The following is a 288,358-nucleotide window of genomic DNA, read 5'->3' as shown; positions in this document are numbered from 1 at the left end:
ATTCCCAGGAGAATTAAGTGTGTGTATACCTGGATTAGCACCTAGAAAGTACATAGAAAAGAACAAAGGAACAAGGGGACCGTCTTCTACAGAAATCGCTTGGGCCTGGGTTTTTAAGTGCAGATTCTCACTGGCATTTGATAGTAACTCACTAGACTCCATGTGAGCTCAGTGATCAGTGACTTATTAGTTAACTGCTTCACAACTTCAGTGCTTTATGACAACAGGTGTGTTAACCTGATGGATCTTACATGTAAATTTAAGTATAGGATAAAGTTTTATACTCACCCTAGATTTATTCCAAAATACTGCACCAGAAGTTTGTGGTACGCTATTAGGAAGATATTGGGAAAGCAAAGAAACCTTAACTACTTGCGTGATGTGACCTTTTTTCAGAATGGTGCCCTAGAAATTACTCACAAAGTCACAGGTGCACTGGTAATGTGTAGAAATCAGTGACTGGACGGAGGATCATACATGGCATATTTAAGTTATGAAGGGTTCCTTTAGGATTAGAAAAGGTTCCACACTGCCAGTGGCTGTAAAATCTCAATGAATATCGGTTAACTGTACTGTGCATTTAATGCAATATTCTTTGGTTACATTATATTAACCACCAGGAGGATAATTTCCTCACTTAAGAAACAGATCAGTGGTTCTTAACTGGGGATGATTTTGCCACCCTCCCACTCCCAGAAACATTTGGCAATGTCTGGAGATATTTTTTCACAACTGTGGGGGGTGCCACTAGTGTCTAGGGGGTAAAGAAGCCAAGAATACTGCTAAGTATCCTACAATGCACAGGGAAGCCCCCATAACAAAAAATCCTCAGCCCCTGAATGTCAGTAGTATTGAGGTTGAGAAACCCTGAAATAGGTTTATATGACATGTGTCTGGGTTGCCCATCAAGTCAAAAATATGCTACAGAGGCAGAAAGGCACCTGTGCATGTGAGGGGTCTGAGGGACAACCCCCCCACCCAAAAAAAATGGCTCTCATCAGTGGAGTCCTATTCATTCCTTTCTTCTGATCCAGACCCAGGACCAGCTCCTTTACAAAGAACTCTATATAGATTTCCTGAATGAGTGGAGGAAAAAGGTGCAAGAAGCATGGTTCAAAGTCTTCAAATGACTATCCTGAATAGTAACTTTATGTGACCTAAAAATTATTCTGAACCTCAATGGTGTCACAGTCTCTGACTGTACAGAACCTAAATCAAGACTAACGTATTGTTAAAGATGGAGGCAACATTTGAAGGGAAGTATGTCTAAACACTTCTAGATTCATTTAAGTGGGGCAAACCAAATAAAATGGAGTTAAAGGCAAACATCCAATATACTTCATTTTAAACTAAACAAATTAACACATGAAATGCCATGCACAGCAGACACCATTCCTTTTTTTGTTTTACATATTTACAATTTTACATATTTACTTATCAATATATCTTCTATCTTTTACAATTATAAAATTATTTCAAAGTGTAGAATAGTGGTACCATTGAATTCCCTTAAACATATATTTTGTAGCATTCATTTGTTTTATCCTTTAAAGGCAATTATTTACCCAAATCAAAACCACAGTGAATGCCACAGAGGAAGCACATAGGAAAATCATGGAGAAAAAAATAGATTTAGACAAAACTTTCAATAAACCTGAAATGAATCTATTTCAGTTAACTCAAATAAATAGTATTTTATTATTTACTATGCTTCCCCTAACAGGAAAAACAAAACAAACAAAACAATCCCCACAAACTGTACCTTTAAAAATGCTCTGACATTTATAAGCAATTAAGTTATAGTCTAGATCCCAATCATGGACTATAATAAGGGCTAGCTACAATTTAGGCTCAAATAAATACTATCCACGTAAATTTTTATCATCCTGCATAAACTTGAGGTTGCAATGGTGGAGGAAGTTTATCATTTTCAACATTTTCAGAGTCAATAGCTGCTAAAGATTGATTTGGGGGCTTAATTTCAAGCGGGTATTTCTCAACAATGTCTTGTACCTCTTTTGCAATTCCATCCGTCCACTCTATTAGGTCTTTTTCAAGTTTTTTTGCTTCACTCATGATCCTTTCTTGCCGTTCATTCAACTGAGACAGAAGATCCAAGTTCTTATACATTTGCTTAACCCCTAAGCAAGCATCAGGAGACCAATTCTCAGATTCTTGCTTCCTGGGAGAAGTCTGGCCAGACATGTATCGATCAAAATCTTCTTGACTTAAATTCAAAGACTGAGCATCTAATTTCTCAATGAAAGCCACAGCACAGCACTACAAAAAAACCAGAATGTTATTTACTATAGTTATATGAGGAAAGCTACAAATATTCAAATATATATATTTAAATCCTTTTATTATGGTGAATTTAAAATGGAATCAAAAGTAGACGAAACAGTCTAATGACCCACACTGGACTTCAGCTTCAAAAATTATCAACTCATAGCCAATCATGTTTCCTTTATAATCTTATCTGAAACAATACATTTCTTCCTTAAAAAAAAAAAGAAAAGCCAAATTGCCAATTGCCATTGAGTCTGTCTAAAATTCAGTCCTCTCCTTGGGCTATTCAAAGGTCCAGGGGTCTTGTACAAAGTGAAATACTAGAGAAGGCACCTTAGGTGTTTGTTATACATGGGCTACTACAGAGCTTCATGTGGACAAAAAATGAATGATTCCTCAACCTTGGAGGCTCTTTGTGTCCCTGACACGTTGCAAGGAAGAGGAATCACTGCTGTGGCCAGGAACTCTGGGGAACATGCACCATACAGCCATTCTTTCTCAAGGTCTAGCCCACCCCACAGTGCTCACTCAAGGCATGGCAGCTACTGGGCGCATTTTCCGGGACCGGTGTGGCACACAGACTTCTGGTCCTTGGGGGACTTTCGGTCCTTTAACATCAAATAGTTTAAAGAATAAACTCTGAAATCAGGCAACCTGAGTTGTCACCTCTGTCACATGATAGCCTAAGAGTTTGTGAACCTAGGAAAGTTATCTATGCTCTCTGAGGTTTCTGCATCCAGATTTCTAGTGAGAATTCAACAACCCAGCACATGCAACATGCTTATTAGCTCACAGGTCAGCAACAGGCAATGAATAAATGGGAGCAATTATTAGTAAAGAAATCCTGGGGCAAATGCTCAGTTGAACAAACAGACACCTGTTAGCTATACTTTCTTATACTGATTTAATCTTTCTACAAGGAAGATCAGTTTTCATGTTTTTATTTTTTATTTATGCATTTTTATCTGTATTTTTTTAAGTAATCTCCATACCCAACATGGAGCTCAAACCCATAACCCCGAGATCAAGAGTTCACATATTCCATTGACTGAGGCAACCAGCTGCCCCTCACATTAAAAAAAAAAAAATTGTAAAAAAAAAAAAAATTGTGCATTTTCACAAGGCATGCAATATAAACAGAGGAAAACAGGCAGCTCTCAGAATTTCTTCTGAGAAACTCATTCCCAGGATCCTTCATTATTGCTCAAAAAAAGTGAATCACTTTAAGGAATATTTAGCAAATCTACTACACCTGACTGACCCTTCCACACAGGCTTGCACTGTGTCTATGGAGGTGTTGCAGAGGAGGAATCTAAGATGATTCTAACATTCCTGGCATGGATATATGCTATTGCCACAAGTGGAAAGAGTATATATCAGAAAAGAGAAAATCATTTGATGGGGAAATGTTTCAGTTTTGAACAAATTAAATTTGAGGCATAATAAATAACTGGAAGTGGAGCTCAGTCTGACAGCAAAACAGGTGACACAAGCCTGTACATCATCACTGTGCAGGTGACAGCAGAGCTGCGACCAGAGGAGACAGCCTAGGGAGAGAAATGCAGAGGACAGAACCCTAGGGAATAACACAATTCAAGAGGAAGTAGAGGACATAAAGCCTACAAAGAGACAAGGAAGGAGTAGAATTGTGAAATCCAAAAGACATAGGAAGTTCTAGAACAAAGGAGTTATCAAAAGTGTTAAAAGAAGTAAGAAAAGACTGAGAGTTTTCATGGGATTTGACAACTGGCAGATTTTTCACTTTTGCTAGAGCAGTTTCACTGAAGCACAGGCGTAGAAGCCAGACTCTGAATCAGACAAGAAGAAGATGGAGAAATAAGGTGCAAACATAGTTAAGACTGCAGGTCAAGGCTCTGGGAAGTGGCAGGAAGCGGTGAACCAGCAGCCTCCATTGCTGACCATGAGGGCTACCCTCAAGCACCTCCTGGTCCTGCTCATTTCTTCTACTACCAGTCATGTCTCCATCCCATACTTCTCAGGGATTTTCAGATCATCTAATGTTCCCTAGATTAGGAAGTAAATCCAAAAGGCTCTTCTCTAGCAGTCAAGAACATGTTTCTATTATGTTAAGAAATGAGTACTTCGGGGCATCTGGGGGCTCAGTGGTTGAGCATTGGCCTTTGGCTCAGGTCATGATCCCAGGATCCTGGTTCGAGTCCTGTATCAGGTTCCCTGTAGGGAACCTGCTTCTCCCTCTGCCTATGTCTCTGCCCCTCTCTCTCTGTGTCTCTCATGAATAAATAAATAAAATATTAAAAAAAAAAAAGAAATTAGTACTTCAGGGGTACCTGGGTGGCTCAGTTGGTTAAGAACCTGCCTTCGACTCAGGTCATGATCTCAGGGTCCTGGGATCAAGTCCCGTGTCAGGCTCCCTGCTCAGTAGTGAGTCTGCTTGTCCCTCTCCCTCTGCCTGTTCATGCTCTCTCTCTCTCTCTCAAATAAATAAATACAATCTTTTAAAAAAAAAGAAATGAGTACTTCAGTCACTTAAACTTTTTTGGGAAGTATAGTTTAAACGACCATGTGTTTGGAAGGATAATAAATACTGCAAATAATGGGGGGATCCCTGGGTGGCTCAGTGGTTTGGCACCTGCCTTTGGCCCAGGTTTGGCACAATCCTGGAGTTCCGGGATCGAGTCCCGCATCAGGCTCCCGGCATGGAGCTTGCTTCTCCCTCTGCCTGTGTCTCTGCCTCTCTCTCTCTCTCTCTCTCTGTGTGTGTGTGTGTGTGTGTCTACCATAAACAAACAAATAAATAAATCTTAAAAAAAAAATACCACAAATAATGGAGAAAGCATTGTTCTGAAAAAGAGCATTCCTGGGATGGGTTAAATGGGTGATGGATATTAAGGAGGGCACTTGAGATGAGCACCAGGTATTGTATGTAAGTGATGAATCATTAAATTCTACTCCTGGAACTAATATTACACTGTATGTTAACTAACTAGAATTTAAATAAAAACGTGAAAAAAGGAAAAGAGCTCTCCAAAGTTGAGCAGCTGAACCCCAATGTTGAGGGTGATGAATGACAGGTCCAGGTTTTGAGGGACTGGAAGCTTATATACTTTTGGGAACCCACTTAAAGGAAAACACAATACAAAATTAGGTACAAAGGTGAATACATACTTAGGATGTAAAAAGAAATCACAACAAATTTCTGGACGTCTTAGAGATTCAAGTACCATCTATTTAGACAAATTTACTAGAAATGCTTCCTTATGTAACATTAGCTTTCTTTCCCTATTATCCTATACAACTTCCAACATAGGAAAGAAAGCACAGAGGGTGTTTTGAGGCTTAAATTCACTAGTAAATCTAGTCTAAAGCAAACAGACCAAAGTGTAGTCGTCAGAAAGTACTCAGCCTTACTACTTAGACATATATACTGTAATCCTGTCTTGCCTAGGATCAATTAGCACTGTTAACAGTACTTGAAAATCATTTCACATGCTCTAAGCTGACCCTTTTAAAATCTCAGTATTCAGTTCTAAGAGGTCACTTATAGAAATAAAACAAAAAATAAGTCCTTTAAATTAATTTAATTTAATTCTTAAGTCCTTTAAGAAAAAAATAAAAATCCATGTTCTGATTCATTCATGGTTAAACAACCCAACTAAGTGAATGGCCCTTTTACCCAGGACCTGGGAGAGCGATGGCCAACAAGCAGCAGAGATCCTCCACGTGGCTATCACGTTTTCCATACGAGTACCACAATTTCTGGTCAAGTACTGAGAGGTGAGGAGTTTGCATGGTCACGTGTGCTATGTGACACCAAGCAAGCATTCTCAGCTCAACTCAGAGGCATTAAACAGTCACTAGCCCATAAGTGATCTGTTACATCCCTAAAATAAGTACTTTCATTGGTTCTTCTCTGTAATTCCAAGAAACCAAATATTTACCAGATTGGTGAAATAGTAGCCATCCTCTCCAGTCATCAATCGGCTTGGGTTGCAGAAGCGGGTGATATACTGGATATTGGACTGAAGACGTGGGGGGTTGCCCTTCAAAACAATGTAGATGAGAGTTGGTAAAAAGTCATCGGCTGAGGCTGGCTCATTCTTGGTGATCTTAATGGCATTGAAGATGTGCTTGCTACACTTGGTGATGCAGGCCAACTTATCTCGAGGTACACGCTTTGAATCCATTTCAATGATATCTACAAAGTAGAAAAGACACTGCTTCCAATGAAAAACAATTCCATAAAAGAAGCACTAGAATAATCATTTTTTAATCTATCGAGTTACAGCGGTACCCTCGCTAACCCCTTCTATGGCAGATAATTTAGTATATAAAAAATCTGATGGGCAGTCCCGGTGGCTCAGTGGTTTAGCGCCGCTTTCAGTCCAGGGCCTGATCCTGGAGACCCAGGATCGAGTCCCATGTCAGGCTCCATGCAGGGAGCCTGCTTCTCCCTCTGCCTGTGTCTCTGCCTCTGCCTCTTTCTCTGTGTGTCTCTTATGAATAAATAAAATCTTAAAAAAAAAAAAAATCTGACCACAAAAAAACATAAGCACTAGCTCATTCTTTCAGGATGCGTGACCATGAACCAAATACTATGTGCATTATTTCTGTGCTCCATGAGCCTATTTCTTTTTCATCTTTTCATCCCTACTACTGGGAAGGGAACTGGGGTTCAGAGAAGTTTGATAATTTGCCTAAAATTATATAGACAGCAAGTGACAGTGGGAGGATTTGAAATCCAATCTGACTCTATTAAAAACCAATGCTTTTAATCACAATGATAAACTCCTCATGAGCTCGTTGAATAATTACAAAGAGTTTTTCCTGATTCTCTTCCTCTAGTGCCCTGTTAAAGTCAGTTTAGAAAGCATACTGCTTTTTGGAAAGGTGGGTACAATACAAAGCATCATTGTATTGGATATCAAACTACAGCTGCTGAAATCTATCCACACATAGGTAGGTCAGAGCAGCCAGTCCCCATGGCATATAAATCCTCAACAGCTATAAACATCTACAGCACCTTTATGACATTTATACCTACTAGTTAGCACAGAGGATAGAGCAGGGTATAAAATTTAATCTCATAAATACCATTCATTTCCCTCAGAGAAAAATTACTTCATTGTCTCTAATGACCACCAAGTGGTGGGCTCTTATAAATGCACTCCCTGTGTCACAAAGACTAGGGAGTAATAGGGAATAGTTGTCAGCACCACTAGAACCACACACGAAGGAGGGAGTGTGCCCTCCGATGTGCGTTTCTGCTTGCAATCTGGAGCAACGTGAAAGAAACAACTGAGGCAGGTTAATCTGACAGCAATTTCTGGCCAATAGCGGGAATAAGAGTTTCCAATTTAGACAGGATGGTGGTGTACACCGGAGTTCTTTCTGCTCCCAGCTCCCATCCCTGAAGTCGGTTCCCAGGGGACCACCAGCCATGCAAGAGTAGGTGGGGGGTGGGGGGCAGAGACATGGGACAGTGTGGAGGCCAGATTTTTAATTTATTAATGCTTTCATTCCCTGTACCCACACGTCTGTCATGTGCTTTTGCTTATTTTATAGCTTAGTTCCTTTAATCTTTTAATTATGGGTTGTAATTATTGTTAATATATCTTAGTCTACTTTTTCTATTTGAGTAGAACATATTACAAAAATGATTTGGGGGAAGACTTTTTTTTAAAACCTTTTTTTACTACTTTAATTTATCTTATTTAGCTTCCTACCTTTTATTATTGGTTTTTATTCTTTATTTTAAACTTTTAGCCACCTTCTCATTAATGTTTATTCTTTTATCTGGAACCGTGTGTTGCTGCCAATGCCAAGAGGGAGAGCCTAGAGTGTAAAAAGGAAGAGAAGGGGGATGCCTGGGGGGCTCAGCGGTTGGGCACCTGCCTTTGGCTCAGGGCGTGATTCCAGGATCTGGGATCGAGTCCCACATCGGGCTCCCTGCAGGGAGCGTGCTTCTCCCTCTGCCTGTGTCTGTCTCTGCGTCTCTCTCTCTGTGTCTCTCATGAATAAATAAATAAATCTTAAAAAAAAAAAAAAAAAGGAAGAGAAGGGAAGGAAAAAAGGAGTAAGCATGGGGGGTGGAGATTCCTCCCACACTCTTTGTTCTACAGTGACCTTTCCCCTTCCTAGCATCCTTTAAGCCTGAAAGAAGTTTTTAGGGGGGAACTCCCCAGCACACTGCTGGACTCCCCAGCACACCGCTCTAAAGCGTAAACGAGGGGATCTGGGAGAAAATAACAGAACAGGAAACTCATAACTGTATTAATTCTTCTACTATTTCCCACCCTAGTCTGCCTATTATTTACTTTTCACAGCCCTCAGACACCTGAATTGTGTTTGCGTTCAAGGTTTTTATGTGTAATCAGTAGGAAAGACGGGCTGAGTGTGGGCACTCCATCCTGGCAGGAGTCTAGTTTTATCTTTAATGAAATTTTGAAAACAAAGTAGGCTACACCTGTTGGTCATGATTTCTAAATCTTGGCACTAATGATATTTTAGATAGGATCATCCTTTTTGTAGGAGACTGTCCTGTCCTGCAGGATATTTAATTGCATTCCTGGCCTCCATCTACTAGATGACAGATGTCAAATGAAATGGAAAATGCCTCATTCAGTGTATTTATCAACAAAACTGACAGTGCTAATTAGTAGTAACACATGGGATGATTTACAGAAATTTAACTGATGTCTCCATTTTTAAGACTACTGTTACAGACTATCCTCTCTGGTTGCTCCTGTACTTAGGCTAACAATTTTAGATTAGGAAGAAAGTAATCATACAGCCTTGTGTAATCATACACAAAAGTTATCTGCACTTGGATTGGCAAGATATGGGGGCTAAGACAAGAAAGAGTAGGAAGGCTTTTAAATTTTTGTGGTCAAATTCCCACTATCAAAGAATCTCCTCAAATTCTTTTTTTAAAAATTATATTAATAAACTGTTGATATACTGAAATCCTCTTAATTCTGTTTTTGTTTTTCATTTGAGACACACACAGAGAGAGGACAAGCAGGGGAGCAGCAGAGGAGAGGAAAAAGCAGGCTCTCTGCTGAGCAGGGAGCCCGAAGCAGGGCTCAATCCCAGGACCCCGGGATCATGACCTGAGCCAAAGGCAGACGCCCCAACTGACTGAACCACCTTGGCACCCTCTCTTAGTTCTATTTTTAAGCAAACAATGGTCTGGCTCTTGTAGTTTCTGGTTTTACAAGGTCTATCCTATGGCATTTCAAAAAAGAGTCTGGGACATAAATTCCTATGAATTACTTAAACATAAACCAGTTGGTCTTGAACTTGGCCAGAGTCTTCAGGAAAAAAAACACAAGTACAAGGCCCCATATTCAGGCTTCTCATCTTTATTCTCCCATGAAGTTCCCAGAGCAAAAGGCAGGAGTGAGAGTGGGCTTTGACCCAGAGCAGTCAATTCATGAAACCTACAACACAGCCTTGCAGAAAAGCTCTGAACAACAAAGATAACAGTATTTAGCTAGGCCAGTTAGACTCTACTAGTGGAATTACAGAGAATAATTCATTTAATAACAGGAGTTAAAAAAGCAAAGATATACAAAAAGAAGCAGAACCTGAGAGAGTGGAAGAATCATCTTAATAATAGTCCCTAGAGGGGCCTGTGAGAGTCCTGCTTCCTTTCCTACTTGACAGTATCTTAAGCAAACCCTCATTTCTTCCTCTAGTTCTTATAACCAAAGGAGTCTACTTGATGGCTTGCCCCCAGCCAATGCTAACAGCAACTGATCAACTTTCTTTCTCAGCAGAATTTCATTAACAACTCTAAATAGGCAAGTTTTTCCAACTCTTCTTAATAAAAAAGAACCTGAGCAAGGTTGGATACCTTCTCTAGTAGGAGGAATTTGTTTTGATTCTTTTTTATTTTTTGTAGCTTTCATGGTATACTTCTTCTGCTGGGCTAGTCCTATGAATAAGAACCAGAAGCTTTATTAGGTGCCTAGACCTGTCCAGGATGTGGAGCCACATCAGTTCAGGGTACTTCATTTCCATCTTGAGCAAACCAAAAAAATAATCCAAAGCACATCTCTGACTAACAACCAATTAGAGAGATATTATTTTAGTATATACCTGTAGCATGGGGATTACCTTGCCCCATCAATTCTCTTCCTCTCTCCAAAATTATTTTGAATATATAACTGTAACTGAGTTTTAAGAAATTTGCCCTGGCTGGGGTGTCTGGGTGGCTCAGTTGGTTAAGCGTCCAACTCTTGGCTTCGGCTCAGGTCATAATCTCAAGCCCTACTGTTGGGTTCTGCGCTGGGCTTGGAGGCTGCTTGAGATTCTCTCTCTCCCTCTTTCTGCCCCTCCTCTCCCTTCCCCCTGCCCCCATCACTACTCTCTTTCAAAAAAGAAATAAAGAAAAGAAAAGAAAAGAAAGAAAAGAAAAGAAAGGAAAAGAAAAGAAAGAAAGAAATCTGCCCTAACTGCATTTAACTTTAGTTTAGTTCAATGCCCCAAGAAATAAGAGACCCACGTCACAGAAAGTAAAGAAATGTAGTTCACCTACTAAAATAAATGCTTCAAATTCAGAAAACTAGCACACTTACATATTGCTTTTACTGCATTTCAATATGTCTTTGGCAGTCTGCATTTTAGGTACTTTACTATCTCTATGGTATGGACTTATGTTAACTTCAAGGGAGAAACATCCAGATAAAAAAGCTCTCTGTTCACTGACCTGTGATTGCTTTCACCACCATATCAGATACTTCTGAAATTTCTTCATTAACAGGGACACAAAGCATCTGAGGTGTAACCCAGTGCAGGGCTCTACAAAGAGGGAGAGACAATAAAAAAAAAAAATTCCAAGAACGGGCAGTCATTTGTCTGTCATTTCCTTCAGTGAAGGGGAAATACAGGCACCACTGACGAATGAGGCAATCCTAGGCCCCACCACGTTGTGCATGAACATCTCAGGAGCTCAGGGCAAGTGACCAGAATTCTAAAATGAGGCTTCTCTTCTGCATTTATCACAAGAAAAGCAGAAGACAATTTTACTGGTTGAAATGAGATTATACTGAGGCTGAAAGATATCTGAGACTGAAGATTTGAGAACTGCTGCTCCTTTCTTCATTGTACAACACCATAATGTCCGTTTAGGTTCTGCCCTCAACTTCTGAGGCACACCAGAGGTGGCAGGAGATCAACGAGCATGTGTCACTGCAGTCTGAATCCCTGAATTTCCTGGTCACACCCTAGCTTCACAGAAGAGATTCTTGCCTGATGAATGCTCTCACCCTGTACATCAATCCAAAGTCCATCTAGTTCCTCCTGGCTCCATCTGCCACCTTCTCAAAACCAACTCTTCGCTTCTGGTGTGACACTATCAAGAAGAGATCTACTAATGACCAGCCTCACTGTTTGGGAATCCTGTTTGGACTCCTAAGCCCCCTCCTCCAGGAGCACCTTACCACAACCAGCCTTGGACCATGCCCATATTCAGATAGCCTATTTTCTAAAGGTTTCATTGCCACTGGAATACAGAGCCCTGGGGCTCACTCTACCGCCCAGGGAAGATGGAGTGCTTTGGGAAGTGTTATGAATCCCGTGTGAGTGAGAAGATGTGATCAAAGGAACAGCTAAATAATGAGCACCTCTAGTAGGGAGGAGGAATAATGACACCTACTGCCTTCACATGGATATTTACATCTTCTTGCCTGACAAGACTGTTGTTAATGAAGTGAGAAAATAATGAAATTTCTTCCTGTTCCTTGGAAATTTTGGAGATTTGAAACAATCTCAAACATCAGATCGGCTTCTTTTCTAAAGCTGCTTAGACTCAGATGGATAAGCAGGAAGGTGATTTCAGCCCTTTTCTTCTATCAATTTACCATAGTCCTTTTCCGTTTGGCATCATGAAGAAGATTAGATGCTCAGGGTGGTGGGTACCTTTGCTGGGTTTTTTGCTGTCAAGGTTTGAAATGCTAGGGCCGTGTTTTCCCACAACGTGTTCTCTTGATGGTAGAGAGTAAATACAAAACAAAGCAAAACAACTAACCTGATCCTCTTCTGAATAGCGAGATCTTTCTTCTCATCGTCGGTAGTTTCTGGACAGAACACATATTTATAGAGACGAGTCATGATGTACTTTTCAATCTGATCCATTATCTTTTCAACTCTTTCTGGAGGCACTGAAATATCCAAATGGACATAAAAGCTCAAGAGAAGGATGGACAGTTTAAATTAAGAGTATGTTTTCACAGCTTTTCCTACATAGCAAAAAACTAATTTACTAGTGATACATTAAATATATCAAGGGATCCCTGGGTGGCGCAGCGATTTGGCGCCTGCCTTTGGCCCAGGGCGCGATCCTGGAGACCCGGGATCGAATCCCACGTCGGACTCCCGGTGCATGGAGCCTGCTTCTCCCTCTGCCTGTGTCTCTGCCTCTCTCTCTCTCTCCCTGTGTGACTATCATAAATAAATAAATAAAAATTAAAAAAAAAATAAATATATCAAGAAACAAAAGCTTAAGATGTTACATTAAAAAAATACCGTTTAAAAAACTTACAACTTTTGGGACTGTTTTTTTTACAGAATCACTGCTTCTAACTGTAACTGTTTTGGCAGGACCTAAAGTTGTACACCCTGCCAAGTGGGAAGATCTCAGCAGGGGTCCCTCCCCACGGCTACATCAGAGGAGCACTTGAAATTCCCAAGACTGAGAATGATGGCAACTCACTCTTTCATTTTCCTGAGGTTTACTAAACAACCTTGGAGCTTTTAGAGATGAACCGGTAGAGCTTATTTCTCAGATATACATATATGCTAAGGATATCCTAACGCCCAACATCAGGGGAAGTCAAATTCAAGAAAAAAATCTCTAAAAACCTACAGCTCTAAGTCAGTGATTGTCAATTTTTTTTCCACTCCCCACCCATCTGAGGAATACATGATGACGAAAAATGACTTACCAAAATGGTGATCTAAGATGGGCATTTCGTTTAGAAACCCCTAAGGGGTTTTAATCGACTCTGCCCCTTACCCCTAATGGAATGATTAAACATTGTGCAATAAATTACCCAACTGCTCTGATTATCTTGGAGTGATACACACGGTGGTATTCAAAGGCCCTCTAAGGGTAAGACCAGTTACCAGAATGTCAATGGAGGTGTTTATAGGACAGAGTTGGCAAACCAGCCAGGCCATCAGATAAACAGAGAAAGTACTAAGAGACAAAGCAGTCAGATTCTGTATAATACTAGCAACCCTTTTATGGATGGCTAACAAAACATTACCTTTTCCACGAGTCTGCATTCTTTCAGCCACATTCTGGTAAAAATCCTGAGTACACTCTGACTGTTCCTCAATGCTTAAATCCTGAAACAAAGGGACAAAGAGGCTGAAGAAAGATTATGCATAAATCTGAAGCTGAAGAAAGATTATGCATAAAGCTCTAAATTTTACAAAGTTTCTAAAACCCACTTCTTAACTGGTGCTAATCTCAAAAGAACCTACCAATTCTATTAACTCTGCAGAGAAGAAAAACCAATCCTTTAATGTTATTTATAACATCCCATGACCTCTTACTTCTTTTTGCTATATATATATACACATATATATTCTTACAAGGATATAATGCATATTTTGATAATTTACACATTTATGTACATTTTTATTTACCTGACCTATTTAATCATTTCTGGTGGCTTTCTCACATTCCATTATATTAATGATTTATTTAACCAATCTCTACCACTGTACATTTGTGTTCCTTCTCTCTCTTTTTTTTTTTTCACTATTATGCACTAAAGCTATAAATAATTATGTGAACTGTTTCTCTTGGGTTATTTCTTTGTGATATATTTTCAAGAGTGAAATTAATATGGGCACCTGGTGTCTCAGTGGTTGAGCGTCTGCCTTTGGCTCAGGTCATGATCCTGTGGTCCTAGGATCAAGTCCTATATTGGGCTCCCCACAGGGATCTTGCTTCTCCCTCTGCCTGTGTCTCTGCCTCTCTCTGTGTCTCTCATGAATAAATCAATAAAATCTTAAAAAAAAAAAGTGACATTAACAGTTTAATAAATACGAACAACTTTGTAGTTCTCAGTATCTACTGCAAGATACAATCCTCAGAAACTCCAATGTCCAGCCATTAGCTATGTATGTGTGTTTATTTTTCCATGGCCCCTACAACAATGAGCTTTATAATGTTCCTTTGGGTTTACTGATTATATAGGTATAATGTGTACATTTATTCTCTATTTTCTTCTAAAGAATAAAGTCTAAGTAAAATAAAACTACAATTCAGCACAACTGAATAGATGATTAAAAAAAACATGGAGTGAAACAAAATGGAGGAACAACACAAATGTGGTCCTTGAAGATACAGAAATTAGTTGAATCAGCCCATATATATTTATCTGTAACTAAACTTTCTAAGCAATCATTGCTAAGACAAAAATAGTCACATAATTGGATGTCCAAAATGTAAAGTAAACTAACTCTCCAGGTGAAATTCTAACACCAAACCCCAAAATTTCTCCCAAGGATTCTCATAACTGTTAAGTATAGCTGCTCTCCCCAACTCTGATCTTTCTTGCTTTTCAATATATCCTGCACACCACAGTCATCTCAGATTCAGATCTGGACACAAAATCAGATTATTGTCAGAGTGTCACACCTCCAATGGTTGTCCATGAGACAGATGCTGAAGCCTGCACTCAGCACCACCTTCCATCCTCCTTCTTGCTTACCCTGCCAGGTGACCAATTTCCTGAGGGTCTGTTTTTAGCTGCTGCACCTCTCTAACATTATAAAGTTATTCTCTGTATTACTTTTGCTGCCATCCAGTCTTTCAAACGCTGTCCAAGGAAGGCTCTGTTCACACCTTCACCTCTTCTAAGATGTTATCCTTCACCCCCTTAGTCAAAGTAACTTTGTGGGTTTCACAGGACTTACAGAGCGCTTTGAGAACTCTGACAGCAGATCTTTTTGTTTTCTTAACTAGTTTTTTATATAAGAGCCATTTGGTTGTGGCACCTGGGTGGCTCAGTGGTGAGCATCTGCGTGCAGCACCTGGGTGACTCAGTGGGTGAGCTCAGGCCATGATCCGGGGTCCTGGGATGGAGTCCTACCCTGCGAGGATCCTGCTTCTCCCTCTGCCTATGTCTCTGCCTCTCATGAATAAATAAATAAAATCTTATTTTTTATAAAGAGCCATTTCATTGAATTAAAATCAAGCCCTGGGCAGCCCGGGTGGCTCAGCGGTTTAGCGCCGCCTTCGGCCCAGGGCCTAATCCTGGGGACCCAGGATCGAGTCCCACGTCGGGCTCCCTGCATGGAGCCTGCTTCTCCCTCTGCCTGTGTCTCTGCCTCTCTGTCTCTCTCTTTGTCTCTCATGAATAAAATAAAATCTTTAAAAAAAATAAAAAATAAAATCAAGCCCTTGTCTAGTAAAAATGCAGTACGAAGCAAATTTTATACATTTTGAAATGTTAAGCTTTTATTTATATTCACCACAATTTCCCAGTGCTGGTTTCCACTTTATCTTTTATTTTTCATTACACAGCTTTAAAAAAAGTTAATACCACTAAACCTTTCCTGGTCCTTAAGAACAATTCTTCAACAGTTCAATTGCAGCTTGAAAACTGTTTTAAATTTCTCCACAGAAATAAATATCTCTACAGTTGAAATAAATATCCTGACCTACTTTACTAATTTACTTCTAAGTTTTTTCATGTTTAACTATTTGGCGGGAGCGTAAGGTACACAGTATGGAAGACAGACCATAAATAATCTATTACAAACCTCCTTGTCGTTTTCAGCAGCAGGCAGTAAAAAACAACGCTGTTCCACTGTCCTTCTTGTTTCCCCAGTTGTCACATAACTGGCTCCTGAGAAACTGAATTTATTTCTGGAATCCCTGGTTTATTTCACTGTCCTATAGTTGTGATGTCTTTCATTTTAGGATATATTTTAAAGCTGGCCAGATTTAGAAATCTATCCTTCCAAATTCTTGCTCTTTGCTTCACCTCACAAAAAGATTATATACTATATTTGTTTTTTTCTAGAATAAATATAACATTGTAATTTAAATTTTTCTTAGCTAGATCCAAACTATTCTTTGAATGAATGTCTAGCTTTCCTTATTAGACTGTTTATTACTATTATCTTTAAAAATTACTATTTCTTAGGGATACCTGGGTGGCTCAGTGGTTGAGCATCTGCCTTCAGCTCAGGGCATGGTCCCAGAGTCCCAGGATCAAGTCTCACATTGGGATCCCTGCAGGGTGCCTGCTTCCCTCTGCCTGTCTCTCTCTGCCTCACTCATAAATAAATAAATAAACAAACTTTATTTTTTTTTAAATTTATTTATTTATGATAGTTACAGAGAGAGAGAGGCAGAGACACAGGCAGAGGGAGAAGCAGGCTCCATGCACCGGGAGCCCGATGTGGGATTTGATCCCGGGTCTCCAGATCGCGCCCTGGGCCAAAGGCAGGCGCCAAACCGCTGCGCCACCCAGGGATCCCAATAAACAAACTTTAAAAAATAATAATAAAATATAAAATACTATTTTTAATACTGTGCTAGGTTTTTAAACTTTTTATCACTACCAGGTCATAACTGTAGCCGAATTTTGTGAATTTATCTTGTCATGTTGCTGAATTTACACTTCTATTAGTACACTTGGATTTTCCTGATATCGTTTTTCCTGAATTTTATAGAAATTGCACTTCTACCCACTCTAAAAGCACTTGCTACATGATTAGAATTGCCAGCCAATGTATCAGACAGGGTATAAAAAAATTAATAAAAAGCTCTGAGAGCATTCAACTTGAATGGGAAGACTGAATGCAAGTAATTATAATATTCTATGAAAATTATTAGCCAGAAAAACAAAGTGCCACAGAACATACGGTAAATCTTTTACTCATCTTTCTTGTTCCATCTATTTTCCAACAATCTTCTCTAAATAGGTATGGGTAGTAGCAGTAAGTATTCTTGTTTTATACTAATATGTATGCGAGACAGTAGTGATGTTTCTAGTAATGCTCACAAGAAAGAATGTCTCCTTCATGCTTTGTGGTGTAAGGTCCAGCAGATCCATTGCTATTCTGTGAGAAAAGTCCTGACCCTACCCACCCACTCCTGCTGCTGCTTCTATATGAGGCAGGATGGAATTCCATCTAAGCATGCTCAGTTTGTACAATACATGGCTTCCCTTTCTGTACTCCTACTTCCCAATGAGACTTCAAGCTTTTGTTTCCTACCTACCCCTCATCTATCAATCAATGAATTTATATTGTAAATCCTCTAAGCTTCATCCTGGCACTCAATTAGATCACCAGACAAATATATCCATGGGCTAAACAATTTTAAGTTCACTGAGAATATTTCTTCAGAGAGCTCATTTTATTATTATCTTTTAAAGATTTTATTTATTTATTCATGAGAGACACAGAGAGAGAAAGGCAGGGACATAGGCAGAGGGAGAAGCAGGCTCCATGGAGGGAGCCCAACGTGGGACTCAACTCCAGATCTCCAGGATCACACCCTGGGCTGAAGGTGGCGCTAAACCACTGAGCCACCCTGGCTGCCCCAAAGAGCTTATTTTAATACTGTGCCTGGACTTTCATGTGGGTAAATCATAAGCAGCAGCTACATGAAGAATGTGTCCATAAGAACATGTTTATAAATTCCAAATACATCTAATTATTCTCTTCTCTTATTCTTACTTTAAATCACTTTCTAAATCTTTTCAAATCCTTTCAAGTAAGTGGAATGGGGGAAAAACAAATTAAGGGGAGTGGGTTTAAATAAACAAAAGGACTATCATTATGGAGTTTGTGAGATGAGACTGTAACAAACTTTATTTTTATGATATGGGGGATTCACTTAGCATTTTAACATAATATTTCTTTTCCCTTTATGATGCTATAATTTTTCTTGTGATTCTTTCAGTTTATGTACCTTCCACAATAGATTATCTATTCTTTCCATCCACTTAAGTACCTCAGATATGATTACTTTTCATTTGCACCAAATCTCAATACTTAGAACAAACTACACTGATTCTTAGGATTATTATTAGTACTGACTTCTAACAAAAACACTATGACCTTTTAAAGGCCTAAATAGCCCCTTTTACTAGTGGTAATGAATCACCTATTCCTCCTCTCACTCCACACAATCATCACAATTGTGTTACTATTCAGACAATGTCTTTTTATATTTCTATTTCTATTGCACAGACTTTACACTTCACTACAGTATTTTACAATTTAAAATAACTCCCCTGGGATACCTGGGTGGCTCAGCGGTTTAGTGTCTGCCTTTAGCTCAAGTTGTGATCCCGGGGTTCTGGGATCAAGTCCCACATCAAGCTCCCTCCCCACAGCGAGCCTGCTTCTCTCTCTGCCTAGGTCTCTGCTTTGCTCTCTGTGTCTCTCAAGAATAAATAAAAATAAAATCTTTAAAAAATAAATAAAATAAAATAACTCCCCTGCCAATTTGTCCTCTTACCCTGTTTTAGATTCTTTATAGGACTTATCATTATGTTGTATTACATATCTATTTATTATCTATTTTTTCCACTAAAATGTGAGCTCCATTAGGGCACTGTTGATCACTATATCCCGGGTGCCCAAAACAGGGCCATGCCTACGGCTAGTGCTCAATTAGTTGAATGAAAGAAGAAATAACTCTGACCATTTATCGTTGCTCCTCCCTTTATAATACTGTAAAAATACTGGGAGACAATTCTACACAGATTTCTTCTATTTCCACATATCTTGTGTGGAGAGCCACAGCTGCCTTTGTTCTACACTATCGTTTCAAGGACAGGTGTACAGAACTATCCTTGAAAGACAGAGATAGTGCCTCCTTCAAGTAAAAGGGTAGATTGTCTCCTGTCCAGAATAATAAAAATAATGTTTACATGTGAGGCAGAGGTCAGGGAAGCTTACTGCTCAATATAAAAGATTCTCTTTTCTAACTTTACTCACTGCATGCACAGCCATTTCCCGGTTTTTGCATGCCTTGTAGGAACTGACACTCCAGGAATTTGGTACAAATGCTGAAATACTTTGGATACGGCTATCACTGTGAGTAATAATCTGGCTTTCTTTTCTGCCAGCATCCATGAAATGATGGCAGGCTAATTTATTAACTTCCAAGTAGAGAAAAACACAGATCCTTCACAGTTACTGTTAAAGGAGCTAAGTGACAGGAGGTTTGTGTCAGTAAACTTTTAGGTTCTACAAAGTTTCAAAATGTTTTTTTCAGTTTTCTAAGAAAAATCAGACTAGCCATATTAATGAGCCTCTTTCCTCAAGTATTTTTAAACTATTGCCTGGGATTATCTTTTCTATAATGTCTACGTGTAAAGTCATCTTTCTTCATTCCTAAATTTTTTTCCTTTGTGGTTTGATGGTGGATGAATTTCTTATATGCTTATATACTGACAGGTACTCTGTATACTTTCCTAACTGTCTGGTTGAAATTTTTTTTTCCCCCAACCTGTTTTGAGCCTTTGACTCTTTCCTTAATTGTATTTTCTCTGTTGTTCATCTGGAACTCTCATCTTTAGAATTTGGAATTCCATGATTTGTTTTCTGGTTTGGTTTTCTTTTGCACTATAGTTAACAGTTTGATTTATTTAGGTATGAGGTTTTATGTCCATTATTCTTTTTAAATTGCTAGTTCCTTTTATCTTCAATTATATATATTTAAGAAAAACAAACACATTAGGGCCTTAATCCACACACTACAGTGAGATGCAGAAGAACCAAAGAACCACAGTGCAGCCAGGCACGGCCTAGTAACCACAAAGAATTCTCAAAGACACTGTATTCACTTAAGGTACTTTGATGTCACCAGAGTTTGAGCCGATATAGCTTATTCATGACACCCTGGAGCTCTAGGAGTGTCCCACTGGCCTCTCCTCTAGATATATGACACTATTAAACATGGAATCCTAAAAATCAATGACTCCTGAATTAGAGTTCATTAATCCCATTGTGTGTTTAGTCACTTGGGTTTTCCAACAAGGTTTGGGAAAAGATCAAAGTACTTATAGATAAGAAAAGATGAGCCAGCCTTTCAAGAGTTATAGAAGCTAGTTAGAGGCAGCTAAGCTTCTTTCACCACGCCCACCAGGGCAGGTCTTGGTGTAAGCCCACAAGCTTGTACCTCACCTGTGCCAGCTCTTCCCCTTCAACAAGAATGTAGAACAAAGCCTCACAAACTCAGACTTGGCTCAGTCTGAAGCACTGCTCACTCAATTCAAGTAAGCTGTGCTTTCTGAACACCTTCTGAATGCGGACTTCAGTCATTATGAGGCTTTTCTACAGGTTTACAGGGTTGTCATCTTTAATTTCTTCTTTTGCACACATTGTGTTGCTTTCTCCAAAATACCTGCAACGTCTAGCAAGTCCTTGCAGATTTCCTAAACATCATATAATTTTGCCTCCTCCACCATTTTCGGCTCCTCTGCAGGAAGTTCTTGGTATCTATCAAACCTCACTTTTATTTTTCCATAGGCTCTTCTAGTTGCTCTTCTAACTTGACCTTCTCTTCCATAAGTATCTTCTCTGTAGAGGAAGTATCTCTCTTCTGTTCTATTTTGACCCATGTCCTCTCTTCCATTCTAGCCACTGTTCTTTTGTTTTTCAGCTGTATACAACAGGAGAGGGACTGAGAGTCAATGCCAAAGTTGGGAGCCTGTCTTGCCAGCCTTATCCACTGAGCCATCATGGATTCAAATTTTCTCTCACATATCACTGTATTCTTCTACATATGTTCTTATTCTATTCATTCATAACTTTCAATATAGTTATCAACTCAACTTTTTATCTTTTAGTTCTTATGATGTGCAGATTGTACCAGCTAGATGTTTTCCTATTGTTTTGTCACATCACTTCTCATCCTTTGTGCTTCTAATTTTAAAATTGGGTCCTGGGTTATTCTGCCATCCCTATTCCTCAAGTTTTTTACCACGATTAAAGCCTATTTTCTTTTTTTTTTTTTAATTTTATGTATTTATTAGTGAGAATGAGAGAGAGAGAGAGACAGAGAGAAAGAGAGAGAGAGGGCAGAGACACAGGCAGAGGGAGAAGCAGGCTCCATGCAGGGAGCCCAACATGGGACTCCATCCTGGGACTCCAGGATTACACCCTGGGCTGAGGGCAGGCGCTAAACCACTGAGCCACCCAGGGATCCCCCTAAAGCCTATTTTCTTAATTATCGTTTTGTTGTTTTGGATACATGCTTCTGCTCTCCTAACAGTAATTACATAGCAGAGCAAACTACTCCTTGTGTATACATATGATTTACAACAGTGAAGTCATTTTTTTTTTTTACTTTTTGTTTTTATTTTTAAAAGGATTTTATTTATTTATTCATGAGAGACACAGAGAGAGAGAGAGACAGGCAGAGACACATGCAGAAGGAGAAGCAGGCTCCATGCAGGGAGCCCAATGTGGGATTCGATCCCGGGTCACCAGGATCACGCCTTGGGTTGAAGGCGGCACTAAACCGCTGAGCCACCCAGGCTGCCCAAGTTTTTATTTTATTTATTCATGAGAGACACAGAGAGAGAGGAAGAGACACAGGCAGAGGGAAAAGCAGGGTCTCTGCAAGGAGCCCGATGTGGGACTTGATCCCGGATCCCGGGATCATGCCCTGAGCTGAATGCAGACACTCAACTGCTGAGCCACCCAGGCGTTCTGTGAAGTCATTTTATTTTATTTATTTATTTATTTTATTTATGATAGTCACACAGAGGTAGAGAGAGAGGCAGAGACATAAGCAGGCTCCATGCACCGGGAGCCCAACGTGGGACTCGATCCCGGGTCTCCAGGATCGCGCCCTGGGCCAAAGGCAGGTGCCAAACCGCTGTGCCACCCAGGGATCCCTGTGAAGTCATTTTAAAGCATAGAAGGACATCTATTTTTCTATTTATTCTGATAAAGAGAAGGTAAATGAAGATGTAGCCATGTTTTACTATAATTTTCTTCTCCTTGTTCAGGTTTAGAAAAAGTTTTTCAAGAGAATATAGGAAAAATCTTAAGTTTATATAACGTATTAGAATTTCACAGAATGAATGGCTCGGAAAAGAACAATGATAGTAGCAAAAGGTCTACATTGTGTTTGACTGCTTCTTTAGTAAGGAAAAAAGCATATATGAATGACTGCTAATAAAGGAATCTTTTTTTAAAAATTTCATTGAAGGGGGGGCATCTGGGTGGTGTAGATGGTTAAGCACCTGGCTCTTGGTTTCAGCTCAGCTCGTGATCTCAGGGTTTTGAGATCGAGCCCTGCATCAATTTCTGCACTCAGCACAGAGTCCACTTGAGTTTCTCTCTTTTCTTGTGCCCCTCCCCCACTCTCTTGCTCTCTAAAACAAATAAATAAGATTTATTTAGATAAATAAGATTTATTTTAAAAGACTGCATTGAAAAACACAAAATTCACTTACTAAAAAGCTTTAATTTGGGTGCCTGGGTGGCTCAGTTGGTTAAGTGTCTATGTTTGGCTTAGGTCATGATCCCAGGGTCCTGGGTTCAAGTTCTGTATTGGTCTCCTTGCTCAGCGGGGAGTCTGCTTCTCCCTCTACTCCTTCCCCTGCTTATGCGCTCTCTCAAATAAATAAAAAAAGAAACCTTAAAAAAAAAAAAAGAGAGTAGGGTACACTTTAAGACTAGGGGAGTGTTTCTGAAAGATTTATTAATAATTAACAAGGGTAGGATTTAAACAATTTGGGCAGCAAAAGAATCTTTTTGATTTGACTGCAGTCTGCTGTGTGTGTGTTTAAGATTTTATTTATTTAGGGATCCCTGGGTGGCGCAGCAGTTTAGCGCCTGCCTTTGGCCCAGGGCGCGATCCTGGAGACCCGGGATCGAATCCCACGTCGGGCTCCCGGTGCATGGAGCCTACTTCTCCCTCTGCCTATGCCTCTGCCTCTCTCTCCCTCTCTCTCTCTCTCTCTCTCTCTGTGACTATCATAAATAAATAAAAATTTAAAAAAAAAAACAACTTTAAAAAAAAAGATTTTATTTATTTATTCATGAGAGAGACAGAGAGAGAGAGAGGCAGACTCAGGCAGAGGGAGAAACAGGCTCCATGCAGGGAGCCCGACGTGGGACTTGATCCCAGGTCTCCAGGATCACGCCCTGGGCTAAAGGCGGTGCTAAACCACTGAGCCACCTGGGCTGCCCTTTTGTGTGTGTTTTGAAAACGTTTTCATATAAATAAACTTGTAGGAAAAAATTTATTTTTTGGCAGGGATCTCTTTAAGTCAGAAAATAGGGTTTTCTAGTAATAATGGGAAAGGTTAACATCTAGCTGGGTCTCTATACTAATTTAAAATTACCCTGGACACATAAGGTTTTGTCCAAAATGACAAAAGAACCTATACTTCCTTCAGTTCATTGGTGACCATATACATCCTAGAATCCATGGTCACTCTTAGGCCTATTTAAAGCTTGGTTCTTACAGTAAGATTCTTAAATTCCAGTTATTTTTGTGATAAGAAGTTTAAAAAAAACTAAACCTTGTAAGGTTTGCTATCAGCCCCCCATCAGCCATCTTCTCAGTAAAACCTAAATTTTTGCTATGATGACTTCTAAGAAGAGGAAAGTCTGATAACAACATAAATACAAATGATTTTGTGTTAATGGTGTAGCTGCTTATCTTGTTTGCAATAAAAATCTCTTATTCTAAAGAACATTAAAAGGAACTATAAGAAATGCATATTTTAATATTAAGTAGCTAGTAAGATTAATCGAAAAGAAAAAAATGGCAAAAATAAACCAAATTTAGAAGAATCTGAGCAAATAACAACATTTGTTGAACGGAAAAGCATCACGGTGCATTACTGCAGTTTGCATGAATTATGCAGGGGCTGAATGAAATTTCAGCCCAAAGAGATACCTTTCTGGAATGAGCAAATTGAAAAAAAAAAAAAGTCTGAATACAGATTGCTGTTTCATGACAAAGATAAAATGGCTGAAAGGGGGATCCCTGAGTGGCTCAGTGCTTTGGCGCCTGCCTTCGGCCCAGGGTATGATCCTGGAGTTCTGGGATTAAGTGCCACATCGGGCTCCCTGCGTGGAGCCTGCTTCTCCCTCTGCCTGTGTCTCTGCTAACTCTCTCTCTCTGTCTCTGTGTCTCTTATGAATAAATAAATAAAATCTAAAAAAAATGGCTTAAAAAACCCCAACCTTTCTAGTGTAGTTCTGTAAATATGTTATTTCCTAGATTTGACTCATATGTGGAAAAGGCTGCTTACCATTGGCTACACTAGGATTGGAGAAAACAGGAATGCAGTAGAAAAAGATATGGACAAGAGTAACTCAGTGTTCTGTATCACAGAAATTTTGGGAAAACTACTACTGTGGGACACAGTAGAATTACATTTGAAGTGCCTGGGTGGCTCAGTCAGTTAAGTGTCTGCCTTCATTTGGCTCAGGTCATGATCTCGGGGGTCCTGGGATTGAGCTCTGAGTTAGGTTCCCTGCTCAGCAGGGAGTGTGTTTCTCCTCACCCTCTGCCCCTCTCCCTATTTGTGCTCTGTCTCTCTCTTAAAGAAATACAATTTTACAAAAAAAAAAAAAAAATTACCAGTTAATGCCAATGTCAACAGGGTGGGCTCAAACATATAAGTTTTCATATTGTGCAGGTCACTAAAATAAGATGACTCAGAAAGTCTACTTAGTGTGAATAACATTAAGTTAAGGTTTTCGAGTCTTAAGCCTAAGTAAAGGTTTTGAGTTTTGGTGAACCTTTCACTATGACATACTTCATTATCTCAGCAACTATCCAGAAGGGCTTCTTCAGGGACATTTCAGTTTAACAAATATCTGTTCATTATCAGGTATGCACCAGGTATTGTGCTAGATGCTAAACACACATGTATAAGACTTGGCCACTCAGCCACAGAACATTTAGGGCTAGAGCAGAAATGGAAAACAGGCTGTATGATGGCTCTTCAAATGCAAGCAATCTGAAGCCCTATCCAGTTTTCCTTTTTTTTTTTTTTTTTTTTTGGTTTCCTATCCAGTTTTCTGATATCAATTAGTGATGCCTTTAAAAGTTAGGCATAATGGTTATCTGCACCAGTTAACTACCTTTATACTTTAGTGTACTGATTTATTTATTTTATTTTATTTTATTTTATTTTATTTTTTTAATTTTTATTTATTTATGATAGTCACAGAAAGAGAGAGAGAGAGGCAGAGACACAGGCAGAGGGAGAAGCAGGCTCCATGCACCGGGAGCCTGATGTGGGATTCGATCCCGGGTCTCCAGGATCGCGCCCTGGGCCAAAGGCAGGCGCCAAACCGCTGCGCCACCCAGGGATCCCTAGTGTACTGATTTAAAAGTCAACTAAATTATTACAGAACAAGAGCACATTATAGTTCTGAGCAAAAGAAAAATGAATAAATCGGTTCTGATGAGCTGATAAATGAGCTGACTGGTTTTCTAAAATATAGCATCAGAGTATATGTGTTATATGTACTGTAGTATATATGCCAAAACAGTAAAGATATCTGGTAAACATTCTGTATGGGCTAAAGAATAAATAACTACAAAGCCCAAAGCCTTAGTTTTTACTTCTGGTTAAAAAGTGAAAGTTGTACACCACATGAGCTCTGATGTTTCCCTACTGAGGAAGTCTATCATTGCTTCTAACTCAAAACATCAATGATCTATGCTTTCTTTAAATGTTACTGTTTACAAATACTTTAGAAAAAAAAAAACCAACAACAGGGCTGCTTACTTATTCTCAGTGTATCTACACACCAAAAAACAAGAAAGAAAGCTTCTTTTCTCCTTTACTAAAACTGAATTCCATATCTAAAAAGTATTTTGGCAGAAAATGACTGCTTATTAGCCTAGTGTTCCTGACTACAGCTGGAATACAGCCAAGCAGTTCATCACCTCGCTGCTTTATTTATTCCCTCTCTCTCTCTCTTTTTTTAAATTTTTTATTTATTTATGATAGTCACAGAGAGAGAGAGAGAGAGAGAGAGAGGCAGAGACATAGGCAGAGGGAGAAGCAGGCTCCATGCACCGGGAGCCTGACGTGGGATTCGATCCCGGGTCTCCAGGATCGCGCCCTGGGCCAAAGGCAGGAGCTAAACCACTGCGCCACCCAGGGATCCCTCTCTCTTTTTTTTTTTTTTTTAATTTTTATTTATTTATGATAGTCACAGAGAGAGAGAGAGAGAGAGAGAGAGAGAGAGAGAGAGGCAGAGACACAGGCAGAGGGAGAAGCAGGCTCCATGCACCGGGAGCCCAACGTGGGATTCGATCCCGGGTCTCCAGGATCGCGCCCTGGGCCAAAGGCAGGCGCCAAACCGCTGCGCCACCCAGGGATCCCTCTTTTTTTTTTTTTTTTTTAAGACTTTCTCACTTTACAGAAGGGGATTTTAGAGTTAATTCTGAGTTTAACAGGTGAAGAACATTACAAATAAAATTGATGATTGTTTACAAAAATGAGTCCCTTTACAAGTAGTCTTATGAATTATTGCAACTGAAATTACAGTTTAGAAATTATGGGTTAAATACACACATGTGGAAGGCACAAGTTCTAGTTTTGACACTGGCAGAATGTGGCTGTGTAACCTTAACAAGTCACTTATCCTCTCTGGCTCTCACCTTCCCCACCTATAAAATAAAGGGACTGAGGGCAGCCCGGGTGGCTCAGCAGTTTAGCACCACCTTCAGCCCAGGGCATGATCCTGGAGATCCGGAATCGAGTCCCACATCGGGCTCCCTGCATGGAGCCTGCTTCTCCCTCTGCCTGTGTCCCTGCCTCCCCTCCACACCCCGTCCCGTGTTTCTCATGAACAAATAAATAAAATCTTAAATAATAATAATAAGAAGAAGGGGACTGAAATTGGATAGTTAAGGTACCTTTCCAAATATAAATTCTAGCTTTCCCTTCTCTACCTGAGCAAGGAGAGGTATTTTGTATCCAAATACCTAACAAAGCAAAAACAAAAATCCTAACATGAATGGCTCCTTGATCTAATGACTGTTATTTAGAATTCAAAGTACACTATGTTTTTGGTCTTGGTGGTTTATACTACTTACAAGGTGACAAGTTAGGAAGGCTTATTACTAAAGCACACACTATAAGTGGCGTTGGCGTCAGACTTTCCATGCAAAGATGATCCAAACACCACAGAGTTGCAGTGGAAAAGTACTAGCCTGGGAATTAGGTTTTAACTTGAATCAGTGACATTTCTTAGGTAAGTAACATCTCAGGGTTTTGATTTTCCCAGGTATAAAATGACAAAGTTACACTAGATTATCTCTAAGACCTATCCTAAAATCAAAATTCTATGTTTCTAAGTGGTTACTATCAACCTACCCTTTTGTAATGCATTGCTTCCAAAAACATCTTGGTCTGCTTATAGATTTCTTGGCCTGTCTTGTGGAAGGTCTTGAGAAATTCTATGAACTCTTTAGACACTCTATCCGTTTCAATGCTGGTTTGCCGGTTTATGGAAGGACTGGGAGCTTTTGCTTCCTGAATTTCTGCTGGGAAAATTAAACATAATGAGTTTTATTACACAGAAGATCCATGCATGGAATTACTTTAAGTATGTAACTTAAGATTATTTAAATTACACTTAATCAAAGTTAAACTTGAATTTAAATTGCTTTATGTTTAAATATTTGGACAACTTAAAGTGAGCTAAATCTATTTTATGACTAGGAGTTACAAGCAGATAAAACTATATATATATATTCCCATTCAAATAAAAGTTACTCTACTAATATTTTCTTAGCCAAAATATATCATGCTTTGATCTACATACTTAATTGTAAATACTGAAATAGCACCACTATCTTGAACTTTCTCAAAAACTGCACGAGTTACAAAATTAGTCAATAAGTAAAATAACAATCAGTAGAAGCACAAAAATGTTAGGTTACTTATAAGATGTTAAATAACTAAAAAATAATAATAATAAATAAAATAATAATAAATAAATAATCCTCCAAATCCATTCTACTTGTCAACAAGGCTACTCTATATGGAGACTAACAATTATTTACCCACTAGTCAGCTTTCAAGCGATACTGCTCAAAGTAAAAGAATATATCAAAAAGTAGCACAGTAATCATGACAGAACATATAGCAAAGAGGAAAGCGAAACAAATAAAACGCTGTCTACTCAGTGGCCGCACAACTCTTTCCCCTCTTCAAATTAATACACTGAAAGTAAAATGGGACCTTTATAGAACAAAGATAAGGGTGTTGAAATAAAGTTAAGTGCTCTTGGACAGCACGAACTACCATCTGATCTCTGATCACATTCCAAGCCTCCTCATTTTGAACTGTGCTAATTCAATAACTGTAACAAATTAAATTACCTCATAACTTCACAAGTTCTTTCTTATACAAAAAGAAAGATAAGTAAGAAGACAAAGTATCTTTTGAAGGTATGAAATCAACTTATTACCTGCTTTCTCAGAGTAACTTCTTATAATTCCACTTTTTGAACTTTATAGTACCTGTGATACATTTTTTTTTTTTCCTGTGATACATTTTAATGATGACGCTGCACTAAAATTTTAAGGGAAGACTGGATTATTCAAGGAGCACCTAGGTGGCTCCATTGGTTAAAGCGTCTGCCTTCGTCTCAGGTCAGGATCTCAGGGTCCTGGGATCGAGCTCCACATCACGCTCCTTGCTCAGCAGGGAGCTCATTTCTCCCTCTCCCTCTACCGTTGATGCTCTAATAAATAATAAATATAATCTTTATAAAAGACTGGATTATTCAAGAGACACATGTACATAAACATATTAGACTACCTAAAAGAATATACTATTAACTATGGTAAAGATTCCATCTCTCTCTCATTATTACATAACTGATTATCAAACTATGAGATACCTGTTAGACTTATGTTCAAAGTAAAGCAAAAACACCCTTTCTCCTCGCAAGCTATACTATTAAGTAGTTAGCAGAATAAAGTTGCTCTTTATAGTTATCTTTCTAAATGAAGTATTTGCATATCTTTCAAATTATCAGATGTATCCTATGATTCAAACTGTACAAGCCCTAAAATCACATTAAAAGAAAAAAAAATGTGCTTGCTTCAGCAGCACATATACTAAAAGAAAAACACACATACAAAACCGCTCTATGTGTAGCTAAAAATACTACTGGTCTAAGTCATACAACAAACTGGAAAAAATACTTATAAGCTATATCACAAAGAGCTACTTTTCTTAATGTAAAAGAAGTCCTATAAAGAAGAAAAAAGTCTGGGGCATCTGGGTGGCTCAGTTGGTTAAGCAGCTGATTCTTGATTTCAGCTCAGGTCATAACCTCAGGGTCCTGGGACTGAGCCCCACATAGGGCTCCACCCTCAGCAAGGAGTCTGCTTGAGGATTCTCTTTCCCTCTCCCTTTGCCTCTACCCCCACCATTCACAAGCACTCTCTCTCTCTCTCAAATAAATAAATAAATCATAAAAAAAAAAAGAAGAGAAAAAATCTAACAGTTCAACAGGAAAATGGGTAAAGAATTCTAACAGTGCACAGAAAGGAAACATAATTGGATCTTAACCACAGGAAACATGCTCTATCTCCGTCATGATAATAAACACACAACTTAAAACTAAATGACATGCTGTTTTAAAAATTTGAACAGACAAAAATCTTCATCTGATGTTAATGAAGATATGCTGAGGAGGAAGCACTCTCATACTATGGAGGTGAGAGTATAAAATGATATAAATGCAATGGAGTACAACTTGGCAATAATCATCAAAATTAAAAATACATTTATCCTATGACCCAATTTCTCAAAAATTAACTGCACATGCACAAAATGAAATATGTACAAGGCCACTCATTTTAGTACTACTTATAACAAGAGAAGACTAAAAAGGGACTAAATTGTAGTTTAATCCATAAAATGGGATATTATGTAGAGCAGAATATATGTAATAAAATTTTATGTGTTTATAAATGAAAATAAAAGAACATAAGAACACATCAGAAACTAATGATAAAGTCTGTCTGAATATGGGAAAACAATGGTCATAGTGGCTAGAAACTATATGGGTGAGGGACTATACACATTTTGAGCCATCTGAATGTACTACTTATTTTCTAAGCAAATAAATAGAGTACAATTCAACTTATAAATTGGCCACATACTTCCTGAAACATTTTTTACCAATATGGAAAACCAAAAATTTTTCTTGACATCCTGTATGATTAGAAAAAATTCATTAATACTTAAAGCGTTTAATCCTTCACTCAAACTGGTACTTCCACTCCTAATCATGATGGAGTAATAGGGATTGGATTTACCTTACTACCTTAACAACTAGAAAATCAGACAAAATACATGAAATAATGGTTTGCAGATACTGGAGATAGATGGGGGAAATGGGAATAATTCATTTCCCAACAGCCAGGAACAAAGAACATCAGCAATGGCAAATATAAAAAACATTTTCTCATTAAAAAAAAAAATTTAGACGATAATTGTTTAAAGCTAAATTAATAATAATGGATTGTGGGATTTATATCCTATGTATAAGTAAAATGTAGGACAATAATAGCACAAAGAATGGGAGGAAGAAATCTAAGAATACTATTGGTAAGATTCTAATACATAAACTGGTATAACACTATGAATATAGAGTAGTTAAGACATTTTTTTAAACCTCAAAACAGCCACTTAAAAAAAAAAAGAGGTACATCTAATAAGCCAATAGTGAAAATAAAGATGTAATCATAAAAAATAATCTCAAAGGGGATCCCTGGGTGGCGCAGCAGTTTGGCGCCTGCCTTTGGCCCAGGGCGTGATCCTGGAGACCCGGGATCGAATCCCATGTCAGGCTCCCGGTGCATGGAGCCTGCTTCTCCCTCTGCCTGTGTCTCTGCCTCTCTCTCTCTCTGTGTGTGACTATCATAAAAAAATAAAAAATTAAAAAAATAATAATCTCAAAAAATAAATAAATAAAAAGGTAGGAAAAGAGGAGATAACTAAGTCCAGATGGGATAAATAGAAGACAAGGACCAAGATGCTAAGTTTTAGTACCATATTATCAAAAATTTCAATAAATATAAACAGCCTAAACAGTCCAATATAAGTAAACTAAATAGTCCATGATCCCTATATATCTTGTAAGAAATCTGCTTTAGGTGCACCTGGGTGGCTCAGTCAATTAAGCATCTGCTTTCAGCTCAGGTCATGATCCCAGGGTCCTAGGATCGAGCCCCATGGCTCACTGCTCAATGAGGTATCCACTTCACCCTTTCCCTCTGCATTTCCTCCCTCTCCACCCCACTTGTACTCTCTCCCTCTCAAATAAATAAATATCTTAAAAAAAAAAAAGAAATCCACTTTATTATTTTTTTTAAAGATTTTATTTATTTATTCATGATAGAGAGAGAGAGAGAGAGAGAGAGAGAGGCAGAGACACAGGCAGAGGGGGAAGCAGGCTCCATGCGGGAGCCCGACGTGGGACTCGATCCCAGGGATCCAGGATCACGCCCTGGGCCAAAGGCAGGCGCTGAACTGCTGAGCCACCCAGGAATCCCCAGAAATCCACTTTAAATATAAAGACACAGATACATTAAAAACTGAAGAAACAAAAAGGATATGCCATCCAAACAATCAAAAAGAGCTGGAATAGTCATATCAAATATTGGAAAAAGTAAATTTCTGAACATGGAATATTACCAAGGATAAAGAGGAGAATCTGCCAATGAAAAAGGGGTTAATTCTTCAAGAAGACATAGCAATACTAAATGTGTATGCACCTAATAACGCAGCTTCAACATAAATAAAGCACAAATTAAAAAAAAAAATAAAGGAAGCACAAATGGAGAGAACTGAAAGGAAAAATTAAAAATCCATAATTTCAGTTGGAGGTTTCAATATTCTTTTGGGTAACTGATGTTATAGGTGACAAAAAATATTAGTAAGGATAGAACACCTGAGCGATGCTATCAACCAGCTTGACCTAGATAACATATATAGAACTCTTCACTCAACAAAAAAGAATGCCCATTCAATCTAACAACAACAAAAAGATAATTTACATATAGTGAATGTTTATTACGTGCTAAGTATTTTTACAGTTTTTCTTGTGTAATCCTCACCACTCTACACAGTGGTACATTTATGATGCTTACAAATGAGGAAAATGAGGCCTTATTCAAGCCTATTAAGTAACTTACATAATGTTGCAGTTTCTTAAGTGGTAAAGGCTAGAATTTGAACCCAGGTCTATGTGCCTTGACTCCAAAGCCCAAGCTCTTCACTATGCTGTAATTAACTCTGCATGCCAAAGAGAGGACTGAAGACTCTTCAAAGGAACACCAATCCCTGTGACTTGGAGGTCTGTAGGCCAGTTAAGGGTAGGGAAACATTAGCCATCCCTTTACTGCTTTGCTTCTGCATACTCTTCCCTCCAACAAATACTTTTATCCAAAGACGGATAATGACTTTAGAAATCCTTTCAAAATGTAAATGAAGGGGCACCTGTGTAGCTCAGCAGTTGAGCATCTGCCTTTGGCTCAGGTCATGATCCTGGGGTCCTGGGATCAAGTCCCGCATTGGGATCCCTGCAAGGAGCCTGCTTTTCTCCCTCTGCCTGTGTCTCTGCCTCTCTCTGTGTCTCTCATGAATAAATGAATAAAAATCTTTTAAAAATAAAAGATATCCTGTATGATACCATAATGGTGGGTACATGCCATTATACATTTGTCCAAATCCATAAAATATATAACACCAAGATTGAATGAACCCTAATGTAAAATATGGACTATGGATGATAATGATGTGTCAATGTAGGTTTACTAATTGTAACACAAAACTTAACATTCTGGTGCAGGATGCTGATAATGGAAAAGGCTGTGCATGTGTGGGGGCAAGGAACATATGGGAAATCTCTGCAACCTCTTTTCAATTTTACTGTGAATCTAAAACTGCTCTTAAAAAATAAAATAAAATCTTAGGGGCACCTGGGTAGCTCTGTTGGTTGAGTGTTGGACTTTTGGTTTCTGCTTAGGTCATGATCTCAGGGTCCTGCAATCAAGCTCCGTGACAGGCTCTACACTCAGTGTAGTCTGCTGGTCCCTCTCCTGCTTGTTCTCTACCTCCCCCTCCGCTGTTCCCTGTGTGCATGCTTTCACTCTCTCAAATAAACAGAATCTTAAAAACAATAATAATTAAAATCTTAAATTACAAAAGAAAAAAGTAAATCAAGACTAATACTGGGGACACCTTGGGTGACTCAGCGGTTGGGTGACTGCCTTTGGCTCAGGGTGTGACCCCGAGGGCCAGGATTGAGTCCCATATTGGGCTCCTTGCGGGAAGCCTGCTTCTCCTTCTGCCTGTATCTCTGCCTGTCTCTCTCTCTGTGTGTCTCTCGCAAATAAATAAAATCTTAAAAAAAAAAAAGGTTACTTCTGCTCTCTAGTTATTAGTTAGTACAAATTATTAAAATTAACAGTTGGCTGTTTCTCTCTGACCTTCCTAAAAACCAACCTCCCAATAAAAGATCAGAAGTTTGAAGTCTGGATTACAGAGTGGAAACTGAGAGAGGCAGAGTTCAGGTACAGAAGAAGATGAGGCCATTTTGGATAGCCAGTGGGTGTTCAGAAGGAAAGACAGAAAAGAATAACTTCCCTTATATCATATTTTGGCTAGGATCTAGATGGCGATTGCTTGCTCTTCAACTTTAATACAGAAAATTTTAATGTAGAAAGTACATTACATAATTTACAAATAAATGCTATATGTATATATATTATATAAGTAATACTAATTTCAAGCATAAACAGTCTGCTATGAGTATTGAGTATTTCATTCCCTATCTACACACTCAGTTTAAAAACTGTCTGAGGAGCCTGCGTGGCTCAGTTGGTTAAGGGTGCAACTCTGATTTCAGCTCAGGTCATGATCTTGGGGTCATGAGATGGAGCTCCGTGACAGGCTCCGCACTCAAGAATGGAGTTTGGCTGAGATTCTCCGTTCTCAGAATGGAGCAGGGAGCCTGCTTCTCCCTCTGCCTGTCTCTCTCTCTCTCTCTCTGTGTCTCTCATGAATAAATAAAATCTTTTTTTTTTAAAGATTTTATTTATTTAGGGCAGCCGGGGTGGCTCAGCGGTTTAGCGCTGCCTTGGGCCCAGGGCACGATCCTGGAGACCCGGGATCAAGTCCCACGTCGGGCTCCCTGCATGGAGCCTGCTCCCCTCTCTGCCTGTGTCTCTGCCTCTCTGTCTCTGTCTCTCTCTCTGTGTGTGTCTGAGTAAATAAATAAAATCTTAAAAAAAAAAAAGATTTTATTTATTCATAGAGATGCAGAGAAAGAGAGAGAGAGGCAGAGACACAGGCAGAGGGAGAAGTAGGCTCCATGCAGAGAGCCCAACGTGGGACTCGATCCCGGGTCTCCAGGATCACGCCCCGGGCTGCAGGCAGCGCTAAACCGCTGCGCCACCGGGGCTGCCCTGAATAAATAAAATCTTAGAAAAAAAAAAAAAAAAGAAGTTAAAAATAGAACTATACCTTGCAATCCAACAATCACACTACCCAAAGAATACAAAAATGCTAATTCAAAGGAATATATGCATCCTGATATTTACAGTAGCATTATCTACAACAGCCAAATTATGGAAATAGCCCAAATGTCCACTGACTGATGAGTGGATAAGATGTGGTGTATACACAATGGAATATTACTCAGCCATAAAAAAAAAAATGAAATCTTGCCATTTGCAAGACATCAACAACGGAGCTAGAGAGTATCATGTTAAATAAGTCAGTCAGAGAAAGACAAATACCATATAACTTCCCTTATATGAGCAATTTAAGAAACAAAACAAATGAGCAAAGGGGAAAAAGAGAGAGAGAGAGAAACAGACTCTTAACTATAGAGAACTGATGGTTACCAGAGGGGAGGTGGGTGGGAGGAGGGGTTAAAACATGTGACAGGGATTGAAGAGTGCATTTGCGATGATGAGCACAGGGTGTATACAGAAGTGTTAAATCACTAGATTGTATATCTGAAACTAATATTACACTGTATGTTAACTAATTGGAATTTAAATAAAAACTTAAGGGGCACTGGGGTGGCTCAGTCTGTTAAGCATCTGCCTTAACAGATCTCAGGGTCCTGGGATAGAGTCCTGTATCAGGACCCCTGCTCAGTAGGGAATCTGCTCCTCCCTCTCTCTCTCCCCCCCCACTATTCATGCCTTCTCTGTCAAATAATAAATAAAATCTTAAAAAATAAATAAAAATAGGGCAGCCTGGGTGGCTCAGCGTTTTAGTGCCGCCTTCAGTCCAGGGCATGATCCTGGAGAGACCCAGGATCGAGTCCCATGTCGGGTTTCCTGCATGGAGCCTGTTTCTTCCTCTACCTGTGTCTCTGCCTCTCTCTCTCTCTGTGTCTCTCATGAATAAATAAATAAAATCTTAAAAAAATAAAAATAAAAACTTCAAAAAGTAATAACAAAAAATAAAGCCTTCCAAGCAGAATAATATATGCTTTTGTATTATAATGGTAATATTTACAGGTATCATTAAAGAATTTTCCATAACTACAGACAATTAATGATTTAATCAGTCATGCTTATGAACCGAAGCTGCCTTAAAAACCCCTAAATTGGGATGCCTGGGTGGCTCAGTGGTTGAGTGTCTGCCTTTGGCTCAGGGACTGGGCCTGGGGTCATGGAGGATCGAGTTTCACATTGGGCTCCCTGCAGGGAGCCTGCTTCTCTCTCTGCCTATGTCTCTCGTAAATAAATAAATAAAATCTTTAACAAAAAAAAAAAAAAAAAAAAAAAAAAACCCTAAATGATTAGGTTTGTGGAGTTCCACATTGGTGTATGGCCCACAGAGGGCATGATAGCTTGGTAGGCCCCCCCTTGCTCTCTGCGTCTCTTCCATTTGCTTATTCCTGTGTTGTAGTCTTTGTAATAAACTATAAGTATAATTAAAGTATTTTCCTGAGTTCTGTAAGTCATTCTAACAAATTGTCAAACCCGAGGAGAGCCTTGTAGGAATTATTGACTTATAGCTGGTTGGTTAGAAGTACGGGTGCCCCGATTCCTGAGGTGTGTCTGGGGTAGGGGCAGTCTTGTGGGACTGAGCCCTTGACCGTGGGTTTTGGGCTGTGAAGTTCGTGCTCACTCTGGGTAGTTAGTGTTAGAAAAAAGACTGAATTCTTGGCCACCCAGTTGGTGTCAAAGAATAAAAGACACCAAATATGCCGTACAGGGAAAAAATTTCTCACAGTCCTTACCAAGGAAAGTCAGAAAATAGTCACACTTATAAAATCAGTTCTAAATTCAACTTGGGGAATCATTACCTCAGTTTCATCTAAATGCCAAAGTGGCCCTCATGATTAAAGTAGCAATTCATTAGTTATCCTTCAGATGATGTAATCAACACTATGCTTCTACTTAATTAACATGTAAAGTTCAGGTCTTGGGACAGCACTGAATGCTGGAGGATTAAGGTTTTAAGTCTTATTTTGAAATAATATCAAATTTACAGAAAAGCTGCCAGACTGACACAAAGAATTTCCTTAGGAACACTTGGGTGGTTCAGAGATTAAGTGTCCGACTTTTGGTTTTGGCTTGGGTCATGATCTCAGGGTCCTTGATTACAAGGAGCTTGTAATCAAGCTCCTTGGCTGGGGTTCTAACTCAGTGGGGAATCTGCGGGAGATTCTATCCCTCTCTCTCTCTAAAAATAAATACATCTTTAAAAAAATAATCTCTTTATACCCTTTACTCAGATTCATGAAATTATAACATTTTACTAAGTTTTTCTAAATTTTTCAGGTAGGGGATCCCTGGGTGGCTCAGCGGTTTAGTGCCTGCCTTTGGCCCAGGGCGCGATTCTGGAGTCCCGGGATTGAGTCCTGCGTCTGGCTCCCAGCATGGAGCCTGCTTCTCCCTCTGCCTGTGTCTCTGCCTCTCTCTCTCTCTCTCTCTCTCTCTCTCATAAATAAATAAATCTTTAAAATGAATGAATGGGGATCCCTGGGTGGCGCAGCGGTTTGGCGCCTGCCTTTGGCCCAGGGCGCAATCCTGGAGACCCAGGATCGAATCCCACTTTGGGCTCCCGGTGCATGGAGCCTGCTTCTCCCTCTGCCTGTGTCTCTGCCTCTCTCTCTCTCTCTCTCTCTGTGACTATCATAAATAAATAAAAATTAAAAAAAAATAAAAAAATAAAATGAATGAATGAATGAATGAATGAATGAATGAATTTTTCAGGTAATGGGCAGCCTGGGTGGCTCAGCAGTTTAGTGCCTCCTTTGGCCCAGTACCTGATCCTGGAGACCAGGGATCGAGTCCCACATCAGCTTCCCTGCTTGGAGCCTGCTTCTCCCTCTGCCTGTGTCTCTGCCTCTCTCTCTCTGTGTGTCTCTCATGAATAAATAAATAAAATCTTTTTTTAAATAAATAAATAAATAAATAAAAATTTCAGGTAAATTATATATATCATACTCTTTATCCCTTAATATGAGTGCTTCTTAATAACAAGGATACGCTTTTACATTACTATGGTATAGTTCCTGAAAAAAAGTGCTGTGGGTTTTTTCCTTACACAGGATCCAACTGAGGGTCACATCTTCACTTGGTGGTCACATAAACTTCGTCTCCTTTAACCTCTAAGGACTCCTAGCCTTCCTTTATTTTCATAATATTGACAATTTTAAAGAATACAGGCAAATCATTTTATTGAAAACCCTTCAATATGGGTTTCTCTGCTGTTTACTCATGACTGGATTTGGGTTATAACTTCTCAGCTTGAATATTACATAATTCATGGTACGTTCTCAAAGTATTATAACTGGAGGTATATAAAGTCCATTTCCCATAATTACATAGTTACCATTTCCCTATTTGTAATTAATTAATTTGCTGTCGGAGTTATTTTGAGATGATATCCATAATTTGCTCCTTAAGAAACTCTCCTCTCACCCCAGATTTAACAATGATTGATGAAATTTGCCTGAATCAATTCTTACTGCAATGATTGCAAAATGGTGATTTCCTATCTCTATCACTCCTTCCATATTTATTAGTCAAAAGAGTTTTCTCTGGGCACCTGGGTGGCTCAGTTGGTTAAGGATCTAACTCTTGATTTCAGCTCAGGTCATGATCTCAGGGTCATGAAATGTAGCCCTGCATCTGCATCTTTATTCCCAGCTGGCTCTGTGCTCACCTGCTCAGCAGGGAGTCTGTTCAAGATTCTCTCTCCATCTCCTTCTGTCCCCCACCCCCCACTCTCGAGAACTCTCTCTCTAATAAATAATAAATCTTAAAAAAAAAAAAAAAGAGAGCTTTCTCTTCTCCTTTAATCATGTATCTATTTTATTAGTTGAAAGGAATAATGGATTATTTTATTCAGTCAGCTATATTCCATTTATTGTCCTTATTTAATACTCAAATTTGGCCAGTGGGAATCCACAGAAGCTAGCTTCTGGGCCTTTGACATGTCCCCAAATTTTGAGCAGCCCTTCTTTCCCTGCTCCAGCCCCTGAATCAGTCTTTTCTCCAAGGAACCCTGAGGAGTTCACTTTAGTGAATCTTAGTATTTAGAATCTAAGGTCTGGTTGGAAAAATTGGTATTTTAACTCTAAAAAAAAAGAAAAGATAGTCTTCCTATGAGCACTGCCTTTAGATTAGTTTGTGAAAGACGCATGTAAGATTCTATTCAGGGCAACAACAGTCTACTTGAGCTCTAAAAGAAAAAGGGCTTTCAAAATGAATCAGCAAGTATTTCAACATGGCCAACCAACTATGACTTACTCTATTAAGTTATAATAGCTCTCTCAACCTTACTTTGGAAAATTAAAAACTGTAAGTAAATGGAGTCTTTAATAAAACTATTCCATTAACCTTTTCTGAAGGGCATCCAACTCTTAACAGGATACTACAATTCTTCAAACTCCTTAGAAGGCTATATTTATGTTCTGTTTACTACCAACCTGCCTTGGTTTAAGAGCTTTCTTTCATGCCACGGATAGAAGCAAGAAAAATATCAAGAGCAAAGGCATCACATATTAATGAGTAAAACAGAGGATACAGAATACAAAAGGCTTGTTTTAGTTGAGAATCAATAAATTAAAACCACTTGTAGTACAGGCAACCTTATCCAACAGGCAAAGACCAAATAATCAGTCTGAAATGCAAAGTTCATCTAGCAAAGTTATAGAAGTAGTCTACAAAGATCAAATAGGATCTTATTTTCTAATATACCTAAATTTTTTTCAATACTTTGAGGTCTTTATCTCCCTATGATTTCTATAGACCAAAACAACTAAAGATTAAAATCTAAGGTAACAGTCTACCACTTGAAAAGAAAAGCAGCTAAGAAGTATACCAATACAATTTTTTAAAATAAAAACAACTTGGAATTGTCTCTTTTAAAGTACAAATCTTCTTTCATAATATAATGCATATTATACAGATATTCTTAGGATACAATTTTTTAAAAGTACCAAGGATAGGCACTGAATGTAAGAATGTAATCTACTTCAGTAACAGACACCTCATCAAGTATCTATCCACAGATATAGATGCACATACAGATACAGATACACACACACACACACACACACACACACACACGTATTTACAAGAGGTCAAGGAATATAATGGAAAAAAATGGAGCCAGGAGTTAGGGGACTTGAGTTCTAATCTACAACACAATATATGACTTTGAGTAAGTTACCTAATATTTATGGGATTTCATACTGTCATTTATAAAATGAGGCAGTTAGAGCCATTGGTTTTATAACTTCTACACCATTTCATATTTTACCACTTCATTGTATATCATAATTTCCTAAGGTTAATGAGAACTTCCCCAAAGCAAGAAACATAATTTAAGCTAAACAGGAATAAATGACCTTAATACCCCTGAGATCCTTACTAGTAGAGCTTATACTACCAGGAAAACAACTTGTATTTTTATTTTTATTTTATTTATTTATTTATTTTTTTTTTAAATTTTTAATTTTTATTTATTTATGATAGTCACAGAGAGAGAGAGAGGCAGAGACACAGGCGGAGGGAGAAGCAGGCTCCATGCACCGGGAGCCCGATATGGGACTCGATCCCGGGTCTCCAGGATCGCGCCCTGGGCCAAAGGCAGGCGCCAAACCGCTGCGCCACCCAGGGATCCCACAACTTGTATTTTTAAATAGCTAACATTTAGGAGCCCTGGTGGCTCAGTGGTTGAGCATCTGCCTTCGGCCCAGGGCATGATTCTGGAGGCCCGGGATCAAGTCCCACATTGGGCTCCCTGCATGGAGCCTGCTTCTCCCCCTGCCTGTGTCTCTGCCCACCCGCCTCTCTCTCTCAGTGTCTCATGAATAAATAAGTAAAATCTTTTTAAATAAATAAATAAATAAATAAATAAATAAATAAATAAATAGCTACCATTTATTGGAGACTTACTATGTTTGTCAGGTGCTGTGCTGAATGCTTTTAATTGCATCAGCTCATTTAATTCTTAAGACATTCCTACAGCAGGTATTACTGCCCCTCAAAACAGAGAGCTTAAAGAGATTAACTTACTCAAGGTCACAACAGCTATTAAACTACAGAACTGAGACTCAAACAAGGAGACTCCAAAGTTTACGCTCTTAACCACCATGCTACACTACCTCCTAAAAAAAAGATCATGAGCCAGATTCATTCTGAATTTAATTCTAACAGGTAGTGATTATCCTCTAATTACAATAGAAAAAACTGCTAGGAGTGACAGCCAACCAAGAAACAATTTCAAATTAATCATGTGAACAAAAAGATTATTTAAAGGTTTGCATTATTAAAGAGAAGAAATGTGTTTTGAGAAGTAACTTCTCCTTTTAATAAGACAAAACAGCAGCCATTAAATCTGAAAGACCAGCAAAGATCTTAAGGTGTGATATTATTGTTCATTTCACTATCTTCAGGCAGACAAAAAAAAAATTCCTGACAACTACCTGAGGTGATGGGGTTTATCCAAAACATCTCTTCTGATAGCATCAGCCCCATCTCCATCACCATTTCAAATTTACTGCATAACTCTGACTACCAACATAAAGGTTCAAAGACTAAGTCCTAACAACAGACATTCTTTCTTGCTTCCAGCTAGGCCACTTCAACTAGCCCATCTGCTGACTGGTTAGAACATATTTAACTTTGATGAGAATCTTTCTGCTAGGTAGCATTTTAAGAAGCAGACAAAAAAGATAATGTACATACAAATCTATGCTCTAGAAAATATCTACTACGGGTTACTTTCACCCTTCCAAAAGCTCAAAGCCAGCCTATTCCTATGTGTTCTCTATATATTTCTTCACGATGCAAGCTCTCTCAAGCACTCAGAAAACCTCTTTTTTACATAACCTTAAGCCTAGATATAGTCATTTCTAATAAGTTATGTTTAGTAAGGCTATTATACAAAGGAGAATAAACCAGAATCCAAAAATTAAAGGCACAAAAAAATAAAACATCCAAAAAGATCTATATTTGGATGATAATATATTTTATAAACAAAACTACATTATTTCAATTCTCTTTATTACTCCTACAGAGTAATAAACAAGCTTCTCCAACACACAAGGACCTCTGATCAAAGAAGATTTTCAATTTTATATATTTTCTAACCCTTAAATCCCATTTCAGTTTCAAATCTGGGTTGCTATGCCCTAAAGGCTTACAGTTATTAAAAAGCAGAGCCCACAGGCACTGTGGATCTATTCTGTATCTCATTTGAGCAGAGAGGAAAGAAAATTACCCTTTTTTGATCCAACCCTGGATGAAGCACTAAAGAATTTCTTCACTGTGGTAACCTTGCGGGTCTTCTCGTTCGTTTTCTTTTCTTCAAACTTGGAAAATGTGAGGGATTGGGCCCCTTGGCTGCTCTGACTGCTGGCAAAAGCCTCTTCCTCCTCCCGTTGAAGTCTGCAATTCAAGAGAGGATTAAGAATGAGCCACACATCCTCTAAGTTTTCCTTGTATCTGAAATTATTACTCAGTGAATTGCAAGGGGATCTAAAATTTTTAGAACTGGCGCCTAAACACACCAAATAGGTCTGAGGTGTATGATAAGAAACTATCCCTCCATGATGCTAGACTTCAAAAGGGATCTTCTCCATGGATCATATTCATTCATTGTAACTAACTAAATGTAACTAAGGTTACATAAAATAACTAAACTCTAGTCATTTTCCCTAACAAGCTCAAGGTTGAAAAGGAGAAAAAGATAAGTAAATAATTACCATATAATGTGATAGCTCCTCCAGTAGAGAGTAAAACCTGACTGCCGTGAGAACATAGGGAAGAACAACTCAATCTGCTGGAGAAGCCCAAGGCTTTACAATGGTCACATTTAGGCTGAAGAGATGAACAGGGTTCCTCTGAGCGAAAGGACATTCCACGGAGAGGGAACTAAAAATGTGAAGGCATGTGGTTTCTTTTGTGGACCAAGTTCAGCATGGTCACTGATGGTGTGACCAGGGTAAGAAACCTTGAATGCCAAATCCATTATAATCCTCGATTTCATCATGTGGTGGGGACCAAGAAAGACTGTAAATCCAATAAATTGCCATTATCAGATCTGTGTTTTAGAAAAGTAATGCAGGTAGCTATGTGATAACCTCAGGGGCAATAATTAAGAATACAAAGATTTAAGTGAGAGAAAATAAGGACCTGGAAACTGAGAAAGGGTGAAATTCAAAAGACTTCTCTGAGCTGGAATAAGTTCCACTTATCACTCAGTTACAGACAATGTGGGAGGTAAAGGAGAAATTAAGAATGATTCTAATGGTTTTTAGCCAACTGAATAAAACTATGATGCCATTAATTGACACAGGATGAAGGACAGGTAGGAGAAAACGTCGGGACTGAGGATTTAGAGTAAATAAAAACGATAAATTTGGCCTAGGATGAGCTTAATTTGAGGTATTTATAATAAATCTCAAAGGCTGTCCATAGAACAATGGCTCTATATGGTGATCCCAGCAGTATTATCTGTGAACTTGTGAGAAATGCAAATTCTCAAACTTCACTCCCACCCTATTAAAATCAGAGTCTCTGAGGTGAGGTCCAGTGATGCCTCTTTTCATAAGGTTTCCAGGTGATTCTTACGAGAAACAGTGCTATAGAAAATCTCAAGCAAGGTCGCAAATGGAAGCAGTAAGAAACAGCAAGGAAATCACAGCTTAGAAGTGTTAGTCTGAGAATGGAATAGGGACACACCTCTCTCTGAGACAAAACAGAAGTTAACATAAAGATATTAGTACATTTTGCTGTGGAGAGGGGAGAAAGCTAAAATTCATGCCTAGTGACCTCCACTTTCTCATGAAATAGGATCAGCTACTGAGAATAGTGCAGTGGGAAACTGGATAAAATAATGTTCTTTGTCTACATTTTCATTTTGACCATATAGTTACAGAAAACAATGAGCATGCATTATAATTCTCTGAGTTCACCACAGATGCTAGCAAAGTAGTCACTCAACAAATATGGCTGATTAGATATAAAAAACTAGCAAATGCTGTCAAAGTTCAGTCTGACTTTCTTTTATTGGAAGTTTTACTGTTTCTAGGATGTTTTGGCAAAAAATTAACATCATACATGGTATTTTATTCATCTCTATGCTCATCAGCCATTTCATCTTTTAGTTTTTATCATAATCATATTTCTGGATAATATAAACTACTTTTGACTAATCTCATTTTTAAGAAAAAGTTAAAATCCCAAAATGCAAGGGCTATGTATACAAATCAACAAGTTTCTACTATTATGTTTATCACCACATCAGATGCCATGCTGGATATATTATAAGAATGAGGAAAATGATGCTTGATGAAAGCCCTGTGCCGAGCACTATGCTAGGGACGTCATAGATATTACTGCATTTAACCTTCACTATGAAGTACATGTATCTGCATTCTTCTACTCTGAGAAGCCTGTTAGAGAACTCAGACTAATACACTCTAAACACAAAATAATTAAAAGAAAAAGACAAAACTGAAGAAATCACTGAAAGCTATTCACCAAATGCTGAGAAGAAAGGGATAAAAAAAAAAAAAGCTTTTCTCTTAATATTAAGCTGACTTGCTAATAGCTCACAAGAGGAGAGAAAAATGGATTGTGAAAATGATAGAGCTGGATATCTAACAATATCACTGGTAAAACACCCCTATTTTAAGTCCTTTTACCGCTCTGCCAGTTCCCAATCCTCCTGAATCTGTTTCTGCCTTGCTTTGTGGTACTCTTCCCTCCAGCATTTGGAGCAGAAACCCTGCCAAGCAGGGTTGCCATAGTAACCGCATCCTTTCTTGCATAGGAGCTCCGACTGATCCACATGAATTCCTCGGCGTTCAGACTTAAGGCTCATCTTCTTCCTGCTAATCAAGTAAATAAGAAAGTGTTGTTGCAAATGAATTATCATTCTTCCATTAGCACAACAATTAAGCACAGCAATTAGCACAACAAAAATATGAGTCCATAATCTTCAAGCTATAAGGCAGAGAAGGAGGGAAAATCACTACCAACAAGCTCCTGGGGCACCTAGCTGGGTCAGTTGGTGAAGCACGGGACTCTTGATCTTGGGGTTGTGGGTTTGAGCCCCACACTGGGTATAGAGATTCCTTAAAATAAAAACATCAGGAAGGCAGGCAGGCAGGTAGGCATAGTCATACTAAAGAAACACTTCTTATATCTTTCTCAATAATATAAAGAACACTTTAAGAAAGGAGTAATTTTGGATTAAAGACCTAAATGTAACACATGAAACTATAAAACACCTAAAAGAAAACATAGGGGGAAAACTTCATGACACTGGATTTGGCAACAATTTCTTGGACATGATACCAAAAGTAGCACAAGCAACAAAAGGAAAAATAAGCAAATGTAACTATATTAAGCTTAAGTTCTGCACAGAAAAAGAAACAATCAACAGAGTGAGAAGGCAACCTGTATGCAATAAGAGAAAATATTTGCAAACTATCTGCTAAAGGGTAATATCCAGAATATATAAAGAATTCTTACAACTCAACAACAACAAAAACAATCCAATTAAAAATTAGCAAAGGACTTGTATAACTCTCCAAAGAAGGTATACCAATTAACGTGTGAAAAGATGCTCAACATCACTAATCATCAGGGAAGTGAACATAAAATCCACAAGGAGATACCATTTCACCTCCAAGAGGATGGCTATGGTTTTAAAAAAAAAAGTCAGATAATAATAAGTGATAGCAAGGATGTGGAGAAATTAGAACTCTCATACACTGTTGTGGGATGCAGCTGCTTTTAGAAACTGACAGCTCCTCAAACAATTAAACATAGTTACCATATGACCCAGCAATTCCACTCAAAGTATACATCCAAGAGAAATGAAAACATATGTCCACAAAGAAACTTGTAACAAATGTTTTCTTTCAAAGACTTTATTTGAAAGGGAGAGAGAGCCATGTGCAAGCATGGGGGGCAGGGCAGAGAGAAAATGAGAAGCAGACTCCCCACTAGGCAGGGAGCCTGACTGGTGCTGGATCCCAGGGCCCTGGGATCATGACTTGAGCCGACGGTAGACACTTAAACAACTAAGCCACCCAGGCACCCTGGGTTATGAACAAATGTTTATAACATCATCTACAATAGCCAAAAGATGGAAATAACTCAAATGTCCATTAACTATAAATGGATAAACCAACCATAGTATATCCATGCAATGGAGTATTACTTGGTCATAAAAAGGATTTAAGTACTGATATATGCCACAATACCATCAACCTTGAAAACATGCGTGAAAGAAGCCAGTGATAAAAGACCATATATTATATGATCCCCTTTTTGTATGAAACTCTGGAACAGGTAAAGCTATAGAGACAGAAAGCAGATTAGCAATTACTTTGGACTGAGGGGGTGAGAATGGGAATAAAGGAAATAGCTAGAGCATGAGGTTTCTTTGTGAGATGATGAAAATATTCTAGAATTGGCTGTCATGATAGTTGCCATTGAACTGTTTGATTTTAAGGCTGAATTTAAAAAAAATAAAAAGAAAAAAAAAGAAAAGAAAAAAAAATTAACTGGCTGAATTTTATGATATGTGAATGATACCTCAAAGTTTTTAACTTTTGTTTTTTAAATATATTTTATTTATTTATCCATGAAACACAGAGAGACAGAGAGGCAGAGACAGGCAGAAGGAGAAGCAGGCTCCCTGCAGGAAGCCCGTTGTGGGACTCGATCCCAGAACCCCGGGATCATGTCCTGAGCTGAAGGTAGATGCCCAACCACTGAACCACCCAGGAGTCCCAATTTTTAAATTTTTTAAAAAATATTTTATTTGTTTATTTGAGAAAGAGAGAGAAAGGGACAGAGACAGTGAGAGTGAGCATAAGCAGGGAGGAAAGGGGCAAGCAAGCTCCCCACTGAGCAGGGAGCCACATGTGGGGCTCGATCCCAGGACCAAAGAAAGCCATGCACAAGCATGAGGGGTGGGGCAGAGGGAGAGGGAGAAGCAGACTCTCCACCAAGCAGGGAACCTGACTGGTCCTGGATCCCAGGACCATGACCTGAGCCAAAGGCAGATGCTTAACCAACTGAGCACCAACAGGTACCTCAATAAAGTTGTTTTTAAAATACAGGTATATCTTGGAGATATTGTAGAGTAGGTCCCACATTACCACAATAAAGTAAATGTCATATAAAGTGAGTCAAATAAATGTTTTGGTTTCCCAGTGCACAAAAAAGTTAAGTTTATACTATATTGTAGCCTATTAGGTGTTTACTAGTATTATGTCTAAAAGACACAATTACACAACTTAAATTGAAAATACTTTATTGCTAAAAAAATACTTTATTAAAAAAACACTTTATTGATAAAAAATGCTAACCACCACCTGAGCATTCAACAGGTTCTAATCACTGATCACAGACAGTATAACAATAATGAAAATGTTTGAAATATTCCAAGAATTACCAGATTTTGTGACACAGAAACACGAAGTAATAAGCAAATGCTATTGGAAAAAGTGGCACTGACAGATTTGCTCAATGTAGGGCTGCCTTACAAACCTTCAATTTAAAAAAATGCAATATTTGTGAAACTCAATAAAGCTAAGTGCAATAAAACAAGGTATGCCTGTAAAAATCAGAAAAGGAGGGCAAAATGGAAAGTCAGAGAAATTCAAAGAACTATCAGCTTTGAAGGTAGAAAGACTATGAGCCAAGAAATATGGGTGGCTTCTAGAAGCTAAGAATGACCCTGGCTGACAGCCAGCAAAGAAATGAAGGCCTCATTGCTATAACCACATGGATTTCAATTCTACCAGCACTAGTATGTCTGGAAGCAGATTTTCCCTATAGCCTCTAGATAGGAGCCCATGCTGGCTGACTCCTTAATTTTGACCTCTTGAGATGCTTGAGTACCTAAGTTGAGCACGCCAGTTCTGACTTCTAGAACTTTGGGATAATGAATGGGTGTTGTTTCAAGCTACTAAATTTGTGGCAACATGTTATGGCAACAACAGAAAACTAACATAGGCCTCCTTTCCATTTGTCTTCTGGGGACCCTTGCACTTTTATTCCAATGCCTAGAATGCTGTGCGCCCTGCTGTTCACATAGTGACTACTCTCTCATCATGTAGGCCGCAGCTTTCATGTCATACTTCTAGAAAGGCCTTCCCTGGCCACTCTATCTAAAAGTAGCATACCTCCCCCCCTGCCCGGCCACTCGATCTATACCCTCCCCCCCCAATATTCCCAGCTCTCACCTCCACACTGCTCAGCATTATTTCTCTCTATCCTATCCATGTCTAACAAGGAAGGGTAGAGAAAGAGTTAATTAAGCAGGCTGAGTTGCTAAAACATCATGCACACTTTCAGAAAGGCCTGCTCATTATGTGACTGGCTCTTGGTCAGCTTCTGGGAATGGAAGTCTTGAAGTGTCCCTGTATTTATATAAAACACAAGGAGCTTGTGTAGCTTGAATTTCAAGCTACACCATACCAGCTTGTTTAGACAGTTCGTTTAAATGTGTGATGTGTGGTGCACACCTGCTTTCTTTCTGGGGGTCCAGAATTGTATTAACTATGATCAATCATGAAGGTATTTGTCCCTGTCTGACCAACCTCCAACAAAACCCCTGGAATTCAAAAAAACCTCAATTCAAGTGAGTTTCCCAAACAGAAAACACCTCACACATGTCGCTACAATCTCTTACTGGGGGGGATTAAATGCACTCCATGTGACTCCACTGAGAGAAGTCTCTTGGAAGCTCATGCCAGGTATCCTCCAAACTCTGTTCAGTGTACCATTTTCCTTTATTGCTCCTGCTTTGTATCCTTTTATTGGCTATAAAACACAGCCAGGGGGTACCTGGGTGGCTCAGTGGTAAAGTGTCTGCCTTTGGCTCAGGTCGTGATCCCAGGGCCCTGGGATCATGTCCTGAATCAGGCTTCTCACAGGGAATCTGTTTCTCCCTCTGCCTATGTCTCTGCCTCTCTCTACTTGTTTCTCATGAATAAATAAAATCTTTTTTTTTTAAGATTTTTATTTATTTATTCATGAGAGACACACAGAGAGAGTCAAAGATACAGGCAGAGGGAGAAGCAGGCTCTATGCAGGGAGCCCGACATGAGACTCCATCCCTGTTCTCCAGGATCATGCCCTGGACCAAAGGTGGCGCCAACCCGCTGAGCCACCCGGGCTGCCCAATAAATAAAATCTTAAAACAACAACAATAACAACAAAACCACAGCCAGGAGGGGCACTTGCGTGGCTCAGTTGGTTTAGCCTCTACTTGCGGCTTGGGTCATGATCTCAGGGTCCTGGGATCAAGTACCGTGTTAGGCTCCCTGCTCAGTGGGGAGTCTGCTTCTGCTCTCCTTCCTGCTCATGCTATCTCTTTCTGTCAAATAAATAATAAAATCTCTAAAACAAAACAAAACATAGTCAGGAGTACAGGAGTCTTATGAGTCCTTCTATCAAATTACTAAATCTGGGGACAGTCTTGGGGATTACCAACATAGGGTGTGATTATAAAGGGGCAGCATGAGGGAGATCTTAGTGGTAACAGAATAGTTCTGTATCTTGACTATGATAGTAGTTACAGGAATCTACAAATGAGATAAAATGACATTGAGCTGCTATACATGCACACAGTACAGATGTTAAATTTCTTGATTCTGATGTTGTATTATAGTTATGTAAGATGTAGCCATTGGGTCAAACTCCATAGTATATACAGAATCTCTCTGTATTCTTTGCAATTTTCTGTTAATCTGTAGTTTCAAGTTAGAGAGTTATTAAAAATGTCACTTAAAAATTTAAATAACACTTATGAACCAATATATATCAGACAGTTAAACATATCATTCAGATTATTTCTAAGTATGGAAAACAAAGAGAACAAGTGAATCGCCAAAAGGGCATGCCATGATTTGAAAGACTATGTAGTGAAGAAGCTGTCTCAATGCAGCAAAGCAGGTATAGTCAACACACCAGATTAGACATCAGAGCTATATAAGGAGCATATCCTCTTCAGTTAAGGGAAATACAAGGGGATCAATTGTCCGAGATTCAATTCTGTCTTTCCTGTGTAAGAAGACCTATCCTGAGTCAGTAAAGCCATAATCCAGAGAGGCAAGCTACTGCACCCAGGAGGCAGGCCAGAGGGGCACATCCAGTTCCATAAAAATGGGCTTTTATTAAGTAATCTGGGCATACAGAATGCATAATTCAATTGACCCACTCACATTAGGGAAGACAGAATAAAAATAATCTCTATTGCTGACAGTTGAGATTCCTGTGAATTCTGCTCCAAAGCTAGGATTCAATCTGGGTTGAAGTACGCTAAAGAAATGGCCAGAGGCAATGGTAGTGTCTTGAGATGTTTTGAGTAGTTGTATACAGAGAGCACTAGAATTCTAGAATTAAACTTGCCTATTTTAACCAGGGAACATTTGGCAACATTGAAATATAGTACAGATTAAGTACTTAAACATTAATAAAAAAATAAGTAATGGGTTATAGTAAAATGGCTAATTTCTCTTATGTTTTTTTTTTTTAATAGCTGAACTTGCCTATCTGTGATGAACTTGTTGGAAATAAAACAACAGCATATATGGGTCATATTTTTATCTGATCAATACCTATTTAATAATTATGCCTTCATAATTTTCCAATAAAAATGTGTCTTTTTCACAATTAACAAAAAAAAAAAAAAAAAAAAAAAAGAAATGGCCAGAGGAGGGGCACCTGGGTGGTTCAGTCATTTAAACGTCAGACTCTTGGTTTTGGCTTAGGTCATAATTTCAGAGTTGTGGGAATAAAGCCTCACACAGCAGGGAGTCTGCTTGAAAGATTCTTTCCCTCTGCTCCTCCCCCTACTTGCTCTCTCTCCCAAGTAAGTACATCTTAAAAAAAAACCAAAATAACAAAAAAAGGCCAGATAAGTACAAATCCCAGAGTTAAGTTCTTCCTTAAGACTATGCATGTAAACCAGGTTTATCTCATAAAATAAGTAAAAACAAAAATTTTGTGGATTTGGATAACTCCCCATTATCTTCCTTATGAGAATCCTGCTTCCTATTCTATATCCTCATAGATCATTCCTCAAGGCTGCAATTTATAGGAAACATCCAATCAACTCTGCTAAAATGATAAACTGTCCTTTGGCTTCAGTTAAGTAATAAAACTTATAGGTAAATTTCTTCCTTAAATTTGCTTTTCTCCACTTACAGAAATATAAGATGCTTACTCTAAAAAACATAAGATATATAGACAAGTAGAAAATAAAGTAGAAAGAAAATAAAACATCACCCAGTCAAGTATTCTTATAGTGCTTTCTCTACTTATCACTCATTTATTTAGCAAATATTTATACGCTGATGTACAGTATATGACAGGCACTTTACGAAAGCAAAGGTAAAGTTTCAGTTCTCATGGGGCTTGCTGTATAGTATAGAAGATTTAACTATATATCTAGAAGACCTGAAAGAAGAAATTAAAACACTATGAACAATAAGAAATAATTCATTTAAAAATTACATAAAGGAATTTATGTTTATGTGAAACAAGCTAAGTATGTATACATGAAATCTATGGAACTCTTAAAATAGCCTGACAATAACAAGATAGGAAATATAAAAAAAGGATCTCAATTACAATAGTATCAAAATATAAAACCACCTAGGAAATACTGTAATAGGAAAATTATATGATTGACAATAAATAGAGTTATAAAGAAACTGAAATTAGTTGGTAATAATAAGACATACAAATTTTCACTGAGAAAATTAAATACATAAGTGGCAAATATTTCAAAAATTTCAAGGTTAGTATAAATGACAATAAAAGTACCAAAAATTTTATTGAACTTGACAAAAGTTTTCCATATTTTCTCAGCAATAATAGGCAAGACTTTTTACATTTTTCTAGATTAAATTACTGGACTTTAATTTTTTTAAACACTTATTAAAATACATTGAACTTAGCAACACAACTGGCAAACTGACACAGAATAGGTTGACTCCAAAATGAATGCTAATATAATACACAAAACAAGTTATTAGTAGTGGAAGGAGGAAAAAGAGAGAATCTTCAATAAGCAATGCTGGAATAAACTGGTCAGCAATCTGGTAACTCTCAAAATTAGTTATAGGTATCTTAAAGAGTTGAAGATTTTTAAAGACAAATGGAAAAACAGAACTAAAATTAAGTATTTATGAAACTTTTAAAATACTGGAGGGCTATTTAAGCTGAAAAACTGAAGGAAAAATTTAAAAAGAAACATTTAAATACATAAATTGAAACTTCTAGTTTTTAAAAGGCCCACATAGAAAATAGAATGACAAATACTTTAATAGGACAATGAAGTAGTTTATCATATTTAGAAATGCTATAATAAAAAGAAACCATAAATCTCTGATATGCAGGATAAGGATATGAGTAGAGCAATCTGTCCTAGAAACAGAAACAGAATGTCAAAAGATTTTGGCTACGATCATGATCTCAGGGTTGTGAGATGGGAGCCCTGCGTTGGGCTCAGTGGGGAGTTTGCTTGAGATTCTCTATCTCCCCCTGTCCCTCCCCTGTCTGCACTCGAGCCTTCTTTCTCTCAAATGAATAAATAAATCTTAAAACAAACACTGAGAATCAGTGGCAGAGTTCCAATGTTAAATATAACAAAACAAAGTATCCAAACACTAGCCTGCCCAAATAATTCCACTTGGTAATCAAATCCATGGAATATAATGCAGAGTTTATGCTCCTGGAATGAGCAGAGCCAGCAGAGCAGCATTCTTACAGAATGAGTTCTTCAAAACAACCTTCCATTGTATTAAGTCGCACCCTCTCCAGATAAATAAAATTATGACTCCAATCTGAGCATGCCATTCCCCAGGCTAAGAACTCAAACTTGCACGCAAAATAAACTGGCTGTTATGGTCTACTTCCTTTTTTTTTTTTTTTTAAGATTTTTAATTTATTTATTCATAGAGACAGAGAGAGAGAGAGGCAGAGACACAGGTAGAGGGAGAAGAAGGCACCATGCAGAGAGCCTGGCGTGGGACTCGATCCAGGGTCTCCAGGAACATGCCCTGGGCTGCAGGCGGCGCTAAACCATTGGGCCACCGGGGCTGCCCTATGGTCTACTTCCTAACCATGCTCTATCCTCTCTTCCACAGAAGCAGCCAGTATTTATTTATTTATTTATTTATTTATTTATTTATTTATTTATTCATAACTGACCCAACTGGTCAGTTTATTCAGTAAGTAAATGACCAGATATTCCCTCTATTACTCCACTTAAACTAGCAACAAACTGTAGTACATAATGTGGTTTCAACCATTAACAGCTTTGTTTTTTCTCAAAGTTACAAAAGCAAAAGTGATACACACACCTATTATCTATGAAATATGAAAAATACAAAAAGCAACTGCCTGGATTGAAAATATATTTATTCAGATTTGTTAGCTTAATAAAATACATATTTGTATTATGTTTTATGCCTCTGAAAATTCATCTTATATGTAATAAAAATTTAATCCAATCAAACTGCAGAAACTTTCAACAGTTGCTAAAACCATACCATCTCAGAACACCTGAATAGCTCAGTTGGTTAAACATCTGCCTTTGGCTCAGGTCATGATTCCCGGGTCCCGGGGAAATGAGCCTGAGACAGGTTCCCTGCTCAGTGGGGAGTCTGCTTGTCCCTCTCCCTCTATCTCCCCAACTCATGCTCTATCTGAGATCTCTATCTCTCAAATAAACAGAATCTTTAAAAAATTAAATAAATAAATAAAACCGTATCATTTGTTGTGGGCTGAATTGTGGCCCCCAAAAAAGATAGGTTGAGGGCAGCCCCGGTGGCTCAGCGGTTTAGCGCTGCCTGCAGCCCAGGGTGTGATCCTGGAGACCTGGGATTGAGTCCTACATCGGGCTCCCTGCATGGAGCCTGCTTCTCCCTCTGCCTGTGTCTCTGCTTCTCTCTCTCCTCTCTGTGTATTCTCATGAATAAATAAATAAAATCTTAAAAAAAAAAAAAAAAAAAGAAGATAGGTTGAACTCAATACTGTGAATGAAACCTGAATTGGAAATAAGCTCTAAGGAGATGTAATTATAGAATTAGGTCATACTGGATTATAGTGGGTCCTAAATCCAATAACTGGTGTCCTTATAAAAAGGCTCTGAGAAGGACACCTGGGTGGTTCAGCAGTTGAGCATCTGCCTTCAGCTCAGGATGTGAACCTGGGATCCAGGATCGAATCTCGCATCGGGCTCCCTACCAGGATCCTGCTTCTCCCTCTGCCTATGTCTCTGCCTCTCTCTCTGCATCTCTCATGAATAAATAAATCTTAAAAAAAAAAAAAAAAAAAGGCCCTGAGAGAGAGGTGGAAATTAGTGATGGGGCTCCAAGCCAAGGAACTACAAGGACAGCCAGCAATCATCTTCTCTACAAGTCTTCAGAGAGAACATGTCCTGTTGACACTTTGATTTCAGATTTCTAGCCTCCAGAACGATGAAAGAATAAATTTTTATTGCTTCAAGCCATCCAGTTTATGCTAATTTGTTTACAGTAGTCCTAGGAAACTATAAAAATCATCCAGTAAATTATAAACCATAATTATAAACAAATAATGGAAAGAAATGCTTTCCACAAGTTAACATAGAACTGTGGGTTCACAGCATCACTTGATCTCTATAAACTGGGTAGTCACATATCCCAATTCATGAGAACTGGTTTATTCCTGTTGTCCTAGTATAAAGGCACCCTTTTGGTTCTCAAAAATGAGATAATAAATTACATGGTCACCTTATTTATGAACAAGCCTAGAAAAACCCCATGTTAATTCACCTTCAAATTCCATTCTGTTCAAATAATATCTGACTCCCCTTCTTCCACTGATAGAATAATTTTATCTCTCTGGTTCTTACAGCATTTTATAAATACAGGTACTGTAATACATTCTATTACAAAAGCTTGCTTACATGTCCACTCCGTACACAGACACATAGCACAGTTTTAGGAATAATCAGTACACACTTCCTAAATTTATTAAATTACTTATTCAGAAGACCAACAAAGCACCTACACAAACCATTTTTTCATTTTTATCCCACATATACTCTCCAGGGCTCAATGAAGGTAGAAGTAGGGGGATCCCTGGGTGGCGCAGCGGTTTGGCGCCTGCCTTTGGCCCAGGGCGCGATCCTGGAGACCCGGGATCGAATCCCACATCAGGCTCCCGGCGCATGGAGCCTGCTTCTCCCTCTGCCTGTGTCTCTGCCTCTCTCTTTCTCTCTGTATGACTATTATAAATAAATAAAATTAAAAAAAAAAAAAAAAAAGAAGGTAGAAGTAAAAATTTATTTATTTATTTAAAATATTTTATTTATTTATTCATGAGAGACACACAGAGAAAGAGGCAGAGGGAGAAGCAGGCTCCCTTCTGGGAGCCCAATGTGGGACTCTCAACTGCTGAACCACCCAGCAGTCCCAGAAGTAAAAAATTTAAATAGCAAAACGACTACTTTATAAAGCAGTTGTTCTCAAATTTTAGCATGCATCAGTATCACATGGAGGACTTGTTAAAGCACAAAGTATTGGGTCTCATCCCAGAGTTTCTGATTCTGGAGGCCAGGGGCAGGGCCTGAGCATCTACATTCCTAACGAGTTCCCAGATGATACGGCTAAGAACTACTCTTTGAGAACTACTGCTATAAAGTCATCACAACAGGACATGTGGGTAGGGTTGAGGTCTGCCTTTGGCTCAGGGCATGATCTCGGAATCCTGTGATAAAGTCCCACGTCAGGCTTCCGGCATGGAGCCTGCTTCTCCCTCTGCCTGTGTCTCTCTGTGTATCTCATGAATAAATAAATAAAATATTTTTTTAAAAAAAGTCATCACAACAATTATTAAAAGACTAATTTCTTCTCATGACTTCGTGACTGATGGGAGACTTTCTAAGTACAACAGAGTAGCTTGTGGCAGACTAACACTCTGCTGAGGAGAAAAGCTAGATACATTTTTAAAATTGATATTTAAAGGCATCAGAAAATCTGAAGCAATCTAGATGCCTCAGAATTCTGGAAAAAGAGGAACTACATGTAGAGAAACAAAGTGACATTCTGCAACCACTTTTTCCCTAAGTGCATTTGCTGATTCTGGGACAAAAGGCTGAGAATCCAAACTTACTTGAGGCAGAGGAACCACAAGAGCTTTTGGAAGAGATGAAAAGCAAGACTCAAAGAGCCAAAATCCCAGTGAGAGTCAAAGAGCAGGGTTTAACATAAGGCAGGTTTTCCCCTGAGGACATTTACCAAATTCTGCAGCTGCACAAGGAGGGCTTCAAAACAAAACTGAAAACCTCTAAAAATCAAGAGTGGAATTTTCAGGGGGCCTGGCTGGCTCAGTCAGTGAAGCATACAACTCCTGATTTCAGGATTTTAAGTTTGACTCCCATGCTGGGTGTAGAGATTACTTAAAAATAAAATCTTAGGGCAGCCCCTGTGGCGCAGCGGTTTAGCGCCGCCTGTAGCCTGGGGTGTGATCCTGGAGGCCCGGGATCGAGTCCCACGTCAGGCTCTCTGCATGGAGCCTGCTTCTCCCTCTGCCGGTCTCTGCCTCTCTCTCTCTCTGTCTCTATGAATAAATAAATAAAAATCTTTAAAAAATAAAAAAATAAAATCTTTAAAAAAACAAAACAAAACAAAACAAAACAAAACAAAACAAAACAAAACAAGGGGTGCCTAGAGGGCTCTCAGTCAGTTAAACGTCTGCCTTTGTCTCAGGTCATGATCCCAGGGTCCTGGGATCTAGCATCAGTCAGGCTTCCTGCTCGGTGGGGAGTCTGCTTCTCTCTCTTCCTCTGCCCCTCCCCCAATGCTTGTGTGCACACACTCTAATAAATAAAATCCTTTTATAAAAAGTGGAATTTTCAGGGATGCCTTGGTGGCTCAGTGGTTGAGCATCTGCCTTCAGCTCAGGGCATGATCCCGCAGTCCTGAGACGGAGTCCCACATGGGGTTCCCCGCAGGAAGCCTGCTTCTCCCTCTGCCAATGTCTCTGCCTCTTTCTCTGTGTCTCTCATGAATAAATAAAATATATATTTTTTAAAGTAGAATTTTTAGTAATCTCACTATTCTCAAGAAACAAAGATTACAGTATAGAAGCCACCAGGGGAAGAGTCCCCTGTAATAAATTCACTACACTATCAGTTGTAGGCCCTTAATGACTATTTGATAGTAGTAAAGATAAACCAGAGGGAAACTCAGCCTTATCAACCCAACAACAAACTTCAACCATTAGCTCAGTCCCTAACACGATTAGGTGATGAGGTCCTACTCAAAATGGAGGAAAGATTTCCTCTCTGAAAAGGAGTAACATCTGGAACTTCATTTTAGTCACAACACCCAAAATTTAAATAACTGAAAACCAAAAAGAAAAAACAGACAATAGAAACAGATGCTCAGATGATCCACACAATGTAATTAACAGAAACACTTTAAAATAATGATAGCCATTTAAATTCCCTATTTAAAAAAATGAGTTAGGGCAGCCTGGGTGGCTCTGCGGTTTAGCACCACCTTCAGCCCAGGGCGGGATCCTGGAGACCCAGGATCAAGTCCCACATGAGGCTCCCTGCATGGAGCCTGCTTCTCCCTCTGCCTATGTCTCTGCCTCTCTCTCTCTCTCTCTCTCTCTCTCATGAATAAGCTTTTTTTAAAAATAAAAATTAATTAAAATAGATGAAAAAGGGGGAAAGGACATTTTTAAAATGAAGAATTTTTTTTTAAAAAGATTTTTATTTACTTATGAGAGACACAAAGAGAGGGAAAGACAAAGGCAGAGGGAGAAGCAGGCTCCCTGCAGGGAGCTTGATGCAGAACTCAATCCCAGGATCCCAGGATCATGACCCCACCCAAAGGTAGATGCTTAACCACTGAGCCACCCACGCATCCCCCAAATAAAGAATTTTAACTGAGAATTGTCATCTATAAGAATCGAACTGAAATGCTAGATCTGAAAAGTATGGTAACTAAAATTACGAATTCAAAGGGTAGATTTAACAGCAGACCAGACTTAGCAGAAGAGAGGATTAGAAACTGGAACCCAAGTCAATAAAATACATCCACACTGAAGCAGAAGGAAAAACTAATAGGAAATACAGGGAAAGAAAAGTATAAAGAGAATCCGGGACATTGTGGAAAAGTCTATGGAATATGTAACTGGAATCCCTCAAAGGAAGAGGGAAGAATTAATAAAAATCACTATTAATGAAATTTTCAAAACTGAAGAGACAACCCACAAATCCAAGAAATTCTGTGAACCCCAAAGCAGAAAACACACAGATAAAGCATACTTAAACTAGTGACAATCAAAAACAAAGAGAAATTTTCCAAAGTAGCCAGTGGAAAAGCACATTACTTTCACAGTTACAACAATAAAACTAACAGCTAAATTTTCTAAAGAAATCATGAAAGACTCAAGACAACAGAATGACCTCTTGAAAGTGCTTTAAAAAAAAAAAAAAAAAAGCCCACCTAGAATGTGGTGCTTAGTGACTACCCCCTTTAAAAATAAAGGTAGAATGAAGCACCTAGCTGGCTCAGTCGGTTAAGTACCTGACTCTAGATGTCAGCTCAGGTCATGATCTCAGTATTGTGAGATCAAGCCCAGCATCAGGCTCCACATTAAGCCTGCTAGGGATTCTTTTTTCCTCTGCCCCTCTCCACACCCCGCTACTCACACACATTATCTCTCTCTCTAAAAAGAAATAAAAATAATAAAAATAAAAAATTCACTATGGGCCCACTTGCACTAGAAGAAATATCACAGGAAATGGAAAGAAAATTCAGTCTATCTCAAAGAGAAACACAGAAATACAGAAGGGTCAAAAAGTAATAGAAGCAGTAAATATATATGTAAATACACATGAATATTGATTACAAAAAAACAATTTCTTATGAGTCTTAAAATAAAGGTAGAAATAAATGAGTAAAACAGTAATACACAAAGCAGGAAAAAGACAAACTGAATTAGTAAGTAAAGTTCCAGCATTACTGGAGAAGTGATAAAAGTTATAATTTGTATTAGACTACAGTAAGTCAAGGGTGTATGTTATCCTTGCTAGTAATAATCACAAAAAGTATAGTAAAAGATATGTAAGCATTACTACAGGGGAAATATTAAATAATAACTGAATAATAGGGGATCCCTGGGTGGCTCAGCAGTTTGGCGCCTGCCTTTGGCCCGGGGTGTGATCCTGGAGTCCCGGGATGGGGTCCCACATCGGGCTCCCTGCATGGAGCCTGCTTCTCCCTCTGCCTGTGTCTCTGCCTCTCATGAATAAATAAAATCTTAAAAAAAAAGAAAAAAAAAAAACCTGAAAAATAATCCAAGGGAAGGCAAGAAAAAAGGAAAAAGGAACAAAACTGTTGAGTCAAAAAGAAAACTTATCAAAAGATGGTAGATCTAACACCAAATATAGTGACAATCGCATTACATGAAAATGAACTAAATATTCTAATTTAAAAACTAAAATAAAGGGAAAAAAAACTAAATTCAACATCTTTCTAAGGCAAAAAAAAACAACAACTGAAAATATAAGGATGGAAAAAGATAAAGCATGCAACATTTACCAAAAGAAAGCTGGTAATGCTACAGTGATACAAAGTAGACTTTAAGTCAAAAAGCATTACTAATGATTAAAGGATAACAGTGCTAATCCACCAAGAAAAATCTAATGTGAGCCAAGTAGGCAGAAATCAGTAATCACTGGGAGCTAAGAATACTTTTTTTTTTTTTTTTTTAAGATTTTATTTATCCATTCATGAGACACACAGACAGGCAGAGACACAGGTAGAGGGAGAAGCAGGCTCCCTATGGGGACCTGGGATCACGCCCTGAGCCAAAGGCAGACACTCAACTGCTGGGGGGGGGGGGGGGGGGGGGCGCTGCTGCTAAGAATACTTTTACAAATGGCCTTGAAGACCAATGCAAAGCACTGATGGTAACCAATTCTATTCCGAAAATCTATAGCAGCTCAAAGGGTAGAACTATACAATAACATAGAGCATAAATACCAGACATCTTTGCAATACAATAAACTCACACAAATATCTTATGTGAATTCTGAAATGCTTAAAGTAGTAAATAATTTTTTTAATTACAAAAAAGGTAAGAGTTTTAGACAACAGAAACAAAATTAAAAAAAAAAAAGAAACAAAATTAAGATGAGAAGATATTCTGGGGTAATATTAGTGTTTATTAGACTGGGTAGTTTGATAAAGTCACTAAAATTCATTAACTATAAAAACTAGACTTCCTGAAATTAAACCCTCAGAAAAAAGAAAAAAAAACTTTATTTTTTTATTTTTTAAAGATTTTATTTACTATTCATAGAGATACACACAGAGAAAGAGAGAGAGAGAGAGGCAGAGACACAGGCAGAGAGTGAAGCAGGCCCCACGCAGGGAGCCCCCCATGCGGGACTTGTGACTCGACCCTGGGTCCCCAGGATCACGCTCTGGGCTTAAAAAAGTACTTAGATTCTTCTCTAAATATAGCTCCAGCTTTGACTGAAGAATGAAATTGACATCTTTGCATTACACTTACCCAACTGGCAGACACACCACCATAATCATTAGTGGTTGTATTTGGGGCTGGAACTGGTTGGGCCTAAAATCCAAACTCCCAATCAGTTTTTCTGTTAGAATCTAAGAACTTTAAACTTCAAAAGAATCTCAGCTTTTCTCTCAAGTATTATTTTAAATAAAATAAGTTGAGATTTTTATTTTCTAATTTACTTATTCAGTTACTAGATCAAAGTATTAAAAAGGCAAAAGTTTTCTTTCTTTCTTTCTTTCTTTCTTTCTTTCTTTCTTTCTTTCTTTTCTTTCTTTCTTTTTTTTTTTGATGATCCCTATAAGGATTGAAAAGTTCTTCTTTAAAGAAATAGCCTAGGGGGGATCCCTGGGTGGCGCAGCGGTTTGGCGCCTGCCTTTGGCCCAGGGCGCGATCCTGGAGACTCAGGATCGAGTCCCACGTCGGGCTCCCGGTGCATGGAGCCTGCTTCTCCCTCTGCCTGTGTCTCTGCCTCTCTCTCTCTCTGTGTGTGACTATCATAAATAAATAAAAAAATTAAAAAAAAAAAAAAAAAAAAAAAGAAATAGCCTAGGGACTCCCAGGTTAAGTTTTTGCCTTCAGCCCAGGGCATGATCCTGGGGTCCAGGGATCGAGCCCCACATCGGTTTCCTGCGTGGAGCCTGCTTCTCTCTCTGCCTCTTTCTGTGTCTCTCATGAATAAATAAATAAAATCTTTAAAAAAATAGCCTATAAACTCTTGTGGGTAACAACAATGACAAAAAAGTATCTGCATTTTGTCTCCAGATATGTCCAAGAACAAGAAGTAGGCTCTCAGGAGAAAGTAGTGTTTACATACAATGGATATTCAAAGAATAAATACTGAGCAGTTAGCATAAGAGTATGAAAACATTTTGCCATAATATAATTCCTCATAAATAAATACTTAAGATGTATACACCTGGGACAACTGGGTGGCTCAGGTTGTGATCCCGGAGTCCTGGGATCAAGTCCCACATTGGGCTCCCTGCAGGGAGCCTGCTTCTCCCTCTGCCTGTGTCTCTGCCTCTCTCTCCGCAGATCTCTCATGGATAAATAAATAAAAAAAAAATAAAAATAAAAAAGAGGTGTCTACATGACTACAACATTTGAAACCCTAGACGAATAAAATCTACATACTTACCACACTACAACTACAATTTGCAGTGGCTAATTAATTTATACAAATAAAGGTATAATCCAACTTGGTAAGTAGAAGCCAAGCATGTTACTTCCTCAGATACTAATTACAATAGATTTTACACATTTTATTTCATCAGCCTACAGTTTTGTTTTTTTCATATTTTTTATTTGCATTCTTCTTGTAATATCCTATTCAAAACTGTGGTCACTAGCCCAAGTCATTTTTCAGGAACACGTTTAAAAAACAGTGTCAACAGCTCTATAGAAATGCAACCAAGAAACCACTAAGTTACATAACTACATTTAGGCAACAACAGTTCCACCCACTGTTTAGTGACTAAAGATGGATAAGGATGTTCTCTATTCTGCAGTTTCACAGGCTAGATCACAACTTACAATATATTGTAGGAACAACATTGTAATACTTGAAAAAAAAAATTGGAATGACCTGAAATAGCTGCACATGAAAATGCACAATAAATAATGGTTTACTTATCTGTACAACTTTAATGCAATACAATTCCTAATAAAACAGAATGAAATTTAAGAACACATACACCTAGCAATGGCATTACAACAAAAGTATAACCTAAATTCATCCCAAATCATAGCAGTGAGATCACTGGCTGAAGTTTTCTCTAAAATATGAATATCAATCTCTTTTTCTAGAATGGTGTACTATCTATATTATTGTGGCGTTCCTCTAAATTTCCAACACAAATTTAGAGCAAACAGAAAGAAAAAAATATATGCTTTTTTTTTTTTTTTTTTTTTTCCCCAGGTGGCTCAGCCGGTGAAGCCTCTTCCTTCAGCATAGGTCTCAATCCCATGATCTGGGATCGAGCCCCATGTTGGGCTCCTTGGTCAGTGGGGAGCCTGTTTCTCCCTCTCCCTCAGCCACTTCCCCTGCTTGTGTTCTCACTCTGACAAGTAAATAAATTCCTTAAATATACATACATATGCATTTTAGATATAACACAGAAAATAGTATCTCCACTTTGCCAATCCTGATGGATGCTTAGAAGACTTTTTTTCCTCCAGCTTTACAGACTGTGGCCAAATGCCTTAAAGTTGTAGCTCCCTGACCATTCTCTGGATAGGAAGATCCCAAACTGTTCAAGGCCCTTTCACTATGGGGGATTCTGATACTTGCCAATGTGCTTCTCTCTATTAACTGTGTATGGTCTCACCTTGTGAGCTCACAGTCTAGTCCACTGCAGGTACTGTAAAGTCATAGTTAGGTGCAGACCACTGATTCGGTCAGACTACCAGAGTTCAAATCTCCATCCCCTCTTGTATGACTTAAGTTACTACTCTGAACCACATTTCTTTACATTTTTAGAAGAATGAGGGAAGAGGACAACGTTGATATAACGCTGGTCCATGCTAGCACTTGATAACTCTGAACTATTATTATTTAGGCAGCTTTTTAGCTTGAGCAAAATACAAATACACGAATTTTCTAGACACTTCATCTAAGATGAGTGGATCCGTTCTCATCTTAAAAATAAATTATATGCCTGAAATTTTCCAGCCAACGTTCTCTGTCCTGGAGCTAACAGCCCCCACCTAATTCTGGAAATGATCTTAGGTCTATTGTTTGGTATTCCCTAAAACCCATCTCTATGTGGAGGTGAGGTGACTTTCATTTAAGTATTTGTCCTTGTCAGACTCCTCCATTTTCATACTCCCACGAAAATAAAGCATACCTGCCAAAAATAATGCTCTGTGATTATACAACATAAAATAACAACATAAAAAATAGATGTACTCGAGGAACTTGTCAGGAAGCACAAACTCAAACCCCAATGCTGATAAATCTATAATAGAAAGCTCCACTGAAAACAAAATATTTATGGAAGGTAACCCTAAGAATGTACAATCCCCATCTACTTATCTGGATAATCTAAAACAGATCCTTAAATTAAATTAGTGTAGAAATCTAAGTACTTAGATCACATTATTTCACCAGCACCAGAACTACTTATACTGAATTACACTGATGTCCTGTCATCAACCTAAACAATGAGGCAATGAGGATTTTAACTAATAAACAAAGTAAAACACAACACAGCCCTTTACTTAAGGATGTGTTGAATACAAGACTCAATATAAGGAGTCTCAAAATCCAATCGAGAAACTGGTCTTTTATCTTAAGGTCACTGAACTATGCAGCCGATTTTATTTCTCTCTGAACTGGCTATTAAAAAGCAGTCAAATTTGTGGCCCTCTAATAAATACTTAAGACTTCAGTCTAAGTACTTTGTGTACAGATCTCATTCCATTTTAATGAGGATCTTACAGATCTGTTTTCTTTTTTTTTCTTTTTTAAGATTTTATTTATTTATTCATGAGAGAGAGAGGGACAGAGACACAGAGAAGAAGTAGACTCCATGCAGGGAGCTTGATGTGGGACTCTGATCCCAGGACTCCAGGATTACACCCCGGGCTGAAAGGCAGGCGCTAAACCACTGAGCCACCCAGGGATCCCAATAGATCTGTTTTCTTCTTAATTTTTCTCCCTCAGTGTTAAATTCATCACTCTTGTATTTCTGTACGTTCTCAATAACATGTATCTTTGTAAGTCATTATGAATCCTTTCTGGAACAAGATGTGACATAAGGAAATAACATGCTCCACTTAAAAAACACAGTCAGATATTTTCTTCCATTAATAAGCATTTTATGAGTTCAATTTCTAAAGACATTAATTTTTTTGTGCTCCAAAAGAAAAAAGAAATATTTTGCACAATATTCTGCAAATATTATAGGAAACTCTAACAACAGGAAATACAAAAATAAAACTTTCATTATGTATTTTTAACTTTAGAGCATACAGAAAATTATAAATATATCCCATGCAAAATCCCCCAAGAAGTCATTTTTATTTTTAAAACATAGACCAAATCACCATAAATGTAATTACAATTATTTATTCTGAATGGAAACTGAAGAGACTAGCTTCAAAAATGATTCATAAAATTTCTGTACAACTCCTTATGAGCTGGCCTGTGCCCACCACAGAGGATGCTGCCAACCACACTTAAGGTGAGACAACACATGGGCAGCCCAGGTGGCCCAGCAGTTTAGCGCCGCCTTCAGCCCAGGACCTGATCCTGGAGATCCAGGATTGAGTCCCACATCAGGCTCCCTGCATGGAGCCTGCTTCTCCCTCTGCCTGTGTCTCTGCCTTTCTCACTCTGTGTCTCTCATGAATAAATAAATAAAATATCTTTTTAAAAAAAAAAAAAAGTGAGACAACACAGAATTTAAGAGTCTCAAAGGCTCTTGCCTCATTCTTGCCTCACAGATTTTGCTACATTCCTGCTTCAGGGATTTCAGCAATCTCCTTGATGTCATTTGAGGAAAATAAAAAGCTTACAAATCTTAGTGTGTATAATCTAATCCATTCATGAACTCATACTCTGATCATTAACAGAAACATTAAAATGTTCTACTATACAATAAAAATTACACTTTCTACCCCACCAGCAGGGACTTCATCAAACACAGGAATCTCACAATCTAACTTGAAAAGCAGCACCATGAAAGTACAGCTTTTTCTCAAAGCATTTTAGGAGCTTTATCCAAATATCAAACAAAATATAAGTTATATAATGTCAAGTGGGGGAAAAAGATAAGTCCACTGTTGTTTCTCCTCTAAGTGTTTATTCAACAATACTCTAGTCATATGAAACATACATAATCTTTCTACAAAGCCTTATGAAGGAAATGAGCTTTTAAAAAGACTTTCAGGGCAGCCCAGGTGGCTCAGCAGTTTAGCACCGCCTTCCGCCCGGGGCGTGATCCTGGAGACCCAGGATCGAGTCCCATGTCGGGCTCCCTTGCCTGGAGCCTGCTTCTGTTTCTGTGTCTCTGCCTGTGTGTGTGTGTGTGTGTGTGTGTGCGCGCGCGCGTGTGTCTTGTGAATAAATAAATAAAATATTTTAAAAAAATAAGACTTTCAAAATGTTTGACTTCTATTGTGAAACTTTTGTTTCTGGTGTGATAACTTTATTTATGGGTTAAGAAGCCACTTAACAGCATTTTTGTTATTTTTTAAAATATTTTATTTATTCATGAGACACAGAGAGAGGCAGAGACACTGACAGAGGGAGAAGCAGGTTCCCCGCAGAGAGCCTGATATGCAGGACTTGATCTCAAGACCCTGGGATTACCACCTGATCCAAAGGCAGATGCTCAACCACTGGGCATCTGCCCAGGTGTCCCAGTATTTCTGTTCTGAGTCACAGAATTGACAGGTGTGTTACACAAGTATCTCCCACATTTTAGGAATGGATCATCTCTGCTACAGATATTTACTTTGCAACCAGTAAAAACACATGTGCCAAAAATTAAACTTATAGTCAAGACTGAAATTCTTTATCTCTAGCCAAGGACTGACACAAGTAAATGAAACATGCTCTCAGTTCTCCTATATGTAAATACTGAAAAAAGTACTGATGGAATTTTTTTTTCCACTGAAAACCAACTTCAAAAATCAATGAATTCTCATCAAGTTAACAAGTACTCATGAACACTTGTGAATGCCCAACTTGGATTGAGAATACAGATAAAAGCAGAATTCCTGTTTATAGAAGCTTACACATTAGCAGGGTCAGACACTTTTTATACAATGAAACAACTAGTAAACGAGCATACAACTCCATTCAAACACTTAATGACCATATAACCAAGCACTGTGCTGGGCACACACAGTCTTCATCAGCCAAATAGCAGCCTATGTGTAAGATCTACACAAAATTCCATTTTAATTGTGTAGGGAACCTGCTTAAAACTGTTCTCTGGTTTTTGTCATCATCAGATAAAAGCCCAAGCTCCTGCATTTCTGCCCTGCACTTTTTTACTTTTCAAAAAACACCTCTCTTAGGACACCTGGGTGGCTCAGCAGTTAAGCATCTGCCTTAGGCTCAGGGCGTGATTCTGGAGTCCTGGGATGGAGTCCCACATCCGGCTTCCTGCATGGAGCGTGCTTCTCCCTCTGCCTGTGTCTCTGCCTCTCTCTCTTTCTGTGTCTCTCATGAATAAATAAATAAAACCTTAAAAAAGAAAAAAAAAAAAAAAAGAACTAAAACCAAAAACCATCTCCCAATACTATTTACTGGCCTATCCTCCTGCTATTCCCCTACTTGCACCGTCCCCCCACCCAGCCTTTTTGGTTTCAAAGTTTCTCATTCTTCAAGACACTTCCATAAAGTGTTCCCTGATTATCTTTCTTCACCCTCCATACCCTGCATTGTCTCTCCTCCTTGCTCTAACTTACCTCTATTTACCACTTTGTGTTGAAAATCTCTTTACTGTCCCTCTCTAAGTTCAAGAGAGAGGAAACATGATTGCCTGGAAGGTCAGTGCAATTTCAAATCCTGAACATGTCTTCTGCATAAGAACCAGTAACTCTTAAAAGTCAACGTTATTTATCATTAAACGGATTAACAATATAATCAAATTTTACCCGGACCGGCAAGCTTTCTTGTTACAACGATTTTGATAACAGACTTTTAATTTTTTTATTTTTTTAAGATTTTATTTATTTATTCATGAGAGACAGAGAGAGAGACACAGGCAGAGGGAGAAGCAGGCTCCATGCAGGGAGCCCGACGCGGGACTCGATCCTGGGCCTCCAGGATCGCGCCCTGGGCCGAAGGCAGGCGCCAAACCGCTGCGCCACCCAGGGGGCCCCCCCCAATAATAGACTTTTTAAAAAGCAGTTTCGGGTTTACAGAGAGAAAAAAAAGTACAACCATTACTTAAGTCCAAAAACAAAAACGCGCCCAAGAGTTTTCTCCTCTCCAACAGCACTCCCCTGGCGACGCTCACACTCGAGTCATCCCAAGGCAACGAGCTCCGCGGAGCCCCCGACGGAGCGCCCCGCCCCCCCACATCCGCCAGCCCCGGGCCGGGTCAGGGCCCCGCGGCAGCGCCGGAGGCCTGGGAGCGCGTCTGGCTGCACTTCCACGACAGGTACCACCCTGCTCCGTCCCAGGGCAGTTCTCTGCCTCCGGACCCGGGCCCACGACCTCCCCTTCAAGCACGGGGCCAAAGTCAGGACAAGCGTTCCCACAGCCGTCCCGCCCGGGCCCGCTCCCGAGGCCCCAGGCCCCTGCCCAGGCCGGGCTGCCACCTGGCTCGGGCCGTCGACCCGGCGGCCCACAGGTGTCCACGCCCGCCCCCGACTCCGGCAGCCCGCGGGTGAAGAGGGCGCCGCCACCGGGAGGCCATTCCGCGAGGGTGCCCGGGCGGCAGGGAGGGCCAGGAAATGGCAAGCGTCTGTCCGTCGGGGCCGGGCCGGGCCGGGCACAACTTGGCGGCGAGCGCCGGCAGCCGGAGGCTGGGCACGACAGCACCGAGGCGGCCGACGACCGTCTGGGGCTGGCCAGGGCCGCGCCAAGGGGCCCGGAGTCGGGTCCGACGGCGGCTGGGAGCGCCAGAGCGAAACGGCCCCGGGCGGGTAGACGGCACCGGCCAATGACCCAGCAGCCCCGCCCGGACGGCGCCGCCGCCCCGCCGCCCGGGCCCAGAGCCGCGCCAGCGTCGGCCCGCGCGCGCCCGCTCCGTACCTGCTCCGCGGCTCCACGGGCGTCGGGCCGCGGCTCTCCGCGGGCAGCTCGAGTGGGTCCCGGCTCCGGAGTCCACAGCCCGCCCTCCCGCCCGCCCTCCCCCCTCCCGCTCCGCCCCCGGCGCCGCGAGCGCCCTCACGCACGCGCGCACGCGCGGACGTCACTTCCGGGGCCCTGGGCGCGCGGGAGGAGGGTGTCGCCGCGGGCGGAGCGAGGTGGCGGCGGCGAAGGCCTGTGCCCGGTGCGTGCCGCCGGCTGCCTGCGGGGCCGCGAGGGCTGCGGAGGGGGCGCCCTGGGCCCGTTGGGGAACGAGACAAAGGGCCTTAAAACCACGGGTTGACCCAAAAGCCGCTTACAGCACGGCGTAATGAGACTCACAAAAGTAAATAACAGGCAGTACTGACGGCCGAGTCGGGTGGAGCCCCGAGCTCCATCCCGATTCGAGAGTGCTGGGGGCAGCGGCTGCGTGTGTCCCGGACGCGTCCGTGGCAGTGACTGGAGCACAACAGCAAAACGGCCGCGCCCGGGGAGAGCTGGGCCGGCGTCCCGGCTCGCTGAGCGCTGCCTCCGCGACCTCGGACAGGTTGCCTAGTTCCTGCCTTTATTCGTTATCTGCAAAATGGAGATTGATTGTTCCTAAACGCTGAGGGATAGCAGAACATGCCACCCCAAAACGTGAGAGTAGACACAAGACAAGCTCTGAAACAGACTGGAATATTCCTTCATGAGGGAAATGTACATTTACAAAGGAAATCTCCCTCTAAAGGTGTCTCCCTCTCTATACCCACAGGAGGATGACAATCGCAAGACACTTATCAATGGAGAAGACACTAACTGCAGAGCAGACCTTAAGCTCCTTTACTTTTCTTTCCCTGGTCGTCTGGTGCCTGGCCCTCCAGTTACCCCCCCACACACACACACCCCTTTCTCTTGTCCACCTGAAGATGGTATTTAAGTTAGCAGTCTTCTCCCTGGTCTCTTACGAATGTGGAGGTATCCGTGTTGATAAATTTCTATTTGTTTTCCCCTTGTTAATCTGCCTTTCACTTCTCAGGCAAGAACTCAGAAGAGTAGAGGGAGAGTTCTTTCCCTTCCCCTACAACCACACTGCACACTAGGCCGAGGATACTGGAGAGTATAAAACACAAGTACCTACATACTGAGAAGCTTACATCCCAGAGGAGAGGTGGAGGAGACAACAAACAAGTTATTTACAGTAGTACAAGAGATGGTGATCATTGTTATGAATAAAAGGAATAATGCAAGGAAGAGGAATAGAAAGCACAACGTAAAGTCTGCAGTTTTAGAGTGCAGGGGAAAGCCCTGACTGAGAAACACTTGAACACAGGGCGAGGGAGCTAGCCATGCTGGTATGCAAATATTCAGGCAGATGTTCTATGGACAAGGAACAAGTGCGAGGGCCTCTTGACACCAACCTATGTAGGTATAGCAGAGTGAATTAGGGGGAGGTATAAGAGATCAAAAGGTAATGGGCAAAGTAACTAAGGGGCTAACCCCTAGGTCAATGTGGGAAGGAACCAGCAAAGCTGAGGACACTGGTAGGTCTGACTCATTGGGGCCTTAAGTGGGACAAACTACCAGACATGCCTTCTCCCTCAGAGAAGGTGGGGTGGGAGGCTATTGGAAAGGGGCACCTAAGGTTATATGGCTTAACCATATAACCTAAGGTTTAACTATGAAGCCATGTTTTAGGTCTTGAATTCAGTGGTTCTTGATAGGTATATGGATATTCATTGTATTTTTTTTTTTTTGGAAGATATTCATTGTATTATTTTTAATTTCAAAATGTGTTATTTTTGTATATGCATTTATTTTTTTAGAGAGGGAGAATCTTTTTTAAGATTTTTTTATTTTAGGTCAACCCGGGTGGCTCAGCGCTTTAGCGCCGCCTTCAGCCCAGGGTCTGATCCTGGAGACCCAGGATGGAGTCCCACATCGGGCTCCCTCAGTGGAGCCTGCCTCTCTCTCTCTCTCTGTGTCTCTCATGAATAAATAAATAAAATCTTTTTATTCATGAGAGACACAGAGAGAGGCAGGCTCCCCACAGGGAGTCTAATGCAGGACTCCATCCCAGGACCCTGGGATCACGACCTGAGTCCAAAGCAGATGCTCAACTGCTGAGCCACTCAGGCGTCCCTGATTTCTAGTTTTGTTCCACTGTAATTAGAAAAGACATTTTCTATGATTTTTCAAAATAAATTAAAACTTGTTTTCTGTGGTGATTATGTGATGTGGTACAGGTTATCTAATGCTACTTGGTGGAAATATTTGCAGTATATAAGCATATCAAATCAATGCATTGTACACCTAAAACACAATGTCATATGTCAATTGTATCTCAGTAACACTGAAAAATTTTAATTAAAAAGAAAGACTCAGGGATCCCTGGGTGGCTCAGTGGTTTAGCCCCTGTCTTCAGCCCAGGGCATGATCCTGGGATCCTGGGATCCTGGGATCAAGTCCTGCATCAGGCTCCCTTCATGGAGCCTGCTTCTTCCTCTGCCTGTGACTCTGCCTCTCTCTCTCTTTCTGTGTGTGTGGGGGGGGGCAGGGGGCTCATGAATAAATAAATAAAATCTTTAAATAATCAATAAAAATTTAAAAAATTCATTTTCTGGCCTAAAATATGTTCTACTCTAGTCAGTGTTTTATATGCGTTTGAGAAAAATATGTATTCCATTATTGTTAGGTGAAGAGTTCTATATATGTCTGTTAGGTATACCTTGATTATAATGTCATTCAAATACTCTCTCCTTTTTTTTTTTTTTTAAGATTTTTATTTATTTATTCATGAGAGACACACAGAGAGAGAAAGAAGCAGAGACACAGGCAGAGGGAGAAACAGGCTCCATGGAGGGAGCCCGACGTGGGACTCCATCCCAGGTTTCCAGGATCAGGCCCTGGGCTGAAGGCTACGCTAATCCGCTGAGCCACCAGGGCTGCCCTACTCTTTCCTTCTTAATCTTTTTTCTGGTTGTTCTATCCATTATTAAAAATGGGTTACTGAAATCTCCAACTATGGTTGTAGAACTATCAATTTCCCTTAATTCTGTTCTTTTGTTTGTTTGTTCCATATGCACTTGGTGCTCGTATGTTAGATGCATATATGCTTATAATTGTATTTTTGGATTAAACCATATTCTGTATATAATGTCATTATTTCTTTTTTATTTTAAAGATTTATTCATGAGAGATAGAGAGGCAGAGACACAGGCAGAGGGAGAAGCAGGCTCCATGCAGGGAAGCCGATGTGGGACTCCATCCCTGGTCTCCAAGATCAGGCCCTGGGCTGAAGGTGGCGCTAAACCGCTGAGCTACCCGGGTTGCCCCATGTCGTTATTTCTTATAACTGTTTTTCTAATGTAAAATCTATTCTAATAATATAGCCATCCCAAACTCTCCTTTGTTTGCTGCTTGCATGGAATACATTTTTTCATCTGTTTACTTTCAACCTCTTGGTGTCTTTGAGTCTAAAGTGAACCACCTTTTACAGACAACATATAGATGTAGCTTTTTTTTAAAAAAAAAAAAAGATTTTATTTATTCATCACACACACACACACACACAGAATGGCAGAGACACAGGCAGAGGGAGAAGCAGGCATCATACAGAAAGCCTGACGTGGGACTCGATCCAGGGTCTTCAGGATCACGCCCTGGGCTGCAGGCCACGCTAAACCACTGCGCCACCTGGGCTGCCCTAGATGTAGCTTTTAAGAAAACATACTCTGCCAATCTCTGACGTTTAATTGGAGACTTTAATCCATTTACCCTAAAGTAATTATTAATAATGACTTTTGCCATTCTGCTCTGTTTACTGTATGTCATATATTTTTTGTTCCTCAATTCTTCCATTACTGCAGTTTTTGTTATGTACTTATTTTTCTATAACCTACCTTTTTTTTTTTTTAAAGATTTTATTTATTCAGGGATCCCTGGGTGGTGCAGCGGTTTGGCGCCTGCCTTTGGCCCAGGGCGCGATCCTGGAGACCCAGGATCGAATCCCACGTCGGGCTCCCGGTGCATGGAGCCTGCTTCTCCCTCTGCCTGTGTCTCTGCCTCTCTCTCTCTCTGTGACTATCATAAATAAATAAATAAATTTAAAAAAATATTTTAAAAAAGATTTTATTTATTCATTACAGACAGACAGAAAGGCAGAGACACAGGCAGAGGGAAAAGCAGGCTCCATGCGGGGAGCCTGAGGTGGGACTCGATCCCGACACTCCAGTATCACACCCCAGGCCGAAGGTGGCGCTAAATCGCTGGGCCACCGGGGCTGCCCTATAAACTACCATTTTGATTCTCTTCTCTTTTCTGTATATTTTAAATTTTCTTTTCTTTTTTTTTTAAGATTTTATTTATTTATTAATGAGAGACAGAGAGAGGCAGAGACATAGGCAGAGGGAGAAGCAGGCTATATTCTGTACCTATAAATCTGTCCCTTTCATTTTATCTTGTTATTGTCACAGATTTCATCTTTATAAATTGTATGCCTATCGACACAGGTTTTTTTTTTTTAAGATTTTATTTATTCATGAGAGACACAGAGAAGCAAAGACGAGACACCAGCCGAAGGAGAAGCAGGATCCCTGCGGGGAGCCCAATGTGAGATTCAGTTCTGGAACTCGAGGATCACGTCCTGAACCGAAGACAGATGTTCAACCGCTGAGCCACCCAGGCGTCCCTTAACACAGGTTTACTATTAATGTTTTTATGTATGGGTCTTTTAACTCACATAGGGAAAAGCCTTTTTAAAAAGATTTATTTTTTAAAAAATATTTTATTTATTTATTCATGAGAGAGGCAGAGAGAGAGCCAGAGACACAGGCAGAGGGAGAGGCATGCTCCCTGTGGGGAGCCTGATGCTCAACCGATGGAGCCACCCAAGGGCCCCAATATTGGCTTTTATATCTGGCTGGGTATTTATCTTTCCCCGTGTTATTTCTCCATGTAGTTTTAACTTACTGCTAGTGTCATTTGCTTTTCAATCCAAAGGATTGGAATTCCTTTGGGCATTTCTTATAGTACAAGTCTGCTAGTAATGAATTCCCTTAGCTTTTATTTATCTGAAGATGGCTTAATGTCTCCTTCACTCTTGAAGACTAATTTTGCCAGATATAGCCCCTTTTTTTTTAAGATTTATTTATTTATTTGAGAGAGAGAGTATGAGTCAGAGGAGCAGATGGAGAAGGAGTGAGAATCTCAAGTAGATTCCATGCTGAGCATAGAGCCCAATGAGGAACTTGATCTCTCAACCCTGAGATCACAATCTGAGTTGAAACCAAGAGTTAGATGCTTAAGTGACTGTGCCACCCAGGCACCCCTAGATACAGAATTCTCGGTTGACAATTTTTTTTTTAATTCATGAAACACAGAAAGAGAAAGGCATAGACATAGGTGGAGAGAGCAGCAGGTTCCCTGCCAGGAACCCAATGCGGGACACGGGACTCGATCCTGGAACCCCAGGATCACACCCCAAGTCGAAGGCAGATGTGCCCAACCGTTGAGCCACACAGGTGTCCTATCAGTTGACAGGTTTTTCTTTCAGCACTTCAAATATTATGCCATCCCACTGCCTCTGACCTTCATAGTTTCTGATAAGAAATCAGTTTATATTCTTATTGAGATCAGTTTTATGTGATGGGTTTGTTCTCTCTTGCTGCTTTCAAGATTCTTTTTCTTTGACTTTCTTACAGTTTGATTATGTTCCTTGGTGTGGACCTCTTTGAACTTATTTCACTTGGAGTTCTTTAAGCTTCTTGAATTGTGTTTTTAAAAATTTATTCATGAGAAACAGAGAGAGGCAGAGACACAGGCAGAGGGAGAAGCAGCCTCCCTGCAGGAAGCCTGATTTAGGCCTCAAACCCAGGACCCCAGAATTATGCCCTGAGCCAAAGGCAGATGCTCAACCAGGTACCCCTTTTATATATTTGCCCCATTTGCTTTATCATTTGTTCAAGCTTTCTCCCTATACACACACACACACACACACAGTTTTCCTGAAGAATATAACTAAGTTGCAGGCATCATGCTTCTTGATTCCTACATATTTCAGTGTGTATTTCCTAAGAAAGATATCTTCTTAGAAAACCAAAGCAGAGGGACACCTGGGTGGCTCAGTGGTCCCTCTCCCTCTGTTCTACCCCCCTGCTCATGCTCACCTGTGCTCTGTTCTCTCAAATAAATGAATAACTAAAATCTCTGGGGAAAAAAAAGAAAAAAAGAACTTTCCCCTCTACTTCTTTCATGTAACTATTTCTGCCAACATAAATTCATGGATTCTTATTTTATTCAGTGGGTTATAACCCATTACAGTTGGCCCTTGAACAATGTGAGGGTTAGAGATACTGACCTACTGTTGAAAATCTGCAAATAACTTTTGGCTTCCCAAAACTGAACTACTAAAAGTTTATTGTTTACTGGAAGCCTTATTGATAACATAAATAGGTGTTAATACATATTTGTATGTTATATATATTATAACATGGTATTCTTACAATATAATGAGTATAGTAATAGTATAGGGTGATGTTAAGCATCTTTTCATGTGTCTGTTGGCCATTTGGATGTCTTTTTTGGAGAAATGTCTGCCTATTTTGGGGGGGGGGGTTAGGCGGATTAATTTTGGGTATTGATTTGTATAAGTTCTTTATATATTTTGGATACTAACCTTTTATCAGATATGTCATTTACAAATATCTTCTCCTGTTCTATTGGTTACCTTAGAAGACAACTGTTGTGTCCTTTGCTGTGCAGAAGAAGCTTTAGATTTTGATGTCGTTTACAGATCTTTTTTTTTTTTTTTTTGAGCATCACACAAAACAGAGAACTTTATTCATCCGTACCATTCCAGAGAAAAGCAGGCTCACTTTGTCTCAATGTGTTTCCATTTATCCTGCTTCTTTTCCTCCTTAGCTTCCATATCCTTCTTTCCACTTCTGCCAGAGGTTTCAGGTAGTGATAGCACTTGGCTCCATAGGCCATACCAAGGAATAGAGAAGAGTAGTGGCTGCGCTTGATGAGCAGAGACCTGCACTGGTAGCACCATCTTGTCTGTAGCCTTAACCAGATTTTTTTGATAAATACAGAACAGTACTGTCAATGTATTTTCTCTGTTTATTCATGAGAGACACAGAGAGGCAGAGACACAGGCAGAGGGAGAAGCAGGCTCCATGCTAGGAGGCTGATGTGGGACTCGATCCTGGGACCCTGAGCCAAAGGCAGCCACTCAACCACTGAACCACCCAGGTGTCCCCGTAATAACATTCTCTTTTCTCTAGTTTACTTTATTGTAAGAATACAGTATATTTTATTTTATTTTATTTTATTTATTTTTTTTTAAGAATACAGTATATTTTATATATATAACATACAAAATATATTGACTCTTTATGTTGTTGGTAAGGTTTCCAGTCAGCAGTAGGCTACTAGTAGTTAAGTTTTGGAGGAGTCAAAATTACATGTGGATTTTCTTCTGCCAAAGGGGTCAATGACCCTAACCCCTGCATTGTTCAAGGGTCAAATATACCATCAAATTTTAAAGGTGTGGTGGTGGGGAAGCTGGAGCTCTACAGGTACTGAAATGGACAGATCTCCAAAAGATAGTGTTAAATGAGAATAGTAAGGTGAGGTGGTATGCTACCTTTTTTTTTTCTTTTGGTATGCTACCTTTTGATTTCAATATAGATATATATTCTCCTAGGATGTATATCTCCTTCTAATATATATGTGTGTGTGTGTGTGTGTGTGTATGATATATATTCATATGTTCTGTTCTACAGTATATATATTCATACACAGAGAAAAAAAGGGAAAGAGAGATACATGTATACATTCTAAAATAGCTATTGTATATATAGGAAGAAAATTATTTTTAAAAATTGGGTCATGTGATTGTGGAGGCTTGGTGAGTCCGAAATCTGACAGGGGAAACTAGCAAGCAGGAGGCTCAGGAAAGAGTTGCATTTCAAGTCCAAAGGTAGTCTTCTAATGAACCAGGAAAAACTAATACTGTAGATGAAATCTTTTTTTTTAATAATTTTTTTCATTTATTTATGATAGGCACACAGTGAGAGAGAGAGGCAGAGACACAGGTAGAGGGAGAAGCAGGCTCCATGCACCGGGAGCCTGACGTGGGATTCGATCCCGGGTCCCCAGGATTGCGCCCTGGGCCAAAGGCAGGCGCTAAACCGCTGCGCCACCCAGGGATCCCTGTAGATGAAATCTTAAGGCCATCTGCTGTCCGAATTCCCTAGTGCTTGGGGGAGGCCAGTCTTTTGTTCTATTCAGACCTTCAACTGACCCATACTATGGAAGGCAATCTGCTTTACCCAAAGTCCACTGATTTGAATGTGATTCTAATCCAAAACACCCTTACAGAAACAACCAGAATAATATTTGACCAAATATCTGGGCAGTGTGGCCCAACAGAGTTGACACATAAAATTAACCATCACAACTCTGCCCCTTGTCAACTTAACACCCATCTCTTTATTTTTTTATTTATTTATTTATTTTAAATGTTACCTTTTTTTTTAAATTTTTTTTTTTTTAATTTTTATTTATTTATGATAGTCACAGAGAGAGAGAGGCAGAAACACAGGCAGAGGGAGAAGCAGGCTCCATGCACTGGGAGCCTGATGTGGGATTCGATCCCGGGTCTCCAGGATCGTGCCCTGGGCCAAAGGCAGGCGCCAAACCGCTGCGCCACCCAGGGATCCCCCTTTTTTTTTAAATTTTTATTTATTTATGATAGTCACACACAGAGAGAGAGAGAGAGAGAGAGAGGCAGAGACACAGGCAGAGGGAGAAGCAGGCTCCATGCACCGGGAGCCCGACGTGGGATTCGATCCCGGGTCTCCAGGATCCGCCCTGGGCCAAAGGCAGGCGCCAAACCGCTGCGCCACCCAGGGATCCCAACACCCATCTCTTTAAATCATACTTAATCTCCTACTGAAATCTCTTTACCTGGTGGGATGACCCAAACTTTCATTCATGAAAGGTTTGGGCCATTAGTAGTCCTACCTAGACTGGGTTGTTGTTTTCCATTGGCTTTAATCACAGGGTATGGTAATAGTAAAATACCCTTAAAGGTCTCCTGTCCCTACACTGGAAGGTTGTTTGACAGACTTTGAGTGAGTACCTCTTTTCCAGGCACTGTTTTAAGCACTGGGATAGTTGTGAATGAGAGGCAAAATCTCTGCCTTCAGGGAGCTTATTGAACTTATTTAAAAGGAAATAACATAAGATTATTACTATTGGTAATAAATGCTATAAAGGAAATAAATCAGGTAATGTGGTAGGTAGATAGACAATAATGGAAGTATGCTTTACATGGCATGATCAGACAAGGTGTCACTGAACACAAACTAGGAAAGTGAACCAGCCCATGAGAAGGCTAGGGGAAGGGCAATCCAGGGAGAGGGAATGCCAATCACAAAAATCTGAGGCAGGAATGGAAAAAGTCCAGAGTTGGGATCCCTGGGTGGCGCAGCGGTTTAGCGCCTGCCTTTGGCCCGGGGCGCGATCCTGGAGACCTGGGATCGAATCCCACGTCGGGCTCCTGGTGCATGGAGCCTGCTTCTCCCTCTGCCTGTGTCTCTCTCTGCCTCTCTCTCTCTCTCTGTGACTATCATAAAAAAAAAAAAAAAAAAAGAAAAAAAAAGAAAAGAAAAAGTCCAGAGTAGAAGATGGGAAACAAGGAACAGAGTGGTATGAGGCTGGGAATGCATAGGAACCAGATCAAACATGGTAAGATCTTTCAATTTCATTCTAAAAACAAAATAATTTAAGTAGGCATGCTGGAAGATCTAATCAACCTTTTCGAGACTATTTTGGAGAATAGATTGGAGGGGATAATCAGGGATCAAATTAAGCCAAGAAGCCTTTGTAGTAATGCAGAGTGAGAGATGATGGTGATTCAGACAGGTGAATTTGTGATGTTTTCAAGATACATCCTGAAGACAGATTCAAGACTTGGCGATGGACTGCAGCAGGTGAGGTAAGGAGAGGAGTTCAAGATGACTCTCAGGTTTTTGTTGACTATGTGAATGGTGGTGCCATTTCCTGAGATAGAGAAGATGGAATAAGGAAGATATTTGGGGTAGGAAGAGGAAATAAAGAATTCCATTTGGATATATTAAGCTTGAGATGGCAAATAGATACTGAAGCAGCAGTATTTAGCAGGTTATTGGGTATAAAATTCAAGGCTGAGGAAAGAGGCCTGGATAGAAGTATAAATTTGAGAGTCATCAGCATATAGATATGTTAGTTATTGATTGCCTCTTATCTCCATATTCATCCTTCATTGCCTCTGCAAAAATTGGGCTGGGACCTTTGAATATTTTTTCCTTTACCAGTTAACATGATATTAAGCTTGATTAATTGCTAAGAGGAAAGGTATTTTCCTTTCTGCCCCCCCCCCTTTTTAAAAGATTTTATTTATTTATTCATGAGAGACACACAGAGAGGCAGAGACACAGGCAGTGGGAGAGGCAGGCTCCCTGCAGGGAGCCCAATGTGGGACTCAATCCTGGGTCTCCAGGATCAGGCACTGGGCTGAAGGCGGTGCTAAGCCACTGAGCCACCCAGGCTGCCCTTCCTTTCTGCTTCTGGTGTAATTGTTCACAGCCCAGCTTCTCCAGCACCCAGCTCCTGCAGAGCATGGTAATCAGCAGCACAAAGATGCCAGCAGCTTTCCCCAGCACTCACCTTGGGTATTGACTTTGATAAAACACTTCCCTGAACAGATTTTCCCAGCACCCTAGGGGATGGATTTCCAGTAAGTTCCATTAAGCATAGCACTCCAGTGACTTCTCTGCCTTTCAGTGAACCATGGCTACGTCCCCTCCAAAAAGGTCTGATACCAGCTCTGGGGGAGGGGTTTTTCTTCCTTGGATCGTCTATTTCTAGCTCTATGTGCTACTCCTATATTCTTTATAGTTATCACTACTATTCATTAGCCAATCCCTCATTATTCCAATCCAATTATAATTAGCAGTTATTTATATTATTTAATATAATTATATTAAAAATATAAATTGGGGCACCTGGGTGGCTCAGTGATTGAGCATCTACCTCTGGTTCAGGTCATGATCCCTGGGTCCTGGGATCAAGTCCTCCATCAGGCTCCCTGCAGGCCGGTGTTTCTGCCTCTCTCTGGGTCTCTCATGAATTAAAAAAAAAAAAAAAAAAAAAAAGATATAAATTGTTCAGATTACTGCATGTTTTTTTTTTCTCTTGACTAATACAAATGACTCAATGCAATTCAGGCAAGATCACCGAAGAAGGAGGCAGTACAGACTGATAAGGTCATATAAGGTCCCAAGAAGTCTCTATGTTACTCTCCATTTTGAATGGGTTAGATGTGAAGGTATGTGGAATAGCAATAGGTGGAGCAGAAGCAACAGAGTTCAATTTCCTCTCCTGTCACCCAGTCAGCCATTATAAGACAACACAGCCCCTTTTTGTGACACGTCAGCAGGGTCTGAATTTTGGTTGGCCTCTGCTGCATGTGGTACCTACCTGCATTGCAGCCTGCAAAGGCTTCTCTGTTAGCTACAACCAGAGTTGGAATTTCCCTACTGGCCTCTTTCTTGGGATCTTGCATTTATTTGGAGTATCTGCTGAAGCCAAAATGTTTGAAAAACATTGGACTGCCTTCACTGTGTAGAGCAAGCTCCCGGTTTCACCTTGAGTACTCCAGGCAAGGTAGACCGACATCTCTGAGGAGTTCTTTCAAATGCTGCCCCTAGACCTTGAATCTGTTGGTTATATTGCAACTTTCACACCTACAAGAGGTGTTGGCCTGCCAATATCAGCATCAGAGACACGCAGAAACAAGTGACAGAGGCTGCCCATGCTTGTGCCTCCTTGTGACCCCTGTCAAGGCACTGAAGTATGTCTTGGTTGTGTAGGGCCAAAATAGGAGAAAAGATGTACAGGGTTTTCAGTTATTGGAATTATGGGTCCTTAACAAGGGGTCATGTGAAACCCCTTCCTAAAAAGACAGGATGATCATGTGGAGAAGTTGAGGATGAATGAATGGCTACTGCCTATAGCCCCTAAAGTCATGGGTAGTTGAGTATCTGGAGACCCTTCCACCTAACAAACATCACTTTCTTGTACATTATCATGAGGATACCTGGGTTGGATTATCTGGAAATTCTACCTCTGTATCTTAATCCACAAACCCGGGCTGTCCCAGGGGTCAGGAATGCCATCCCAGCAGGGAACAGCATTGACAGGGTTCAACTCAGGCAATAAACCCCATGTCTGTGGAATCCTCTGGGATAAAGGCCCAGCCAATATAAGTGATAGAACATCCCTGCAGGTGACTCTAAGGGTCTTCCTCATGTTCTGCTTCCCCGAACTGATGATAATTTCCAAAGAGAGCTGCATTTGTTAGCATAAAATTAGGCAATTGGGGGAATGCCTGGATGGCTCAGCGGTTGAGCACCTGCCTTCAGTTCAGGGCATGATCTGGAGATCCGGGATCTAGTCCCACGTTGGGCTCCCCACAGGGAGCCCGTTTCTCCCTCTGCTTGTGTCTCTCATGAATAAATAAGATCTTTAAAAAAAATTAGGCAATTGGATAGACTATTCCCTGAATATGTCTGGAAGCAGATACATTCTGCCTTGATTTCTGGGACTGTCAAGTGAACAATGCCATCCTCATTTCAGCCAATAGTGATGTGGTCAGCTCACCAGGGAAGTCCCTATTTTTGTTAGGAAGCTCTTGGTGAATGTAGTTTCCAGGAAAAGTATTTTGATTATCCTTTCCAAGTAGAGGAGGGTGAAGCTAACTTATCTGTTCATTAGGGTCTTACAAGTATCCTCTGCTGCCGTGGTGGAAGTAGACACAGAGCTTAGAGAGAAGGGCTGAAAATGCTCTTCAGATCCTAGCAGGCCAGATGAGAAAGCTGAGTTGAAAAGTCAGGGACCTCAGTGTAAAGAGCACCTAACTGCCTGAAAATAAGTTGGAAGCAGTGCTGGACAGTGTCACTGCTAGGGCTGGCTACCAAATGCTGGGTGAGGGATTGGTCAGAAATGGAACCACCTTTAAAATGATAAAGACAGGGCAGTCATGAGTGGCAGGGGTGGGTGGTGGTAGTGGTGGAGATGACATGGTGAGAGTAGGGACAGTGGGCAACATAAGCTGAGGCAGAGCTGAAGGTAAGGATGTAATGTTGGAAAACACACTAATAAAGACATTTATAGAAGTTGATACACATTCTGGGGACTTAAACCTACTCATGATACCATCCAATCCCTTTACAAAAATTAAAAGGTATAAATATTTCAACTCAACTCTTAACATACATTTCTTTTAATGGAGGTCAAGCTCCAAGTTTTGTGGTGTTTTGGGGTTCTATTTCTTAATTTTAGTAACAAAAGAGAAGTATATATATATCTATTCCAAGATCTACTAGGGCTAGGCCATCTGCCAAGATCACATGATATAGGAAAAAACCCAGAGTCTGTAATATATTAGGAGAATCTTCTAAAAGTCATGGTTTGTGGGTGATTCAGGTTGCTACTGAGATCACAGAAGGGTGGAAAAGATACATCACAACATGATTCGGGCCCCTTTTATGAAGCACTTCTGGACAGTTTAGGATGACTCAATTCAAAGTCTTTCCTGTAGTTGCCTTGGATTTTTTTACAGATGTACAACAGTCCTGAACGTTTCTACTTAGTTACAGGTGGTTGGAGGTGTCCAGCACTGCTCCCAACTTATTCATGTCACCGCTCAGGAAGAACAGGTATGTGAACGAAGAAGTCCTTAGCAGTCAGGAATGGGACTACCCTGTTCCTAAGTCTGAACATGTTACTGCATGTATGTGAGTGGATGGGGGATTCTGGAGGAGGAGGTAAAAGTGTGGCCATTGGATCTCGTAGATAACCTGGATCTATGACTTCTGGAATAACACTGTCAGTTTTTCTCTGTATTTAGACTTTAGAAGAAGATATTCATCTTAGGGAGAAATGAGATACCTAATGTTCACAGTTAATAAGATCACTGTAGAAATGACTAGAGAAGGAAAGAAAAGCACATAATTACCCTTGCTCAGAACAAGAACTACCTTCATTAGCATCCTATTCATATAGGTGCTTTGTTTTAAAGTTATGTTAGAAATAAAGTTTAAAACTGTGTTTAAAAAATAGAGAACACTAAAATACAGGATAGGAAGAACAAAATGGTAAGGAATCAAAAGAAAATTAAAGGTAAATAAAAGCTAAAGGAACATGCTGTAAGTTAAACAAATCAAAATGAGAAGTAAGTAAAGCTAGCTAAGAGGTCATCTTCAAAATGATGACAAAGGGGATCCCTGGGTGGCGCAGTGGTTTGGCGCCTGCCTTTGGCCCAGGGCGCGATCCTGGAGACCGAGATCGAATCCCACGTCAGGCTCCCGGTGCATGGAGCCTGCTTCTCCCTCTGCCTGTGTCTCTGCCTCTCTCTCTCTCTCTGTGTGACTATCATCAATAAATAAAAAAATTTAAAAACAAAAAACAAAATGATGACAAAGGAATAAACAGGCAGGGTTGACACCCAGAGTCTAAAGGCCATAAGCCCCAAGCCAGGCACACAAAAGCCCCTGAGCTAAATTAAAAAGCCATATATTTCATTATTCTCTTGATGCCAGGGGTACCTGAAGGAGGGCCGAGGCCTCAGGCATACTTCCCCACATGGTTGGGCTGCATAGCACGTCTGCATGGTGAGGCCTGTAGGCTGCAGGAGTCTGATCCTGGACCATCTCACCACACCAGGGTCCAACCAGGCAGCCAGCACTTAACCTCTGCTCATCATCCGTGAGTGGGGCCTGTCTCCAACTAGTGACCGTGTGTCTCTCACTAGAAGGGCAGTACACTGGAGACCCCAGCTAGCCCCTCAATGCTCAAGGGCACGCAAGACCCACACATCAAAGAAAGTCTCTCCTTTCCTTCTAGAGTATCTGCTCTTCAAATTTTCACTGGTAGAAGCTAGGTGAAGCCCTAAGCCTGAGAGGTGGGACACTGAGCTGCCAAGAAGAAGGGAGGGCTCTACTGAACACCTGTGAGGATTTCAGAAAAGGACCCTGGGTTTGAATCCTGACTTTGTTACTTACTGGCTATGTGCCTTTGAGGAAATTACACCTTCATGTTGTTCAGTTTCCAACTTGTTAAGTACCATTAGTGTATCATTACCATGTGATTGTGTGCGCAATAAGTAGGTCAGGGAATAGACTTGGCACAGGTAATGCAGTGCTTCTGTTTAAAAGTCAGTGTAATCAGAGATTTAAGGAGGCAGTTGGAGGGTGGCACAGCTAACCCAGCATTTCAGAACTCACCTTTCTGGGTTAATCCATGAAATGACTCCAAGGGACATCTTGATGAGGACACTTATTAGCCAGGAAGATGTCAACTCTGCTTTCAGAGGAAGGGCAACTTATGTCCATTTTCCTTAAGGAAGGATCTTAACCACTGAGGCTCACATAAGCTTAGAGCCATTTATGTCTCCCTTGAAAGAAGTGGTGACACAATAGGAGGGCTTTCTGTCAGAACCACCTGACATAGTTGTGAGCCACAAAGTGACTATTGTGGTATTTTCTTCCCCTGGATACCTCTCAATATAAGAGGGCAGAGCTGGATGCTTAGGCTGGGTGGGCACACTCCCACCTGTGGAACAGAGACAAGTCTAGAGTAACTGCAGAACCGCCTTCCATGGGGCCCATCTCCCTTTAACTTCAAGCCAGGGCAGAAGTTCAGCTGTTGGTTTCAGGAAAGAACCTATTTTATTTCGCTGAGCATCCCCAAACATATATCTGAAGCACAAATCAAGACATTATTTGCTGGCACAGTGCTGGGCAGAGGAGGGATGAAATAAGTCTCTAAAAAAGAAAGGCACAGCACCCAGGTTCTAATTCTTTAATGCCACATGAGGGTATTGGGGCTCCATACACCAAAGCGCTCACAGACAGGTAGTAAATAAACATAGGAAGTGTTACACCATTTACACAAACCCAATACCATACAGAAGGAAGACAGTGGACCCAGGTGACCTCCCGTGCTCCAGAAGCAAACTGTTCCTATACCCAATCTTTGTTCCCACCTCCTCAACCCCTGCCAACCCACCTTTCCCCCAATTAACATATGTATACATATATGTTTCTTCCGGAATTCCAAAAAGTGCCTCTTCCACTCCAGTTCCCCACACTCCGGCTTCTGATGAATAAAGCCTCCTCTTTTAAGGATCACAAGCAGGCACTACCTTCATGAAAGATCCCCAGCAAAAAGGTACCCAAGAAAGCTTAACTCAGAATCAAATATGGCCAGAAGGTATACCAAAGGATATTTAAAATTCTATCTGGGATCAAAATGATCAGCAGGACTAGTTTTTGTTTTGTTGTTGTCATTTGTCTTAACCTCTTCAGGATCCAGCTTAGACCAAGATCACAAACTGAGGCTCACCCAACTTTGTGGTTTGCAAATGTCATTCTTCTAGTCCTCCAACAAGCAACCCAGAACAGGAAGATTATGTCACCTGACCAGCCTGAGGCACAAGGCTCAGACAGCTCCCAGAATATCCTAAGCCCCAGGAAGAAAGAATAGAAACTTTCAGAGCACAGTTGACTGCTTTCCACATGATAAACACTGGACAGCCTCGTGAGTTAACCAAAGGTAGAAGGATGGTGATGACTCCTCTATTTCTTCTATTTAGAGCGTTACCCAAAGAACTCCTCCATCTGGGATGCTGTGATGTGTTTCATTGTGGTTTTGTTTCAATCTTTTTTGTTGCCATTAAGTTTTTCATTTTTATTGAATTTTGTTATGGCTGCTATTGCACCATACAATCCTATCCCCTAAAACTTTTACCTTCCCATCCAGTGAGCATGACACCTGGGAGAAAAGGTGCCCAAAGTCAAACATAATGGAAGCTTCCAAAGGCAGGCACTTGGTTTGACCCATCAATATTACACACAAGAATTCTATGAAAATATATTCCCTTTCCATTGGGAAGAAGCACTCATCCTTTGGAGCCCTCCTTCCTAACCCAACCCTGTTTATGCTCTGGACCTGACCATTTAGAACTGAGAAGGGAAATAACTGGGAGAAGTCACTTCCTCAGATATGACCTTTATTTGGAGACCATTACTACAAAACCACCACATCCAGGAGCACTTTTCATCCTGGCCTTGGCTTCTCATCACAGAATGGCCAAACTAGGCCACTGAACTCTTTTATTTCATTTGGAAAGGGCTCTAAGCTGGCTGCCAGTATCCCTACTCTCCCTGGCCCAGTGGCCCAGAGCCTTGTCTCTCCCACAGTGGCATAGAGTATACCACTGTAAGGGAAACACAGGGGCAGAGTGGGTCCCAAGGGGTGTCTCTAGCAAGGGGCATGGGGACAGTGTTCTTATCCCCTGTCCCTGTGTCCCTAAGCTAGTCTTTTTTTTTTTTTTTTAAGACTTTAATTATTTGAGAGAGAGAGAGCGTGGACAACAGAGAGCATGAGTGGGCAGGAGGGGCAGAGGGAATGGGGGAAAGTAGGCTCCCTGCTAAGTGGGGAGCCTGAGGTGGCTCAATCCCAGGATCATGACCGGAGCTGAAGGCAGACACACCCAGCAGACCGAGCTGCCCAGGCTCCCCCCCAAAGCTAGTCTTCAGGGCCTGTTTTTGAGCAAACTTACATTTGATCAAACAAGTCACGATCTTATACGTATGAATTCTAAATAACCAAGTACTGTGATACTCTGTGCCAGGGGTGGGAACAAGAAGGAACCAAGGCCAGTTTACTGAAAGCATTGGGATTAATTGTCTGCTTTCTACTCACACTGCCTTTCTTCTCAATACCTTGCCTCAGTGTCTGTCCAAAAATGGATTTGTATTAGGCAGTAACATCAACTGGAGTAATTTAAACGAAAGACTTCTGTTAGAACAAGACATGAGCCATGCTACCAGACTAAGCTTCAAGCAGGGACACCAACTCGAGAATCGTGATGATTTCATTTGTGGATGAGAACAATAGCAAGAACATATATCTCAGAACCTGAATGACCGACTGCACTTTCCTCTTAGAGCTCAGTCTATACTTCTGTTCCACCATATGAGATAAAACGTAAGAGTGCAAAACCACACCCCGGAATCCTGTTCCACAGAGGGTTAGAAGGTCACTGCCCCATGAAGGAATCCAGCCAGGTCCCAGGGCTCCGCCTTCTCTTCCTCAAAGGTATGCAGATGTCTTCAGTTCCCCCTCGCCCTACCTCACCAATCCAGTCTTGTAGGACTGAAAGTAGTGACGCTGTCCTCACCAAGTTTTTACATATAAAAAAAAATCTCTATACACTCTCGATCACAGGGAAAAGCCTTTAATGCAGCACAGAAATGTTATGTTCCAATTACTGATGCTGCGTAGCTCCTCCTTTAGGAAATGCATGCATATCCTGCTTAACTGCCCCAGCTTGCAGATGGAGCAAGAAGAAAATGCAGTGGGAGCTGAACCTTGTGGATCGTTACCTCTCTGAGATGTGGAGGGTAAAACATGATGAAGCTTTGCTGCTATCATCCTACAGTTCCTGGTATAGCTGTGCCTCCCCCCAATCCTTTCTTTGCTTCCTCAGAACAGAAACTCTCCTAGGAGAATGTGAGCAGCAAGAACAGGGTTTAAAAAAGAGGGGGCTTCTATCTATGGAGGTTCACCACAAATTGGATGCTGACACATGAAATGGCAGCCAAAGAGATTCTGAGCCTCCAGAAAGGATGTTTTGTCTCAAAGAAAACAGAAGATCTACGCAACTTGCCTGCTTGACTCAGGGAATCTTCAAAAGGAACCTCTGAAATCTGCATAACAGCCCTGAGAAGATAACTGTTCAAGCAAGGAAGGTTGGTGGAAAGTAGGAGAAGCCAAGGCCCTGAGGTAGGGCTGTAAACATTGTGCTTTTCTAAGGCCAACCTGGTACATGGCTTTGGCAACTATGGTTACATCTCCAAAAGGTGGTGAAGAATATGTTTCAGAAGGAAGAGTCTTTCCACATCCTAAAATAAAGTGTGGAACTATACCTGGGGGAAGAGGGAGAGAAGATGCTTCTTCTTCAGTCAGGGGCTGTGGGGTGGTTACCTGGGTAAATCCCCCATTATATTCTGTGTTTATACCTATACGCTAGGCACAAGGAAGGGATAATTGAACAGGGCTGAGGAAGTGATTATTCCTATATTAGTTTGGTAATGTGGCTCTAAAAAGGGTAGAAACTCTCTTGCAAGGTCAAGAGAGTGACAAAACCTCTCTGGACTTCCTGGTCAAGCCCTAGCTAGCCAGACACCATCAGCCTCAGGCAAAGTCTGCTGTGCCTTGAGGAAAGGTCAGGGGAGTGCAGGTGCCAAGTCCCTGTGGACCACAAGCCCTGAGCCTGACCCTGAGGTACAGGCGGGAGACTGGAGCTGCCGGGAGACCTCCATCCTTTTGGAGCTGTGCCTCAGGACTTGGTCCTCACCTCAGCAGATCTGGGGCAGTCAGTATCCCTTCCAGGGATCTTATTCCCAGAGCCACTAAAGAGAATGGACACCCTCCCTGACAGGACTCTGTTCCCTACCAGGGCTACTCACCACCATGTGATCTTGAACTCATAGATGGGGCGCTTGCAGTAGTAGTGGTTGATGAGGTGCTTGTCACACACCCCGATGCACTGGTGGTCCACGATGAGGCCCTGGGCTGAGAGGTCTGTGACCAGGCAATGCAGTAGGTCATAAACATCAGCCACAGCCTCCCAGGGCCCAAAAGACACATCCACTTCGCAATGGTGCTCAAAGAGCTGCCCATCACTCTCGCTCCGCTCGAAGCGCAGGGAGTTGAGAAGTGGACACTCATAGGGGGTGATGGGCATCTCTTCCTTGAAGACACAGACCTTGAGCTTGGCAAATCGGGCCTTCCGCTGTACTGCACGCAGCCGGGCAATCTCCACAATCCGCTCCAAATGGTCTATGGGGGTGAACACAGCAGCCATTACTGGGACAGGGGTCAGGGAGGTGGGGGTGGAGGGTGGGCAATGCAGTGTCAGGGCGCAAAGAGAGAGCCCCAGTGAAGGCAGGGTCCAGCAGGGGAGGGAGGTCCCAGGGAAGGGACTCTGGAGGCCTTTGAAAGGCACAAACATAAATGGGGATCATAAGTTGCCATGACAAAAGGAAACCAAAAAGATGGGATGAAGACAATCCTTTTGAAATGTGATTTGATGATGTCATAGGCAAGGTGGGCCCTATTTAACCTGAATCTTCCCAGTGGGGAAGGTGGGGGGGTGGGCAGAAAGGGGAGCAGGAATCTCTCCAACCTTGAGTAATATAGATGAATCTTGGACTCACTTCTTCTGGGTGCAGACCTAGGCATGGACAGATGCCTTACAACCCTCCTTCCCAAACCTCCACCACCCTGGGCAGCTGACCCCTCACCTTTGTAATAGGGCATGAGTCCCAGAAATGCCTGGCGCACTTTCTCCCCTTTCAGAGGCTGCATGTTTTCTAGCTGCTCCAGGAGGGGCCCGATGGCATAGTACTGGGCCTCTTTGTACACAGCCCGCACACGCTCCCGGGGTGGCAGGTCCCCTGAGCGCAAGAAATTCAGCACATCTCTGAGCGGGAAGGAAAGACAGTTTGGTGAGAAGGAGCTAATGGACCTGGGCAGTGTCACACAGAGGTTAGAGCACAGAATTTGGAACCAGACTACCAGCTATGTAACGTTGGGTAACTGAACCTAACCTCTCTATGCCTTGATTTTCTTATCTGTAAAATGGAAGAAAATAAAAAACTACCCCATAATGGTATGAAGGGATTAAAGGAGTTAAGAGATAAAAAGTCCTTGGAAGGGATCCCTGGGTGGCGCAGCGGTTTGGCGCCTGCCTTTGGCCCAGGGCGCGATCCTGGAGACCCAGGATCGAATCCCACGTTGGGCTCCCAGTGCATGGAGCCTGCTTCTCCCTCTGCCTGTGTCTCTGCCTCTCTCTATCTCTCTGTGACTATCATAAATAAATAAAAATTAAAAAAAAAAAAAAAAAAGAAAATACCTGGCACAGGGTAAGCCCTCAATATACATTAATAGCTGTTATTATCAGTATCATTAATATTATATTTATAATTACTAGGGTTTTTTTGTTTTTATTAGGTATTGTTATTGGGTATACATAAGAATACTGGAAAGATATGATTTCTAGGTTTATATATATAATATATATAAATTATATATATATAAATTGAGGTATAATTAATGTGCAAAAAAGGTACAAATCTTAATCATATAGTTTGATTTATAACCACCATCTACACCAAGATACAGGACAAAACATTTCCATCTCCTTAAAGTTTCCCTCTGCTTCTTCCCATTCGATCCCAGAATTATTCTATCAACGAAGATCAATTTTGCCTCATCTTGAAATTCATAGAAATGGAAGCACACAGTACATTCTCTTCTGTGCCTGGCTTCTCTCCTTCAACAGAATGTTTCTGAGATTTATCCCTTATGTTGTATGTAAAAAACTAAATGGCACGGCATGGTATGGATGTACTGTAATTTATTTACCCTTTCTCTTGTTGATGGACAGTTGAGTTGTGTCCAGTTTGGGGATCTCATGAGTAAGCTATGGTGAATATTCCTGTATAAGACTTTCTGTGGATACACATACCAACTTCTCTTGGGTAAATGTTAGGAATAGAATTGTTCAGTCATAAGGTGAAGTGCATGCTTAACAAAAGGGTTGTAGCATTTTACATTTCCACCAGCAATGTAGAAGGGTTCTCCATCTTCTATATATCCTTGCCATTAGTCTTATGTGGTAGCTATACAGACATCAAATGCCTACTCCTAACGCCTGAACAAACTGGTCCCTGGAATGAATAAGATCACATATTGTATTTTCTTAAAAAAAAAATTCAGTTCTTTTAATTCTATCTTCAGATTCTTTAGTGCTAAGAGTAATCAGATCCATCACTGGTAGGTGTGGGAAGGTCTTTTCTGTAAAGATATATGAGTAAAGCCAAAGATCAAGATGTTGCTTAAGTAGTTAGTCTATAACCATGACGTAACACCAGCTAACACTAACTACTAATCTGTGTCAGCCACTATTCATGTGTTGTTCCATTTAATCCTTTTAATACATTGTGCGTTAAGTGCCATTTTAGGTCCATTTTATAAATGAGGAAAAAGAGAGGCTCTGGTTAAGGAATACCCTTACTCAAGGAGCCATAGCTAGCAGAAGCCCAGATGCAAACATAATTGACTCCAAGCCCATACACACAGTGGTCCAGACTCTAGTGCAAAGTGCTATTCACTGATCACAATGGGAAACCGTCCCAGGTGGCAGCCCAGACTTCATCATAGGTGCTGGCGGCATATAAAGTGTACCAGCAGAGAAATGTACCTGACCAAATGCCTTAAACCCCTACTTTATTTTATCTGAGTCTTTAAGCAACTTCATCTGCTGATGATGAATCATAGGCCATAGGAGTCCAGCAGCCTGAGGATAAATGCCATTTATCCTGCTTTCTGCCACACCCTTGCCTGTCTCTGACCCTCTCCAGCTATGGTCACGTGGCATGGGCGCATCAACCTAGAGCCAAACTCTGTTCCCTCTCCCCACAACCCCTTTCCAAATCAGTCCTCTAGGATCTTAAGCAAACCTTGGTCTGCTCCGAAAAACATAACCCCGGGGCAAGGCCCAGCTAAGAGTGCTGTGGGAGCTGCCAGCTGGGGCCAGTACTTTCTTCCCCAAAAGAGCCTGCAAACAAAAATCTTTTTATAGCTCTACAGAATGATGTGACACTTTGTTTTCTCAGCATTGGACGCAGCTAACAGCCCAATGGGGACACCCAGATGGTTCAAAGTAAATTGTTTGACCAGAGATTCCTTTCTGTGGATAAAAATGACCTTCTTCCCAGTGTGGGCAATCCTACTTGGAGGAGTGATAGAGGAGTAGTGGTTGGAGATCTCATTTCTGCACCCCCACCCCCCACCCCCCCTAGTCAATTTGTTGAAGGTCAAGAACCATGTGAGTTCTCTGGTCATCTCCAAAGTTAGGCCGAAGATGCAAAGAGCTTTAGCCACATGCTCTGGAAGGACCTGGCCAGGGGTCATACCAAGGCTCCTTATGTAATTGGCATGGCAGGCCTGTGAGGCAACTATAATTATTTCTCATTTCACAAATAAGGAAACTAAAACAAAATCTTTACATTGCTTATGTGTAAGGTATCAGAAGTCCTTTCTTGGGAAAGGCTATTTTCTCTATGTTTTAGTGTTAAAATGACAGTCACAATTGAAGGTGCTTTTTTAAAAAGACTTTTCTTGGCAAAATTAAAAAATGGCAATCATATATTGGCCCTTCCCTCACCATTTTTGTTCATGCATTTTAAACTATTGAAGGAGGTCTGAGAACCACTGTCACACTCCACATCCCTCCCTAACGGCAACATGGAGCCCCAGAATCTGAATCTGATGATATTCCCCAAGAGGTTGTTTTGGAACTCCCCCACCTCTAGGTGGGATCACACCTATTCCACACAGATGACAACGTCCTGGTCTTCAATTTCATAGGACAGCAGCAGTTTCATCACATCCAGCCAGTATGTGTCACCTGGGATTGCTTGTCCTCTCTGGGAAAGAAACTATGACTTCTGATCCCCCTCAATAAGCACATTTACTAAATTGCATCTGTACATTTGTTATCTCCTCTCCTAGGTATTATAGAAGACACCAAAGCCCCAAACTGAAGCCCATGACACTCACTAGGACTACAAAACTGATCACAGAGGGAGAAACATACCCAAAGTGGGTGCCATCCCGGTCAATGAAGTACCGGCCCTCGGCGTCGGTGGGGATGTAATGTCGCCCGCTGAACATGGCCGCCAGCATGGTGTCTTCATAGCGCCGCAGGGTAGATAGGCGTGTGGTGAAGTGAGCCCCTCCAATGTTAAGGGGGACAACCTCAGGAAACTGGAAAGGAACCACCAGTGCTTTCAGCCCGGCACTGGGGAATGAGAGCAGGGGCTGCTCTGTCGGCCGTCTCCTTGGGTCTCATTAGTGCTGCACCATCCGGGCACCCAAGGCTACAATCTGGGAGTCTCTCTGAATGCTCTTCTCTCTCCTCCCTTTCCCTACACCCTTCAGTTGCCAAGTCCACCCCACTGTCCCTCTGATAGCCATTAAATCAGGCCTCCCCATGCCAGTTCTACTGTCTCTTCTCTAGAATGAACTTAACCATTTTTATGCCCTTGCTTATGCTGTCTTCTCTGTCCAGAACGTTCTCCCCACTCTCCCTCTGTCCATCTAGCAAATGCAACTGCCATAGATGTATGTGGTGTGCGTTGCTCACTGCACAGGGCACCCGTCTGTGAGTGGTCTGCTAGCCCAGCTGTGTGCCCCTTCTCTAATGCACACCAAGGCACCATATAGGTCAGCAGCATCCACTCATTCTAAAAATTTCCCTTCAAGTTTCCTGATTCTGTGAACACTCAGGCTCTTTTGTCCCTCACCTGCCCCCAACACAGAGTTAACTAAATAGTCCCTCCATGTGCCCTCACTATGTGCCCAGCTCTCCTCTATTATAGTTCCTAGCATGATATACTGGCAGTTATTTACTCCTGTCAGCCCACCCTTCTAGACGCCAAGGTTCCTGAAGGCAGGGACACATTTTATTCACTAATCACAAGGTCACCCACAGCAGAGCTCATCGATGTTTGTGGAATCATTCCAGGCATCCACTCCACATTCTCTGTACCTCATCACTTCTCTCCTACTTAATCTGTAGTGTGAGATCAGGCCCCAGCCCAGCTAAGGTTCTGGAGGCAAAGGCAGGGGAGGAACAGGGAATGATGGTAGAGACTGGCCCAGAGAAGCTCTGGGTTCTCTCAAGTGCTCAGGACCTTTTTTAGGGGTATGGGGGTAAGAGGTGGGAATATCTTTCACTGCTTGTGGTTTTAAAAGAAATGAAGCCAGTTCTAATTTTCCCACAAACCTCCAGATTAACTACAATTTTATACTAGTGCACACTTTTCAATATTACAACATCTCTCAGGCTCCAGTGTATATTTATCTAGATAGTCCTTTCCCCTAGCTTTGCAGTATAGTTGACATACAATGTTACATTAGTTTTGGGTATAGACACAGTGATTTGACAGGCTTACACCTTATGGTACGCTGACCACAAGTGCAGGTGCCACCTGCCACGATACATCGCTATTATGGTATCATGGACTGTGCTCCCTGTGCTGTACCTTTTATCCTAGTGACTTTTTCATTCCGTAACTGGAAGCCAATACGTCCTGCTTCCCTTCACTCATTTTGCCCATACCTCCACCTTCCCTCCTTCCCTCCCCTCTTGTAACCACTGGTTTGGTCTCTGTATTTATGAGTCTATTTGTGCTTTGTTTTTTTTTTTTTTTTTTTGTCTTTTAGATTCCATATATAAGTAAAATAATATGAGCTTTCAAATTCTTTGTGAAATAAAGTAGGATATAAATACATTAAATCAAAGCTACCCAGAGCCTAATGCAGTGCCTGGCTCACAGTAAAGACTCAAGTATGCCTTGAATGAATGAGTGAATAAATGAATTTTAAAAATAGTATGTACAGTTCTTGTGTATGTACACACTGTTACTCTTCTGCAACCAAAGGACAGCAAATACCTTCTACTTACTCTATAGCTCCTCTAAAACTACTATATATGCATACCAAGGACTCAAATATTATTTTGGGATAATGATACTTTACATTTCTGGGGTTCTTTACACCTTTTCCAAGGACACCTCATATCAATCCAAGAGTTTGCTCCATAGTAGAGCTGAAAAGACCGAGGCACACAGGAAAAAGCAGACAAAACAGCTTTAGGTCTCACATGGAACAATGTACCTACGGGGCAACAGGCCTATGGTCTCTGGGTCCTGCACTTTCTTTCAAGCCACATTGTTTCTCCAGTGACAGTGCACAAAAAAGAAGCACCACAGCGTTCCTAGGCTCCCCCCCCCCCCCCCCCGCCCAGCTGCAAAGAGTACTTCTAGGGTTTTGCTCATTGTCACAGTGTTTCATGATGTTGAGAGTATAGGCTTCCAATCCCCCTCCCCGTGCCCCCTGAGGCTGCCCCTTCTCCTAGGACTGCACACATCACAGGGCCCACCCACGTCCAGCACTACCTTAGCTCCTGCCTCCTACCTCCTAGCCGCCTCCTTCGGGGCCCAGGAGGGCTCCACCTCCCTCCTCAGGGCCACTTCGGCCCTAAATACGATCCTGCCACACGCGTCAAGCCCGGTGGGAGCTGCACAGCACAGCGGCTACAGAGGGAAACCACGGAGCTGTCAGGTGCGGCTGGACACGTGCACCCACCGGCCTGCTCCTCGGCTGCATAGTCCCTAACCGCCACGGCCGGGGCAGCTGGAGACTGCATCTCCCGGAAGACACCCCCTCTGGGGGCTCCGAGGTCCCCTCCCACCGCCACCCTCCCTCCTCGTCAGGGTCGGGGCGGGCAGCGGGAGTGCGGCAGCCCCGCGGCCGGTGGACCTGGGCGGAGGGTGGGGGTGGCGGGGCCGCTGTGCCCGCGGGCGAGCAGACACGCCGGTGGGCGGGGAGCAGGCCGCCCGCTGACCGCAGCCTCCGCACCGCTCGCAGCCCGGGGTCAGCTCCGCCGGGCAGCAGCTGCTCCCGGGCGCCCCCGACGCCCCCCGACGCCCCCCGCAGTACCTCCTGGGGCAGCAGGGGCAGCGCGTGGCCCGCCTGCGTGGCCGTCGGGGTGGCCGGCTCCAGGAAGTCGTCCTCCGCGTCGGAGCTGGACATGGCACCGTCCGGGCGACGGCTGTCTGGCTCCCGCCCCGTGACTACCACCATCCCTCTGGCTCTGGGCGGTGGGCGCGGCTCCGGGCGGGCGGGCGGCGGCGGCCCGGGCACTAGCGCCGAGCAGCCCCCAGCATGACGCGGCGCGGCCGCCGGGCGGGCCGCGGGGCCCAGGGCGCAGCGCGGCGGCGGGAGGGCGGCCGCTCCCTCAGCGCCAGCGGGCTCGCCGACCACCGGCCCGACCCGGCCGCCTGCCGCTATTGGCCGAGGCTCCGCGTGCCCCGCCCCGATCGGCAGGCAGCTCGTCCACTCCAAGAGCAGGCAGCGCCTGAGCAGCCACTGGGAGGCGGGCCTGCCTGCGGCCCTGCTCTGATTGGCCGTCGGGCCAGCGGAGCCCTCCTCCCGCCGTCTCTCGCGCGCTGGCGCCTCTACGCGGGCTCCGCCCGTTGGCTCGGCTCGGAGGGTGCTTCCCGCCGCGGGGGCGACGCCTCCTGAGCCGAGGGGAGGCGGGGCTCGCCGTCCCGTCGTGGGTCCGCCCGCAGGCCGTCCGAGGCCGGGGAACCTGCGGCGGCGGTGGGGGGTCCTGGGTCGCCCGATGGAGGTGCGGGAGGACAGCCGAGGACCGCGGCCGAGGTCGCCGGGGCGGCGCGAGAGCAGGGGCAGCGCCGCGCCGGGCCGCCGGGGCCCCCTGGGCGTCCGGCCCTTCCCGACTCAAGCAGGAATCCGGGAACAACACTCCTGGGAGCGACCGCGGTCCAGTAAGCGTGACAGTGCGTGTCCACTGCCCACCGCGCCGGGCCGCTCGGCCGCACCTCGGGCGCCGGGTCCCAGCTGGGGCTCCGCTAGGGGTGCAGGATGGAACTGCGCCCAACCGCTTCAGCCCGCTTCCTCATCGGTCCTCGATCCGCGACAGGTGGTGAAGGTGGGCACCTCCCCTGCTGGGCCCTGCACACGCCCGGCGTCGGCGGCCAGTGCTCCCCCGCTTCCTCCCTCCCCCCAGAGTCCGATCGGCCTGGAGCGCAGCCCCCCCCCCCCCCCCCCCGGGCAGGCCTAACGAGCGGCTAGGTGGTCCAGCCGCAGGCCCACGACACAGGGCCCCTAGAGGTTTTCCCTTATCTATCACTACCTGCTCCCAGTTGTCAGCAGTACGTAACGAAATTTCCTCTTTCCATCCTACGACAATTAGGATGTTTCGGCTGCAACAGAAATTGCAACCAAAATAATAAGAACTTTATTATTGTATATAAAGTCTGAGCAGATCCTGGGGTGCTTCACTAACTCAACTGAACAAGCAGTTACCTGGACCAGCTTCCTTCCATTTATCCACTAGGGACAGATGGCCTCTCCTCCCCTAGGAATCCGTATGAGAAAACCACAGAACTAAGGGCAATCGGGACACGGTTATTCTGACTCCTTAAAGAAAGGCTGAGCAGGGAGCCCCAGAGGCCCAGGAGATCGGGAAATCCATATACGACCAGTTTTTACATTGCATTCTGAATGTGCCAGAGTTTGCATTTTCCATTCCTGCTGAGGATTTCCTTCACTCATGTAGTTTCCCAGTTACTTGTTTACACAGCGAGGGAAAATCCAAGGTCAGCAGCATGGAATGAGGACTTGCTGAATGAGTAGGAAGAGGTTGGAACAGGCTTTCTGGGAAAGCAGGGTAGTTTGCTGGCAGCAGCTATCTCCACCCAACAGTGGAATGACTTCCAGGCCATTTCACATGAGGGTTGCAGGGAAGGGTCTGTGAGCCTTTGAGAGAGCCATGGGATGAGTAGCAGATACTCTCGTGCAGAGGTGGGGGCTGCTCTCAGAACACAGGCAGTTATTTTAAAATTTTTTTTTTTTTTAATTTTTTATTTATTTATGATAGTCACAGAGAGAGAGAGAGAGAGAGAGACAGGCGGAGGGAGAAGCAGGCTCCATGCACCGGGAGCCCGATGTGGGATTTGACCCCGGGTCTCCAGGATCGCGCCCTGGGCCAAAGGCAGGCGCCAAACCGCTGCGCCACCCAGGGATCCCCAGAACACAGGCAGTTATATCCTGAGATCACTTCTCCAAAACTAAACCAAACAGGCCTGAGATCAAACCCTGAGGTTAGTAACTGGATTCTATTCTCCATGTATCCTTGAAGAAAAGAACTTCTGAATGCTGGCAAATCTTTAAAGCACTGATTGAACTACTGAATTTTCTCTCTTGTTTCTAGTTTATTGAATAACAACCATAAAGGAAATGAAAACAGAACCAAAAGCATCCACCTTCTTTTCCATATTGCCTTCTTAGTTTTAATTTTGATTTAAATATTTTAGGCTTATCAAAAATTATGGACAATAATAATTGAAAACCCATGTACTTAGCTTGGGAGCTAATGAAACATGTAACACAATATTAGAAACACAACTGTATCTGTACACACACCCCTAATCTCATTTTCCCCTCCTAAATACAGTATATGTATCATTCCATGCATGTTTTCTCTTTAGTCAGGTTATATAACACAGAAAAGTGCAAAAACATTTATGTACAGCTTGAAGAAAAATTATAAAGGAAATACCCATAATACTACCACTCAATCAAGAACTAGAACATTGGGACACCTGGGTGGCTCAGTGGTTGAGTGTCAGCCTTCAGCTCAGGGCGTGATCCCGGGGTTTCTGGGATTGAGTCCCACATCAGGCTCCTTGCATGAAGCCTGCTTCTCCCTCTGCCTATGTCTCTGCCTCTGTCTGTGTGTCTCATAAATAAATAGAATAAATAACCTAAATAACCTAAATATTTATAAATAGATAAATAACCTAAAAAAAAAAAACAAACAGAACATTAAAAGCCCCTACATTCTCCAAGGGTCCTCCCTGATGAAGACAGCCTCCATTCTCTCAGAGGTCACCAGCATCCTCACTTTTCTGACAATCATTTACTTGTTTTCCAAGCTTAACCACCCTTTTCTGCATCTCCTAAGCAATGCAGTTTGATTTTAGCTCTTTTTAGATTTTAAGATTTACTTATTTTAAAGAAACAGAGAGCAGAGGGAGAAGGAGAGAGAGAATCTGAAGCAGGCTCCCCTCTGAGCTTGGAGTCTGACCCTGGGCTTGATTCCACAATGTTGAGATCATGACCCGAGCCAAAACCAAGAGTCGGACACTTAGCCAACTAAGTCAACTAAGTGCCCCTGTTTTTAGACTTTAAGTAAATGCAGTGTTATCCATGCCACTATTGATGAATAGTTATTTTCTAGTGTTGTGTTATGACAATCAATGCTGCTATGAACCTTATTTTAATGTCTCTTGCTGTTCTGAACATTTTATATCAAATCATGTCACTCCTGCATTTCAAGCTCTTCAAGGGTATCCTTGTTTCCAAAACAGGTAAAGAAAAAAGCTTGGTTCTGAGTGAAGGGAGAATGGGAGGAAAATAAAAGAAAAAAAAGAAAGGAAAGTGCAAATACTCCGTGAAGGAGCTTTGCTGGCACCCAGAACTTTTCTACCTCCCAAGTTTTAGCTCCATTGATCACTAGATTCTGTCCTTCCGTTTATTTCCCAAAGCCTGCTTTACTTGCTTTGCTACTTCTTTAAGACTGATGGTTCCTTACCCACCCAACCTTTTCTCTCAGGTATCTGATAAAATGACTTGATTTTATTTTCTCCCATATCCTACAAATATCGATCCTAATGTACCCATTTAAGCATCTCCCTAGGGAATGCCTTCGCGTGTTCCTTCCCAGCACCTGACCTTGGGACAAAAACCCATCAGATTAACCCATCATCTTCCATGCTCTGTCTCTGGGTGAGTGAGAATGGTACCAGTGAGTATGAGAGTTGGTACCATTAGGGCAACCTGGGTGGCTCAGCGGTTTAGTGCCGCCTTTGGCCCACAGTGTGATCCTGGTGACCTGGGATCCCTGCATGGAGCCTGCTTCTCCCTCTGCCTCTGTCTCTGCTTTTGTCTCTCTCTCTCTCTCTCTCTCTCTCTCTGTCTCTCTCTGTCTCTCATGAAGAAATAAATAAAATCTTAAAAAAAAAAAAAAAGAATTGGTACCACTATAAATGCATGATCAACTCACACCATGCCACTGCGCAATCTGTTCATGTTTCTTCTAGTCAGCTTTCTTTATTCTCTTTTTAAAATTGAGATATAATTGACATACAACATTCTATTAGTTTCAGGTGTACAAATATAGTGACTCAATATTTGTAGAAATTGCAAAAAGATTACCACAATAAGGCCAGTCAATATTCAAGTCAGCTTCCTTTTCTATTTCCGGTCTTATCCTTCTTCCCAAGACCCTTCTGCATTCCAGGTTATCACCCCTCCTTCCAGGAAATGGCAGTTTGACCTTTATTGCGTAGAGCAATGAGGCTCCAGGCACGAGGAACTCCCTCAACTTCCATCTCAACTGCATGTTAACCCTCTTTAGGTTTAAGGCTCAGTCTCTCAAGGATGCCCTAACTTTTCCAGGATTGTACTTGCTCCATCAGTTAACCCTTTTCTCTTCTGAATTTTCAGTCTCTTCCTCTATATTGTTCCCTTTGCTGCAGCCTATTTTTTATGCCAGTTTCTTCCATCATGATAAATAAAAATTCTTCAATCCCGCATCCTTCTCTAGGTAGCACAGCTTCTTTCTCTGTCTCTTCGTGGCCAGTATCCTCACAAGAGTCCACACTGCTTCCTCTATTCCTTACCCCCATTGCAAAGTAGACTTCTCACCCATCACTGAAAGAGCAGCCTCTGAGTTGCCAAGCCCAATGACCTGTCCTTCCTGAATTCTTTGAAGCATGCCACAACTGACAAATTTCTTTCTTTTAAAACCCCTTCCTCCTTTGAATTCCATGAGCCTCTTCTGTCTCTCCTCTCCATCTGTTTCCCATCTCCTTTGCAGGGCTTATTCACCCTCTCACCTCTTTAGGGCTGTTGGATCCTGGAATTAGCTCTTGGCTTTCTTCTTTCCTGTTCTACATACACTCTCCAGGTGATTGTCTAATCCCATGGTTTCAACCATCATCTATATATTAAGATCCTCAAATTTAAATTTCCAACTCAGCTGTTTCTCCTGAACTTCATACCCTTATCTTACATAAAACTGACAATTTCACATCTCTAACTTGATGTCCCTAAGGGCAATTTGAACTTAACATGTTCAAAACCTGACTCAGCATCTTCCCACCAGATGTTTTCAATCTCTTTTATTTCCCCCAACCTTCTCTCAACTCCTTCTTATCCATTGGGCACAAAGGGAGGAATAACATGATTGAGAGGATGGAGTTAGAGGGTTGGCTTTCCCTTGCTCTTCCAGCTTGGAGGAGGGTTGTCTGACAAGTTTCCCAAGGCACAAAAACTTGGCCAATGGCCAACTTGCTCTGATGCACCCCATTCATTAACCACTGCTATTCCTTAGCCTGGACTTGTCTTCCTATCATCTGCTTGGTAAACGTGACTGATGTTCAGATTGGCTCTCTCACCTCTTTTCTGACCCCTCTTAAGTGTGCCTCACTGAATGCTAGAAACTTAAAATTTAAAAGCTCTTTTTCCCAGAGTACCTTGTATCCTGGATTCCATGCATAACCTAACTTTCACCAAGCAGATCCAATGCCCTTGAGATTTGGAGGGGGGAAGTGAAGACTGAGTTGGAGGCCATGATTCTTGCTCTTTCGGGAGGCAAGCCTGAATGGGGAAGTGTTAAAACTTTTCCTTTTTGCTGTGGTTGTAGCAGACTTCGCAGTATATACCTTCCTGGATGTCAAAAAGCAGGGTGGGGCATTCATTTTGTTGTCTATTCCCTCTAATATCTCCAAGGTCCACTACAATGCATGGCACATAGTAGGAACTCCGTCGATGAACACTCAAATTTGTGCTAAGATCACATTCAAATTATTACCTCTCTCCATATATTTTTTCCTCTTGAATTTTATTGGTATTATTAGTATATAGGGTCATGAATTACTGTTATTAATATCAAAGAGGTAGGGAATTCCAGAGTGCCATCATTCTGGGTTGGTGGGAAGGAGCTCCCATCAAGTTGTGAGAAGTCCTGGGAATCTCATTCAGAGCAAACATTAAGGGGATGCTCTTTGATTTGGGGTGCACACTGGTAACCATGGGCATCTTCACTGTGCGAGATGACATGGGTCCTGAAGTGCTCTCATCCTAAACTCTTTACATACTTTAGATGAATGTTGTTTTATATTTTCACTTAGTAATTATAATAAAACAAAAATAGCATATAAAACAAATGCAAAAATAACATCTAGAATTCCATGAAAAGGGACGCCTGGGTGGCTCAGTGGTTGAGTGTCTGCCTTGGGCTCAGGTCGTGATCCTGGAGTTCAGGGATCGAGTCCCACATCGGGCTCCCCGTATAGAGCCTGCTTCCCCCTCTGCCTATGTCTCTGCCTCTCTCTCTCTCTCTCTCTCTCTGTGTCTCCCATGAATAAATAAATAAAATCTAAGAATTCCACAAAAACAGTGTTTTATGAATGTGGTATGAGGGTCTATTGTTGTCCTACCACCTATGGTTGGCTAGAGACATTAAGGTGTAATGAAATATTTAAACATCCTGAGGTAGGATAGGATTAAAATAATCTCTAAGAGCAGGGGTTTGCATACTTTTTCTGTTATAGGACATATAGGAAATATTTTCAGCTTAGTAGGACATATACTCAACCCGCAGCTGTAGAGAGAAAGCAGCGACAGACTGTTGGACCCTGGCTCACGGGTGCCAACGTGTCCCGGTGGACGCCCCAGAGACTCAGACCCCAGACAGGCAGATGCAATTAGCAAGAGGGTTTATTGAACGTTTGCGCAAACGGGCTCTCCGCCTCCAAGGAGGAAGAAAGCCCCATTAGCAATTACAGGTATCTTTTAAAGGTAAAAGAAAAAAACCGCTTCAAGACAAAAGAACCGTGGGAGTCGCATAGCATTCAGGTTACCGATTTCTCAGAAGGCCAACATGAACCTATTCAGGGACATTCCAATCAGGATGTGGGGGGAAATGGTTTTCTTATCACAAACAGAATGCTTTTTGTTGCTAAAACTTCAGGAAGGCACCTGGATGGGCTGCCTCTGGATTAGGGCTGATCCTACTTACAGGGGGGGTTTCTTCAAGACAAGACATACATGGTAGGTGTGGCCAGATTTGGCTCACTGGCTATAGTTTGCCAGCTCCTGTATAAGAAAAATAAATCCATCCTAACTGCATTGTGACCTTTTCAAGTGTGCTCCATCTAAATATCCAAATAGCTGATTCCCTGCTTCACTTCTGATTCAAGGCTCAGTTATTCATTTATGAAGAACAATCAATAGCCAAATCTTCAGATTATTAATATTACTAACTTTTCATCAGAAGATTGGATAAATGAGACTTACTAGAAAATAAATGAACTGAAAGTCAATGTTAAGTCTAACTAGATGCATAGTTTTGAGTAAGTTGCAGCACTACTCAAGACCCCAGTTTTTTTAATCTGTAGGATTATGGGGTTTGATTTTTTGATTTACTTCTTTAAAAAAAAACAGATCTTGGGGGGGTCTCCTTGCAGTGGTGGCAGCATGAAAGCACAGCAGGAACTGCGGCAGCTTCTTCCCCTCTCTGAGTTTTAGTTGCAAGGAGTACAGCCAAAACTGCAACCAAAAGGAGGCATTTGCTTCCAGAAAAATCTCAAGGAAAAGTATTGCAGGCAACAGTCATAACTATTGGATCAGGCAGAGATATTCAACCAATTAGCCTGAAAGTTACAGTTCTTCTCCCAGAATATGGAGGCCACTCCATATTCTGGGTAGTTATGAAGTACTGGTAGTTCTGGACAAGGATTATTTCTTATTTACAGATGGTAACACTCTTGGAAAATATGTAGTCTGAGATAAATCACTGCTGAAATGGCACTGAAGTTCTGAAATCTTTCCTGTAGGTAATCTCCATGTCTCTTCTATAGCAAACTCTTATCTAAGAATACATCAATTGTTCTTTACTATTTTACAAAAATAATTCATGTTGATCATAGCACATTTAGATAACAGTTAAGCACAAAGAGGAGAACCAGAACCCCCGCAATTCCACCACCAACAGATAAGGCTGTTAATTTTGGCACATGCCTTTCAGTTGCCTATCAATTTAGCTGTTCTATTTAGTGTCCTATCTATTCTGTAAATAATAAAAATGGGATCATAAAAAACAGCTTTGTGATCTGAGGTTTCCCCTTCCTGTGACATGAACATTTTTCTGTTATTAAATCTTTTTCTACAATAGCATATTTATTGGCTGAGTTCTATTGTGTGGATGCACCACAACTCATTTAACCAGTACCCCCTTTTGCTAGACTGCTTCAACTTTTTTTTTTTTCCATAAACTATACTGCAATGGGCAGTTTTATAGAGAAAGCTTTGCATGCATGTGTATTTCCTTATTTTTTTTTCCTACTTGAAAACTTTTTCATAGGTTCAGCAGTCGTTCCACGTTTGGCCAACAGAGGGCATTGTAGGCTTTCTCAGGGAAAGACCTTCAAAGCCTTTTCTGTAATACAGAAGTACAAAAAGTGGTTTTATTGTGAAAATGATTCAATTTCGTATCTTAGGTAATAATCAGCTCAAAAGTAGAATAAAAGTCATTTATCTTTATCTTTAACAGAACTACTCTCTCTCATACACTTCTATGCACACACACACACACACACACACACACACACACACACGCATACACCCAATACTCAAATAATGAACTGCTTTGTTAGGATTTCAACACAATATGAATAAAAATTACCCTTTTTGCTCAATTCAGAATAACTAAGGAGGGAGTGCTCTGCTTTACAAAAAGACCCAAAGACTGCAGAAGACTGCAGTGGGTAGTGACAGATAAGGAGGAAAGGGACCTCAATGCTGAAAATACCGACCTCATCAGGGAAAAGCCCAGATGGCCCCAGGATCTACAGTTCCTTTAGAAATACAAATTTGGGGGTAACACTGAATCGGGTATTGCCTAGATCACTACTTATCTATCATCTACTAGCCAGATTTTGAGAGGTGATAATAAATACATTTTGTTAGAACCTGAAATAATGGTTTTATGTGCATTTTTCTTGATTTTTACCAAGTCCATAAATTCCCAAGGGTGCTGCTCTGCCTATACTTCCTGGCACACCACCCAATCATACCTAGCAAATTACTGAGTACAAGGGAGGTACTTAAAACAGTTGCACCTCAATGCTAATAGCAAGTTTCTATTCTAGTATAAAGATAATTACTGAGATGAAGAGTAGTGGTTAGAGTGTTGATTAGGTTGCCTATCCTGACTCCATAACTAGCTGTATTGGGTACTTTACTCCCCACCCCCATCTCCATCCCCACCCCTGAGCCAATGTTTGTAAAATGTAGGTAGTAATACAACATACCTCAGATGGTAATTACGAGAATTAAATGAGTTTAAACATGCAAAATGGTTGGCATAGGACCTGGACCATGAGAAGTTCTTGGTAAGCATTACTAGATGGATTATTTAAGTGATTCTGAGTTTTTTTCTCTCATTTTTAAATTCTATGATTCTTCATGGCCGATGCTCTCTCCAAGCTCCTGTGTCCACCGAGGACATGAGCCTCTCTCTGGCCTTGTGGGTTCACTTGCTGTCTGTGGCCTATGACTCTGCTGGCTCCAGGAAGCTGATAGTCATGGCCCACACGTCCATCTAGGCCCTTCCTGTTGCCTCCTTTTAAATTTTATTCCAGCCATCTTTCATTCATTCAACAGGCGTTCCATTTGATTTCATCAAATCACAACATCTCATAAACAGTCATCTTCATAGACGTGATTGAAGATGGCAACAGGAAACAGAAATGCTTTTCTTCATAGGGCTCAAAAGAAATGTGCTTGGGCCAGAAAGAAAGCAAGCTTTGTGAAGAAGGAATGTCAATAGGGATGGAAATAGCACAGCATCTGCTTCTTCAAGCCAGTTGTGTGGTGGTTTCCTCTTTCCCCGAGTCAGCCATTTCGCGCAGTGGTTCTCTGTCCTTCTGACTCCAATCCACGCCCACCTATAAGAGTGGAGTCTCCAGGAGTGGGCAGGTGTGGGACATAAAAATCATGTCTCCTTTGGGGCAAGTACTGAAGTCAGGCTGGGTTATAGTCTAAAAATGGATCCTCCTCTCCCATTCTGATAGGCTCTGGATGAGTATGGCACCTTTTCCCTACAAAGTTAATGATAAGACTAACACAGGAAACAAGGAAAAAAATAAATATTATGTTAAGAAGTTGACTTTATTACTATTTGGAGGCTGGAGCAGTTGTGTAACAAGAAATGGCATGGAAAACAGCCAAGCCTTTAATGAGGCTGGGATCTCCCAGGTAGAGGCTAGAGGGTTTATAGGCACCTGAAAGGAGCAGAAAGTGAAGGAGTGTAAGGAGACAGGCAGGACACATATGCTTACACACACAAGAAGGTAGTGAGGCCCCACATTGTAGAGGTGGGACAGTTCAGAGGTAATGTGTTAGGCCTTAGAGACTCAAGGTTTTTGTACAAAGTGGTGACTTAAGGCATATTGCTGAATAAAGGATTGATAATGGCTGCAGTATTCATTTTCAACTAAAGGGGACAAGCCTGGGGGAGTGGACTGGGAAGAGGGATGTTCAGGTCAGGCTTGGACTAAAGTCCCAGATCACCACTACAAGACTACCTGAGGGGCCTTGTCTAAGGCACTTGACAGGTAAGCCTGTTTTCTCATCTGCAAAATGATATGCCAGAGGTTTATGGGACAATTAATCATTTACTAAGTAATTTCCTGGGGCTCCTAGAATGTGCCAGACACTGGGTGTCAGAGATACAAAAACAAACAAGAAAAAGATAAAGTCTTGGTTTTCCAGGAACTTACACCTAGCATAGGAGACAAAAAAAAAAAAAAAAAAAAAAAAAAAAAAACCAAAAACCAAAAACAAAAAATAAGTCAACAGATTAAAAACTGCAAAGTTTGCTAAGGTGATACTGTGAAGAGGAGAGGCAGGAAGGCATCTATTTTTAGTTCAAGGGGTCAGGAAAGTCTGAAGAAATGGAATTTATTGAGACAAAAGAACTGAGAATGAGGCAATCAGGCAAAAAGCAAAGGGAAGAACATTCCAGAGAGAAGAAAATTATGTGCAGAGGCAGGAAAAGCGTGGTACGTTTCCGGGAGATGCAAAGACCCTTAGAGCACAAGGGGTGAGGTGGGGAGATGGAGGACAGTGGCTAGATCATGGCAGGAACCATGATCTATTCTAAAAGAGAGGAAAAGAGGCGTGGGTCATATCTATATATGCATTATAAAACTATAAAACTATTCCTCTGCTGTGTGCTACACAGAATTTGAGGGGGCAAGAGTAGGAATGGGGATATTATTTAGGAGGCTGTCTATTGCAACAGTCTAGGTGACAGATGGTGCTCTCTTACATTAGGGTCGGGGCAGTGGAGCTGAAATGAAGTAGATGGATTCAAGAAATATTTTAAAGGTAGAATCAGGGATCCCTGGGTGGCGCAGCGGTTTGGCGCCTGCCTTTGGCCCAGGGCGCGATCCTGGAGACCCCGAATCGAATCCCACATCAGGCTCCCGGTGCATGGAGCCTGCTTCTCCCTCTGCCTGTGTCTCTGCCTCTCTCTATCTCTCTGTGACTATCATAAATAAATAAAAATTAAAAAAAAAAAAAGGTAGAATCAAAGATCTTATATGTGAGGGAAAACAGGGAAGAAGAGACTCTTGGGTTTCTGGCTTGAGTGACTAGGTAAAAAATATTATTTGCCGATGGATAAGACCAAAGGATGCAGAATTTTTGGGACAGGCATAAGAAAATACATAGAATACCTTGTTTGGTGCCTTGCACATAGAAGACAATAAATAGGAATTACATTATCTGGTCATTCTGTATTGTAAATAATGGATCCTAGAAAACAGCTGGGAACAGTAACTTTCCTGTCCTCAAATGTAGTATGTAGGGGCACCTGGGTGGCTCAGTGGTTGAGTGTATACCTTCAGCTCAGGGCATGATCCTGGGGTCCTGAGATCGAGTCCCGCATCAGGCTCCTCACAGGAAGTCTGCTTCTCCCTTTGCGTATGTCTCTGCCTCTCTCTCTGTGTCTCTCACGAATAAATAATTCTTAAAAAAAAAAAAGAAATGTAGTATGTAGGCATGTAATAGAACAGGATTCTGAGACAAATGGATGATCGCAGGTCTTTATGAAATAAATTATAGCAAAATCTTCATTAAGAAGTTAAGATGTGGGATACCTGGGTGGCTCAGTGGTTGAGCGTCTGCCTTTGGCTCAGGGCGTGATCTAAGGGTCCTGGGATCGAGCCAAATGTCAGGCTCCCTGCTCAGTGGAGAGTCTGCTTCTCCCTCACCCCCTGCCCCTCACCCTGCTCACTCTAATAAATGAATAAAATCTTTTTAAAAAGAGAAGATGCATGTCAATAAATCTTCAACTAAGAAGGAAAGAATATGCGATGGGGAAAAGTCTCTTCAACAAATGGTGTTGGGAAAACTGGACACCTACATGCTAAAGAATGAAACTGAGTCATTTTCTCATACTATACACAAAAATAAACTCAAAACACGTTAAAGACCTAAATGTGAGACTTGAAATCATAAAAATTCTAGAAGAGAGCACAAGCAGCAATTTCTCTGACATCAGCCATAAGAACATTTTCCTAGATAAATCTCCTGAGGAGAGAGAAATAAAAGCAAAAATAAACTATTGGGACTTCACCAAAATAAAAAGCTTCTGCACAACAAAGAAACAATCAATTTGACTAAAGGCAGAATGGGAGCAGATATTTGCAAATGACGTATCTGACAAAGGGTTAGTATCCAAAATTTGTAAAGAATTGATACAATTCAACACCCCAAAAATAAACAATCCAATTAAAAATGGGCAGGAGATATGAACAGACATTTCTCCAAAGACGGCCCACAGACACATAAAAAGATGCTCAACATCCCTCATCATTAGTTCAATGCAAATTAAAACCACAATGAGATACCTCCTCACACATGTCAGAATGGCTAAAATCAAAAACACAAGAAATGAGTGGGAGCAGCTGGGTGGAAGCTAGATGGCCTGCAGCTCGTGTGCCGGTGCTGTGGGTGGCCCTGGTCTCTCCCCAGCGCCTGCCCTGGGCTGGTTGTACTTGGCTCGTGGTTGCTGCCCGGTACTTGTCGGAGGTATGTGGAGGGCGAAGAACTTGGGTGCTCCACCGCGAGGGCTGTGGCAGCCGGCCCAAGTCTCGCGCTCAGGCAATACCTAGACTTGAGGGAGCACAGCTAAGCATCGGCATTCTCCTCCACAGGATGATACATGAAGTGACAACCATTATGTTTCCCTTAATCATCTGGGGATTCAGCAAGTTCTATAATTCTTCCTGGTAAATTCAGGAGTTTTCCTGCAAGGGAAGTATCTGCTGAGAGAAATCAAATTTGGGAAAATTAAGAGAAAAACCACATTGATAACCACACCCATAGTCCTGCTGGAAGAATGCTAAACAATTATTCTATGAATGAGAAGGCAAACTAGAAATGTTCTAATTTCAGTGAAGAACAAGAGCACAGAGTGGATGTGGGAATAGGAGAGCTAAAGATGCAGATGCCTATTATTTTGAGACCTACTCACTGCTGAATGTACATCTTTTTTTTTTTTTTTTTTTTTTTGCTGAATGTACATCTGATTTATTCTGAGAGCTGCATGGAACTCCATGAAGACACCTTCCACAGTTTACTAGTTGATTTCTGGACTAGTCTCACCCAGGCTGCCTCCCAAACCACTTGCCACCATGAATGACACTGCAGTAAACCTATTACCTGCCACGGTGTGGATGGGCCCCCAATCAGCTGAAGGTCTTATTGGAAGAGAAGACCAACCTTTCTGAGCAAAAATAAATTCTGCCAGCAGACAGCTTTCAGACACCATCTAATTGATATCGTGAAGACTAAAAGCATCTCTTTGAAGTTACAAATTTGAAAAAGACATACAATGGGAGGTTTATGTGGAGTGGACTGTGATCGAGATATAAGAGGAAGGGATTCAGCTGGGTTTTTTTCTGAATTAGCTCAGGTCAAAGGAATCAGACAGAGGCAGAGGGAACATAAGTCCTCTTTTATTACCCCAAATCATGGAAGTGCCCAAAAGTATGATTTCTCTCTAGTGCAACTAGAGAACTTTCAGGTTATAGACCTTCCCCAAGTGAGTAATGTGTATGCTGGTCTATATATCAGCTGAGCTTTGTGAACTTGTCATTGAGATTACATCAGAAGATACTGTCATAAAATTATTACAAAAGTAAAAAAAAAAACCCCGCAGGAAATGACAAGTGTTGGGGAGGATGTGGAGAGAAAGGAATCCTCATATATTGTTGGTGAGAATGCAAACTGGTGCAGCCACTGTGTAAGAGTATGGAAGTTCCTCAAAAAGTTAAAAATAGTACTCCAGTGATTGCACTACTGGGTATTTACCCCCAAAATACAAATACACTAATTCAAAGGGATACATGCACCCTATGTTTATTGAAGCATTATTTACAAGAGCCAAATTATGGATACAGTCCAGCTGTCTATCAACTGATGAATGGATAAGGAAGATGCGACGCGCACGCACACACACACACACACACACACACACACAGAGGAATATTACTCAGCCATAAAAAGAATGATCTTTTTGCCATTTCCAACAACATGGATGGAGCTAGAGAGTATCATGTTAAGTGAAATAAGTTAGAGAAAGACAAATGATTTCCATGATTTCACTCATATGTGGAATTTAAGAAACAAACAAATGAGGGGGATAAAAAAGACAAACTAAGAAACAGACTCTTAACTATAGAGAACAAACTGATGGCTACCAGGGGGGATGTGGGTGGGAGGAGGGGTGAACTAGGTGATGGGGATTAAGGTGATGAGAACTGAGCATTGTATGGAAGTTTTGAATCACGATATTGTACACTTGAAACTAATACAACACTGGAATTAACTATACTGGATGTTAACTATACTGGAATTAAAATAAAAAACTTAATTAAAAATTATGATGCATAGAAGGGAATATCTACAATACAGCCAACTGAAGAAACTTTGGTTTATCAATCACCATTGGATAAAGTCTTACTGCTTCTGAGATCACAGTAATGAAAACATGTACACTGCCAGAACACTTCACACATTTAAAGCTTTTATTTTGAAAAATAAAATACAAAAGTCATTAAGTTGTAAATGTATACAGTAATTCCCCAACTTCTCAAAAACAATACAATGAATTATTTAAATAATTAAGATCTTTAATATTATCCACATCAATACATTTAAACAGGAAGTGTTCTACAAAACATTAGAACATGTAGACAACCTATTCCAAGATGAAACTGCCCAATTTTGCTTATAGAATCCCATTTTAAAGCCCTCCCCTTGAAACAAAAGTTTGGAATCTGGTAAGAAAAGATGAGGACCAGAGCAGTTTTAACAGAAAGCACACGCTCCCTCTGGGCTTCTTATCCACAGGCCTGTGTGTGTAATTAGTATCAAGAGCACTGTACTCAGGAAGCAGATCACGCAGGGAGGCCCAAATGTATCCTAACATCCCACCCTCTCAATGGGAGGAGAATGGCAAGTGAACAGGTGATGTGGGCCATGGTACATACGCTTGACTGATCTCATCAGGGAACAGCTAGTACTAGAAATTTCCCTTCTGTTGAAAGGCAGCAGTCTTCCCTAGGGCAAACAAAGAGAATATGGTTATAGGTGTGGAGTCACTCTATTTTCCCCTGCACCATACTGCCTCCAGCCACACTGCCCTCTAAGAGAGCTTAAGCAGGGAAACCCAAAGACCAAGGAATGTCCCCCCAACTCTCACCTCATGTATGTAAGAGGTTCCTGGCTCTGCTACTCCACTTCCTCAGTCTGTCAAAGGAAGCAAAAGATGTTTTATTTTTATTTATTTTTTTATTTTTTTTATTTTTTTTAAATTTTTTTTTAAATTTTTATTTATTTATGATAGTCACAGAGAGATAGAGAAAGAGGCAGAGACACAGGCAGAGGGAGAAGCAGGCTCCATGCACCGGGAGCCCGACGTGGGATTCGATCCCGGGTCTCCAGGATCGCGCCCTAGGCCAAAGGCAGGCGCCAAACCGCTGCGCCACCCAGGGATCCCTATTTTTATTTTTTTTTTGCAAAATATGTTTTAAAGCCCTTGAAGTTAGGATGGAGAGTAACTACTACCATTGAAATAATCAGGGGTAGCCTGCAGGCTCTGACCACACATTTTTCTAATGAACTCAATCTGCTAACTACTATATAATAAAGAATCTAACTGGCCTTTGTCTCTAGTTTGTGGTAGGGGGACCCTAAATTCTTGGATTTCCCCAGGTAATGGGAATGTCTTCATTATTCAGGAGCTCCTTGGATTATATTTGAGTTTGTGCTAAGAGATGAGATAACTCAGAATGGGGGCTGGTCACGGAAAGACCAAACTTGTGATTAGAGAATTGGGACTCTGAGCCAGCCCAACTCTGGGTAGAAGATGCTGACTGGGATTGACTTCACTCACATGGCCAATGATTCAATCAGTCATGTCTATGTAATTAGATCCCAATACAAACTATGGATGTTTAAGTTCAGTGGAGCTTCTTGGTTGGTGAATACACTGATATGCTATGCTGCGGTTGGAAGAAGTACCCTGATTCCACGGGGAATGGGCATTGCTCTGTTTTTGAGACCCTCTCAGTCCTTGTCCTACATCACTCTTCATTTGGCTCATTCTGATTTGTATCCTTTGTAATAAAACTGTAATTTTAAGTACAGCTTTGCTGAGTTCTGTGAGCCACTTTACCTAAATACCAAATGCAAGGGTTCTGTGGGCTTCAATTTTATCATTTATTATAAGTTAAATCAAGGTCTTTTACAGTCCTTTTCTAAGTATATGTGTGTGTGATGCATTAAATAAACCAGAGTTACTTACTAGGCCTGAAGTGCCTACTAAGTGTTTTGTGCATTTTTATAAAATAACTGATTTGTAGGAATCCCCTATATTCTACAAATGAATACTTTGTTTCAAATTATTTTAACCCACTTAAGGTACACTTTTTTACTCTCTTTATGATGCTTTCTAGTAAGTAAATATCATCAGGGCGCCTGGGTGGCTCAGTTGTTGAGCATCTGCCTTTGGCTGAGGTTGTGATCCTGAGGTCCTGGGACTGAGTCCTGCATCAGGCTCCGCCCCCCAGAGGGAGGGGGCCTGCTTCTCCCTCTCCTATGTCTCTACCTCTCTCTGTGTGTCTCTCATGAATAAATAAATAAAATCTTTAAAAACAAAAAAACTTTAAAAACGTAAATATTATCAATTTTACTGGTGTCCAAGTTACCCACTTTATTTATTTTTTTTAAAAGATTATTTATTTATTCATGAGAGACAGAGAGAGAGGCAGAGACACAGGCAGAGGGAGAAGTAGGCTCCATGCAGGGAGCCCGACATGGGACTTGATCCCGGGTCTCCAGGATTGCGCCCTGGGCTGAAGGCAGCGCTAAACCGCTGGGCCACCCAGGCTGCCCTAAGTTACCCACTTAAAAATTAATGATTAGTGTTTTTTATGATCTGTTTAAAGAATCCTTCCCTCTTAAGGTTATGAAATTATTCTCCTTTATTATCTCCTAAAAACTTTATTATTTTACCTTTTACATTTAGGTCTGTAATCTGCCTGGAAATAATTTTTGTGTATGCGGGTCCCTGGGTGGCGCAGCGGTTTGGCGCCTGCCTTTGGCCCAGGGCGCGATCCTGGAGACCCGGGATCGAGTCCCACGTCAGGCTCCCGGTGCATGGAGCCTGCTTCTCCCTCTGCCTGTGTCTCTGCCTCTCTCTCTCTCTGTGACTATCATAAATAAATAAAAAAAATTTTAAAAAGAAAAGATTCTTTCTAAAAAAAAAAAAATTTTTGTGTATGCTGTGAAGCAGAGGTATCCCTTTAAATTAGTCTCAAATTCCCTTTCTTGATTCTTTCAAACTTACTATACAGAATAGTCTTTGGATTTGACATTCCTTCAAGACTTGACTCTCAGATTATTCTCTGGCCACAGCCTACAAGTGATTGATGGCTTATTCATGAATCCATCCAGGTTTCTGGGGCATCACGCCTAGACCAGGCTCAGGGTTCAGTGCCCCCTTGTCTGCCAAAGTTGATCAGTCTTTTGGGGAGATCAGAAGTTCCTTGAGAAGATCTTTTTTTCTCTGACTCTTGAGGACTTATTCCAACTTCTCACCCATAACAGAAATTCAGTAAACATTTGTTGAACAAAATGAATGAATGGGAAGATTAAAATTAAATATAGGCAAATGAGAATATGCCTTGAAAGTAGTTTGAAATTCTCAAATAATACATATCAACTATTAAAGGCTTACGACTGTTATGGGACAAGGATTTGATAAGACAGAGCCTTGAACCTTGGTGTGAGAAGCAACTTCTCTCAGATAGCCCTGTCCATTTATTCCAGGCTTGCTTCAGGCTACACAACTTCACAGAGTCTATGAGGAGGTCTGTCTCCCTCACCAATCCATATCCGCAATGATTTTAGAAGCCGGCGTCCATGCTGGGTCTTCATTTCCTATTTACAAGCCAACTACTGATAGCAGCCTGGGCTAGAAAGGGCAGTCTTCTGTGGGGTTCCAGTAGGAGTTAACAATCTTTCCCCACTACCAGGTAGGCATGGCAGAGGATTCTCAGATGCAGGACACTCTGGGCTAGTTTAGGCACACAGTGTCAGCTGTAACACTGCCTGCTTCTCTTCAACTCAAGAAACAATACTGAAACCCAAGTAAGTATGGGCGGGACATTACAAGGATAACTCTGGATCTGCTTTAACAAATCTTTTAAAATGTAAACATTATTCATCTTCAAGCTCTCACTGTCCTTTCCCAACTTGGGGGCTTTGCAGCTCAGGGCCAATGGCGGTAAATACAATGTATTCACAAGTCTTCTAGGCTCCAAATAAGACAAGTTAGGAGGCCATGGATGTATATATGACAAGAACAAAGGGTGGCTGAAAGTTTTATTTCAAGGGATATTGGAAGGCTGAGCAGATTCACTAAGGCAGGCTCCTTATACATGGAATACTCTATGGCTTATAAGTCACCTCAAGCAACTGGATTTTAGTTATTAATAGAGCAGTTCCCTAATTTTGGAAGACACTGACACTGAGCTCTCTGAAATTAAGACTGTTAAAACCAACAATTACGAGAGACCAATCTTTCTGCCACCAGTACAGCACTCTTTAAAAAAAGATCATCCTGACACAAGAGCCCATCTATCACATTAAGAAGAGAAAGCAGACACAGTACCTGAGGTTTTTCCTTAAGAAATTCAGGGAGCTGAAATTCTCCTTTATAGACCTGGAAAAACAAAGTCAAGTGTGAGTTTAAGGAAACAGGTACTGTCATCATCATTTCAGGATGCCTGCAATGCCTGATGGTGAATGGATTCATTCTCGGTGAGTTTTAGGGTGGGAGGGAAGCCTATCAGTTCAATAAAAGCTAGTGCTGAAGGACTGAAATTCCCATTCACTCTGGTCCCACCTGTCCTACATTTGCCTGAGTGTTCCTAATGTGGGCTGGCTGGGAGAGGGCCCAGAGTACCCGAAGAAGAAAAAAAGCATACCAAGCTCCAATCATTTTAGCAGAGAGAAAGCGAGCCCTAGGCCATCTATCTCAAGCAACCAACAGAGAATTCACACAATTTAGGAACAGGTACTCCTAATAGCCTTTTGAAATCTCCATCCTCACAAATCTTAGATTTATTCCAAATTTACTTTTCTTAATATCCCCAATATTCCCATAACAATTTGAATTTTAGATGATTCTTAAAATGATACATACTTTTAACCTCACAAAACCTTATAATTAAAAATTTACTTTTCAATATATAAAATTATGTTTCTAATACCAGCAATAGTAAGGAAATAACTTTAAAAAGCAATACCATTTATAACATCTAAAAAACCCCCCACCAGATACCTAAGAATAAATCTAATAAAAGATATGTAAGATCTTTACACAGAAAAATATAAAACATTATTGAGAGAAATTAAAGACCAAATAAATAGAGAGGCATACCACTTCCAGGGATTGAAAGAGTCAATATAGTAAAGATGTTCATTCTCCTCAACAAAGGAATTCCAATCAAAACTCTAGCACACTTTATTGGGTGGAGGGAGTGGAGTAAGTTCAAGCTGACTGAAAAAGTTCTATGGAAATGCATAGGGCCAAGAATAATCAAAGTAATCTTAAAAAGAACAAAGTGCGGAAAAAAAAAAGTGGGGGACTTACTCTACTAGATATTAAGACATTATTATACAGCTATAATTAAGCCAATTATAGAGCTACATGATATATACACACATACATACAATTAGAATTGTTATAATATATACTAATATGTTATATGTTCTTATATATACAAAATTATATATATATATATATATATATATATATACACAAAATAATAATGAACTTGGAGTGACGACAGTAAGGCTTTGGTACAAGTACAGACAAATATATGACTGAAACAGAATGAACAATCAGAAACAGATCCTTGTATTCAGATACTTGGTTTATAACAAAGATGGCGTTGAAAGCAATGCAATTAGAAGGAAAAAACAAATATCGTATATAATGATACTGAGTAGCAATTAAGAAAAACGAACTACTGGTATGGCAATAACATAGATGAATCCCAACACATAATGAAGAGAAGGATAAAAGCCGGACCCCCAAAAATGATATAGGTGTCTCCATTTAAAATATTTTAGGGCAGCCCGGGTGGCTCAGCAGTTTAGCGCCACCTTCTGCCCAGGGTGTGATCCTGGAGACCCAGGATTGAGTCCCACGTCGGGCTCCCTGCTTCTCCCTCTGCCGGTGTCTCTGCCTCTTTCTCTCTCTCTCTGTGTCTCTCATGAATAAATAAATATTTTAAAACAATAAAATATTTTAACGTTTGTGAAAAGGCAAAACAACTTCATGTTGTTGGAAATCAGGATACTGTTTACTCTAGGGAGGAGAGAGATGAAAGAGGCTTTCAGGGTGCTGGGAATTTTCTGTCTTGATATGGGTAGCAATTATGAAGATGTGTTCATTTTGTTTCATTTATAGAGCTATGATTTGTGTAATTTTTCTGTATATTTCAAGAACAAAACTGAACAAATTAAGCCAGTAACTTAATGCTAAAAATTTATTGCTAACACACACAAACGCACACACTCTTTAAGTACAAAGATGTTTGTTTCCACAGTGCAACAGCAAAAAACTGGGAACTTTTCATGCCAATCAAGAGTAAAGAAGGTCTCCATTAACCAAAGTTTGATAATTGCTAAACTTGAGAAAGTATGGTAAGAAACTACATATGGCTACTGGGAAGAGAGTCACAGAGTAATCCCTCCAAGCAAAAATGAATCTAAATGGTGAATCCTAAAGCCCACAGACCTAAAGGATTCTTACTTGGTTGTAAGATGACTGATCCATTTCTAAAAGTAGCAGCATTCCCTCTGAAACTCAGAGGATGAATGTACTTTTTGCACATCTCTTTTTCTGCAATTTCTTAAAACCTGCTCCATTCTTTATAGTCTTTAAGAAGCCTAAATTAAAGCTGTTTCAAAAACTACCGCCATCTCTTTCACACCTTCAAATAATCCCAGGTCATGGGGGTCTGGCCTAGCTGCTCCCTGGAGAATCTGCGTGTAAGAATCCTCTTTGTTCTACCCTAACACAGTAGGGTAGCCCATAGACGGTTCCAGCTTCCAGCATTGTGCCCTTCCCATCCCTATTTTACTAACATATAGCATTGTATTACTCTCCCAGGTTTCTGATGTAGAAGTATCTAAGCCCCTAGAGCTGTGTATCATATTAATTCTGACTTCTACTATGCCTGTCTGCAAGCAGACACTATATCTTGCACAGGGGCTCAAGCCAATAGGATGTCTTTCTTTCTTTTTTTCTTTCTTTCTTTCTCTTTCTTTCTTTCTTCCTTTTCTTTCTTTCTTTCTTTCTCTTTCTTTCTTTCTTTCTTTCTTTCTTTCTTTCTTTCTTTCTTTCTTTCTTTCTTTCTTCTTTCTTTCTTTCTTTCCTATCAGATTCTCAAGTGTCTTTCCTTCTTCTCCCTCTATTCATGGAACTATGTCTCAACCCTTACCTTCAAATCCCCTGGGGCCATACGTTACCCAGGTTTAGTTCGGATCCTGTGCCCTGGCAGCACTACTGAACCAGAACAAGGCTGCTTTGCCCTAGTCCCTTTTCCAGTTAGTGGTTTGGTCCCCAAGCAATTTTTCTTATATTCCTCATATCCTCTGACTCAGAAATTGACTCTCCTCTCTTTCAGCTACCCTCTTCTGCTAGAATTGAAGCAGAAGGTTCAGTGAAAGCCCGGGGGTTTAGCTAGTTAGTGGTAGAGTGAGGCCCAGAAGGCCCTACCCAGCACTGTCCTGTATTTTATTACCATTAGCAAATCTTATGGTTAAATATTCCCTCTTCTCAGTTCACTGTAAAAACCAGCAAGGCATGACAGAAAACATGAGTGGGAACAGGAAAACATTGTAAGTGTCTTCCAGGAACCGACAGTTCCAGAGAGGTAAGGCTTACGTGAAGGAGTGAAAACATCCCTAATTATATGATGTCGCAAGTTTAGTAAAAAATCAAAAAGGGGTCAGGATAAGACATCAGATAAAAGGCTTAATCAAAAAGTAAGTGAGAAGCTGTCTCCTTTCATTATTCTTTAGGGCACAAATGCTTCAAAGGATAGAAACTATGGCACTGACAAAAAGAACCTTTTAGTGACGAAGCAATTCCTATTTAGTGCAAGATGCCAAGCACTACATTGCTTATAAAAATAGCAAAGTTAGGAATGGAATTTCCTTTGGTTAGATGAATAATTTTTCTGGACATGCTATTCTCTGGTACTAACGGATTGAGGATTGTGCTTGACAGCAGTGCGCTAGGCACTCAGAATCCAAACATTCCTACAGAACCCTTTCACCTCAAGCCCTCAAGGCATGATGAGGAGACAAAAGTAGGCTCCTGATTTGGAGGGTGTATTGGGAAATAAAAATAATAAGAACAGTGGGTAAACAGTATCATCTCAGGTTGGTGGTAAGTGCATGCTTCTATTTTATCTCACCGAATCCCACAATCTCTGAAGGGAGCTATTATTTATTCCTATTTTACAGATGAAACAACTAGGGCACAGAGAAATTCAGTATTTTGTCCAATGTCATAAAATAGAGAGCAAAAAGGTACCATGATTGCACCTGCATTTATTTTTAAATTTTATTTACATTTATTCTATGCAGAATTTACTCCTGGGCCATAAGTTTTTGTTTCTTCAGTTTCTTCTGGGATACTTTTTCTTCTGTGCAACCTCCTCTTCTGGTTTATTTATTTATTTATTTATTTTTTTTTTTATTTATTTTTAAAAAGATTTTATTTATTCATGATAGACACAGAGAGACAGAGGCAGAGGGAGAAGCAGGCTCCCCGGCGAGCCCAACATGGACTCGAACCTGGGTCTCCAGGATCAGGCCCTGGGCTGAAGGCGGCGCTAGACCGCTGAGCCACCCGGGCTGCCCTTCTTTTTTTTTTTTTTTTTTAAAGATTTTTAGATTTATTTATTCATGAGAGACAGAGAGAGAGAGAGAGAGAGAGAGAGAGAGAGAGAGGTAGAGTCACAGGCAGAGGGAGAAGCAGGCTCCATGCAGGGAGCCTGACGTGGGACTTGATCCCAGGTCTCCAGGATCACGCCCTGGGCTGAAGGTGGCACTAAACTGCTGAGCCACCCGGGCTGCCCTCCTCTTCTGGTTTAGGAACAATCTGCTCTTTTTCAGTAAGAATCATCTCGACGTGGCAGGAAGAGCTCATGTACCAGTTAATCCAGCCATGAGCCCTGTAAATTCTCCGTCGCATCTTGGGAGCTTTGTTCACCTGGATGTGCTCAATGACCAGAGAATCTACATCTAAACCCTTAAGTTCAGCATTAGTCTCTGCATTTTTAAGCATATGCAGTAAAAATTCAGCACTCTTCTTGTGCCACCGACTCTATGTCTAGCCCCACTGTTTGGCCTGTGCACCCCTACCAACTCTTCCATTGTAGCGGCAGAATGGCATACACTGCTTCTGCAAAGTGCCATCTTTCAGATATCTGGTGGCTTTTTTGGATATGCATACCCTTGATGGCCTGGGCAGTTTCATGTGTGTTCTTAAAGTGAACACGAAGATTTGAACCTCTCGATTTGCATGATTTTGTAGGGTTTTCTGGGTCCAGAGAGTAGTGAACCATTTTCGGAAGTCACCTCAGGCTGCTCGGGGGAAGAGGTACACCTGCATTTTAAAAGGATCATCTGGGGATCCCTGGGTGGCGCAGTGGTTTGGCGCCTGCCTTTGGCCCAGGGCGCGATCCTGGAGACCCGGGATCGAATCCCACATCGGGCTCCCGGTGCATGGAGCCTGCTTCTCCCTCTGCCTGTGTCTCTGCCTCTCTCTCTCTCTCACTGTGTGCCTATCATAAATAAATAAAAATTAAAAAAAATATATTTAAAAAAAAATAATAAAAAAAAAAAATAAAAGGATCATCTGGATTGCTCTGTTTACATTGTAGAGGGCCAAGTTAGAAGTAGGGAGGTTACAGCAGTAATCCAGACAAGAGTGAATAGCAAGGAGGTGGTGAGAAGTGCTAAGTTTGTGGATCTTTATTTTTCCAATTACATCTAATTACACAAACTGGATGTGGGGTGTGAGAGAGCAGAGAAAGGGGAGTCCAGATAATTCTAAGGTTTCTGGCCTAAGTAACTGCCAAGTGGAAATATGGAGTTGCTATTAACTGAGTTGGGAAATGTTTTGGCTACCGCATATTTTCAGGGGGAAGATCAATAGTTCAGTTTTGTATATGTTAAGCTTGCGGTATCTATTAGACAATAAATGAAAATGTCAAATCACCAATTGGAAATACAAATCTGGAATTCATAGAAGTCTGCGTTGGGATATATAAATTCGAGAATCATAAACTAACAGATGCTATTTAAAGCTCTGACACCTGATAAGATAACCCAGGGCTCAGGGTAGAGACAGGACAGCAGAGGACTTAAGACTGAGATATTGGGGCATTTTAACATTAAGAGATCAGGGAGTAGAGGAAGAAACAGCAAAGACAGAAAAGAAGCTACCAGTGACACAGAAGGAAAATTGAGAAAGTGGTGTTCCTTAAAACCAAGTGAAAGAAACCTATCAAGGAGGTGGTAACCAATAGTATTAAGAGGCTGAGAGCTAAGATGATAATTGACCACTCAATACAGCAACACGAAGGTCAGAAGGTCACCGTCAATTTGACAATAGCAAATTAAAAAGAATGGTAGCTGTAAAATTCTGAATGAAGTGGATGTAAGATAGAGAATGGAGAGGAATTGGAGACAGAGAGTACAGAAAATTTCAGTGTTGACATAAAGGGAAGCAAGGAAATGAACGGCAGTATCAGGGCAACTGGAATTAAGAAGTATGGATGTGCATGTGTGCATGTTAAGATCGAAGAACTAAGGGTGTATTTGTATTTGTTTGCTGATAGGAAAGATCTGGCTGGAGAGCAAAATCTGATGATGTAGGATACAGAGGAAGATGGACTTGGGTACCCAAGGGAAGGAAACACCTTCAGACAGGAGCATGGATGTTCACTGCTGTTACACAGATTTTCTATTATGAGAGAGGAGGATATTAGGTCTGCAACACTTCCCTTCTTCTACGCTCTCAAAAATTACATAATTTCTGCTTAAGTCACATTCTGTAAGTTCCCATTATTATAATATAAACATTACATATTTACATTATTTTTACACAACTTATTCGTTGTTATTTTAGCTGGAGTTAATAGCCTCATATATTTTTTTAATTAGTAGACTCTAGTTTTTAGAACAGTTTTAGGTTTACAGAAAAACTTAGCAGAAAGCACAATCTCCATATATATCCTCTCCCTCTTCTACCATTCCCCCTATTAAAATCTTGCATTACATTTGTTATAATCAATGAACTAGCAGTGATAGACTGTTATTAATTAAAGTCTTTAGTTTGCACTAGGCTTCACTCTTTATGTTGTACTTTCTATGGGTTTTAATGAATGCACAATGACATGTATTCACTATTACAATAAATACAGAATAGTTCCATTATCATAAAAATCTGGTGTTCCACTTATTTATCCCTCCCTATTTTCCCCCAATCTTTTTACTATCTCTAGTTTTGCCTTTTACACAATGTCATAGAGTTGAAATCATACAGTACTGTGGCCTTTTCAAATTGACTTCTTTCACTTGGTAATATGCATTCAAGGTTCCTCCATGTCCTTTTGTGGCTTGATAACTCATTTATTTTAATCATTGAGTAATGTTCTGTTGTCTGGATATTTGGCAGTTTATCCACTAACCTACTGAAGGCGGTCTTGGTTGCTTACAAGTTTTGCAATTATGAATAAAGTTGCTAGAAACATTGTGCACAGATTTTGTGTGACTATAAGTTTTCAACTTATCTGGATAATACCAAAGAATCTGATTGCTGGATCATATGCTAAGAATAGGTTTAGTTTTATGAGAAACTGCCAAGCTATGTTGCAAGTGGCTGTACCATTTTGCATTCCTGCAATGTATGAGAGTTCCTATTGCTCTACATCCTCGTCTGTTCAGATCTTTTGCTTTTTAACTGAATTGCTTCTAAATTTTGAATTTTAGGAATCTGTATATATTTTTTTGAATCTGTATATTTTGTATGCCAGTCCTTTATCAGATATGTGTTTTGCAAATATTTTTTTTCCCAGTCAGTGGCTCATCTCTTTCTTCCCTTAACAGCGTCTTTTACTTCGTCTGAAAGGTCCTCCAATTTTCTTTTATTAGTTATCATGGTATATCTTTATTCATCCCTTTGCTTTTAAGCTATGTCTTTATATCTAAAATCTTCTGTTAAAAGAATACTATTTTCTCTATGCACAGCCCTTCTGCTATCAAATATGCAGGTTTTTCCTTACACCAAGAAATTCTAACACTAACTTCCAAGAGTTAGCACAGATCTCCACAGGTAAAGGGCTCAGTCCCACAAGACTCCCTCCACTTTAGAAGCCATGTGCAAGTCCAGGCCTCCTGTATAGTGTTTCCCACAGTCACCTCCTCAGTTTCAATAATTTGCTCCAATAGTTCACAGAACTCAGAGAAACACTTCATTTATGACTACTGGCTTATTATAAAGGGTACAAACAAACAGTGAGATGAAGAGGTGTGTAAGATGAGGTCTGAAAGGGTCTTAAGTACAGGAGCTTCCGTCTCTGTGGAGTATGGGGTATACCACTCTCCCAAGCATATGGATGTGTTCACCAACCTGGTAGCTGTCTAAAGTCCTTCATTTCTCTTTAGAGTTTTATGGAATTTCCATTATTTCGGCACAATCAATTAAATCATTGGCCAGTGGTTGATCAACTCAGTTGGCAGCCAGCCCCTTTCCTCCCTGGATCTAGAAAGGGTAGGACTGGAAATTCCAAATCTCCAAGCACATGGTTCATTCCTCTGGCAACCAGTTCCCATCCTGAAGCTAGTCAGGGGCTCACAAAATAACTCATTAATATAAACTCAGGTATGCTTGAAAGGGGCTTACTGTGAATAACAAAAGATGTTCCTCACACCCTTATCACTTAGAAATGATAAGGGCTTTAAGAGCTCTGTGCCAGGAACTAGGGACTGAATATATAGTTCTTATATCACAATACCACGTGTGTAGTAACTTGTAGATAGCATACAGTTGGGTTTTGTGTTCTAATGCACTCTGGTAGTGTCTGTCTTCTAGTTAGTGTATTTAGATCATTGGCATTTAATGTGATACTGACACAACTAGCTTAATACCTATGATATTTGTAACTATTTTCTATTTGTTGCCCTTGTGCTTTGTTTTCTTCTACTTTTTTGCTTTCTCTAGTTTTGATTCAGCATTTTATGATTCCATTTTCTCTTCTAAGCATGTCATTATACTTTTTTTTTTAAATGTCTTCAATGGTTGTCCCAGGATTTGCAATATGTACTTACAGCTAATCTAAATCTCCTTTCAAATGGTACTATACTACCTCAAAAGTAGTGCAGGGTAATAAGAGTACCTCCAGTTCGTCCCTCCCATCACTTATTATACTGCTGTCATTCATTTCATTTATCTGTAAGTTATAATCACTATTTTATTGCTATTATTTTAAGTACAATGTTATCTGCTAGGTCAATTAATGAGAAAATTAAAGATTTTGCTTTACCTTCATTTATTCCTTCTCTTCTTTTATGGAGATCTGAGATTCTGACTTATATTATTTTCCTTCCCTCTGAAGAACTCTTACAAGGTAGGCCATTGGTGATAAAGTCTTTCAATTTTGTTTATCTGAGAATGTATTACTTCTTTAGTTTTGAAGAATAATTTTGCTGGTTACAGGGCTGAAATTGGTGGATTTTTTTTTCTTTCAACATTTAAAATGTGTAGGGGTAGAATTTTTGGCATTTATCCTGCTTGGTGTTTTCTGAGTTTTCTGGATATGTTATTAATTTTAGAAAATTCCCAGCCATTACTACTTTAAATGTTTTTTTGTTTGTTTGTTTGTTTCTTTGCCTTCTGGCATTCTCATTATGTATATATATTACACCTTTTATAACCCCACACCTTTTAATATACTGCACAATTCGTAATTTGTTCTATTTTTTGTTCATTTTTTTCTTCGAATTGCAGTTTTGCAAGCTCATCCTGGCCTGTGTCCAGTCTACTGATGAGCCCATCAGTAGACTTCATTTCATTACAGTGACTTTGACTTTTAGCACTTTTTAAAATAAGGATTTTATTTATTTGACACAGAAAGAGTGTGTCTGTGTGAGTGTGAGCACAAGCAGGGGGAGTGGCAGAGGGAGAGGAGACTCCCTGCTGAGCAGGGAGATTGATGCAGGGCTCAATCCCAGGACCTCAGGATCATGAACTGAGCTGAAGGCAGATGTTTAACCCCCTGAGACGCCCAGGCGCCCCACTATTATTTCCTTTTTTTTTTTTTAAAGATTTTTTTGTTTATTTATTCAGAGAGACAGAGAGACAGAGAGAGAGAGAGAGAGAGAGAGAGAGAGGCAGAGACACAGGCAGAGGGAGAAGCAGGCTCCATACAAGAAGCCTGACATGTCGATCCCGGGTCTCTAGTATCACACCCCAGGCTGCAAGCGGCCTAAACTGCTGTGCCACTGGGACTGCCCTATTATTTCCTTTTGATTCTTAGTTCCATCTCAATGCTTACATTACCCAGGTGTTCTTGCATGTTATCCCACTTTTCCCATCAAAATCCTTAGCATATCCATCATGGTTATTTTAAATTCCCAGTGTGCTAATTCCAAAATTTCTGGCATATATTAATACAGTTTGAATACTTTCCATTGTCTCTTCCAATTGTTTTTTGTCTTTTAGCACATCTTGTAGCTTTTTTGCTAGAAGGGGACATGATGTACTGAGTAAATGGGACCTTTACTGTAAGGTTTTATGTTTATCTGGCTAGGAATGAGCCTGTGTTTAGTTTTTGTTGGAGCTGTACACACCAGAGGCTAAAATTTTCAAGTGTCCTTGTTTTTGTACTCTTTGTTGTTCTGGGGTTTCCCTACAGACTTCTTTAAAAAATAAAGAACATTGAACATTGTAGGTCTTTAAGTAGTAATCCACTGTTATTATACAAAAGTCTGACTGGTGTGGTGGTAGGGCATGTGCATTTGGGGGGTGGAGGAGAAAGTGTTCTATAATCCCATAATTATATCTCAGTATTTTACTGAGTCTGTGTCCCTGGGTTGTAACCGTTACAAGATTTTCTCAGCTTCCCCTCTCACTCCTTTAGGTAAGACAGAAGAACTGGAGTGGCTACAGTTGGGTCGTTCCCTTCCCCTAAGTCCTTTAGGCTTTGGTAAGAGCCTACTTTGAAGATAAGCTGTTGCTAGAGAGTATCCCAAGCTTATTTCAAAATGGTTACTTTTCCCTTCCCTCTGTCAGAGTACCAGGGGATTTTTCTTGATCTTCACCCTGAGAAGCTTGTGGGCCTCCTGGAGGTAAAATTCATGAGAATTTGGGGGGCTCCCTACGACTATGCGATTTTAACTCAATCTTTTTAACTCTCACTGAGCCTCCTGAAATTCATCATTTACAGTTTATGCAGTACTTTTTTTTTTTCCTTTTAAAGATTTTATATATTTGAGAGAGAAAGAGAGAGGCAGCGAGAGAGCATGAGCAGGGAGGAGAGGGAGAAGCAGGCTCCTCGCTAAGCAGGGAGCCCAACATGGGGCTTGATCCCAAGGAACCTGGGATCATAACCTGAGCTGAAGGCAGATGCATAACCGACTGAGCCACCCAGGTGTCCCCAGTTTATACATTCCTAACAGTACTGACTTCTGTGGGAGACTTCTGCTCTAGGTAGTCTATGATTCTTGGCATTTACATCCCCCTCTTCCATTTTTCCCCCCTTTCCCAAAACATCCTTCCTGAAATCCTCTGTTTACTTCCATCTGAACTGCTTGTTCTCTGGGTCTCCTGCTCAGGTGCTGTCTTGGGATTTTTCCTTTGCTGCCATTCTGCACATTCTCCATACCTGTCTGGTTTTCATTCCCATTTCCTTGCCTAGGTCTTCCATTTACTTGGTTAATCCTCCCTCTTTGGTACATTCTTCAGCAGCTGCTAAGAAAGGGTGTATAAGAAGCAAATCTTTGGGGGTGTTTAGATCTTAGTGTCAGGGTCGTAAGATGGAGTCCTGTATCGGTCTCTGTGCTCAGTGGGGAGTCTGCTTGAGATTCTCTCTACCTCTGCTCCTCCTCCACTTCTCTCTTTAAAATAAATAAATGTTTAAATAAAAGGCAACTCTTTTGTGATCGTGCATGTCTGAAAATGCCTTTATTTTATCCTAATACTTGACTGAAAGTTTATCTGGTTATATAATTCTAGATAAATAATTCCTCTTTGATATGATGGCAGTGGGCCACTATCTTCTAGTTTTCCATGTTTGGGTTGAAAAGGCTTATATCATTCTAATTCCTGATCCTTCCTATGTGACCTTTGTTTTCACTCTAGAAGCTTTAAGAATTTTCTTTTTATTCCTAGTGTTCTATAATTTTTATAATAATGTGTCTTGATGAGGCTTGTTTTCTTCACTCACTGGCACTGGAGACGCACGTCCTTCTGTTCCTGGAAGTGTCTTTATATTACAACTTTAATAATGTCTTCATCACTTTCTTGCTCTCCAATTAGTCAAATGCTAGACTACCTGAATAATGCCTTTCATTTCTTTTTTCTCTCCAGGTCATCTATTGGTCCTTTTGTTCTACTTCCTAAGAGATTTTCACCTTTATTTTTCTAATTCTTTTATTACTGATTTTAAGTTTAAGCTATTTTTAGTTTCCAAATTTTTAAATTGTTTCTGTTGTTTAAAAAAATATTGTTCTTATTCCTTCATCTTATTTCTACAAGAACATTAATTATTATTAATTTATGTTTTCTTTTGCTCATTATATTGTTTTTATTTCCTCTGAGATCCTCTCTTCTCTTTCTTTTGGTTTCTCTCTTTCGTGTTTGAGAAGTTCTGCAAATATCCTGAGCATCTTGGCTGTGAAGCACAAAAAGATGACTGCAGTTCTGTCTATGAAGATTGAGGCTAATTACAGGTGTGCTTCCTCAGCTGGCTGATTTTTGGTCAGGGTTCTTTCTCCATGTATGAAGGTATACCCATAGTATGCACATGCTCTGAAGTCCAGGTAGGTAACCTGTGTCTGGAGGGTGGAAACCACTATTTATGGAATTGCTAAATAGAGGAACATACCACTACTGGAAAAGAAATTCTATGTTATACAAGGAAAAAGATTAAAAAAAAAAGATAGGAGAGACATTAATTCTCATAATCTTCAGCTTTACTGTTAATTATTTGCAAGAGACTGGAGGTACAAGGAAAGACTAAGAGGTTTTAAATCACTCCCCTCTAAGCTCCAATACTTTGTGAGTTTGAAGGCAGTTTTCAAAGCCTACGTATCAAACAGGGATTGCCTTCTCACTTCTACCTTCACCCTCTCTAGCAGGCCTTCCAGGTCTGTGTTACTGTACTGCTTTTGATTCACTCAAAGAAAAGCACTTAATAAAGTCTAAAAGAAATACATATGGGGGATCCCTGGGTGGCTCAGCAGTTTAGCGCCTACCTTCCGCCCAGTGCGTGATCCTGGAGTCCCAGGATCCAGTCCCACATCAGGCTCCCTGCATGGAGCCTGCTTCTCCCTCTGCCTGTGTGTCTGCCTCTCTCTCTCTGTCTCTCATGAATAAATAAATAAAATCGTTTTAAAAAAAGAAATACATATAAAAATGTGAGCTCCAGATATTTATTTTTTATTTATTTCTTTTTTGAGCTCCACAAATTTATTTTTTTTATTTTTATTTTTTTATTTTTTTATTTTTTTATGACAGTCACACACACAGGAGCCTGCTTTGGAGGCAGGGGGATCTTTGTTATGTCATCATAATAGAAAGTTCAGCAACCCTGTCACTTGCAGTTATACACAAAGTAGAAAATGAGGCAAATGAACTGGATGGTCCAGCTAAGGAGATTTCCAAGCAAAGTGTTGAAGGTGGCCAAGTTTTTCTTGATGATTATAATAAAATGCAAGACAAGAGAGAAAATGAGGAAAGGGTTTTTTTTTTTTTTAAAAGCCAGGAGTTGATAGTTTTGAAATTGGGTGTGAAAATTCTCAGCCTTGGCATCTTCAATGTGAGCAGTTATGGCACTGCCACATTTGTTTCACTGATTATCACCTTCTTTGCTTTGAACTCTCCTGCCTCCGTCTTAGGAGGACCCTTTTGATTACACTGAGACCATCATATAATACAGGATACACTTTTAATTCCTTAATTATATCTGCAAAGTCCCCTTTGCTGTGTAAGGTAACATATTCAGATTTCAGATATTAGGACATGGAAATTTTTAGGGGCCATTCATTATTCAGGCTACTACAAGTAAGCAACAGATAACTAAGGCATAATACTTAGAATTTCTATAGTTTATAACTGGGAACACAGAGATGAACAATGTACTATAGAAAAGATAGCTGTATTTGTATTGCTCCTTACACACAACAAAAAGCCCATATATGTGTCTTTAAAATTTAAAACCATGGGTTATGTAGAAGAATGCTCTTATTTCTAGAACAGTATGCTGAAGGAGCACAATATTTGTAACTTTCAAATAATTCAACAGCAGCAGCAGCAAAAAAAAAGTATCTATGTGTACATGTATATGGAGAGAGATGAGTAGATGAAGCAACTATGGCAAAATGTTAAGTACTGAATCTATGTTAAAGGTGTAAGATGTTCTTCAAATTTTTCTCTAAATATGAAAAAGTTAGGGAAAATCAGGGCATCAAAACGTTTTTCAACATGACAACTATATTAACTTTACAAAGCTCACTGGTTTATAAAAAATACACATTTTGTGTATGGGCTGAAACTGAGGATTACACTCAGGGGTTGGCAAACTACTCTGTAAAAGGTTAGTGGGTACATACTTTAGGGTTTGTGAGCCATACAGTTACTTTCCCAACTACTCAATTTTGTAGCTGTAGTGCAGAAATGGACATAGACAATATATAAATAAATGAACATAGTTAGCTATGACAAAACTTTATTTACAAAGGCAGATGGCAAAAAAAAAAAAAAAAAAGGCAGATGGCAGACCAATCCCTGCTTTAACTGAAAACCTTCTTTCAAAACAAGAGAATTTTAAACAAGTTCCAGAAACACGTACTAATAATGACCATATTATGTGCTAAGCACTATATCAGGCACTGCTGACTTTAGGTGTTGCTTTTGCTTATTATTTTCTTCATAATGTGTGTGTGTATGTGTGTGTACACAAAGGTTAAAAGATTAGTCTCACAACCCCTGGTTGTGAATTCAAATTTCACTGTAAACTCAAATCTAATTTATTCCTCCTTTCTGTAAACCCACTGTAAACTCTATAATATAATACACCATTCCTTTTTTTCCTTTTCTCTTTCTAATTCCAGTCAAATGAACAAAACTGGATTAATCATAATCCTTAGTTGATGGCAAACTTTCATCATTGGTCTATGTTTGGCCTGCTGTTATTTATCTTGTAATGTAATTCATTGTTTTTAATAATGTAATAAGTATCTCTCTTGAGAAATTATGACTTGGTATTTTCACATTCAGAGAAAACACAATTCCAGCCAGATATGATAATACAGGAAGGAATCCAGATTTTGAAATTTACATCCTTATTCCCATTGGGCTCTTGTGGCTTATTAGAAATTTATTATCTCTAAAACACAAATACGAACCAGTTGATAACATGTATGTTTACAGATTCTCATTTGTCTTAAAATATTTTGGCAGCTTTGCAAATCTCAGATTGGGTTCTTGTAGAGCTTCATGGTCTTGTGCTGCCTAGAAACAACTAGATAAATGTTATTAATATATTCTATATCAAGAAAAAAATTAATCATCTCAGAAGCATGATCTTCTGGGGCACTTGGGTGGCTCAGTGGCTGAGCTTCTGCCCTTGGCTCAGGTCATGATCCTGGGGTCCTAGGATCAAGTCCCGCATGGGGTTCCCCTCAGGGAGCCTGCTTCTCCCTCTGCCTGTGTTTGCCTCTCTCTGTGTGTCTCTCATGAATAAATAAATAAAATCTTAAAAAAAAAGCATGATTTTCTACTCTAACAATGTTTTTAAGAAAAAGACAAGTTTCAGTGTATTGATTCTTAAGTGAAGTTTGATAAGGTGGATTGGAATGTGAATTGAATTGGCAAAGTGTAATAACTGAAACTGAAACTGGAACCTATTTCTATTATATAAAGTAGTATAAATACAGCAAATTTAGCATTAAGACTTTGATTTCCTGGGAAAAAAAGTTAAGCTTGCAGGATGATCAAGAAATCATAACATTTGACCACAGGACACTTATTCAGACAAAAATGTAAAATCATTTCCATTCAAAGGTAATGGTACCAAACTGAATTTTCAGAACACTGAAAGATAGTTAATACATACAAGTACAGTCAATACTGTGCCTTCGTGGCATCCTAAGTCCCTTACTTTATGGCAGTTATCACACTGAATTATAGCTAATTACAGATCTATCTTCACCATATTTCTTGGAGAGAGAGTCAATCATCTTTATATCCTAAATACAGGAACAAATGAACAGTTGGATGAAAAAGGAATAAATGAGATCCTTTCACAGTGGTCTCCACTTTTATAGATAAAGGACTGAGAATAGTTTCTGAGGCCAACTTACTGTAAAGATTGAACACAGAGAGAAAGAAAAAATAACTCTAATGGGACTTCCTGATTTGAACCAACTGAACCCTCAGGGCTAAATATGGTATTACTTTATAGAATGTTGTCATTCATTCTATCATTCTATTCAATCCTACTCCTAGAAATAAAAGAACTTAAGAATTTAAAATTATTATTTGATAAAAACATTAGATAGGGGATGCCTGGGTGGCTCAGTGGTTGAGCGTCTGCCTTTGGCTCAGGTCATGATCCTGGGGTCCTGGAATCGAGTCTCGAATCAGGCTCCCAGTAGGGCCTGCTTCTCCCTCTGCCTATGTTTCTGCCTCTCTGTGTCTCATGAATCTTAAAAACAAATTAGATAGCTTAACAAAAAAAAAAGTATTCTCTTTTGCTTAATTGCATTTTGAAATGTTCAAAAAGGAACCAACTGGTGACAGGTGGCAAAGAAAAAAAATGGTAGACTATCTAAGAAATTCTCCCTGGCTCCAATATTAGCAAAACTTAAGTAAGAGAAAGGAGAATACATTTTCCAAGACCTCTAATCACAATATTTTCTTTCTTGTCTGGAAGATCATTCTAGAAAAATCAAATTATAGATATAAGTGCTTTGCTTCATTTTCCTTTTTAAAAATGGTCATGATGAAAAAGGAAAGCTAAGTGAAGACAATGACATTCCCTGTAGAGTAGAAGACCTACAAAGAAAAAGTGAGATTAAGAATAAGGTGGTATGTCATATCTTCACTCTGTTAAGATGTTCAGTTAAACTAGATTTAAGAGCTAGGAATCAGTATTGAGGCAGAAGGATAATGTTAAAAGTTGTTTTTTCCCCCAAATTATTTATTTATTTATTTATTTATTTATTTATTTATTTGAGACACAAGAAAGACAGACAGACACACACACACACAGGCAGACACACAGGCAGAGGGAGAAGCAGGCTCCATGCAGAGAGCCTGATGAAGGACTCGATCCCAGCACCCCGGGATCATGCCCTGGCATCTATGCTCTATTTGGCTGCCCAGTATTTGAATCTCTTTTCCACATTTATTAATTGCCTCACCTCATGAGTCTTGGTGGAAGATAAATCTTATCTCTATATAAAAATTGAAACAGGGACGCCTGAGTAGCTCAGCAGTTGAGCATCTGCCTTTGTCCCAGGTCGTGATCCTGGGGTCCTGGGATCGAGTTCTGCATCAGGCTCCCCACAGAGCCTGTGTCTCTGCCTCTCTCTGTATCTCTCATTAATAAATAAAATCTTTAAAAAGAAACCCAGAAATTAACAAATACTTGTCCCTGCTTCATTATCCCCTTCAGTATAATTATTAATAATTTTTAAAAGTAGGCTCTGTGCCCAACATGGGTCTTAAACTCATGACCCCTGAGGTCAAGTCTCACACTGCACACAGCAAGCTAGGTGTGCCATTAGTAATAATTATTAATAGATGATTACTTCATTAATTAAAAAAATTCATGGCTATATGCTGGTCAAATTTTCCTCTGATATGTATTCCTTTTTGATTTATTACTCATTTTTGAAAGAGAGGAGTTGTTTATATGTCAAATATTTACAAGAGGTTCATACTGGGGAAGGCCCAGGGTCACATTCTAGCTTGGTAGCAATTCTCTTTAGGTTGTATATGAGAACTGGTTTTTTTTTTTTTTTTAAGATTTATTTATTTATTCATGAGACACAAACTGAGAGAGAGAGAGGTAGAGACACAGGCAGAGGGAGAAGCAGGCTCCTTGTAGGGAGCCCGATGCAGGACTCGATCCTGGATCCCAGGATCTGACCTGAGCCAAAGGCAGGCGCCCAACCATGAGTCACCCGGGTGTCCCGAGAACTGGGTTTTCTACCTTCATTTCTCAACAACTAACCAAGATGATTGCTGACTCTTTCCTTCAACCCACTTCACAACAGACAGCACTGTACAAAAATGGCTTATACACACTGTGTTCAGTCTCTTCCCTCCCTGCTTCACGATATTTCACGTCAAATCGGGAGTACTGGCACTTGGCTATGTACTGTTCTTGTTACAGACAAGAAACTGTTGGTTTTGCCCTTGAGCTTGCCAATTCTGTGGAAACCTGTGTTCTTCCGTAATGTACCCACACTGGAGGTCCTGTCACCTTTACTTGACCTTCACTGCACTTGATCATCCTCAATGTGTCTTCTCATTTCTATTTGCTCTTCATTGCACTTGATGCTCTTCCTCTGTCTTCTTGTTTGGGCCTGCAGATTTCTCCAAGTGTCAAACACAGGATCTTTGTCTCCACTGCTTGTTATGGTTATTGTTTTTAGATGATTACAAGATGAAGAGAAAATGGCTATCTTTTCAGCATTTAAAAACTGAACTCCTCTCTTTGAGGAAGATGTGGTGGCAGCTACAGCAGAGCTCTGGGCACCCCACTCCTGCTCCTGAGTCCCCACTGGTCGCTCTCCCAGGAACAAGTTGGTCAGGAAGCTGTGCGCAGTCAGCCATGGCTTTTAAAGACACAGGAAGGCACCCATGGAACCAGAGGTGGCGATTCACAGAATTAGAATTACTCTAATCAGCTGCAACATAAAAATCTCTGGAGAAGATATGGGCCGACTTGGTCAGAGGCGCAAAGGATACAAATCTCAAAGTGAAAGGACCAGTTCGGATGCTCCCAGGACTCTAAGAATCCACGTAAAAAAAACTTGTGGGGAAGGCTCTAAGAATTGGGATTATTTTTAGATGAGAATCCATGAGTGACTCACTGATTTGCACAGTCCTTCTGAGACTATCAAACAGATTACTTCCATCAGTATTGAGCCAGGGGTTGAAGTCACCATTGTACATGCATGCATCAATCTTTTTAAATAAATTATCAGTTGTTAAAAAAAAAAAAAAAAAACAACAACCTGAAATCCAGAGGTCTTTTTTCCCCCAATTTTAAGTAGAATTTAACTAAAGTACAACATATTATGGAAAATGTGCAAATTATGATTGAACAGCTCTTGAAATTTTACAGAACGAACACAGATTAAGAACTAGAAAATGACCCACCATCTTATCTTATGCCTCCCTCTAGTCATAACGTGTCTTCTGACAATAAGAGTAACTTTGAACTTAATGGAAATGGAATCATAGCCTACCCCTGATAATCTGCTTTACTTTCTATGAACTTGCCTATCCTATCTAAGCACAAATAGAATCATATAACATTTGTCCTTTTGTATTTGGCTTATTTCCCTTAGCATAATGTTTTCAGTTGAAATCGAAGTTTGAGTCGGTATCAGAATTTCATTCCTTTTTAAAGCTGAATAATATTCCATTGTATGTATACACCACCTGTTTATCTACTCATCCATCAATGGATGTTTGGGTTGTTTCCACCTTTTGGCTATTGCAAATAATGCTGTTATGAACAAATACAAATACAAATGTACAAGTAATCTGTACACCAATCTTACAAATAATTGAAAGTCCTTCCTTTCAATCCTTCTCGATATATACCTAGAAATGGTATTGCTAGGTTATGTGGTAATTCTATGTTTAACTTTTTGATGAACTATCAAAAGTGCATCATTTTATGTTCGCACCATTCATGGAGGTTCTAATTTCTCTTACATCCTCACCAACATCTGTAATTTTCTTTAAAGATTTTTAAAAATATATTTTATTTATTTATTTGAGAGAGAGAACTGAAGGGGGCTTGGGAGGAGCAGAGGGAGAGGGACAAATAGACTGCACGTGGAGTCCAATGTGGGGCTCAATTCCATGGCCTTGAGATCATGTCTTGAGCCAAAATCAAGAGTTGGATGCTTAACTGACTAAGCCACCCAGGTGCCCCTCCTTTTCTTTCTCTGAAACATAGCCATCCTAATGAATGTGACGGGGTATCTTCTGGTTTCAGTATGCATTTCATGCAAATGATACTGAACATTTCATTTTAATGGTTTTTAATTCCTGCATATCATATTTTGACACCATAAAAAAAAAAACCCTCCCAGAAAACAATGTCCTGGCTGGAGAGAGACTGCCCCTCCAGGACTCGCCAATTCTTACAGACAGCAAAGGACCCAGCTCAAACAAAGCATGCCTTTGATATACATACTAAGCAACCCAGGGCCTAAACTCCTCTATCTAGTCCCTATACCCCAAAAGACAGTTTTCCTCTGACTTAATCATCCTGGATCAGGCGTCAGGCAAGTGCAACCATCTGGAAGCCCAGATACTACTAAAATAAGTTAAATTAGCCAATCCTAAACTGTTCACCCTGCCCTGTCTTGCCTTTCATTTGGAAACCCCCAGTAAAGACTCTGGCCTAACCCCTCCCCTTGCTCCTGTCTTCTGTCCCTAACCACCTTGGTAGCTTTTCCACATAGCCCTGCATGGGATGCCATGACTTCTATCTGTAGGACCTGTAAATATAATAAACTTTGTTTTCCTAAGCCTCTTCTCAAACTCCTCTTATGGACACATCTGACTGACATCTCATAAAAAAATATAAGCCAAGCATCTTTTCATATGTTTATTGGCCATTTGTGTTAATCTTCTTTGGAGAAATACTAAGAAATGGCCTTTGTCCATTTTGTGTTTAACTTTTTGAGGAACTGCCAGTCTGTTTTCCAAAGTTATTGTACCATTTTATATTCCCACCAGCATTGTATAAGGATACTAATGTATCCACATACTTGGAAAAACATTACTAAATACTTTTTTGTTTTTATTATGGTAAAATATATAACAAAATTTCCCATTTTAACCATTTAAATTTTTAAAAATTTTAATTCTGGGGTAGTTAACACACAGTATATTAGTTTCAGGTATACAATATAGTGATTCACCAGTTCCATACCATTTTAACCATTTTAAAGTATATAGTTCAATGGCATTAAGTGCATTCACACTGTCGTGCAGCTATCTCCACAATCCATTTCAAGAATTTTTTTATCATCCCTTACTGAAACTCTGTATCTATTAAATAATAATATCTATTAAATAATAGCTAATCCCTTCATTCCTCCAGTCCCTGATAACTACTGTTCTACTTTAGTTTCTATTATTTGACTATTCTAAGTACCCCGTTTAAGTAGAATCATACAATATTTGTCCTTTTGTTATCTGGCTATTTCACTTAGCCCACTTAGCATAATGTCTGCCTTCAAGGTGGCAGCATGTATCAAAATTCAGTCCATTTAAAGGAATTTCATTCCACTGTATGTATATAGTACATTTTATTTATCCATTCATCCATCAATTTTTTCCATTTTATTTATTTGTCCATCTATTGATGGACAATGGGTTGTTGTTCAGACCTTTTGGCTATTTTGAATAATGCTGCTCTGAACGCTGGCATACAAATAGGAGTATCTGCTTTCATATATTTTGAAGAACTACCATACTGTTTTTCATATATTTTTATTATAGGCATCTTAGTGGATGTGAAGTAGTATCTAATTGTGTTTTTGATTTGCATCTCCCTAATGATTAATGATATTAAGCATCTTTTCATGTGTTTATTAGCTACCTCTGTATCTTTCTTTTTAAGATTTATTTATTTGAGAGAGAGAGAGAAAGAGAGAGTGGGGGAGGGACAGAGGGAGAGAATCTTCAAGCAGATTCCCCCGTGATCATGGAACCCAACTCAGGGCTCAATCTCACGACCTACAAGATCATGTCTTGAGCTGAAACCAAGAGTAGGATGCTTAACCGATCGAGTCAGCCAGGTGCCCCTATTTCTATATCTTCTTTAGAGAAGTGTCCACTCTTTGCCCATTTTTAAATTGGATGATGTGAAATCTCATTATAGAGTCATAGAATTATTTATATATTCTAGACTCTAGCATCTGGATATTCTATGTGTTGTCTTTTTACTTTCTTGATGGCATTATTTACAGCATAAAGGTTTTTAACTTCAATGTAGTCCAATAACTACAAAACTAATGTCACATATAAAGCTATAAATATTTATTCCTATGTTTCTTCTACAAGTTTTACAGTTTTAGCTCTTACATTTAGGTCTATAATTCATTTTGAGTTAATTTCTGTGTACAATATTACGGGATCCAATTTCAGTCTTTGCGTGTTGACATCCAGTTGTCCCAGCACCATTTGTTGGAAAGACTATTTTTTTCCCATTGAATTATCTTGGCATGCTTTTTTTTTTTTTTTAAGATTTTATTTATTTATTCATAAGAGGCACAGAGAGAGGCAGAGACATAGGCAGAGGGAGAAGCAGGCTCCCTGTGGGGGGCCCAATGTGGGACTCAATCCCAGACCCCAGAATCATGACCTGAGCCCAAGGCAGATGCTCAACCACTGAGCCACCAGGCGCCCCATCTTGGCAATCTTTTTGAAAAATGATTAACCATAAATGGTAGGGTTTATTTATCTCATCTTATACCTTTTTTTAAAGATTTTATTTATTTATTCATGAGAGACACACAGAGAGAGGCAGAGACACAGGCAGAGGGAGAAGCATGCTCCATGCAGGGAGCCCGACACAGAACTCAATCCCGGGACTCCAGGATCAGGCCCTGGGCTTGAGGCGGTGCTAAATCGCTGAGCCAACCAGGCTGCCCATTTTATACCTTTTTTTTTTTTTTTTAAATTTTTTTAATTTATTTATGATAGTCACAGAGAGAGAGAGAGAGAGGGGCAGAGACATAGGCAGAGGGAGAAGCAGGCTCCATGCACCGGGAGCCTGATGTGGGATTCGATCCCGGGTCTCCAGGATCGCGCCCTGGGCCAAAGGCAAGCGCCAAACCACTGCGCCACCCAGGGATCCCCATTTTATACCTTTTTAATACATTATATTTCTGCTTAAATCAGCCTGAGTTGGTTCTTGTTGCTTGAAACTAAGAACTTCATATTGGGAATGAGAAACTGTAATATAAAGTTAAGAGGTAGGATCGTCAGAGAGTAGTAGGGACCCCACAAGACCAAACAGGGAATGTGAAACTTTTTGTAGCAACTTCAGTCCTTTTAGGTTAAACACTATCAAATATTGTACCTTAGGACACTGATCATGTCCCTATGGAGGTTATATGTAACACTGGGGAAAGTTAAAGTCCAGATGTTGGTATTTGTTGATGAATTTTTTTAGTCTTCGGTAAATCCTGCCATCAATAAATATTTGAAAGTAAAAACAGCTCTGTTAAGGCCAAATTGAAACTGAAGGTACAATAATTTGGACATTTTCGGGATTGAAAAAGTCAAATTCTGTATATCAAGTTAAAGTAAGTGTATGTAGAGGGAGTGAAGACTTGGAAAAAAAAAAAAAAAAAAAAAAGCAAAAGCCTAATGTAGGCCTTTCTAAATATTGTTAAGAATTCTCCACCAAACAAAAAGATAAGTCTGGGGGCAAAGACTAAATTTTGAGTTTTGCCTTTTCTTTTCTTTTTTTTTTTTTTTTAATGTTTTTTTTTTCCTTTTTAAAAAATTTTTATTTATTTATGATAGTCACAGAGAGAGAGAGAGAGAGAGAGAGAGAGAGAGAGAGAGGCAGAGACATAGGCAGAGGGAGAAGCAGGCTCCATGCACCGGGAGCCCGACGTGGGATTCGATCCTGGGTCTCCAGGATCGCGCCCTGGGCCAAAGGCAGGCACTAAACCGCTGCGCCACCCAGGGATCCCGAGTTTTGCCTTTTCAATCCAAGGCTATTTTTAAAAAACTTTCTCAGAGCCAAGGGCATGGGCAGAGATAGAAGACTACTGCTATGAGACAAGAATTTCTACCATCAAAGAAACTAGATAAGCACAATGGCTGTGGTCCCTGGGATGACTAGAAGCAGAGACTGGAAGTCAACCAATCTATTTTATTTGTCTCACTGGCTCAACTCCAATCATATGTGATGCCTCAAACAAACCAGGTGTTCTCCTGCCTCAAAGCCTGTGCACATACTATTCCCTCTACCTTGTATAGGCTTGTCCCCAAATATCTGGATGGAAATTCCCTTACGACCTTGATGTCTTTGCTCAGATGCATCTTCTTTTAATAAGTACTGCTCAGATTACTCTCTGCATAATTGTAACCTGTTCCCTCACCCATTCAACTATCTCGATCCCCCTAACCTTACATTATTTTTCCCAAAAAAATTATCATCTAATAATTTATAATTTACTTATTTTCTATAATTATTGCTTATTTTCTAGGTAAAAAGCAAGGATTTTTGTCAGTTTTGTTTCCTGGTGTCTTAAAAAATTATGTTAATTCAATCAATGAAATGTGGTATACTAAGCTAAATTTCATATTTTGAGAAGAAAAAAATAGTGGGAGAATGAAATCATATGGTAAATGGTAGCATAGATATAATTGCATGTATATCAACTTCTATTTCTACAAATGAAGGTTTAAAAAGTTATTTTATATTTTTAGACTATCCCACAAAACCATCCAAATTTACCAAAGATTGAACATAATAAACTCCTAAATGTAAGAAAAACAAATCGTTCCTCATTAGAGATAAATTCAACTTATACTCTTCTATACCTATTGCCCAATCAGAAAATATTATTGCTTTGCTGAATTTGGGAAGTTTAATGTCTTCCTCTCACTTGTTTGTGCTACAAGTTCTTGGTTAGGAGAGATACTATCCTAGGTATTCATCACACTGTGGTAAACAAGGTCCTTGTGCTCAAGGTATTTATATTCATGCTCCTTAAAAACATCACTTCTAAGAAAGTGGTAAATATTTGTGCTGCTCATCAATATATCCAGCCCTCCTTTCCTCTGGCACATGAGAGGCACACTTCCCTATCTCTGGAAGTTAGACAGGACCACTTGATGTCAGTCATGGCTTTTATTAGCAAAACATTGAGGAATCATGTATGACATTTCTAAGAGGAAGCATTTAAGACTTTGTGCACGATTCTCCATTCCCCCTCTCTCTTCCTCTGAAAATGTTGATGTAGAGGTGCCAAAGATCAAAGAAGCCTGAATGTTGAGACAACACATGGGACATGCCCGAGAGTAGCCTAGATTCCAGAAAATATTTAAAAAGTGACAAATTTATTTTGGCTAAGTCCCCTGAAGTCTGGATGGGAGAATATACAAACTACTTTCCACTGTAATATCTAAGTCAGAAAAAATACTGACATCTGCCAGACATCCTTTTTAATCCAGAATAAACTACATTTTGTGGTTGCCTGAAACTGACCAGAGGTTCTCAAACTAGTTTTGAGACCCTTTCAGGGATTTCACAAAGTGAACACTAATTTTCTCTTTAGTGTAATAGTAGAGCTTTCCAGAGGCTACCTGACATGTGATATTGCAAAAGGATGAATACAAAACAGGTATGAGAGCCCATGTATCAAGTTAGACAATGAAGACATTGCAAAAATGTAAAATACTCTAATGCTTTTTGTTATAGAGAGTAGTTCTTTTCCATAAAACTAGGTTATAATTTGTATATAATGAGTTTATTATTTTTTTTAAAAGATTTATTTATTTATTCAGAGAGAGAGAGAGAGGCAGAGACACAGGCAGAGGGAGAAGTGGGCTCCATGCAGGAAGCCCAACGCGGAACTCGATCCTGGGTCTCCAGGATCATGCCCTAGGCTGCAGGCGGCGCTAAACCGCTGCGCCACTGGGGCTGCCCGAGTTTATTATTTTTAAGTGTATTTTAAATATTTAGATTTTTTTCAGTTTTAGTTTCTAATAAGATAAACATTGAGATAGATACACAGATATAGCATGTAAACAAAAGCTCTTTTGAGTCTGATCATTTTTAATAATTTTGGTCCTGACCCCCAAAAATTTAAGAATTGCTTGACTAGACTATGCTTCCATTACTGAAAAGTTACTATTTTTCATATTTGTCACTCATCCTTTTCCTTCTTCATGAATTAATTACTTTCCAGATAATACCAGAAGCTTCATAATAAATATCAATATATGTCATCAAGTTTCTGATCAAAAGTACTTTAAGTTGTAAGAATTTTGAGTTTGTATCTCTTTGAACCTAATCAGGAAAAATTATTATAGTAGAAAATACTTTTAGGGAATAGTAATCTCAGGATGGTACTGAAGATAAATTCTACAAAGTAATAATTGGTTATGAGGTCACTGGCCACTGAATTTTAGTTAATGGTGACTTGTGTTTCCATGCAGCAGTAACAATATTCACTTATAATTGTATATTTTATAACTTAAGAACTTAATTTAGATTATAATGGTTTGAATTGTTCAAATAATTTAATTCAAATTAAATCATTCACTCAACAATGAAGACATTTATTTGATGAGCAAAGCCCTATGTTTAGCTTTATAGATATCAACAAAGATGTAAAGCAGTCATCTCTTAAATCAAATTACCAGAAAATCCATTCTAGTCCACACCAAATGCCAGCCAGGACAGAAAATAAACTTGCTGAACTGATGGCTAGTCATTTATTTTCTAGCAATGCAAATTCTCAGAAATTAAGCTCAAGTATTTCTGTGTTTTCAAAAGTGCTCTTTTGCTGCTTCACTTAATTTTTTGATGACTTAAAAAGAAGTATGATACATATTTACATAAAACTTATCAGAATTAGGGAGGTCTGAGTGGGTCAGTGGTTGAGCATCTACCTTCAGCTCTGGGTGTGATTTCGGAGGCTTGGGACCGAGTCCCACGTCAGGGTCCCCTCAGAGAGCCTGCTTTTCCTCTGCCTGTGTCTCTGCCCCTCTCTCTTTGCCTCTCATGAATAAATAAAATCTTAAAAAAGAGAGAGAATTCAAATTCTGATAGTTACATCATATCATTATATATATATTTTTTTCTCCTACCTACCACCTCTTGCATTCTGGAAATGGTATTGTAACAGATGCTGACACAAGGCAGCACTAACTGGGAGACAAGGAGGAGAGAGGATTGAAAGGAAAAGAAAAAAAAATGAAAAACTAATGAAAACAATTAAGTTATATGCTGTAAATTTTTTCAAAATTCTGTTTTCTGTCTCTCCTCATTCTATTCCATATGGCTATGAGCAAGTGACTGCCTTGCTGTCCATCTGTCATGCCCAGTCTGAAAACCCGAACATGGTACACAAGGCCATCTGAACTTGTGTACCAAATGGGTACCTGGGTGGTGCATTTGGTTAAATGTTGGACTCTTGGCTTCTGCTCAGGTCATGATCTCAGGGTCGTGAGTTCATGTCCACATTGTCCATGCTGGATGATAATTTCTAATATTCCGGAGCATTGGGTTGCCCTTTTTTGGGGGGTGGCGCAAAGGGAAAGGGAGAGAGATGAGAGAATCCCAAGCAGACTCCATGCCCAGTGTGGAGCCCACATGGGGCTCAATCACACGACCCTGAGATTATGACCTGAGCTGAAATCAAGAGTTGGATGCTCAACTGACTGAGCCATTCAGGCATCCCCTTGGTGACTCTTTTTTATAGCCTCAATCACATTACTTTTGGAATTATTTTTTTCCCCTGCTTCTCCCCCCAGTGACATTATCTTAATAGCAAAAGTCTTTATGTTATTTATCTTTAAGCACATCTCACATGGTACCTAGCAGGTACTAAATAAACTACTGAATGGAAAATTAGAGAAACAGCACACAATTATCTCAATAGATTCAGAAAAAGCACTCAACAAAATTCAACCCTTCTTCATTATAAACACTCAGCAAAGTGGAAGTAACTTCATTAACATGATAGAGAGCACTTATGAAAACCCAACACCTAACATCATACTTAAAGGTGAAAAACTAAGATTCCCGTTAAGATCAGGAATAAGACAAGGATGCCTACTTTTGCACTGATGTTCAAGCTTGCACTAGAAGTCTTAGCCAGAGAAATTATACAAGAAAAAGAAAGTAAAGGCATCCAATTTGGAAAAGAAATTATTTCTATTTGCAGATGACGTAATTCTACAGGTAGAAAATCCCAAGAATCCACACATACATAAAATAGCTACTATAATTAATAAATTCAGCAATGTTGCAGGGTAAAAACAATGTTGCAGGGTGTGAAAATGAGTGTATTTAGATGAAAAAAAAAAGGAAATTAAGAATCCAAACCCATTTACAATAACATCTTTACAGAAAAACCACCTAGGAATAAATTTAAAGGGAGTAAAAGACGTCTACAGTAAAAACAACCAAACACTGAAGAAAGATATTAAAGAAGACACAATTACATGAAAAAACATTTAAGGGACGCCATGGTGGCTCAGTGGTTGAGTGTCTGCCTTTGGCTCGGGTCCTGATCTCGGGTCCTGGGATCAAGTCCCACATCGGGCTCCCTGCAGAGAGACTGCTTCTCCCTCTGCCTGTGTCTCTGCCTCTCTCTGTGTCTCTCATGAATAAATGAATAAAATATTTTTTAAAAACATTTAATGTTCATAGATTAGAAGACTTAATATTCTTAAGATGGCACTATTCTCCAAAGTGATCTGCAAATTTAATGTAATCTCTATCAAAATCCCAATGGCTTTGTGTGTGTGCGTGCACGGGAACACGTATGTAAATGGAAGAGTTAATCATCATATTCATATGGAATTGCAAGGGACCCTGAAAAGCTAAAACAATACTGAAAAAGAATAACAAAGCTCAAGAACTCAAACAGATCTCAAAACTCATTCCAAAGTTACAACAATCCAACATTGGTACTGGCACAAGGACAACCATATAGCCAACAGAATGAAATTGTGGCTCAAGAAATAAACCCAAACATCTATGGACAACTGATTTTTCACAAGAGTACCAAAACCATTCAATGGAGAAAAGAATAAGCTCTCCAACAAATAGTGCTAACTGGATATGCAAAAACATGAAATTGGAACCCTACTTCATTAATGAAAATTAGCTCATAATGGATAAAAGGTCTAAATATAAGAATTAAAATTATAAAACTAGGGCAGCCCCGGGTGGCTCGGTGGTTCAGTGCCACCTTCAGTCCAAGGCATGATCCTGGAGACCCGGGATCGAGTCCCACGTCGGGCTCCCTGCATGGAGCCTACTTCTCCCTCTGCCTGTGTGCCTCTGCCTCCCTCTCTGTGTCTCTCATGAATAAATAAATAAAATATTTTTTAAAAAAATTATAAAACTATCATAATGGGGCACCTGGGTGGCTCAGTTAAGCGTCTGACTTTGGCTCAGGTCATAATCTCGGGGTCATGGGATTGAGCTCTTGTTGGGTTCTGCACTCAGGGGGGAGTCTGCTTCCCCTCTCCTCCTGTCCTTCCCGCCTGCTCATGCACACACATTCTCTCTCTGAAATGAATAAATAAATCTTTTAAAAAAAGATTTTATTTATTTATTCATGAAAGATAGAGAGAGAGAGAGAGAGAGAGGCAGAGACACAGGCAGAGGGAGGAGCAGGCTCCAGGCAGGGAGCCTGACATAGGACTCGATCCCAGGTCTCCAGGATCACACCCTGGCTCAAGCTGGTGCTAAACCACTGAGCCACCAGGGCTGCCCTGAATAAATAAATCTTAAAAAAAAAAACTATCATAAGAAAACAAAGGTAAATCTTCATTACTTCAGATGTGCAATGGATTCTTAGATTTGACCTCCAAAGCATAAGTATCAAATGAAGAAACAAATTGGACACATATAAATTAAAACCTTTGTCCATCAAAAGATGTTATCAAGAAAATGAAAAGATAACCTATGGAATGGGAAAAATATTTGCAATCATACATCTCATAAAGGCTTGGTACATAGAATATATAAAGAACTCTTAGAACTCAACAAAATAACAACCTAATTAAAAAATGGTGGGCAGTGGATTTGAGTAGACATTTCTCCAAAGATATACAAATGGAAAACAAGTGCATGAAGAAATGTTCAAATTCATTTGAACATTAAAGAAATGCAAATCAAAAAAACCACAATGAGATAATACTTTACATTTGCTAGGATGGCTAGAACTTTTTTGTTTTGAAAGGAAAATAATGCAAATCAAAAAAACCACAATGAGATAATACTTTACATTTGCTAGGATGGCTAGAACTTTTTTGTTTTGAAAGGAAAATAACAAGTACTGGTGAGGAGGTGAAGAAATCAGAACGTCAGCACATCGCTGATGGGAATGTAAAATGGTATAACCACTATGTAAAAGAGTTTGGCAGTTCTCAAAAAGTTAAACATAGAATTGCCATATGAAAATTACCAGGAATTCTGTTTCTAGGTATATCCAAGAGAAATGAAAACATGTATCCACACAGAAACCTGTACATTCATGTTCATAATAACCAAAAGATGGAAACAATCCACATGTCCATCACAGGGCAACTGGATAAACAAAGTGTAGTATAACTGAACCAAATATTATTAGGCCTTAAAAAAGACACATGGTTAGTAATTAAGTACATATACATTTTAACAAAATGAGACATCACTGTTCACCAATAAAAAGACACTAAATTTTAAAAGATTTATTCTAATAAATACTGAAAGTGCACAGCAACTGAAATTGTCACATACCCAATGGTCAGACAGTAAACTGGTATAGTCACTTTGGAAAACTCTTTGGCATTATCTCCTAAATTTTGACATACAAATGCCCTATGACTTATCACTTTTACTCTGTGAAGAAAAAGATGAACTCAGCAGGCCTAGGTTGTTCAAATGCTGTGTGTTCCGACGAAAGGCTTGTTTTCAGGACTGGCTTGTGGTTGGGATCTGAGTTCTGAGTATTTTGGCTATAAGAATGTTTCTGCATGTCTGAGGCTTTGGGCCAAGTCCTACCAGTATGAGCAGATAGCTTACGTGAATAATTTATTTATGGTGAACACCTGTTTTTTTCTCTTGGGGGTCTGGAGCCTGAGAAACTGTGAAGTTAGTCATGCAGGCATGATACGCCTGGGACTGACCTCCAACAAAAACCCTGATACAAAAGCTCAGGTGAGCTCCCTGGCTGGCAACAATTCAGATACATTGTCACATATGACGCTGGGTGAATGAAGCATACCATATGTGACTCTACCACTTGAGGACAGCACCTGGTTTCCTCCAGAGTTACCTCTACATGTCTTTTCCCCTTGCTGATTTTACTTTATATCCTTTTGCTATAATCAACTGTAACTGTGAATATAAGAATTATGGATTACTTTGAGTAGTAACAGTAGCAACTCCTAACATAACTCTCAGAAATATTCTCAACAAAAATACTCATTTTCACTGAAAGACATTGACAAGGATATTGTGTATCAACATTAAAACATCCCTAAAACTACAAACAACCAAATGTCAAAATAGTTGTATAATCAAAGTATAATATAACAAAAATGAACTACTGTGAAATGCAACAACATGAATCTTTAAAAAAAAAAAAAATATTAAATGAAAGAAACCAGACAAAAACAAATACTGTCAATGCCCTCTAGTTAAAGACTACCAGGAATATAGCTATAGTTGAACATGTTGAGTTTATAACTCATTTTAAGCAAGGGAAAATCCACATCATAGGGAAATGTGGGGTGTCTCAGTAAAAGAGTAATGGAAAGGATTTATATGATTCGGGTTTTAGTTAGATGATTTGGAGAGAAGTCCAAGGAAGCAGGAGTTTGCTCTGGATTGGGTGCTGCCAACCAAAAGGGATGATTTTATGACTGGGTATCTTATTATATCTTATCTAGAGGAAGGCAGATTAGAAGAAGCAAGACTAAAATGATTACTGGTAAACAACAGTCAATCATACTAGACAAGAGGTAGGTGTTTAGTATTTTGTGGTTTCCAAAATGACCTTAATTTTCTCTGTGTTTAGACAAAATTATCAGGTAGTCCTGTCTTTTCTCAGTTCATTACAGTTAAAAAATAATACTGTCTGATCTTGATATTCTATGAGATCATTTATATCCAGTAGGAGACCAAGTCCTAATGGGGAGCATAACCCAACTTCTAATAAACTAACTATAGCTTAGATATTGTGTAATATCAGCTCCTGGTTGTCACAGACTGTTTTTTTTTCTTCCTCAATACGTATTGTATGATTCCACTTATATGAAGTTAAAAACAAGCTAAATGAAATCCATCATAAATTCAGGACAGAAATTATCTTTAGAGAGAAGACAGAGATGGAATGATTTGGAAGGGGAGGAAAGAGGCTGTTGGGGAGTATATTTACTGTCTCCTTGAAAAGGAAAAGAAGCATTTCTGGGTTGAAAAATGGTGGGAAAATAGAAAGGAATTGGCAATAGCCTGCACAACCTTCATTCAATGATGAAATATGATCAACAGATTTTTGCAATAGGATGAAGTCTTTGTATACTCACTTGTCTATCACATCATTATTTAGGAGAACGTGTCATTTGTTGAAATGCAAAATATATTAGGTGAAAAATAGATAAAGGTTCACATAAAGCTCACAGATATTTATTCAAGATTTCAAGTCCCTAAAATGAATATTTGACCAAAGCAACACTGAACTTCCATTGAATTCAACTACTTTGATTAAACAGACGGAAAAAAAGAATATAAGAAAATTTGGGGATAGTATCTATGTCTCTAAGGAAGTGAGTGCAAATGGTAAAAAAAAAAAATCTAGAAACTGTCTAGTAGTTGAAACACTCAAGACCACTCTGATGTTTTAAAAGTTCTCATAAAATACATATATTCAAAAAATAAGCAAGGAACAAGAGAATATTTTCTTAATATAGCAGGCAGGTTAAAAAGAGCCAAAAAAATAGGGGTTCCTGGGTAACTAGTTGGTTACACCTCAGACTGTTGATTTTGGCTCAGGTCATGGTTTCAGGGTCATGAGATTGACCAACCCTACTGTTGGTCTTTGTGCTGGACGTGAAGTCTACTTAAAATTCTCTCCCCCTAAAAAAAAAAAAAATAAATAAAAATAAAATAAAATGAAATAAAATAAAATTTTCTCCCCCTCTCCCTCTACCCACACCCATTAGGTTGCACTCTCTCTCTCAAAAAATAAAATAAAATTGCCCAAAATATAACTGTTAAAATTAAAGCATACTGGATAAATTAAAGAGATTAGAAGCAGAAGAAGAGAGAATGAGTGAACTAGAAAATGAATCCAAAGAAATTACTCAGGGGATGCCTGGGTGGCTCAGCGGTTAAGCATCTGCCTTTGGCTCAGGGTGTGATCCCCAGGTACCAGATTGAATCCTGCATCAGGCTCCTTGCAGGGAGCCTGCTTCTCCCTCTGCCTGTGTCTCTGCCTTTCTCTCTATGTCTCTCATGAATAAATAAATAAAATCTTAAAAAAAAAAGAAATTTCCTATAATGTAGCAGATAGACATGCTAGAAAATATGACAGAGATGTTAAAATATTTGGAGGGCAGAATAAAGTTTATTAATATTCAACTAACTGTGGAGTCTAATGACAAAATGCAGAAAATGGAGGAAACACACTCAAAGAGAAAAGACTGAGAATTTTACAGAAGCATTGAAATACAGGAATTTGCCTAAAATAGGTGCATAAAGCAAAATAAATAAAAGAAAAAAGCCACAGTTAAGTATATCACAGTAAAACTACAGAACGGTTGTGTGTATATGTATGTATCTGTATTTCTCTATATACACATAGGGACACTCACCTGATACAGAGGATCTTAGACACAAATTCTCATGAGCAAGGGAAGTGGTAAATATGCACATAAACATAAGTAAATATTGTCTATAGAAAATAAGGATGATTCTGTCTAACATGTGGATTTGTTGGGGTTTTTTTTAAGAGTTTTATTTATTTATTCATGAGAGACACAGCAAGAGAGAGAGGTAGAAACACAGGCAGAGGGAGAAGCAGACTCCCTGCGGGGAGCCCGATGTGGGACCCGATCCCGGATCCCAGGATCATGCCCTGGGCCAAAGGCAGACGCTCAGCCGCTGAGCCACCCTAAATAGTGAATAGTAACAGCAAAAACATTAAAATGGTAGTTATCAGAGGTAAAACATTTATGTGGAGGTTTAAAATATTGCACACCTCTAGATTTTATCAGGTAGAGTTTGGAAAGTAATATTTAGGGCAGCCTGGGTGGCTCAGTGGCTTAGCACCGCCTTCAGCCCAGGGTGTGATCCTGGAGACCTGGGATCGAGTCCCACGTCCGGTTCCCAGCATGGAGCCTCCGTCTCCTTCTGCCTGTATCTCTGCCTCTCTCTCTCTCTCTGTCTCTCATGAATAAAATCTTTTTTTTTTTAAGATTTTATTTATTTATTCATAGAGACAGAGATATCCCTACTGTACTGGCAACCCTACTGTAAAACAAAAAGCATTTTTAGTGACAGTTTTAGATTATGATAAAGAGCTCAATTTGCCAGGAAACAGTAATGATTCTAAACTTCTAAGCTCTCAATCAAGTTGCCTCAAAATAAAGCAAACTCTGACAACCTCTGGGAGAAATAGACAAATCCATCACCCATCACTATAAACAAAACCTCTACCTTTCCTCTGCTGTCAGTGGCTGCTTTCCTCCAGAGCCACAGCACCCATGTGTAGTTCCACCAGGTTTTTGCCAAATTGGCAAGTGGCAAGGTCTCTGCAGGCCTAAGGGTGGTAATGGTTGCTAGCTACTGGCACTTCATCACTACTTGTTGATTCCTTAGCCATGGCCATTTTTCAGTAAATCAAAAAATCAAAAAATCAAAAAATAAAATAAAATAAAATCTTGTCAGCTAAACTCTTTCAAGTGTGCCATATGTTTCCTGTTACTACCATAACAAAGACAATTAAATGCAGAATTTTGTGGCACTGATTATTCTCCTATAAAATGGAAAGAGTACAGTTGGATAAACCAGCATCTCATGACTATCATAATAAAGACTGCAGTGAGCAAAAATCATCAATGAATGTTAAATATAAGGTGTAAAGTCTAATGAAAAGCAAGATATTTGCATAATCTTTTAAAAAAGATTTTATTTAATTCATTTATTTATTTATAGAAAGCACATGCAGGTGGGGGAGGAGCAGAAGGAGACGGTGAGAGAGAAAATCTCAAGCAGATTGTGTGCTGAGCTTAGAGCCCGATGCAGGGCTTGATTCCAGGACCCCAAGATTATGACCTGAGTGGAAATCAAGACACAGACACTTTAACCAAATGAGCCACACAGGCACCCTGATATTTGCATAGTCCTAAAGTGCAAAAATTTTTAATTGAAAGGAAGAAAATAATAAATGTTAAGACACTGGAAGAACACTGCTACAAACAAAAATTAACATCACCAAGGAGGAACAGATGGACATTATATGCCTCTAGATGTGATTCCTTAAGAACAAAACAAAACCATATATCTAATATCCTGCTAGGAATGCACCATCTGATTTAACCATGAGGAAACATCAAACAAACTCACAATAAGGAATACTGTATAAAATAACTTGGCTGAATTCTTAAAAATATCAATGCCATGAAAGACAGAGAACACATGAGGAAATGTTACAGATCAAAGGAAACGGAAACAACATGGAACTAAATACAATATATAATCTTAGACTGAAACTTGTACTGGTAGGAGGGAAAACTAGAAAGTACATTATTGGGACACTGAAATACAGATTATAAATTGGATAAAAGCACTGTGTCAATGTGAAGTTTTCCAAATTTGATAAACTATACTGAAGTTATGTAAGAAAATATTCTTATTTTCAAGAAATATTAAAATCAAAGAGGCATGATGTATATACAACCAATTCTCAAATTATAAATGAATGCATAACATAAATCAATATAGTTTGTATTATGTGTGTTAGTGTAAAATGAGAGAATGGTAAAACAAAGTGTAAGCCTGGCAAATATATTTTAACACATACAGACAGAGGGAAAAGAGAGAGAAGGGGGTGAGAGTTGGTGAAGGAGGTAAATTATGACCAAAAGTTAAAGATTACTGAATCTGAGAAAGGTTACACAGGAGTCCTCTGTGTTACTCTGGCAACTTTTCTCTAGGTTTTAAATTATTTCAAAAGAAAAAGTGTTACAGATATTGCTCCATTATAATTCTGTTTCACTTGAAATATGATGAAAGATATAGATTCTATTTCCAGGAAATCAACTTGCATTAACACACATAAGTTTGGATATTCTTTCAGGGAGTTCAAAGACACCATGAAGTACATGCAGGTTAAGAAACACAGCTCCATTTTTTCCTTCACATCCACTATTGCAAAAGGGAATTCTGCCACCAGCATGGTTTTCTTTTTGGTAGGTAACCATTGTTATGGTTATGTTATGTCTGTCTTGTTATGTGCAGGGGTTCCCTTCCCCAGGATCTCTGAAATTTTTAAAATATCACCAAAATATAGTACAGATGTTTTTTTCAAATGTTTTTTAGAAAATGGTAAGCACTTTTTATTCTTCAGGTCATTTTCAGCCTTAGTAACTTTTCTACAACAAAAAATTTGATTAATGTTTCTGTTCCATTTCTTCTGATTTTTCCCTTAGAGATTTCTGTTATTTATTGGTTAATTTCCTTTTTTTTGTTGTTTTTTTTTTTTTAATTTTATTTATTTATGATAGGCACACAGTGAGAGAGAGAGAAGCAGAGACATTGGCAGAGGGAGAAGCAGGCTCCATGCACCGGGAGCCCGACGTGGGATTCGATCCCGGGTCTCCAGGATCGCGCCCTGGGCCAAAGGCAGGCGCTAAACCGCTGCGCCACCCAGGGATCCCTATTGGTTAATTTCCAATCTTCTTTCTTTCATATGTATACTTTCCTTTTACCTATCGTTTTCATCTCTGTCCTTTCGCTGTGCATTCTAGAAGAGCACCCCAACTGTGCTCTATATGTCATTAATGTGATTTTTTTGTAGCATCGATTCTGTCCTTTATCACATGCTGCTTATACTCCACACATGTTGTTGACCTGGAGTTGTCACTTGAGAGTGGATACAGAAAGATAGAGTGACTATAGAAAAAGAGATGACAGGGTTAGGGTTTTTAGCAGAACAACTAACAGCTCTAACTTCTTGATTTTCTAGTCAGGGCAGCCCTTCCAATCTGGAGTTGGAAATGGATAGAAAGGTGAGTCCAAGCCTTATTGAGCCTTCTTTGTGGCCACTGGTAAACTTGGGCTTACAGAAGTGATATGAATGTGGTCCTCAATGTAATTAATAATAAACTTATTGGAAAATTTCCCCATACTTTAGCATATAGCTTTTTCATCTTTGTTTTACAGTGATGTTTCCCTTTATTAAAGTATCTTTATGGAATTTTTATGTTTTTAAGATTTTATTTTGAGAGAGAAAAAGTATGTGAGTGGGAAGAAGAGGCAGAGGGAGAGAGAGAATCTCAAGCAGAGTCCACACTAAGTGCAGAGCCCAATGCAAGACTCGATCCCAAGACCCTGAGATCATTACCTGAGCAGAAATCAAGAATTGGATCCTTAACTGACTGAGCCACCCAGGCGCCCCCTTTATGGAATTTTTAAAAGGTACTTGGAAAAAGCTATTTCAGGCATTGGAAATACTATCTGATACCAGGTTAACCTAGAAATATCTTCTGCCTTATTTTCCCTTGAGTAAGAGCATATAGGGTAAAAAATTACTTCTAATTATTCTGGCTTATCATATTCCTATTATAGACATGGATTTTTCTAAGAGATGGGTATTATTGTTTAGTACATCATTTTTGAATGTTTAGGATAGGTATTAATTGACATAAAGAGAACTGATTTCTTTCTTTAGAATTCCAAGGGAAACTGTAAATAGCTACCCAACCAAACCTCTTAGCTTCAAGTGTTCTCTCTTCCTCAAAAGATGGTCTCACTAATGAAAGCCGAAAGAGAAAGATGAGAGGAACTATGGAACCTGCTTCTTTTAAGAGACTTGTTTTCCCACAGGTCTTCAGATAGGATCACATTGGAGGACAACCGTTGTTAAAGAAGACAATTTAAGTGTATTAAATCAGGAATGATACAAGTAAGGAATAGGTGGCTTGTACATAAAACAAAGTGGCTTGTTTGACATTTGATGTAGATCAGTAAAAGACAAAGAAGACGACTTGCTTTACATAGCAAATACAAATGCATGAAATTCATCACCCCCCGAGAGGATTTCTGGCAGAAAACATACGTTATTGGGATACATTTATGAATGACTATGCCAAAATGATGAAAGAGAAGATGAAACAAAGACCTGACTTTGATGATGAGTCAAAGGACACAATCTTGTGGCTATTCCCTTGCAGTAGTCTGAGATTTTGAGACTGACCCAGTGGACAAATTCCTGGGTTTCTAAAACCAATTCATATGCCTTTATTATTTTTTTTAAAGACTTTTATTCATTTATTCATGAGAGATACACACACAGAGAGAGAGAGAGAGAGAGAGAGAGAGAGAGAAGCAGAGACAGGCAGAGGGAGAAGCAGGCTCCATGCAAGGAGGCCAACGTGGGACCTGATCCTGTCTCCAGGACCAGGCCTTGGACTGAAGGCGGCACTAAACTGCTAAGCCACTCAGGCTGCCCTTCATATGCCTTTAAAACACAGTGGAGGGGATCCCTGGGTGGCTCAGCGGTTAAGCGCCAACCTTCGGCCCAGTGTGTGATTCTGGAGTTCCAGGATCGAGTCCCACCGTCAGATTCCCTGCATGGAGCCTGCTTCTCCCTCTGCCTGTGTCTCTCTCTCTCTGTGTGTTTCTCACGAATAAATAAATAAAATCTTAAAAAAAAAAAAAAAAACACAGCAGAAAATTTTCTGTTATCTTATCATTACCTTATTATTTCTATGTCACGTCTTTTATAATTACCCACATCTTCTTCCTGTATATAAACCCAGTCTTTGCTTCTTCTGAAGCAACTAGATGTTATGCCTAGAGAAACTGTTTAGTAATTTCCTGTTTAATAATTAAAGTCTTAAATGACACATCTAAACACACTGAGGTATTCTGAGAGATGGGAAAATGTTCTATTCTGAACTTTCTCAGATATTCTTCATAAAATACCCAAAGGAAAAAATTCTGCCTGTTTTCAAAATCAAGGCAAAAATACTTGGAGGGGAAGAAAGCTGGAATAAGGAACTGAATTCAATTCACAGTTGTTGCTTTGAAGGTCTAAGAAAATTTTAAGGGAATGTGGTACGTATTTCTTTACTAAAACAGCTAAAATTTGAGTACAAGAAATCAAGGAAATGAGGAATAGTTGGAGATTCATCATTCTTCAAATTCACCAAGAACAGTATTAGTTGGAATATTCCTACTATGACCTAGAAGCCAAATTAAAGTAAAGGAGTCCAAGGGGGCGTTTTCCTGGATGTGAATGACAAAGTCTCACATAACAGTGGCAAGAGCAGAGCTGAAGATGATATTCGCAGACAACCAGAACCAGGACTTCAAATAGTGCCAGACTCTTTCTTGGACACACTCTGCTTGCCTTACTAAACTGGCTTTATTTCCGCCACACACTCAGGAATAGGATTCCACTAGTAGTTAAGATGTAATTACAGAATAATTGGTTAAAAGTAGTTCAAATACATAAGTCCTCCAAAGGTGAGGTGGATGGTGAGTCCTGATGGTCAGTAGCTCAAAAATCAAAGGTCCCGAGTTCACTCTTTGTCTTCCTTCTCTTCACAGTAACAGTGATAATCTTTTCTCACGATCTCAAGGTGGCTGCAGCAGAGCCAAACATAATGTTCTTCCATAGCAATGTTCAAAAGCAGGAAGAGAAGGAGAAGCTTTCTTTATACAATTATTTTCTCAGAAAGTTAAATGCCTCCCAGAAAACCCTAGCAGACATCTTTTTATATAGCACTGCCTAGATAAAAATTGGCCACATGCTTATCCCATCTGTAAGAAAATCTAGAAAAATTAATACCAGGAATTTTTAGTTTATTTTTTAAGAGCTAGTTCCTACTAAGAGGAAAAGATGAAACAGGCAATCAACAATGTCTAACACTTCTACCAATCGCTCCTATGCCTTATATCAGTTCCTTCTTGCTTGCAGCCTGCTGAAAAACCTTCCTTTTTTTTTTTTAATATTTATTTATTTATTTATGATAGAGAGAGAGAGAGAGAGAGAGAGAGAGAGAGAGAGAGGCAGAGACATAGGCAGAGGGAGAAGCAGGCTCCATGCACCGGGAGCCCAACGTGGGATTCGATCCCGGGTCTTCAGTATCGTGCCCTGGGCCAAAGGCAGGCGCTAAACCGCTGCGCCACCCAGGGATCCCCTGAAAAACCTTCCTGATACCTGCTCTTCCATCTGACTACTTGCTCTCTACTAGTAATGTCTATTCAGGTTTTCAACTGCATGTTCCATTCATACCTTGATCTGCTTTACAGCTTTCTCTTCAGGGTTAATAACCAGGTCTTCAAACTGTTTTCTGGCTTGACTCATGTGCCCTGAGGACTCTGCTTTTCCTATCTGTCCAGGGGCTCATAGAGGCTTCCAGTATAGATGAGCTGGCCTATCCCACCCCTACTCTAGGCTCCTGCTCAGCTTAGTGAACAATTCCATTGAGCTTCTGCCTACCATGGAATTAGTTTGGAAAATAAGTTCTCTTTTGGTCGCTGAGTTTGAAGTCTTTGTGAGCATGTAAGTGGAGATATACAAAAGGCAGCTGGAAATAAGGAGCCTGGGGCTTAGGAGAGACATCCACTGGGAGATACAGATTAATGGTCATCAGCAAATAAGCTGTAATCAAAGCCTCATGGGTAGATGAGCTTGATCAAAGAGACTACAAAACAGAAGTCCTTAACCTGATGGGCTTTAGGAACATCTATGAATTCACTGAAATTGTGGGTAAAATTCTGTGCATCTATGTGTCTATATTTCTAGGTAGGGATCCATACATTTCATAAGATTTCAATTAGGTCTGTAAATCTAAAAAGATTAAAAACCTATGGGAGAGTGGATGGCTAAGGCTGCAACTAAGAGGGCACTATTTATTTAAATGTGCCACAATTTTGGAATCAGAGACTATGATGGGAAAGGGTATGGAATATGTTAGCATTTAATTTCCAATTTACTATCTGAGTCACCACAACCATCAAGCACATGATTTTCTATTCAAAATTGGGCAATGTGTCCCCAAAATATGCTGACTCAGACACCAATACTTCTAGGTTACCCAGAATTATATGAAAACCAGCACTTTTAGGCCTGGAGTTTCAGATTCTATACTCCAAGTCAAAATGTGAATTTCTTTCCACTCCCAGTCATAAATAAAGGGAACAACCTCCCCAGCCACCTTCTTTCTCTGGAGCCATTTTTACCTCACACTTGACAAAGATCACTTTTTAAACATTCCTCTATAAACTTCACAATCATCAATGCTGGATATATTAGCATCCGAGTTTTTGCAAGCCAAGAAGCACTGAAATAAAACATAGGATTTGGGAGGCACCTGGGTGGCTCAGTAGTTGAGCATCTGCCTTTGGCTCAGGTCATGATCCTAGGGTCCTGGGATCAAGTGCTACATCGGGCTCTCCACAGGGAGCCTGTTTGTCCCTCTGCCTGTGTCTCTGCTCTCTCTCTCTGTGCCTCTCATGAATAAGTAAATAAAATCTTAAAGACAAAGCAAAACATAAGATTTGGGTTACAAGTACAGCTACGAAACCCAAGCCCACAAAACAAAAATGTCAGCTTGTATGTATCATTGTGAAGTGCACAAAATGCAATTATAGTTCACACTCCATCTTTTTTTCCCCTCAAAATTATTTGTCACTTTAGAAATAGAGATGGGGGAGAAGGGTTTTTATTTTTTTTCCAGTGTGCATTCAGAAATCCTTTAAAAAGCCACAAGTGTGTATGAAACAAATTCTCTAGTCACATGGATTCAAATCATAGCATTCTTCCCAACCTACCACTCAAGTAGGCCAAGAATAATCTAGCCAGCCAACTTTCATGTAAGAAAACTACTATTGCCTGGAAAACCTCTAAATATCATTTGTACATGTTTCTGGTTTATAAAAAAAAAAAAAAACATGTCAATATTGTGCAAGGAGAAAGCTATGAATTACCAATTACCAAGAAATTATCAAGGACTATGATAATGGATGTTAGACTGATGTGTACTTCATCTTTAGCAGAATGTAATCTTTTTAAAATCTCAGAGATGGGGATCCCTGGGTGGCGCAGCGGTTTGGCGCCTGCCTTTGGCCCAGGGCGCGATCCCGGAGACCCGGGATCGAATCCCACATCGGGCTCCCGGTGCATGGAGCCTGCTTCTCCCTCTGCCTGTGTTTCTGCCTCTCTCTCTCTCTGTGACTATCGTAAATAAATAAAAATTAAAAAAATAAAAATAAAAAAAAAATAAAATAAAATCTCAGAGATGGTTCATAAAAAAATATATGTATATAGGCAACAACTGGGAAATGTTTAATTATATGAATCAGTGAAATTTATTAAAATTAGCAAAATTAACAAAAATAAAATTGCCTATTATAAAGATAGTTCAAAAGATTAAAAAGAAATTATCAATATATATCAAGCAACTTAAAAAATATCAGATACTTAGACCTGATTTAATTCTACTTTCAGTAGTCTAATCTTCAAAAAAAGAAACTAAAATGTATTTTGTGCAAAGATGTTCATTGTAGTGTAATTTGTCAAACAGACAATTGTAAGTAACAAAAGGAAAATGATAAAATGAATTATAGAAGATATACTACTAGGGAAATATATTTTATTTGTTCATGCATTTACTGACCTACTAATGTGTTTCAGAAAGGATTTCAGGTGGCTCAGATGGTAACATATTATGTAGCCATGAAAAATTATGTTTAAAAAGCAACATGCTCATGACTATTACAAGGAAAGGGCTACATACAAAATTGTGTGCGTGTACAAAAGAAAGATCATAAAACAATGCAATCTTGACTTTGTTTAACAATATGCAAGGAAAGAGCAGAAATCCACTGGAATATTAAGAATAGTATGTGTATGGTTGGTAATGGGTGAATTTTATTCTTTTACCTTTTTGATTTTGTAAGTTATATACATCAAGCTTATATTTTTATAATAAAATATCTGTATATAGTGAAATCATAGAGAATAAAGATTATTTTTTAAAAACTGCCTATATACATGATGACTTATAAGAAATTAACTCTTCCTATATATAACCACTAATGAGCTGAAAAAGGAAAATTAAAGTAAGTATATCTAAAAGAAAAAATCCGCATAGAAATTATTCTCATGAAGTGTGTGTTTGTCAATTAAGGGTATCAAAAGAAAGAAGAAAGAGATGATGTAAGGTTGTAGGGAGAAAAGGACACCTAATATAAGCAATAGAATACCTGAGAAAAACAAGGAATTTAAATCTTGAAATCAGCCTAATCAGTAAACTTATTCTCACATAGTTGTGTTGCTTAAATGGCAGTTTTAGAAAAGACTGCATGTTGGGGCATCTGGGTGGTTCACCTGCCTTCGGCTCAGGTCATGATTGAGTCCCACATCAGGCTCCTTGCTCAGCTGGGGACCTGTTTCTCTCCCTTTGCCTCTCCCCCGGCCCCTGCTTGTGTTCTGTCTCTCAAATAAATAAATAATAAAATTTTTATTAAACAAAAAGAAAAGAATTTATGTAGAGACAGAGGGAAGAATTGTGGTTGCTAGGGGCTGGAAGCAGGGGGAAAGGATAATGAGTATGTACCTTCAGCTTAGAAAGATGATAAGAATTTAGAGATGGATAGTGGTGGCAGTGTAGGGTGATGTGAATGTACTTAATACAGAAGAAACTATACACTTAAAAATTGTCAAAATGGTAAATTTAATGCCATCTATGTTTTACCCTAATAAAAAAAGAAAATTCTTTTTTTGAAATAAATTATGCAGGAAAGGTATATATTCAGACTAGCTCTTTGAGTTTTCCAGCTTTTCTGAAACAATATTTTATAAAGATATGTGAGTAGAATTTATTTTTTTAAAAAAGCTGTAATTATACTTTAACAGCAATTTTCAATCAGAGGGTAACTTATTACACCTGTTTAATAATTCTGATATAATCAGAGTTCAGTTTTCAAGTATCAAAAAATTATGCCACATTTAAACAAAGGTTTACTTTTAAAAGTAAAGTACCTATTAGTTTCAAAGGAAAAAAACCCTATAAGTGAAGTCACTAATAATTTTGGCGTTTCTGACAAATTTGTGGTAATCAGTTATGAGAATAAATCTCCCCAACAATAAGCACCATTCCCAGAAATTGGGCAGAAGAGATTAAAGAATTATCTCCATAATTCCTGGAAAGAGTCAGTTACCCTTAAAATGCAGTGGAAGTATTCTCATGATAAAGGATTCTACAAATAGAATTTTGCAAACTTAAATTTCTGATCATAAAACATAAGAAGCAAAATAACAAAAAAACTTTTCAGGACCCAAATCCCATATCCAGTATTCTTAATTCACTTTAAAAATATCACTTACCCTTCTAGTGTTTTCAAGGATTTTGGGATCAGGTTTTCCATAGTTAGGTGGATTGGCATATGGGTCATATCCAAGTTTGGCAAGCATGGGTGCAATCACTGCCATGTCTTGTAAAACATCTGGGGGTATCTTCCCAACCCATTTTGATAGTGCTCCCACATTGACTGGCTTGATGACTTGGTCTGTAGATCTTTCCACTCTGAAAACAATGTAATATGAATAAGTATTTATTTAGAATACCAAAAAATGTTAAAAGACCAATTGAAATTATTTTTGGTAACTTTAAAAACTTTAAGTGTCTGGATTATAAGTCTATTGAGAAAGGGGACACTAACCAGGGGTAACACTATTTACCAGACTTCCTTTTAATGTCCTAAATTTGACAGCTATTATTGGCAACTTCGTATTTCTAGAAATAGGAAAAACGGTCAGCTGAAAACATCTGCACAAAATGGGTTAACATTTTAATTACAACATCCACAAAAAAATTAACAAAGCTAAGAATGCTTAGGAGAACAGCCAATCAACTTATTTGAACGGCATCAAAATTAAACAAATAAAAAAAAATTAAACAAATAAATAAGATGGACTGATGAACGGTTAAAGGGACAGATGGACAGATGTGTGATAAAGCAAATATAGCAGTACATTAATTAAAAGCTAGTAGGTATAATTCTTGTATTCTTTGTATGTTTGCAATCTTTCATAGTAAAATATTAGGGAGATAACAGCCAACCATAATCCACTAAGAATACAAAATATTCATTTGTTCTATTTTTCTGTTGACTTCCTGAAGAATCTTTTCTAAAGAAGGAAAAGAAGTGCTGTTTACAATTTTCAACATTACAGAATAAATGCGTTCTATCTCTTGACCTAGAAAGTTACTTTATGATTATAGTGGTTATACTCACTGTTTGACTAACTCATAATCTTAGGATAAAATAAATAAATATAGGGATCCCTGGGTGGTGCAGCGGTTTGGTGCCTGCCTTTGGCCCAGGGCACAATCCTGGAGACCCGGGATCGAATCCCACATCGGGCTCCCGGTGCATGGAGCCTGCTTCTCCCTCTGCCTGTGTCTCTGCCTCTCTCTCTCTCTCTCTCTCTCTGTGTGACTATCATAAATAAATAAAAATTAAAAAATATATATATAAATAAAATAAACATAAAATGATACCTAGATTTAAATTGTATCAGAATTGGCAGATATTGGCCAAATGACTGCAAAACAAAAGTGCTTAAGAGGGCACCTGGATGGCTCAGTCAGTTAAGCATCTGCCTTTGGCTCACGTCATGATTTCAGGGTCCTGGGATCAAGCCCTGAGTCAGGCTTCCTGCTCAGTGGGGAGTATACTTCTCCCTCTCTCTTTGTCTCCTTCTCACCCCCTGCTCATGTTCTGTCTCCCTCTCTCTAAAATAAATAAATCTTTAAAAAGAGTTTTATATCATAATACATAAGAAGTCATTCAAATTAGTATTCTAATAAAAGGTAAAACCCCTTTTTTAAAAGTATGTGACCGGGCAGCCCGGGTGGCTCAGTGGTTTAGCTGAGCCTTCGGCCCAGGGCCTGATCCTGGAGACCCGGATTGAGTCCCACGTCAGGCTCCCTGCATGGAGCCTGCTTCTCTTCCTGCCTGTGTCTCTCTGTCTCTGTCTCTGATGAATAAATAAATAAATCTTTAAAAAAATAAAAAATAAAAGTATGTGACCTCTCACTGCAGATAATCATTATCTGATGACCACTCCCTCAAAGGGACTCCACTCCTAAACAAGAGACAAGAGAAAATAAAATGATTATTCCCCAGGATTCTATGAGACCACTATCTCCAGGTTTCCTTCCTGTCTCAAAGGTCACATTTTCCCTCCCTCTTAAAAATTTCTCTAGGCCACCCCAAACAATCTACACATTCAATGCAATCCTTTATCAAAATACCATCAACATTTTTCACAGAGCTGGGACAAATAATCCTAAAATGTGTATGGAACCAGAAAAAAACTCAAGCAGCCAAAGGAATGTTGAAAAAGAAAACCAAAGCTGATGGCATCACGATTCCAGACTTCAAGCTCTATTACAAAGATGTAATCATCAAGACATGGTATGGGGCAAAAACAGACACACAGATCAATAGAACAAAGGAGAGAAGGGGGTCCAGAAATGGACCCTCAACTCAATGGTCAACTAATTTTCAACAAAGCAGGAAAGAATATCCAATTGAAAAAAAAGAGTCTCTTCAACAAATGGTATTGGGATAATTGGACAGCTACATGCAGAAGAATGAGCCTGGATCATTTTCTTATACCATACACAAAAATAAACTCAAAATGGATTAAAGATCTAAATGTGAGACAGGAATCCATCAAAATCCTAGAGGAGAACACAGGCAGCAACCTCTTTGATCTTAGCTGCAGAAACTTCTTGCTAGACACATCTCCAAAGGCACTGGAAAAACAAAAAGCAAAAATGAACTACTGGGACTTCATCAAGATAAAAAGCTGCACAGCAAAGGAAACAGTTGACAAAACCAAAAGATAGATAACCTGTAAAACAGGAGAAGATATCTGCAAATGTCTTATCAGATAAAGGGTTAGTATCTAAAGTCTATAAAGAATTTATCAAATTTAACACCCAAAGAACAAAGAGCCAAGTCAAGAAATGGGCAGAACACATGAACAGACATTTCTCCAAAGACATACAAATGTCCAACAGACACATAAAAAAATGTTCAACATCACTCGGCATCAGGGAAATACAACTCAAAACCACAATGAGATACCACCTCACACCAGTCAGAATGGCCAAAATTAACAACTCAGGAAACAAGAGATGCTGACAAGGATGTGAAGAAAGGGGACCCTGTTAAACTGGTACATCCACTCTGGAAAACACTATGGAGGCTCAAAAAAGTTAGAAATAGAGCTACCCGATGACCCAGCAATTGCACTACTAGGTATTTATTCAAAGGATACAAACATAGTGATTCAAAGGGGCACCTGCACCCGAATGTTCATAGCAGCAATGTCCACGTTAGCCAAACTATGGAAACAACCCAGATGTCCATCAACAGATGAATAAAGAAGATGCATATACTATATAGTATATGTAGTACACACACACACACACATACACACACACACAATGGGTTACTCAGCCATTCAAAAAAAAAAAAAAGAAAGAAACTTTAGCATTTGTAATGACATGGATGAAATTAGATGGTATTACTACGAGTGAAAGAAGTCAGAAAAAGACAATTATCGGGGAGTCCCTGGATGGCTCAGCAGTTTAGTGCCTGCCTTTGGCCCAGGGTGTGATCCTGGAGTCCTGGGATTGAGTCCCACACAAGGTTCCCTGGATGGAGCCTGCTTCTCCCTCTGCCTGTGTCTCTGCCTCACTCTCTCTGTGTCTTTCATGAATAAATAAATAGATAAAATCTTAAAAAAAAAAAAAAGACAATTAGCTTATGATTTCACTCATGTGGAATTTAAGAAACAGAACAGATAAATATAGGGGAAGGGAGGGAAAAATAAAATTAAGATGAAATTAGAGAGGGAAACAAACCATAAGAGACTCTTAACTAAAGGAAACAAACTGAAGGTTGCTGGAGGGGAGGTGGGTGGGAGAGATGCGGTGACTGCAAGATGGGCATTAAGGAGGGCCATGTGATGTGATGAGCACTGGGTATGACATGCAACTGATGAATCAATAAACGCTACCTCTAAAACTAATAACATACTACATGTTTAATTAATTGAGTTTAGATTTTTTTTTTTAATTTTTTTATTTATTTATGATAGTCACAGAGAGAGAGAGAGAGGCAGAGACACAGGCGGAGGGAGAAGCAGGCTCCATGCACCGGGAGCCTGATGTGGGATTCAATCCCGGGTCTCCAGGATCGCGCCCTGGGCCAAAGGCAGGCGCCAAACCGCTGCACCACCCAGGGATCCCCGAGTTTAGATTTTTTTAAAAAATTTCTCCAGTACTCCACTTAACCCACTGCTTTATTTTTTTTCAAAGATTTTATTTATATGGGACCCAGGAAATTTAACAAAAATCCCCTAGCCTGGACAAGCAGAGCAGGACTAACTCCATTTTGTGCTGCACCCGCCACCTCCCGTATGACCCCCACATGACCTGCTTATTGTTTAAGGAGCTGCCCCACCCTAGTCAAGCTGCTGAGCACACCCTTACCTGAAATCGGCTCATAACAATGTAACCCCCCCTGTGCCTGCCAAAACTGCGTGCCAATTTGGACCAGAGTGACAGGCCAGTTCAAATGGATATTATAGGGTAAAATGTAATTCAATCGGCCACCTGCGTGTGGACCGACATGACTGTGCAACTTTTCTATGTGTGTTACAATCCCATTGGCCACTGGCCCCTATAAAGCTGCTACACCTCTTACCTCGGGGTCCAAGTCCCTGCTCTGCTGTGTCGGGTATACTTGGACCCAAGCTCGAGCTTGTAAATAAACCCTCGTGTGTTTGTGTTTGCATCGGTGTCAGCTCCTTGGTGGTTTCTCGGATTCGCAATCTTGGGCACAACAATTCATTCATGAGAGATACAGAGAGAGAGAGGCAGAGACATAGACAGAGGGAGAAGCAGGCTCCTCTCAGGAAGCCTGATGTAGGACTCGATCCCAGGACCCTGGGATCACGCCCTGAGCCAAAGGCAGACGCTCAACTGCTGAGCCACCCAGGCATCCCTACCCACTGCTCTTTTCACTCTAAAACTTTTTGCCTGTATGGTTTAATATTTAAAGATCTTTTCTTGATATTCTTGGTTTTTCCAGGACAGGTCCAGTTTATATACCTATTGTCTCAGCCAGCTTCATTACTAAGAGCACATCCTACTTACTTTCATAAATGTTCAAGTTTGTATGATAAATCATATATGATTACCCTACTTAGACACCCTACACATACCCCTAAAAACTAAGATGATCCAAAACTGGACCTTCTGCTATCTTCTGCTTAGGATCTGAGCCTCTTCATGTACATCTTATATTGATAAATGGCACCACCACCTATACACAGAGCAAAGCCAGAAATCTCAGAAGGGCAGGGAGAAAGAACGCAAGATCACTCCCAAGTTACCCAGTTCTATAGTCTTTATCTTTGAGTGAGCCATCTCTCTTTCATTCCTACTGCCACTACCTTAGTTCATATCCCCATCACTTTCACCCAGCTGATTACAAAAGCCTTCTAATCTCCCTGCATTTAGTTGGCTTCATTGACCACTGAAATATAAGGAGGGTCTATGTTTTGTAAATCTCACTATCACCAGCACCTACGACATTAACATGTGCTCAATTAATATTTATTAAGTGAATGACTAAAAGCTTTTCATGGGGAAAAAAGGCACCCCTATAAATTCAGTTTACATAAACATGCTCAAGATAAATCAAGGATCATCTTTATAAGATCAACTGACACAAGATGAACTAGTCAGAAAACATACAAATGCTAAACTGCATGATATCTTCTGTGGGGACATTAGGAATGTTAGAGAAAGGGAGTCATGTCTACAGAAATAAACACCTCCAGAAATAAACACCTCCAATATTATAAGCAAGGCTTATAATAAATAAAAAATAACAATTTCTGCTCATTTTATATCACACACTTTGCATGTGAAATCTAATTTTTGGATCCCTAAAACTTTAAGAGAAAGATATCAGTCTCCATTTTTCAAATGTGTAAACTGAGACTCAGATAAGTAACTGATTTATCCAGGATCACACAGTCTGGGTGGAGTGGAGTTAGAATTTGAACCATATCTGTCTAATTCCAAAGCTCTAATTTTTCCCAGTTTCTCTTATTGCCATCCTATTGATCTTAATTTTTACATTCTATGCTTCCCTGGAAACCTCAGCCTGTTGTTCTACACTGCATAGAGTGTGCAAATTGGTTTGTCACAATGGTAAAAATATAGGAATATACTATACATGTTATGAGTATATATAATACTCTGCTGGTAGTTTAACAACCTGATCTCCAGGGCGGGGAAAAGCCATGATTTGTTCCATTTACTGATGTCTGCAGTGTATATACCTCTACCATGGCTGATTTCAAATGACCAACATGGTGTCACCAACTGCAGTGTTGAGAAGAGATGCACAAACTGGGCTCTTGATATCCAGGGCAAGCCAACTCCAGCAGACCACTGGATATATGCGGGGCCATAATCTCCTATCTTAATTCTGTAACCCCAAAATCTCTAAAAACTAAACACGTTCCTGCTTTCATTTGGCAGCAAAACATGACCTGAATTGATAGGAATCTACTTACAGTCTTTATTCTATTTGGCATAAACAATCATACTCTGATACAGAAATATTAACGAGTATGATTACACAGTAATAGCACAGAACAAACAGAAGGTATTATATGTGTTATGTACACTATATGACCAGAGATCCAAATACTTCTGAGTTCTGAAACACATCTGTGTTAAACCCTGGAGTCACACATGATGTACAGGGTCTGTTCATCATGACTGGGAAGTTGGCTTTATCTTGAAAATGTTGGGAAATGATAGAAGGATTTTCATCACAGAATTGACATGATTAGGTTATCACTGATAATTATGGGTAAGGTAGATTGAGGGATGGGATAACTGGGGTTAGAAAAACTAGTAAAGATGCTAAACTACATATTGGAAATGTGGAGAAATTACTAATTCACCTAGAGCAAGTGAGATGGAGATAGAAGAAAAACTCAATAGATTAAAAAAAAATACTTGATAAGACTTAATAGCCAATTAGATATGGGGAGAAGGGGAAGGTGTCTAGATGAATTCAGATTTGACATGAAGGGCTCAAGATAGATAGTGTTATCATTCATTATAGTAGGTTGTATGGAAAGAAAGCTTATGATGCTGCTGCTTTGTTTTGGAACAGAGAAAAAGAGATAAAATAATAATAGTCACAAAGTTACCAAAAGTCTAAAGAAAAACCGGAGTTGACTAAGAGACTGGAATATAGTATATGCTCAATAAACAATAGCTACTATTATTTTTTTTATCCAGATTATATAACTAGTTCAAAAGAAAAATGAAAAGCCATTATTTATCATTAAGATCAAATTAAGAATTTAAAGTTCAATAATCTCTTGTCTGAAAGTGATAGAGAACTCTAAAATGAAAGAATTTGGAAAGGTTTTTTGTTACATAACCACTGAGTCACAAGATCCACTAAAAGCAAATGCAGTTACTATGAACTGCTAAAGGGAAGAATTTGGAAGGCCCACTGCCTAAAAATCTACTTTAAGACAGTAGTAAAGACATTTTATATTTACTGAGCATAAAATTCAAACTAAATGTTTTCTGATACCCCCTATGTGTCAGGTCGTGTTGGATACTAAGGAGGCAAAAATGACTGACTAGGCCATGGACTGCCTCTCAAGAAGCTCAGAGTCTAATAAGAGAGATAAATACTCATGATTAATATGCAGCATGATAAGTATAATGACAAAAGCTAGAAACCACAAGGTGGCCCAGTCAGTTAAGTGTCTGACTCTTTATTTTGGCTCAGGTCATGATCTCAGGGTTGAAATACTGAGCCCTGCGTTGTTAGGTCCTGCACTGGGTGTGGAGTCTGCTTATGATTCTCTGTCCTCCTGCCCCTCCTCACTCTCTCTTTAAAAAATAAAAAAAAAGCCAGGAACTATATAATGTGGCTGCAGATGACAGAAGCCATTCTTCTCCTGGAGTGGGACACAAATCAGGGGAAGCTGCCAAGTAGCCAAGGCAAGGGTTAGCAATCTATGGGTTATAAGCTAAATTCAATGCCACTGCCTGTTTTTGTTTGGCCTTCAAGCTATGAATGGCTTTTACATTTTCGAGTGGTTTTTAAGGACTCAAAAAGGTGTGTAGAGTCTGGGTGGGAGAGGAAGTGATGTCCTTCCTTATAGAAGGACCCCATCAACTTTCACACGCATGAGAGACCTGCTGCACTTAGAGAATGGAGAGCTACAACCACTTGTTTCCATAGGGTGTATGGCTGCTTTAGCTCTAGGTCAGCTGAATATTACAACAAAAGTTGTAAGCCCTGTCAAGTCAAAAATACATGGCTCTTTACAGAAAGTTTGTTGATCTCTGTTCATAAAGATACAATCATTAGAAATGAGCTTTGTTCAGAGAGCCTGATAATCTATTCTACACAACAACCTGCAGGCCAAATGAGCTCATCAAATCCCCTTTACTTCTTCAGTCTTTCCAGATAATAACCAACAGTTAGGCCTGAAGTGTGCTAGGGCATAAATTAGTTACCTTTCCAGTACCCACTAGTCTCACTGGGACCTTAAAACACAGTGCTTGCTGCACCCACAGCCCAGGCTCAGCACTGCAAGGCAAGATACCTGTGAATCTGTAGGCTCTTCCCCAGTTGTAAAGTGTCCAGGCTCCCTTCTCCCTGCAGCATTGGTAGTAGAAGGCACTGGTCCTCAGGGAATGGGGACAATGCCAAAATCTTGAATGACTGAGGCGAAAATAATCTACCATTTTAAAGACATGGATCTTACATGAGTATTAGTTAAACACTACAGCCAGGAGGACTGCCAAACTACAGGTCTGAATTATGATACACAGCAATTACAACAGGAAACCAAATTCTCTAGACTAAAGCGAGCATCTGGCCTGGAATGGACATGCAAAAAGGGAATGGGTAAGAGTACATAAACCATATGTTTATACTTATTAAACAAAAAATAAAATGCCATTAAAACTCATGTTTTCAGAGGCGCTTGGATGGCTCAATTGATTGAGCATCCTAATCTTGATTTCAGGTCAGGTCATGATCTCAGGGTCATGAGGTCAAGCCATGCATTGAGCTCCAAGCTCAGCGGGGAGTCTGCCGCTTCTCTCTCTTTCCCTCTCTTTCCCTCTCCCTCTCCTTCTGCCCCTCCATTCGCTCATGCACTTTCTCTAAATAAATCAATAATAAATCTTTTTTTTTTAAAGTCATGTTTTCAAAGACTATCTCACTCTTGGCAACTTCAATTTTGTAACATTATATACACTTATTGAATCATATAAAAATGCTAACAGTGACAGTGATATGATTGTGATTTTTACCTTATCTAACTTTTCTGTATTTTCCAATTTTCTATAATAAGCAATGTCTTTTTCAGTCCACAGAGTAGTGGGATTACAAAGATCCACACAGAAGTCTAATAATTATCTCAAGCTCAACACAGTCCAAACTTAACTCCTGATCTTATCCCTAAATGGGATATAAAAGCACCCCCACCCCCGCAAAAGAGGGCCTTTATCCACGGCCCTCAGACTCGTAGTTGAAAAGAACTCCATTCCTTTGGCTGTGCATTATAAAATAAAACTGGAGCTGTCTTTTGACTACTCTCTCTCAAACTTCACATCCAATCCATCTGAAAATCTTATCAACTTCTACCTCAAAATATACCCAAATAAGATTACTTCTCATTAAATCCACAGCTACTTCCCCTTGGTGCAAGCCAGCATTATCTTTTCCCTGGATTTCTATAATATTCTAATAGTTTCCTTGCTTCTTCCTTTACATCCCTTGGTTTATTTGCAATATATACAATGGATAGTAAGATTGTGTCACTCCTCTGCTCAAAATCCTGCAACACCTCCCCAGTATTCCAACTTCAAGTCCCGAAAATGAGAGGGAATCTAAGAAACCACAAGAATAGGTTTTGTTTTGTTTTTTTTTTTAATTATTTATTTATTTATTTATTTATGATAGTCACACAGAGGGAGAGAGAGAGGCAGAGACACAGGCAGAGGGAGAAGCAGGCTCCATGCACCAGGAGCCCGACGTGGGATTCGATCCCGGGTCTCCAGGATCGCGCCCTGGGCCAAAGGCAGGCGCCAAACCGCTGCGCCACCCAGGGATCCCAAGAATAGGTTTTTAATCTTGTGAAATCATCCATGAAAACAAAGAAACCAGATAGCAAAACCAAAAAGCTACAAACAACATATAAAACAAAACTAGGTGACAAAGTTGTCCTACAAACTCCAAAATACAAGTGGTGGGAAACAACCAACATAACCATAATACCTGTAATGATATGAATGAGTGGGAAGAAGAATAAAAAGGCAACACCTGAAAGGTATCTATATGGCTGACGCTTGAACAACATGATATTTAGGGGTGCTGACACCCATGCACTTGAAAATTCTTGTATAAAAAAAAAAAAAAAGAAAAATTCTTGCATAACGTTTTCTTTTGTTAAGTAATCTCTATACCCAATGTGGGCTTGAACTCATGGCCTGAGGGCAGCCGGGTGGCTCAGAGATTTAGCAACACCTTCAGTGATCCTGGAGACCCAGGGTCATCGAATCCCATGTCAGGCTCCCTGCATGGAGCCTGCTTCTCCCTCTGCCTGTGTCTCTGCCTCTCTCTCTATGTCTCTCTATGAATAAATAAATAAAATCTTAAAAAAAAAGGCTACTTTGACATATGTATTGTACTCCAGCCTTCTTTTGACATCATTTGTATGATAGATGTTTCTTCATCCATTTATTTTCAATCTGCAGGTCTCTGCAGTATAAAATGGGCCTTTTATGGGGCACGTGGGTGGCTCAGTCGGTTAAATATCTACTTTCAGCTCAGGTCATGATCCAGGGTCCTGGGATTGAGTCCAATGTTGGCCTCCCTGCTTAGCAGGGAGTCTGCTTTTCCCTCTACCCCTTTCCCCTACTAATGCATGTGTTCTCTCTCTCTCAAATAAATCTTAAAAAAATAAATTGTGTAATTAGTAATTTTTAAGATTAAACCCATAATCTTAAAAAAATAAATTGTGTAATTGTTCATTGTAATCACACTCAAAGTAATTACTGATATAAACTTGTTTCATGGGCAGCCCCGGTGGCACAGCGGTTTGGTACCGCCTGCAGCCCGGGGTGTGATCCTGGAGGCCCGGGATAGAGTCCCATGTCCGGCTCCCTGCATGGAGCCTGCTTCTCCCTCTGCCTGTGTCTCTGCCTCTCTCTCTGTGTGTGTCTCTATGAATAAATAAATAATTAAAATCTCTAAAAAAATAAATAAACTTGTTTCACGGTTGATTTTGGAAATTTTCTCTGATCCTTTCATGTCTTTCATTCTTTAATGTTTGCTGATTTTCTTTAGTGATATATTTAGATTTATTTCTCTTCTTTGCATATTTATTGGTGGCTTTTGATACATGGTTACCATTCAGTTTGTATATAATATCTTCTGTATATAGCAGTCTATATCAAGTTGATGGTCAGTTAAGTTTGAATCTCTTCTTTTTCCCTTTCCTTCCCATGTTTTACGTATATGCTGTTTTATACCCCCCCTTTTTTCAGTTCCTTGACTGATTTTTTTTACAGAAATATTCATTTTTACTGCCATGTGTTTCCTTTCTCTATACTGTCACTTTTAGTCTTTCCTTTCCACTCAGAGTCCCTTTTGGTTATTTCTTGCAGAGCTGGTTTAGTGGTCATGAACTCCTTTAGTTTTTGCCTGAGAAAATCTTTATTTCTCTTATTCTGAATGATAACCTTGCTAAATAGAGTAGAATTGGCTACAGATTTTTCCCATTCAGCACTTTAAATATATCATGCCATTCCCTTCTGGCTTGCAAAATTTCCATTGAAAAATTTCCTGCTAGTCTTTCGGATTTTTCCTTGTAAGTTAATGAATAGTTTTGTCTTGCTGCTTTTAAGATTTTTCATCACTATATTTTGCAAATTTAATCATCACATGTCTTGGTGTAGGTCTATTTTGTTAACAGAATTTGCCCTTAGCCCAGGGCCGAGGTTAGCAAGCTTCGAGAAATGAGTCTTCACAAGAATGAGTGGGCCTGGGATGATGCTAGCAGTTTACTTAGAAGTATCTATGCAGCTTTGGCCCTGTGTTTATGCTGGAAGTCAGCAGAGGAAAATGGCACCTGCAAACTACCTCATTTTCAGTGAAGTCTCTCAACATGCTCCAAAATCAGTATGAACAGACCTGTCTCCTGTTTGTCCCTAGCATTGTGTAAACAGCCATTTTTATGTTGTCTCTCTGTGCAGGCTGCTGTCCCTTTAAGGGCAGCATCCAAGCTACTGCTCAGTCTCCCAGCTCACCAAGTGCTGATGCAGCAGCCTTTTAAAGCTCCAGGCTCCAAGTACCACCACTGGTTTTTAAAGCCAAATGTTATAGGGATTTGTCTTCCCATGTAAGCTTCACGGCTCAAGAGCCCATTTTTTGCCTTCTCCATGCACACAGCTTCCCATTCTCCTGCAGGCAGCCTCCTTCTGCCTTTCTGACGTTCCTAACCATTCAGCTCTTGGATAACAAGACTTCAGCTGCAGCTTCTTCTTTATTTTAGTTGTGGAGTAGCTCTGCTAGTCTTCAGATTACTCTCCAGTTTTGTTGACTTGGATGTGGATAGTATCTTTTTGGAAACATGGTAAAGGGTGAGCTCAGGGTCCTCCTACACTGCCATCTTCTCAAGCTCCTCCAAAGAAAGCAGTCTTTAAAAATATTTTTTTCCAAGTATATACTGAAAGAGTATATGATCTATCTGACAATATCTGCTTTAAATTTACTAACATCATGGGATCCCTGGGTGGCGCAGCGGTTTGGCGCCTGCCTTTGGCCCAGGGCGCGATCCTGGAGACCCGGGATCGAATCCCACATCGGGCTCCCAGTGCATGGAGCCTGCTTCTCCCTCTGCCTGTGTCTCTGCCTCTCTCTCTCTCTCTCTGTGACTATCATAAATAAATAAAAATTAAAAAAAAAAAAAAAGAAACTTTATAAATTTACTAACATCAGGATATATTCTAGTGAAATTATGAGACTTCAAAAGAAAAAAATCCACTGAGTACCTCAGCAAAATGAGCACGTGACTTACAGCAGAAAACTAAAGTAACAAATACAGAATAAGAATCAAAATTATATTATCAGGGCAGCCCTGGTGGCGCAGCGGTTTGGGGCTGCCTGCAGCCTGGGGTGTGATCCTGGAGACCCGAGATCGAGTCCCACATCGGGCTCCCTGCATGGAACCTGCTTCTCCCTCTGCCTGTGTCTCTGCCTCTCTGTGTGTCTATGAATAAATAAATAAAATCTTAAAAAAAAAATTATATTATCAGACTTTATCACATCAATATTTTTTGCCAGAAGAAAACAGAGCAACCCATTAAACATACACATGGAAGAAAACTAAGCCAAGAATTTTATATCTAGTAAAACTGACTTTCAGGTATAAACAATATAGAATAGCTGTTATCCAAGAGCTAGAATCAAGTTCCAAAGAACTCAAGAAATATTGTTTCTATGGACACTTTCTGACGAATCTACTAGAATGCAAGTCAACAAACTTTTTCTGTAAAAATCTGACAATAAATATATATAGTAAATAAATGATTATATATAAATATACACACACACACACACATATACACACACAGTAAATATCTGATGCTACCAAGGCACTGTCTCTGTTGCACATCCTCCTTTTTAATTTTTACAACCCTAGTGATGCCTGGGTGACTCAGCAGTTGAGCATCTGCCTTTAGCTCAGGGCATGATCCTGGAGTCCCAAGATGGAGTCGCACATTGGGCTCCCCAAAGGGAGCCTGCCTCTCCCTCTGCCTATGTTTCTACATCTCTCTGTGTCTCTCACGAATAAATAAATAAAATTAAAAAAAAATTTTTTTACAACCCTCTAAAAGTTTGTAAAACCATTCCTAACTTACAAGCTATACAAAAACAGGTGGAAAGCCACAGTTTTCCACCCCCGTACTAGAAAATGAGCCTTCAGACAACCAAAATAGTGAGGGGGCATTAACAAAGGAATGGGATAGCCTGACCACAAAGAACTCTTAAAGTATCATTTTCTGCTACAAGAAATGAAGAGATACTAAAGAAATGACTGATTCCTGATCTGAGCTGACCCTGTAATGCCTTGCCATACTAGATAGCAAGGAAATTATGAGACATTCCCATGGTCATGGCAAAAGTCCACAGGAACCAATTTGAAGAAGCTTCTAGTGGGCCAGAGATGGGACAATCTGAACTTCAACAAAAATAATAATTGCAATAGATTGAAATCATCAAGTTAGTCTCTTGGAAAGATATGAAAAGAAACCAACTCATATCTTGAAAACTATCAAATAAAGAACAACAATCAAGTATTTATCATGCCTTTTTCCTATGTGGCCTATAAACTTGGGTAACCAGATAAGCAGATGCAGGGATGTATCTCTTTATAAAATTTTCCAAGTAATATTGAGAAATTAAATCAGAATTTTTGCAAGATCAAACAAATGAATCTAGACATGGAGTATCAATGGCTGCTAAAATCACACACACACAAAAAAAGAAAGACAACTACACATAACAGATGGCCTTGCCAAATCAGATCCTGAGTCTGATTAAGCCTCTGGATTCAGCTGCCAATTTTGTATTAAATACAGAATTAAGAAGAATACGTTGGACAATCAGCAGTCCGATTGCAAAAATTTTGCAATTAGCAAAATTCAGATGGTAAATAATTTTATTGGCTAAATGACGTAGGCTCTTCAAAAAATAGTGAATGGTAATGATAGGAATTGAGCATTTGGAAACCTATTGACCTAAAGAAACTTAAAATATGTGCCAGATTATTTTTAAAGGGTAAGACTATAGTATATAAGCATGCATGTTTGGATGATAAAACTATAAAGAAACATCTGGAAGAGACTTCTAAAAGTTTCAGAATGGTGTATAGTTTTGGGGGAAAGCACAAGATTTATTTTGAGATTAGGATACATGGAAAGGCTTCTGGACTGACTGGCATAGTTCAATTTCTTGACATTGATGGTAGTTATAAGGGTATCTGCCCTATTAAAGTTCACTAAACTAATTTTTAATTAGTCCTTTCAGTGGTCTACAAGGGCCTATATAACCTAATTTGACTTCCATAACCTCCTACATCCACTCTGTTCCAGCCATACTGACATTTATGCAATTGCTTGCATAGGCCAGGTATGCTCCTCACTAGTGTCTTTATAGTGGCTCTTTCCTCTGTCTGGTACACCCTTTCCCCATATATCCACTTGGCTAACTCCTTCACCTCCAAGATTTCCTCACATCTCAAGTTGATGAAGAATACTCTGATCACTCTATTTAATATTACAAACTGCCCTTCAAAATACCCTCTGTCCATGGGACACCTGGTTGATTCAGTCAGCAGAGCATGCAACTCTTGATCTTGGGGTTGTGAGTTTGAGCCCCACGTTGTGTGTAGAGATTACTTAATTTTTTTTTCAAATAAAAAAAAATCAGGACACTTGGGTGGCTCAGTGGCTGAGCATTTGCCTTTGACTTGGCATGATCCCAGGGTCCTAGAATCAAGTCCCACCATTGGGCTCCCCAAGCAGAGCCTGCATCTCCCTCTGCCTATGTTGCTTCCTCTGTGTGTCTCTCATGAATAAATAAATAAAATCTAAAAAAACATTTTTTAAAAATCCCTTTGGTCCTGGTCCCCTTTATTCTCCTCTAATTTTTCTTTTTCCATAGCGTTCATAATCTCCTAATATGGTATATATTTTCCTTAGTACGGTTTTTAGGTTTTTTTTAGTCTTCTCCCACTAGATAGTAGGCTCCATGAGGGAAACAATTTTTATGTTTTGTTCACTTGCTTTTAGTCTCCCATAGGTCTCTGCTAAAAGTATGATCTTCCCAGTGAGGATTTCCCTACTATTCCTACACCCCAGCTCTTAACAACTACCTATCCTCTACTTCATTTCCTTCTATAGGACTTCTTACCATCTGATGAACTAGACATTTATCTTGCCTATTTTTTAATGGAATGGCTCCCAAGTGCTAATGTAAGTTCCATGAAGAAAGAGATCAATTTTATTTGTTTTGTTAACTGCTATAACCCCAGCCTAATTGAACATACCTGGCACATAATGGGTGCTCAATAAAAACATGTTAAGTGAACAAATATATAGTCTTTATCATATTTTAGTAGTTTTTTTCCATTCCTTCTTAAAAGTCTTTATTGTAACGATTGATTTTACCAAGAGCTTTGGTAAAAGAGCTTTTCAACATTAAATAATATGATCACTTGGTTTTAATTTAATGATACAATGAATTATATTAATAGATTTTTCTGATATGAACCATTCTTTCATTTTTGAAATAAGTTATTCAGTCATAAAAATTTATCAATCTTTAAAACACTGCTTAATTCTGCTTACAAGTATTTTACTTATTATTTTATGATTTATGATTTTGGCATCAATATGGATAAGAAAATTCTGAGATTTTCTTCTCTGTAATTTCTACTAGGTTCTGTCATTAAATCATGGTTTCATAAAATGAACATGGGAGTTTTCCATCTTTTTCTATGACCTAAACTAGTCCAAACAACATTGGACTCATTTGTTCTTTTTTTTTTTTTTAAGAGTTTATTTATTTGAGAGAGAGAGAGAGAGAGAGAACAGCAAGGGGGAGGGGCAAAGGGAGAGGGAGAAGCAGACTCCCTACTGAGCAGGGAAGCCCATTCAGGGCTTAACCTCAGGATCCTGGGATCGTGACCTGAGCCAAAGGGAGTCACTTCACCAACTAAGGCACCCAGGCGCCCCTCTTTTAATTTCTTTTATACCTGTATTTCATTCTTTCACTGATACACATTTGCTCTCTTATACCTTCATAGATACTGCAAAGGGTTTACCTTTTCATCAATCATCTCAAATCATCAATTTTCATTTTATTTATCCTTTCTACTATTTTTCTCTATTTTATTATTTTCAGTTTTATCTTCATTGACTTTAGGATCCAAGACTACTACAGTAGTACCCCCTTACCCAACCAAGGATAAGTTCCATCCATCCCTCAGTGGATGCCTCAAAACACAGATAGTACCAAACTATATATACACCATGGTTCTTTACCTATGATAAAGTTCAATTTATGAGTTAGGCACAATAAGAGATTAACAATAACTAATAATAAAACAGAACCATTATAACTATATATATGTAAAAGTTACATAAACATGGTCTCTCTCTCTCAAAATATTGGATTGTACTGTATTTGTCCTTCTTGCCATGACTTTCAGATGATAAACTGCCTATATGATGAGAAAGTGAGGTGAATGACATAGGCATTGTGACATAGCATCAGGCTACTACTGACCTTCTGATATGTCAGAACAATTATCGGCTTCCAGACTGTGGTTGACCAAGGATAAGTGAAATTATGGAAAGCAAAATCACAGACAAGGGTGGACACTACTGTACTCTGTGTATGGTATCATACCAGTGTTTAAATTCCCGTATGATTTTGGTCAATTTCTAATTCTGTTCTTTACCACTTATCAAGACAGATCAATCGACTCATTTGCAAGATTTTATTATCTAAGTACTAAGGAGGGTATCGTTAGAAAAGGTAATGGGCCTAAATAGCAGCATTAAACTGGAGGTTGCTGAAGGTGTGGTCAGTTGAAGGCTAAACTATGCTAAATATGGAAAGAAGCTACCTAATACAGAATCACTGCAACATGTGTAATGTGTATGCAACCCTACCCCACCCCCCACTCTCAATCTATGTTCTGCAAGGGCAGGAATTTGTGTCTTTTGTTTGCTACTCTATCTCAAGTGCTTACAACGGTGCTAGGAACATAACAGAAGGTCAATAAATATTTGTTGAATAAATGAATAAACTGGAGAAATCTGTTTCTGATTTTTCAGACGAAGTCAGCATTTCTAGGTTTAGATTAATAGTTCACACAAGATCAAGAAAAAAATAAGCTCTCTCTCCTTCCCTGATCACTCTTCCTCTCCCCCTTGCTTGGTCATGTCCCCAACCTTATTCTTTCTGTCCTTGAACATTTTGGGATGAAAGCAGCTCTATTGTGCTTTTGTCTCTGGTTGTTTTATTTTGTCTATGCAGCAACATCTTGGTGTCTGGCCAGACTTACATTCTTTGCAAGGAACAGATTTTGTGTCTTTTTTATGGCCTGCAAGTAGTTGTGAAAACACTGGCACTTTATTTCTTCAAAGTTCACTTACTTGCTCATTCCTCTTTGGTCCTTCAGCATGAAAAAACAGAACCAAGCTAGTTAATGTTGGTAATAACTGCCCTTAGCCCATTCTGGACTTTTTTTTTTTTTTCCATTCTGGACTTTAAGATTAACATATGTATGGGGTGCCTGGGTAGCTCAGTTAGTTAAGCATCTGCCTTAGGCTCAGGTCATGATCCCAGGACCCTGGGACGTAACTGCCTTGTGATCCCTGCTCTATGGGAAGTCTGCTTCTCCCTATGCCTCTCACCCAGTTTGCTGTGCTCGTGCTCTCTCTCATCTCTCCCTCAAAAAAGTAAATAAAATCTAAAAAAAAAAAAAAAAAAAAAAGACTTTTAGCAATCATAACTAATGAAACTATGGTTCAATTTCTCTCCACATGATCTAATTATATACTATTATTCATCCCAGATTTGAACACTAATAAAGATATGTGTTTCAAAATCTTAAACTTACATAATTTAAAGTACAAACAGAACTTCAAGAACATCAACCTTTTTTCAGCACTTAATTTAAATTTTTATGTATATACCCATGTAACCACCATCCAGAAAAAGGGAACATTCTCAGCCTCTAAACTGGCTCCTTTATGTTGCGTCCCAGTCAGTACCCATAAGATAACCAGTATTCTAATAATTATATAGATCACTTTTATCCATTTTGGAACTTCATAAAAATGGGCAATTACATTATACACTTTAATGTCTGGCTTTTTATACAAAGCATGTTTGTGAGGTTCAATGTGTGTATCAGCAGTTTGCTCTTTTTTATTGCTCACTGCATGAATACACAACATTATCTGTTCTCCTGTTGATGAGCATTTGTATTTGCTTCTAGCTTTTAGAAGTTATACTACTTATATATATAATAGTTATTAATACTGCTGCCATAAATGTTATGTAAGTCTTTTGGTATCATTTTCTTAAGTCTATAGTTTCTGGGTTCTTTTTTTTAAGATTTTATTTATTAACTTGAGAGAGAGCGCACAAGTGGGGTCAAAGGGCAGAGGGAGAGTGACAAGCAGACTCCCCACTGAGCAGGGAGCCTGATGTGGGGGCCAATCCTGAGATCATGACCCAAGCCAAAGGCAGACACTTAGCCAACTGAGCCACCCAGGCGCCCCTATAGCTTCTGTTTTATACATACCCAGGAGTGAATTTGATGGGTCAGAAGGTAAGCATGTTTTGCTAAGTAGCTATAACAAATAGTTTTCCCAAGTGGCTGTATTAGGTTACAGTTCCACCGACATTAAGAATTCCAGTTGCAAAAAAAAAATAAATAAATAAATAAAAAAAAAAAAAAAAAAAAGAATTCCAGTTGCTTCGCATCCTAGCTAACACTCCGTATTGTCTATCAATTTAATATTACCATTCTGGTTGGATATGTAGGGGTATCTTACTATGGTTTTTTTTAAAGATTTTATTTATTTATTTATGAGAGACACAGAGACATAGGCAGAGGGAGAATCAGGCTCCCGATAAGGAGCCCAATGTGGGACTTGATCCTGGGATCATGGCCTGAACTAAAAGCAGACACTCAATTGCTGAGCCATCCAGATGTCCCTTACTTACTATGGTTTTAATTTGCCTTTCCTGTAGTAAGCCCATTCTTTTATTTACTTATTTTTTTAAGTAGAATTAGAATGGTGAAAGGATCTCATCTTATTAATCTATTAAAAATTATATGCTGAATGAAGGAAGATAGCAGAACTCCTAAAAAGTGGAGAAGACAGAAGTGTGGCTTTATCTTTTCTGTCTTGAAGCAGGTGATGTTTGGAAGACTTCCTTCTTCTATGGACCATCTTCACCAGTACTGAGTCAACGTATGTAGTTGACTTTATCCATGTTCTTTAATTTTCATACAGATTCAAATCTAGTGTTCTTTCATCTCATCCTGAAGAACTCCCTTTAGTATTTGTGTCGGCAGATCTACTGCTGACATGTTCTCTCAGTTTTTATTTGTAAAGATTATCTCATTTCTCCTTCATTTTTGAAGGACAATTTTGGCAGATACATAATTCTTAGTTGAGTTCTGCCTTTCAGCACTGTGATTATGTCATCTCATGCATTCTGGACTCCATGGTTTCTAATGAAAAACGCAGCTGTTACTCTTATTGAGGAACCCTTGTATGGCAGGAGTCTTTTTCTTTTGCAGCTTAAAAGATTCTCTTTGTCTTTTGAAGTTTGATTATGATGTGTCTACGTGTGTATCTCTTTGGTTTTGATCTACTTGGAGTTCACTGGATTTCTTCAATGTGTTAAATACATGTTTTTCAATTAAAATTAGGGTTTTTGTCATTATTTCCTCAAGTAGTCTTTCTGCTCATTCAGTATCTCCTCTCTTTGTAAGATTCCCATTATATGTATGTTAGTATACTTGATGGATACGTATTCCGCAGGTTCTCTCTCTATATATTTTTTTTTCTATTCTTCAGATTGAATCATAGCAATTAACCTATCTACAAGTTTGCTGGTTTCTTTCTTCTTTCAGTTCAAATCTTTTGGGCCTAATGAGTGAATTTTTCATCTCACTTATTGTCAACTCGAGAATTCCTATCTGGTTTATTATAGTTCCATCTCTTAATTATTTATTTTGTGAGACACTGTTCTCATACTTTACTTTTTTTTTTAATTGTATATATTTACAACACATACAACATGATGTCTAAATATACACAACTCTGTGATATAATAGCTACAGTAAAGTTCATGAACATATGATTCACATTTTTGTGTATGTGGTAAATATACATAAGATCTACTGTCTTGGGGCACCTGGGTGGCTCAGTCAGTTGAACATCTGCCTTCAGCTCAGGTCATGATCCCAGGGTCCTGGGATCTGGGTCCTGCCATATTGGGCTCCTTGCTCAGTGGGGAGCCTGCTTCTTCTCCCTCTCCCTCTGCCACTCCTCCTGATTATGCTCTTTCTCTGTCAAATAAATAAATAAATATTAAAAAAAGAAGATCTACTCTCTTCACACTTTTTGTGAGTCCTTAAATCTAAAGTGAGTCCTTGCTGTAACCCCCCCACCATCATCCCCCATCTCCCTACCAAAAAAAAAAAAAAAAAAAAATCACTGGATCTTGTTTTTTTTAATTCATTCGGCCACTAAAGTCAAATCAATTTTGAATGATTGGTGAATTTAAACCATTTACATTTAAAGTAATTCTTTTTTTTTTTTTTAATCTCTACACACAACATGGGCCTCAAACTCACAACCCTGAGATCAAGAGTCACATGCTAGCCAGATTTCCTTAAAGTAATTCTTGATAAGTGAGAACTTACTGCTGTTTTTTTTTTGCTGTTTTGCTACTATTTTGTTTTCCTCTTCATCTCAGGCTGTCTTCTTTTGGTTCTTGGTGGTTTTATGTAATGGTTTCCTTTGATTCTTTTTCTCTTTCTCTTCTAAGTATCTATGATAGGGTTTTTGTTTGTTTGTTTGTCTGTGGTTATAAGGATTCCATAAAACATCTTGTAGTTACACTTTTCTGTTTTAGGTTGACAACAACTTAACTTTTTTTTTTTTTTTTAATTTATTTATGATAGTCACAGAGAGAGAAAGAGAGGCAGAGACACAGGCGGAGGGGGAAGCAGGCTCCATGCACCGGGAGCCCGATGTGGGATTCGATCCCGGGTCTCCAGGATCGCGCCCTGGGCCAAAGGCAGGCGCCAAACCGCTGCGCCACCCAGGGATCCCCACAACAACTTAATTTTAATCGCATACAAAAACTCTACATTCCCCTTCACACATACTTTGGTTTTTTTATAGGCAGAAGTTGTATCTTTCTACACTGTATCAATGAACAAACTTTTGTGATTACAATTATTCTTAATGTTTTTGTCTTTAAACTTTTACATCATGGTTAAAAGTAATTTATATACCACCATTACAGTATTACATTGATTATATGTTTACCTTTCCCATGAGACATGTTTTCATATGGCTGTCTAGCTTCTTTTCATTTCAAATAGAAGAACTCCCTTAAGCATTCATTTCTTATGAGGCAGTTTTAATGGTGATGAATTCCTTCAGTTTTTGTCTGGGAAAAACTTTTATCTCTTTCATTTTAAAAGGATAATTTTGCCTGACATTGAATTCCTGGTTGGCAGTTATTGTTCTCTATCTATATTATCTAAATATATAGAATGTCTATATTCTCTTGCAGCTCATGAGTTTCTTAAAAACAATTATTCTTAATTCTCTGGCAAGTTCTCCATTTCTTTGGGGTCAGTTACTGAAATTACTGTGTTCCTCTGGTTGTTTCATGTTCCCTGTTTTTGTGTTCCTTTTAGCCTTGAATTGCTGTCTTTGTATCTAAAGAAGCAATAACCCCTTCCAGTCTTCATGGACTGGCTTAGTTAGGGAAAGGTGTCCTCAAAGAGAAGATATGAGGTCATCAGCTGGGTGAGGTATATAGTAGCTCCACGTTCATATGTGCAAGGTATGCCAGTTCTGGGGCAAACAAGGGCACCAGGTCTCCCAGGTGCATGTGTGCAGCCATGGCAAGTATCTGGTCCCAAGGATGTACTTGAGCAACTATGGTGGACTCATAACCCCTTGGACACATGGATGTGTATTCAGTGGTACCTTCTGTGTACTTAGGCTCACACATAAGGGGGACAATGGGGCTGGTAAGGGAGAGAAGCAGCTCCATCTCATGGATGAGAGAGGCAGTCCTTGGTGGCTCCAGTTCTGGAGAATATAACACCTCTGGCAGAAGGAAGTTCTAGCAGATGGGGTCTGTACCAACAAAATACACAGAACTCTTCTGCAGTGGTAACTAGAGCTGCGTAATTTCCTCACTCTCCCTCTTCCTCAATTAGGGGAATTCATGGCCAAGGGAATTCCCTGCTACATTTTGCTGGCCTAAGGGATGGGAAAACGTAGGCAGGATGCTCCCTATGCCATTTATGCAGTTATCTTCAGTCTCTGCACACCTCTGGTTCACTGCAGGCCCCTAACTGTAGCCCAGCATTTTCCCAGAATTCTCCTCATCTGTGATAGTTGACTTTATCATTATTTTGGGGGGTGGGAGGGATGAGGGCTGGTATCTCCTAGTCTGCCATCTATGGTAGGTCCCTCATACTTTCCCTTAGTTTTTTACACGTGGTTTGATTTCTTGAGGAACTATTTAAAATTGCTGATTTCTTTGTCTAGAAACTGCAGTATCTAGGATTCCTCCAAGCAGTTTCTATTGATAATTTTTCCATTGTTTATTTGCATGCCTCTTAATTTTTTGTTGAAAACTGGACATTTTGAATATTATGTTGTGGCAATTCTGCAAATCAGATTCTCTGTCTTCCACAGTTTCTCATCACTGATGCTTATTATAAAGTAGTTATTTGTTTAGAGACTCTTCACAATCAATTTTGTAGAGTCTATGTTCTTTGTTGTATGTAGCCATTGAGCTCTATTCTGTTAGCTTAGAGGGCAGCTAATGATTGGACAGTTTTAAATCCCTAGAACCAAAAATCTCCCATTGCAAAGGACTCTGTGGGGTTGAGGTATACTTTAAACACTCAGCCAGGCAGTTCATACCTCTGCCTTAGCTTTCACTTCCTACTTCCACAGACCTTCAAGTCAGCCAGAGGTGAAAGGTTAGGGCCCTCTTAAAACTTCTCAAAGCACGCATGCAGTCCTGCCCAAGTACGCGGTTTCTATATTCCCAGGAATATGTTGGGAGTTTCCCAAGCCCTATGGACTTCTAACTCCAGGCTTTTTTGTCTATTGTTTGACCCAACTGTTTTCTACTGCCTCAGTAGCAGTAATAAAATTATTCGCTTGTAAATATTTTTGACAAATGGTGCTCTTCCTGCTCCAAGCCGCTTTAGCACTTGGCCAGTTATGAGTCAGAAGAAATAAAGACAAGGGTTTTAAGTCAATGTTCCAGAGAGTCTCCAACCAAGACAAAACAAATAATTACAAATCTTTGAGAATTAGGTCTGTTTTCTCAAGTACAGAAGACACAGGTTGTTATTTTAGGCTCAGCTGATCTGGAGAATAGGGAATAGGACTACCAGTAAATTGAAATGCCACAAAGCTCACTATTCTTATTGAAATTCAGCTACTTTTCATGAATAAGCACTTCCCCCAAGTTGTTGCAAACTTTGGTTAATTACCAGAGTTCTAAAAAAGTTGATTCTAACAGTTTTTGCCAGTTTTTCTGTAGCTTTTAATGGAAGAACTAAATTTCAGGTTTCCTGACTCTGCCATATTTGCTAATGCCACCTCAAAATAAGATTGTATTTTTTTTAAGATTTATTTATTTATTTATTCATGATAGAAATAGAGAGAGAAAGAGAGACAGAGACAGAGACACAGGAGGAGGGAGAAGCAGGCTCCATGCCGGGAACCCGACGCGGGACTCGATTCTGGGACTCCAGGATCGTGCCCTGGGCCAAAGGCAGGAGCCAAACCGCTGGGCTACCCAGGGATCCCCTCAAAATAAGAATTTAAAAGCTACTTTAGGGATCCCTGGGTGGCGCAGCGGTTTGGCGCCTGCCTTTGGCCCAGGGCGCAATCCTGGAGACCCGGGATCGAATCCCACATCAGGCTCCCGGTGCATGGAGCCTGCTTCTCCCTCTGCCTGTGTCTCTGCCTCTCTCTCTCTCTGTGACTATCATAAATAAATAAAAAAAATTTAAAAAAAAAAAAAAAAAGCTACTTTAAAATATCACTCTCGGCAGCCCCGGGCGGCTCATCGTTTTAGCGCTGCCTTCAGCCCAGGGCATGATCCTCGAGACCTGGGATCGAGTCCCTAGTCGGGCTCCCTGCATGGAGCCTGCTTCTCCCTCTGCCTGTGTCTCTGCCTCTTTCTCTGTATGTGTCGCTCATGAAAAAATAAAATAAAATCTTAAACAAACAAAAACAAAAAACAAAAAACTACAGCTCTTAGTGTCCTTGGAAGGTTTAATTTAGAAAACAAAACAAAACACATCACTCTCAGTTTCCCAATAACTCAATTTATCAAATATTTGTTGACAGTTTATATTGTTGTGTGACTATAGGGATAACTAAGACAAAGTGTTTCTACTTAACATGAATTCAATAATATTGGATTCCATGTGAAATTATTAATAATTATGACATTGAAACAGAGACCAGAAAGCTGCAATTTTAATAAGTGTCCCAGGTAGTTCTGGTACTGATAGTTTGACTTGGAGAAAAACTGCGCCTTAGGTTTTCTTGGTTTCTGTATCCTAAGACAGTATACTGATAAACATAGCATATGTAAGCATAAATGTATTACAAAAACCTAACCATAAACCTGGGCAATCAAGACAGGAGAGAGTAAGTACTACAGAAAACAGAATACACTAACCGCAAGATAGGGAGAAGAGGGCATGGGGGAGCCTGTCTTTTGCATCTGCTCACAAGCAGTCTTTTTTTTTTTTTTTTTAAGATTTTATTTATTTATCCATGAGAGACACAGAGAGAGGCAGAGACAGGCAGAGGGAGAAGCAGGCTCCATGCAGGGAGCCCGATGCAAGACTCGATCCCAGGACTCCAGGATCACACACACCCTAAGCCAAAGACAGATATCCAAACGCTGAGCCACCCAGGCGTTCCCTTTCATGAGCAGTCTTTTTTGTTTTCGTTTTTTTCACAAACAGTCTTAATGCTAGTTTTGTCAATACTCAAAACAAACCTTGAAAGGGTTCAGATGTTATTGCCTCAGGGAAATCTTCATTGACCTCTATCTAAATTGGCAAACCTACCTCTACTCCAGAATATATATATATATATTTTTTTAATTTATTTAATAAGTATAATATTTTTAAATACCTTCCAACCTGTGTTTCCTTGCCAGGAAGGTGTTACTCTTACCCTGTATCACACTTGCCATTTTTGCCATAAGAAAGGTGGCATAGGAAATGGAAGCCTGCTCTGACAAGGCTCCAAGTGTATTGTTGAAAGGACAAGAGAACAGTGGGAAGGGAACAGCAGTAACACATGTCTATGCTGATCTCTTTCCTCCAGGATAAAGTTCTAAAAAAGAAAAAAACATGCTAAATACGCTGAAGAAAAAGGTTTCTAAAAAGAGAGAGACTTTGATTCATTTCCCAGTTGGGGTTCTGGAGAAGACTGTTATATAAGATGCCCGTCTTAATAATCCAGGGAGCATTATGTGACTGGTATAAAAGATGCGGAAGTAGAGTATGAATTTACATATCCAGAGTCCACTGGCTCCCACATAGCATAAAAAGCATCCAGAATGATCTGTATCACAACTGAAAAAGAATAAGAGAGTTGACAGTTCTTAGCAGAATTTTATTAATGCAAAATTACTATGAGAAAGGAGTTTGCCCTAGGGAAGCAAGGAGTTTCTATAGACCAGGGCTGAGGGTCTTAATGCCCAATATCAGGGCAGAAAGAATACAATAGCCAGACTTCTTACTGTTGATATGAGTCAAGGTGGGGGCCAATACAGCAGGGAGAACCACTCAGCCGTGGTGAAGAGGAGATCATGACTTAATTTGCCATAGAATGCAACCAGGTGGACAGAGACTACCAATATCCCAGAAAGCAATAAGGACTCAGAGCAGTACAGGGCCCATATAGTCACCTTTTCTTTGTCAATATATGCAGCGTAAGAAAGGTTAAGTGCTTCTCCCTGCATGTATACTGGTAGTAATATATGGAGTAGTGGTTGTGGTAAAAACAACAAGAGCTAAGGTACTTTTATAGCACTTATTATGTGCCAAACACTGACCTAAGATTTCTACATACATAGTGATATTTCACAACAACGATTTGAGGTAAGCACCAGAAGTATCATCATTTTACAGATGAAGAAACTGAGGCATAGAATTTTGACTCAAGGCTTCACAGTAAGTGATAAAGCCAGGTTATGAACTCAATCCAACAATTTATGTATTAAGGGAAATTGGATGTATCAAATATTTTTCATGTATGAAAATGATACAACACCTAATCCAAAATGAGTCCCACAGAGATTTTTCTAGTTAAAAAAGAAAAAAATCCAGGTGTTATATGCCTCTGGATCCAGGACAACATAAAGAAGTTGAAGAAGGAGATAATGGTGTGAATTTGATCTGGGGTCTAGGAGGTAACAGTCAAGAAAGAATTCTTGAGATGTTTTACAGTGCAAAAAAAGGTATTTTTTTAAAAACATTATTTATTTTTTTGAGAGTGAGAGGGAGACTGGGAGGGAGAAACAGACTCCTCGCTGAGCAGAGAGCCCAATGTAGGACTCGATTCCAGGACCCTGAGATTATGACCTAAGCTGAAGGCAAATACTTAACTGAATGAGTCACCCAGGGGCCCCAAAAGGTGGTTTTATTAAAGCAAAGGAACAGGACCTGTAGGCAGAAAGAGCTGCACCACCATTGTGGAGGAGCAATTGGTTATAAACTTTTAGGTTGGGAGGGGCAGAGATAAAAAAAGTTTCCAAAAGGATTTTCAAATGTTAGAGAAGATTTACAGCATCCTGGAGGTCTGATTATTATCAAGCAAAGGTTGGTTGCTGCCTTTAGCAAAGCATTAAGACTGTTGGGAGTTCCTGGAGGAATGTCATCCTCTGCCTGTCTCAAGTATTTATTTGTCAATGGGCTGAAAGTTGTAGGAGATTTAATTTTATCTACATTTCTCTTGCCTTTGTTTTCCACATTAATAACATACTTATCAGCTGCCCCAAATTTAAAAGTGGCCACTGATTATCAAACAATTATTATAGGACAAAGCTGACATACGGGGAAATAAAGCAAGTTAGCACATGAATTTATAAATGTCTGGGATGCCTAGGTGGCTCAGTGGTTGAGCGTCTGCCTTTGGCTCAGGTCCTGATCCTAGAGTCCCGGATTGAGTCCCCCATATTGGGTTCCTGGCAGGGAGCCGGCTTCTCCCTCTGCCTGTGTCTCTGCCTGTCTCTCATGAATAAATAAATAAAATCTTTAAAAAACAAAAAAAAAGAACTTATAAATGTTCCATGAACTCAGAGATACAGAGGTGACCAAAGGCTTGAGATAAAATGAAGGGCCCTTATCTTTTTAAGGATCATACTAAAATATCTATAAATAAAAATGCTTCAAAATAATTCAGTGGGAAACAATATCTGAAACAATTAAAAAAAAAAAGACAAAACATGATAGAACACTTCAAAACGCTGGAAATCAGGCATTAAAGAACAATGATGCCCGCGAGATGGGGAACAAATACAGTAAGCCTTAGGATTGCCCCAGCTTATTCCCTTCAGAGGTTTACAGGTTGGGAACCAACAAGAGGAACCCAGGTTGAGCTTGGTGGATTCCCCAAGTTAAGGAAATGGAGCTGAAAGTCAGACAAAACCTGTGTGGTTAGTTTGGAGGACAGACAATCAAAGAGAAGAAAGGTGCACAGAGAGAATGTGGAGATCTGCTAAGGAGAAAGAACCATGTGAAATAACAAGGAACTATGTCCAGGACTCACATAGGGCTGGAAGTAGTACCTGCTCCCACTACATGGAATGCAAACACCCATAATTCAGCAGATATTGATAGTGTACCTAGGAAAGTCTTGGCTCAATACTGGAGAATAATTAGTCCTAGATGAAGTACTTCTTCAGACTTAGCTGACAAATCATTAAACTAAAACACAAAAAGATCAAACTATCCAAATAATTTAATTGCATCACAGAATAAATTAATATTTATAAAAATACAAAAATACCCAGCACCCAGCAAAATAAAATCCACATCTGGCACCTAATCAGATATTACCAGACATGCAAAGAGGCAGAAAAACATAACAAGGAAAATAATCAAAACTGGCAAAGATACTAGAGTAATAACATAAACACATTAAAACAATTATTCAATATGCTCATGGAATAGTTACACAAGTATTCAAGACATGTGTCACACTGTGGTTTATGAAATATATATAAGAAATATATATTTCTTATATATATTAAGAAATATATATTTGGCCTTGACCTCTCATTCCTGCCACAGAGCCCCTAAAACCCTTGAAATTTTTTGAAAGATTTTATCTATTTATTCATGAGAGATACAGAGAGGCATAGACATAAGCAGAGGAAGAAGCAGGCTCCCTGCAAGAAGCCCCAATTTGGCAACTTGATCCCTTAATCCGGTACCTGGGGATCACACCCTGAGCCAAAGGCAGACGCACAGGGAGGAATCCGCAGGCCGGGGCCTAACTATCAACTCCGAGGCCATCAGCCCGAAGAAGACTGGCAGCTGGACTTCACTCACATGCCTCACCATAAAGCCTTTCGTTATCTACTGACTTTGGTTGATACTTTTACAGGATGGATTGAGGCATACCCCACAGCCAGAGAGACTGCAGATGTGGTGGCCACAATCCTCATTGAGCATATCATCCCAAGGTTTGGGTTACCCCGGACCCTGCAGTCAGACAACGGGCCGGCATTTATCTCCAGTGTGACCCAACAGGTGGCCGAGAGCCTCAACATTACCTAAAAGCTGCACATTCCCTACCACCCTCAGTCTTCGGGTAAGGTGGAAAGGGCCAACGGGCTACTTAAGACTCAACTCACTAAACTTACCCTAGAAACTCGCCTGTCGTGGCCCACACTGTTACCTATAGCTCTCACCAGACTCCGGGCGTCCCCCCAAGGACCATCAGGTTTGAGTCCCTTTGAGTTACTGTACGGTCGGCCTTTCCTTATCAACCACAACCTCCCGGCCATTCCTCCACCTCTTTTATCCTATCTGCCTTACCTTACCCTCCTCCGGGCCCTCTTAAGAGCTCATGCCGATGCTGTCATTCCGGCCCCGACTGACAATGCATCTGAGGGAGCCTCCCCACAAGACTTATCCCCAGGGGACCAGGTCCTTCTCAGAAATCTGCAGCCAGGCTCCCTGCAGACCCGATGGACCGGACCTCACACGGTCATCCTCACCACCCCAACCGCGGCAAAATTGCTGGGACATACGGCATGGGTGCACATCAATAACCTTAAACGGGCACCCACAGGTATTGAGTGGACCTCCCAGATGGTGGGACCCACCAAACTCCGCCTGGCTAGGGCTCCTTCTCATACTACTCCTGAGCCCCCCGATCCAGGCGGTAGAATGTGATTGCATGAGAGGCAGCGGTACCTCGCGCTACTTTTCATCTTATACCCACATGCCCAGAACTTGTTACTCAGGGAAGACACCCATCACCTGTACTTCAAGACATGCCGTAGGAACCTTTTGGATGTCTGAACTTTCTCAAACCAGCCGATCCCCTTGCAGCCGGTACCCCAAGACTGGTAAAGTATGCTGGACTTATCTAAGCCATGTGGGTCTCTCTGATGGGGGTGGAGTCCAAGACCAGGCTGGCCAGGAGCAGACCCGACAAAGGGTCATCCACCAACTCCAGGCCTCAAACCAGTTGACCTATAAGGGTATTTCCCTCAATGACATCAAGAAAGTTCCCACCACTGAGCAGCTAACAACGGCCCTCCTAAATTCCAGCTATAACTTATGGCGAAATTTCTCCAAAACCGGGGACAGCAACTGCTGGATCTGTTTTCCCTTCTCTACACTCTCTAATATTGTAGGAATCCCTCTCCCAACTAATTGGACACTCCCCAACTCCACGATCACCAATCAGACAGTCCACATTGGACCTATTGGGGGAAATATACCAATCATTAATTCCTCTAACTCTCTCACTCCCACAGCTGCCAACATTACTAATTCCTCTCTTCCATACTGTGCCCCCTCGGGAATATTTCTCTCATGCCCCCAGGGCACTTACCGTTGCTTAACTGCTAATGATTCCCTAGACTGCACTTTCATCCTCCTGTCTCCCTCAACCAACATTTACTCCGATTCCCAGCTCCAGTCCACATTATTTCTCCAATACCGGAGAAAAAGGGCTGCCTTTCTCCCCTTCCTAATAGGAGCAGGAATAACTACTGGGGTCGCTACAGGAGTGGCAGGAATGGGGACTTCCATAGACTTTTATTATAAACTTTCCCAAGCTCTGAACGACGACATGGAACGGATGGCTGACTCCCTCACGGCCCTACAGACTCAGGTCACTAGTTTGGCAGCTGTCACTCTGCAAAATCGACGGGCCCTCGACCTTTTGACCGCCGAAAAAGGTGGAACCTGTCTGTACTTAAATGAGGAATGTTGCTATTTTGTTAATCAATCAGGTATAGTTACTTCCAAAGTTAAAGAACTCAGAGACCGAATCCAGACCAGGCGCCAGGGCTCATCTTTCTGGGGCCTAGACCCCCACACTTGGGTAACGTGGCTACTCCCTTTGGCGGGACCCCTATGCCTAATCCTTCTTCTCATCTCTGTCGCCCCTTGCTTGTTTCGATGTTTACAGGAACGCCTGCAAGAACTCACCCGGGTATCTGTCAACCAACTTTTACTTCACCCATACTCTCGCCTGCCCACATCCGACTACCCCTACAACGACGTCCCACCGTCAGCAGGAAGTAGCCAGAGCAGAGTCGACGCCCCCGACACCATTATATAAAACAAAAGGTCGGAATGTTGGGGCCAGGCGGGAAGAGAAACTCCTCAAGATGGCGGATACCCCAAATGGCTGAGGTTCCTGTCACCACCTCCACCTGGGACGCCAATGGACCAATGACCTGCTGACAGCTTGACGCAGACCCTTAGACCTCTCCTTTGGACTTACCCAACCGGACCCAATGCCCTTCAAACCCCAGAGGAGGAAGTCACCTTGGACTGACCGAATTGCGATCCTTCCTTTGCATAGTGAGGGTCGCTTTGACTGGTTGGATTGCGATCCTTCCTTTGCATATGAGCCAACCAATAGGAAACCGTTCTGCCTTACAACGTTATGTAAACCCCCTGTCACCTTGTCTTGGGGCAACTTCCCCGACTCACTCTTTCCCTCCGTGAGTCGTGGAACCTCGCCCAAGGGTGCCTGCAATAAAATCTGTTCTTGGACCCTCGCTTGCCTTGGCGGTCTCATTTCCATTTAGTTACCAAAAAACCTAACACAACTATGAATAATATGTTAAGGGTTTGAATGGGAAAAGAAGACAGCATGTAAGAACTGGAAGACACTGTAAAGCTCAGAGAAGAAAATTCTAAGAAAGAAAAACTGCTGGGTTATCAAAAACACTGTAACAGAAATGAAGAAGGCCCTTGATGGGCTCCTTAGCAGAGTGAACACTGCTGAGAAAAAAAAACTCTGAGCCTGAGGATATGTCAATAGAAATTTCCAAAACTGAAAAAAAAAAAAAAAATGAGAAAAAAGACTGAAAAGATAAAACAAAATATCCAAGAAACACAGAACTACAACAAGTGTAATGCATATAACAGGAATACAAGGAAAAGACAGACAAAAAAGAACAGAAGAAATATTTGAAAGATTAATAACTGAGAATTTGGGTGGCTCAGCAATTGGGTGTCTGCCTTTGGCTCAGGGCATGATCTTGGAGTCCCGGGATTGAGTCCTGCATCCGGCTTCCTGCATGGAGGCTACTTCTCCCTCTGCCTCTGTCTCTGCCTCTGTGTGTCTCTCATGAATAAATAAGTAAATCTTAAAAAAAAAAAAAAAAAACAACTGAGAATTTGCCCAAATTAATATCAGATTTATGACAGTTAATTTTATGTGTCAATTTGAACCATAGGATGCCAAGACATTTAGTGTTACTGTGTATAACTGTAACAGTGTTTCTGAATGAGGTTAACATTTAAATCAAGAGAGTAAAGCAAGTTGCCCTTCCTAATGTGAGTGGCCTTCATCCAACTAACTGAAGATCTGAATAGAACAAAAGGGCTCTCAGTAAGAGGGAACTTCTCCTGACCTCAGACTGGAACTTACACCATCAGCTCTTCTGGTTCACAAACCTTCAGACTCAGACTGAAAATACAGCAGCTGCTCCCTTAGGCCTCCATCTTGCCAAGCACAGATTTGGGGACTCCTCAGCCTCCATAATTACATGAGTCAATTCCTCAGACTAAATCTCTTTACATATATAAATGTAAATATATATATATCACCATCCTACAGGTTCTGTTTCTCTGGAAAACCCTGATTAACATACACACCAAACCACAGATCCAGGAAGCTCAGTGGCCATCTGGAAGAGTCAATGCAAAAAGAAAAAGAAAAGGAAGACTATACCTAGGCATATCATATTCAGAATATGGGAAAAAATCTTTTAAAAAGTCAGAGGAAAAAACATCTTGCCAGTAGAGGAGCAAAGATAAGAAGTACCTCCAATGTCTCTTCAGAAACCATGCAAGCAGAGAGTGGAGTGGAATATTTAAAATACTCACAGAAAAAACAACAACAACAACACAAACTTATAATTCTGTATCTTGTGAAATTATTCCTCAAAAGTGAAGGGGAAATACTTTCACAGACAAACGTTAAGGGAATTTGTTGCCAGTATACCTATCTTGCAAGAAATTTTAAAAAGTTCTTTAGAACTGGGCAGAAACCAAGGTCTACATAAAGAAAGGAAAAGCATTAGAAAAGTAATAAGTGAAGGTAAACTCAAAACTTTCATTTTTTTCTTATTCTAAACTGATCTAACAGATCTGTTAGTTTGTTCAAAATAATAATAGCAACAATGTATGAGTATGTATGCTTAGTATAAGACAAATGAATGAAAGCAATGATACAAAGAACAAAGAGAAAACAGAATTATTTTGTTATAATAAGGTGCTTCCACTACCCATGAAGTGGTATAGTGTTACCTAAAAGTAGATTTGGATTAGCTCTGTGTATTACAGACAAAAAGGCAACCACACAAAAAACTTTTATAGTAAAATTCATGCTAAGAAAGGAGAGAAAACTGAATCATATAAAATGCTCACTCAAGGGAGAGCCTGGGTGGCTCAGTTGGTTAAGCTTCCGACTCTTCATCTCCATTCAGGCCATGATCTCTCAGTTGAGGAATCAAGCTCCACACTGGGCTTTGTGCGGAGTCGGCTTTAGATTCTCTCTCACTCTCTTTCTCTTTCTCTTTCTCTCTCAAATAAATAAAATCTTTAAAACTTTTTAAAAATTAAAAAAAAGATGTTGTCAAATCCACAAATGGCAGAAAGAGTGAAACAAAAATAGCAACAAAGAACAAAAGCAATGAATAAAAACTAGTAATAATTATAGTTAATATTAATCCAATTATGTCAGAAATCACTCTTAATGGGGATCCCTGGGTGGCTCAGTGGTTTAGCGCCTGCCTTTGGCTCAGGGCGTGGTCCTGCAGTCCCGGGATTGAGTCCCGCGTCAGGCTCCCGGCATGGAGCCTGCTTCTCCCTCCTCCTGTGTCTCTGCCTCTCTCTCTCTCTCTAGATCTATCATAAATAAATAAATAAATCTTTAAAAAAAAAAAAAAGAAAGAAATCACTCTTAACATCAATGGTTCCATGAACTCAGAGATACAGAGGTGACCAAAGGCTTGAGATAAAATGAAGGGCCCTTATCTTTTTAAGGATCATACTAAAATATCTATAAATAAAAATGCTTCAAAATAATTCAGTGGGAAACAATATCTGAAACAATTAAAAAAAAAAGACAAAACATGATAGAACACTTCAAAACGCTGGAAATCAGGCATTAAAGAACAATGATGCCCGCGAGATGGGGAACAAATACAGTAAGCCTTAGGATTGCCCCAGCTTATTCCCTTCAGAGGTTTACAGGTTGGGAACCAACAAGAGGAACCCAGGTTGAGCTTGGTGGATTCCCCAAGTTAAGGAAATGGAGCTGAAAGTCAGACAAAACCTGTGTGGTTAGTTTGGAGGACAGACAATCAAAGAGAAGAAAGGTGCACAGAGAGAATGTGGAGATCTGCTAAGGAGAAAGAACCATGTGAAATAACAAGGAACTATGTCCAGGACTCACATAGGGCTGGAAGTAGTACCTGCTCCCACTACATGGAATGCAAACACCCATAATTCAGCAGATATTGATAGTGTACCTAGGAAAGTCTTGGCTCAATACTGGAGAATAATTAGTCCTAGATGAAGTACTTCTTCAGACTTAGCTGACAAATCATTAAACTAAAACACAAAAAGATCAAACTATCCAAATAATTTAATTGCATCACAGAATAAATTAATATTTATAAAAATACAAAAATACCCAGCACCCAGCAAAATAAAATCCACATCTGGCACCTAATCAGATATTACCAGACATGCAAAGAGGCAGAAAAACATAACAAGGAAAATAATCAAAACTGGCAAAGATACTAGAGTAATAACATAAACACATTAAAACAATTATTCAATATGCTCATGGAATAGTTACACAAGTATTCAAGACATGTGTCACACTGTGGTTTATGAAATATATATAAGAAATATATATTTCTTATATATATTAAGAAATATATATTTGGCCTTGACCTCTCATTCCTGCCACAGAGCCCCTAAAACCCTTGAAATTTTTTGAAAGATTTTATCTATTTATTCATGAGAGATACAGAGAGGCATAGACATAAGCAGAGGAAGAAGCAGGCTCCCTGCAAGAAGCCCCAATTTGGCAACTTGATCCCTTAATCCGGTACCTGGGGATCACACCCTGAGCCAAAGGCAGACGCACAGGGAGGAATCCGCAGGCCGGGGCCTAACTATCAACTCCGAGGCCATCAGCCCGAAGAAGACTGGCAGCTGGACTTCACTCACATGCCTCACCATAAAGCCTTTCGTTATCTACTGACTTTGGTTGATACTTTTACAGGATGGATTGAGGCATACCCCACAGCCAGAGAGACTGCAGATGTGGTGGCCACAATCCTCATTGAGCATATCATCCCAAGGTTTGGGTTACCCCGGACCCTGCAGTCAGACAACGGGCCGGCATTTATCTCCAGTGTGACCCAACAGGTGGCCGAGAGCCTCAACATTACCTAAAAGCTGCACATTCCCTACCACCCTCAGTCTTCGGGTAAGGTGGAAAGGGCCAACGGGCTACTTAAGACTCAACTCACTAAACTTACCCTAGAAACTCGCCTGTCGTGGCCCACACTGTTACCTATAGCTCTCACCAGACTCCGGGCGTCCCCCCAAGGACCATCAGGTTTGAGTCCCTTTGAGTTACTGTACGGTCGGCCTTTCCTTATCAACCACAACCTCCCGGCCATTCCTCCACCTCTTTTATCCTATCTGCCTTACCTTACCCTCCTCCGGGCCCTCTTAAGAGCTCATGCCGATGCTGTCATTCCGGCCCCGACTGACAATGCATCTGAGGGAGCCTCCCCACAAGACTTATCCCCAGGGGACCAGGTCCTTCTCAGAAATCTGCAGCCAGGCTCCCTGCAGACCCGATGGACCGGACCTCACACGGTCATCCTCACCACCCCAACCGCGGCAAAATTGCTGGGACATACGGCATGGGTGCACATCAATAACCTTAAACGGGCACCCACAGGTATTGAGTGGACCTCCCAGATGGTGGGACCCACCAAACTCCGCCTGGCTAGGGCTCCTTCTCATACTACTCCTGAGCCCCCCGATCCAGGCGGTAGAATGTGATTGCATGAGAGGCAGCGGTACCTCGCGCTACTTTTCATCTTATACCCACATGCCCAGAACTTGTTACTCAGGGAAGACACCCATCACCTGTACTTCAAGACATGCCGTAGGAACCTTTTGGATGTCTGAACTTTCTCAAACCAGCCGATCCCCTTGCAGCCGGTACCCCAAGACTGGTAAAGTATGCTGGACTTATCTAAGCCATGTGGGTCTCTCTGATGGGGGTGGAGTCCAAGACCAGGCTGGCCAGGAGCAGACCCGACAAAGGGTCATCCACCAACTCCAGGCCTCAAACCAGTTGACCTATAAGGGTATTTCCCTCAATGACATCAAGAAAGTTCCCACCACTGAGCAGCTAACAACGGCCCTCCTAAATTCCAGCTATAACTTATGGCGAAATTTCTCCAAAACCGGGGACAGCAACTGCTGGATCTGTTTTCCCTTCTCTACACTCTCTAATATTGTAGGAATCCCTCTCCCAACTAATTGGACACTCCCCAACTCCACGATCACCAATCAGACAGTCCACATTGGACCTATTGGGGGAAATATACCAATCATTAATTCCTCTAACTCTCTCACTCCCACAGCTGCCAACATTACTAATTCCTCTCTTCCATACTGTGCCCCCTCGGGAATATTTCTCTCATGCCCCCAGGGCACTTACCGTTGCTTAACTGCTAATGATTCCCTAGACTGCACTTTCATCCTCCTGTCTCCCTCAACCAACATTTACTCCGATTCCCAGCTCCAGTCCACATTATTTCTCCAATACCGGAGAAAAAGGGCTGCCTTTCTCCCCTTCCTAATAGGAGCAGGAATAACTACTGGGGTCGCTACAGGAGTGGCAGGAATGGGGACTTCCATAGACTTTTATTATAAACTTTCCCAAGCTCTGAACGACGACATGGAACGGATGGCTGACTCCCTCACGGCCCTACAGACTCAGGTCACTAGTTTGGCAGCTGTCACTCTGCAAAATCGACGGGCCCTCGACCTTTTGACCGCCGAAAAAGGTGGAACCTGTCTGTACTTAAATGAGGAATGTTGCTATTTTGTTAATCAATCAGGTATAGTTACTTCCAAAGTTAAAGAACTCAGAGACCGAATCCAGACCAGGCGCCAGGGCTCATCTTTCTGGGGCCTAGACCCCCACACTTGGGTAACGTGGCTACTCCCTTTGGCGGGACCCCTATGCCTAATCCTTCTTCTCATCTCTGTCGCCCCTTGCTTGTTTCGATGTTTACAGGAACGCCTGCAAGAACTCACCCGGGTATCTGTCAACCAACTTTTACTTCACCCATACTCTCGCCTGCCCACATCCGACTACCCCTACAACGACGTCCCACCGTCAGCAGGAAGTAGCCAGAGCAGAGTCGACGCCCCCGACACCATTATATAAAACAAAAGGTCGGAATGTTGGGGCCAGGCGGGAAGAGAAACTCCTCAAGATGGCGGATACCCCAAATGGCTGAGGTTCCTGTCACCACCTCCACCTGGGACGCCAATGGACCAATGACCTGCTGACAGCTTGACGCAGACCCTTAGACCTCTCCTTTGGACTTACCCAACCGGACCCAATGCCCTTCAAACCCCAGAGGAGGAAGTCACCTTGGACTGACCGAATTGCGATCCTTCCTTTGCATAGTGAGGGTCGCTTTGACTGGTTGGATTGCGATCCTTCCTTTGCATATGAGCCAACCAATAGGAAACCGTTCTGCCTTACAACGTTATGTAAACCCCCTGTCACCTTGTCTTGGGGCAACTTCCCCGACTCACTCTTTCCCTCCGTGAGTCGTGGAACCTCGCCCAAGGGTGCCTGCAATAAAATCTGTTCTTGGACCCTCGCTTGCCTTGGCGGTCTCATTTCCATTTAGTTACCAAAAAACCTAACACAACTATGAATAATATGTTAAGGGTTTGAATGGGAAAAGAAGACAGCATGTAAGAACTGGAAGACACTGTAAAGCTCAGAGAAGAAAATTCTAAGAAAGAAAAACTGCTGGGTTATCAAAAACACTGTAACAGAAATGAAGAAGGCCCTTGATGGGCTCCTTAGCAGAGTGAACACTGCTGAAAAAAAAAAACTCTGAGCCTGAGGATATGTCAATAGAAATTTCCAAAACTGAAAAAAAAAAAAAAATGAGAAAAAAGACTGAAAAGATAAAACAAAATATCCAAGAAACACAGAACTACAACAAGTGTAATGCATATAACAGGAATACAAGGAAAAGACAGACAAAAAAGAACAGAAGAAATATTTGAAAGATTAATAACTGAGAATTTGGGTGGCTCAGCAATTGGGTGTCTGCCTTTGGCTCAGGGCATGATCTTGGAGTCCCGGGATTGAGTCCTGCATCCGGCTTCCTGCATGGAGGCTACTTCTCCCTCTGCCTCTGTCTCTGCCTCTGTGTGTCTCTCATGAATAAATAAGTAAATCTTAAAAAAAAAAAAAAAAACAACTGAGAATTTGCCCAAATTAATATCAGATTTATGACAGTTAATTTTATGTGTCAATTTGAACCATAGGATGCCAAGACATTTAGTGTTACTGTGTATAACTGTAACAGTGTTTCTGAATGAGGTTAACATTTAAATCAAGAGAGTAAAGCAAGTTGCCCTTCCTAATGTGAGTGGCCTTCATCCAACTAACTGAAGATCTGAATAGAACAAAAGGGCTCTCAGTAAGAGGGAACTTCTCCTGACCTCAGACTGGAACTTACACCATCAGCTCTTCTGGTTCACAAACCTTCAGACTCAGACTGAAAATACAGCAGCTGCTCCCTTAGGCCTCCATCTTGCCAAGCACAGATTTGGGGACTCCTCAGCCTCCATAATTACATGAGTCAATTCCTCAGACTAAATCTCTTTACATATATAAATGTAAATATATATATATCACCATCCTACAGGTTCTGTTTCTCTGGAAAACCCTGATTAACATACACACCAAACCACAGATCCAGGAAGCTCAGTGGCCATCTGGAAGAGTCAATGCAAAAAGAAAAAGAAAAGGAAGACTATACCTAGGCATATCATATTCAGAATATGGGAAAAAATCTTTTAAAAAGTCAGAGGAAAAAACATCTTGCCAGTAGAGGAGCAAAGATAAGAAGTACCTCCAATGTCTCTTCAGAAACCATGCAAGCAGAGAGTGGAGTGGAATATTTAAAATACTCACAGAAAAAACAACAACAACAACACAAACTTATAATTCTGTATCTTGTGAAATTATTCCTCAAAAGTGAAGGGGAAATACTTTCACAGACAAACGTTAAGGGAATTTGTTGCCAGTATACCTATCTTGCAAGAAATTTTAAAAAGTTCTTTAGAACTGGGCAGAAACCAAGGTCTACATAAAGAAAGGAAAAGCATTAGAAAAGTAATAAGTGAAGGTAAACTCAAAACTTTCATTTTTTTCTTATTCTAAACTGATCTAACAGATCTGTTAGTTTGTTCAAAATAATAATAGCAACAATGTATGAGTATGTATGCTTAGTATAAGACAAATGAATGAAAGCAATGATACAAAGAACAAAGAGAAAACAGAATTATTTTGTTATAATAAGGTGCTTCCACTACCCATGAAGTGGTATAGTGTTACCTAAAAGTAGATTTGGATTAGCTCTGTGTATTACAGACAAAAAGGCAACCACACAAAAAACTTTTATAGTAAAATTCATGCTAAGAAAGGAGAGAAAACTGAATCATATAAAATGCTCACTCAAGGGAGAGCCTGGGTGGCTCAGTTGGTTAAGCTTCCGACTCTTCATCTCCATTCAGGCCATGATCTCTCAGTTGAGGAATCAAGCTCCACACTGGGCTTTGTGCGGAGTCGGCTTTAGATTCTCTCTCACTCTCTTTCTCTTTCTCTTTCTCTCTCAAATAAATAAAATCTTTAAAACTTTTTAAAAATTAAAAAAAAGATGTTGTCAAATCCACAAATGGCAGAAAGAGTGAAACAAAAATAGCAACAAAGAACAAAAGCAATGAATAAAAACTAGTAATAATTATAGTTAATATTAATCCAATTATGTCAGAAATCACTCTTAATGGGGATCCCTGGGTGGCTCAGTGGTTTAGCGCCTGCCTTTGGCTCAGGGCGTGGTCCTGCAGTCCCGGGATTGAGTCCCGCGTCAGGCTCCCGGCATGGAGCCTGCTTCTCCCTCCTCCTGTGTCTCTGCCTCTCTCTCTCTCTCTAGATCTATCATAAATAAATAAATAAATCTTTAAAAAAAAAAAAAAGAAAGAAATCACTCTTAACATCAATGGTCTAGGGGATCCCTGGGTGGCTCAGCAGTTTGGCACCTGCCTTTGGCCCGGGGTGTGATCCTGGAGTCCCGGGATCAAGTCCCGCATCGGGCTCCTGGCATGGAGCCTGCTTCTCCTTCTGCCTGGGTCTATGCCTCTCTCTCTCTCTATCATGAATAAATAAATAAATCTTAAAAAAAAAAAAATCAATGGTCTAGGAGGATCCCTGAGTGGCTCAGCGGTTTAGCGCCTGCCTTTGGCCCAGGGTGCGATCCTGGAGTCCCGGGATGGAGTCCCACGTCGGGCTCCCGGCATGGAGCCTGCTTCTCCCTCCTCCTGTGTCTCTGTCTCTCTCTCTCTTTCTCTCTCTATCATAAATAAATAAATAAATCTTTAAAAAAAATCAATGGCCTAAATCCACCAATTAAAAGCAAATTATTTTGAGAATGGATCAAAAAATAAGATCCAACTATATGTTGGCTCCAAGAAACCTAATTTAAAGATATAGATTAAAAGCAATCAGATGGAGAATGATATAACATGTTAACACCAATCAAAGGTAGAGTAGCTATATTAATGATAAAGCAATCAAATTTGCAAGAAGACCTAACAATCCTTAATGTGTGGGCACCTAACAACAAACAGTCAAACGACATGAAGCAACAAAGGATAGAATTTCAAGGAGAAAGAGGTAAATCTATTATTATAGTTGAAGGTTTTAACAAACCTCTATCAAAAATGGGCAGATCCTACAGGCAGAAAATCAGTAACTCAACAAAATCATCAATCAATCAACTGGATATAACTGACATATATAAACTATTATTCTCAACAACAGCAAAATACACATATACCTTAAGCTCACCTGGAACATACAGCAAGATAGATCACATTTAGGCAATAAAAGCAAATTTAAAAGAATAGCAGTTGGGACGCCCAAGTGGCTCAGTGGTTGAGCCTTTGGCTCATATTGTGATCCCAGTATCCTGGGATCAAGTCCTGCATCAGGCTACCCGTAGGGAGCCTGCTTTTCCCTCTGCCTATGTCTCTACCTCTCTCTGTGTCTCTCATGAATAAATAAATAAATAATCTTTAAATAAAATAAAAAATAGAAGTTATACAATGTATCCTTATAAACTACAATGGAATTAAACTAGAAATCAATAACAGAAAAATAGCTAGAAAAACTCAAAATACTTACAGATTAACAACACACTTCAACACAATATGTGGATCAATGAATAATTATAAATTTTTTAAACTAAATGAAAATGGAGATACAACTTATCAAAATATGTGCAATGCAGTGAAAACCGTGCTTACAGTGAATGCACTGAATGCATATTTCAAAAAAGAAGCAACAAAAGAAATAACAATTACAGCAGAATTCAATGAAATTAAAAACAAATCCGTAGAGAAAATCAAACTCAAAACCTAGTTCTTTTTTAAAAAAATCAATAAAAATGATGCTATTCAATGCTAAACAAACAAAAAGCTGTCAAACCATGAAAAGACATAGAAGAACTCTGAATGCACATTACCAAGTGAAAGCAACCAATCTGAAAAGGCTACATATATTATGACCCCAACTAAACGACATTCTAGAAAAGGCAAAACTATGGAGACAGTAAAAAGCAGTAAAAAGATCAGTTGTTGCCAAAGGCTGGGGGAAGTGAGGGACAAAAAGGCGAAGCACAGAGGATTTTAAGGGCAGGGGAACTATTCTGTATAATACTGTAATGGTGGATGCACGACAGTATACATTTGTCAAAACCCTACAGAATGAACAGCACCCAAGAGGGAACCCTACTATAAAATACGGAGTTTCCATGATAATGATGTATCAATGTTGGTTCATCAGCTATACCAAATGTACCAGATTTTTGTGTTTTTTTAAGATTTTATTGATTGATTGATGAGAGACACAGAGAGAGAGGCAGAGACACAGGCAGAGGGAGAAGCAGGCCCCATGCAGGAAGCCCGATGTGGGACTTAATTCCAGGATGGCAGGATCACACCCTGAAGGCAGACACCAAACTGCTGAGCCACCCAGGCATGCTATAAACGTACCAGTTTAGTTTGGGATTTTGATAGTGGAAGAAGCTGTGCATACATGGGAACCAAGAATATATGGAAACTTCCTGTACTTTCTGCTCAATTTTACTGTGAACTTAAAACCGCTCTAGAGGCACCTGGGTGGCTCAGTTGGTTAAGCATCTGACTCTTGATTTTTGGCTCACATCATGATCTCACGGGTCATGAGACTGAGCCCCAAGTCAGGCTCAACTCTCAGCAGGGAGTCTACTTGAAGATTCTCTTCCTCTGCCTTTACTCCCTCAACTCATTATCTCTCTTTCTCAGATAAATAAGTCTTAAAACACACACACACACACACACACATACACACACACACACACAACACAAAAAACTGCTGTAAAAAATAAAGTCTATTTTTAAATGTAAAAAGAGCATCAGGGGGGGATCCCTGGGTGGCTCGGCAGTTTAGTGACTGCCTTTGGCCTGGGGTGTGATCCTGGAGTCCCAGGATGGAGTCTCACATCGGGCTCCCTGCAGGGAGCCTGCTTCTCTCTCTGCCTGTGTCTCTGCCTCTCTCTCTCTCTCTCTCTCTCTGTCTCTTATGAATCAATAAATAAAATCTTAAAAAAAAAAAAAAAGAGCATCAGTGAGCTCTGGAACGATTTCAAACATTTTCATTTATTTCTAATTAGAGTCTCCAAGGGAGAGGAGAGAGAGAAGAAAAACAAAAACATATTTGAAGAAGGTACAGGTTTTTTCTCATTTTATAGAAACTATAAAACCCACAGACCAAAAATCTCAACAAATTCCAAGTAGAAATTACCAATTTCAGAAATGAGAGGCTCTACAGATCACTACAGATTCCAGAGATATGAAAACATTGTTAAGAGAATATTATGAACAATTTTATGCTTATAGATTCAGCAACCTAGAAGAAATGGACTATTCCTTAAAAGACACAATGCTTACTCAAGAAATAATCTAGACTTTTATCTTTTAAAGAAATTGAAACTGTAGTTAAAAACCTTCCAATTTAAAAAAAAAAAAATTCCAATTTTTCCAAAAGGAACATTTACTAATAAGCCAGAGAAATCAAAATAAAAAATCCACAACTACTCACAAAATATAGTAAAAACACAGACCAGGAAAAATGAGGAGATCTCAAAGCGGTCAGGAAAATAGTGTACTAAAATAAGGGCTGACAATTAGACTGACAACAGACTTCTCAAGAGCAACTACTGCAGCAAGAACAGTGGAATAGTGTCTTCAAAGCACTAAGAAAATTACAGGCAACCCAGATTGAACAGAACAACCCAGATTGAACAGAATCTTTTAAAAATTAGACTTTTTGAAAGGAAACTCAGAAACATTAAATCCTTAGAATTAAATTATAATATTTGTCCACACTGTCTATGCACAAATGTGAGCAGCAAAAACTAAGCAAACCCCATCTTTCAGAGAAAAAGAATTGGGAAAAGAGACCACTGGGGACTAGGGTAGTCCCTTATTAGTTTTGACAGTTTTCTCTTACCTCTTTGCCCTAATGGTGGCACCAGTCATGCAGAAATGCATAGTGATGGTGCAGGGAGGTAAAACTCTGAGAGAAACCCATACTTCTGGCCAGAATAACAAGAAAAGTAGCCTGAGAGATCCAGGGACTGTTGGAGAAATCCAGGGAAAAAAAGAGCCAGAGAAAGTTTTCCATAACTTTGCATATGAATCCATACAACTTCCAGCTCACACCTAGGAGAGACCTAAGGAAGCAGAGGCTTTGAGAATTACACCATGGAATTAACTGCCACTAAATCTATAAACTGGTATGTGGTATGTGAATGCAAAAGACGCAGAGTAGCATAGCAAAGTCTTAAAACTAAACTGATACCAGAAACACTGTTCACAGGCGAGGCAAATTTGTGGTTAGAACCTAACCAGCTTGATTGCCCACCGAAAAGAAAAAAGAATCACTCTCCAGAGAATTCTAATAGGTCTCTGAGACGTAAAACATAACTCCAAATATTCCTGAAATAGAGAGAACCAAGAAAAATGATTCAATATTGAGGGAAAAGATAATCAAAAGATGCAAAGAATAGGAGGAAACACTCTTCAAGGATATGTAAGGCTAGCATAACTATATAACAAAAGATACAGATTTTACGAAAAATTAAAATTATAGGTTATTATTACTCATGAAATAAATACAAAAATCTTAAACCAATAAAGTTGATAAGAGAGTAAATCCTAACAGTTCTCATCATAAGGAGAAAAACAATTTTTTTCATTTATTCATTTCTTCATTTTCTTTCTATTGTATCTACATGAAAAGATAGATATTAGCTGAACCGATTACAGTAATCATTTCACAATATATGTAAATCAAACCATCATACTGTACACTTTAAACTTATATGGTAAGGGGACCCCTGGGGGGCTCAGCAGTTTAGTGGCTGCCTTTGGCCTAGGGCGCGATCCTGGAGTCCTGGGATTAAGTCCCACATGTCAGGCTCCTGGCATGGAGCCTGCTTCTCCCTCTGCCTGTGTCTCTGCCTCTCTCTCTCTCTCTCTATGCCTATCATAAATAAATAAATAAATAAATAAATAAATAAATAAATAAATAAATAAATAAATATTTAAAAAAACTTATATGGTTATGTATGTCAATTATTTCTCAATAAAACTGGAGAAATATCACCATAAAATACACATGGAAACATTTTTTTAAAACCCTGAGCCAGGGGCACCTGGGCGGCTCAGTGGTTGAGCACCTGCCTTTGGCTCAGGTCATGATCCCGGAGTCCAGGGAGTCCAGGGATCGAGTTCCACATCGGGCTCCCTGCAGAGAGAGCCTGCTTTTCCCTCTGCCTGTGTCTCTGACTCTCTCTCTCTCTCTCTCTCTCTATCATGAATATATAAATTAAAAAATCTTTATAAAAAAAGAAACTCAAGGTTAAATCAACATTAAAAATCTATTAATGTAACTTACTCCATTAGTAGCTTAAAGGAAAGAAAAGTTGTATAAGTACTTCAATTAGATAAAATTTAACCTCTGTAATAGGCTGCTTCTAAAATGGCTCCCAACAATTCAGTCAGAAAAAGAGTCCTTTAAACAAATTAAGGCTGTATCTCATGGGTCCTCTCAATTGAACAATACGGCATCTAAGAAGTATAAACACACTGTCCCTTAGCCATCTCAGCAGGAGCCCAAAGCACAGAAGTGTTTATCTCAAAGAAACTTGTAGATATCACATTATCCAGTGAAATGAACCCAAATGAGATTTACCAGAGAACACATAAAAGTTTTTGAGAAAAGTTTATCATCAGAAATACTGCCAACTTGGACTGAAAGACAAATAATACAACTGGGAAATAAATTTTTATTTATTTATGATAGTCACAGAGAGAGAGAGAGAGAGAGAGAGAGAGAGAGAGAGAGAGAGGCAGAGGGAGAAGCAGGCTCCATGCTGGGAGGCTGACTGCGGACTTGATCCGGGGACTCCAGGATCACGCCCTGGGCCAAAGGCGGGTGCCAAACCACTGAGCCACCCAGGGATCCCCAGAGGCAGGAGTTCTTAAAGTGAAATCTGCAGAACAGGACATTATGCATTACCTAAGAATCTGTTACAAATGCAAATTCTTGGACTTGTCACAGATCTGAATCAGAGACTGGTATCTTTGGGGCACGTGGGTGGCTCAAATGTTTAAGCATCTGAGTCTTGATCTCAGGGTCATGAATTCAAGCCCCATGTTGGGCTCCACACTGGGTGTGAAGCCTACTTAAAAACAAACGAACTCTGGGCCTTTTCAAAGTCCTTGAAGTGATTCTAATATATGGCTGACATCTGATGAGATGATTCAGAGCAATGATGGAACATAATGTTTCAAAAATAATGAAATCATCCTTTACTAGTCAGGTAATCCAGAACAGGGAGAGCACCATGATGTTCTGAATTCAGAATAAGGAGAAGACAATAATATCTGAATAGGCACTAGGTATTACTATGATATACTTGGCTTTTCTTTGACAAAAATTACTCTATAAAATCAATTTTCCCTATGCTTCATCTTAAAAATACATTCTCAAACATAATTACATTTTAAATCTTTTTTTTTTTAATTTATGCGAGAGGGATCTTCTCTGCTTTATACCCAAAAGAGTTGTTAAAAAGAAAAACACTGCCCAAAATAGTGTCCAACCAAGACTTAATACCTAATCTAATTGCAGTTTCAATCTGCCAGGAATGTAACCTTTAACCAGTCAACATAGAATTTCCTGTCAATGCTAAGATTTTACTGAGAAACCCTTTTCACTCCCCTGAGGAAGGTAACCTTGTCTAAACAATGCTTTTCGTGTAATAAATTCCTATCTTCTTTTTTTCATGCCCTCTCTCTGCCTTTAAAAACCTTCCTCTCATGTAGTTCAGTGGACTTCCACTCGACTTGCTAGATGGGATGCTGTCCAATTCACAAATCCTTTTAAAAAGCCAGTAGGACCTTCAAATTTATGCAGTTGAATTTTGTTTTTTAACAACGTTGGTGGCAGCAGTGGGATCTAAAGCAAACTTCTGACAGCATTCAGGAACAATGAAAAACAAGGGCACGGCGCCCTGCAAACCCCTTTGAGTTAATGTCTTTCTTGCCATTTCTTTTTTTTTTTTTTTAAGATTTTATTTATTTATTTATTCATAAGAATACAGAGAGAGGAGAGAGAGAGAGAGAGGCAGAGACACAGGCAGAGGGAGAAGCAGGCTCCATGCAGAGAGCCTGACATGGGACTCCATCCCGATCCCGGGTCTCCAGGATCACACCCTGGGCTGAAGGCGGGGCTAAACCACTGAGCCACCCGGGCTGCCCTCTTGCCATTTCTAAAGGCCACTGGTAAGTCCTTTGTGGTCTGAATTCTGCTCTTTTGTATTCAACCTACTGATCTAATTGGCTTTCCAGTCCAGAGTTAACAGGTCAGCCTAGATTGACAAGTGGCAACGGAGCACAGTCTTTGGTCGCTGTTCACAGCCCAGTCTACAATTCCACATTGGAATTCCTTCCCCAAAGACCCAGTCTGAAACTCCCATTTAATAGATGCTGCTGATTTAGGGCTGGTGGCCATAGGACCTTCTCTCAGCCAGCCCACAATGACATCTTTTGATTACTGCTGGTATGTTGAGGTGCACATGTTTGTCTGGTTTTGTGTAGCAAAGGCTTAGCTGATGAGGTCCTTGAATTCTAAAGAGTCAAATATAACCACCTTCTGGCACACCTGTTTATTTTATGTCTAAAAACAATGGAGCCAGGTGTACTGAATATATACAGAAATGGCAAAATTTTACAAAAAACCACCTACAATTACAATGGCCGTGATGGGGGGCCATTCCAATTAGACAAGATCATCTAAGAAGTGCCCTGGAAAGCAAGAGTTCCCAAATTAAACAGGATACCTATTTTAATTGGCAACAGAGGTCTCCAAAAGGTTCCACAATTCTAAAGTAGTTTCACTGCAATCATTGCAAAAGTCTAAAGAAAAATTTAATGTGAGGAACCTAAAATGATACTATAACTCCCACACCTCCCTCTTTCCTCCTGAGTACTCATTCTACTAATCCTCAATCTGAACTGTTTTTTCCACTCTGAAAAGACCACACAACTATAAACAAAAGTCTTCCAAATTAGTGGCCTTACAGATAACCCCATATCTACCTTCAAAAGAGGGTCACCACATAGGCCCCTCCCAGAGGGGATAAAACTGAGGAATTTTCTGGTAAACTGTTAACATTATTTCTTGAAACAGAGAGAAACTGGTAGATACCAGAGTCCGCAGAGGGGATCACAGAAGAAGGGGCAGAGGCCAATGAAGGGTGAAAATTCTTATCAAAATCTGTTCTTCTGAATGTCTGTAGTGCCCAGTTGAAAGAGGAAAATAAAATTTCACTTTATCTCTTCCCTTCCCTTCCAAATCCAAATTCATTGTTTATTGATCCTTTTTCTCTCCTGGATAGCTATTGTCTTCTTGCTTACACAACTGGGAACTGGGCTTGGCTTTCTGCCTCCCTGGGGACATGTAAACTGTTGGCTTTCTTTAGGCTATTTATGGGCGTGATTGGATTTTGGGAAGATAATATCCTTTTCCTTCTTTGGGACCCATCTTATATCCAAGGGGGGTTACTCCAATACTGTCAGAAATATTTAAAATTAAAATTCTGTAACCTAGAGGAAAAGAAACCAATTGAGGATAACGTAGTTGGACCAATGTTGTAGGTTTATCAATATATGTTGTCATTTAAGTTACAACCCAATTCTTTGAGAAATTAAAAGCAACTGTCTTTTTTTTTTTAATTTTTTTTTCTTATTTTATTATTTATTTACGATAGTCATACAGAGAGAGAGAGAGAGGCAGAGACACAGGCAGAGGGAGAAGCAGGCTCCATGCACCAGGAGCCTGACGTGGGATTCGATCCCGGGTCTCCAGGATCGCGCCCTGGGCCAAAGGCAGGCGCCAAACCGCTGCACCACCCAGGGATCCCTAAAAGCAACTGTCTTAATCTTGCACTGTCTTTTGCAAAACAAAAGTCAGCTCCAGAGGCAATTCAAAATTCACCTATTCCTTCACCAATCCCCAGACCCCTTATTTATCTCAAAAGGCTTGCAAATTATTGGCTGTAGGAAAGCAATGTCCATCTTGGAGAACTTAAATTCTTTCAGTCCCTTGGAGTTATAAACACAGCTCAAAGGAAGAGAAAAGGGGAAAAGGTCTTTTTAAAATGCACACTGCTAGAAGGGCTCTTAGAAGCTCTAGCAGTCTTCTTAAAATTAATTTCAGGGACAAATATAAATCTTAAGAACCTTCTCCACAAATATTAGTAACTATAACGTCTTTGCATTTATCTGTTAGTGTATATGTTATAAATGTGAGGTATTGTGCTACCTCTGGATAGTATTGCTAAATTAATTTGTGAAAGGCTCTAATTAGTTGGTTTGAAGACAAGTGCTTATAAGGATTGGGCATTCTAAAACTCTCAAAAAGACAGGAACTAACCCGTATGTTTTTCAAGTTCACATAATCTGAAAAAAACATTCTATATAAAAGCTCATTTAAGGTTGATGGTTAATTAAAACAGATGTATTTAAAGTTATCAATACCAAATATAAAACTTATTCTACCTAAGTTTATTAGCCAAATAAATTCATATTCTCTTACAAGATCTACCAACAAAAATACAATAGCTTGGGATAATGGCTGACTTTCGTCTAATGTTTAATGAAGTTTTGTAAGTAATCTAAACATATTAAAAATAAGTAAATAAATGTAAACAAGAAAAAAGTTTACAAATGAAATTCTCAGCAATATTTATGTTTGCTTTAAATAGTTTTTCCAAATCTTTTTGGTTACTTAAAATCTTAAAGTTTTGCTAAATTAGGTTAAATGATAAGTTAAATTCTTTAAATACCAGGTCATTTCCAAATAAGATAAAATACTACATTAATTACTGAACATAGGTTTAACTACTTTAAGCTTCTTGTTACAGAGAAACTAAAAGATATCTGGAAGTGTTAGTGCTATGCTGGAAAAATGAAAAAGGCAATCCTTCTAAAAATTATAAAATATATTAATAAGTTTGCAAATCTAAAGAATGCTGGTGTAACAGTTCATGATTGCTAATTTACTGGCTTTCATAGAAATTAAGGTTTCCAAGAATTAAGAATTCTAATATAATTTAAGACTACTGGAAATAATAAGGGAAACAACTCTTCATGCAAGTAAAATAGGATGTGTGGTTTTGATTAAGAAAAAGTCTGAAAAATAGAAATAACATTTTTACTGAAAGGAAAGGAAGTAATTTTATCCTAAAATGACACCGGTTATTTATTTAGTTACCTATTTTTGAAACTGGTTATTAAAAAATGGAAAACTGAACAAAATCTGAATGTAAAAAAGAGAATTATAAAGTTTGTGGAAAAGAAATCTTTGGAAAGAAGTTTTAATATGTGATCAAGCTGACTTTCAAGCAAAGCAACAGCAGTATACTCTATAATGACTGGGTAAAGTCCATTCTGCTTCTGCAAAAAAATGGCCTCTGGTTGCAACAAAACAACAGTCTGCTTCTGAATCACAGAAATGAAGATGGATAAATAACGTATAAATGAGTAGTCAGAGCTATGGGAAACCAAGATGGCTGTTTGCTTGCTCAGCCAAATTCTCAGACAAAACCCATGTTTTCAGTTTTTGCATTATTTCTTCACTCACTATGGTGCATGTAAGATGCCTCAAATTATAAATAGACATTGGTGGGGAAACTTTTATAAAATTGCGGAAATAGTCTGTTAGTAATGTCTGACATGTCAGGTCCAATCCTGAAAAAACTGTTTTTTGTCTCTGGCAGCCTCAGATCTCCTCCCGCTGGACCCTTTGAACATCTACAGCTAGATATTATTCAGCTGCCATTTCGTATGGGTTATCAATATGTCCTTGTTATTGTGTGTATGTTTTCCAGATGGGTTAAAACCTTTCCCTGCCACAGGCTGATGCCTTCACAGTGAGGGGAAATAAAAACAAAACTGTTAAAAAAATGTGTTTCCCACTTGGGATATAACTTGGGATATAATCTCCAGGGGTTGAGGCCTCCACTTCACTGGGCAGCTCATACAAACCTTATCAAAAACTGCAAACTGGGCAGCCCAGGTGGCTCAGCGGTTTAGCGCCGCCTTCAGTCCGAGGCCTGATCCTGGAGACCCAGGATCGGAGTCCCACGTCGGGCTCCCTGCGTGGAGCCTGCTTCTCCCTCTACCCGTGTCTCTGCCTCTCTCTCTCTGTCTCTCTCTGTCTCTCAGGAATAAATAAATAAAATCTTAATAAAAAAATTATGACGAAGAGAAGTATCCTATGTTAAGGCAGACTGCTTCTGCCCAAGACGATGGATCAAGACTGCTGCCTACATTAACAGAACATGAAATCCTTTCTCCTTTCCTCTGCCCCTGGCGTGGAAAGATAATGCCTTCATCTTTATCTCTCAGGCCACTGGTAAGGGTGTTACCCTTTCTTTGGAATTTTTTTTTTTTTCTTTCTTTGGAATTTAGAACAACCTTTTGTTTCAGGCTAGAAGAAAATCTAACTATGGCCCAGCTTTTTATAAACAAAAGAAGACAATTTATTGGTTGACTCCCCTGAATTTACATCATGAATTAAAAGGACCAACCAAGAGGCTTACAGGATTCAAGATTCACTCCTTTTGGCAGGTCCCTACTTTACCATTTCTATAAATTTTGGAGGATGTGATAATCAATTTTTTCTAACTTTTTTTTTTTAATATTTATTTTAGAGAGAGTCAGCATGTGGAGGAGAGGGGCAAAGGTAGAGGAAGAGAGACTCTCAAGCAGACTCCTTGCTGAGTGCAGAGCCTGATTGGGGGGGGGGGGGGGGCGGCGGCCTGATCTCAGCATCCTGAGATCAAGACCTGAGCTGAAATCAAGAATCAGATGCTTAATCAACGACTGAGCCACGCAGGCACCCTGTCAATGTATTTCCTTTGAAAACAAAACAGATTCTCAACAGGAGGGGAGAGAGCATTTGGCCATCTCAAATGGAAGCATTTTGTCACAGGAGTGGGGAGGGTATTTGCTACTGGCATCTATAGAGCCAAGGATGCTGCTAAGCATTCCATAACGTACAGGACAGCCCCCACAACAAAGAATTATCTGGCCCAAAATGTCAATAGTGCCAAGGTGAAAAAACACTGCTCTATTCCTCAGTTTGATATCACATTGTCCAGGAAGGCCTTCCTGAACACCCTAGATTACCTCTTCTTGGTTTCCCATAATACTTAACATTGTATTGCATATAAATCTATGCCTTCCATTAGATCATGTGTACCTTTAGGACAGAGACTTTACAGTATGTAAAGTACACAGTGTGTACTCAGTGAAGTAGCAGAGACTGCTATCTGCTTATCCCAATATCCAGCCTATATATACCTCTTAGTAAAAGAAACATCAATTCTCAGTTGGACACATGGTCACTTAGAATAAAGATTTCCTTTCCTAGCCTTTTATATATGGATATTAGACTAAGGTATAGCCAGCAGAATGCAGGAAGGGCTACCTGGAGTATAAGAGAATGAAGGAAATTCATGGGAAATGTCCTAAAAATATATTAAATGTCCAGACTAACCCGACCCTGCTACTTAGGACATAGATGATATGACTGGAGCTCCATCTTAGACCACGGGGCTGATGGGAGCCAGAAACTGGAAGCAGCCTAAATGCTAGATGACTGCAAAGCTTCTAAACTAGGCTTGGTCGGCTTTCTTTTACACAGCAGCCACCATTTTGTTTAAAACCATGCTTATTTTGGGTCTCTATTTTTTTTGCAGATAGCTGATCTAAATTAATAAATGATCTAACACCCAGGTTCTGTTTTTTTTTTTTGCCATCAGATGCCATCTTCTTTAAGAAAAGTATAAACTGTGCTTTATTAATTTATGTTCTTGTTCTGCTTCTTCTCATTCTTCACTAACACATTCTGAAATACAATTTTTCCTCTCCTCTTACCTTGTTTATTCAATTACCCTTCTCCAGCTAAGGGTTCTCAGCTACTTATAATTTGTAATAGAAGAACAGTGATTTCCACAACTACAAAAGCATCACTCTTAGGCAATATCTGATTAACAACCAGGTTTATGAAGCGAGAATTACAATGTTCACAAGGATAAGTAACCCAAAACAATTTTTCAAAAACAAAAAAGGCAATATTTATAAAATTCTTCTGGGATATTTTAATCTAAGCTAGTCTAGTAGAGCTCAGATAATCCTAATTTGCATGCTATTAATTTTATACACTGTAGAGATGATAATTTGCATGAATATCGCCTTTCTCTTAACTTGCTCATAATATTCTCGCTATCCTTAAATTTCAGAAAATTTTCAAGTGGATATTTTGTTATATCCTTCTGTTAATTCTATAAGATATTATAAAATTTTTAAATTTTCAGACTAAATTCCACTCCCTGAAATATAACCTTTAACCAGTCAACATGGGAATTTCCTAGTCAGCACTAGCAAATTTACTGATAGACTCCTTCCATTCCCCTTAGGAGAGCAATCCTGCCTAAAACAAAGGTTTCTTTGCTAATAATTTCCTTTTGTTCCACTAATTCTCTACCCTTAAAAATCTTCCGTTTTCTGTAGTCCTTTGGGGCTCTCCCTCTACTTGCTGGATGGGATACTGCCTAATTCATGAATTAATAAAGCCAATTAGATCTTTAAAATGTACTCAGTTATATTTTTGTTATTTAATACTTTCTTTGTTCTGGATCTGATTTCTAGTTTTCTCTCTGTTTTACTTACTAGAAGCTTCAGAGTGTTAATTTTTGTATTCTTATCTGGTCTCTTGTACTTGCCACTGCTACTATATTTTTCCTTCTAACCTATTCGTGTTTAATAGGTGTATATCTTTTTTCTACCCCAAGGGCAGATAACTTCTCTCTGAACTGTAGTTGTGATTCTTGTACTTGCTTCTGTTTAAGGGTTACCATTAGTGTTATAGTGCTCTTTTCACCTAGTAAACTTGTTTACTGATCCTAGGTTTATAGCTTTATTTAAGTCATCCTTAAGTATACATTGGTATACTTTTTTGTTATTGTTATTGAAGATTTTTACTTGTTCTAGGCAATTTCACAGTACCTTAATGAGTTTAAAAGCAGGAGCAATGCCATATACTCCAGTAACTTCCTGAATGTTCCCAGATGGAAATGACTCAAATTCCACAAAAATTCCACAATTCATGAGACAAAGTTAATGTAAATAGCCTCAAACTTTATTTTTTCCATTTCGTACTCAAATTATTTGAGAAGCAGACTCAAGTAGTAGATACCATTCTCTAATCAGCAAAATTCTACTGCTTTTTCAATCATTTGGAGAATTCTTCTAGAATCTACCTATTTGTATGGGATGTTTTCCTTAAAACACACTCCCCCTCATTTCTATGCAAACATTTCTTGAAAGATAAAGGCAAAAAGACATTTAGAAATGCCTCAATTTTTTTCTACGCTATTAGTCTGAAAGAAATAAAGAGCTCAGTGAGTCCTATATCATTTTTTGGAGCCATTGTATTCAAGAGTACAGCTCAATTTAGTAAGAAGTTGAACAGTATAGGTGAATAATTTATTAAAACAGAACACAGTATTCAAAACATCAAAATTACAACATCAATCACTGGAGAAACTAGTTCTACTACTGAACTTGAAATGACTAACTAAAAGCATCAAGAGTACTGTACATAAAACTCTATAGCTGTACCTTAATGCAGAGCTAAATTTAGCCAGCCAAAACAATCTGTTTTCATCCCTTCCCCACTCATTAAATACTTTGCTTTTATTTTCAGTATAAAAAAAAAAACCCTAGCTTATACACAGTAGTCTAATCAAGGCCACCCCGGAATGAAAGAATGCTTTCTTCTACCAAATTCTTTCATAAAGAATTTGCTTACATATGCTAGCAAGTGATTACCTTATGCTCCTACTATAACTGAACTGACTAGGAAGGCAAGAGGCACCTCTTTGACTGAAAATAACTGGAATTTCCTAAGCAAAGCAAAGTTTAATTTTCATAGTTAACAAAATAGGGCAAGGAGAACTGTGACAACTTTCTTAATCACTATCTTCAATAATTTCTGCATATGATCCTGAGCTATCTGGTGATATCTTCAAGCCTTCAAAACTGCCTAAATATTTTCAGTATTTTAGTACTAAATAATGCCACAATTAGTGTTAAAATACTTATTTTAAACAATTTTCCCAAAATAAAAATGTTCATAGGAAGGCACACCACACAGGATGATTGACTCTGGGCCATGAAAACCTTATGTCACGACTCTCAACTAACATGGAAAACTTACAACTGGGTACTTTTTGATGGAATAATTCCATGTTTCTCTCTTTATCTCCCAATTAACTCTTTTTGAGAGCAGGGACTCAGTCTTAAAAGAGGCAGTACAGCCTAAATTAGACCTGCCTCAAACAATGTAGCTCTGGGAAGATCTATTTCAAAAAAGAGTTCAAATGTTATTTTGTTTTGTTTTTAGGTTTAAAAACATACTTACACCCACCCCAAAATTAAAAGGACTCTAAATACCTAATGTTGGCAAAGATGCAAACCAGCTAGAACACGTTCCTATATGGTATAGCCATACATTAATGGTACAGACACTGTGGAAAACAAGTATCTGTTAAAGACATATAAAGATACATATCTTATGATCCAGTGATTCTACTCATTAGTATATACCCAAGAGAAATTAATGCTCTGTCCACTAACAGTAATATACAGGAATGATCTTACCAACTTTATCCAATAGCCCCAAACCAGAAACATCAAATGTCCACCAATGAAACAATGGATAAATTGTGTTTTATTTATATACTGGAATATTACATACTTATGAAAAAGAATCAACTGCTGCTATTTACAACGTTATGGGTAAATCTAATGTTAAATGGAAGAAGCCAGGCAAAAAATAGTAAATAGGCATGCTTACATGTATATGAAGTTCAAAAGCAAAAAAAAAAAAACAAAAAACAAAAAACAAAAGCAAGCAAGACTGTTTCTGAACTTCATATATGATGTCACAGCCCCTCTGGTGATAGAGGTCAGGACAGTGGTTACTTTTGGTTTGAGAAAGATGTTAAATGAGAAGCAGCATAAAGTAGCTTCCTGGGTGCTGGTAATTTTCTGTATTTTTATGTGGATGGTGATTATACTAGTGTATATAGATGTAAACATTCATCAAATTGTACACTGAGTATCTGTGCATTTACTTATAGGTATGCCTTAATTTTAAAAAGCTCATATAATAGCAAGAATCTTGGAATAAGCATTGAAAGTTCTAGTCATGGTTCTGCTACATGTGATTCTTGACAAAGCATGAAACCTCACTAGGTCTCCATTCTAAACCTAAGTATCCTAAAACCTAAGTAATATCTCTTCCCCTTCTAAAATTCATTTATTTGTAATTTCTATGAATTTCCTCAGTCTTCATGTTTGCCTTAAACATAGTAATTATATATGTAAAATGACCTTTTCCTGATTTCCACCAAAATTTACCTTGAACATATCTCCTTAATCCCTACTTGGAGAGACTGGGGGTGGGGGTGGGGTTGTGGGGTCTAACAGGCTTATTTTATACTACTAGAAGGAATTAACATCAGAATCTGTGGGCCAACTCTATATAAACACATAGAGTGAAATGCTTACCTAGGATTAGAAATTAGTTATGGTCTATTATCTGGAAAAAAACAATTAACTGTGATGAGAGTAGCTAGGGTTATAATTCTCTTTGAATTAATTAAAATAACCCAGAGCCAGCAGAGTGATAATACATTAATAATTTATAATCAATACCTGTAAGCTAAGTATAGAAATGCAGCTGTCCTTTTCAAATTATCTATATCAGGAATCAATACTCACTGTACAAGTTCTAAACATTGAAAAAAAAATTAAAAAAAAAAAAGTTCTAAACATTGAAAAAAGAAATCAAGAAGACATCCCTTGATAGAAGGAAGCAGGGTACAAACAGTACACTATACGAACAGTGTCAAGTACACTGTTTTTTCTTTTCTTTTGTTTGTTGTTGTTGTTGTTGTTGTTGTTTTTACAGGGGATACATATTACTCTTATAAATGGAAAAAGAAAATAAAACTTAGACTAACTTTTCCCCATAAGAAGATATTACCTGAATTTAACAGTAGTTTCTTTCTTTCTTTTTTTAAAGATTTTATTTATTTATTCATGAGAGACACAGAGAGAGAGGCAGGCAGAGACATAGGCAGAGGGAGAAGCAGGCTCCACGCAGGGAGCCTGATGTGGGACTCGATCCCAGCACCGTGGGATCACGCCCTGAGCCGAAAGCAGATGCTCAACCGCTGAGCCACCCAGGCATCCCAACAGTAGTTTTATGTTTATATCCTTATTCAAGGTACATAAGTCATCAAATCAAAGTGTCAGATCAAGTCAGGGTACCCTAGTCAACACTTCGTAAGAAAGGGAAAAAATGCAATAGTTTTAGAAGTATTTGAATCTAAGGAAATTCCTGTGTGGATTACAGATTAAGCTTCCAATTGTGGAGTTCTCTACCCTTTTGTAAAAACCAAGATCCATCAGATGACAAAAGAAGTACCACATGTTATAAAATGCCATGGAAAACAGCAGTAGCCCACTGAGACCAAGGCATGGATTCTAATTCTGGCCTTTCCATCTAAATTTGAGTAAATCATTTTTACTTTCTGATTGAGTCTTCCTATCTGTAAAATGAAGGGACTAGGTTAGATAATCTTAGTCTTTATTTTTCTCTATCATTAAAAATTCCTAAATGCTTAGAATTCACTACTTATTCACCAACATGTTAGATATTTCTCCTCATATTAACTTTAATCCACACAAAAGTCAAATATCCTTATCTAGAAAAATATCTAGAAGTTAGAAATCAGGAGTCACTAAAATTGAATGATAGACCTTAAAACCTGACATCTGTGAAAAAAGACCTTTCACTGCTATAAATTGGGTGTGTTTCCATCAAAAAGATAAAAAGGACCACAATTCATAAACATACAAATGAATTAAATAAATGAACTGGCTAGAGAATTTTTTTAAAAACTTACTGATGAAGCCACATCTCTTCCCAAAAAAGACCTGTAGTTTACGCACATACCTTTATGTAGGGGGGAAAATAGTATCTACTCACTTTGACAGAGATACTCCTCCAGCTTTCCCAATCATCTCCTCATGGTGTAACACTGAGTGGTTCCATGGAATATGAAGGAATTTCAAGAGCGTTCTCATCCATCGTTCAGGATGCAAGACAAGTTGTTCATAGTGAACTAACATGCATTTTTTATAACCAACCTCCATACACTGGTTATACATGGTCTCTATGGCACGATTCCACTTGGTCAAACAGTCTCGATAGCTGTTCAGGTCAAACCCAGCTATAGTAACTTTCCGAGAAATCATTGAATGTACCGATGCCCGGCCATCTCGGACCATCAGGAGAAATTTGGCATTGGGGAATAACCTAGCAAGGTAAGTTAAGGATTTCAGGGCAAAGGGATCTTTATTACATAAATAAGGAGCTGGCTCCCCATGCTTCACAATAATTTCTAGTAGGAAGGCTTGCATGGCAGAATCTAGCACTTCATCGGTGACACCAGCCTCATCCAAACGTATTTTCTCTTTACTTGACCGTGACCACATCTGTTTCAGGGCCAGGATTCGGGGAATGACCCTGGTTTCCTCTCCACAGCGAATATCGGGGTGTGCATCTAGCATGGCCCTCATGAGTGTGGTTCCACTCCGAGGCACACCTCCAATAAATATTAAAGGCATATCTTTGTGATAGGCAAAGGTTTTATTGGCTTTGATGTCCAGGCCAGTTCGCACAGTGGTCTTTGTGCTCTCCGATCTGAGGGGCTGGCTTCGTTCTTCTATTCGGTGATGGCATTCCATGGCGTGTTGGCCCAAGTAAAACACAGTCACAGAACTAATCACTAGACATGCCAATAGTAAGTTCTGCTTCAGCTTTCCAACCATCTTGATGTGGTTATCTTGTTATTAAACAGATAGTCTGCTCAAAATAATTTTCAGAAAATATTCAGGCCATGGAGATTCTACTGCAGAAAGAAGATCAACATCTAATGGGAAAAGGAAAAAGTTATTTTATCATCACATCAGGATTGTTTAAAAAAAAAAGATTGTTTATAAATTAGTCATCAATGATCACCATTACATTTTAGTGAGAAGGAAGCTGAAGCAGTCTTAAATGCTGTGATATTCTTAGAACACAAGTATACTCAAATGCAAGCAAAGATAAATCATTTCTAATCAGAAATGGCTTTTCTTAATGTAACAACTCTGAAGCTACCTCCGAACAAAATGGAAAAATAAAACTATTTCTGTCAGCGAATCATGCAAATACTTAATATGCCTAAGTATGTTTGGAGTTTAACCCAAGGCTCATCTCTGATATTTAGATTTGCTTCACCCCTAAGAAGTCATTATTTCCACAATCTACTCTAAAGAGAAATTACAGAAGAAATACACAACTTCTAAAACTTTATTTTATTGTATTTTTTAAAGATTTATTTATTTATTCATTCATTCATTCATTCATTCATTCATTCAGAGAGAGCGAGAAAGAGGCAGAGACACAGGCAGAGGGAGAAGCAGGCTCCATGCAGGAAGCCCGATGTGGGACTCGATCCCAGGTCTCCAGGATCACACCCCGGGCTGCGGGCAGTGCTAAACCGCTGCACCACCCGGGCTGCCCACTTCCAAAACTTTAACAATGATTCAGTTTATTTATCCCACAAAGTATTTACTTAGATACTATAGGCCAGATACTTGGGCTTGGCTAAAGATATGCTTTGAAAAAGATAGCAGTGCAGTGACCCCTGCTCTCAGGAAACAAAGTCTCCTGGACAGACAGATATGCAAACAATGACAAAATGCAATCAGTGCCTTAGTAGAAATAAGCCAACAGGACAATGAAAGTATAATGAAAAGAAACACATAAGTCTACCAGAGAAAGCTATAAAAGCCTTACAGAAAAATAAGAGGGAAAGGTACTCTAAGTAGCAGGAACTTGTGTGCAAAAACACAATGACATAATAGAACGCAGCACATTTAGATGACAAGAAGTAATTCAGGAGAGCTGGTAAATAGTGTGAAGACAATTTTGTGTGTGTGTGTGTGTGAGAGAGAGAGAGAGAGAGAGAGAGAGAGAGAGAGAGAGAGATCTAGCTTTCAGAAGGACAGATAAGATTTAGACACAGAGTTTTCTAACCTGAAGATACACTATACCCAAAGATGTAGATGTAGAAGCAAGGGCATGCATGTAAAACATATATACACTATGTAAAATATACCTAGTATATGTGTATGTAAAACACACATATTATGAACACACTAGTTTAGCTAGAGCAAGGATACATATTACAAAGCAGACAGCAGTCAGACTACACCTAGACTAAAAAAAGTATCCTTGAGGGTATGTTTGGGGGTACCAAATGAAGCCAGCGCCTCAGATTGGAGAGCACATGGGGAGGTGGGATGGCTAATTTGATGTGTCAACTTGGCTGGGCTATCGTGCCCAGTGTTTGGTCAAACACCAAATGCTAGTTTGGTCTAGATGTTGCTGTAAAGGCATTTTTTAGATATGATTAATAAACAAACAAACAGACTCTGATTAAAGCAGATTACTCTCCATAATATGAGTGGGCCTCATTCAACAACTGAAGTCCTTAAGAGAAAAGACAGGTTTCCTGAAGAAAAAGGAATGATTTTCAAGACAGCAACACAGAAACTATCTGAATTTCCAGGCTTCTACCCTGCAGAATTTGGACTCAAGGTTAAATTAACATTAACCTGCTAAACTGTTCTATGGATTTTAAAAGTGCCAGCACCTCAATCATATGAGCTAATTCCTTAAAAATTCTCCCTTCTTTATGTCTCCTGACTCATAGTAAGTCTACCTGGGGAAATGATTTGCTATGTTAAAAAACAAATACCTTCTAAGAGGCAGAACACTAAGCTATGGACTAGTGAGAAAGTATGCAATTCTTCTCAAAAACAAAGCAGGATGAAAGTGACACATACACACACACAAAAACCCTGTCAGTCCTCTGGAAATCAACCAAAGGAATACAACAATCTAAGTGACATTTATGTTTGAAAAACTTCTAAATGTTGAGTAAGAACAATGAGAGTCTGTGGCATTCTTGCCCAAGACTATTTCTACTCCACCATCCACCCACTCAGCAAGACAGAGGTTCTGCAGAGCAAGGCAAGACAGGACAAACTATGAAGACTGGTGGCTTTGCTGCCAAGATCAAAGGGAGCTCACTCATTTTGGAGTGATGAATAGCACACATGCTCAGCTGTGCTTTTAGTATAAACGATGTTCCAGGTGGCAGGTGAGCAAGGAGGATGAACAGCTCTAGCAGTCTCAGGCTGTAGTCATGATTGGCAAGCTCACTGCCATCTCAGAGGTACATGGAGGCAAAAAGAAGACATGAAAGGAATGAAAATAAATGCCAGTGTGGATTTTTAAAATGCCCTGAACTTTGAATGTGCTCCCCTACGCACATGTAGATCCACTGGCAGATGAAAAGTTGTACTGCCTTAGATGTTTGAGCACAAACACTGTCCACTAAGCTATGCTGACAGGAAGGCAACCCCTAGAAAGCCATGCTTAAAAATGGAAACAATTGTGTGTATGTGTGTGTATATCTGAGCAGCTGCATCAGCATACATTTATATGGAATGTCCATACAAGGCAAATTTATAGAGATAGAAAGCAGGATGTGGAAGCAGGAATTTAATGATAAATAGGCATGCAGTGACTTTTTGCAGTAATGGAAATGTTTAAAACTGGACTGTTGTGATAGTTACACACTCTATAAAATATACTTTAAAAAATCACTGAATTGGACACATACAATGGGAAATCTTATGGTATGTAAGTTATACCTCAACACAACTGGGGTTCTCGGATTTGAGTTTTTTTTTTAAAGAATGCTTTCCTGGGCAGCCCCGGTGGTGCAGTGGTTTAGTGCCGCCTGCAGCCGAGGTCGTGATCCTGGAGTCCCAGGATCGAGTCCCACATCAGACTCCCCACATGGAGCCTGCTTCTCCCTGCCTGTGTCTCTGCCTCTCTCTCTCTCTCTCTGTCTCTATGAATAAATAAATAAAATCTTTAAAAAATAAATAAATAAATAAAAATAAAGAATGCTTTCCTAGAAAAATATTTTGATCATCTCAGTAGGATATACCAAGATTTGGTTTTTGTTTAACTCATGTATTAATTCCTTTAGTTGCATATTTCAACATGTATTACTGTGCCAGCCAATGTACTGTAAAAGCTGCAACAAAGAACCACAAAGTGAGAATAGGTTAAGATTAAAAGATCAGCTTAATAAGAAAAAACTGCAAAGAAAAAAGCACTGATTAAGAACATTGTTTGTGGAGTGCCTGGGTAGCTCAGTCGGTTAGGTGTCCGACTCGATTTCAGTTAAGGTCACGATCTTAGGTTTGTGAGATCAAGCCCTGCATTGGCTCCACTTTGGGTATAGAGCCGGCTTAAGATTCTCTCTCCCTCTCCTCTCCCCCCACCCCTACATTCTCTCTCAAAAAGAAGCAAAAATGAACACTGGTAGCAACATAGCATTGAAATATCAATGCAGAAATCTGTATCCATGATATAGAAGACACACTTAAGATGTTATTATACCAGTATTCAATTTAAAAGGGGGCAGGTGAGGGGATCCCTGGGTGGCTCAGTGGTTTTAGAGCCTGCCTTTGGCCCAGGGCGCGATCCTGGAGTCCCAGGATCGAGTCCTGCATCGGGCTCCTGGCATGGAGCCTGCTTCTCCCTCCTCCTGTCTCTGCCTCTCTCTCTCTCTCTCTATGTCTATCATAAATAAATAAATAAATAAATAAATAAATAAATAAATAAATAAATAGATAGATAGATAGATAGATAGGGCAGCCCGGGTGGCTCAGCGGTTTAGCGCCTCCTTCAGCCCAGGGCATGATCCTGGAGACCCGGGATCAAGTCCCATGTCAGGTTCCCTGCATAGAGCCTGCTTCTCCCTCTCTCTCTCTCTCTCTCTCTCTATCTCTCTCTCTCTCTGTCTTTCATGAATAAATAAATAAATAATAAAAATTTTAAAAAAATAAATCTTAAATGTTTACTTATAAAAAAATAAATAAAAGGGGGCAGGTGGTAAGAAAAGAAAACAGAGTGAAAAGAGTAATATATAGAATGGACTATATAATATATATAAAACTAAGAATTAACCCTAGAATAACAACATTTTGGTTACTCTTTTCTTTGGTGGAAAAAAGTAAAACTATATTACAAGCACAAAGAAAACATTGCTAAAATGGAAAAAAATGTATCTATAGATGTGAGGACCTACATTTTCAAGCAAAATAAATGACAATAAACCAATCTAGATACATTCTGGCAATTTCAAATATACTTTAATTTTAAATGTAAAGAAAATACTTCTGTAGGCTTTCAAACAGAAAAAGAAAATAAGAACCAAAGGATCAAATGACAACCTGGTATCAGATGTCCTTACCACATTATAAATGCTTATCCTCTGGTTTCCTTATAGCCATCATTCTTTATTTTTCAAACTTGCTATAATAAACATTTGTTACTTTTCTAAGTGGGAAAAGAAAAATAAATATTTTTTTAATAATAGAGTCAGCCTATCTTAAAAAATGACATTTAGGGGGCACCTGGGTGGCTCGGTGGTTGAGAATTTATCCTCAGCTCAGGTCATGATCCCGGAGTCCTGGGATCAACTCCCGCATGAGGCTCTCCATATGAAGCCTGCTTCTCTCTGCCTGTGACTCTGCCTCTCTCTGTGTGTCTCTCATATGAATAAACAAATAAAATATTTAGGGAAAAAAATGACATTTAGGTAGAGATCTGAACAGTGAATAGGAATTATGTAAAGTGAAGAGATGAGCATTCTAAGCAAAAGTAAGTGGATATGCAAAAGTCCTGCAATGGAAAGGCATTTTAAAGCTTTCAGGGAGCAGGGTTAAAGCAATGAACAAGAGGAAAAGTGAGTGAATTATGAAACTGGAAAGATGGGCAGGGGTCAGTTGGTAAATATTGTGGATCAGTTTAGGGATATGAAATTTTATAACAGATGTGACTGATTTAAAGATTTTAAGCAGGGAGTTACTTAATCCTCTTTAGGTTTATACAACCTCATTCTAGCCAAAACCATCTTGAAAAAGAACAGTGCTAGAATATTTACGATTCTCAATCTCAAAACTTACAAAGCTACAGAAATGCGAGATGCCTAGGTGGCTCAGGACATGGTGCTGGAGTCCCGGGATCAAGTCCCACATCAGGCTGCCTGCATGGAACCTGCTTCTCCCTCTGCCTATGTCTCTGCCTCTCTCTGTGTGACTCTCATGAATAAATTTAAAATTAAAAAAAAAATAATAAACTACAGTAATGAAAAGAGTGTAGTACAGGCATAAAAACAAGCATACAAATGAATGGACTAGCATTACAAATCCAGAAACATACCCTTACATTTACGGTCAATTGAGTTTTCTTTTCTTTCCCTTTTTTTTTTTTTTAAAGATTTATTTATTTATTTATTTATGATAGACATAAAGAGAGAGAGAGAGAGAAAGAGGCAGAGACACAGGAGGAGGGAAAAGCAGGCTCCACGCTGGGAGCCCGACATGGGACTCGATCCCAGGACTCCAGGACCACGCCCTGGGCCAAAGGCAGGCGCCAAACCGCTGAGCCACCCAGGGATCCCCTTCTTTCCCTTTCTTAAATTAAGTTTTTAACTTTAATTCCAGTATAGTTTACACAGTGTTATGTTAGTTTCAAGGGTACAATACAGGGATTCAATCATTCTACACATTACTCAGTGCTCATCATGGTAAGCGTAGTCTTTAATCCTCATCACCTATTTCACGCTTCCCCACCCGCCCACCCACCCTCTGGTGACCATCAGTTTGTTCTCTGTAGTTGAGTCTGTTTCTTGGTTTCTCTTTTTCCTTTGTTCATTTGTTTTGTTTCTTAAATTACACATACAAGTGAAATCATGTGGTATCTATTTTTCTCTGATTTATTTCACTTAGCATTATACTCTCTAGCTCCATCCATGTTGTTGCAAATGGCAAAATTGCATTCTTTTTATGGTTGAGTAATATTCCACTGTATGGATATATACAAACATATATACACCACTTCTTTATTTGCATCTATCAATGGCCACTGGGCTGCCTCTGTATCTTGGCTACTGTGAATAGCACTGCTATAAACATAGGAGTGCATATATCCCTTTGAATTGATGTTTTTGTAATTTGGGATTAATCCAGTAATGTGATTACTGGGTCCTAGGGTAGTTCTATTTTTAACTTTTTGAGGAACCTCCACACTGTTTTCCACAGTGGCTGTACCAATTTGCATTCCTACCAACAATCCACAGGGTTCCTTTTTGTCCACATTGTCAACAACACTTGTTGTTTTCTTGTATTTTTTATTTTAACCATTCTGACAGGTGTGACATGATATCTGATATCTCATTGTAGTTTTGATTTGCAATTTGTTAGGTTTTCTTTTAATGATCGGCAGAGAAAATTAAAGACAGCAGAGCCAGGAGGTAGGTTCGAGAGTGCTTTAACGGGGAGCGCTCCCAGGCGAGGTTCCCTGACTCGGAGAGCTTCAGGGAAGTGGCACCCAGGCAAACCGCAGGGCGAGTTTATAAAGAGTTTTTTTTAGGGGGGGGGAATGGGGGCAGGGTGGCATTCCCATTAGGGCAAGGGTTATCGGTCTTTGTAAGCTAAGTTAGGTAGGGCAGCAAGGCAAGGTGGCGTTGGCGGGTTGGGGCAAGGCGGCATTATTGGGAGGTTGCTGGCCTTGGGTAAGCCATTTTGAGATCCCCAGTCTCGCCAGTCCAACACAATTCCCTGATGATTAGTGATGTGGAGCATCTTTTGATGTGGTCAATTGATTTTTGACAGGGTACTGAGACAACCAAGTGAGGGAAGAGCACCCTTTGTTACAAATATTGCTGGGGCAACTGGATAACCCACATGTAAAAGAATGAAGTTGAATACCTGCTCACAAAACTTTACTCAAAGTGAACTAGAGACCTAATATCAGAGCTAAAACTATAAAACTGAGAGGAAAACGGGGGTGTAAATCTTTGTGGCCACGGTATCTTAGATAAAAGACCAAAAAAAATGTATTACAGACAAGTTAAAAACAGATAAATTAGACATTATCAAAATTAAAAACATTTGTTCTTCAAAGAACACCATCCTGAAAGTGAAAAACAAATCAAAAATTGGAGAAAATATTTACAAATCATATGTCTGATAAGGGACCTGCAGCCAGAATATATAAAGAGCTATTACAATTCAACAATAAAACACAAATAACCCAATAAAAAAAGGGGAAAAAATGTGTATAGAAAATTCTCCAAAGAAGATATACAAATAGTTAACATGCACATGTTAACATGCACATGAGATGTTCAATATCATTACACTTCAGGAAAATGCAAATCCAAACCACTTCATACCCACTAGATGGCTACAAAAAAAAAAAAAAAGGTAATAACAAGTGTTGATGATGAACATGTGGAGAAATTGGAACCCTCGTATAATGCTGGTGGGTAGGACTATAAAATGGTGCAGCCACTTTAGAAAAGTTTAGCAGTTCCTCAGAAGGTTAAATGTAGAACTAACATATGATCCAGCAATTCTACCCAAGAGAATTAAAAACATGTGCTCATAGAAAAACTTGTACACTAATGCTCACAGCATCATTACAGCTAAAAAACAGCAACAACCCAAATGTCCACCAACTGACAGATGGATAAACAAAATATGGTATATCCAAAAGGAGTATTATCCAGCCATAAAAGGAGTGAAATACTAATATACAATTGAAGACAGACCTTGAAAACATTATGCTGATTAAAAGCAACTCATAAATGATCACATATTATGTGATTCCATTTATATGAAATGTCCAAAATAGGCAAGTCTGGAGAGACAGAAAAAGTAGTAGTTGTCTGGAGCTAAAGAGAAGGGAAAATGAAAGTGACTACTATATAGTTTCTTTTTGAGGCGATGAAAATGTCCTAAACCTAGATTGTGGAGAATTTTTTGACATGTGGATTATATCTCAATAATATTATTTTTAGGGCAGCCTGGGTGGCTCCGCGGTTTAGCGCCGCCTTCAGTCCAGGACGTGACCCTGGAGACCCGGGATCGAGTCCCATGTCGGGCTCCCTGCATGGAGCCTGCTTCTCCCTCTGCCTGTGTCTCTGCCTCTCTCTCTGTGTGTGTCTCTCATGAATAAATAAAATATTTTTTTAAAAAATAATAATAATAATATTATTTTTTGAAAAACACCACCACCACACCACACATTACTAGAATGGCTGAAATAAAAAACACTGACAATACCAAGTGCTGCTGAGGAGAAGTAACTGGACTCTCACACACTTCTGGGAATGCACAATGATACATTTGTAAAAGTATTTGGTAGATTCTAATAAAGTAAACATATACTTACCATAATTGCCTTCCTGAACATTTATCCTAGAGAAGTGAAATCTATGTTCACACAAAACCTGCACATATATATCTATAGCAGCTCTATTCAGAACCACCAAAAAATAAAAATACAATGTCCTTCAAGTGTAAAACTGATATACTGTAGTAACTCCATTGGCGGAATACTACTCTGCAATAAAACAACAACTTGGATGAACCCCAAAGACATTATGTATACCGAATGAAAGAAGTCAATTTCAAAATAATTCTATTCATAAAATATTCTCAAAAAGGCAACACTACAGATCACTGGGTGCCAGGAGACTAACTTTAAAGGGATATAACACAATAGTTTTCTGGGATGATGGAACTATTCTGTGTCCTGATTGTGTGTGGTAGTCATTACACAAATCAATATACATATTAAAATTCACAGAACTGGGCACGTGGGTGGCTCAGTCAGTTAAGTATCTGTCTTCAGCTCAGGTTATGATCCTGGAGGCCTGGGATGGAGCCCCACTTCAGAGCCTGCTTCTCCCTCTGCCCCTTCGCCCTGCTCTCTTTTCTTCCCTCTCTCTCTCAAATAAATAAATAATGTCTTTTAAAAATAAGAAGAATAAAATTCACAGAACTATGCACCAAAATAATACTATACTATTATATATCATACTGTATTATAATCTTTAAAAAAAATTAAGTCAAGAGAAATTTGAGAGAAAACATGAAGGATGGCTAAGTCAGATGAATGAAGGCCCAAAACGGCAGAGTTTATAACTCTAAATTTTCCAATTAATGTTTCTGATCAAATAGTATTTAGCAGTGATAAATTCAGTGATAATAGGAATACATTAAATAATGAGTTTTACTAAGAGGAGCAGAGAAATGATCCTAGAAAAATTATCTCATGTTTTCCATTTTATGAACACTGAGATGAAATAAAAATTCAGTTAAGTCTGAACAAAGCAAATAAAACTTACTTAGTGAAGCAAATAGAAGGGATGCAATTAACTCTAATAATGGTTGGTTTCATTTTAAATAGTTATACAGAAATGATTCCTCTAGCATATTCCATCTGTTTGTGGGATAGAGGATGCATAATGCATGTTGTATGAGAGAAGAGCAGCAATCACTAAGAAATCACTGTAAAATGGCAAAGCTGTTTGGTAAAATTTAGTACTCTATGCATTTTAAACTACATTTAACTTGCCAACCTCTGATACATGTCAGAATTCAATATGTGATAAATAAACGAGTCTTCTTCTAAAACTTACCTGAGCAACAATTTAAAATTCAATTGTACAAAAACAAGATAACAGATAACCTCTCTGAAATTTTCCCCAAGCACATATCAGATACAAATATTCACCAATCAAAAGCTAACATGATGAAGCCATTAAGTCACTATAGTAGCAACCAATAAATAGTATCTGATAACTTTGCATTAAAATATCCCAAATCCTCAGTAAAATACATAAAAAGACAAAAACTGGAAACATATTGACATATTCCTGTATCCAGAAATATACTTCTAAAATCATCATTTTAATGGCTGCATAATACTTTACTGAACGTTTTTTTTTTAAGATTTATTTTTTTATTTATTTATGATAGAGAGAGAGAGAGACAAGCAGAGGGAGAAGCAGGCTCCATGCCAGGAGCCCGATGCAGGACTTGATCCCGGGACTCCAGGATCGCGCGCCCTGGGCCAAAGGCAGGCGCGAAACTGCTGAGCCACCCAGGGATCCCCCTGAAAGTTTTTTTTTTTAAGATTTTATTTATTTATTCATGAGAGACATACAGGCAGAGGGAGAAGTAGCCTCCATGCAGGGAGCCCGAAGTAAGACTCCCAGGATCATGCCCTGAGCCAGGATCACGCCCTGAGCGGAAGGCACACGCTCAACTGCTGAGCCACCCAGGTGTTCCTGAAAGGTTGTAAAATCAAACTGTGAGTTTGCTCCTTGCTGAGTTACAGGTAAAGACTACACCAAGTGGAGTTGTCTCACAAAGGAAACTGCAGCAAATAAGGAGATCATGAAGAGTAACTTCCAAACCAGTGAATCCCGGAGCAGGGGTGAGTGGATTCCTTCTCTTTAGGGTTAGGACAAATATTCAGAAAGGGAAGCTCTGTAATTATATAGGAAGGCAGCCACAAGGTTACACACCTGTACTTAGAAAACAGGCCTATCCATACATCCTTTGTTATGTTATTGAAGTTTGTGCTCTTTCTTTTTTTTTTTTTTTTTTAATTTTTTATTATTATTATTTATTTATGATAGTCACAGAGAGAGAGAGAGAGAGAGGCAGAGACACAGGCAGAGGGAGAAGCAGGCTCCATGCACCGGGAGCCCGACGTGGGATTCGATCCTGGGTCTCCAGGATCGCGCCCTGGGCCAAAGGCAGGCGCCAAACCGCTGCGCCACCCAGGGATCCCATGGAGACTTTAACATTATAATGAAGCAGAGGTAACTGCTGGACAGGGGGAAGGGTCTGTGGACATGCTCTGAGAGCCTATGTAAACTGGATGGGATTTTAGGCTCCTTATCTCAGGAAAGGAATAAAGGGCTTTGCTTGTTTATGAAACAGCACTGGAATTTTTAAGCATTGATTTATTGTCTGTTACAGCTAGGCCATTTTCTGGCCTGAGACTCTTAACTTTTACATTCCCTTTGTTTTCTTAAAATTCTTAACTATTGCGGTGCATGCATGGCACAGTTGCTTAAGCATCACACTCTTAGTTTTGGCTCAAGTTGTGAGATCGAGCCCTGAGCTCAGCATGGAGTCAGCTTGAGATTCTCTGTCCTCTCTCTGCCACTTCCACTTCTGCTCTAAAATAAGTAAGTCTTTAAACAAATACCTTAACTACTTAGATTTTTATTTATTTATTTATTTATTTTGCATTTCTCTGTAATTCAGACCTCTAAGAAAGTTCTGCAAGAAGTGTGCTGGGCAAGTGGGGCATAGATCATGGTGGGGGTGGGGAGGAGGGCTTAAAATGGTCTCTTAGCACCACAAGGTCGTATCTTTCTTTTTCTGGGGAACCCTCTTTCTGCTTACAGGTCTACCAACATTTATTTGGCCAATTCTCTATTATTATTTACTTGTGTTTAAACTTTCATGACTATGAATAACACTATGATAAAGATTCTTATATAAACATCTTTCTATTTTTTATGTGATTATTTTCTTAAACTAAATTTTTAAATGAGAAATTGCTAGGTCCCCATATGTGGAATATTGAGAATAGGATATGCTGGACTTTAAAGCATTTAATACATATTTGATTCATCTCCTTCTCATACCCTATACCCAAATCTGATAAAAATTCTATTGGCTCTATCTTCAAACCACTGTCACAACCTGACCACTTCTCAACACTTCACTAGCACCACCAGCGTCTCTCACCAGAATTACAGAAAGGTATCCTTACTTCTACTCCTGCCCCCAGAGATTCTTCTCAACTCAACAGCCAGAGGGATCTTTTTAAAATTTAGTCAGAACACATCATGCTTACAGCCTAGAATTGTTTTTTAAAATAATCTTGAAAAGGCTTAAGATATCCAACACTACAACTGGGTTAGATTTTTCTTTTTCTACTGATTTTATCAAGAAATCTCTATAGGCATCAAAACTAGCATTGTCAGAGGTCAGGCCAAAACAGGAGTTTTTTGTTCAGAGTAATTGAGAAGGTACCTCTTAATATTAGAAGTTTCAGAAGGACTAAAATGAAGGCAACTCCTTTACTAGCGAAAATGTGAGGGAACAAAGCCTTACCACATATTCAAGCATACTTGATAATTGTGTCAACACAATACAGATTTTTTTCTAATTTTCATTGTTATTGTATTTTAAATTAAATATTGCCTTCCCCAACACATTAGGGGTAAAAAAAAAAAACAAAACAAAAAAACATGTTCTATATCCTCTTCAGGATGTTTGAAATCGTGGCTCAGTGGTTGAGCATCCGCCTTTGGTTCAGGGCATGATCCTGGAGTTCCAGGATCGCGTCCCAAATCCGACTTCCTGCATGGAGCCTGCTTCTCCCTCTGCCTATGTCTCTGCCTCTCTCTGTGTCTCTCATGAATAAATGAAATCTAAAAAAAAAAAAAATGTTTGAATCAAGTAAGATGATGGTCAAAGGCCTTGTAAATGATACTAAAAATGAAAAGAAAGGGATTTTGGCTTTCCCAGAAACATTCTCATTCTTTTCACTAAGCTTATGAAGCATACTTTTACCTCTGTGCACATTTCTTTGCACAGAGGGAAAAGTAGGAAATGATCTAAAGGCCCTTCGGTGCTAAGAAGGACCTTTAGATCATTTAGCCCAATGCTCTCATTTTTTGATACAAAAACAGCCACCCTAATAGCACATTTTTCTCACCATTTCTCTAAAGCTTATCCATTCCTCAAAAGTTGCTTTTAATTTTATCATGTATATTTTATTTATTCCAAAACATTTTAAAGCTCTGAAACTCAAAGGCCCTGTTTAGGTTCATCCTCTACAACAGCATCTGTAATAGAGCACAAAGTCACAATGTACACTGGGTCTTCAAAAAGCATCAATAAACCAACCAAACTGGGAAATACTTTGCTCTAGAAGAGACAAACTATAGAAATGAGGTTTCTACTCATACCTCGATGTGAATTCTCTTTCTTTTAAAAAAGTACCCCTATAATTTAAGTAAAAAGTACAGCAAAAGCTGGTCTGACCATTACCTTTATATATTCAACCACTGTGCACATGCACGCGCGCGCACACACATGCACGCGCGCGCGCACACACACACACACACACACACACACAAAGACATACAAAAGCATAGGCACATACACCCACACACAGGGTGTTTGTTTATTACCTAAAACTATTTTGCCATATTTTCAAACAAGCAGTATCAGTATTTTCTCTACTGGGACATTTACAGAGCTGAGGCTGAGCTAGAAGGGAACACTAAAAAGTTCAGTCTCAATTTTATCTCCAGGGGAAAGAAAAAGCATTAAACACTGGAACAAACATATCTGAGAAATAACATTAATAGGATCACTCTTTTGTAGCAAGCCAAATGAAAGACTCTAGAGAAGAGAGTGTTGACACTATGCTTCCCCACTTAGATCTGTACAAATTTTATAAAGATTTCTAATCAAAAACAGTTATCAGTCAACAGAAGTAGAGGTATAGAGATCGGTAGTCAGAAAGGCTGACCCAAACACTGAGTGCACACACAAAGGCCCAAGCACCAGCACTCATGAGCACGAACACTCATGAGCACACATATCACATCCTGCTTTTACAATCAGGAAAGTGGCCATTTGCTAGGTCCAAAGAGATAATGAACAAATGTCCTAGGAAAAGATAAATTTAAAAAGTAACGATCCCCTAAAAACTTTCTTTAAATGTTACTCATTAGCTTTTTTTCTTCTTATGCCTATTCATGATATTAATCAACATTAGCAAATAGCAACAGCCAATGCCACTTTGCCTGCTGTCTAAAGTCTGGTCCACAGTGGGTTTCTCTATTTTCTAAGTTTTTTTTTTTAGCAAAAGGAAACATAATTATGTATTTAAACTTGCAATTAATGTATGTCCAAGGGTTGATTTAAATTACAATGTTGCCATTCTGCAGAAACTTCCAATAAACAAACCACTGTTGCAAGACCAATTCCTATGTCAGCTCATAGAATACTAAAATGGGAACACCTTTTTCTTGCCATACACTGGGGTCTGCCACTATTGACAACAAATGGCAAATGGCAAAAAGGAAATGATTTGAGGTTGAGCTTGATGCATAGTGTACCATAAAATAGTAGAAGAAATAAAGCTTGAAGGACAGATTGAGACCAAATCCGGAAGGGGTTTGAATGCCAAGATGCAGTTTTAGGCCTTGTCCTGTATGCAGTGGAGATGGGGAGGGAAAAAAGCAGAGACACTGTGGGAAGGTAACAATGCCAACTGTAGGGAGGAAAAGATGGAGAAGGAAGATCAGTTAGAGACTTTTGCCATACAGTTCAGGAAAGAAATAAACTATGGCCCCTGTTGGCATAATAAGAAATATATATTTGGTCTTTGTCCCTGGTTCTTAGCAAAGAGCTCTTAAACCATTGTAATTTCAGGATGCCTGGATGGCTCAATGGTTGAGCATGTGCCTTCAGCTCAGGGCATGATCATGGGGTCTGGGGATCGAGTCCTGTATCAGGCTCCCTGTAGTGTGCCTTCCTCTCTCTCTGCCTGTGTGTCTCTGCCTCTCTCTCTCTGTCTCTCATGAATAAATAAATCTTAAAAGACAAAAACAAAAACACAGCTGATGATCTTTGGGAAGTCTACTGGAACCCATCTTCTTAAAGGAACAGTATCCTGAAAAAAAAAAAAAAAAAAGAAAAAGAAACAGTATCCTGGGATTTTGTTGTTGTTTTTAAAAGATTTTTAATTTTTATTTATTCATCAGAGACACAGAGAGAGGCAGAGATATAGGCAGAGGGAGAAACAGGCTCCATGTGAGGAGCCCAAAGCAGGCTCCATGTGAGGAGCCCAATCACAGGACCCCAGGATCATGACCTGAGCCAAATGTAGACACTTAACCATTGAGCCACCCAAATGCCCCTTAGGATTTTGTTTTCAACAAACCCCATGGTCGGGCAGCCGCGGTGGCGCAGCGGTTTGGCGCCGCCTACGGCCCAGGGCCTGATCCTGGAGACCCGGGATCGAGTCCTGCATCGGGCTCCCTGCATGGAGGCTGTTTCTCCCTCTGCCTCTCTCTCGCTTGCTCTGTGTCTCTCATGAGTAAATAAAATAAAATCTTAAAAAAAAAAAAAAAAAAACATGGTCAAGCAGAAAAAGAGCTGGTCAAATGCTAAGAAATGGACTGAATGCCTTTGACACAAATAGACACAAGAGCACAAGTTAAACTCAATATAACATTTACAGGTAAATACAAACATAATAAAATTAGTAAACTGATCACTTATTCAGTATGGAGAATGAACCACAAAAGTAGTAAAATCAATCATATCTACATAATTTAGTCAAAGAAGACATGAAGTAAAAAGATGTAAAATACACCATGAAATATGAAGGGAGTAATAAATGCAGTGCTTTCAGAATGGTTGAACTTAAGCTACGGTCAACTTAATATAGACTATTACACACATAAGATGTTATAGGTGAAAGTAGTAACCACATATACACACAAACCCCATGGTCGGGCTGCCCCGGTGGCGCAGATACACACACACACACACACACACACACACACACAAAACACACAAGAGAAAGAAATCCAAACATAACATCAAAGAGAACCATCAAGCCACAAGGGAAGAAAGCAACAGAAGACAGGAACAGAGAAAACTACAAGACCCATGCCGCCTACAAGAGACTCACTTCAGACCTAAAGACACAAACAGGTTGAAAGGGAAGAGATGAAAAAGGACGTTCCATGCAAATGGAAGTAAAAAAAAAAAAGAAAAAAAAAAGCTGGGGTAGAAACACTTATATAAGACAAATTAGACTTTAAAACAAACAATGCAGCAAGAAACAAGAGTATTACATAATGATGAAGGGATTGATCCAACAAGAGTATATAGCAATTCAAAATATCTATGCATCCAACACTGAAGCATCTAAATAATAAAGCAAATATTAACAGACATAAAGGGAGAAACCGACAGTAATACAAGAACAGTATGGGATTTTAACACTCCATTTTCATCAAGGGGTAGATCATAGAGGCAGAAAATCAATAAGGAAACAGTGGCTTTGAATGATACATCAGACCAGATGGACTTAATAGATATATACAGAACATTCCATCCAAAGACAGCAGAATACACACATTCTTTTTCAAGTGCACCTGGAACATTCTTCAGGATAGATCACATCCAGCCACAAAAAAAGCCTCAATAAATTTTAAAAAACTGAAACAATATCAAGCACCTTTTCCAACCACAATAGTATGAAACTAGAAGTCAATCACAGGAAAAGAACTAGAAAAAAACCCACAACCGCATGAAGGCTTAAAACGCTACTAAACAACCAATAGGTCAATGAAGAAATCAGAGGATATAAAACAAATACATACATGAAAACAAATAAAAATGGAAACACAACAGTTCAAAACTTTGGAATACAGTAAAAGAAGTTCTAGGAGGGGAATTTACAGCAATTTAAGCCTACCTCAAGAAACAAGAAAAATCTCAAATAAACAATCAAAACTTATACCTAAAGAATTAGGGAGGAAAAAAAACCCAAGCAAAACCCAAAGTTGATATAAGGAAGTAAGTAACTCTTCAAGTTAAAAAGGAGAAAGAACTCATTACATAAAATGAGAAATAAGAGAAAAAACAACCAACACCACAGAAATATAAAGGATTACAAGAAATTACTTTGTAAAATTATATGCCAACAAAATAAACAATCTAGAAGAAATGGGTAAGTTCCTAGAAACAATCTTCCAAAACTGAATGACAAAGAAAATCTGAACAGACCAATTATAGTAACAAAATTGAATCAGTAATCAAAAACTCCCAACAAACAAAAGTCCAAGACCAGATGGTTTCAAGGTGAAATCCACCAAACCCTTAAAGAAAACCTAATACCTATTCTTCTCAAACTATTCTTAAAATAGAGGAAGGAAAACTCGCTAATACATTTTACAAGGCCAACATTACTCTGACCCAAAGCCAAACAAAGACATTAAGAAAAAGAAAACCACACACACCAGAATCTCCAGTGAACATAAATGCAAAAATCATCAATATATTAGCAAACTAAATTCAACAACACAGTAAAAAAAATCATTCACCACAGTCAAGTAGGATGTAAAATGGCTCAGTTCAAAAATTTTTAAATGTGATACATCACATTAACAAGAAAAAGGATAAAAAAAACCAAGATGATCATCTCAATAGATTCAAAAAAAGCATTTGACAAAAATACAACATCCATTAATGATAAAAACTCCCAATGAAGTGGATCTAGAAGGAACATACCATAACATAATAATGGCCATATGTGAAAATCCCACAGCTAACATCATACTCAATAGTGAAAAACTGGGCAGCCCCAGTGGCGCAGCGGTTTAGCACGGCCTGCAGCCTGGAGACCGGGGATCGAGTCCCACATTGGGCTCCCCTGCATGAAGCCTGCTTCTCCCTCTGCCTGTGTCTCTGTCTCTCTCTGTCTCTCTCTGTCTCTCTCTCTCTCTCTCTGTCACTCATGAATAAATAAAATCTTTTAAAAAATATAGTGAAAAACTGAGTTTTCCCCTAAGATCAGGAATAAAACAAAGATTTCCACTCTCAATACTTTTATCCAACATAGTAGCAATGGTGTAGCAAGTCCTAGCAATGGTGATCAGATAAGAAAAAGAAATAAAAGGAATTCAAAATGGTAAGAAAGAAGTAATATTGTCATCATTTGCATACATTTCTATTTATAGAAAACCCTAACAGGAATATAAAAAATAGTGACAGGGAATAAAGGGGAAAGGAGAGAAAATGAGTGGGAAATATCAGAGAGGGTGACAGAACATGAGAGACACCTAACTCTGAGAAACGAACAAGGGGTACTGGAAAGGGAGGTGGGCGGGGGGTTGGGGTGACTGGGTGACAGGCACTGAGGAGGGCACCTGGAGGGATGAGCACTGGGTGTTATGCTATATGTTGGCAAATTGAACTCTGATAAAAAAAAGAAAAGAAAACTCTAACAACTCCCTCAAAAAAATATTAGAATCAATAAATAAATTCAGTAAAGTTACAGAATTCAAAATTAAAATATACTGTTGCATTTCTATACACTAACAACAATTAGTAGAAAGAAAAAATAGTCTCGTTTACAACTGTACCAAAAATAATAAATTATCTAAAGAGTAAATTTAACCAAGGAAGTGAAAGAATATAAGACTATAAGTAAAAACTATAAGACACTGATGATGGAAAAAAAAAAAAAGACATTGATGAAAGAAACTGAAAACAACACAAACATAAACATACAACTATTCTCATGTACTGGAAAAATTAATATTATTAAAATGTCCACACTACCTAAAGCAATCCACAGATTTAATGCAATCCTTATCAAAATACTAACAGTATACTTCACTGAACTAGAAATCTTAAAATTCATATGGAACCACAAAAGAACCCAAACAGACAAAGCAGCCTTGAGAAAGAAGAACAAAGCTGGATGTATCACAAATCTCAGATCTCAAGACATACTACAAAGCTATACTAATCAAAACAGTCTGGTCTGAACACAAAAACAGACACACAGATCAGACAGAGACAGAGACAGAGAGCCCAGAAATAAAACTGTACTTACATGGTCAATTAATCTATGACAAAGAAGGTAAGAATATGCAATGGGGAAAAGACAGTGTCTTTGAAAAATAGTGTGGGAAAACTGAACAGCTACCTGCAAAAGAATGAAATTGAATCATTTACACCATACACAAAAATAAACTGAAAATGGATTGAAGAACTAAACATGAGACCTGAAACCATAAAACATCTGAAAGAAAACATAAGCACTAATCTCATGGATATCAGCCTTAGCAACATATTTATGGATATGTCTCTGCAGGTAAAGGGAAAAAAAAGCAAAAATAAACTATTGGGAACTACACAAAATAAAAAGCCTTTTCACAGCAAAGGAAACCATCAACAAAACAAAAAGGCAAAGTAGGGAATGGAAGAAGATATTTGCAAACTATATTTCCAATAAAGGGTTAATGCTCAAAATATTATAAAACTTATACAATTCAACACCAAACAGATTAAAAAGTGGGCAGAGGACCTGAATAGACATTTTCCCAAAGTCATACAGATGGCCAACACATAAAAGATGCTCAGCATCACTGATCATCATGGAAATGCAAATTAATACCACAGTGGGATGTTACCTCACACTAGTAAGAATGGCTATTACCAAAAAGACAAGAAACAACAAGTGTCAGTGAAGATGTGAAGAAAAGGAAATTCTCATGCACTATTACTGAGAATGTAAATGGGTGCAACCACTATGGAAAACATTAGAGAGGTTCCTCAAAAAAATTAAAAATAGAATACCATATAATCCAATAATTCCACTACTAGGTATTTTCCAAAGAAAATGAAAACACTAATTCACAAAGATACATGCACCCCTGTTTATTGTCGCATTATTTATAATAGATAAAATATGAAAGCTATCTAAGTGTCTTAGCAACATATAAATGGAAAAGATGTGGTACATATGTTCATATGTATATGTATGTGTGTGCTAGAATAGCACTCATAAAAAAGAATGAGATCTTGCCATTTGCAACATGGATGAACTTAGAGAGTAGTACTTGAAGTGAAATAAATCAGAAGAAAACAAATATTATGTAATTGGACTTACACAAGGAATATAAAAAAAACAAGTGAACAAAAAAACAAACTCATAAATACAAAGAACAAACTTGTGGTTGCCAGAGTGGAGGTGGTTGGAGAGATAGTCACAACAGGTAAAAGGAACTAAGAAGGCAGAAACTTCCATTTATAAAATAAGTCACAGGGATAAAAAGTACAGCATACTATATAGTCAATAATATTGTAATAACATTGTATGGTAATGGATGGTGACTACACTTATCATTGTAAGCACTGAGTAATTCACAGAGTTGTCCAATCACTATGCTGAGGAAAGAGAGAGAGAGAATTATAGCTCTTACTCTTTTTTTTTTTCTTACTCTTAATTATAGAGAACAAACTGATAGTTACCAGAGGGATGATGGGAAGGGGAGGATGGGTTAAATAGATGATGGGGGATTAAGGATAGCCCTTGCCATGAAGAGCACTGGGTGACATGTGGAATTGTTGAATCGCTAGATTATACACCTGGAACTAATATAACACTGTATGTTACCCAGCTGGAATTAAAATAAAAACTTTTTAAAAATCACTATGCTGGGAACCCTGGGTGGCGCAGCGGTTTAGCGCCTGCCTTTGGCCCAGGGCGCAATCCTGGAGACCCGGGATCGAATCCCACGTCGGGCTCCCTGCATGGAGCCTGCTTCTCCCTCTGCCAGTGTCTCTGCCTCTCTGTCTCTCTCTCTGTGACTATCATGAATAAATAAATAAAATATTTTAAAAAATAAATAAATAAAAAATAAAAAATCACTATGCTGTACACCTGAAACTAACACAACATTGTATGTCTACTATACTTCAATGATTAAAAATAAAAAGACCACAGGCCTGGGATCCCTGGGTGGCGCAACGGTTTGGCGCCTGCCTTTGGCCCAGGGCGCGATCCTGGAGACCCGGGATCGAATCCCACGTCAGGCTCCCGGTGCATGGAGCCTGCTTCTCCCTCTGCCTGTGTCTCTGCCTCTCTCTCTCTCTCTCTCTGTGTGACTATCATAAATAAATAAAAATTAAAAAAAAAAAAAAAGAAAGAAAAGACCACAGGCCTTTGGCATCCTTCCCAGCACACCTCCCATGCAGGCTGCCCCCATTCAGGACCACTCAAGGCACACACAAGGCACCTCCACACCTGCCCCCTACTCATGCTGCTGCCTTCTATGTCATGCCCCTTTCTCTATTTTATATATGCCTGGTTTCCTTTGCTTTTCCTTGCCTGCTCATCCTCAAAATCAATTGTTCCAACTTCTGTAACCTCAAACACGTGGTAACAACATGTTGGTTTGCACACTCATGCACTGTACTGTGGTTAGTTTACCTCACTAGAGTATAAGCTCCTTTAAAGCACAAATTACAATGCATTCATTACTATGCAGTGAGTGTATGAATATCAGATAAAATATAAAGCGGGAAAATACAGATGAATAATAAATACCTAGTGAAATCTTTTCAAATCTCTGTAAAATACCTACAGAGTTATCTGAAACAAAGCAAATGTTTAATAAATGTCAAAAATGAAGCAAGGAATTACAAATAAACAAAAACAAAGTAATCTGGAAGTCCTAAAAAATTTCGCAATTTCAGTCATTATCCCAATAGGATTTCTAAACTGAATTTACAAAATGTATAGCAGGTAGAAAAAATAGTTTTTCCAAGACATAAGGAATAGAGCCACACAAATATTAAAGTATTAAGAAAACTTTTAACTGTGATGATACTAATAGTAATCAGTGGAATAAAATACAAAGCCCTGGGAAAAAAACAGCCTCAACTATGTACACAAGTTTAATGTATCTCAAAAGCAAACATCACAAAACAGTGACAATTGTTTAATTTATAGTATTGGGTTCCCTTATCTGCATTCCTACACTCACCATGCTTCATCTATAGCTACCCTCTACTTATATTCTGATGCCTCTCAACTCTACTTGCAAGCAAGGCTTGAATTCCGAATCTCAAACCTCATCATTCAAAGGCAAAGGCAAACTCAACTCTCCAGATATTCCACGGGCAGGTCAAACTCAAGGAAGAGCAAATGGAACACATCTTTCCCGGTAAATCTCTCTCTTCTATTTCTTCTACTAATAAATGAACCACTTCTTCCCAGATGTCCAGGCTAAAAATCTGGGAGCTTTTATGAAGTTTCTCCCTTAACCTCTGTGGTAACTTGTGAGTTGAGAGTTAACTTGAGAGTCCTGTCAACTCTTCTTGCTTCCTGGCTCTTGAATCTATTCTCCCTTTTCTTCCCCTGCTGGCATGGCTTTCATCTTCACCCTCATACTTTCTCACAAGCATAACTCCATAGCCTAATAACTGGCACTCTCTGACTTTCAATCAGTTCTTTCACTATTCTGTTTCAGAAGTGATCTTTCCAAAATACAAATATATTTATGAAACTGCTTAAAATCTTTTAAGACCTTACTTCTCTCAAAACAAAATCCTCAGTATAACATATAAGGTCCTTCCTGATCTAGCCCTTAGCCTCTTTCATCACTCCCCATCTCCAACACCCCCTACACACATACTCTCACCCAGTGCTGCCTGCATCTCTTACTCATAACTCTCACCCATCCTTTGACATTATATTTCTTTCTTTTTTTTAAGACTCTATTTTTTCATGAGAGGCACAGAGAGAGAGAGAGAGGCAGAGACGCAGGCAGAGGGAGAAGCAGGCTCCATGCAGGGAGCCTGACTGGGACTCGATCCCGGGTCCCCAGGATCAAGGCCTGGGCCGAAGGTGGCGCTAAACCACTGAGCCACCTGAGCTGCCCCATCCTTTGACATTTTCAATGAGAACTCTTCTAGGAGGTTTTCCTGAGAGCTTTCTGCCTCATATGACAAGTATTCTTCATGGCACCCTGGTACTCACCCACATTTTACTTCTTATATGGTTAATTTGTCTGTTTCTTCAGTGGACTGTGAAGTTCTTAAAAATAGGGACTTACAGTAAGTCAATGGCTTTTTGACTGCCAATAAGTTAAAGTAACTACATTCTGTGAGAGTTAATTAGCTGTAAGTTCTTGGAAGGTACTGATCATATCACCTTTTCAGTTTCCCCCACAGCATGTAACATAAAATGCTATTTGCATATTGAGTACCAATAAATATGCACTGAGTGACTCCACTAAAACTCTCTCTCATATTAAAACCTCAGAGAGGGGGCAGCCCGGTTGGCTCAGAGGTTTAGCACCACCTTCAGCCCAGGGCCTGATCCTGGAGACCCTGGATCAAGTCCCATGTCAGGCTCCCTGCATGAAGCCTGCTTCTCCCTCTGCCTGTGTCTCTGCCCCTCTCTCTCTTTGTGTCTCTCATGAATAAATAAATAAAATAATTTTTAAAAGTAATAATAAATAAAACCTCAGATACCTAACATTTCCCATTTATTTATTCGTTTGTTTGTTTGTTTGTTTGTTTGTTTATGAGAGACACAGAAGGAGAGAGAGGCAGAGACACAGGCAGAGGGAGAAGCAGGCTCCATGCAGGGGCTCCCCCTAACATTTTCCTATGATTAGAATACTGATCTCTCCTTCCAGTTCCAATGTTAAAATACAGTTTCACTATGTTCAGAAAGACTAATGTTACAAAATTCACTTATTGTTTTTTTTCCCTTCTGACCCTTATTCCTCTAATCCATTCTCTTTATTGAACAGCTTATTTCATCTACCTCTATTATTTCACACTCTCATTGATGAATGAATCAAATCTTATTTTTGTATAATCCCTTAGAGCTGCTGCAAAAATCAGAACGTAATGTTTCTGCCCTAGAATCACTGAACACAGGAGGAAACTGAAGCTCAGAAAGAAAAACTTATATAAAGTATCTATCAATACTTGGCAAACTGATGATCAAGCTGGAACTCAGGTCTGACTCTGAAGCTGCAACAACTATTCCATGGTGCTGCCCAGACATTAGGCTTGGCAGGAACAAAAAGCCATGTATGCAACAAGTATGGTTCAAATTAAGTGAATATAAGACCATGCAATAATGCTATAAGGCTTTCATTAGCATATAGTTTAAAAAATACCCAGCTTCGCAACTATCCTATTATCAACATCTCACATCTAATTAGATGACAGAAAACTCTAAATCCATGTATGTATTGTACTTCATTTGCATAAATGAGCATCACATGCACATTTATACACTTGCTGCTAATCCCTGAAGGCTTCATTTAGATGGGATTAAGAATGGAAAACTAAGTCTGGTCCTAAGAGATAACAGACATATATGGAACCTAGAAATTAGCACGGCATTTAGCTCAATCTTTCCTGTGGTTTTTATCAGTTTAGTTTTAATTTAGCACAGTCACTCTCACATGTAAATAAGTCCCCACTTCTGTCATAAGAAATTATGCCTCTGACACAGTTACTCAGAGCTGGAATTTTGTGATCTCTATAAAAAAACAGTGCATCAAACCTCTGACTAGAAACTATAACAATCTCTACTGGAAAAATTGAATTTTGCCTTTATCATTTTATGTTCTTATACATCTTCAAGGATTGTATGTGTATGTACAGCCATATAATACTTAAATTATTTAAATTTTCCAGGATAGACCATTTCCCTGGGTTCAATAATGAATGAATAAAATGTGACCCTAGTAATAATAAAACCTAAAATATGGAACATTCTTGCTATGAAACTTCACTCCTACATTCCAATTAAACAAACACTTATCAAACATATAAGTAACTATGATTCCTCATTTGCCTTCAGAGAACTAACTTAGCACAAGGAGAAAATAAAAAATTATACATATTATATGATATAATTAAGAGGTATATACACAAAAGGTACGAAAAAAAGACATACAGGAATTTAAAGAAAGGATCAGGGCAACCCGGGTAGCTCAGCGGTTTAGCGCCTGCCTTCAGCCCAGGGCATGATCCTGGAGACCTGGGATCGAGTCCTATGTCGGGCTCCCTGCATGGAGCCTGCTTCTTCCTCTGCCTGTGTCTCTGCCTCTCTCTTTCTCTCTCTGTGTGTCTCTTGTGAATAAATAAAATCTGAAGAAAGGAAAGAAGGAAGGAAGGAAGGAAGGAAGGAAGGAAGGAAGGAAGGAAGGAAGGAAGGAAGAGAGAGAGAGAAAGAAAGGATCACATCCATGGGCTCATAAAAGGATAGAGGAAAATGACATCACAGAATAAATTTTAGAAGATAAGTAGGACTCCCATTGTGGGAGTGACGGAGGAAAGAGTGTTTTGAGCAGAGAAAATAAGAAGAAGCCTCAAAGTGGAAGAAGATAGCACATATTCAAAAAATATTAATCAGCTTCACCAGAGTGTAGGGGAATAATAGCAAATAAAACTGGAAAAACAGAATTGTATAATCTTGGACTTGTCAGTTACCTAAACAAATCTGCTAAAATGTACCACATAAACCCCTACCACATAAATGCCAAGAAAAGGCTGGAAGAAGCACATCTTGCATGCCAGAATAAGGACCTAAAATAAAAGTCTGATATTCTATAAAAGTAATGAGATACTGGCAACAACAGTCAAAATCAACGTTTTCAAAAATCTAAAAATCAACCAAAGACTTGCGACAATCCAAGAAACTTTTATTCAGGAAAAATAGCTGACTTTCAGTAAACACAGCTTTACAACATTTTAACTTGCCCTATTTCCCTCTCCCCAGCTCTATGGAAGCCTTGGAAACTAACAACCTAATTTGCGAACATGGTAGATGTGAACAACAGCAGTCCAGTAGCCACTTAAGGGGGCAGAAGAGGTTAGGAACTTCCCACAAAACCACATCTCTGGAAAACTGTCACTATTTAAACTGTCTAGCAGCTCACTGGAAAACCTCCATACTCAGGGCTTATATTCAGGACTCCCAGCCCACATGTGAACCATCCTATTCCCAGGGTTTTTGTTAAAAATTATCAGAGACAGCTGTCCTCAGTGACAAACAGTTAAGGCAAACAAAATTTTCCTTAAAAAACTTAAGAGGAAAAACTGAGGGTACATAGAGAACCTAGAAAAGCTCCTGAGTATCTAGAAGGCATACACATGCCCAGGAAAGACTAGGAAAAGTCCTAATCTATCATCTTTGCCTTGATATTCTACATACCCCAGAAATGAAGGCTAAGGCACAGTGTAAACTGCTACTGCATGAAAGAAGCCACAACACACAGGCCCACACCGATACCTACACCCACACCCATACCCACACTCACATACACACTGAGAAAACCCTTCAGCAAAGGCTGGAAGACTACAGGTTCAATATCTAAGGAAAACTGTCTAATTATTTGCTGACCACTAAGCTAATCAAGTAGACGTCAGTGCTTATACAGAACAAACAATATAGAATGTAAAGAATTTATCCCCAAAAGTAATGAAACAAATAACAACAATAAATGTTAGGAAAGAGATGTTTTATTCCCAGAGTAGCTATAATACATTATTAAAAATATCTATTTTTCAACAAATCATTATGAGACACACACACACACAAAAAGAGAGTATTATTCATACAATGAGACAAAAAAATCAGTAAAAACTATCTCTGAGGAAGCTCAGATGTTGGATTTACTAGACAAAGACTTTAAGTCAGATAATGCAAATACGTTCAAGGAACTAAATAGACCACGTCCAAAGAATCAAAGGCAATTATCAGAATAATTTTTCACCAAACAGAGAATATCAACAGGAATAAAAAATTTTTTAAAGAAGAACCAAGGGGCACCTGGGTGGCATAGTCGGTTAAGCCTCTGACTCTTGGTTTTGGCTCAGGTCATGATCTCAAAGTGGTGAGACTGAGGTTCATGTCAGGCTCCATGCTAAGCATGGAGTCTGCTTAAGATTTTCTCTCCCTTAAGGCACCTGGGTGGCTCAGTCGGTTAAGTGACAAACTTGATTTTGGCTCATGTTGTGATCTCAGGGTCATTAAGATCAAGCTCTGCATAGGGTTCTGCATTCAGTGGAAAGTCTGCTTCTCTCTCTATCCATCTCTCCCTCTCCCCCTCTCCAGCATGCTCTCCCTCTAAAATAAATATTCCCAGGGCTTTTGTTATTTGTATAACTTTCTCTTTCTCTCCCTCTGCCCTCCCTCTTGCTCGCACTCTCTCTAAATAAATCTTTTTTTAAAAAAATTTAAATACAGAACAGCCAAATGGAAATCTTAGAATTTGAAACTATAATTGAAATGAAAAACTAACTAAAGAGGTTTAACAGTAAAAAAAAAAAAAAAAAAAAAAAAAGAGGCTCAACAGTAGACTTAAGGTAGAAGAATCACCAAACTTAAACACAGACCAATTTTCCAGTCTAAAGAACAGAAATTTTTTTTTAAATGAAGAAAAATGAACTCAGCCTCAGACTTGTGGATTATCATCAAGCATACCAAAATACATATAACAGTAATCCCAGAAGGAAAAATCAAATTTATATAAGTGGCTGAAATCCTAAATTTAATGGAAAACATAGGGAGTCCTTAATGATAAAATGAAGGCATTAGTAAGTAACCCATATCCACATGAAAAAATAAACAGCACCAAATAAAGATAGCTATACAAATATAAAAGACAATATAAAAATATTTTGGGGGGCACGTGGGTGGCTTAGTTAGTGGCTTAGTCTGACTCTTTATCTCAGGATTGTGAATTCAAGTCCCACATTGGGATTCACGCTGGAGGTAGAGCCTACTTTAAAAAAAAAAAAATGTTCGTTAAGAACACTTTTGCTATCTGGATAAAAATACACTTGCATAAAGCAGTAATTATAAAGCTACAATTGATGGGCTTTTTCTAAAGTAAAATGTGAAATTTGCATGAACACAGGGAAGAAGAAATGAAAAGAATTCTATTAAAGCAATGTTTCCATATTATTATTTTTTTTTTAGAGAGAGCAGGTGGTGAGGGAATGGCAGAGGGAAAGAGATAATACTAAGTAGGATCCATCTTCTGCACAAAGCCCAATGTGGGGTTTGATCTCACAACCCTGAGATCATGACCTGAGCCAAAATCAAGAGTCAGATGCTTAACTGACTGAACCACCCAGGCGCCCCAGCTTTTGCATACTATTATAGCATTAAGTTGGTATCAACCTGAACTACATTAAGATATTAAAATAGTAATCACCAAGAAAATAAAGATTATGATAAAAGAAATAACAAGTAAAATATATACAGGAAAACAATACAAAAGAAGAGAGTAAAAGAGTAACAGAAAAACTAAAAAGATGTAAGACATGTAGAAAACAAACAGCAAAATGGCAAACATAAAACTTAATATATTACTAATTACATTAAATATAAAGAATTCCACACTCCCAAAAAGAGGATTGGCAAAATGGACCACAACAAACAAAATCATGCAATTTTATACCAAGAAAGGAAAATGGTGGCCTGGGTGACTCAGTTGGTTGACATTATACTCTTGGTTCAGGCTAAGGTCATGATCTCATGGGTAGTGGGGTCAAGCCCTGAGTTGGGATCTGCACTCAACCGGGAGTCTGCTTGAAGATTCTCTCCCTCTGTCCCTTGCCCAACTTTCTCTCTTTCTCAAATAAATAAATCTTTTTTTTTTAATAAATTTTTTTATTTATTTATGATAGTCACACACACACAGAGAGAGAGAGAGAGAGAGAGAGAGAGAGAGAGAGAGAGGCAGAGACACAGGCAGAGGGAGAAGCAGGCTCCATGCACCGGGAGCCCGATGTGGGATTCGATCCCGGGTCTTCAGGATCACGCCCTGGGCCAAAGGCAGGCGCTAAACCGCTGCGCCACCCAGGGATCCCAATAAATAAATCTTAATAAAAAAAAACAAGACCCATCTGTATGCTGCCTTACAAGAGGTTCATTTTAGACCTAAAGACACCTGCAGAGCAAAAATGGGTGGCGAAACATCTATCATGCAAATGGATGTCAAAAGAAAGCCAGAGTAGCAACTTATATTGGACAAACTAGACTTTAAAACAACGACTGTGGGAGCACCTGGGTGGCTCAGCTGTTTAAAGCATCTGCCTTCAGCTCAGTTAATAATCCCAGGGCCCTAGGATCAAGCCCTGAATCAGGGTGCCTGCTTCTCCTTCTCCCTCTGCCTGCCACTCTCCCTGCTTGTACTCTTTCTCTCAATAAACAAATAAACAAATAAAATCTTAAAAAGTAAGTAAATAAACTAAAACAAAGACTGTAAAAAAAGATGAAGAAGGGCATTATATAAAGGGGACAATCCAACAAGAAGATATAACATTTTTAAATATTTATGCATCCAACATGGGAGCACCCAAATACATAAAACAATAACACACATAAAGGAATTCAGTAATAGTAATACAACAATAGTAAGGACCTTTAACAACTCACATCAATGGACAGATCATCTAAACAGAAAATAAAGAAAGAAACAATGGGTTTGAATGACACACTGGACCAGATGGACTTAATAGATTAAGTTCAGAACACTTTATCCTAAAACAGCAAAAACATATTCTTTTTTTAGTGCACATGCGAAATTCCCCTGAACAGATCACGTATTAGGCCAGAAAACAGGCCTCAACAAATACAAAAAGATTAAAATCATACTATGCACCTTTTATAACCACAATGCTATGAAACTAGAAGTCAACCACAAGAAAAAGACTGAAAAGATCACAAACATACAGGTTAAATATGTATACTTGTAATGTAAACATGCTACTAAATCAATGGGTCAACTGGAATCTGAATAAAAAATTGTTTTAAATCACCCAAATATAAGTTTCCTACAAGACATACTTTAGTCAATAACCAATGGGCTAAAAGCAAAACAAGGTAAAAAGGTACACCATGTACCCTAATGAAAAAACTGGAGTATCTATACTAACATATACAAGGCACTTAAAGATAAAAATTGTTACTAGAGACAAAGGGCACTTTATAATTATAAGAACTGAAATCCATCAAGAAGATGTAAAAATTATAAACACATATGCACCTAACAACAGTACTTCCAAACACAAGAGGGAAAAACTGACTTAAAGGAAGAAATAGATAATTCTACAATATTTGGAGAATTCATTACTCTGTTTTTGATACTGGATAAAACAATCAGACAAAAGATTATCAAGGAAAGAGACTTGAACAAACTATAAGCCAAGTAGTCTTAGCAAACATCTATCAAACAGTCCAAGCTTTATATCATTTTCACATGCACATAGAACATTCCCTATGACATGCCATAAACAAATCTCAATAAATGTAAAGGAGTGAAATCATATAAAATATATTCTCCAAAAAAAAAAAAAATAAAAAAAAAATAAAATAAAATATATTCTCCAACCACAAAAGAATAAAATTAGAAAGCATTATCCGTTAAAATATTTGAGAAATTTGCAAATATGTGAAAATTTACAGAACAGTCTCCTAAATAACCAATGAGCCACAAAAGAAATACCAAGATAAGTTAGGAAATACTTTGAGATAAAAACACAAAACTTGGGGCAGCCCGGGTGGCTCAGCAGTTTAGCGCCGCCTTCAGCCCAGGGCATGATCCTGGAGACCTGGGATTGAGTCCCACGTCAGGCTCCCTGCATGGAGCCTGCTTCTCCCTCTGCCTGTGTCTCTGCCTCTCTCTCTCTCTCTCTCCCTCTGTCTCTGTCTCTGTCTCTCATGAATAAATAAAATCTTTAAAAGAAAAAAAAACTTATGGGATGTAGCAAAAGCAGCAAGAGCTCTGTTGTAAGGAAAATTTATAGTGTAAAAATCTATAAAAAAGAAAATCTCAAATCAACATGTACACCTTAAATTAACACAATGTTATATATCAATTAAATGTAAATTTAAAAAATAAAATCTTAAATAGTTTAAAACTTTAAAAAAGATCTCAAAACAACCAACTAACTGTTCCCTTAAGAAATCAGAAAAAAAGGGACACTTGGGTGGCTCCGTTGGTTAAGCATCCAACTCTTTTTTTGTTGTTGTTGTTTAGATTTTTTTTTTTAATTCATTCATGAGAGAGACAGAGACAGAGAGGCAGAGACACAGGCAGAGGGAGAAGTAGGCTCCATGCAGGGAGCCTGACATGGGACTCAATCCCGGGTCTCCAGGATCAGGCTCTGGACTGAAGGCGGCGCTAAACCGCTGAGCCACCCGGGCTGCCTCCAACTCTTGATTATGACTCAGATCATGATCTCAGGGTTCTGAGAAGGAACCCTGCAACTGACTCTGCACTCTATGGGAGCCTGCTTAAGATTCTCTCCCTCTTCCTCTGCCCCTCCCCCTGTCTGCATGCTCTAATAAATAAATAAATCTTAAAAAAACAAACAGAAAAATAATAAACTAACCCAAAGCCAGTAAACAGAAAGAATTAGATTATAGTGACATAAATACAATAGAGAAAAAAAAGAAAGTAAATCAACAAAATAAAAAGTTGGTTCTTTGAAAAGATCAACAGAATAAATAATCATTTAGATAAAACAAGAACGAAAAAGACCCAAATTACTAAATAAGTAATTATTACCTTACATAAATAAAAATTATTGTAAAGAATTATAGGGAATACTACAAACAGCTGTAATCAAATTTTATAACTATTTTTTAAAAGATTTTATTTATTTATTCGTGAGAGACACAGAGAGAAAGAGACACAGGCAGAGGGAGAAGCAGGCTCCATCAGGGAACCTGACGTGGGACTCGATCCCGGGTCCCAGGTTCACACCCTGGTCTGAAGGCAGCGCTAAACCGCTGAGCCACCCGGGCTGCCTAAATTTTATAACTAAATGAAGGGGATAAATTTCTAGAAGACACAAAGTTCTAAAATCTATTCACAAAGAAATTCTCTGAATAAAAGCCATAACAAGTAAAGAAAAGTCTAAAATCAAATGGTTTCACTAGTGGATTCTACCAAAACTTAAGAATGAATACCAATCCTTAACAAACTCTCCCAAAATACAGAAGAGATGGAAACACGTCTCCATTTATTCTGTGACACCAGTTTTCCCTGATTCCAAAACCAGAGAAAGACTACAAGAAAACTACAAATATATATTTACTTATATAAATGCAAAAATCCTGAGAAAATGCCAGCAAACCAAATCCAGAAACATACACAAAGGATGATCATACATAAACCATGACCAAGCATGGATTGTCCCAAGCATGTAAGATTGTTTCAACATATGAAAGTCAACTAATGTCATACATCATATTAATAAATCCCAAAAGGCACACAATCATCTAAATAGGCACTGAAAAAAAGACAAAATTCAACATTCTTTCATGATAAACACAAGACTAAGTCAGAAATAGAGAACGTCATCAACATGAAAAAGGACATATAAGAAAACCCACAGCTGGGCAGCCCGGGTGGCACAGCGGTTTAGTGCCGCCTTCAGCCCAGGGTATGATCCTGGAGACCTGGGATCGAGTCCCACGTCGGGCTCCCTGCGTGGAGCCTACTTCTCCCTCTGCCTGTGTCTCTGCCTCTCTCTCTCTCTCTCTCTCTCTCTCTCTGTGTCTCTCATGAATAAATATATATATATTTTTTTTTTTAAAGAAAAAACCCACAGCTGGGACACCTGGGTGGCTCAGAGGTTAAGCACCTGCCTTTGGCTCAGGGCATGATCCTGGAGTTCTGGAATCAAGTCCCACATCGGGCTCCCTGTGGGGAGCTTGCTTCTCCCTCTGCCTGTGTCTCTGCCTCTCTCTCTGTGTCTCTCATGAATAAATAAATAAAATATTAAAAAAAAGAAAACCCACAGCTAACCTCACACTTAATGATTACCCTGTAAGATCAACAACAAGACTGGATTGGAAGTCTGCTCTCACCATTTGTATTTAATATTATACAGTAGGTTCTAGCCAAGGCAAGAAAAATTAAAAGGATCCAGATTGGAAGGGAAAAAATGAGACCACTTCTTTCTCATCAGAGATGACACATCACATGTATCTAAAATCCTAACAACTCATTAAAAAACTACCAGAACTGTTAAATTAGTTAGAGATATTTGCAAGATACAGGACTACTATACAGAATTCAACTATGTTCCTATATACTACAAATAACCATCCAAAAATAGAATTAAGAGGGACACCTGGGTGGCTCAGTGGTTAAGCATCTCCCTTTGGCTCAAGTCGTGATCCTGGGGTCCTTGGGTCCTGGGATCAAGTCCTGCATTGGGCTCCCTGCAGGGAGCCTGCTTTTCCCTCTGCCTATGTCTCTGTCTCTCTCTGTGTGTCTCTCATGAATAAATAAATAAATAAAATCTGGGATGCCTGGGTGGTTCAGTGGTTGAGTGTCTGCCTTCAACCTAGGGTGTGATCCCAATGTCCTGGGATCGAGTTCCACATCACACTCCCCACAGGGAGCCTGCTTCTCCCTCTGCCTATGTCTCTGCCTCTCTCTGTGTGTCTCTCATGAATAAATAAATAAAATGTATAAACAAATAAATAAAATCTTTTAAAAAATAGAATTAAGAAAATAATTCCATTTATAATAGCATCAAAAGAATAAAATATTAAGGGATCCCTGGGTGGCGCAGTGGTTTAGCGCCTGCCTTTGGCCCAGGGCGCAATCCTGGAGACCCGGGATCGAGTCCCACATCGGGCTCCTGGTGCATGGAGCCTGCTTCTCCCTCTGCCTGTGTCTCTGCCTCTCTCTCTCTCTCTCTGTGTGACTATCATAAATAAATTAATTAATTAAAAATTTTAAAAAAAAAAGAATAAAATATTAAGAAACAAATTTTGTCAAAAAAAATGCAATTGTTAAACATGTAAAACTAGAAAACATTATTGAAAGAAATTTAAAATCTAAATAAAAGGGGGCACCTTGGTGGTTCAGCCAGTTAAGCACCTGCCTTTATGATCATGATCTCAGGGTCCTGGGATGGAGCCCCACATCCAGCTCCCTGATCAGTGGGGAGTCGTCTTTTCCTTCCCCCTCTGCCCCTCCCCCTATCCATGTGCTCATGCTCTCTCTTCTCTCAAATAAATAAATAAAATCTTTAAAAAATATATCTACATAAATGAAAAGATATTTCATGTTAATGGACTAGAATACTAATACTGTTAAGATAGTAATATTCCTCAAATTGATCTACAGGTTCAATGCAATTCCTGCCAAAATTCCAACTGGAAAAAGGTGCCAAGATAATTCAGTGGAGGAAAGGATAGTTTTTTCAACACATGGTGCTGAAATAACTGAACATCTATAAGCAAAACCATGAAGTTAGACCTCTATCTCACACTATATACAAATTCACCAAAAAAGATAGAACACCTAAATGTAAGAGATCAAACTCTAACATTCTTGGAAGAAAATACAAGAGTCTTTATGACCCTGAATCAGGCAATGGTTTCTTAAATATGAACCCTAAAGGGGGCATCTAGCTGACTCAGCTGGTGCAAGATGTCACTCTGGATCTTGGGGTCATGAGTTCAAGCCCTATATTGGGCATGGAGCCTACTTAAAACAACAAAAAAATGAAACCTAAAGCACAGGCAAAAAAAGAAAAAATAAATAAACTGAAGTTCACCAAAATGAAAAACCTTTGTGCTTGAAAGGGACACCATCAAGAAAGTGAAATGACACTCACTGAATGGGATGTTTATATTTACAAATCATATAGCTAAGTACCTAGATTATATAAAGACATCTTACAACATAAAGACAACTTAATTTGAGAATGGGCAAAAGAATACAGACTTCTCTAAATATATACAAATAGCCAAAAAGCACATGAAAATATGCTCAACATCATTATCCATCAAGGAAATGCAATCAAAACCACAAAATATTACTTCATCCCATTAGAATGGCTAGAATCATAGAGTCGGATAATAACAAGAGTTAGTGAGGATGCTGAGTAATTGGAACCTTCATACATTGCAGGCAGAAATATGAAATGGGGCAACCACTTTTGAAAACAATCTGGCAGTTCCTCAAAATGTTAGAGTTCTAGAATTACCATATGACCCAACAATTCATGTCCACACGAAAACTTGTACTCAGAAGTTCATAGCAGCATTATTCATAATACCCAATAGAGGAAACAATCTAAACACCTGTTAACTGATTAATGGATAAATAAAATGCAGTATGTCTATAAAATGGAATATTATTCGGCAATAAAAAGAAACAAAATGCTGGTATATTCTAGAACATGGAAGAACACTGAAAACATTACGCTAAGTGAAAGAACCAAGTAACAAAAGAGAACAATTTGTATTTTTATATTTACATGAAATATTTAGATAAGGCAAATCTACATTGACAGAAAACAGATCAGTAGTTGCCTAGAGATGGAGGGGATGATAAGTGGGACGGCTGGGGGTGACAGGTAAGGAGTATGCAGTTTCTTTGTGGGGTAATGAAACTGTTCTAAAATTGATTGCAGTAATGAACGTACAACTCGATAAAAAAATTGTATACCTAAAATGGGCAAATGTATGGTATGTGACTTATAATTCAACAAAGCTGTTACCAAAAAGAGTAAGCTGGGACCTACCCACTAAATCTTTTGGGCCGACTGCTGACTGAAACAAAAGATTTAAATAGCATCCATGGTCTCCAAACAAAATATCAAAAATGTCTAGGATATAATCAAAAAAAGTCAATCATCATACCAAGAACCAGGAAAATTACTTGAATTTTAAAAAAGACAATTAAGGGATCCCTGGGTGGCGCAGCGGTTTAGCGCCTGCCTTTGGCCCAGGGCGCGATCCTGGAGACCTGGGATCAATCCCACGTCGGGCTCCCGGTGCATGGAGCCTGCTTCTCCCTCTGCCTATGTCTCTGCCTCTCTCTCTCTCTGTGACTATCAAAAATAAATAAAAATTAAAAAAAAATAATAATAAATAAAAATAAAATAAAATAAAAAAGACAATTAACATATATAATATCACACATGAATCAAATGTCAGAATTACCTGACAAGGATTTTTTTTTTTAATTTTTATGTATTTATGATAGTCACAGAGAGAGAGAGAGGCAGAGACACAGGCGGAGGGAGAAGCAGGCTCCATGCACCGGGAGCCTGATATGGGATTCGATCCCGGGTCTCCAGGATCGCGCCCTGGGCCAAAGGCAGGCGCCAAACCACTGCGCCACCCAGGGATCCCCCTGACAAGGATTTTAAAGTAGCCATCATGCTTTAATGAGCAGTGATATACTATTAAAACAAACAAAAAAGTTTACCAAAGAAATAGCAAATACAGAAAAGAACCAAATGGAAATTACAGAACTGAAAAATAACCAAAACAAAAAGCCATTAGATGGGCTCAATCACAGAATGAATACAAGAGATGAAAAAAAGTTGAAAGCGGAAGTAGAACAAAAGGAATTACCCAATCTAAACAAAAGAGGGAAAAAATGCCTCATGCACTGTAAGATTATAACAAAAGATCTAAGAGTTGTATTTTCACAGTCACAGAGAGAGTGCCCCAGAAAAATCATTCTAAAAATGGCTGAAACATCCAAAATTTGAAACATCCAAAATGGCAAAAGACATAAACTTACAGTTCAAAAAGCTAACAGAGGAGCACCTGGTTGGCTCACTCAGTAGAGCATGCAACTCCTGATCTCAGGGTTGTGAGTTCAAGCCCCACATTGCGCATGGAGCCTACTTTAAAAACTAAAAATAAAAAGCTAACAGTACTCCAAATAGGTTAAGCACAAACAAATTCCTGCCAAGGTATATCATAATTAAACTTCTGAAAACTAAAGACAAAGGAAAAGCCTTTAAAGCAGCCAGGGAGAAAGAATATACCACCTCGGGGATCCCTGGGTGGCTCAGAGGTTTAGCGCCTGCCTTTGGCCCAGGGCACGATCCTGGAGTCCCGGGATCGCGGGATGGAGTCCCGCGTCAGGCTCCCTGCATGGAGCCTGCTTCTCCCTCCTCCTGTGTCTGCCTCTCTCTCTCTCTCTATGTCTATCATAAATCAATCAATCAATCAATCAATCTTAAAAAAAAATACACCACCTCGAGGAAAACACAAATTCCAATAATAGAGGATTTCTCATCTGAAATCATGGAGGTCTAAGAGAGGTGGCACAACATTTTCAAATGCTGTAAGAGCCGTCAACCACAAATTCTACAAAGAGAAACAGCTGCAAAGATCTTAAGAAAACTAAAAAACAAAAGTTCCACAGTTTATATCTTAGTACTAACAAATCACAATGTATATGGGACCATTAAATGAGCAATTACAGGTTTTTCTTATAACAGTAAATATCTGGGAATTACAGATTTCCCCCTCACAAACACCAATGCCAATGAGATACATATATGTAGATGGCTTAATGCATATTCTCTACTTCCTTAATTCTCTTAAAAAGAAATAGTTCTAAAAAAAAAGTTCTGTCACTGTTCAAGATCTTTTATCAATTTGATAGTTTTTGTTCTACTTTTTTTTTAATTTTATTTTTTTAAGATTGTATTTATTTATTCATGAGAGACACAGAGAGGCAGAGACATAGGCAGAGTGAGAAGCAGGCTCCATGCCAGGAACCTGATGCAGGAGGACTCGATCCCAGGACCATGCCCTGAGCCAAAGGCAGATGCTTAACCCCTGAGCCACCCAGGCGTCCCAGTTTTTGTTCTACTTGAAAATTCCAAAACTTATGAGCCTCAAATCAGAGTTATTTGTTTAAAGAAGATGGAAGATATATATGTCTCAACAATCCATAAGATCCATTTTAAATAGTATCTGCTGGGACACCTGGGTGGCTCGGCGGTTGAGCACCTGACTTCTGCACAGGGCGAAATCCTGGAGTTCCAGGATTGAGTCCCACATCGAGCTCCTGGCATGGAGCCTACTTCTCCCTCTGTCTCTGCCTCTCTCTCTCTCTCTCTCTCTCTCTGTCTCTCATGAATAAATAAATAATCTTTTAAAAATAAATAAATAGTATCTGCTAAAGAGGAAGCCTGAATGAACCTCTATAATCATGTAACAGCTTAACTATGTTAAAAGCCAAGTATGAGAGCAAATATTATTTATCTTAATCCACTCTAATTTATTACTAATATATATATGTTTTTTTAAACAAGAATGACTATGCAAGTATGACTAATGACCTGTTAAACAGCCAAGAAACAAACAGATGGTCATCTTGCAAAACTGTGAATTCAAGATCTGTTTCACATTATTTACCAACTGACTCACTCAAATAATTTTTATCGTTTTTAAATATACTAAGTACTGTACAAGGCAGTGATAAAAAGATAAATAACATATTACAACACTGATGTAATTATTATAGAATATATATCCAGTCTTCATTCCTGGCTCCTAGCACAGAGCTAAAACCTTTAGAATTTTCTTGATGGGGTAAGAAGAGCATCTTTTGTTACTCATAATAAGCCCCTTTCAACCATATCTTGGAGAATGAGGGGTGGTTGCCATAAGAACCAACCCCTGACCTCAAGATGGGGAAAAGGGGTGCAGATTGAGTTTATCACAATCAACCAATGATTATGCCTACATAACGAAGCCTCCATAACACCCTAACTGAAGGGAATCAGAAGCTTCTGGGTTGGTGAACACATGAAGGTGTCGGGAGGATGGTGCCCCCAAAGAAAAGCACAGAAGCTCATGGAAGCTCCATGCCCCTTACTACATACCTTGCCCTATGCATCTCTTCCATTTGCTGTTCCTGAATTATACCCTTTATAATAAGCAAGTAACGGTTAAGTAAAGAGCTTTCTGGAGTCCTGTGAGCCATTACAGTACATTATTGATCGGAAGAAGGGATTGTAGGAAGCCCCAATTTACAGTCAGCTGGTCAAAAGTGCAGGTCACAACATGGGACTTGCAATTAGCGTAGTAGTGCGGGGTACAGGAGGTGGGCAGGGGCTAAGTTCTCCACCGTGGAGACTACACAAACTCCAGGTAGGTGGTGTCATAATTAGGTTAACTCGTAGGACACCCAGTATGGGTCTGGAGAGTTGGAGAACGTAAGGGAAAAGCCCACATATGTGATGTCAGTAGCGTCGTGAGTAGTGTAGAAAAAACAGTAGGCATGATCTTAAATCTCAATAAACTCCTTGTCATGACAAAAATAGGTGCACAAGAAATCATTTAAATAAAATGGTATGTACTTTAATAGGTACATGTACCAAGTGCCAGGAAAGTAAGCAACTAATGATGCCAACAAAAATGACATTTATCCTAATTTTCACGAGTTAAATACTGTAATTTCTCAGGGTTCTATCATTCCCTCTTCAAGCTCCCAGCCCAGTTCTCAGCCTGAGCTCACATAAAAAGCAATGTTTTAATTTTAAAAATTGTATGTATGTGGGCAGCCCTGGTGGCGCAGCACTTTGGTACCGTCTACAGCCTGGGGTGTGTTCCTGGAGACCCAGGATCGAGTCCCATGTCGGGCTCCCTACATGGAACCTGCTTCTCCCTCTGCCTGTGTCTCTGCCTCTCTCTCTCTCTCTCTCAAATAAATAAATAAAACATTTTTAAAAAATAAAATAAAATAAATAAAAATTGTATGTATGTATGCATTTATTTGAGAGAATGAATGCACTAACCAGGGAGCCCGACATGGAACTCAATCCTAGGACCCCAAGATCACGACCTGAATGAAAGGCAGCTGCTGAACCAACTGAGCCACCCAGCTGCCCTGGGAAGCATTTTTTAAATGAGAAGGTTTGGCCCCACACCAAACCAACTCTCTATGGAAGCCTTCACCCTCTCATCCTTATTCTTTAAAAGGTCCCCGGATGGTTTTACAGTAGCGCCTGGGTAAGTGAATGAAGTAGTGCTTGGGATGGAAATGACCATCTCTGTTCAGGAAAAATGTAACCCAAGCCTCAACCAATCTTCTGGCAATGAGGAGAGAGAGAGAGAAAGATTTCAAGTAGAAACAATATGAGCAATAAGAGACCAGCTGTGAAAGAAGAGGATTCTAAGGTTTCTAGGGTGAAGGCCTAAAACAGGACAAGGAGTATGTGCTTGACGGGGCTCAGTGAGTAGAGGGAAGGGAAAAGAAAATATAACCAAGTTTGGAGTACTCAGTACCCAAATTTAGTTATCCAATAGGTGATGAAAATAAAGAACTTGAAACTCAAGAAAAATGCGGACTGAATACACATCTTTGAAAACCATCAATCTACTGGTGCTATTTGAAGCTAGGATAGGAAGTGTAATCACACAAGGAAATTAGAGAACAAAGAAAAGAACAGAAATTGAAACTCTAAGGAATACTACATTAATCAGAGAAAATAAAAAAGGGGGAAGCATCAAATGAAGGTTTTTATCTTTGTTTTGGAAGATGTAAACCGTACCATGTATACGAGATGAGAAAAATATGAGAATATAGAGCAGATCAAAGATGTTAGCCTTAGAAAGGAGGACCCTTCGTCCCCTGGTAAAAGGAAATGAGATCAGAAATCAAACAGGCATAGGCATACTATCATTTTTAATGACAGATTCTTAATAGTTCAGGGCTGAAGCCCACCAATTTCTTGTGAATTTTCTGATTGCAAAATAAGCAATGAAGAAACATCAAGAGCAGGACGAAGGGAGGAGAATGGTAAAAATCTTTTAAGAAGCCATTCAGATTGTAGTATGTAAGAATATTCTAGGAGGTAAGAGTAAAGTTAGAATCCAGAAGTCTAGAGCGGCAATCCAGGTCACTTACATGATTTTCTCTAGTCTGCTCTGGAAAAGCAACTGTTTGATCCTGGCTTGTAGACCATTAAAGCAAATGTGGGAAGAATGAGTTGAAGACAGTAATGTAGCTTTTATGATTTTGAAACGTCAAATTTACTTCACGCTTTGCAAAAAAAAAAAAAGACCGTAGTTGCTTCCTCTGATTGCCATAAAGAGGGTTGGGGAAAGGGAGAGATACTCTCCTCTGTCACTCTCACAAAACTTGTGAGAACTTTCACTCCCAAGCATGTTTGATCCCTCCAGCAGCTGATTCCAAGAATTCTACACCTGATTCCCCCGGGCTCTTCAAGGATGAAAATTCCCTGCAGGGCTGGACTCCCCAGCTGAGAGATACACAAGTGAACACTTCTGGGACACCTGGGTGGCTCAGCAGGTGACCCATGCCTTCGGCTCAGGGCGTGATCCCGGGGTCCTGGGATCGAGTCCCACAACGGGCTCCCTGCACGAAGCCTGCTTTTCTCCTTCTGCCTGTGTGTGTGTGTGTGTGTGTGTGCGCGCGTGTCTCGTGAATAAATAAATAAAATCTTAAAAACAAAACAAAACCACTTCTTCCACGCGATGCTACTTTGGAGGAGATAAACGGGGGGGGGGGGGGGGGGTAAGGGAATAACCATACTGTGAAGCTCCCTAAGAATCCTTTACAAAGCCAATGAGTATAAAACAATGCTTGACACGAAATAGCCAACTTGTTTTCTTCCTGCATAAACGTAGTGAGTAAATAATTGATCATGTAATGTCTCTGGCACTTGGAGCTCAGTAATCTGTCCTGCCATCTCCCACACCTGTCCTCCAACAGTGAGTGGAATCCCTCTGGATCCCGGGCCTCTCGTACCACCGTCTGGAGGAGGAGAGGCGGACGGTGCCCCCGCCCGCTGCGCGAGGCGCCGGGCAGGCTCTGCGCGCAGCTCCCCGGAAGGCGGGTCGTGAGGTTGAACTACGGACCTGGCACCCGGCAGAGTACTGGGGTGCCCGACGGTTCGGGTGCGAGGGATGAGAGTGGGGACGAGAGTCGAGTCCGGAGACGAACGCATCTGGGAGCAAAAGGGCAAAACCCAGGGACACGAGAGGTTGCGGGGAGACCGAAGGTACGGAGGACTGGGCGGCAGGACGCAGGGACGAGGGTGACTCTGCGGAAACGAAACCCCGGTACTCGCGCGGGCAAAGTCTGCCGTGATCCCGGCGGGACGCGGGGGCGGGGCGCGGCGGCGGGAAGGGGCTCATCCCCGGAGGCGCCCCAAGGGCTGCAGAGGCCGGGAAACTGTGTCAGCGCCGCGAATCCCGGGGAGGGGTCGGGGAGGGGCCTGGGCCGAGGGGCGGGGAGGGTCGGCGAGGAGCGCGGGCGCGAGCGGGAGCCGCCGGCCAGGCGGGGGCGGGGCCGGACAGCCGCCCCCCCGCCACCGGGGGACCGATGCGGAGACGCGCGAGCGGGGCTGACGCGGGGCAGTGGGATGCCAGGGCCGAGTGGCCGGGCCCGAGGCGGGGCGCGGCGGCGGGAAGGCGGCGGGGCCGGGGCGGCGCTCCCACCGAGCACAGCGAGCGCGGCGCCTCCCTTACCTGGGATGAGCGAGGAGCCGCGGCGCCGCCTCCCCAGCATCCTGCGCTCAGCCGCTTCTCCCACTGCCCCAGGGGGGGGCCATTCCGCCCGCCCCGGGAGCCCGCCCTCACCGCCAGGCGCCAGCGGCCGCCAGCCCGGCCCGGCCCCGCGGAGCAGCGCCAACGCGACCCGCGCCCGCGGCCGCCTCAGCAGCGACTCCCGCCGTCGCCGCCTCAGCGCCGGCCGCCTGTCTCCCGGGCGGGCCCGGGATCTCACGGATGCAGCGATTGGCTGCTGCGAGCCCGGCCGGGAGATGTGTCGGACCCTCTGATTGGTGACTTTCGCTAGCTCCCGCCCGCTGGGGGCGATGCTCGGAACAGCCCGGGTCCAGCGGGCGTTAAGGGACCGAGCGGGAGGGACCTGACGTCGCGGCCGGGCGGGCGTGCCTGCGTCCCTGCGCGTGCGCGCTCCCCGCGACGGCTCCGGGGCAGCCACCAGCCAGGCCTGCTGGTTGCCCTGGCCTGCTGGTTGCCCTGGCGACGGCGCCCGGCTGGGGGTGTGCGCCACGCGGTCCGGGCCCCACGCGGGCGGCCTTCGTCCGCCGCACGCGGCAGAAAAGGAGCTTCTCGGAGCAGGCGCCCCCGCGTGTCCGCTGCTTCCATCCAGTACCACCTCCCCGGCCGCTCCTGGCCGAGGAGTCCAGACTCCCTGGAATAACCCAGGGACCGAGGGGGAATTCACACGGTATTGCATCCCACACAGAAGTGCGAGTGATGGGAGATGCGTCCCAACCACGGGGGAGGCGAACTGATCCTGGAGAGAAAGAAGTGAAAACTGGAGAAAAGGCCAAGGAACGAGCGACGTTGGGGAGAGGGATGAAATTTCCGACTGAAAATTAACAGTTGGCGCCGACGCCTCCCCCCCTGGCACATCCACACCAGCTTCCGGCAACGCGAGTGTCTCAGTTGTACGAGTTGTACGAACCGTGAGAGAAGATTCAAAATGCAGTAAGCAGGGCCTCGTCCGACTCTGGGAACGCCTCAAACTTTTGACTTTCGTCAATCGAACTTTCTACTTTTGTCTATTGCAACTTGTTGGTTTCGGCTCCACCATCTTCTCCACTGAACCTTCTGCTTTGGACTGAAAGAGAAATTGCTAACCTCTGACGGCTAAATTGTTATGTGTTAATGAGTCTAAACTCAGCCGGCAGCAATCATAATTATGTTAAAACGACTTATGTAACCTTGTGGCTTTTGCCTTTAGAAGCTGGATCTAATGCATCCTTGAAATTCAGAGCACACTTTGAATTTCAGTGGACTCCATGTCTCCTCCAAATAAATGCTTCGATTGCCTTACCTCCTCTTCTTGATGGACAGAACACAGATTGCAAAAAGGCATGGGCTCAGGGATCTAATCTAATAAAGATATTCAAAATTCCTGTCAACCATATTGGAATGTTATCTAATGTTATCTACAGAATGAAATCTGTAAAATATGTATGTATCTTAGAGAGTTGCTGTAGTGTTCAAGTGAGATACACGCAAAAAATTGTACCTGAATGCTCTATAGCAACATTATTCATAATAGCCAATAAACTGAAAACAACTGTCCATCAACTGATTAATAAAATTTGGTATATCCATGTGATGAAATATTATTCAGCCATAAAAAGGAATGAAGTTCTGATACATGCTACAATGTGGATTGCAATATTGAAAATATTATGCCAAGTGAAATCGTTACAAAAGACCCCATATTGTAGAAGTCCATTTTATATAAAATGTCCAAAATAGGCAAATCCATAGAGATAGCAAGTAGATTAGTAAATGTCTTGGGCTAAGGAGACTGGGGAGAATGGGAAGTGACTGCTAATAGGTCTAGGGTTTCCTTTGGGGGTGACTGTTGAAAATGTCCTAAAATTGTGTGATGGTTATACAATTTTGTGCATATATATATGTGTGTGTGTGTTTTTTAATATTTTATTTATTTATTCATGAGAGACACAGAGAGAAGCAGAGACACGGGCAGAGGGAGAAGCAGGCTCCCTTCAGGGAGCCCGATGTGGGACTCCATCCCAGGACTCCAGGATCACGCCCTGAGCCAAAGGCAGGCACTCAACCGCTGAGCCGCCCAGGCATCCCAATTTTGTGCATATATTAAATTTGTACTTTAAATAGGGGAATTGTGGGCAGCCTGGGTGGCTCAGCGGTTTAGCGCCGCCTTCAGCCCAGGGTGTGATCCTGGAGACCCAGGATGGAATCCCACATCGGGCTCCCTGCATGGAGCCTGCTTCTCCCTCTGCCTGTGTCTCTGCCTCTCTCTCTCTCTCTCTCTCTCTCTCTCTCTCTCTCTCTGTGTGTGTCTCTCATGAATAAATAAACAAAATCTTTAAATAATAATAAATAAATAGGGGAATTGTATGGCATGTGGATTATATCTCAAGGAAGCTATTACTTTTTTTTTTAAGATTTTATTTTATTTTTTTGGGTCTCCAGGATCATGCCCTGGGCTGAAGGCAGGCACTTAACCGCGGATCCACCCAGGAATCCCTTTAAGTTTTTATTTTTAAGTAATGTCTACTCCCAGCATGGGGCTCAAACTCATGACCCTAAGCATGCTCTACTGACTGAGCTAGCCAGGTGCTCCGAAGTTGTCACTTTTTCAAAAAATAAAATGAAGTAACAAACCTCTGAAAGCCCCTGGCTCTGGTGCCTCTCTAAGAACAAGGGATCAGTATATCTAACTTTGTTTTTTCATTATTCAGTTAGCAAAATCTTATAAGCAATTTGATCTGAGGAAATTTAAGCAAATACCCCCCATGATATTTTTCTTTGGAACATTTAAATTAAATGAAGAAGATTATCTGATTTGACCCAAGCCACTGTGGGGCAGAAGAAACGGACCACTAGGATTATAAAATTCACCAAAAGAGAGTGAACAAGATCAGCAGGCCTAGAGCAAGAGAAAGGGAAGGAAGGCAACAACAGCTCTACAAAGTGATTATGGAACGACCAGAAGGGTGCCCCCAAAGTCATTTAACCAGTCTTTTAAAGTTAAGGGCCATGTTTCATTCCACTTCCTCCATTCCAGACCCGCTTCAGGAAAAGTGCTCACTACCACCTGAAGCTACTGCCAGCCCCTCTCTGCAAAACAGAATTGCAACTGAGATGCTCTTCTTACTGCCCCAAATACTTCACCCAACTACAGGACCTGAAAAAAAACACCACAACTGAGTAGCCAGGTGAGAGGCTGGTGTGTGTATCTCACCTAGTAAACTATGAGAACAAATTCTTTTTTTTTTTTTTTTTTTTTGAGAACAAATTCTAGATGTGGGGGATCCAGTAAAAACAGAGGACACAAATCACTGAGGTGAAATCTGGCAGGGATGTTGGCTCCCTGCCTGTCACATGGCAGGATGTCTCCCAGAGCAGGACAGCTTTTAGGTGGCCCCAAGAGCCAGAAGCAAGGACCTGCTTGAAGTGAAGCAAAGCTCAGAGTCATTTGGGAAAAAGTTTTTCTGCTTTCTAAAGCTACCACCAACCCATAGTACATGTTAAGAAAAAAGACTCCAAAATATACTCATAAGTGAAAAGAAGAAAGTTAAAAACAGTGTATATATGGGCCGTTTGCATTTTTTTTAATACACACACCCTCACACACACATGCTAGTGATTTAAAAAAAAATAATCTCTGGAAGGATAAGCAACTGATAAATTATTGAACGCTACATCTGAAACTATGTAATTGAATTTAAATAATTTTTAAAAATCTCTGGAAAGATGCATAGTAAACCATAGCAGTGGTTATTCCTGGATGGAAAATCGAAGGACTTGGGGACAGGAATGGGAAAGAGACTTATTTTTCACTATATCTATATACTCAGGCACTTTGTGAAAGCTTGTCATGTATCTTGATTTCTATCTAAAACAAATTAATTGGGGATCTCTGGTGGCTCAGCGGTTTAGCGCCTGCCTTCGGCCCAGGGTATGATCCTGGAGTCCCGGGATGGAGTTCCATGTTGGGTTCCCCACATGGAGCCTGCTTCTCCCTCTGCCTGTGTCTCTGCCTTTCTCTCTCTCTCTCGTATCTCATGAATAAATAAATAAAATCTTTAAAAATAAAAATAAAACAAAACAAATAAATTTTAAAAATAAATAAAATAAATATAAAATAAAACAAATTCAGAATTAAAAAAAAAAAAAACCCTCTCGGGATCCCTGGGTGGCGCAGGGGTTTGGCGCCTGCCTTTGGCCCAGGGTGCGATCCTGGAGACCCGGGATGGAATCCCACGTCGGGCTCCCGGTGCATGGAGCCTGCTTCTCCCTCTGCCTGTGTCTCTGCCTCTCTCTCTCTCTCTGTGACTATCATAAATAAATAAAAATTTTTTTAAAAACCCTCTCTTCTGCAAAACTCACCATTCAAAGTTATATGAACCCCTGGTTCACATGATGTGTACATGGCTTTGTGTAACTTAATAAACCACATAATCAGGATACATACTGTGATCATGCTGTATGTATTTTCCCTCCCCAGCCTTACCTCTTTCAGGTGATCTACTCAGACTCAGATAACCTCACCTGAGGGCACAGACAGCTTCACCTCCAATGAAGCAATTCAAAGGACCCAGAGCTTGTTTCTTCCAACCAACCTAGGCAGCCCCCACAGGCCAAAAAAAAAAAAAAAAGGAGAGGAAGTGGACAAGTGGTCGCTGATACCCCAGGGACAGCCTGGAAGCCACTGCCCAGTTAGGCCAGCCTCACACAGCTCCTGCCTCAGGGACTCATCTCCCAGGAAGGCCTGGCCCAGTGTGAATAAGGACTCCTTACCACAGTATCTCACCTCCTGGAAGGAAAGTCTATTCAACACATCTAGGAATGTTCAGGATTGGAGGAGAACTAAAGAGGCAGCACAGCCTTCCACCAGTTTTATTTTGGAGGGTATGTTGCTTTTGATTTGGTATTTGGGGCAGCAGATCTCCCTTCATGGCATTGCCACTCCAGAATCTGTCATGGACAAAAGATGGTTGCAGAGGTAAGAGATGGAAGTGGGAAGAGGCCCTCAGAAATGGAAAACTGGGGAAGAGAATCATGCCAGTTCCTCCTTTTTTATTCTGTGTCCCAGCCCAAGGCAGCTGAGAATGAGAGGAGCAAGGGACTTGGAAACAGAAAATGGGAAGACAGGCTATCTTTGAAGTGCAAGTAAAGGAGCACAGACCTTCAGAAAGCATCCATGTGGCTGCAGGAGAAGTGTGAGAAGTGGAAAGTGGGGACAAAAGGAAGTCTCAAGGATAAGGGCAGAAATGGTGATGACAGAGGTGGTTGTCTGCCCAGCCCTCTGTCCTGTCCCCAGTACAGGGGTGAGTGAATGGACACATATAGAAATGTCAAAAGCTGCAGCTGTCAATAAAGGTCACCAAGTCAAAGCAGAGGGACACAGGGAAGAGAATAGGAAGGTACTCAGGTCCTGCCTGGGAGGGCAGAGAGACAGGGTGAGGGCTCCAGAGGCAAAGATCCTTGTTGGAGAATTGAGGGTTAGGTTAAACTTTCATCCTAAAGTGAGCTCCAAGTCCTGGCTGACTTAGGACAAAATGAAACGCTTACCTGCAAATAGCATCAAAGGGCCAGCGAGCTGCAGGCAACACCTCACAGTTCTCTTGAAGCTTGTGGGATAGAGGGGTTGGAGACAGAAAGAAAATGGTGATACAATTTAAAGAAAAGGGAAAGAAAAGAGCATGCCTCTTCACTTTCCCCTCCCCTAGATCCAGGAAAACAGGCCAGGTCAGGCCCCTCAGCCACATCATCATTTTAAAATGAAAATCCAGCCTAGCCTATGAGCAGGCATTTTCCAAATGGCTACAGAATTCCCACACCTTCCAAAAATACCTCTTAATGGAACTCCTGCCAGGGAGCAAGGGCCACATGCCCAGGCTGGAACCAACTAATTGGGCTTTCTGAGCCCAGGAGCTACTACCCACATGCTCTGCAGACCCTAGATGCAGGAAATGCCCACTGCTCTGTCTGGTAAACCCAGCCAGACAGCTACTGGTGCTGTGCCCAAGACTGAGAGCAAAGCATCCTCTAGCTCCACTTACAACAAAAAAGATTATGGGAGGCTGGATGGCTCAGCAGTTGAGTATCTGCCTTTGGCCCAGGGGGTGATCCTAGAGTCCCGGGATCGAGTCCCACATTGGGCTCCTTGCATGGAGCCTGCTTCTCCCTCTGCCTTTGTCTCTGCCTCTCTCTCTGTGTGTCTTTCATGAATAAATAAAATCTTAAAAAAAGATTATGTGATTTCCAGGAGTGGTTTTCAAACCTTGCTATGAATATAAACCACCTGTGCAGCTTTGTAAAATAGACATTAAGCCTCTTCTTTTTTTAAAAAAAAATTTATTTATGATAGTCTCACAGAGAGAGAGAGAGAGAGAGGCAGAGACATAGGCAGAGGGAGAAGCAGGCTCCATGCACCGGGAGCCTGACATGGGATTCAATCCCAGGTCTCCAGGATCGGGCCCTGGGCCAAAGGCAGGCGCTAAACCGCTGTGCCACCCAGGGATCCCAGACACCAAGCCTCTTGTCAATCATATGAAGCAGAAGCTCTGGGAGAAAGGTCACACACCACCACCCCCCAACCATGGAGTGGGGCACAGCGACTGGAGTAATGACTGGGAAGTAGCACAAGGGGACTTGAGAAAAGCTAGTCAGTGATATTCTGTTCCTGACCATGGAAATTACCCAGCTTGTTCACTTCATAAAAACTCATCCAACTGTAATCGCATGTGCAGTTTTCTGTATATTTGTTACACTTCGTTTTTCAAAGAGTCCCTGGATAAATTCTGCTCCCCAACAGGTTTGAAGACCACAGAGTCAGAGGTCTAGGGTGAGGGTCTTAGGTTACACTAGAGAAGCTGAGTACATTGGACAGGGGTCTGCCTCTACTCTTAGGCGGGTCTCTGACTTTCAAAGGAAAGAAGCTCCAGGGATGGGAGGAGCTCCAGGGAACAACCTTCCTTGTGCCCACAGATGTAGACTCCTGACACCAGGAACAGCTGCCAAGAGTAGTGACTTGTCCTGCACCTTGCCTCTTGGACAGGGCTTGCTCGGGCCCCCTGTAAGCCAACTCCAGAGGGCCATTTTCACCTGTGGCCTTGGTTTTCGTTCCCTGGTTAAAGAGGTTGCAGAGGCTACGAGTTGCTTGCCACCCTGATTGCTCCCTTTCCCGAGGCAATTAGCTTCTTGAAAGGATATGCTACCTCCCACAGGATCTGGAGGATTCAGGACATTTACTAGTGTCTTCCACCAGGCACTGTTCTAGGTGCTGAGGACACAGCACTGTCCTTGCTATCCTTTTTTTTTTTTTTTTAAGATTCATTAATTTATTCATGAGAGACACACACACACACACAGAGAGAGAGAGAGAGAGAGAGAGAGGCAGAGACACAGGCAGAGGGAGAAGCAGGCTCCCTGCAGGGATCACACCTTGAACAGAAGGCAGATGCTTAATCACTCAGCCATCCAGGCATACCAGTCATGGCTGTCCTTATTGGGCTTATATTTTAATATAGAGCATGCCACTCAATTACGTGTGAAAGAGATCAGAAGATGCCGCCTCAAAATCTACCACTGTGGGGGATCCCTGGGTGGCTCAGTGGTTTAGCTCCTGCCTTTGGCCCAGGGTGCAATCCTGGAGTCCCGGGATTGAGTCCCATGTCGGGCTCCCCGCATAGAGCCTGCTTCTCTCTCTCTCTCTGTCTATCATGAATAAATAAATAAATATTTTTTTAAAAAATCTTCCACTGTGGCTTAAAGATTATTTTGAGTTGAAGGCAATTAAGAAACAGAAAATGGGGGAGAAGAAAAAAGAAACAGAAAACACAAATTCTTTGTCCTTTTCTGCAGGAAACAGAGCATACATTTCTCTTTTGTTTTGTTTTGTTTTTAAGATTTTATTTATTTATTCATGAGAGACACGGAGAGAGGCAGAGACACAGCCAGATGCCCCAGGGCAGCTCTGTTGAAGTCCCTGCGTGGAGCCTGACATGGGACTTGATTCCGGGTCTTCAGAATCACGCCCTGGGCTGAAGGCAGCGCTAAACCACTGAGCCACCCAGGAATCCCCCTACATTTCTCTTTTGTAAAGGAAATTTCCATTTGTAAAGATGCTCCTCTATCTTATCAGGAAGAGAACAATTTGGAGAGAACTCTCGACCCTCTTCATCACTTAAATCTGCATAACAAACCTTACCAATCACCCTTATCTTCCATTAGTTTCCCTTGTATATTTAACTTAACACATTTTGATATCCCTAGAAACTCAAATCCTCCCCCCCTTTCCCCTATGAAGTTAAGAATGTAAGCCTTTCAGCAGTTTAGCACCTGCCCAGGGCATGATACTGGGGTCCTGGGATAGAGTCCCACATTGGGCTCCCTGCATGGAGCCTGCTTCTCCCTGTGTCTGTGTCTCTGCCTCTCCCTCTCTCATGAATAAATAAATGAAAAATCTTAAAATATATATATATATATGAGTCTTTCAGGGGCTTCACCCTCATACATTATGCAATGCAGTGCAGATTCATGGGGAACCTGGTGTTAAACCATTCTTAAAAGACCTACTTCTGGGTCCACGTTTCCTACGTAGCAGAGCAGCTTCCTCACTGTGATCTGTTGAAAGCCCTCATCACAAAGGCTTGTGAAAAACAAAATAAATACAGCAAAAAAAGAAAAGAATATAAGCCCTTCAACCTATGGAATGGGAGAAGATATTTGCAAATGACATATCTGTTAAAGATTTGGGGTTAATATCCAAAATCTATAAAGAACTTATCCAACTCAACACCCAAAAACCAAATAATCCAGTTTAGAAATGGTCAGAAGACATGAATAGATGTTTTCCCAAAGAAGACATCCAGAAGGCCAACAGACACATGAAAAGATGTTCAACATCAGGGAAATACAAGTCAAAACTATAATGAGATACCACCTCACACCAATCAAAAAAGCTAAAGTTAATAACACAGGAAACAACAGGTGTTGGAAGTGATGTGCAGAAACAAATGCAGAAGAGAAATTATTAAATTTCCTAACAACCTACAGCCCATTGACAGGTCCTTGAAACAGGCAGAGGGACATTCCTCTAGGGACCCAATTGCCCGTGTTCATAATTTGCTAAGGACAAAAGGCAATCTTTGCCTGACGCCCAGGTTCCTGTAAGCCTACTTTAACATATGAAAATTCCTTTAGAAATTTTCTTTATCTCTAAAAGCTCCATGATACGTGTTGGCAATCCTCCTCCAAGTACATGGCCCACCGATATACATCTGAAGGGTCCTATAAGGTTTTATTAAACAGTAATAAATGACCTTGTTCCAACAATAGTTAGCCCCCCAAGGTCCTGGAAATCTTGCTTCCAAAATTCCTTAGAGAGTACTCTATCCTCAAACCCTTCCCAACTTGAAAGTATATAATGGGTCACACCTCATGACCCCAGGGCAGCTCTTTCTGCCCATGGTCCTGTCGCCATGCTTTAATAAAACCAACATTTTGCACCAAAGACATTTTAAGAATTCTTTCTTCAACCCTAACGTCTTTCCTACATCACAAGGATGTAGAGAAAAGGGAACCCTCTTTCACTGTTGGTGGGAATGCAAACTAGTGCAGCCACTCTGGAAAACAGAAGAGGTTTTCCTCTTGGAGGTTCCTCAGAAGGTTAAAAATAGAGCTATCCTATGACCCAGCAATTGCACTACTAGGTAGTTACCCAAAGGAGATCTATATCTATATCTATATCTTTTTTTAAATTTTTTTAAATTTTTATTTATGATAGCCACAGAGAGAGAGAGAGAGGCAGAGACACAGGCAGAGGGAGAAGCAGGCTCCGTGCCCCGGGAGCCCGATGTGGGATTCGATCCTGGGTCTCCAGGATCGCGCCCTGGGCCAAGGGCAGGCGCCAAACCGCTGCGCCACCCAGGGATCCCTCTATATCTATATCTATATCTATATCTATATCTATATCTATATCTATATCTATATCTATATCTATCTATATCTATCTAGATCATCATCTATATATCTTATCTATCTATCTATGCTTTTAACTCTAACCATTTAAGAAGCCAACTACTTCCTTTGTTGGCTCCTGTATACCTGGGCAATAATAATAACGTTTTCTCCTGTTAACCTGTTGTTTGCCAGTTTAATCTTCAGGCCCCAGCCTCTGAGCCTAAGAGGGTAGAAGGCTGTGCAGTCTCTCAAGTGTACTTAACAGAGGCACTCAAGATAATGAAGACTGGCTCACCAGTCTCACAGTCACTCACTGTGCCCAGGTCTCCATGTCCAATCCTTTGCTCATGTATACACATTCTTTCACCTGCATTGACCTCCAGCCAGCTCTGCTGTGAAAATCCAGGCAACCTCCAAATGCACTGCAAATGCAACTCCACTCAGAAGTGTCTCATCTCTGTGACTTTTGTGACTTGTGCCCAGCTTAACACTTCTTAAGAAACTCTTCCCACTCTATTTGCATTCTTGTTCTCTGTGTCTTTGTCTGGTTGTCCTCCCTCATTCTCAGCAGATAGGAAGGGGATGTATCGTACTTTGCTGCGTATTCTCTGCAGCAGCACCCAAAGCCATTCTGGGCCCATAAAAGGCCTTGGAATGTTTGCTAGATGGATTAAATTGAATGGTGGGAGAGCGTTTCCCTTTAAAAAAGTTAAAAAAAAAAAAAGAATCATCAGTTAACTTTGTTCTATGTCTGTAATTCACAGACAAAAGCTCTATTGGCTTTTTTAAAACTTTATTTTGAGAATTTTTAAACATAGAAAAAATTGATGAGAATAGTACAATTAACTCCAGTGTATATATCATTTACTAAGTGTCCAACTGTTGATGTACCAATTTTCTACATTTGTTTGATGTCTGTCTAGATATAATTGTCTTTGCACTACTTTGATATTGATATCTCTTAAAGGGAGTGTTTAGGGTTCTCAGGTTAATTCAGGTAAGAGAGAAGATATGTTTTGTTTTGTTTTGTTTTGTTTTTTCGAGATTTGTGTGCTCTTCTGTTTTAGAGATTTGAACACCAATTTTTGTGATCAAAATCCTGCTTAGAAGACACCATATTGTCTGTCTTTTCTTTAAGATATCTATGTTCTTAGCATTAAATAAATATAAACAACCAAAAAAAATTGTCATTTTTGAACCATTTGATAATAAATTACAGACATTGTGTCTTATGTTCCTTTTTACTTCATAGGTATCTCCTAAAACAAGGACATTCTCTTATCATGATCCAGTGAAGGAAATTTATCAAATTTATGTCACATACAGTCCATATTTAAATTTATGAATAGGATTCATAATCCGAGAGGATTTCGTCGACCTCCATTTGACCTCAGTCTGTACTTTGTAATTGATTAAGTTCTTTCCAGCTTCTCTCTGAACTCAGGCAAAAGAGCCTGAATGCAAAGCCTCCCTTGATGGGAACTGGAACTACGTTGACCCCAACCAGACCAGACCAGCAATGAGGACTGCCCAGAGCCAGCAAGACTGTGCTGGTGATTGGCCCCAAGACAGTGATGACCTGACCTTTATTGCACACCTGCAGGTACCCTCCAACTGTTGTTGTCCCACTCTTTCCTGGTAGAAATCTAGAAACATTTGTGGCATCTTGGAGACAGTCTTGAGATGTTAGTCGGCTGTCCTCCTGATGTTGGCCTTGCTGAAATAAATCCCTTTCTTGTTCTGTTGCCAGTCGTCTCCCTGCCTCTGATTCTGTCAGCAGGTAGTGGCCAAACCCAGTCTGTGTGGGGCCCCAGAGCCCAGTGTTCCCACACCTTGTGCCGGGGCTGTATTTACAGCTAGTTTTCCCTTATAATCTGTGTGTTGCCTTTGGTTATGTCACTTTTGTCTCTTTCTTCACTCTTCCTCCGTCTTTTGAGGCATACTAGTTATTTATAAAATAGTTTTCCACTTGAGTCTGTCTGCTGTCTGGGGGCAGAACACCCCCAAAAGGGAGGTGCCATCACAGCAGGAGGCACACAAAGTCAATTTGACTCATGCCCGGTGGCTGGACTTCTAGTTAAGGTAGGAATCTCCGCTGGAAGTTAGTGTCCCTTACTCCGTGGCTTACAAGGAAGCTGTTGAAATGGCTCAACAGGGACTGAAGAAATATCCCGTTCCCCGTCTGATGATTCCTGCCGGGCCCTGCTGTTTCTGCCAGTCATTCAAGGAAAGCGGATCTGGCCGCCCCCCAGGAGTAGAGATCCCAGGGCCAGGTTGGACAGAGAAGGAAAAGCAACCGGGACAGGAAACTAAGCGGAGAGCCGGGAAGGCAGTGGGCGCGCTGCCACGGGGGCCGAGCCGCAGCTCCCTGAAGCCCCAGTGGCAGGCCCCTCACACCCCTTCGGTGCCCTTTGCAGCCCGGCGCTGCGGCAGCGGGGCTGGCCCTTCACTGGGAATGTGCTCTGGAAAAGGACCAGTTTGCAGGGAGCAGAGGAACCATCCTTTCCCTCTCCATTCCCTGCTGGTCCCTGGTAATCCTCAAGAAGAAATGACCCAGAAGCATTATATCCAGAAATTGTCCAGAGGCCAGTGAATCTGAAGGGTTCCAGATGTCTGAGCCCCGCTCGGCCTTTGCAGCCAGGCCCTCATAGATCCACTGCCTGTTTCCTCCACTCCTTGCAGATATTTGCTGTACTGTTGTACACACCCTGGGCTGGCAGTCAAGGTGGAATGTGGGGGTGCACACCCACAGGACACAAGCGCTCTGGACAAATTGCCCACAAGTTCTCATATGCCCAGTGGAAAGTGTATTTGTTTTCTGTGGCTACCATAACAAACTGCCACAAACCGAGTGGCTTGACACAGCACAAATTTATTCTCTCACCCTTCTGGAGGTCAGAAGTCTGAAATCAAGGTGTCAGCAGGATGTGCAGGTTCTCTAGGAGGAATCCTGCCTCACCCTTTCCAGCTTCTGGTGCCTGCAGGCATCCCGTGCCTTCCTTGGCTGTATCTTCCAACTCTGCCACTGTGGTCACATTGCCCCCTCTCCTCTCACAGAAAACTTGTCTTTGGATTTCAGGCAGGATCCTGCAAATACCCAGATAATCCAGGATGATCTTATAGTAGATGCTTAATTTGATTATCTCTGCAAAGATCCTTCTTCCAAATAAGGTCACATTTGCAGGTTCTGGGGGTTAGCACATATCTTTTGAGGGGTCACCATTCAACCCACTAAAGAAGAAGGTATCCTTTCTTCCACTGCGGACAAATGATAATTTTCTAAATGTTTCTCTGAATGAATGCTAAACTCCTAACTAGAATTCATTAAAATAGTCCTTAGGGGCACCTAGACGGCTTGGTTGGTTGAGCAACCTGCTCTTGGTTTCGGCTCAGGGTCCTGGTCTTGGAGTTGTGGGATTGGGCCCACACTGGCCCGGTGCTCACCCTGGAATCTGCTTGTACCTCTCCCTCCTCTCATTCTCTCTCTCTCTCTCTCTTTCTTTCTTTTAAATAAAAAACAAATAAATAAAATATTTAAAAATAAAATAATAGTCCCTAATGGCCCTTTTGGGCCTACCCAAATACTTTTTCTTTACACACATAAACACATATGCACATGTACCCACACACAAAAACTTCACACGCTGAGATGTACACATTGTACACACATGCTTGTACAAAAACATGCATGTATACTGTACTCATACTGCATTATGTATCGAGTGCCTACTGCATGTCAGGCCCTGTGGCTATTGCATGCCAGGCCCTGCGGAGCACAGGAAACACCGCAGTGAATAAGGCAGCAAGACCCTGCCTTGTTTACACTCTGGTAAAATATTTACATGCACACAATGTGCAAAATACAAATGCAGAATACACAATTCCCAGTGCTCCCAGAAAGGCTAAATTCAGCAATTCTAGGCCACAGGCAGCAAAGGAATGCGAAGGCCTTGATGTAAATAAAGTCACCAGTGAATGGTTTCTTTCTTTTTCTTTTTCTTTTTTTAAGATTTATTTACTTATTTATTCAGAGAGAGAGAGAGAGAGGCAGAGACACAGGCGGAGGAAGAAGCAGGCTCCATGCAGGGAGCCTGACGTGGGACTTGATCCCAGGTCTCCAGGATCACGCCCTGGGCTGAAGGTGGCGGTAAACCGCTGTGCCACCGGGGCTGTCCACAAATGGTTTCTAACACAGCAAATCATTGATTAAGTGAAACCTTTGTGAGCAGGAGTGAGTCCCACCCAAGAAAGAGCAGATCTTCACCTTGTCGTGGAGAGGCTTGGGGTTCAGAAGTATGAGACAGAGGAATGTGAACAAATGAGACCACCTGAGCCTTAAGCAGCTGGAGAAGGCCAGCTTAGACACTGATGCTGGTTTTGAGAAAACAGCAGGTACAAGGCTGGCTGGAGGGAAGGGAGATGGCCCACAGGAGGCACATGCAGGAAGCTGAGGGCCAGAAGTCGGACATGATGTACAGAGTGAGGTAAGATTATGAAGATAATGTCATGTCATTGTCTACCACTACTGGCACTTGCACAGGTGTGATGGGTACGTGCTGTGGCAGCTCACTCAGCTAGCCTTAACTGCAGACCCAGATTCCCTTCCTAATGTGATTTTTTTTTTCCTTCGTAATGTGATTCTAACCAGCGTGGGCTATGAGCAGTATTCTTGAATGACAGAGGAGGAAAGGAAGACAGAGGCCATTTGGTGGCTGTGGTACCCACACTTCTTCCTAATTATTCACACAATTGTCTGTTCCCTCTGGATCTTCCTTCCGAGTGCCTGAGAACAAGCTTCCAGCTGCGTCCATGGAACCCCAGCCTGCTTGGGACCTGCCCTTCCTGACTGCCTGCCCTACTGTGGACTTTGCACTTGCTTTGCCAGCCCCCACAATTGCATAAGCCCATCCCTTATGAAAAAAATTTTTAAAAAGAGAAAGAATGTACACGTATGCTGAACTTTAATACACCTAGATTTATAAACGGTTAGAAATTTTTAAATTTTTTTAAAAAATCAAGCTACATATTGAATGCATTTCAGGGGATCCCTGGGTGGCGCAGCGGTTCGGCGCGTGCCTTTGGCCCAGGGCGCAATCCTGGAGATCCGGGATCGAAACCCACATCGGGCTCCCGGTACATGGAGCCTGCTTCTCCCTCTGCCTGTGTCTCTGCCTCTCTCTCTCTCTCTCTCTCTGTGACTATCATAAATAAATAATAATAAAAAAATATTTAAAAAAATGAAATGCATTTCAAATACAAAAGTTTATAAACATCAAAATAGTATGAATTATACATTATAATTCTACTATAATTTGTTAACAAATTTATTTAATGAAAATTAAGTATTTTAAAATAATCAACTTGGCACAATAGTCAAAATAAAAGTTTAATCATGAAATATTGATCATGAAATAACATCTGATTTTCTAAATTAAAGCAATTTTAAAATATAAAGTGTGTCTGCAAAGAAATGGAAAGACATTCCTTGCTCATGGATATTTAGTTTATTTAGTTTATGAGAGACACACAGAGACAGAGACACAGGCAGAGGGAGAAGCAGGTTCCCTACAGCAAGCCCGATGTGGGACTCGATCCCAGGACTCTAGGATCACGCCCTGAGCTGAAGGCGAATGCTCAACCACTGAGCCACCCAGGTGTCCCTGGAAGAACAAATATTGTTAAAATGTCCATACTACCCAAAGCAATCTACAGATTTAATGCAATCCCTACAAAAATACTGACAGCATTTTTCACAGACCTAGAACAAACAATCCTAAAATTTGCATGAAACCACAAAAACCCAGAATAGCCAGAGCAATCTTGAAAAAGCAAAGCAAAGCTGGAGGCATCACAATTCCAGACTTCAACTTATATTACAGAGCTGTAGTCATCAAAGGAGTATGGTACTGGCACAAAAATAGACACAGAGATCAATAGAACAGAACAGAAAATCCAGAAATAAACTCACAATTCTATGGTCAATTAATCTTCCACACACCAGCCAAGAATATGCAATGGAAAAAAGACAGTCTCTTTAATAAATGATGCTAGGAAAACTGGACAGCAACATGAAAATGAATGAAACTGTACCACATTTTTATACCATACACAAAAATAAATTCAAATGGATTAAAGACCTAAATGTAAGACTTGAAACCATAAAAATCCTAGAAAAGAGCACAGGCAGTAATTTCTCTGACATCAGCCATAGCAACATTTTTCTAGATAGGTCTCCTGAGGCAAGGAAAACAAAAGGAAAAATAAACTATTGGGACTGGATCAAAATAGAAAGCTTCTGCCCAGTGAAGGAAATAATCAATAAAACTAAAAAGCCACCTACAGAATGGGAGACGATATTTGCAAATGACATATCCAGTAAAGGGTTACTATCCAAAATCTGTAAGAACTCATACTACTCAATTCTCTAAAATCAAAAAATCCAATTAAAAAATGGGTAGAATGGGGGCCGCCCGGTGGCTCAGTGGTTAAGCATCTGCCTTTGATTCAGGGTGTGATCCCGGAGTCCCAGGATCAAGTCCCACATCAGATTCCCTGCATGGAACCTGCTTCTCCCTCTGCCTAAGTCTCTGCCTCTCTCTATGTGTCTCTCATGAATAAATAAATAAAATCTTTTTTTTAAAAAAATGGGTAAAATGGGACACCTGGGTGGCTTAGTGGTTGAATGTCTGCCTTCAGCCCAGGGCGTGATCCCAGAGTCCTGGGACTGAGTCCCACGCTGAGCTCCTTGCATGGAGCCTGCTTCTCCCTCTGCCTATGTCTCTGCCTCTCTCTCTTTGTGTCTCTCATGAATAAATAAATAAATATTTTTAAAAATTAAACATTAAAAATGGGTAGAAGACATAGATATTTCTCCAAAGAAGCATACAGATGGCTAACAGACACATGAACAGATATTCATCATCACTAATCATCAGGGAAATGCAAATCAAAACTACAATGAGATATCACTTCACACCTTCCAGAATGGCTAAAATCAACAACACAAAAAACTGCAGATATTGGCAAGGATATGAAAAAAAAGGAAACCTCATGCACCATTGGTGGGAATGCAAACTGGTGCAGCCACTATGGAAAAAGAGTATGGAGGTTCCTCAAAAAGTTAAAAATAGAATAACCCTAGGACCCAGCAATTGCACTACTGGGAATTCACCCACAAAAAAAAAAAAAAAAAAAAAAAAAGAAGAAGAAGAAGAAGAAGAAAAGAAAAAAGAAAAAAGAAAAAGAAAAAGAAAAAGAAAAAGAAAAAACCCTAATTCAAAGGGATACACGAACCCCAATGTCTATTGCAGCATTATTTACAATAGCTAAGATAGGGAAGCAGCCCATGTATCCATGAACTGATGACTAGATAAAGAAGATTTGATATATACATACAATGGAATATTATTCAACCATAAAAAAAATGAAATCTTGCCGCTTGCAACAACATGAATGGACCTGCCAAAGTATTATGCTAAGCAAAATAAATCAGTCAGAGAAAGACAAATACCATATGATTTCACATATATGTGGAATTTAAGAAACAACAAATGAGCAAAGGAAAAAGAGAGTCCCTTTTCCCAGTGCTCCCAGAAGGGGTGAATTCAGTAATTCTAAGCCATAGGCAGAAGGGATGGATTGGGGAAGTGGGTGGGGATGGGTGAAATAAGTAATGTAGCTTGAGGAGTGCACTTGGGATGAGCATTGGGTGACTAAAACAAAAACTTAAAAAATAAATAGGTAAATATTGTAAAAAATATAAACCGTGTCTGGAGTTATGAGAAAACCATGTCTGGAGTTATGAGATCATTTTTTGTGCAAATATTTCCAGCTTCTGAAAAACTGACTCTTCACTGACTGGGAGAAGGTGAGGAGATAAACCCAAATGTCTTTCTGTTGTTAAGGAAACAAAATTCAACTGAGTAAAGATCTTATTGGCTTTATATAATGATTCACAAATCAGCCAGCAGACACAAAGTCAAAATGAAAGACTTTTATAGGCAGAAGGGAACAGGAACAAGGCAGTTATATTGTTATACTAGCAAAAAGCAGGTTGGTTGTGGCAAGGTCACTTTCCTTTAGGGTATGGCAGGGGACTATCAAGCAGATTACCTCATTGCTGACCAGGTAATTTCTCACTAACTGATTTAATATTCCATTTTTGGAAGAGCTAAAGCTGTAATTTTTTAAAAGATTTTATTTATTTATTCATGAGAGACCCACAGAGAGAGAGAGAGAGAGAGAGAGAGAGAGGCAGAGATACAGAAGCAAGCTCCATGCAGGGAGCTCCATGCAGGGAGCCTGACGTGGGACTCGATCCTGAGTCTCCAGGATCAGGCCCTGGGCTGAAGGTGGCACTAAACTGCTGAGCCACCTGGGCTGCCCTAAAGCTGTAATTAAGTTAAGTCTTGGTTTGGTAATGTGGGGCTTAACATAAGTGATTCCATTTGGGGCATATTGTTTTGTTTTTAACAATTCCCCCTTTTTGTTTTTTTGTTTTTTTTTTTTAATTTTTTTAAATTTATTTATGATAGGCACACAGTGAGAGAGAGAGAGAGGCAGAGACATAGTCAGAGGGAGAAGCAGGCTCCATGCACCGGGAGCCTGACATGGGATTCGATCCCGGGTCTCCAGGATCGCGCCCCGGGCCAAAGGCAGGCGCTAAACCGCTGCGCCACCCAGGGATCCCCAATTCCCCCTTTGGATCAGACTCTCAGCCTGAAAGAAGTGATAAAAATTTAAGGCATTAGCACTATTCCCAGCTACCACTCTGAAACTGCTTATTCTCTGTGTAGTATTCATTGGTCAAGCATCTGGTTCACATTCTTTAAGTAGCCATCTCTTTGTCCCTTTTCTGATGTTCTAGTCTTAGGGAGATCATTTGTTGGTGGTTACCAGCTGTGAACATGCATTAAAAAAAAAAAAAAGAACAAGTATTTAAAGTTTTTGAGAGAATACAGTATGCCCAGGAGACAGTTGTAATTATTATAAACAGAATAATTCCCAATATCTGAAGTGCACTTCAGAGCCATGGTCCCCATGACTCAAGTCAATCAAAATCAAATAAGTCAAAGAAAGAGTTAAAGGAGTCACTTTTATAGCTAAGTGGATTGTTCAATGATTTTATGTAGCTTTCAACTTCCCTAAAAGTGCTAATCCAGGTGCAGCAACTAGTGTTGGCCATAGCTCAGACATCTTACTCAGCAAAAGATAATTAAAGTCTATCCAACTATTTATTTATTTTTTTATTATTTATTTATGATAGTCATACAGAGAGAGAGAGAGAGGCAGAGACATAGGCAGAGGGAGAAGCAGGCTCCATGCACCAGGAGCCTGACATGGGATTCGATCCCGGGTCTCCAGGATCGCGCCCTGGGCCAAAGGCAGGCGCCAAACCGCTGCACCACCCAGGGATCCCAGTCTATCCAATTATTAAAAACAAGTTTGACCAGAGAATCTAGGGAATTTTGTTGGGCTGCTATTGCTTTATCAGCAGATTCTGCAATATCTTCAAGAGAAAAGCTCTTGATCATTTCATTGCTTGCAGTTACTCCTAAGCAGGGCAATAAGAATCTGCCAAAGGAAGTGACTTTGAATTATGAATGCCTCTTGGTAATTCCTGGGTCAGTGGTCAGGATTAGAAAGGTGACAGCCATGAAGGCCAGTAAAATTTGAGGATCTGTAGACCACGCAAGCAGTTTTATTTTGGTTACTTTTGCCTTGTGTCCCTTTCTTTGTAAGAGCCTGCATGTAAGTTTCTCAGGTTTGGGGTTATGAGCCAGAGACAGAGAAATTGACCCCCATGGTTAAGGAACCTATTATGATAGAGAGGAAGCTGAGTTTGTTGTAGAGAAACTGAGGCATTGGAAATCAGGGAGAAGTCTATGATGGGCAGAACCACAGAATCATCAGAACCATGGAAAATCCAACAGACATTTGGAAGTTGGATTATCTCCTTGCAATGCCTGAAATATATAAACAATGGTATTTCCTTTCCAGGCCAGAGCAAGGCAAAAGAATCATAGGACCTTCATAGTGTAAGACTTAGAAAAAGGATGGTCAAATAGGGAAGGAGAAATGGAAAGAAATGTTCTTGATTGATGTCTTGGAAAGAAGCAGTCTACCTCAATGTCACCTACTTTTCTTCCTAGAAAAAAAAAATTGATTTTGAGGTCTCTAGCATTTGCACAGAACCAGATGTCAGGAGAAGACTTCTTCATTTGTGAAATAGGCACTCAAGGTTCAACACCTTGTAATCCAGCATTAGTGTTGGTGGTAAATAGTTTTTGGGATAGTCCGTTCCATGACTCACTTTTACAAAAGCATTGAAGTAAAACAATAATGTCTGTAAATGACAAAAGACTTTAAAATACCCGTTGTTCAAAATCTGATGAGAGTTCACTACTGAACAAAAAATTTGGTTATTTCTGTGACACACAACATTTTAAGATAACTAGAATTATGACTAATAATGTTATATCAGACATAACAGATTTCTGGAAATTTCATATAATTACTGGAACACTTATAATAACAGAAGCATTACTTCTAACTTGACAATGTAATTTAATATATCAAATAAGCCTAATTAGTTTAATATATCTCTTTTTATGTGGAGAGAGAGCAAATCTTTTGAGATGTTCCTGGGACCCACTGGAATATCCCAAAGTTAGATGGAGGTTGCAAAAAAGACTATTTGAATTCAATTTGGGGAAGTTATTTAAAAATATCAAAAGCTTTTTGACACTTGACTAAAAAGGATCACAGAGCATTCTGGAACAATACTTAATTATTCATTTAACTAAAGTGACAATAAAAAATTTCAAAGGCAAATACAGAAGGTTACATAGTTCTGAGCAAAACTTTGCCCTTTCAATATTGAGAAGACTCGGTTTACTTAAGTAATCAAAGACATGTTGATAAAGATAACATGAAGCACAGGAAATTATTTTGATAAAACTTAAAATCTTTGCTTTCTAGGCAGATTACTTAAAAGGTAAAAACAAAACAAAACAAAAACCTCCCAAAACCCTTGTTTAAATTTCTTATTAAGAACAGACCAGGGGGATCCCTGGGTGGCGCAGCGGTTTAGCGCCTGCCTTTGGCCCAGGGCGCGATCCTGGAGACCCGGGATCGAATCCCACATCAGGCTCCCGGTGCATGGAGCCTGCTTCTCCCTCCGCCTGTGTCTCTGCCTCTCTCTCTCTCTCTGTGACTATCATAAATAAATAAATAAATAAATAAATAAATAAATAAATAAAATTAAAAAAGAACAGACCAGGGCAGCTCCAGTGGCTCAGCGGTTTAGCGCCACCTTCAGCCCAGGGCGTGATCCTGGAGACCCGGGATCAAGTCCCATGTTGGGCTCCCTGCACCTGTGTCTGCCTCTCTCTCTCTCTCTCTCTCTCTCTGTTTCTCATGAATAAATAAATTTAAAAATCTTAAAAAAAGAACATATCAATAGTTTAAGAAAAATTTTGCCTTTTTTTTTTTTTAAGATTTTATTTATTTATTCATGAGAGACATACAGAGAGAGGCAGAGACATAGGCAGAGAGAGAAGCAAGCTCCCTCCAGGAAGCCTGATGCAGAACATGATCCCAGAACTCTGGGATCATGACCTGAGCCAAAGGCAGATGCTCAACCACTGAGCCACCTAGGTGCCCCCCCAAAACTTTGCCTTCTTAACAGAGAGAAAACCAAATTCTAATTTTGTACCAGTTGTACCTTTGATTTTTAAATTAATTACATTAAAAAATTAATTAAATCCATCTCAATCTTAGCTTGACCTCACATGAAAGTCCTTTCCCAAGATCCCTTTTCCACAAACCTTCTATAACTTCCCATGTCCATTTAGTTTGTCCTTTGTTCTCTTTCCCATTCTGAAACAACTAGTTGTTGTTTTTTTTAAACATTTTATTTATTTATTCATAGAGACACACACACACACACGCACACAAAGGCAGAGACACAGGCAAAGGGAGAAGCAGGCTCCATGCAGGGAGCCGGATGTGGGGCTTGATCCCGGGTCTCCAGGATCACATCCCAGGCTGAAGGCAGGTGCTAAACCGCTGAGCCACCCGGGCTGCCCAATTAGTTGGGTTTTTAAAAAGATTTTATTTATTCATTAGAGACATGGAGAGAGGAAGAGACATAGGCAGAGGGAGAAGCAGGCTCCCCAGAGGGAGCCTGATGTGGGACTCGATCCCAGGACCCCAGGATCATGACCTGAGTCAATGGTAGAGGCTCAATCTCTGAGCCACCCAGGTGCCCCTGAAACAATTAGCTTTTACTTTAGGATAAAATTTCTTTCTTGTTCCCTCAACAAAAATGCATCTCCATTCCTTACACCTTTGCTGAAAACAAACATTCTATTCTCCTTGTTTGCAGAGATGTTTCCCTTATTTTTTCTATTAGTTTTAATGAACATATTAGAATTTTTAACCCAGGACACATGGGTGGCTCAGTCGATTAAGGATCTACCTTTAGCTTGGGTTATGATCCTGGGGTCCTGGGATTAAGTCCTGCATTGGAGTCCCTGTTCACCCAGGAGCCTGCTTTTCCCTCTTCCACTCCCTGCTATTTCTGCTCTCTTTCTGTCAAATAAATAAATAAAATCTTTATTTTTTTTAATTTTTTTTTAAATTTTTATTTATTTATGATAGTCACAGAGAGAGAGAGAGAGGCAGAGGTGGAGGGAGAAGCAGGCTCCATGCACCGGGAGCCTGATGTGGGATTCGATCCTGGGTCTCCAGGATCGCGCCCTGGGCCAAAGGCAGGCGCCAAACCGCTGCGCCACCCAGGGATCCCTAAAATCTTTAAAAAATAGAATTTTTAACCCATAAAAACCTCAATTTCTAGTGAAAATTAAGAATTAAGCAATTGTCCATTACTGGCAAATTTATAAATACATTTCATAGATGCATATTCTCGTTTATAGTAAATTTTCCAATGTGGCACAAACATGTTTACTAATAGACCCAAATATCTTTAGCTCCTCATAAAAGGAAGCCAAAAATAAGTAAACCTATGACCAGTAATCAATGTTTTATTATTATTATTATTATTATTATTTAATTTATTTATGATAGTCATACAGAGAGAGAGAGAGAGGCAGAGACATAGGCAGAGGGAGAAGCAGGCTCCATGCACCGGGAGCCCGACATGGGATTCGATCCCAGGTCTCCAGGATCGCGCCCTGGGCCAAAGGCAGGCGCCAAACCGCTGCGCCACCCAGGGATCCCAATGTTTTATTATTTTATCTTATTTGGAAATATTCTAGATATTCAATGGCTATCATTTAAATTAACTTAGCAAAACCCTAAAGTTTCAAGTTACCAAAAGGATCTGGGAAAACTATTTAAGTAGGCACACCATAAAACATAACTGTTGCTGAAAAGTTCACTTGAAACCTCTTAGCCTGGGAAGCTCAGCGGTTTAGAGTCGCCTTCAGCCCAGGGTGTGATCCTGGAGTCCCGGGATCTAGTCCCATTCAGGCTCCCTGCCTGGAGCCTGCTTCTCCCTCTGCCTGTGTGTCTGCCTCTCTCTCTCTCTCTCTCTCTCTCTCTCTCTCTCTGTCTCTGAATAAATAAATAATCTTTAAAAAAATAAAAATTTCAGTCAAGAAATGGGTATGGGTATGGTAATACAAAATCATTAGTTTGTAAAAGAACAGATGAATCCAAATTCTGTTTCTGCAACAGGTATTGGCAAGGATGTGGAGAAAGGGAAACATTCTTGCACTGTTATTGGGAATGCAAACTGGTGCAGCCACTCTAGAGAACAGTATGGAGTTTCCTCAAAAAGATAAAAATAGAACTATCCTACAATTCAGCAATTGCACTGCTAGGTATTTACCCAAAGAATACAAAAACACTAACTTAAAGGAATACACGCACCCTGATGTTTATAGCAGCATTGTCTACCATAGCCAAATTATGGAAACAGCCCGAATGTCCACCAATTGATGAATGGATAAAGAAGATGTGGTGTGTGTGTGTGTGTGTGTGTGTAAATGTCTATCCTAAAATAGAGCTAAATCTGATGACTCTGTTGACGGAGTTTCCTTGCTCTGGCAGCAAACTGAGAGCTGCTATATGGTCAAATTGGCATTTATTGAGTGAAACTATGTATAGCATTGTATGAGTTTTTCTCTCTAACTTAAAAAAAAAAAATCGTATCTTGAATGAGTAGGAAGTGGACCATCCAGTACAGACCAGAGCTCCCAGTACAGGTCAGTATCTTGGCTATTCTTGGCTTTTTGCACTTTCATAAAAATTTAGAATCAGCTTATCAAGGTCTATTAAGAAACATGTCAAGGGACACCTGGGTGGCTCAGCAGTTGGGCGCCTGCCTTCTGCACGGGTTGTGATCTTGGGATCCGGAATCGAGTCCCGTATCAGACTCCTCGGCTTCTCCTGTTGTGCCCAAGATTGCGAATCCGAGAAACCACCAAGGAGCCGACACCGATGCAAACACACGAGGGTTTATTTACAAGCTGGAGCTTGGGTCCAAGCGCATCCGACGCAGCGGAGCAGGGACTTGGCCCCCGAGACTAAGAGGCGTAGCAGCTTTATAGGGGCCAGTGGCCCATGGGATACACAGAAAGTTGCACAGTCATGTGGGTCCACACGCAGGTGGCCGATTGAATTACATCTTACCCTATAGGATCCACTTGAGCTGGCCTATTACTGTGGTCAGAAGGGCGCGCAGTTTGGGCGGGCACAAAGCAGGGTTACATTGTTAGGAGCCGATTTCCGATTAGGGTGTGCCCAGTGGCTTGACTAGGGTGGGGCAGCGCCTTAAGCAATAAGCAGGTCATGTGGGGGTCATAGGGGAGTTGGGGGGTGCAGCACAAAATGGAATCAGTCCTGCTCTGCTTGTCCAGGGGTAGGGGATTATTGTTAAATTTCCTGGGTCCCACACTCCCTCTGCCTATGTCTCTGCCTCTCTCTCTCAGTCTGTGTCTGTCATGAATAAATAAATAAATCTTAAAAAAAAAAAAAAAAGAAACATGTTGAGATTTTAATGAGAATTGTGTATAATCTATAAATCAACTTGAGAATTAACCTTTATAATATTGAGTTTTCTTTCCTTTTTATTTATTTATTTTTTAAAATTTATTTGAAGTAGGCTCCACACTGGGTATTCAAATTTGGCCTTTGAAAAGTGTTGAAAAGAGTTGAGCTCAACCTTATGTGACCTCTCCCTTGCCCATAGCTGATTGGTTCAGGGTAAGGCACCTGCCCCAAGCTGATCTAATGAAAGACTTCTCGTGGATTTTTGGACCACAGGCTGAAAAAGGGTTGAAATAGGTTTTCTTTTGTGTCTGAAGTTGTAAACACACAACATTTGGGAGCTCTCTGTAACCATGTTTCAGATCACATAGACTGGAGGGTTGGAAGCAGATGCATTGTTGAGAAAAAAGGGTGAAGCTTAGACAGGCACAGAGACAAGACAGAGACGCTGGTGGTATTTGAGTCTCTGACTCCATGTGGTTTTTGAGAAGCAACTGCATTCTTGCTTATGGGATCCGGGAGTCCACTGTTCCTCATAATAAGTCCATCATTAGACTTAAACTAATTTGATTTGGGTTTCTATCACTTGCAACCACGAGTCCAACTAATGGAGTTGAGTAGACTTACAATAGGTATTCTCAAGTAGATTTCTCAAATAGAGAAATTTAGACTGGGCACCTGGCTTTAACAGGCTCACAGTGTGGATTGCACTGCAGCCCTCTGGTGCCCTTAGCCTTCTCTAACAAAGGCGAGCAGCTAGCAATCTTTGTTACTTTGTTTCTCTGCAGGAATTTTACTGCCTCTGCTTGGGATAGATAATCAGAAGTGGTCTCTCTTACCCTCTTTTTCACGCAGGGTTTATGTAAAGTAAGAATTTGTCTTATTTTTATGTTTAGATGCCAAACTTTGGTTAGAATTTAATTACAGTGTTTTTCCTTTAGATCATCCATATGATCATTCTAGTGCTGTTATCGGTCTAACTGGCAAGCACTACATGTTAAGATGTCAAGAGTCTCTGAAAGTAAGATAGAAGCACCAGATAAGACTTCAAGACAAATATTAAAAATCTGCACCACTTTTGTCTCTCCTGATAATGACCCTATATACCATGAGGCAAAGGGTAAGGTTTTGAATTTTGAGCACATTGAAGGGAAGAATTTTGGATACTGTGATACAGGGAAAAGGTCTATCCTATATATACAGATGGTTCTCAACTTTGCTTAAGTCAAATCTTGAACAATCTACACTTCCACACATGTAATGCACCGTGCACAGACAGACCCAATACACTTTCAAATTTGAACTTTATTTTTTTTAAAGATTTTATTTATTTCTTCATGAGAATACACAGAGGAGAGAGAGAGAGAGAGGCAAAGACACAGACAGAGGGAGAAGCAGGCTCCATGCAGGGAGCCTGACATTGGACTCCATCCCTGGTCTCCAGGATCACACCCTGGGCTGAAGGCCGTGCTAAACCACCGAGCCACTTGGGCTGCCCCCCCTCTTTTTAAAGATTTTATTTATTAATTCGTGAGAGACACAGAGAGAGAGAGGCAGAGACATAGGCAGAGGGAGAAGCAGGCTTTCCTCAGGGAGCCCGATGCGGGACGTGATCCCTGAACTCCAGGATCCTACCCTGAGCCGAAAGCAGGTCCCAACTGCTGAGCCATCCAGGCGTCCCAAGTTTTAGTACATTCTTTTTTTTTTTTAGTTGTTTTTTTTTTTTTTTTTTTTTTTAGTTTTAGTACATTCTAAATTTCTAATTTAAGGCTATGTAACTTTGTAATACAACCATCTCTACAACTATCTATATCTAGATTTTTTTTTTTTTAATTTATGATAGTCACACAGAGAGAGAGAGAGAGGCAGAGACACAGGCAGAGGGAGAAGCAGGCTCCATGTACCGGGAGCCCGACGTGGGATTCGATCCCGGGTCTCCAGGATCGCACCCTGGGCCAAAGGCAGGCGCCAAACCACTGCGCCACCCAGGGATCCCTAGATGGTTTATATCTATATCCAGATGTAGATAGATATATGGGATTTTTTTGTTTTTGGATCTATGGAATTTTTATAGAACATTCTAGTCAATGGTGTCTGTGTCTTTTTCTCCAAGAGAAAAAGGATCCAGACCTCAAGAACTGAGGATAGGGACTCTAGATCTGAACCAATGAGTTAAAATAGCTTAGGAATGTGCTGTCTGTTGGGGAATAGCCACATGAGGACACATTTTAATCATTAGTGCTGATGCAGGCCAGATTGCTTTCCAAGAAACCCTGCCCTGTCACTTTTTCCAGCCATTTTTGTCTGAGGACAGAGGAAGTTAAGCAAGCTTGGGTATTCTTGGATGGAAAGCTATGCCTGAGCTTGGTGGCCAAAGTTTCAGCAGGGGTGTGTGCAATGCAGAGTGTGATGACAGAAAGAGCAGCTCCCTGGATCCTCTACGCAAGAGAGAGGAATTCAGCAACTGAGCATTCCAGAGACCACACTTCTCCAGGTTTGGAGACCACAGGAAAAAAAATTCACTTCCAGAATCCAAATATGACCCCATTTCCCCTGTGCTTCTGAAATATGGCCAGGGCTCACTTCTTATTCAATTACTTTATCTTAAGAAACTTTGCAGTTTGAATAATTGATTTGGTATGAGGCAGCTAAGTACCCAGTACTGTTAGATTAGAGGATCTTAACTGGGAACACATTACCTGGAGAGACATTTCAAAATTTACAGACCCTGAATACCCATTCTGAACCCACTGAATCAGAAAATCTGGGGCCTAAACCCATGTAGTTTGGAAAGGTCACATAGATTCTAACTCAAGCACCAAGTTAAGGGCCAGTGCAAAAGAACAAGGTGCCAGTAAGGTTAGGCTATGGCCTTGATATTTTTTCCTTTTTTGATGTTAAAAATGTCTATTTCATCTAAGTCACCAAAATACATTAGAGGCTATGTTCATTCTACTGGGTACGCTAAACCAGACTTCTGACATAGATGAACATACATATCACATCTTGTTAAAATGCAGATTGTGATTTCTCAGGTCTAGAGGGGGGCCTGACAATTTGCCTTTCTAACAAGTTCCCAGATAATGCCTATGCTGCTGGTCCAGACTTTGAGTAGCAAGGTCAGTGATTCTTAACCTGGGGCAATTTTGTCACCACCATCCCTAGGGGACATTTGGCAATAAGACAGTCTAGTGCTGTTTTCTCTGTTGTCAACAGGGGAAGGGGAAAGTGTTAACCATCTAGCTGGTAGATATACTCCTAAACATCCGACAGTGCATAGGAAACCCCCCATAACGGAGACTATGCAATCCAAAATGTCTGTCTTGGGACGCCTGGGTGGCTCAGCTTTTGAGTGTCTGCCTTTGGCTCAGGATGTGATCCTGGGGTCCTGGGGTGGAGTCCCACATCGGGCTCCCTGAAGGGAGCCTGCTTCTCCTTCTGCCAGTTTTTTGCCTTTCTCTCTGTGTGTCTCTCATCAATAAATAAATAAAATCTTTAGAAAACAAAAAGTCTGTGTCTCTAAGGTTGAAAAATGCTGGACTTGTAAAATGTGTAAGTTTTGCAAAGTAGTGACTTGGGTCTTAATTCT

At 40.0% G+C, this 288,358-nt stretch overlaps 3 protein-coding genes, 1 long non-coding RNA gene and 2 pseudogenes across 9 annotated transcripts in view; 1 reads left to right on the top strand and 5 right to left on the bottom strand.

Annotated features, from left to right (window-relative positions):
• RABGEF1 (RAB guanine nucleotide exchange factor 1) overlaps positions 1-68,208 on the bottom strand; it is a 68,276-nt gene extending 68 nt beyond the window's left edge. Inside the window, exons 1-9 of one of the 4 annotated variants that reach the window (XM_041747878.1) lie at positions 68,106-68,208; positions 44,470-44,658; positions 42,042-42,208; positions 27,627-27,796; positions 13,542-13,623; positions 12,302-12,434; positions 10,982-11,073; positions 6,210-6,466; positions 1-2,280 (exon numbers count right to left, since the gene is read on the bottom strand). The exon at positions 1-2,280 is cut by the window's left edge and continues 68 nt beyond it. In XM_041747878.1, the coding sequence (XP_041603812.1) occupies positions 1,882-2,280; positions 6,210-6,466; positions 10,982-11,073; positions 12,302-12,434; positions 13,542-13,623; positions 27,627-27,796; positions 42,042-42,208; positions 44,470-44,648 (1,479 nt within the window). In that variant the 5' untranslated portion in view covers positions 44,649-44,658; positions 68,106-68,208 and the 3' untranslated portion in view covers positions 1-1,881. Of the gene's footprint in view, positions 2,281-6,209; positions 6,467-10,981; positions 11,074-12,301; positions 12,435-13,541; positions 13,624-27,626; positions 27,797-28,318; positions 28,427-42,041; positions 42,209-44,469; positions 44,659-68,105 lie in introns of those variants that run through there. The other 3 variants (XM_041747880.1, XM_041747879.1, XM_041747881.1) reach the window with 3 other exon arrangements.
• Positions 20,378-21,316, bottom strand: LOC121486722 (annotated as a pseudogene).
• A 125-nt stretch (positions 68,209-68,333) lies between the features above and the next one.
• Positions 68,334-70,957, top strand: LOC121486723. The gene is made up of 3 exons (XR_005986722.1): positions 68,334-68,780; positions 68,896-69,098; positions 70,899-70,957. It is a non-coding gene; the product is annotated as an uncharacterized LOC121486723 (long non-coding RNA).
• A 1,600-nt stretch (positions 70,958-72,557) lies between these two features.
• KCTD7 (potassium channel tetramerization domain containing 7) lies at positions 72,558-95,156 on the bottom strand. Of its 3 annotated transcripts, none has more exons than XM_041747883.1 (5): positions 94,812-95,155; positions 91,903-92,072; positions 88,544-88,722; positions 87,707-88,079; positions 72,558-72,810 (listed from the first exon to the last, which is right to left on the bottom strand). In XM_041747883.1, the coding sequence occupies exons 1-5, from the start codon at positions 94,953-94,955 to the stop codon at positions 72,759-72,761; spliced, it is 918 nt and encodes a 305-aa protein (XP_041603817.1). In that variant the 5' UTR covers positions 94,956-95,155; the 3' UTR covers positions 72,558-72,758. The 3 variants fall into 3 exon arrangements, with proteins under 3 accessions (XP_041603817.1, XP_041603816.1, XP_041603818.1); XM_041747882.1 differs by lacking the exon at positions 72,558-72,810 and adding an exon at positions 77,796-78,191 and having other exon boundaries at positions 94,812-95,156; XM_041747884.1 differs by lacking the exon at positions 72,558-72,810 and adding an exon at positions 79,267-79,291.
• On the bottom strand, positions 74,992-75,174 carry LOC121486362 (annotated as a pseudogene).
• Positions 95,157-110,048: 14,892 nt separating the features above from the next.
• Positions 110,049-259,913, bottom strand: TPST1 (tyrosylprotein sulfotransferase 1). The gene is made up of 6 exons (XM_041750350.1): positions 259,780-259,913; positions 216,883-217,828; positions 158,424-158,622; positions 114,214-114,264; positions 110,740-110,786; positions 110,049-110,597 (listed from the first exon to the last, which is right to left on the bottom strand). The coding sequence occupies exons 2-5, from the start codon at positions 217,725-217,727 to the stop codon at positions 110,769-110,771; spliced, it is 1,113 nt and encodes a 370-aa protein (XP_041606284.1). The 5' UTR covers positions 217,728-217,828; positions 259,780-259,913; the 3' UTR covers positions 110,049-110,597; positions 110,740-110,768.
• Between the last annotated feature and the right edge of the window lie 28,445 nt (positions 259,914-288,358).

The sequence above is a fragment of the Vulpes lagopus genome, chromosome 3 (genome assembly GCF_018345385.1).
Source record: "Vulpes lagopus strain Blue_001 chromosome 3, ASM1834538v1, whole genome shotgun sequence".
NCBI classification, from domain to species: domain Eukaryota; kingdom Metazoa; phylum Chordata; class Mammalia; order Carnivora; family Canidae; genus Vulpes; species Vulpes lagopus.
This window is presented reverse-complemented; position numbering and strand designations above follow the sequence as displayed.

Bases quoted from the DNA above. Each gene is read 5' to 3' on its own strand.
- KCTD7 (XM_041747882.1), bottom strand. From the start codon at position 94,955: ATGGTGGTAGTCACGGGGCGGGAGCCAGACAGCCGTCGCCCGGACGGT. The intron at 88,723-91,902 runs GTATGTTTCTCC...CTTCCCGCTCAG, and splicing joins CGGGATGGCACCCACTTTGG to AGATGTGCTGAATTTCTTGC. The intron at 78,192-87,706 runs GTGAGTAGCCCT...TCTCTATCTCAG, and splicing joins GAGTTCAAGATCACATGGTG to GAAATGGCACCACCATTCAC.
- TPST1 (XM_041750350.1), bottom strand. From the start codon at position 217,727: ATGGTTGGAAAGCTGAAGCAGAACTTACTATTGGCATGTCTAGTGATT. The intron at 158,623-216,882 runs GTGAGTAGATAC...CATTGTTTTCAG, and splicing joins GGAGGAGTATCTCTGTCAAA to AGTGGAAAGATCTACAGACC. The intron at 114,265-158,423 runs GTAAGTGATATT...TTGTTTTTCCAG, and splicing joins TCCTTGAAAACACTAGAAGG to GTCTATAAAGGAGAATTTCA.